A 251974-nucleotide genomic window follows, 5' to 3' on the forward strand; every position below is an offset into this window, starting at 1 on the left:
GTTTTTCGGAAAAGACCCGAAAGGGGGTTATCGAATCGAGTCTAATTTATTTATAGCGTGTTGCGTTCCAATGTTATTAGAGGTGTAATAATGTTATAAGTATATTTATAGAGGATGATACGTAATCCAATGGTGGCTGGCTTAATCCAGAGGGGAACTTTTATCCATCGTTGATCCCCGTGCTAAGTGCATTAAAAGTGTCAGGAGACCGATAGCAGCCCCGTTTAGACGCGTCGTGTAATAAGGCAACTGGGAAACACTTGTATTTGATTAGCGTAAAGCACGTAGCTAATACGTGTCTCGGCCAAGATCCTTAGCAACTAGTGTTTAAACTGCCGCAACCCCCCCCCCTACCCCCGCTCCCCTCCTGCCCACACCTTTCAACATCCACAACCAACGGCACCTCTCCACACTCTCGCTCCGTTTCGCATTAATCTCGCGCCAAGATACACCTTAATGAATACCTGGATAAATATGCATAAGAACCTCGCACGCGGATGAATATAGAACGTTAATTTATCCGTAATACGTGCGCCGCACGTATACATATTTATCCAACTCTGCGCGAGATAGTATATATGATAATAATATAGAAATGATCTACCTATACCGATTCAGTCGTTTTGGAGCGATCGAGAATGGATTTGGAGAGCGAAGAGAATATTTTCAGTGGTTCCAGTCATCGTATTTTAAAGGATAATTAGCTAATTAAGTTTTATCGGTGGTGCTTCGTTTTGCGGGAGGGTGCAACGACCCGAGGCTTCGTCGATGAAAAAGAGGTGTGTGTGTGTGGGGGGGGGGGGGGGGGTGGGGATGGGCGAGGCACGACACCCCGCCGAGTAATTAAAACCTCCGGGACCGCGTCCCCGAGGATGACCGCGTGCAAGCAGCAACACACACACACACACGAGCGTTCTGCCCCCACGCCGCGCGTTGGTGCGCGAGCCTCGGCACGCCGCCCGCTACGCACGCCCGTCTATGTGTGTGTGTGCGTGAGATCCGAAGCCGAATGCCGAACAGGCTTGGGAGTTGTTTGACCAGCTGCTCTCCCCCCCACCCCACCTCACCCCCTGACCTTCTTCCTTTTCTCCTTAGCAACGCTTTCCCAATTTCAACTTTCCTAACCTTCTCTCTCCCCTCTTCCTTTCCACACCGACAAAATTCTCCACGTTCGAGAAACGCACGCTTTTCCCTCCGCGCGATTCCCCAAAGGATATTTCTCCAGCGAGAATAACGCAAGACCGGTAGCTGAGAAAATTGCCGCCGGTACACGCTGGAATTTCAAAGATAATTCTTTTGGAACGATAAGAAAAACTTCTCGAAAATGGAAGACGAATTGTGCAAGACGCCGTTTATTGATTCAGCGATAAGCGCTATTCGATAATGATAGAAGGATAAATATTGGCGCCTGATAAAGTACGTGCGGGGAGCCGGAGGGTGACACCGGTGCTCGGTAGGGGAAGATAAGGAACGTGGATGCTTTGGAGATGTGGGATAAGGGAGAGAGAAGGCAGTGGGCCCAGGAAAATGTTCCTACGGCCCTGCGTGCCGCGCCAGCCCCACCACTTTGCCGCTAGATGGCCGGCCGGGTTGGATGGGCTGGCGCACCACGTTGCCATTTGCCGCCACGCGCCACTCTTGTTGCTCACTAGATACTTGCTGCTTTGCCCGGTCTTACCGCGCCCGCCCGATGCACACGCGATACACATAACCTCTCTTCTTCCTATTTTCATACCTCGACTATTTTACCAATTGCAATTGTATCTCGCACTTTCCTCTTTGCCTTGCAAGTTTTGTCCAAAAACTACAGAAATTTTCAGGGTAAGCAGCATATTTCATTATTCAACAAGGTTTTTATCGACTTTTCCTTCGCGATCCTAACATTGCTGCACTCGTCTCAGCAATTTCACTACTTTCCGACTAAAGAGAGGACCACTCATCCATTCATCCGTACAACCGTGAAAACGTAATTGTTTCATTACAGTATAAAGTTGATAATTTGATGCATCGATTAAAAAATAATCAATCTCAGCGGGTGTGATCGTATTTACGAAGGTAATAGAGATTTCACCACCGTTCCTGGAAGTTGCTCGTTTGTAAATAAATGTTGGCGCGTGTACATCGCACGATGCGCCGTGATTCGAGTTAACAAACCGTTAAAACTAGCAGACCGCGATACAATATGGTGCGTGATGGAAGTAAATCGGATTAGAGTTCCTTTATGAATCGCTTCGTCGGGAAAATGGCCTATTAGCGGGATAAAAGGGGAACGTATAAATAATCATTGATATTAATCGAGGGAGAGCGAGGTAGAAAATTTGAGGTTAGGAACAGCCATGGGAAACTGGTAATTCGAAGGATTAATTTATTAGGGAAGTTTTGCTGGATTGTTTTTGGCGGAAGAGGGGGTTAGAGGAAAGAGAGGAGAAGGGGGGAGATAAATGGATGTTGAAATTCCAGATTGAAGAGGAGTTGTGCAGAGCGCTACTTGGAGATCCTGCGACCTGCGTGGCTGCGTGTCTCCACCTATCGTCTCTCGGTCGCTCTTTCCTCCTTTTATCCTCGTATTTTATTTTCTTTCCTTTTTACCCCACCACTGTGGCGACTGGCAGCGGGAGGGGGGGGGGGGGGGGGGAGGTGGCCCTTCCTCTCTTAATATTCCACCGAGTGCGCCGAGAGTATCAAAAGACAGGCGGTCTCGGTTTCTCTGCCACCGCAACCACAAATATATGATTGTATACCACACGCACGTATCAGCTCTTCTCGCAAACTTACTTACTATATATATTTTCAACTTAATCCCAAGCCACTCGGTGCACACTCGGTTTACGACTTTACGAGTCCCGATCACGTCCCAGCGGATTCGTCGCAGCGAACTAGATTCAACCGAAGGCAGCCGACCAACGTACCACTCTCTGCTAAAGAAATATACGAAAATTTACATAATTGCACGCTCGAACGAAATCTCGGCTAATTCGACGACAGGCATTCTGCTCTAATGGCGTCTCGGAAAAAACAAGCGTTTTCTGCATCGCGCGGCGATAACGCGCCGCTGGAATAAATGTGCTTAACGACCATCCTTGAGCATCGCGTATTAAGAATTCTAATGGACGGCGTTTAAAAAGGGAAAAAGACTGCAGGGGAATTTGAGCGCGAGATAAGCGATGATAAATTTTAAGAGTGGACCATCTTGGCGAACTTTTCTCGGGGCCATCCACGAAAATTCTGGCAACGGTGGAACATTCACCGGAAAGCGTGCGTGTATTCGGAAAATGCATATGACCTTGAAAACGACACGCGTCGCACGGAGAAATCCGCCTAATCGTCGTCCTTGAAATCTATATAGATGAATGGAAGCTGAGAGGAGAAAAAAAAGAGGAAAACATATTGCGTGGCTTTCCACGCTTTATTTTTCCTCCTCATCCATACCCTGAAGATCGTAACCGGATATCCACCTCGCACTTCCGCGAGTATCGCAAATTACCTGCTGCACTACTCACTGCAGACCGCAGGAAACTGCACACCGAATCGACCCTGGCAAAATCTCCATATAGATTTCTGTGCGAGCTTAGGACCCCTGCAACATTCGCACATTTTTACGACTCTGCGATTAATTTATCAGCCGAATGCTGAGAGACATAGCCGTACGCGTTTAGCAATTTATTGTAAGCGTTGTTGAGATTGTTTTTTAATATAGTGTTAATTAGTTACAGTGGTTCTTCGGATAAAGGACTGCGATGCTTAACCGGAAGAAAAAGTTTTATTCGGCTATAAAGTGATTCGAGAGCGAGGCGTTTAATGGATGTTTTGCCGAAGAAAAACTGTCCGGTCTGAGGATGGAGGGGCGAGGCGTCTGCTGGAAGTTTCGATGAATCATCCACTCTCGCACGATATAGTTGCTTTCACACGAAGGTTTCCCATTGCTGCGTGCGTGTGCCTGCATCCAGGATGCCTGCCATGCACCCGCATGTTCAATCTTCTTTTATTATATGTATATATATATTATACCAAATCGCAAAGACTGCGTTAAGCGTAAAATTAAAGAGCCAATTCTTCTTTGAAGCTTCCGGTGAAAAGTTTCCTTATCGGATCCAAGATGGCGGTTGCAACGAGGGGAAATTGTCAAAGAAAACTGGAAGTGCATGTTGTATATATACATATATATATATATATATATGAGAGTGCACAATTCCCATCCGAATTATCCAGGGGAAAGTGACCCTTTTGGAAGGGGTAAAAGTGTGAAAGAATTTACAATGAGATAGAGGAGAGAAAGGGCTGAAAAGAGCAGAGGGGGGAGAGGGGAGTAGTGGACCGGTAAATGGTCGAGGAAAGAAAGCGGGGAAAAAGGTGAAAAGTTGGAAGGCTGAGAGAGAGAGGGAGAGGAAAAGAAGGACCCCCGGAGCGAAGCGCATGTGCTTCACACGTGTGTTGCCATGCTCCTCGAGCGAGGCCCTTGTTGGGGCCCTTGACAAAAACTCGAATATGACCCCGTCCAATTGCACCCAACTCCCTTCTTCTCGTCGTCTCATCCTTAACCTCACCAACTGTCGGACAATGTTCTCTAATTGCCGGCTTCTTACTCCCCGCACATTGACTCGCTGCGAAGCGAACGAGCCAACAAGGCCCCCACCAAATTCCTACGCTATCTCGACTATCCCCAAATATCCGCGCAAGACTTTCTCCTTGCGTTATTATTCTATTCTACACAAATTTGCCAGCTCCTTATTTATGAGGATAAACACGTGAAAACGGACTGGGCTGTGACCTCCTCGTAAATCCTTCTCGTCAAGGACCCCTATTGTGAGTTGCTTGCGCAATTCCGATGTCTACAGTATATACATATATATATACAGAGGGCCCAAAAACGCATCATTGTAAAAATTTGAGAAAACTGGGTGGTTCTGCAGTGACGAAATAGAGAGAGAGAGAGAGCAGTATTGTTTATACCAGCGACCTTTGTTCAGGAGTCGCCCGAGTATCGTAGCTATAAGAGAGGAGAGTTTGCGCGTGGGGCCTTTTTGGGCCCGAGGTGAGCGCGTCTTAGTTGCTTCGGTCACTTCCTCTTCCTTTTCCTTCCTCCGAGCTCCCTCCTCTTGGCCCACCGATTCTCCACTCTAAAGCGCGCTTATGGGGCCCCGTGTCCCGACGACCGGACCCACTCTGGCCCCGCAAGAACGGGCACGCCTGCGTACCCCCCCCCCCTCCCCCCCTCCCGCCATCGTTTCACAACGGCCACGAACAAAACACGAATTATTCCCGCTGCGAGTTTCGTGCACCCGACGAGCCGAGCCTCGATTGAATATTTATGACGCGTCCTTCCATGCCGGCCTCAAGTGAAAAATATCAAAGGATCATAAACTCGAGCCTCGCTCAAAATCTCAACGCAAACCCCCCCTCTTTAATCCAATCAAACTGCTTTCTTATGCTTCAATGAGAGACGCGCTTCTGCACTAACTTCTTCCGATAACCTTCGAAACTACTCGCTATTCTTTCATAATTATTATTGCATCCATCTTCACTCTCGAGATTCCATGATCACAAGAAAACTCGCATAACGCGTGACGATATCCAAGATGGTGCACGCTGTATAGACCCAACTAATTTTCATCATTTTCATCCAAAGAATTAAACTGCCATACACTAAAAAATGTCAATATTATTTTACTGGAAGAATCTTTTTGTCCTTGACACAGAATACCATAACGACTATATATATCGTATTTACGCCAAGTTCTTCGAGTTTCTTTGTTTATTCAGGCGTATACAAGAAATAGAAATTCAGAGGGAGAAACGGATTTATTAGATCGCGGGGATATATGAAACTTTTTGGCAGCAAGATGGCCGGCGTTATTAAGGTGCCGGGAGGGGGGGGGGGGGGGAAGGCGTGCAATTTGGACCGTCTGGGATCGGTGCTGCGTTGCATATGTGTGTGTGCGTGCTACGGAACGTTGCTGCAGCCTGCAGGAAAGGTCCTGTCTATTAGTTATTGCCAAGCTGAGCGAGATATGAATAACGAAGATGCAATAAACACATGGGCCGCGCATCTGAACCGGCCATGCGAAGGCACGACATCGATAATGATGCTGGCTGACAAGTTGCACCACAGGTTGCTCACCTATACCAAACTCCGCACGCTCACCAACACTGCCCAAACACCGAACTCCGCATCGACCAATCCAACTCTTCTTTTTTAGCGATTAAATCGATCGATTTCGATACGCTGAAATCCTTGCGGAGCGCGGCGGAAAAGTTTCCAGTGCTCGAGAGTCGAGTGGATTATTTTCATTGGAGAACGAGTCTTCTGTGATTTTAAGAATATTAATTTTCCGAGTGGGACCAAGTTATTAATTTTATCGCACGCGACACGTTTTTTCTACGTGGAAAATACAAAAGAAATTATTTCTTGCTTCGAGCTGCGTAAATGGTTTTACAATAGTAGAGCACTGTGCCATGTCGCTCCGAGCGATAGTTGAGCTAGTAACTCGAGGTCAGATAGGAGGAAATGTGAGCCGGTTCGATATAGTTAATAACTGATCTAATCCTACGAAGATTAATCTTAAATTGTTTTATCGATAATGCGAGATGGAAAAAGAGAAAAGTGTCTAGATTAGCTGAATAGGATCCGTGTACGGTTTTCGGTTTCTTCAGGTACGGAGTGACGCGAGGGACACTGATCAAAACTTCATTCCTTTATTGCTTTCTGACCGGAACTATAACAATTTATAGCAACAGAATATTTTCTTGAAAAAAGGGTTATGTACATAAATATATATATGTATATATATATAATTTTTTGAGAACTATTATTGTGAAAATTATGAAAGTATACCAAGATATTTCGTAATAAAAATGTGTAATAATTCTTATAATATTTATTAATGGTTAACCTAACGTTTAGAAATAATTCCACAAAATCTCACAAGTAGTAGCACAGATATAAATAGATTTAGTATTAGCTATACTAGGCGTGTTAGTACGGGCTTTGATGAATGTTGGAAATTGTTAGTAACTCGTTAGATATTGATTATAAATGCAGGCCTCTTCATATATAGGTCGCAAAAGCTTCGCATATTTTTTTTATTTTTTTCCACATTTTTTCACAGAATTTAAAAGAAAAGTATAGGAGGGCGAGAAGAGGAGGAATTATTTAAAAGAACTTAGTAGCTGTTAAAAATATATAGACAATAAAAATCTACTTAGAATTTAGAGGGTGTCCCACGAACGATGGCTATGCCAATAATACCATCGGATAGGGGATGAAAATCTAAGTAAAAAAGTTGTAAAAACTTTTTTGCTAGCACTCTTGGTTAAAGAGTTATTTGTAATTAAAGATTAGCTATTTCAGGAAGATTGTTTTGGTTGCATTATAAGGCCAAAAATGCTCAGATTCTGTTAATTAAAATACTAAGAAAAACACAAAGCCAAACATATCCACTTGAACAGACCTATTGTGAAGTGGTTGAAGGCCGTTCGGCAGCTTCCAATGCAAGCGCCAAAAAACAATCAAAATATAAACACTTTCGAGAATAGCTATAAACTAAGATTGGAACTTTTGCAACTTTCGTTTAACAAATTAATTATTTATATTTTTGAATTCTGCGTATTTTTACGATGAAAATGAGTCCAAACGTAACATAATTACGTCAATTCTAGAGATAATTAAAAGTTTGAATTAATTCATAGTATCGCTAAAATAGTCGTAATTACGTCATGTTTGGACTCATTTTTATCGGAAAAATACGTACAATTCAAAAATAATTATTATTAATTTGTTAAATGATAATTGCAAAAGTTTCAATCTTAGCTTATAGCTTTTCTCGAAAGTGTTTATATTTTGATTGTTTTTATGGCGCTTGCATTCGAAGATGTCGAACGGACTACTTCAATAGGCTCAAGTGAATGTTTGGCTTTGTGATTTTCTTAGTATTTTAATTCACAGAATCTTAGCATTTTTGGCCTTATAATTTTGCGACCAAAACAATGCGCTCCTCTTTAAGAAAAGCTCTGTAATCAAGAATCTTTAATTGCAAATAACTTTTTAATCAAGGGTGGTAGCCAAACAGTTTTTAGAACTTTTTTACTTAGATTTTTGTCCCCTACCCGATGGTATTGACATGGCCAACGTTCATGGGACACCCTTTATATGTATAGGTAATAAAAATTCTTGTAGTTAATTAACGTGAAATGGTGTAGTGGACCATATACCAGTCTCATTATCGCCAAGTACCCAGACTCGAATCCCACCAAGAAAAGGAGTTTTTTAAACTGGAGGTATATCATGTAAAATCAGTGTATTGATACTAAGATATTAAAAGAAAGAGAGAGAGAGAGAGAGACGGGAAGAAAATAATTTAGATTAAATTGAAAAACAAAAGTTTGCAATGATATAGCATTGAGGAGCATCGGTAATTATACACGCACTTTCAAAAATAATTAGTGCGTTACAAAAATGAAACTATATATTAAACCTTTGCACACTAAAATGCATTAAACAAAATAACAATATTTTTTATGATACTAGTAACTTTTGAAATCACTCAGCATCGGTAGCTGACAAAAATCGACATGTACGTGAGCTAACGTGACTAATCGCGATAGTATAATGATTCAGAACTATTTATAAAACAGTTGGTACAGCTATTACCAACCTGTTCAATAAAACTATTAATTGCTACTACCTTTGTTAGTAATTAAAATTACTTTAACGTGATAGAAGCTACGATTAAAACGTAGTAATTATTACTTATACACTATACACGAGCAGTTACTATAATAATTAATAAGAATTAAAGCATTATCGTCACAAATTTACCAAGATTCTTAGCAACGATTACCAACAAATTCTCCAACCATTACCAATCCGTTTTCTCAGCGAATGTTTTCATATTTATATAGCCATGGTACAGGCTCGACACGAAAAGATGGAAATTTTGTTCAACGTCGAAACATGGACGAGTCTCGTTGAATACTCGAAGAATCTTTCGATCGGTTTTTCCAATAAAAATTCGATCGATCGCGATTCCTAACAGGGGGGACCTCTTGAAAACGGAAAGGCGTAGATGAGTTTCACAAGGCAGGAAACGCGTAGCGCTCGTTCAGTGATATATAGGTGTAGATGGATAAAATTAATTAGTCATGTGCATCGTTATTGCAGCAAGCGCGTATTATTATTCAGGCGACAAACGCGCCAACGGTATGCTCGCCTTGCGAAACGCATTACGTTGCAGAAAATATGGTGAGTACCGTGCCGCTCGCGTGGAAACCTGGACAATCCGACGAGTAAGGAAAACGAGGCGCTTTCTACGCGTCTTCTTTATTCAAATTCATATATAGAAATATGCTTCGTTTTTCTCACTCGCTTATACACGTCCTTTTGTTCCAAGCTGCAACTTTGAAAGCGAACCAAGCGACTCGGTTCTTGGCTCTTGGTTCTCGGTCCTCGGTTTATCGATAGAGAGAAACTGAGGTTCGATCGTAGATTCTACTCTTCTGGAGAACAAACACAGCAAAAAGGATGTTTAGTCGTTACGAGAGTGCCTTCGTCCATCCACGGGAGATGCCGAGGACGTACGTTGCGCGCGATGTTCCTTCGAATTCTCGCCCATGGAGGATACCTCCCCCCTCTGCCCTCCCCAATCCACCCAAGGCCCTTCCACGAACCCGTAGGCCCTCTCCCTCCCACCATCATCGACCTCTCGCTCTCCTCTACCTCTTCTACAACACACAGAGACGCAATTCTGACAAATGACAACAAACCGGTGTACAGTCCCTTCGAAAGTTTTTAATTAACGCCCTCCCACAGCATCCCCCCCCCCCCCACCACTTTTCCATCGATATCCCTCGCTACTTTTCTCCCGGAGAATTTTCTCGTTGGAATTTTCACTCGTTTCGACTCGAAAGAGAGAATAATTGTTTTTACAGCGTTAAACTATGCGACGCTTGGTAAATAATGTGTGTTTGCTCGCTGATTATTATCAGAGCTCTCTTCCTTATTCGCGCGGATGTACATGCGTGGAATCGAAGAGTCCAAGACGAGGGTACTCAAGGAGCTACATTATATATATATATATAGTATCTAGCTTTCACTGGAGAACCAATCGAATAGATCCATCTTTCTTGTCGTGTTCGTCAACGAACTTTTTAATATTTGGTGGCAAAGACATTCACCCCCCTCCCCTCCTTTATTTATAATTTATTTTCAGTTCTCATTGACGTTAGCTTCAAAATCTTTCGGCCCCAGATCGAAACACAGGGTAGTGCGCTCCTCGGTAATTTTGCAAATTCACGCAAAGAAATGGAGCCAGGTGCTAATTAAAGAAGCGCTGTTTGTACGCGTGGCGCTCTTTTTTGCCTCGTTACATCCCCCCCCCCCCCCCCCCACCTTTTTTAATTAGCAATATTCTGTCCAACGATCCACGGATAACACCGCGACCTTAGGAAATAACGATAAACAAGCTAACCTACTACCAAACATCTCCCCCCCCCCCCCCAAATGTTCACCCTCTTATCCCGATCCTATTTACCACAATCTGCCCCCATCTCCAGCTGAAAAATGTTCACTCCAGTTTTCGGGATATCATTAAAACACAATTCATATATATTCATCTTTATTCTCTTTATTAATCGCGTTAATATAGAAATACAGTTATCATGTCGAGAGTATATTATTGTTAAAGAGAGAGAGAGAGAGAGAGAGAGAGAGAACTAAAACGGATCATAAATTTCTTGTTTCGTCCCGTGATTGCTGCGTGCAAATGTGAAAACGAGATTGAACATCCCGTTGACTATATATACACACACACATATATATATATATATATATACATATATAGAGAGAGGAGAGTTATTCGAAGCTTTTCATTGGCGTAAATAACATGATAATGCGATTGTAAGTGTTTCGTTGATTTAAGTGGCAGCGGAGGGTCTCTGAAACGCGCGCTCTTATGGTCTTACGGCAACCATGCAACGATGTTGCTTCGCGGCTCTTACGAAATCGCTCGAGAGCATCTCTGGTGGTTTCAGAGTGTGAGAGAGAAAGAGAGTCCCCACCCGCCGAGCCGCCGAAAATTTATTAGGATTAAAATAACAAGTTAACCTGCACCCTCTCCTTGGTCGGTCTGCCTGCACCGGGAGATGATCGAGTCATCCGTGCACCAGGAGTCTCCGTTTTCTATATTTGTTATTCCTTTCTCGTGTGTTTTATTTTAAATCCAACCGCTCGCAGAGTTCGCGTTATTTACCACAGGGGGGGGGGGGGGAAGTGGACTAATGAAAACTTGCCCCCTCCCCCCCCCCCCCCACTCTCGTTCTCCAACGGTCGAGCTCTAAGTGTGTGCCAACATACTATAATATATATATATATATATATGTTATCGCGATTAGAAATTGAGCCTAACAAGGCAGCTTTTCCGTTGGCCGGCTGTATAATATAATTTTAATAAACTCGTTAGCATAATTAGTCGCTAGGAACGGCGTGACTGGCCGCCATGTTTCTCCGGCGAAGCCACTAAAAGTTCTCTGTGACTGTGAGGGTAGTCGCTCGATATTGGAGGGTGGATCGAAAGGGGAAAAAAGGAAGAAAGAGAGAGAATCGACTAACGGCGGGAGAGAGAGAGAGAGAGAGAGAGAGAGAAAATGAGAAATCAAATTAAAAGAGAACCACGAGGACCGAAAGCATTGCATTCCGAAGGATAACTCGACCGACAACGCCATTTTGAAATATCTTGATGAAACTCTTCAGCGAAGTAGAGTAAATCTTGTCGAAATAGGAGAAGAAGGGGGAGAGAGAAACAATGTGTAGCAATGAGTTGGGACACCAGAGAGAGAGAGAGAGAGGGGCAGAGATTTATTTTCAAGTTGCCTCTTGTAAAGGGGGGGGGGGGGGGATGAAGAAGAAGACGTGAAAATGAGGAAGAAGACCCGCGAGAGAGAAAAGGGACAAGGGGAGCAGTAGTACACCAGATGTGGAGGAAAGTTGAGATTCGAAGAATAAAAAGAGAGGACGAAGAGATCGGAGAAGGATAATCTCTCGAAGCAGGAGAGAAAAAGAACCGCGTCGACGCAGACCGGGACCGAGCGGGTAGCCCTCGGGACGAAGCCCGACAGGATACTCGCAGCTGCCTCGTTATTCTCAGGACTTTACGCCAGCAACCTCGACATCTTTCGATGAAACATATCTCGATTATCCTTCGGCAAATTAAAACTCGAAATTAAATCGACCTCGCGATAAATTTCTCCACCAATCTCCCCCCTCCCGCCCTTCACCCTCTAAAAGGCAAATCGTAACTCGTTTCTTCTTCCTCCGTATAGATACACTTTATCATCACTCTGCCGAACTTTTTCCAACGACCCTTTCGTCAAATAACCCTCGCGTTTTTTCTCACTCGCGATTTCGCTCGACCATACTCGCGTTTAGAGAAGAAAATTATAACGGATCGAATTAAAACAGATCCTTTGTTTACTCTGGTGACCTTTAACCGAATTTTATTCTGTATAAGGTTTGAGAGTTTCCAACGATTTTACAACGGGTCAAATTAAAAGAGATCCTTTATTTATTCTGGTGATGTTTAGCCGAATTTTATCCTGTATATAGGGTTTGAGAGTTTTCAACGATTTTACAACGGGTCAAATTAAAAGAGATCCTTTTTATTTACTCCGGAGACGTTTAACCAAATTTGATCCTATGTAGAGTTTGAGAGTTATCAAGAATTGAACGAGACTCTGGGTCCATCCTTCTGGGTTTACGGATGAGATAAAAATGACGCGTGAGATTGTTCATTGATTTATAGCTGATGCTTGATGGTTCCAAGGATAAAAAGGAAGGGAATTCTGTCTCTTCGACTGAATCAACGAAGACTCCAGCTGAATCTGAAAAATACCAAGTTTTTTCCCGAGTCCCAAGAAACTGAGATACACTTCGGCTTATCTTGAAAATTATTATCTTCTGGTGTCACCGCGAGCGTTATCTCCCTCCTCTTGATTTATTCGGATACGTACTCTCTTATCAGGTATTTTTACAAATTTATTTACAATCTCAGCGCGCTGATTAAACGAAAAGCAATCGTCCCTCGTATCGATAAAAAATTCACTAATATACACATGGCGAAGTTGTTGAATAGACTGAACTTTGCAACGGCGTATTTTTCACAATTTTATTTCACCGCTCTAGTTATCTCGTTATCTGGTCAAGGTCCTCCGAAAACCTTGACTCGGCCTCCTTGTTATTTTTCCAGAATACTTTTTCCAACAGAACATAAATAAATGAGGAAAAAGTTAATTTGATTGCTAGAAAAAAATTTGGTTTTTGTCGTTGGACGTAGCCAGCAAGTTTTTGGTAATTCGAATAGGGGGGGGGGGGGGGCGGGGGTTTCCCGGTAGGGAATGAAAAAGACCAGTATAGGAGAGAGACAAAAAGTTATCGCGTAAGGTTAGCCTTGAGTTACCGGACTCTATAAAGCAGCTTCATTTTTTAGCACAGAAATTACACACAATTATCCATACGAATGGCAATGTTTGTATAGACCGGTTTTCAGAAATTGCTCGCCGCCTCCTAGAGACTTTGCGCGCGATCCACGTGACTTTCGACCGACGGGGCGGGGGGGGGGGGGGGGGTAAAAAGAACTGGATCGACGGAAAACACTCATATGTATATATACACATGTAGTACTGTACTGTTGACGACGAGCAAGCTTCGAAGAAACGGAAGAACCGATTCCCCAATTTTTTTCGGTATTTATATAAACTTCTAGGTATAACAGCCAGTGGATCGATTGAAAGAGACGAGTAAACATATCTTAAGAAAAAAAAAATAGATAGAGATACCTGTGAACGAAGAAATAAAAATTATACAGTAAACAAATTGTATCGAGTGAACGTAGAGTATAGTGGAATTTATTCACCACAATCATAAAAAATAAGATGAAAATGTAAAAAAAAGAAATAGAGACCAATTCGTTCCATCGATGAGTACAATCTGCGTAAGAATGGAGAACCAGCGAGTCTCGTCGACTTATATTCGGAAGAAAAAACGCGTGGATGAATTGGGAGGAGCGCGTGAAAAAAAAATATATTAATAGAAAAGTAGATCGAGAAAGATTATTTGACTGAGCGTGAAGAAGAGAGCGAGTGGGGCTGCTATGATGTTAGTGGAAAGGAAAGATTTAAGAAGGAGCTTTTTATTGGCTATAAAACGTTAGGAGACACATGTATATAGGGACGCCGAGAGAGAGAGAGAGAGAGAGAGAGAGGCGCAGAGGGAGCGTGACCGGGACTGGCTTTCGTCCGATCTTGAAGCATTCCATCCCTCGACAGCATCTTGCCTCTCCGTCTCCACGCGCATTAAGCTACAAGCCAACGAATCTTAATACCATCGTATCTCGTTCATCTCCCCTCCTCCACCTATTTCTCATCCTCCTCCAACTGGCCCTTCCCTAAAAAGGGCCCTTCTCCACCCAGCCGTACACACACTCGACAACGATTCTCCTAAGCCTCCGCTAAAAGCCTCATCGACGCACTTGAACCGAGAAAAAACTCACAAAAGCACAAATACAATCGTTCAGAGTTTCTGCTTAAAAGTTTCAAAATCACTTTCGACGCGACGAACATTTTTTGCTTCGCTTCGCTCTGCATACACTGTTTTTGTTTACATATATTTGATGTTGTTACGTTTATTATTTTCGAAGGAGCCGTTGACAAGCGCGAGTTACGAAAAGTCGGTTGGCGGGTTAAAGTAGAGTCGTAAGGACGGACAGACGGGTTTTATAAGTTAATTTGCTGGATGTTCGTGCATAAATCACAGAGCGGTAGGGGGGTCCGTGCCAACGTACGAGTGGTAATTTCAATGTTTTTTTCTCTCTTGCGTGAAAGCTATGCAGCCATAGATTCTTCCAAGACCCACGCAATGGTTTACGATCGTAGCACGTTTTTCGACCTATTACATTCCACGTTCCCTACCTCCTACTGCTTCGGGATCGTAGAAATCCTTCCAGGCGAATGCACACGTGCATTCATAAATACTAGAATCTACTTTTTGACCCTCCTCGTGCTCTTTTAATGGCTGTATTAATAAAACCGTTCGGATAACTGCGCCGCACTATAATAATAAATAGGAGTACTGGTAATATCGGAGTTATTAAAATTGTAGTGGGAATTTAGTGCGAGGAGCACTGGTGTTTACAAATAGCGTCGACCATCCGTTTTTGCAGTCTTTCAGCGACTCGATCACTCTCACTTGCAGCGTATTATTGTTTGCGTTTTCCAGGAATCCTCTCGAGAACGACAACACACCGGGCTCTCGCCATTCTTTCGAGATGTAAATATTTTGGGACGTTGCTGAGAGATGAAAAAGCGTTGATATCGGAATCCTGACGACATCTTTACCTGACAGTATTAGAAATTCTAATCCATCTAATACTGCCTGGTAAGATGTGAACAGATACTCCGTCCGATGAACTCCAGGTACAACACGCATACACAACCACACGCGAACTGGCCGAGTCTTCGGGTTGTCTGGCGTTCGTCCTTGCTTTCTTCGAGCGAAGATTCGCCGGCACGCAGGTCGTTCGCCCCTCAGACACCAGAGAGAGAGAGAGAGAACCTCCTTCGTCTTTGGCTTCTTCTTCTTCTTCTTCTCCTCCTCCTCCTCCTCCTCTTTCATCCTCGTCCAACAACCGTACGTCCAAGTATTCGTCTTCCTCATTTTGCGTTTTAAACTTCATCCTCCTTCCCATCCTCGTGGGCCTCGATATATATATATATATATATATAAATATTCCATCTACCTAAAGAGTGAGAGAATCCTCCACGAAAACTCGTTCTTACGAACCTAACCTCTCTCCACCCTTCTCCGAACGAATAATCCCGAGGAGCACCTCGACTTTATAGAAATTCGTTAAATTCAATGGTCCAATTAATTCGCCGAACCGATCAATTACACGCGACGTTACAACCAACCAAATTCAATTTGTCTCTGGAACAAGGGACGATAATGGATTGTTGGTTGGAAAGAACAGATTTTCAGTTGGCAATGAGGTAGCTCAAAGGAGATTTTGGAAAAGAAAAAGGTTTTATGTAATCACCGAGCATTCCGCGGGACTTGGCATTAATGATAACAATAAATAAACGGCATCGAGAGACTCTTATCCCTCCCCCAAAGCCACCAGGACTCCTCCCACTTCTCGTTCTCCTCTCAGCCATTTCATTTCCTACGTCCTTCTGCCTCTCGCGCGAGCAGCTTTTCAATATTTCAGACCGAATAATTCCTGCATTTACATGCAGGTGTCGTCACAGCTACCTACGAGCCACTCGGCCTCGACTTCTTTCTCTCTCCTACACGGTCGGTTCTAACTTCCTACAAAAAAAAGAGAAAAAAAAAGAAGAAAAAATCCGCGTTCTTAAAATAGAAGCGACCAGCCCGGTGTCGCAGAAATGGTCAAAATCCAACTCCCCCCCCCACCCCCTCCATCGATTCCAACAGTACAGCACATTATTTCTCTCTTAACCAAATATCAACGAGTTCTTTCACCGTTGGCGATATATACGTCGTGTGTTTTTGAATTTTGCTCCGTCTTTTCCAAGAAAGTCTCTTTTATGCGGGAAAAGTGTAGGGTAGCGCTCTCTGACCGCGACCATAAAACGTTATTTTGGTTGTGCCCCTACTATACTATTATTGCACTCAACAGATGGCGCTGCTCGTTTCGTGGCCGCGCGGCCGCATGGCCGCAGAAGGCGCGCGTCGACGCCAGGAATTTACATTTCTCTATAGTATAAAACATGAACCGGTTTCACGAAGCGAACCGCTACTTCCAGTTTAGGTAGAAACTTTTTGAGATGTCCCCGTAGAGCCGATCGAAGTGTGCTAGTGGCCTTTCAATTAACGGTATCGCCCGATCGGAATCCGTTACCGTCGGCACAAAATTATCCTCCGGATCCTTATCAAGGAAATATATTAGCACTGCGATTAACCGGAGGCAGCAGCGATCAATATACGCGCAATCCTCTATTTATCGCGTTATTATACCACTGCTGTACGTGGCTGACAAAGGTCGCCTCGCGAGACAGTCGAGAATTGAGGTTATGTTGCCTTTTTATCGCGAGCAGGAAAGACGAAACACCGGTAAAAGCACGGCTAATCGTTTTTATGATTTGTTATCGACGGATTGTTGCGGTGGTAGCAGCGGAGTTGGTACTGTAGATGCAAAAAGAGGCGAATCATCGGAAAATGGTTGGAATGGCTCGACGAGGCTGATAGAGCGTTGCGAAGAAACGTGATAAGGAGCGCGCTCTGTGAGAGAAAATCGGAATTTCGTGGGGGGGGGGGGGGGGGGGGGCACAGGCGTCGGCCCTGCGAAAAAAGAGCAGCAGACGGCTGGACGAGGATTGCAAATAGGCTTGTTTTTCAAGCGCCTGCCATAGGTATATAAGCGAGACTCGTTTTGCTCTCTTGGAAGCGAGGAAAACAAGCTGGCCCCGCGCTCTCCGCTCATTATGAAATGCGAAACGATACCTTCGTCGATAGGTGTAAACAAGCCTCGCCATTAATTTTTATTCCCATCTCAATGAGCCACGAGCTTCTCGACAGCAACGACCATGGAAACTGGTTGACACGATACATGGCGGGATTATTATTCTTTCGTAGATCCGCTTGCCGATTCTCGCGTTTCTTTTCGGAAACGTATCACGCGCCTCGTTCCAAATTTAGCCGCACCTGCTGGCGCCAGACTGCTCGCGCATGAACGAGCGCGCACGGCCAACTTAGCGTCGATCTCCGTTGCTTCGAAGGTAAACACGAAAATATAATTATCATCGACGCACAAAGGAGTCGCTCTGAAAATAATTCGAGGAATCGCGCGAAGCTACGCGCACGCTCGAGACGCGGCTAAATGCGCGAGAAAACTAGGAGAAACGTGAAAATGGAACGCGGAACGAGTGGGGCCAAGGTGTGGCAAGGGGGCTGAGACGGGGCCTCCCCCTAATTCGTCAAATATGGCGTGACGAGCGCGGGCGATAGAGAGAGACTTTGGAAGATTAGCGAGTCAAGTATTCGAGTTAATTAGCCCTGACGAAATGTGCAATGACGAAGAAACGACCGATGGGCGTGTCCCAGCCAACCGACGACACACAAGCCTGCCATTCTCTCAAAGTCCACGCTGGCTCCGTCCAACGCACCGAGCAACAATTCGCTATAGTGCAGAGGCCCGACCGACGACGACGACGACCGTTCACTTTCCGAGTTTCGAGGATAAAAGAGGGAAAAACTCGGTGCCTCGACTTTTCCCCAAAGGTCGAAATAACAGGCGAGTCCTCGGCCTGCCCTCGAACATCCGGTAGGAATCTGGAAGCTCGTCCGTGTGGAACATGGCAAACACGTGGCATCCATATTCAAATCGAGCAGGTTATGCAACCGCGAGTGAAATTCCGCACGAGGCAACCGGACGCGATTTTCGCGGGCAAGAGCGAGCGGCTGCGTGCGACGGAAGTGGAGGATCGCGAGGAGAAGCGAGAATTCGGCGGCACTGCTGACTGTATACAGAGCTGGGCAGAGGCGAGGTTATTCCCCGAAGGAGGACGTTTCGTGTACTTGCCTGAATCCGGTGACTGCGGTGGCGACGTGGAGACCCTCGTGCGGACTTCCGGTACGCAGGTACCTGCAACCGCGAGGTCTCTCGCTTACTGGCCGCGTCTAGCACGACGGCGCATTCCCGCTCTGGTAAAACTGGAAGACGTCCTTGGGGAGGAGCAGGAGTCGAATTCACTGAATCCGAGAGAGGCGCAGGCTCGAAAAAAACGCACTGTCAGCCGGAAACGTGGCATATACAGACCGAGGATGAGCAAGAAGTGGGAGGAGAGCAGCAAACGCACGGCTGAGAACGACGTGTAGGGGGAACGGAGAATCAGAGGTTTTTGGTGGGGGAAATGACTGAGAGAGTAGGAGGAATGGAGTGGAGAGTCAGACTCGACGAGAGAGGGAGAAGCAGCGGGAGAGAGAAAGATGAAAAGAGTGGCCCTCGTGTCGACTTCCTTCCTCTCTCGCCAACGCGACGCTTCTCGCAACCGGCTTCAATTTTTTCACTCCCCTCTCGATCTCCGCGCGCACAAAAATTACTAGCCAAAGCCGACGATAGTCATTATCACCAACCAAAATTAATTCACCGTTAAATTCCCTTTAATAATGAATCATTACCGATATATATATATTTATATATATATATCTGTTATTTCTCCTTTTCCGTTTCTTCCCGTTCCTTCCCTCTCTATGCGATAACCACTCCGAAGAATATTCCTCGACCATTTAAGCAATGCTTTTTTCACCACTCCATTCAAGCAAATCCCCATCGAGCTGTTCTTTTGAACCAATTCGTTCTAGTTAATGGTTTCAATCAATTGTTGCAAGTTATTCTTTTGAAGCGATCATTTTAGCCAATGGTCCGTCAGTTTAACTAAATCGTCCGACCAATTATATCCCGACGGAAGCTGGCGGTGCAAATGAATTTCTCCGATTAAGCGAGTCCTCTCTTTCTCTTATTCGAGAGAAAGAGAGAGACAGAGAGATTGCAAGAAAGAAAGAAAGAAAGAGAGAAAGAGAAAGAGAGAGAGAGAGATAATATATACATGTATATATACGAGTCCTTAGCGCAATTCACCAGGGGAGTTGGCCAAGGTTTCTCCGGCAGCCTCGAAGACTTCGATTTTCCTTGCCTGATTTGAATCTACGTAACGAAATTACGTCAGCAGTGTTGGCCGACGCGAACTCTGCACTTTTGCACGTTGGAATTGAAGAATTGCAAGGATGCGGAAGAAGAAGCGGAAGAAGCAGATCAATCGGCGAGGGAGTAAGAAGAACGGGAAGAAGAGACAATATTTTGGATAAAGGTGGGCGAAGAGGCACACAAAGAGGCACAGAACCGACTTGTGGCGACTGGCGAGTCGAAATCGTCAGATGGACGAGGAGAAAACCGCATGAGTGGAAGGAACGACGCGAACTGAGTTGTGCGGTGCGAGCGAACTGGCGGAGGCTGACGCTGACGATGTCTCCTCCGGCCGAGTCCAAGATGCGCAAAACTTCTGCGCCGGGAGTGATGGTGGGGACGCGTGAGAATGCGATCCCTCTTTGCCTGCCTACGGTGCGAGTGCCTAGGTAGGTAGGACTGAGCCTAGGTGCCTGGCCTGGCTGGCTTGCCTGCCTGCTTGTTTGCTCCCTCTGGATCCGTCCTCGGCTTATACGTGCGTGTGCCTGTCTCTGTGTGCGTGTGTATACGACTTATACGTGGCTGGTTGTTGGCTGCCTATCTCCGCTGCGTTGCGTTGCGTTACTTGCGACTTGCGGCGTTGTGGCTGCTTGGTGGGGTCGGTGGGGAACCCGTCAACTGCCAGCCATTCTCTCTCTCTCTCTCTCTCTCGGTCTCCACAGCTCCCCCCTTGTATCTAAACTAAAGACACCCCTACCCCGCAGGTGCACCACCATCACCAGCTTTTCAACCACCATCATCTTTCACCATTCGCGATGCAAACACCAATTACACACCCCTATCGATGTACACACAAAACTACCCTATATATATATATATATATATATATATATCGCTGTAATTATCCTCCCTCAATTTTATCCCAATTCATCATCCCTCGCTGTACTATAAGAATTTCTCTCTCTATAAATTTTGATATCCATAAGACTCGTCGGTTTGAGGTTATGTCACAAAATTATATTGCAATTTGCTGAAAACTATAATACGCAGTGCGAATCGACGGAACGAAAGAATTAACGAGACTTTTGAACGAAAATTTGGAGACGCTTCCCGGAATTAGCGTAAGACTTTGTATTATCGAAAGTTCACCCTTGGCTTCTTTAGGTTTACGTAATCGATGCATTTGTAACGTCAATATAATCTTATCGACGACCTGTCGACCTCGTGTTTTCTCTCGACTATCCTAAATTTAAAAAGCGCTATCGCGCTGAATAGCGCGGATCAGGGTGAATTAAGTTGTGAAACGCCAGGCTGACTCTTGTACAATATCTAACCGAGCTATAGATTGCTCGCGGCGTGGAATAATTAGATAAGGAGGAATCGTGTGTCGATTTCTTTCAAATAACCAACGCTTCGCTCATTTTCCTCTCTCTCTAATATATTTTTTTTCAGACGAATTCTCCTTGAACGATCGGATCGTCCCTTGCACGGTTTTTTATGCAGCGTGCGAGGCGACCCCCCCCCCCCCCCCCGCTCACGATGCAAGACGCAACCGTCCCACTCGCAAAAGGAGAAAGCGAACGCGCGAAGGATAATGGTCTATTATTGTAACTAATGTAACTGGAGATTTTTCCATACGCGCCCTACCTGAACGCTGACATATCGTAAACATGTTTTGCAAATTAGTCATGCCAAGTAAGTGAATATAACATTTAGCAGTGAAAGGGCTGAGTCATCCGGACCGTAGGAAATAGCCAAAGTACCGTTTCTCTTTTAATTTTATCAAAGAGCATTTTTCTTCATTCCAGAAAATCACGCGAAATCCTCCTAGGAATTTTTGACGTATCTTATCTCTATCGTCTTACGCATATTATGCCATCTTATCTATTTGTTTAGACTCGGGCACTCGAACCTGCTAATCCGTCATTGCTCGTGTCAGCCCACTTGACCAAATACGCCAGATCCATAAAGCAGAGTCGACGATAAAAATCCAATTAATATGTGCTTCGTCCGAACGTTCTTCAACTTCTTGCCAACTCGGGAGAAACCGAATACTCCTTGTAATCCCACAACGGAATTCCAATCGCTGACTCGACTGATTTTTCTTTCAGGTTCGGCCTTGTGGAGTAGCGAGTTTTGTGCTTTTGGAGAACGAAAATGCAGCCAAGGAGAGGATTTGGGAACGACCGAGAGAAACGGAACAGTAGTAAGAAACTTCAAATTTTGTTACTCCTCAGCCTTAATTCTTTCTGCATTTTCAAAGGAATCAAATAAATCGATAGTACCGTGTTAAAATTGGAGCATCGAGCTAAACAATTTTTCTTTGATTTTCACGGATAACCCAGTCAAAGGTAAGCAAAATTCCTATGATACAACATTAATATTTTATTTATTTATTTACAGGGCTCAAGAAAAATATTTCTATTGTTAGTTCACCGATATAAAAGTCGAAATATCCAACTGGAAAATTCCTCTCTGAAATCAAGCCCTGAAGAGAGTCGAAAGTGATGAAAAATCTACAGGAGAATAATCACGATATCACAGTTGAATTTGAGAAGTGTCCGTTGTCAACCAAACGACGCAAGAATTGAAACATCGAAGAGAAGGATTTCCGTATAAAGTTATAGTCGAACTGAAAGAGTTAGGAGGGTCGAAAACCTGGACAATGCGTCATCTGAGTGGAATAGCCAATTTGGAGGAACGTTCTGCGAGGTTGAGGAACGAACGGAGCAGCGAAATTCGTGCGTTTGCGTGGAGAACGGAAATATGACAAAGGGGCAATCTGGGAGCGGCGAGAGAAAATCGAGCGGTCATAGCGTTTAACGATCGATATAGTGAGAAAGGTCGAGTTTGGCTATTCACCATCCCTAATTCCTTTTGCCGTTTTTTCCATCGACCGAGCATGACGCTCCCATGTTTGTCAGCGACATACGCCCCCATTGTCATATGGCGCACTGGCTGGCTTGCTGCAAAAAGGAAAATGGAACAGGATAGCAAAGAGAGAGAGAGAGAGAGAGAGAGAGAGAGAGAGAGAAGAAACGAAAGAGAGTCCAGTGCCATTGAACGATCGACTTTCAGACCGAGCCTCTGCACTGCGAGATACGTCACTTTCTTTTACGACTAATAAACGTCACATTTACGAGCCTCTCACTCTTTCTTGCGCCGCAACACGCCAGGCATGGAAAAACGAACACAAACGTACGTATTACTCATGGAACAATTGAGAGAAAAGAACACCTTGCTAGGTATCGGTCCTGGCTATCGCCATTATCAACCGTTATATATATATAGTATGTTCAGAAACAGTTTTATATTTATATCATAGTTTATTGCCACATTTCATCCATTGTGCAATTGTACGCCTTTATACAGTCTTACGAGATTCTTACACAGCAAGGCTAACGCGCGCCAGGAATAGACCGTTCCTAATTGGAAAAAAAGGTCATTTGTTTTTATCGATTCGACCAGTTTCCGTTTATGGCGCTGGTTTTGCCACAAACCCGATCGCTCTATCGCGTCCGACCGTTCCAATTTATCTCTGCCCCCCCCCCCCCCCCCCCCTCCAAATAGAAGATCTTACGCGATTCCCGCCAAAACGAACGGAGGATGACTTCCGGTCCCCGCGCCACGCAGCACCGCGCCGTCCATTTTCAATCCAGAAGCCGAGGAAGTGGCTTTATACGCACGTGGCGGGTTCAACGCTTCCACGGATATTCGTCGGCCGAGTGAAACGGCCGGGAATTAAAAATACACCAACCCCCTTTTTCAACGAGTTATTCCCGAGAGAGAGAGAGAGTCGACACGAAAAATGGCCGAGGAAATGCCGTGGGTATAGAGGAACCTCTACGACCACGCGCCGTCGTAAAACGAAGAGAAAAAATTATGACCCACGGAAAAATGGTAGCTCGTGAAACTAGCACCGCTCATTAATGTCTCTTGTCAGCTTAAATCAACACTCGTGCTCCTGTATCTCACTACCTCTCTCTCTCTCTCTTACAAAAGAGACTCCAGATTTACGAATAACAGCAACTCTTCTATTTTCTTTGCGTCGTATCCGAGGAGCCTTCTTCTTCTCCACGGTTCTATTATGGATCTGTGATAATAATAATAATAATAATAATAACAATGATGAAAAAATGAACGTTTCTATACAGTCTTAAAATGTTCCATCTCGATGGTTTATGTATATATATATATATATATAGATTTGTAGGTTATGTAACGCGAGAAATGTTTATTTTGTATTTCGATTAATTTCCAATCGCTCGTTTGTAAGTGAACTGGAGGATTTTCTTCGAGTCTAGGGTCCCCCCCCCCCTCTCCCCCCCTATTACACTCTCGAACCGGTATACACGCAGCACAGAGCGGCGGATTGCAAAGTTTGGCGGAGTCGCACCGGGGTCGTCGCATCCGTTAACGTCACACGATTCACGACTCACGACGACCTCGGGCCCCGGCGACCCAGTCGAACTCTTCGCGCCCCATTAGCATAACCATCGACTAACTTTATTCCATCGATTTCCGTTCGGCAACCTATTTTTACTCTCCCTCCCCTTTTCAAGTAAATTAAATCTTTTTGATATATATATAAGAGTCTCGTCGTTGCGGCTCCCGAAGAATCAGGCAATTGGGAAAATTGGTCGCTGAATACGGATTCTCCAGCTGCCTCTGGAGAATGCTGAAATTTTATGTATATATATGTCCGATAATATGGAGCAAAGGCTACTGGATCTTTTTTCGAGTTATCGGAGATTTTTATCTCGGTGGCAAGTGTGCAGCGTATATGTATGTATGTGTGTACGTTAATTGGAGGGAAAGAGAGAGTGAGGTCAATGAGAGGAGGAGGAGGACATATATACTATATATATACCTATATATATAATTGATGTGGAGAAACCGAACGAGCGAGCAAGATTGTTGCTCCAAGAGACGCATGTAAATCATGAGAAGTGAAAAATGGTAGAGATACATTATAAAATTGAGCGAAGGACAAGCGGGCGAGATAACCCGAGTACGAGTCAGTTAGCAACACGACCGTCGGACTATTTCGAGGTTGATAAGAGGCGCTTATACGCGCACCGACTCGTTATCTCGGGTTATCTACCCTCTCCAGAACGCACTTGACAGGGGGAGGGACTACCCGAGAGCTCCAAGGATTCCAACTGACTCGCCGATCATTCTTCCCCACTCCTTTTTCCTCCATTTTCCAATTTCATCTATATAGCACTTCTATACCCTGTCGATCCATCATTTTTCCATTCCTCCTTTCTTAGTCTTCAATTTTTTTTCTTTTTAGAATATTCTTCCATCTACTGCAATAATCTTTTATCGTCGTCGATTTATTCATTTCACTCCATATATCCATCTGGATTCTTTTTCCTCCTTATCATTTTTCTTATCCTCCTTTGCTCCATTTTCGAATTTCATCTTTACTTGCAATTTTTTAATCCATCGTTTGTTTATTCTTCCTCTCTTAGTCTTCAATTTTTTTTTAGGACATTCTTCCATATACTGCAATAATCTTTTATTGTTGTAGATTTATTCATTTCATTCCATGTATCCATCTGGATTCTTTTTCCTCCTTATCATTTTTCTTATCCTCCTTTGCTCCATTTTCAAATTTTCATCGTAAAAGTCTACCACCTCCAAGAATCTTTGTTTATTATGTTTAATCGTATCTTTCACCTTTGCTTTATTAATAACACTGTATAAATCCTCTCTTTTAATTTATCATTTTACTTATCCTCCTTTGCTCCATTTACAAATTTTATTTATGAAATTTTACCCCTTTCAATGATATTCGTTTACAGTATTTAATCGTATCTTTCACCTTTGCTTTTATTAATAAAACCCTGAATCCACTATTTTTGCTTTATCATTCTTATCATCTTTTTTGCTTCACTCTTCAATTTTATTTACAAAATTCTACCATGTGTATCCAACAATATTCCTTTATTATATTTGATCCTACGTCCTTCTCAGCTTCGTTAATACTGTGAACCTTCGTTTTTTACTTATTATTTTTCTCATTTTCCTTTGCTCCATTTTCCAATTATGTCCAGAAAATTCTAACATATTCACCAAAAATTTATCGTTACGTTTAATCGTAGTGTCGTTCTCATTCGACCATTTATTACGATCTTATAATACATTGTTCCCTAGCTCATCCTTATTCAAGGCCCACTTCTCAATCATATTTTCTTACAACTTAGCTGATTCCAGAAATTCGTCAAATCGGTCGATGCAATTTATGAATGGATACTGCTTAATAATGTCTCCTTCAATGAATATGGAATCTCGAGAAAAAGAAAAAACTTGCCATCGACTGTACTTGGATAGGCAAACGCAGTCTGGTCGTCCCTGAGTGGCCTATCTTTTCGGAATCTCGCATAGATGAGAAGCAAATGAAAAAAGATGAGGCTAATGAAAAAAAAATGCTAAGAGGAAATAGTTGGAATAGCCGAGCGACGCCTAGGATCAGAAATCAGCTGAATGCTTGCTTGAATTTGATTTTCAAACAGCCACCAAGTTCGATACTTGAAATATGCAAACACATTTTAACATTTTGTTGCAGGAAAAGCAACATTTTGTTTGTCCATTATATAAAATATTTTTAGTCTATGAGAAGTAGCTTTAATTGACTAAAGCAAAGGAAGAGTGAAATAGTGAAAAAGAGGGGGGGTTGAGAGAAGATAGGAATAGGCCGCTATAAATTTAATGGACCGTGTAACTTCAATTCCATTTGGAATTTTTAAGTACATTATACACCCAATTCAAATAACATTATTAGAATAGCTTTAGTTATATCTCTGTACAGAAGAAACGATACAATAAATAAATTACGAGCGATACAAATTAGGTACAAGATAATGTTTGTTAACAAAATTGGAAAGAAAAAAAAGAAGTAATGACAGAAATGACGAGGTCTATTTTTAAACGAGTCGGAATCCAAAATTACGTTTTAATTTCTTTGCGGTGTCTGCAATTAGCGTTATATTTGTGCCTAGACTGAACTGGAAATAGAACGGCGCTTCTCTGAGTGACGGGGGAAAACAAACGAGTGATTTGACCGGCACCAGCTTCATATATTTAATAAGATAATTGCAACTCCTGCTGGCGTTTCAAATAAACAAGAGAAGCTGAGTAAAAGAATGGGACATTTGTTGTCACTATTTATCATCCAATTATTCTCTGAGGAATCGATCAAAACTCGTCTTTCAACGATTCCTACTCTATCTGATACTATATTCTTCTGCTAATTTTCGTAGGAATTTCAACGAGTTTCACATCATTTAATTTCCAAAACTCTGAAAACACAAAAAGTTTCGGTAATTAGTACCTCAAGATTATATTTTCGAACAGGCTGTAGAATGTTGAAACAAGTGTAGAAATGAAGAGATAAGTGAAAATATTTGCAATCAGTTTAAAAAATAAGAAAGAATAAATTATCTTTACATTTGATTTCTTTATTCTTCCCATAAGTCGCCTCGCTTCGCGAAACGACCAGGACAAATTTTTCTTGTTAAAATAAAATATATTATAAAATGGATAACAAATTAAAGTTTATCGCAATAAAAATAAATTAACAAATTTCTTTGTACTATTTTCACAACACTGTGTGCGATTAAGATTTCTTATCAATGATAATGTTATTAACAGCTTGGAATAAGTGTATTGGTCATATATGTTATAGCCATTCACAATAATATAATGCTGCCCTCGGACGGAAAAAGAAGGAAGCGAGCGTTTTACCACGGATGGTAACTCGAATAGAGAGCTCGTTGGGTAATTGTAAGATATAGATTTAAAATTTTTTTAACATCTTTGGATAAAAATTTAATGAAAATGACGAGCTGTCCTGCGTTGGTTGCGAGGTAGGAATCTCTTCACACTCCGAATTATCTTGCGATTCAACTTCTACTATTTCAATATTTGGATTCTCATTGATATCATCGTATTCATCTTTGTAATCGTAATACGTTACAATATCGTTTCCCTTGTAACGTGCTAAAAAGCTGTACCTTAACCGCCTTTCTAGTAACGTTAATTTCTGAGCGTTGCGTGCTATTTCATATGCCACTTTTAATCTTGAATTTTTCACTACAAAAATAAATTTTTTAATAAACAAATGACGTCTATTTTAATTGCTCTATTATATTTACCTCTTTTGGCAGCCTTATCTATTTGATGTTTAAGGAATGGTTTTAATTGATTAGTACGTACAAATTGTCGAGTAACTTCGTACTGAGGTTCATCAAAGAATACTACATGATACTCGACCTGGAAAGAAGGAAAGAAAGAAAAAAACATTAACGACTCTGTGTTATTAACCTTTAGACTGCCGGGTGCCGCTTGAGAGGTGCAAGACCTTTCTCACAATTTTTATCACAAATACGTTGTTAATTGACAAAATGTTCATAGAAAATATGAAAAAATTTCCTTGGAATATGCGCCGGGCAGAGTCTAAAGGTTACGTAGGATACATTTACTCTTTGAGTTTTCTTACAGCCTCATCTGCGGTCTTGTTCAATATATAGTAGGTTGCAGTTTCCGGACTATCGTCAACCATAGCCGGCCACCACGGGAAGCCTTTTACACGAGCCAATACCAAACTACCAGAGTTATACTTGGTTAACATTAAATCAGCTGCTACCGTAGGTGGAATGCTCTCTTCTGGGACTTGGCAAGATGCGAAATTTTTATCTAAGGAAAATAAGTCATCAATAATTGCTAGCTCATTCCAATTTCTGTATAATATTAATAGGAACATTACCAGGATTCATACAGCAAAACCAAACCTCTGGTACATCTTCTGGGTCGTTATACAACTCAACGTACCTCCATTTTTTGCAAATTTTATTGCAACATTCGACATAGAGGCCTACGTCTCTATTGCGCTGCAACCACTGTAACCTGTCCTTCCAGCTGTTAACGAGCTTCCCTGTGCCCAGCAACAGCCGATAAGGTTGAGAGAAACAACAATTGGAGTAACAAAAGATTACTTTAGCGAAAGAAGCCTTAAAACTATCGACGCTTTCATGCAATAATTCTATGTATACATATATAATGATATATTTGACCCCATACAATAGTACCTTATTTACATTACATTTAACAAAGGACGAATTAACTGTGTTTTAATTGCAAGATCATCATCTCGGTCGAGATTAACCAAGCTTACAATGTTTGATCCTTAAATTAATGTTTATCTTAAGTTAAATTAATTGCGTGCATGTGTATGTGTGAAAGTGTAGTGGGAAAGCATGCGAGGTTATACACGAAAATGAGTCAAGTCACCTTTCTTGTTAATTTTTGAAGAATGGACATTGTTAAAATTGGAACTACTCGCATGTACTTTATTCGTCGTTTGACCTTGGTGTTTCAATTTTTCTAAAAGCCTCCCGTCGTTCTCTTTGTTTATATTCCGTTTCATAGCCTTATTGATACTGTTTACGGACTGGCTCTCGCTGTTCAAGTTTGACCTATCGTATTTCCTCTTGAGAGAATCTCCACCCGTCGATAAACCACTCATTCGTTGACTTATCGAATCGACGTCTATCCCACTATCCATTATGCTGCTCGTACACGAATCCTCGGAGAAAGTCAGCTTTTTCGGCCTCATATTCATCTTGAACATGATCCTGCGTTTTATTTGCTTTATCGGTGCTTGAATCTGGCAATTCTTGGTATTCTTTGCGTTCTCCGGAGTCTCGTACAACTCCTTGCACTAAAAAATATTTCAAACAACATTGTAGAATCTGTTGGGACACGATGTGGAACAGTTTTAGCTGATCGAGAAGCAACGGTTATTTTTTTTTTAAATGTCAATAAACAGACAACGTCCCTTTGACAAATCCAACCCCTTTCCCTACCTGCGACAGGTATGCGGTCATAGGAATTCTACCGTTGCTGTCCTTAAGTGATAAATCGGAGCTTCTGTTTTCGCTTAAACGACGATTTCCTGCCATTTTTAACCCTATTTGGCGTAAAGCTATTACCTAAAGTTAAAGCTATTGAAAACGAATTGAAAATGTGGAGAAGCACGAATACGGCGCATGCGCGATGCCGATGATTGTCAATTAAATGAATATTTAAAAACAAAATGACTATCGTCGCAAAAGTCAGCTATCAATAAAAAAAGTGTCACTGTTTGAACAATGGAGGACGATGGGACGCAAAGGGTCCGTTGAGAGTCTTAGCTCGCTCTTCATAACGTATTTTGACTTCTCTTTCGAGGAGTAATTGTTCAAAGGAATCGCAGAAGCTACTTTTAGCAAGAATTCGTAAAATTTGTCAATTTGAATCATAGTGGAGGATTTAACTTACGTGGGATAATTGTTCGCAGAGGGATTGTTCAAAGAGGACAATTGGTCGCGCGCGCCTTTTCGGAGTTCGGCTGGTTAGCGGAAAAGCCCGAAGTTGGCCACCTCGGGTTGCTCGGCAAAGCACATAAAAAATGGAGCTTGGGGGAAGCAATCAAAACAGCAACTTACCATTGTAATTTAAGCATAAGACGACTCTTTTGAATTGGTCTTACCTTATTTACATTAATTTTCCTCAATTTCCCAGCCTAGTAAAACTAAAGAATCGACCATTAAAGTGACAGTGTTGTCAAGTGCAGTAGGTTATTTCTACTACCGTAGTATTCATATCCTATCAAGATAGCCTGTAGAGTGTAGAGAGCATAGTTGTAGAATCCATTTGGATACTACATGCCAAAATTTACATTGATGCTAGTAGAACACTTGCATATCCGATATCAGAGATGAAGGACGAGATTTTTTTCTACCCTTTTTTTTAATGCATTTTTATTAAGATTGATGTACAATTTAATAATAGCTCGACGGTAGAAATAGAGATGCGGTTGTGTGTGCATCGCGTGTGCTTGCTGGAACAGAGAAGGAGATCCTTTCTCAGTTTCTCACTCCTCTTCAAACTTACTCCCCCACTGGCCCCCACTTCCCCACAAACGTATAGGCATACATTTGACACAGTCTTCTCAAGCAGCGTGCTGTGTGCGCTGTGCTGTTGTGAGAGCTAGTTCTAATTTTCTCCACTTCAACCTCTGGCGCTCGCGGTATAAATCTTATTTTATGGGAGTGGGAGAAGGAGCGAATTTAGTCTGGGTACAACCGTGAGCAGAGCAATTTCTCGTTTAGTATAATTCAAAATGGCGGACTTGGCAACGCTGTAAGGTGGTAAAATTCGTTGCAGGACATCAGAAGGTACGTTTCTCTTCATTTAGGGAAGATAAAGCGTGAAAATCCGTTAGTTAAGTTCTTAGCATTGGCGACCATCCGTTTACAAAGAGCATAAACGAATCTCTGCGCATGCGTCATGGCGGGAATGATAAATTAATTGAAAATTCAGATAAACCGTATTTAATTTACCATTGCTCTTTTCTTTGATGATATAGATAGTCGTTCTTTTATTAAAAATACAATATTTCAGATTTTTCATAAAAATTTAATTTAGGTAAAAGCATCTGATATGAATATCTATGTTTATTTTTTTAATATTTCATACTGACTTAGTCAGAGCACATCATGTTTACTGTTCAATTATAATCTGTAGCTGTAATAACTGATTTTTCTTCCTTAGGGTGACAAGGATGTCTACGCAAGTTGATAAGCCTACTAAAGTAGGGACAGCTAATAAGAAGGAGACAGAGAAATCAAGGAAATTATTCAACACATCACACAAGAAGCACAAGTATGAGGACAGCAGGCATTTCAAGTTTGGCCGTAAGCGGCTGCAGAGCTTCACGGGTACAGGGAAGTTTTGCCCTCCCTATAAACGTAGGAAGAAAGAAGGTGTTATTATCCCACCTACAAAGTTTTTACTTGGCGGTAATATATGTGATCCATTAAATCTAAATAGTATGCAGGATGAGGAAGTAAACAGAGCGATGAATGCAGTTACTCCAAAGTCCAGCCCATTACCAACGCCTAAACACAAAAAAGAAGTCATTGAAGTTATCATACCACCCAATATCTGTGATCCACTTAATTTAAACAACTGCAATGACAATAATGAGGAATATGAGAAACAGCTGATTTCTCCTACAAAGAAAGGCTCTAAGAGAAGAAATAAGAAGAGAAAAAGGGCTTCATCTGGGTCTGGTAAGGATGATGGGAGTGAATGTAACGATAGTAAAACAAAGGGGAGTGATCCAATTGAAGCCACAGAGCTGCCAGAAGAGAGTGCAGTCAACCGGATTGCCACAGAAACGGAGGATAAACCATCTACCTCCGTTGCTATTAATCCTCCGAAGGAGACCAAACCCGAAAGTCCTCAGAAAGATAAAAATAAGTTACGGTTAAAGGGTTTGGATGAACCAAAGGATAAGAGACTACGTAAAGTTGAGGTGAAGGATAAGATTGTAAGTCCGGTTATCCCTCAGCCAGGTGCATGGAAGTCTAGGCCACAACATCGTCCTAGTCAAGATAAAAAGAAAAAGCAGCCAATGCCAAACTTCAAAGAGAAAAATGCTCGATATCAGTATGGAAATTACAACAGATATTATGGATATAGAAACCCGCATCACGAAGTTGATACACGACTCAGAGTATTTGCTCAGAGGAAGGAATTATTTTTTGGCAAGGATGTGCTGGATATAGGTTGCAATATCGGCCACATTACATTATCAGTGGCAAGGGATTTTCTTGCACGTACAGTAACTGGCATTGACATTGATCGTACACTAATCAGCATTGCTAGACAAAATGTTAAACATTATGTTAATTGTGTTCAGTCCCCTGCGAGCAACGACGATACCGTTGATCTTCGAGATTCAGATGCGAATTTCTTTCCAATGTCAATGCCGATCAATTATGGACCCGTGGATGTACCTGGCTTTACCAAAAATAAAAAACACAAGAGCTTCCCCTACAACGTCACGTTCGTTCAGGTATCAAGCTTTATTTATACATAAATATTCTAAATCTTAAAATATTATAATTAAAATGTTTGATGCATTACATTATATTCTCTATTTTCAGGGTAATTATGTTTTGGAAGATGACGCCCTTTTATGCTCGGAACAACCGCAATTTGACACAATTTTGTGTTTATCTATTACCAAATGGATACATTTGAACTTTGGAGATGCTGGTTTGAAGCAATCGTTTAAAAGAATGCATGCACAATTACGGCCGGGAGGCGTTCTATTACTAGAGGCGCAAAGCTGGAGCAGTTATTCCCGAAAGAAAAAATTAACCGTGAGTAACGCAAAAAAAAAACAGAATAAAATTATGAATCTAAATGAGAAGTATTGTGCTGACTTATTTATTGGCAAAATTTATCTTTTGTTATTGTAGGAGAAAATATACAAGAATTATCAGAGCATCGAGTTTCGACCATGCAAATTCACACAGTATTTATTATCGTCGGAAGTTGGTTTTGCAAAGTGCGAGGTTCTATCGATACCTCCTCATCCGTCGAAGGGTTTTCAAAGACCAATCCAATTGTTTACGAAAGCAGGGGTGGCACCGGACGTAACGGAGACTAATCTGGCGAACACAGTGAGGAGGAACGAACGAAGGGACCAAGTGCAAAGGGATTTAGAACAAAGGGAATACGAGAAAGAGCTGTTCCCCAAAGAAAACAGGAAAGAAGGAAACATGTCTGAAATTAGTCAGAGTGGAGAATCTTCGAATCAATACGACCAATTGGAAAACGTTTATGCCCCCAGTGCTACACCTTGCTACGATACTCCAGGCCATACCAACGATAGCCAACCCTTGGATGCCAGCAAAATGTGTTATTTGGACGTAAACATTGATCACGACTAAATACACATAAGCTTAACATAAGCATATAAACGATTTGTGCAATCGTTAACGTTCGACATAAATTGAAGCTTTGACCGGTCTTATGATATTGGAATTTTAGACTGGTTAAGCTTGCACATCCTGCCCTCAAAGATGTCTCCGAAAACTTTTTTTTTTTTTTTTTTTTTTTTTTTTGAAATGGCAGGCAATTGGATTTTAGGAACAGCGACATTGGCCACTTTGACCAAACTTCTTTTTAATTCAGACTGCTTGTTGAGATTCTTACGTGTAGGATCTCTGCAAGAGCAGTTTTTTTTTTCGTCGAAAATTAGTAATATGGTAGCTATATTCTCGATTCTGGACGATAATTATCGCAAGCAAATTGTAATAAAGTTTTGTGCATGGTATCGCATGCGACATTTGTGGTTCTAGTTTCCAGAATAGTCTCCCAGATATATAGGGTATACCACTTAAGGTTCACCAGAGCATGAACGTAAAACTCACTTTGACATTATAATATATATCAATTTTTTTTCTTGAGACTTCAGAATGCAAATAGGTAGAGGTTTTTACAAGGTTTTATGAAAAAAATGCTATCTCTTATAGATACTATCATAAGTGAGTTCTTACAGGTGTGCTCTCTAATGCGCCTTTAGTGGTAAACTGACATGCATCGATTTTGTTCTCTAAATTAGAAATAGGCTGATCCTATTGGTTGAAACACCTGGATCATCAATTTTTGGAGATCAGAATCGATGCAGGCCAATGTACACTATATATATATATATATATATATATATATATATATATATATATATATATAATATATGTATATATACATATACAGAGTGATCAAAAAGTGTGGTTACGACTAAATATTTTTAAAACCGTATGTTTTAGAAAAAATTGAGTCATACGTAGGTTTTTAACTTAAAAAGATCTATTTAACAATAGCCTTAGGAGAAGTTATAAAATTATTTTTTTTAATGTAATCCCCTATTTTTTATTGCATATTCTTGTAGTTTACTTCAAGTGCTTTCTAAAATACAGATGAATTCGTCGTTTCATCCAGTTGCTAACTAGATATTTCGATTTGAAAATATAAGTAAATAAGCCAATACTTGTTACGTAGAGGTCGTGTACACTACTTCAGCTAAGTCTACACTTATATGCAATTTGAAATTGGAATATCTAGTCAACGACTGAATGATGAAATGAAAAAAGTATTTTCATTTTGCGAAAACTGTTGAGATAAGCTATAAGATTATGCAGTAAAAAAAAGAGTTGATTTTCATTATTCCACTTAACACTAAATGCCAACTACCGTCTCTAATGGATCTTTTTATCCCATAAATGTACATGTAACCTATTTGTTTCTAAAGGATACGGCTTCCAAGATATTTGGCCATAGCTGCAATTTTTGTGACTGCTCTTTATACATTTATTAACGCCAGTTTGGAAGTATTGGGTATCTCGCTTGTACCTAAAGTCTGTTTTAATCGAGACCATATTGTACAGTGATCGCAAATCAAATGGAAAAGTGGGTTAAGAAATTATTAGAGTGTAGGTTTGTAAATTTGTGTATTTTTAGGATCGCCACGCGTATATTGTTTAATATAGTTGTTATTTATTTTTAAAGCTCATAATATTCGTATTCGTTGATAGGGCTCGGTCAATCAGAGGAGGCCGACAGTATTATTATAGGCTTCGACGTTCCCATTAATTTGTATAATTCTGCGCAAATAAGCTTCATAAAAATTTCCTTCGAAGAATGGGGAATTGGAGAACAAGCGGCGAAACATTGCGTAATAGCTTTTCCCATGCGTGTGTGCGCAAGTAGTTTTCCTCTTTTATATTATCTAGTCCTTTAATCATGAAGAGAAAATGAAATCACGCAAAGATAACTACTATTTTCAAATCGACTCATTCTAAGATTTTGCTCGAAGAGAATCTGACGATTGTCATTCCAATTAATTAATTAATTAATTAATCGCCTTAAATCAATATAAATTCAAAAACAATCAAACTGAACCTGTGATAAATATTCCTCAAACAATAATACCACGAGACGCTCATCTTCAATAGTTAGTCTATTTTATTTCTGGTTTATTCCTCCCAATTTTGTTTATTAACGTCGTAATCTTTGCATTGCATCCCCTACTTTTGTTATTAGGTCATCGCGTTCTGTTAAAACAATATTTCCTGCCTCAAATTCTATTATCTATTTCTATTGTTAAATTAATTAATTGAATATAAGCGAATTCTTCGAGCAAATATTCCAATCGGTTATTGCATCGCATTGAATCAACGAACTTCAAATGTTATTCGTGCATGTTGAGGATTTTTGGCTAAGCGTGCTCGGGAACTATCGGTATGACCGATGAAAAACAATAAAAAGGATAAATAAATTAGCATAAATCGCAAGCGCTTTTACAAGTCATTGGAGACACTAAAAAATGTACCACTTAGAAAGTTATCAGGAAAACGCATATTGTAAGGAATAAAAATAATAGTAATCTATTGCTTAAAAAAAAAAAAAAAAATGATTCTCAATTATTTATTTCACACTTTCCCCCTATTGTCGTTAAGGTCTGACAGAAATTAAAGGAAATTTGCCGAGAGGAAACGGTTAGATTCGTTTTAAAGAAGATACGCTTAAATCTGTTGTGCAGAATTTATTATTATAATCATAAAGTTGCTGCTCTACACTATTAATTCTATATTACGATAGGGGAATCGTTTCCATTTAAATATCGCATCGATGATCGAAATTTAAACTCTATTCACGTACGAGTACATTAATGTTTGATTTTAATTGTCAGTAGTTATAAACGAAAATTTATTTTCTCCATGAAATAATTCGTACTTGATCGAGTTAGTGTAATCACAGAAAAAAATTCTAAACAATTATTTTGTGATTAGTAATTATTGACATGATTGAAAAGAAGATATTTCTACATAAAAATTTCGAGCCTGATGCGAGTTGGCAGTGACGATTCCAGCCTTCTATCAATAACTTTATTAATATTCAACTCTGTCCAAATAATCATATTATTCACGACGCGCGATTATTTGCAATCAGCACATATCCTCGTTTAATATTAGAGTAACATTAAATTCTAAAAGAGTTTGGATTTTCTATAAACGTGTGAACGGTGATTTACGAACGGCAAGTTGACCAGCAACAGCGTTTTTTCATTAGCGATCATCGAAAATTATTAACTAAAAAGTCGAATTGATTAATTAAATTCAAATGAGATCAATTCAATTTAATTAATCATTTTCAATCCTAGCCTATGTCGTTTAAAACAACATTATAGTAGTTTCATTATGGTGCGCGACTTATACTTTTGTCGGGTCTAAGCTAATCATTTAGGGTTTTTATTTAGCAAGAGGCGCCTGCGCCTAAATTTTCACATTGCAAATTTCACTTTACAGCTAAGAATACACGTTAATCGTTATTAACGAGATTGAAGAAATTTCATGCATCGTAACTCTCTTCAAATTTCAGAAATAACGAAGCTTTGTAAATATACGAGTAGATTGATTACGAATATTATGTATAACTATAGGGCCTATTATCGTAGAGTGAAAAATGTAATTTTGCCATTAAACAACGTGCAAAATTTCTTGCAATCCCATCTCGGCGTAGCACATATCTATCTTCTCTTACGTGTTATAAATATAATACATGTATTAGTATCTCTTAGCGATAAAGCTAGTATTGTTACTTGATATTATCGTGATACGATTATGGCAGAGAGATCAAAATGCAAAAAAGGTGAAGAGAAATGGGCAAAATTTATGATTTCCATCCAAGTAAAAATTTTTCTGCAATATCGACAGTGCTAGTTTGAGGAACAGTCCTAATTCTTGCTACACGATGAAACAAATGTCGAGCTTCAGGCTGATCGTCATAAGGATTAAACGGAGTCGTTGAAATAAGGTGCTCCACTTTTTACGAGGCTTAAAAAAATTGCACACTTATTCGTCGACCAGTTCCCACAGCATCAGGGCAGCATCCGTACCGCCTACGGTGACAATGTTCTGGTCGTTGTACAAAAATCTAGCACAGGCAACTAGCGAGCTGTAAACTTTTTCCTCCACGTACTCCGCCTTGGTGCTCGTGCACGGATACCGGAAGAGCCTGAGGTAGCCCTCCGTGTCACCGCTGACCAACATATCGTGGGCGGCTGATCTGCTCGATGTCGTCAGAACCGTTGTCAATGGATAATAACGATTGTTCCACATTCCTGCAAAAAACAGAAATAGCCAAATCTATCAATACCATTCTAAATCCTAACCTCAAAGAGGCTCGATCCAACACTATAATTCTAAAGTCTTACCGGAAACCATGTAACCAACGGTGCAATTGTGCGTGTGCCACTTTACATCCTTCATCACCAATGGCGATTTTTCCGATGATAAAGATTTTACATCCCCTGAAGATATTTTTAGTTAATATTTCCTTATATAGTGCAATTTATTGTATTTAATCTGTAATTTACGAGCTTACAGAAAAGCAAGTCGTAGTCCTGCGTAACGGTCTGCAAGAATCTTCCGTCGGAGCTCCAGTCGAGTTGCATAAGTGGCTGTGTACCTCGAATCTTGTTTATCTTTTTGTAGGAGTATCCGTCCCTGGATACCCTGAAGAGATAGACGCTTCCGTTTTGCGAACCCATCGCCACGACATCTCCGGCTGAAAGAGTTTCGTTGCGGTTGAGAATTAGTTGGGCAGATTTGCACAGCTGTGAGTGATTAACGTTAATTATGATTCGAGGATCAGTGAAGCGACCAATGTTTGATCAGTGATGATTCAAGTGATTATATTGATGGGATATATCATGGCTCTCGAGCGGAAATTAAATCTAGAAAACATTTCCGTTTTCGAGACATTGTTATAGGCATTACGAGTTAGAAACACGTTCCTAGAACGTTCCAGGAATCAATTTGACACGTTGGAACATTTCTGACCCCACGCGAATGGTTATATCTAATAATCACGAATGTGTGCGATTTATGGACGAACCAATATTGGCCCAGCAATGGCAACACTCGACCTATACAGCTCTTTTATTAATTGGACATTCGTGTTTGCTGTGGGTACTGTATAATTTAGCAATAAGCTGTACGCTACGAGGCGATCATAATTAAAGCGATAGAGATAAAGCTAATTGAATGAAATAAGAAAAAAAAAATGGACAATTACTAGAATTATATCCAATGCAGGTTAACGGAGATCCACAAACTCTGTGAGTGGCGAGGGCTGCTCCGGTTTCCGCAGCCAGTACAAGAAGATGACCCTCGGAGGACCCAGCGGCCAGAGCAACACCAAACGGATGGAACGCTATGCAAATACACTCGAATCCGACCTGAAGTATCGTTTATCCATATTTGATATGTATATATAATTACGATTATGAGAATAATTGCACCGATAATCTTATTTCCAGCTCACCTGAGTGGTCCAGACCAATTTGTGTCTACGCCACAGCGCGATATTTTTATCGTGGCCTGCAGTGGCGAACACTTCGTCATCGGGATGAACCGCCAAGCCCCACAATTGTCTCCCATGACCAAACACCACTTGGTTGAATCTTCTCTGAAGGGATCCTTCCAGTATGTTGTTCCTCGTCGTTCCAACGTAAATATTTCCGTCGTTCCTTCCTGGACGCTGAGGGTAGATGCTCCGGACGCCACCGAAGACTTCCGGTAACTGCCATTCATTTCAATATTGTGATCTCGAGTTTTTTTTATTATTATTTTTTAGTTATTATTTAGAAGCTCGCAGATACCTTGGTATCCGTTATACGTTTGTAGTTTTGCAAGGAGTCCCAAGCTGCGATCTTTCGATCCTTTTCACCACCGGAAAGAAGAGTTCCTTCGGACAGCATGACGAGGGTGCTGATGCCCTTGTTGTGGGCCTCGAATTCCATTCTGACGAAATAGGCTCCATCAGCGTCCACGGAGTACACAGTGATAAATCCATCGTTATCAGCGGTCACTACATCTCCATCCTGCTCGAACTGGATGCTCGTCACGTGTGTACGAGATGGCTGTTGAATTTATTTGATTCGTTGAATAATTCCATTTATAAGCGATTGTGTTATTATTCTACTTTGTTATTTTTAAATCGCTTTAATATTTTTCTTCTTCAATTCAATTAACGTTTATAATCATTATTGGTATTATATAATACTGTATTAAATGAACAAAGCACAAGTATATAGCTGTATCGAATTGTGCAATTAGAAATCTTCTTCTGCAAATGCATCGAATCAAAATTGATGTTATGATATATAGTGAAATGCTTAACATCACTGGAGTTTTATTCAAGAAATTGTTTACTTACAGGTTTAATGATATCCGTTCTCTCAAAAAATCCGTCCTTACGACGGTTCCAGAAGGTCAAATGGCCACGTCCATGAGTTATCAACAAATTATCGTCCAGTGGATGAAAAGCTGCTCCAGTTAAGTCTTCCTGCATCGTCTGTCATAATTGCCAAATATTTAAATTAATTCGAGATAATTGTTTTAATGTGAAATTTGTATTTTTGCCAGCTATTTCTAGGAGAAAAACTTACGGCAACTTTTCCCAGCAAATGACCCCATTGCCATTGCCAGACGGAGAGAATGGCCTCCCTTCCTGAATCAACGGCCAACACGTATATTCCGCCATTCTGTCGAACAAACCACGAGATATTCCATACGTAAATAAGAACAAATCTTGATCGATCTCTACCATGAAGATTTGCGTGTACAATTGTCGAAAATTCGAAAAGAATTCCAGGTTAAAATTGGCTAATCGACCGATTCCACTGTTTGGCGGCTGCACGTGAGAAAAGATTAGTCAAGAGTCGAGGCAGTTTCGTGAGATGAAAAAGCGAGTAATTGCGATTGTGACCGACTGCTCGGTCACGAGCTCGCATAATTTATTCGTCAGAAATAATTACGTCCCAGAAATGGGTTGAACAATTTTGCGCACGTTACGGCCATAGGTGCCACAGTCGATTGGTTCGCCACGATTATCGTACACTAAAACGAGGTAAAAAATCTAATTCAAACTTTCCCGGAGGACTCACCAAGTGAGAAAAGGCTAGCGCGGATACGCCCATTTCGAATTCCGTCATTCCAAATACGTAAAGAGTGAGAAGAGTTTCGGTTGACCAGATCCTAACGTGCGATTGGGCCTTCCTGTGTCTTCCAGCTCTCTGACCGGAAGCCACGAGCTCCCTGCTAGGATGTACCTGAATCCAACGTGGAACCAAATTTAATTTTATATTACGCAAATGATTTCATAAGGAGAATAACAATAAGCTTATACTGACATTGATTCTATATATGAAAAATCAATTTATTTTATATGATAAATATGATAGTTTGTTAATGATAGAATTATTTGTTTCACTATACTTATATATATATATATATATATATATATATGGTATACCTCCATGCAGGTAATGTCCTCCGTATGTCCGACGTAATGACGCTGAGTGTTTTCCTCTCGATCGAACAAAACAGCGACAGCAGCCACGTAATAAAGGAGCTCCCCACTCGGAAGGACCCAGAGGTTCTTGCGTGTGTCGGTTCCTCGATAACTGAACACAGATTTCCCAGGTAATTAAAGCACTTTTTAAACCGCCATTTTTCAATTGTTTATCGCTGCAGCAAGGACTAGTGTCGCGATACGAAAGAATCTTGGTAGAAAGTAAACATTGCCTACCCGTAGACCCACTCGAGCTGGAGCTTTTTGTCCGGGGGTGAATTGTCCACCGGGGGTAGGTGCGAGGGTGGGTAAAAGGATCTTCTCAAGCCTCTGATCGTCACTTTCGCCGGTTCCTCTCGCAAAACTTCAACGACACTGTAATCTGCAGAGATTTTTATAAATTTTTTAACCTGAGAAATGCATTTTTGGCTCTTGACGAAAGTTCATCCTCCACCAGGTACGTTCTTCAGTGGAAAATGACACAGGCTGCGGGTTTATACTTACCGTTGACTCGTACTACTTCGGAGTCGGCCGCGTAAAGCGCCCTCGGTCTACTTTTGCTGCGCGCCCTCCTCTGTCTGCCGATGTCCTCGACGACCGTTGGGGGCCCTCGGGACCTGGACCTCCTCGCCGGGGAAGCCGTCACACCGCCCGCTATCCCCACGGCGGTCCCGGTCCCCAAATAAAACGTGTCCACGTCCGCAAACTCGTTTCGCAACTGCGAGAAACTCCTCACCTGTGCAACATTGTATATTTTTCATTTTTAAACTATGCTCATTCCTAACGTTGTCGTTATTTTTTCTTATAATTGTAGGAGTGAGAAAAATCTTTGTCGAGAATTAAAACATTGCAAGATTAGGTCCGTTGCAGGATAAAATTAACGTCAAGTAGCTTTTCATACTAAAAGCTGAAATTGATTCGTGACGTTTCATCGATTGGCAGAAATGGCAGACTCAAAACTCGTTTCGTCACCGAACGTGACGTGGCGAGAGAGCGTCGATGCACAGACTGTGGACGAATGCTCGATGCAGAAAATTGGCCAATTTGTAATTCATATACGGTCGTGACCTGGAAACTTGGATCTCTGACCTTTTTTCTAATCACCCCTCGAGAGTCCTTCTCCCAACCCTCGCTCGTGGATGGCTTCCATCATTTTCTTGATAAATGATTATATTATGCGTATTTTGCTATATAGTATATATAGGTGTATCATATGTTTAGATGCTGATGGACGATCTGCAAAATTTCCTGGATCAACCACGAAAAAAGCGAATATTTGTTTAAATAAATAAATTTTAAACCTAGTTGTATTCATTGAAATCCTTTTAAAATTTCCTTTCAACTTTTAAGGCAAATTTGAAAGTGGAGAATGTTAGAATTCCAGGGGGAATCAGAGTGAAAGTAGTATTGGTTCGTGAGTAGGCCGACGCTTTGCATCGAACACGTGTAAACGTTACATCTGGAATAGCGGCGCCCTTTTAATCTATGCAAAATTCAGATTTCACTATCTGCCAGCCTTCGAAGACCAATTATTATGGCACAAAATGAATTCCTTTGCCCTTTTCGTTTCCTTTCCACAATCACATCCACGTATCTCACCAGGATCTTTGCTTACTATTCATTTCTCTTTCGAAATTCCAAACGAAAATTCATCCTAATAATAATTATTCTTCATCTATTACTCGTGATAATTTCTTATATCTTATAAACCATTGAGATTGAAAAATTCAATAAAAATTATTATATACCCGTTCTATACAGTTGCTTAACTATGGAAGTAGAGGTACAAAGAGTTAAACAATTTAAATAATATATTATTTTTATTCCAAGAATTTTCGAACCATCTTTCCATTCTCTTCAACAATAATAAAGAAAAAAATTTTATTTGTGAACCACAAAATCAACAATTTCCTGTGTTCGTAAAACATACAAAAGTTTGGAGGGAGAGAAAAGAGGGCGTGTGTGTAAGAGGAATATAATTGGTGGTATCGTTTATGATGTTGCAGGGGTTTCACGAGGATTTTGGAAGTAAATAAATGAAAGGGGGTAATTGGTGAGGAGGATTTCACGAGGCGCGACCTTATTCCGTCGAGTAGACGAGAAGTCTCGACCCCGATATCGTCACGCTTCGTTTCGACGCCCCCTCCCGCCATGCATATTTATGGACAAACATTATTCACGTGGATTTTATAAGAACGATCCCGCACCAATGTCTGCCATTTGCATAAATCGCCTGATAAACTCTCCAGTGGCCCACGTATCGATCATAAATAGGTACGCCATTTTATTGGTTCCCCGATTATTAACATACAAAACGAATTATCCATCCGATTGCGAGCAATCAAGAATTTCCAAATGTTACTTTTATTCAAACAATTGTTACTCTTTTTTCTCTTAACTCTCTTTGTGCTACAAAATTCTAGTATCTCTCCATGGACCTCTCTACTTAATTTTCTTAAAAACACTGCACTATATACAAAAAGCAGAATTTGTTTCATTAACAAAAAACCTCATTACAAGTACAAATTAAAAAATATTATTCCCAAATAATCAAGATTCTTTTACAGATATATCTTTTTACTGTTTTTTCAGATATTGTATGAATATATTCTTTTGAAAAGATTATTTTTTATACTAATCGTAATTACAGTATTTGGATCTATGTAAGAAACGAGAATGTCAGTTGGAACGAGAGAAACAAGATCTAAATCATTTAAAGGTCTTGACCACTTATTCAAATACCTTACACACAATTTTGTAGCTCGCGCTTATTTTGTCTATACCTATCGTAAGTAGATGAAGTTTTACAATTTAAAAAAAGTCTTTCTCTCAAGCTAAAAAAAGATTTAAATTAGCAGTTTGTTTACCTCCTGTCCAGAAACTGTGAACATCCTTTTGGCTCCGTTCATCTTCAGCACCTGTCCAAGATCCTCGAGAACCTCCTCGAATGGCTGGGCAGTGCGGAGGTTTAACAAAACGCGACACTGGAAAATTCGAGGAAAATAATATTTATCTTTAATCTGCAGAGAATTAAAATGTAGGAAAATTCCAATGGTGATTCGTACCTGAACGGTGTGGTCGTTGTTATTAACGATGCGAATGACTCGACCCGAGGAGGGTTTTCCACCCCCGGGTGGAGGCGCCTCGTCGGTGATCGACGCCTTCCTGCTGAGACTCGCAACTGCTGGTGGCCTACTCTGCCAGCCTCCGGCACCACCCCCTCCTCCTCCCGCTCGCATACTTCCACCCGCTGGTGCCGTGTACCATGTATTACTCTTCTTACCGTAGCTCGCCGGCTGCAACAAATTCACGTCCAAATCCCATTAATCTCCCTATATATATATACATATATATATATATATATATCCATGCACTCGTCACAAATCATGCACCCACACCATCCCCGCGAACATCGATCCCCGTCTCTTTAATTCGAGTCTCCGCTACTTCTCCAAGACGATTCTCGAAAAAGTAGTATAAAGGCGAAGTATCATAATTCTACACGATTATTTTTAAAAGAGACAGTACGATCAAAAATGGTATAATAATTGTTAATTTGTTTAAGGATTATGAGTGGTGGAAGCTGCATAAAAAATATCAGTACCATTTTGTTAATTTCTCGAAGGGTTAAAATGGTTTTCACCTTAATGACTTTGTCAAGGTGTCTATAAAAGGGTGATATAACGATTAAATCGTCGAGTACGTCAAAATGATGGAACGACCTCTGACAAGAATATCGATAAATACCACACTTATGACAGGAAAAGGTAATTATTAAATCTCAAAGAGTTATAGAAAAGGGCTGCACCTGAAGCATATCGGCCGGCAGCGAGATGACCTCGAAAGAGTCGCTCATCAACACGACAAAACTGTCGTTGGCGTCCCAATCGTGAGGAAAATCGCGAGATTCGCGCTCGGAGTCGCTGCAGGAGTCAACCGCCTCGGCACCGCCTCCACCACCTCCACCTCCGCCGGCGAATTCCGGCTCCAGGTCCGACCGGGACGACGAGCTTGCCGACTCAATCGTGACTTCCTCCCAGAACCTCCAGCCTCCCCAACTTTCGAACCCCGAAGATCCACGACTCGACCGCCGACCTCGCAGCGATCACATCTCGATCGCTCCACCCCCGGTTCCCACCTCTTCGCCTCTTCGAACTCTCCAAACTTTTCTTCCGCCCCTTTGATCTTCTACTTTCACCACCCTCTTTCTGTGTTATTCAAATATAACAAAAGCTTTGCACTTTCCAACAATTATATTCTCAAGTAAACGACTGGTCTGACTTGGAAAAGTATATAAGTAGGATATTATTTTGTGGATTTCGTCAAGAGACAGCGGTGTTGTATTCGTTGAAATGGTCGATGAGTGATTTTCTCGAGGTTTTCGTATATACACAAGTGGAGTTACGACGAGGTGCGATTGGGAGTTTCGAGAGAGAGAGAGAGAGAGAGAGAGAGAGAGAGAGAGTGAAAGGATTTTGTTGCTTGGGAGGTGTAACCGCGACTGTGCCCGATAGTCAACTGGAGGAACGACGGTTCTGGCCAGACCACGGGGGTGGGAAAACTACCCCCGTAGTGCACCAGTCACCCATCTCCCCCTCCCCCACCCCACCCCCGGTAGCACCAACTCGCCGCTCAAGGCCACCTACCCCCGAGCTCCTACTCTCAACGTATTTCAGCAAAACCCACCACGCCCGTAAACACCAACCCCCGACCTACCCCATCCCACCCCGCTTCTTCCCCCAAGAAATTCCATCAATCTTATATTACCAACCTGTTCTTCCAATTTCTCATACCCCTACGAACGTCTCTCCCAACCACAATTAAATCCACGCCAATATTCATGAACCTATACGATTCCACCTGGTGATCAACACACAGACACACGCAAATGTCGATTATTATTTCATCTGTGAAAAGCCTGAGGAGCGACCTTCGAGATTTCTTAAATTCATTTTTATCATTCTTTACTGTGATGTTAATAGCTGTCGAATTAACATATTATTTACACGCAAACACAGGGATGTAACAGAGATTTGTTTGTATTGTTTACACGAAACGAAGATATTCCTCGTACATGTCCTACACGATACTCGATAGAGTATCGTATCGTGATCCAGTTGGTTCGCCAATGCGTTTAGTGCTACTTTCTTTCCATGCTACGGTGTGAAAGCAGATAAGAATCTGTGGTGAAATTCTCATTAGAACGTTCGACTCTTACTTATTACGAATAAATTGCTACTTGGAAACGAACGGCACGAATCTCTGCTCTGCGCTGGCAGAGAAAATTCAAATGGAAGTTTGTTGGCCGCTGGCACGTAAACCTACTTCCACAACGGACCCCGTAAAGTGGAGTAGACCGTTCAATTATGGCATGCGCCGCATTTGCAATTAATATCAATGACGTCGCATGCTCATTACAATCCTCAACTGCGTCAATTTCCTCATCATCGTCTTTATCATACATACAATCAACCTCGATCATTCCTTTCTTCTTGATTTTGTCCTACGTTTTTTATTTCTTTCTTAATTAATAATGGTCTTAAGATAGGAGACCCTGTTTGTGTGTGTATATCAACGAATATTTAGATTAATTATTGCATGTGATGTATTGGTAATTAATGTCAATGACGTAGCGTGTTCATTATATTTCTCAACTACGTCAAATTCATCATCATCATTTTCATCATAATCAACCCCAATCATTCTCTTCCTCCAGATTGCATCCTAAGTTTCTTTGCTTTTTCTTTAAATAATAATAGACTTAAAACTAGGGTAAACACGTATATTTATCAACATTTTGATTCATTTTTGCACATTATATATTTGCAATTAATGTCAATGACGTATCACGCTATTTACATTTCTGTATTCCATCAAATTTTTCATCAGCATCTTTGTCATAATCAACATCCATCATTTTCTCTTCATCTTAATCTCACCCTATGCTTTTTATTTGAATCAGAACTATATTGGTCACTACAAAAAAAAATCTCCATAAATCAATAATAGTTTAGCAAAATATTTTCAATTATAATTTAGCATGAAATTCTTTCGAAAGTTTCCAGATTTTCACTTACGTTCCTCAAAATCGTGAAAAAGCTTCATTTTGTCTGATTAACAAACGATAAATACTATTTGAGAAAACCATTTTCACTGATTAATCACGCAGATATTAGGTTTATTCGATCAATTAGTTTAATTGTCTGGGTGCACGATTTGCATCGGTGTACGGGCAGATCGTAGTTAAGGCGTGGGCCAAAAGGGAGCGGAGCGTCCTTAATTCAAAGAATGCTTTTAGCTTTTACGCGCTCGCTAACCAATTCCTTTAATCACACGTTTCTCGAATCTCTGCGACCAATCGCACTCACTGGTATTCCCAGAAATTACCAAAAAAATGATCAATACTGTGCAAACCGACGAGAAATACGATTCTCTGAACAATCGAAGGATTCTTGCCTCGATTTCCATAGAGAATGCTTAACAGTAAAAAAAAAAAACAGAAATTATTAATCGCGATCATATCAACTCTTTCGACTTATAACCTGAAAGGATCGTAGATTCCCAATTGTTAATCAGATCTAAAAAGTGGCAGTGGTATTTGTTACGCTTAACGAGATCGAATAGCTAATCGAGGCTGTTGGATTTTACAAGGCAAATAAACTGATATATATATATATATATATATTTATACAAGAATTATGATTTTTCCTCAAAAACATGAGTGACGATAAGGACAATTCTTCTTAATCGTGTAAAAGACAAGTGGAAAATGTGATTGGTGATTGGCCATTCGTGGAGGTGGCTGATTGCAATGTGATAGGAAGGCGAGGGTAGGGGACTCGGTATGATAATGGCTGTATGGATTAACACAGGGTGAAGGTCACAGTCCCCCCCCCCCCCCCCCCCACACCCCCTTTCTATCCTAGTAAGGCATTTTCCACTCCTTTTCTCTATCCTTCTTCATCCTAAGCCACACGAGCGAGCCTTCCGGTAACCGACCCTCTCACCAGACTCCACCACTTTAACCCCTACTACAGGTCGTTAGTATTTAACTCTCACCCCCCTCCCACTCCTTCACGATACTTTCATCCCTCCTTTCCTTATCTCTCACCATTCATCACCATTGACAATAGAAAAAATTCCTCCGACTGCTCCACTTAAGATATTCCTCTCTCGTCTCATGAATTTTCACTTTTTCCTTCAAGATTTTCAATTCTGATCGTTATACTGTAACGATTTCTCCCATTGCCATGATTTTCGACAATTTGTTATTTTATTCTACTCTCCTCGCAGTGATTATATTCAATTTGAGGTAGCAAAGTGGTAGAATTAGAATTTTAAGTTTACAAGAGAGAGCCACTTATGAAAATTCGCGATTCAGTTGCGAGAGTGTCTAACGGACCTCTGGCACGAGTCTGACGTTGTTTTCACGAGGGATGGAAAAATAACGAATTAGCGCAGAGTGAATATAGGGATAATTCAGTGGTGCAAAAATAATGCTATGAAAGAACCAAATCTTTATATGGAAAATAAAAAGAATGAATTTTGAAGGACCATCGTAGAGTTTCAGGGACGAAGTGGTAAAGAAAACGTAAAATCAGACGTAGTTGGTAAAATTGATTGTACATCGAACCACCATAAAACTGTAAAATTTTTTTTTGTCAAGGTCATCGGCCGTCTAGAAGAAAACCCCAGTCCGATCCTCCTCGATATCCTCGCAGCCGTTAACGTTTTTACGCCTCTACTGAAAACGATGGTAACCCTTGAACCCCCCAACCCCTTGCACGCGCGATTCTCGATAACAAACAAAATGGAAATTCGTCCTTAATGAATACATATTACCACTTTATGAGTAAGTTATTGCGTCTTAATCTCATCATCATGCAAACTTTTCAGCAATCTGGAGAATCTTGATGGTACTTCGATGTCTTCTTAAAGCGATGATTATTTCTATGACAATAATATTCCAAATATAACTCTCTCGTTAATAGAGGGATTTTTTATAATGATAAATTTTTAATGTTACTCACACACACAATAATACAACATGATATATTTAAAACATTAACAATAATATTTTCTGAGAGTTTTTTAGAATATCGAGAGATTTGTTGCGATAGACGCAAAAAATTCTAAGTGGGGAAGGAATAATTATTGGGCGAGCTCTCTCGATGATTTTCCAAGGTCTTGGATGACGCGACAAAGCAAGATGAACTAGTCAAATAATTAAGGGGTTTCGCGCAGAGTGACTGATGCTGGTAGTGGTGTATTTACGAGGTCATTGAATGACGCAGTTGAATAAGATGTCATACACGGTAAAGAGAATGGACTTACGGTCGTGTGAAGTCCATTCAAGCCACTTGATGGAATAATTTATCGGACTTGTCGTTTGAATTATGGCCAGTGATTCGCTTAGAATCTGAACGTAAGTGAAGATATATGTTTCAGTCAAGGCCAAGGTCAAGGCACAATTGCAGTTCGATCCAACTACAACAGAACCGAACGCAGCTAGAACTCGCGCGTATACAATTTGCCTATGCTGCGTTCCTTTATCGTCCAGAATCCAGCTACTAGCCACGAGTTCTCCAACCCTTGGCATTTGAGGCACCCCCACCCTATCACAACCCCTTTCATCCAATTACTCGCTTGTAATCAAATTCTTTCGTTTATTCACCATTTTTCAATCATTCGTATGTAGTGGTAGAAGTTACACAGATCTTTAAGTAGTATAAGTCAAGCACTAAGTTGACGGAGTTTAAAAAGTTTTGCAGCAATTTTGTTAATGAGAGATTTGTGTACAGAGTTTTGTGTGTAGTCAAAGGTTAAGGGTTGGAGTTCTTAGGATGACCTCCCGTTATCATCAGGGTGAACGCTCGATGCAGGCATGCACTCGGCATTGATGCGCTAAAGGTTAACATTGTACGATGACCGCACGATTCTAGTGTAAGCTCAAACGACAAGATGATTTAGCTTCAACCAAGAAAGCTTTTTACGAGAAAAGAATTTATGAAAAGTCGATGCTCCCTTCACGATAGAATTCTAGGTGCACGACCCAACATATTATTTCGCACATTTCAATTTTAAATTAAAAAATAAATAAAGTTTTTCTTCATATTTTCTTCTGCCCTTTAAAATTATCGTTTCCTTGCAATTATTTATCGAGAACATTTTGTTTTGTGATTAAAATGCAAGGAGTAAGAAATGGGACGCGTTCAATTTTAAAAGCCTATAATATAATGTTTTTTATATTTATATTTATATCGGTGCAGCACCAATTCTCTTGGTAGTAAGCGACTTTATATAAATCCACCCTGTGATAAGGAGCACTCGTGTAATTTGGTTGTGTCGTGATTGTGACATGTTTTTCTTACCCTTATCGAGCATCGTCCTTACACATACACCCCGAACGTATATATAGAAGCAGATTTTTTCGAGCGATCGATAAAATTTGCACCGTGTGCTTCGTAGAAATTATCGCTTATTAAAATAAGTAATTTTGTTCCGTTCAAATTAATCCGTTCTGTACGAATCGATTTATAGAATTTCACGGGCTGAAATATTTCATTGCGAGACTACTGAAAATGCAATACTTAATTTAATAATATTAATGTTCCGTAATCACATTTAAAATGCAAATGCAATTAAAATGCGATATTCAAATTAATCGAGTTGCAGGACGTCGATAAACACGCGATTGTTATAGTGGCATCGTGAATTAAATTTTTCTTGATTTCGAGTACCGCGTAAATTCTTGATTATTTATTGCAGCTTATTTGCTGCGATTAGAGAAATTTGTAGCTGAGGATTAATTTTCGATTATTAAATTAGGTTTCGTTAAAAATACAATTTTATTGGTGCTGGATAAACATTTGACACATAGTTAAAGTATAAAATACTGCAGTAAGGGTTGCTTGTCTCAGAAAATATTGCATTGCTGATTAAAAATGGCTCCTCGACATAAGCAAAGATTGCATCGTATGTCTCAACAAGAAGCTGTCGTGAGCTAAAAAACTTTCCAAGTATAATTTTGGGTTTAAACTGGGACCAACTTTTTTCATAAGATAATTGTTGTAAATTATTGGTGGTTGAGTCCAAGACGTCTGGGATTACGGATTAAAGCTTACGGAAAGATCGGTTGAAACACTTGGAAAACTATAATTACCAATAATGGCATCAGTATCATAACCCAAATCGACGTAATGATGCCAATTAAAATATCCGGCACAAAACTTAAATTTTTACCACAAAGCTTCGCTCAGATTTGATCTTTCCCCAGAATACCAATTTTCTCCCGCACCTTTCTTCTTTCTCACGTTGTGATCGCGGTCGCTCGACATCTTTATCCACAACGATGGCTCTAATTAAAATAATAATAGGATTAATTGCACAAGACATCTTTCGTATTGCTAAAATCATTAAATTTTTTAACGACTCCATTAATCGTTTCTTAACGATACTCTTTTCGTTATTTCAGAATCGAAGGTTTTCCGCACTGTTTTCTATAAATTATCCTTGTTATTCATTCGTTTCGTGCAGCCTGAGGCGATAAGGCACACGCATTGGCGGGCCAACAAAAAAAAAAGCTTGATGAAAATGGCTTCTCGTATGAAAATGAAGCGTGCAACCACGGTTCCACCCTGAATTTCGTTCCTTTCTTATCTTACCAGCCACATTGGAATGTCAGATTCGTTTCTGCCTATTCCTTAATGGCGTGTATGTAAATCGCACGAGTTGCCTGGAAGAGTTTTGATTCGACGGAATAAACGGAGAATAAACAAAAAATCTCAAGAAAGAACATCCATCAACAAACTCTTGTAATTCGTTGAATAATTTATTCGAGAAAAATTAATGCGGTTTATTACAGTGAGAGAAAATAAGGTACATATCTAGAAAGTTTATCGAAATGTTTGAAACTGGGATTTAAAAGGAAGGGTAAATATTTGAGGCTGGTGATTCGTGGTGAAGAGAGAAGAGAGATAAATATCAGTAGAGAAAGTCGAGGATTCGTCAGACATGGAGACATCAACGAGCGATTGGCAGCGTTGCCATTTAATCTACGCCTGCGCTCGAGGTTTGCAGCAGTAATAAACAGTTGTTTCCGACTCTGCAGTAGTAACGCCGTTGCGAGAGACAGACGGAGCTTCCTAATAAATTACTCTCAGCTGCCGCTTTTGCCTGCCTGCCTGCCTGCCTGTCTTTCCTTTGCCTATACTTGTCCACGTTACCTACCTCGCCATCATCCACCGTTTATCTTTCTCTCCAGAAACAAGATCCACCTCCATAAATCTGCAGCAAAAAACCTCTCGAGAAATTATCTCTCGGTCTTCTCAATTTCGCGCTCGTACTACTTGTTCGCTTAAGCATTTACCTTTACTACTGTAACTATACAATAAATTTCTACTAAATAATCCAAGTGATTTACAGCAACAATGCAAACTCTCGAAATGGACAAAGTACTTGGAAATTTGCAGAATCAAAATAAAATGGGATTCGGTGGCTTCAGGAAGGAAGAATGGGTGGGGGGGGGGGGGGGGGGGGTGAATGAATAGTCGAGAAGGTTTCCGTGCGACAGGATGTGGCAAGCGTTCGAGCTAGGGTCTTTGGGCGAGTGATGTGAATGTTGCAAAGTCTTGGACGACAGTGGCAGTGTTGGAAAGTGGACTTGCAGGAAGATCGTCGAGTTGGTGTATTGATCCCTGCGCCGCTGACCAACGGTCAATGAGATACGGTCTTTCCCTTTCCCTACAACCTCGTCCCTGCAACGACTGACCAAACGGATGTGGAAATCACCCTCTCTCTCTCTCTCTCTCTCTCTCTCTCTCTCTCTCTCTCTTTCTCTCCCTCCCCCTCATTCTCCCCCTCTCCACCTCCCCATTTCCGCCAGCTTAACCCCTCGCGCAAGAAATCACTGCGTGATTCATGCATCCCTTCCGTATAGAGTACCCCACGAGCAAAAACCTTCCCTCCGAAATTACTCACTCGATTTTTCTCACATTCTAGTGGAGAACTCGATAATTCGACAATTTCTCCAACGAGACTAATCCCTCGTTTAACGAGAATAAAAATTCACGTCGGAATTCGAACTGTACAAGAACTGGATTGGATTTGCCAGTCGACTTTTTCGAATCTGCATATTCCTGCTTCGTTTAAATCTCATCGCGTATTCATGCTGCGATAGAGTCAGAGATATTGGACGGATATCATTATGGCCAAGCTGTGCTTTCAGCCGTTAAGTGGCTGTAATAATAATTTTTTTAACCTCGTTCCCTTCCGGTCAGCCAGCTGCCCGATCCATCATCGGGTGTTACGCGCCACTTAAAGCAACGTCAGCTCGAAATTTCCATCGAACGAAGCTAGACTTACAGCTCTCACCCCCATTCGTTCCTCGTACTCCTCGTCACATTGCTTATTCAAATTAGCACGCGCCAATTATTCGCTCCCACCAATCGTTCCTTTCTATACGCTTTCGAGAGCTTTGGAGAACAAAAGAAAAATTTCGTGCGAAGGAGGAATTTGAAGGGGACGAGTCATTCCGGTGAATCCTTTTCGGCGAAGAATTTTTTATAGGTTACTTTTTAGAAGGTTTGCTTTTTGCGAGGGGTGATGTTTACACAAACTCTAATGTGGAACTATTCATCCCCCCCCCCCCCCTGTTCCTTTCTAATACTTGGAGAAAAATTGTTTCTGGGCAAACAAAATTGAAGACGAATAATTTTAGTGAAATTTCCATAAACAAATTATTCGATAGTTTTATTTTCATTGGGTTTGATTAGTGGTCGAGGATGGTTAAGTTAGGATTTAATGTAGAATGAGACACTTGAAAGTTTTGGAAGGTCCAAGATAACCGTGATAAGAAACTGAAAGATGAAAAATAAGTTATTTTGATACATATATTTTAGTCGAGAAATTGTTTAGCAGCTTATTTTTTATGGGCTTAATTACTGGTAGAGTGTGATTCAAGTAGGAATTGATATGCAACGAGGCGTTTAAATAATTAGGAAAGTTGACTGAAAAATGTATCAAAAAATTGAAAAAAAAAAGGAAAATGATTTACTTTGGTAAGTCATTCTAGTCAGAGAATTGTTCGATAGTTTTATTTTGATGAAGCTAATCACTGTCAGGAATGATTCGAACAGGAGTTAATGTGAAATAAGGCGTTTGAGCACACTGGAAAGTCCACGGAGAAAGTGACGCATCGTGCAAGAATGTGAAAAAGATACAGTGGAGTGAAAGGGATATGATTCTAGTAAAGAGGGGAGGTAGCAAAAATACAGGTGAAACAGTCGAGAGAGAGAGAGAGAGAGAGAGAGAGGGAGGAGAGAAAGAAAAAATAATGTATATAGAAGAGGAAAGGATGAAAGTAGCGTGACGTTTTAAGGAGTAGTTTGGGGTTGTTTGTGAGAAAGGGATGAAAATGTGGATTTCACAGTGCGCAGGCTCCGAACAGTCACGAGCCATACCTTTCCACCCCATCCAGAATTGCCCCACTACTACCCCAGTTACCTCCTACCAGGGGTTAAATCGTTTCAACCCCCCACCATCGACTCTCTGGGTCGAACTACAACCACGTGCTTCTGGTAAACAAAGTATAATCGACTTTGCTGATGTTACTACTTAGATTCTTCCTCTTGATTGAACTAATTTTCCAGTTTAACCGTCAATACTATTTTTCAGATTTTCTACTGAATTAAACAAAAAAAAAAGGAAACAATGAAATAAGTATGACAGACTGTTTTGAAACATTATTATAATCATATGATACTGGTTTGAGTCAAAGTCATATTTTATTTTCTTGTAAAAGTTCTATTTATAATATTTCACCTTGTTGCTAGATATCTGAGACTAAATATAAGCTATAAACAAGAAAAGCAGTATAGTGTAGGTAGCTTTGATAAGATAACGATTATTATGCAAAACACCGCGACTATAAGTCGGTTATGGAAGATATAAGAAACTTGAGCTATTATTCCTTGTAATATCATAATTGAGTACTCCATGGCCTATTTAATTATTACTTTCCGTCCAGTTGACTCTAACTGTTTCATTCATTATTCGGTTTTAGTTTTACCTAAAATATTTATTCTATATATATAGTAATTTAATTACGAGTATAATAATTGAAAGGAGTGAAATTTCATTTAAATTGAATTATCGAATGCTCGTATATGACGTGACCCTTCGATCTGAGATTGGATGACCGTGGAATAACGATGCTTATCGAGCTGGAATGCGGATTGCGAAGAATTCTCCTGGCATAGAGATTAAAATAGGTCATGGATCGTTTAGCGCCGATTTCAGTTTAATGCAAGGCAATCGGCATGCAAAACTCGCATAACGATAGGATCGTGAGCTTGGCAGCTTAGCAGGCCACTTTGCCGGATTACAGTTCGACCCCGCTACTTTTTGATCAAGGGGAAATCACGAGGAACGAAGGTGCATTTAAGGTCGCGCCTCGAATCTCCCATTTAAAGGTGGACTCGAATCTCCCAGCCCCTTTTTAACGCCTTTATAATTCACCTTGGGTGGAGCTTCCACTAACTGCAACCTCGCTCCTATATGATTGATAGGCCAGCCTCTTAGATTCCATTTTGATAATTCGATTATGATCGAAGGATCTCAAAGGGAAATGGAAAAATTGCTGTTATATAGAAATGGGTTAGTGGGAATCCAAAGGAATTAAGCTGATTGATCTAGATTCTCCAGCTTTTATACTCGTTTGTTTCACTTGGATTGAAAACGAACTGTTGAATTTTTAGAACGTTATAGGAGAGAGTTGCTCGATTGATTGAGGTATTTATATATATATATATATATATATTAAGTGGAAATCTGTGAAATTGGTCGGACAAACGCAAGACTGATCGTGGAAAGTAGTATAAGCAGAGTGTGAAATGTCTATCGCGGAGTGGTGGAAGGATCCATTTCGTTAAAAGTATACATAATTTGCATATGGTTGCACCTTAAAGGCTGTAAATCAGCCTGGGCGTCGCCCTTGCAATGCTCGCGTATAAAAAAAGCCTCACCCGGGCCCTATAGGAATACTCTATGCATGTGCCATGAACGTCGTCGAATTGCCATTTAACGCTGCACGACCCAGATACCTATTCGTTTCAATCTCATTCATTATTTTAAATTACCTATATTTCCTTCAATTTGTGCTCCTCCACTAATTCGCCAATCTCCCCTCGCGACCCTCGAAACAAGCTAATACAAAACTTGTTTCTTGTCTGAGATATCGTACGGAATTTCACTTGTTTTTCCTGAAAAGTCTCAAAACTCCAAATTGAGAATCATCGTTCGTACGAAATATTGATGAAATAAATATATATATATATATATATTTAAATTATTTTTTGATAATGAAGAAATGAGAATAGAAGAAACAAAAAAGCAAATATTTTCCAATGTGCTCCACCACTATAATTGAACTTGATTACTAAAAAGTTCTATTCATAAAAAACTTATTTCCCATTTCATTGTGAGATATATTTTAGAAAATTTCACTTATTTTCCTTAACCATTTGAGTGAGGCTCGAGGACTATCAAATAGATACTCCCGAACAACACAACCAAGTTTTCTCTAAACGAGTATACGAGACAACACATGCAGCACGATGGTGTTTCTCATTTCACCACCTTACTTATACAGGGTGTATCACCAGAGGCGTGCCAGAGGTCGAACATAAAAATTCATTTATCTCTTATATTTACAGAGATAAATGAATTTTTATGTTGGACCTCTAGGGCAGGGCTCGGAAATTTTTGCACATTTCAGTTGTTTACTATAGTCATCACTAATAGGAAATCCCTATTAGTGACAATAATAAACAACTAAAATGTGCAAACAATTCCGAGCCCTGCTCTACGGTGTGCCTTCAATGATACACCTGTATACCCAAAAGCCTCGAAAAGTGCAGAGTTTTCTCGACATAAAATCTGAACAACGAGATCAAGCTGCTTAGGACTAAAAATGGTCAAAGGTCCGAAGAAAGCAAGTTGGGAATATGGTTGTTCACGTATATAAAATGGAGATATTGGTGGAGGGAATAGATAATCTCTGTGAAAAGGAGGAAAGATGCAGATGGGAAGGGAGGGATGCACCTGTACAGTGATTTCTTATTTGATCGCAGCGAGCAAGGTTGAGTATCGATCGTGGATCAGCCAGACGTTCCCCTTTAGTTGATCAAACAGACTGAAGTTGCGTGCGGCCTGCTTAAATGCTGATCTGGGCCAGATACACAGAAAACCTCGTCCACTACGCAGTTTTCTTATAAATCCTCAACACACGTACACATGCACACACACACACACACACACACACATCTTACCACCTTGTGTCCACAAATGACCCTCCGTGCTCCTTGGCTCCTTCGTGATAATAAAAGAACAGAAGACCAGGGTCGCACAACGAAATACAAAAATTAATGAAGCTTGGGCTAAAAATAATGCCCGCTTCGACTGATTAATCACCACTCGAGGGGTGCAATCAAAATTACGCTGCAAAATTTCGGGGTTATCAAACTGTTTACGATCCACGAGAAACTGCTTAATAAACGACTTGAATTTTTATCTAAAGATCCGTCAATCCTGATTAAGTCTATTAAAAATTCTTGGAATTACATTAAAGGGTCGAATTAACGCCTATAACTTTATTATTGAGCTCGTCGTACCGTGCAATAAAGTTTACAAATCTTTAATACATTTCAGCCCCCTTCCTTCGTCTATATATATGTGTATATATATAAAAAAAGTAATAATTTTTGAGGAAAATAAAATGAAAAAATTGTGATACGCGCACGCGAGTGTCTTTCTTCTGTGCGAATGGAGAAGTGGATTTAGGTGGTGAGGGCTTGAATGTGGGACATGAACAGTTTGCAGAAATATATCATCTGTCCAGCAAAGAAGTAAGTATCGTTGTGAGAACAAGATTTACATATCACACATGGATAAATTGTGTAAAAAGCTGCCAGCTCATGAATATTGAGCGCCTAAAGCTGAGAGCGTACTGTAATTGTGTGGATATTCGTTTCAGGTCGTGTATACACACTTTAAATTATCGTTCTGGTAATGAAATCGTTCTCTCTCTTTTCTCGTCCCCTAGTCGTTTTGCCATAGATTTTATCTAAACACACACACACACAAACCTGAAAACATGTTTAAGAGCTGGTACTTTCCTAATAATATACGAACAATGCACTTTCTGACCCAACTCTGGGAAAACCTCATTTTTTTCCCTCTCAATAGTTTGTTTAATTTTGTAAAATTTAATAAAACGAGAATAAATAAATGAGGAGGCATTTGAAAAGACTCGAGAAGGGGGAAGGAAACGCTTACCTTGAAAGTTTTGTAACTGGAGACAACGTAGGACGCCCCATCCTCCAGTTCGTCCAGGCTAATTTTCCGGTCACCGTCCATGGAAAAAATATGACGGGCTCCCCTGGGAAGATCGAGCCTGAGGGATAACCTGTCCAAGAGCGACTCCAGCGAGCTGATATCTCGTCCAGGCTTGAATCTGAAAATGGTAATATTTCTTTTAAGTTCTCTTAATGTATTGATGGGAAATATTATTGTTTAAACAATGAATCGTCTGTTCGTACAATCTGGCTAAATCTTACGTCAATTTTCCATGAAATTCGCTGTTATATAACATTACCCAATTTGTCCTGGCAGAGACGTAAATTTGCCTCATTATTGATTCGTGCAATGTCTTTTCCCGATTATACGAACGACTTAAATCACTGGAGGTTTCCTGCTGAAAAAATTGATTTTCCTGACGTTCGGGGGATGTCTGTCGTCTAGTGTTTAGATATACTATATTGCGTCAGGCGATGTAATGGATTCGTGTATTCATTAGCATGAAAAGGAGCATTCCTCCAGTGACGCCGAAGTCATTCATGGCTGGCGAAGGCCACACCGGGGGGATCCCTGCAAATCCCTACGCGAACTGACGTAAGCACCACTTTCGAGAACAAACAAACAATCGTCCCCTGAAACGCTTCATGCATATAGATATACATGGTTGAATACACCGGATAACCGGCATACCCTCCCCCCTCTCCTACAAAACCGAATACCGAATTTGCAGTGGTTCCCATATATGGACGATCGATGGAAGAGGAACACTGACGTTAGCCAAATCAATTTAAAATCTTAACTCCTCGTGTCAGTCGAATCATTGATCTATACTACTTTCGTACCTCCAATCTTCGATCAAACGAAGTCGTCGTCTAGCATTGGTCCATCTTCGAGTATCGAAGATGAGAGGGTTCGTTCCAAAGAACATATATATATATATAGTTTTAAGAGTCGATGAGTTTCTTTTCGTTCAACAAGTATATATGTATATACGAAAAGTAGTGTGCGAACAAAATAAGGAAGCAAGAGAGAGAGAGAGAGAGACGACTCTCACATTGCAGCTAAAGGAGATAAGCGATCGACTAACCTGTACTCGACGCCAGGAAAGTAGGGGTCTCCATTTTTGTAGAAAGTCACCCTTCGGGCCCTCCAGTATCCGAGGTTGTTGTATCTCGGAGGCGCCGGCTCGTGTCGGCTCTTCGGCCTGAGCTCCGGCTGCTCCGGAGGCGGCATGCGGGGACTGGAGGGTCTACTCTGCCTCCAGAAGCCGCCCATGCCGCCTCCACCCCCACCCTCGAGGCCTCCAGCGGTGGACGACGCCGCCGCCGAAGTCGACATAACCATCCCTCCCTGGCCACCGGGAACTCCCACCCCCATCACTCTCCTGCCACCCTCCACTTCCTCGTCGTCCTCCTCCTCCTCCTCCTCCTCCTCCTGATCGTCCTCCTCCTCGTCCTCCTCGTCCTCCTGCACCCCCTGCTTCCCCGCCATGCCCGCAGCGCGACGTCCTGCACGAGCGCGATCCTGCTGCCCCACCCTCTGCTTCCTCCCCCCGATGCCCCCCTTCCCCTCGCCCTTACCCCCCTGCTCCTCCTCATCCTCCTCCTCCTCCTCCTCTTCCTCCTCCTCCTCCTCCTCCTCCTCCTCCTCCTCGTCCTCGTCGGTCCCCCTCACGCCCCCCAACGCCATCATCCCCGCTGCAGCCATTTCGCAGTTACCACCACCGCTACCGCCGCCGATCGTGTTCCCCAAACTCTTCCCAGGTGCCGCTACTGAATTTTGTCCCCCTTTTCCAGCTACTCCGTTCTGTGGCGCCTCCTGATCCTCTCTCTTCATCACACCTACCCTCGCAACACATACACACACACACAAAATTATATATTCCATCTTCTTATCTCACTCTACCACACCCCAATAATGCTCCTCTTCTGTTTTTATTCTTTTCTCGCATGCAGAGATCGAGCGGTGATTTTTTCACAGTCTGTCACTAATCTCGGGGAGTTCTTACTCACCTGCGGCCAACACCGGTGTAATTGCCGCGGCTTCCTCAGCTCCTCCGTTGCCGCCAACCACACTTCCGCCTCCCGTTACCTCCTCGAACTGCCCCAGCCTGGAGCTGGCACTGGAACTTGCACGATTTTCAGCCGCGATCATCCAATAGGGATCTGGCCCTTGCCCTAGCCCTTTCTCACTCCTCACTGGATTTCGCCATCGCCGAACATCTGCCGAGCAATTGTATAAACACTGGTTTACTGTGCTTGAGGAAAATCTAGAGGCAGTTGCTGACGTGAGTTAAAGCTATGCCGATAAGTAGATACGATCGGTGTTTGGTCGGACGCGAGTTCTCGGCGCTCCTGACAAAAGTGATACTACTGTTAAACTGGTCAGACTAAACAAACGGAGCCTTGGCAATCGCTCAAATCCGAGGTGCCGTTTTGATACGTTTGCTTATCTGATGGTATATTTATTGTACACGTAAACCGAGTATGCGAGCAAAGACACTTTGTTTTACGTGTAAGTCGTGCCTGGCATTTAAGGTGTATACGAATTTATTTTTAACTATTAAATACACACTTGGTAATGTATTAAAAATAAAATAACGATTTTCAGATAGGAAAGATTGGAGCAAAATCGAAACTCTTGACTCTACAAGAGTCAAAGCTTATAGCTTTTAAACAATTTGAATAAAATGGTAAAACGAGAACTGTTTTTATTTATAAGTCAAACTTTAATTTAACCACTGATAAAAGATCGTAGGACTATTTTCGAATTAAATAGATAAAATCGCAAAGTGTAAAATCCCTGAAAACCCAGTTTTATCGTCTAGCTATAGGTATCCCATATGTACATATAGTATACATATCTCTGTGTCTGATTACATCGTATGACAAATTTATAAAAATATAATTTACACATGTACATATATTTCGTCATTATTCTCTATGCAGTGGAAAATAAAGAATAAACTTTGTGTATTTAAGGATTAACGTGTAATATGTTAAAAGCAGTTATTTGAGAATCCCTTGAACCAACTACCACTGTGAAATTTTTTATAAGCTAAACACGTTAGAGATTTATTTGACGATACTTATTTATGTACATCCTTGAAGAATAAACAATTTCTAGGACGAAAATTCAATGATTTATGACGCCACGCCTCTTTTTCCGGTTTCGAAAATCATTTCTCCATTTCCGCAGTGGTAATAACCCGCTCTAGTCAGACCTTGATTTTTTCTTCAAGACATCACTGTTAAGTTTCATTAAACGTTAAAATCAAACTAATGATTTATCGAATAGAAATTTATTTTGCTTCAATATTTTTATCAAGAACACTTATTTTATTCTTGCATATATACGTTACAACAATTGCAAATTACAAATAAGACTCCCGAATGATTCTTCAAATTTTCCTCGACGATTGTTTAAAAATAAAAAATTATTTGATATTATCATTTTGATTTGTGGAATGTAATGAAATATGGCAGATTGGATAACTGGCAAAGATACGCTATATTTCGTTTTGAAATTGAAATCAACTCGTGTTGAAAGATTTTCCAAAGGACACAATTTCAGCAGATCCTATATATATATATATATATATATGTATATGTATATGTATACGAGCGGGCAAATTGTTAATTTTTAAAGATACTGATTTACGAGTTCAATTTGCGATTTGCATAGGCTTTGGGTAGCGAAGGAAGTCAGTAGGGACAGTTTTATTGGTGATTTGAGTAAGCGGGTATATAAACTGTTTTCCACTACGGGCGTTTTAGCACGAAGGACCTCTTTGCACTTCCGCGAAACATTTTTCCAAGCAGATCTCTATCGCGTAATTATGCTGCTTTACGAGAGACCGCTTTAAAAGAAACGAGCTGGCCAGATTTTTATAAAGCTCGAAGATATGAAAGCTCGCACCGTGATTATCGCGATTATCATCAGGCTATAATTAAACTTTGCCCAGCATCGTATCGGACCCTGACTTTTCAACACTGATTGCGAATAGGCGACTGTAAAGATCGAGCCGAGAGAATAAACAACAATTTTATTACGCAATTATCAACAAAATAATTATTAAACTGATTAGCATGAATTATTATATCATAGAATTTATATATACTCTTTCACTCTGAATGCTGATTAAGCCAAAGTTTATATAATAATCTGCACAGAGTCTAGAAATTAATTAATAAAATAAAATTAATTATAAATATTTTATTCTTGCCAATGAATACATACCTCGATTCTAGCCAGCTGAATCCAAGTTTCTATCCTTCCCTCGAAATAATACAGGAATTCTTGTGTGGTTGTAGCACTCAAACTGTTAATATTTATCTCATCGAATGTCTCATCATCCTGTATAATCCATAACGTATATATATATATATATATATATAATTTCAAAGTTTCCTGGACGCAATTTCTAGCTCATCCTACACACCTTGTTCCAACAAACCGAACAAAGGTTTGAAATAAACAACAAGAAACACCCAAATTCTCGTACGTCGAAGAGTTTACAATTCGAGGGAAGAATTATTATTGATATTTTCACTGAAACAACCCTGGTTCGGCCACCCATCGACGATCAACGATCCCGCACAATCACAAGATAACTCTTAACCGATATATAATTTGATTTTTCTACCCAATCCTTAATATGAAGACTCCACTACTATAGTTGCTTTTATTATTTTACCTGATTTTTGAAAATCCACTTGGACGAGGTGCCCAACGAGTGTTGCCGAGGAAGTCGAGCGGACTTGGGAGGGGGGGGGGGGGGTGGGGATGAAGGACGAAGGACGAAGGATCGGAAGTTGGGGAAGAGGAGGAAGAATCTCGTGGAGCGTTCGGTGCGAGACGGGACGAAGAATTACGAAAGGAGTGGTTCGCGTTTTACATATTCATGCGTCCTTCAACCGTGGCGTCCCGGCGTTGAGTGCGGCACCCGACAGCACCCCCGTCGTATCGTCGACGTCGACGTCGCCGTCGATTCTCGCGCGCGTAGCCCGTACAAGCCGATGGCGTCCAGGAGTCAGTGAACCGAGGCAGTCCCGAACTTGTTGCTTGCCAAGCTTCAAGGCGCAAGAGCCGAGGCTCATTGGCCAAGCCCCGTGGACTCCCATAGACCATTGGTTTCCCCAGCTTCGCGCCCTTCACCCCTCCCCCTTGCTATATACAACCTCCCCTCTCCAAACCCTCCAATACCGCAATGGCCGGAGGAAAGCACATCGGATTCTCCATCCTCCAACCTCCGATCCTCCCTTCGATCGATCCCCCTTTTTTACTACGTACCAACCAGCCACCCACCCCCTTCTTCCTTAATTAACAACCCTTTTCTTTACCACAACAGAATCCTTTCAATATTTCCTCCCTTTTTATCTATTTTCTCCTAGGTACCACACCCCTCTCAATTTATTTTTTATCGTCTTTTATTTATTCGACGAATTTTCTTGGAGACTCGGTGGAAAACTCACCCTTAACTTAGACGGGGGCTATACGAGTCTCTATTTTTAGTTATTTATTTTCTGATATATATTTTTTCGTCTCTTCTATGTATTTGATGCTTCTTTTTGCACAATAGACGCGAATTAATTTCACCTTACAGCTATGAATCATTCGTCTTTCGTGCGAACTCGTTATTTTCAGAATCAGCAATGAGAGGTAAAAGGTCGTAGGAGAGGAAATCCCAGCAATTTTTCTTGCATTCTGTTGAATAATTGGAAGGCGAGTTCATAAATATACAAACTTAGCCCAATTAGAATCTCATTTACAACGGCTGCTTGCTGTACTGATTATGCAAAAGCAATCAATTTTTTTTTTCCCTAATGACGGGATACCGTCAGTACCAGCGGTCATCTGAAACCAAATCAGGAGAAAATAAATGTCGCAATACCACTGCAATTATACACCTCGATATTTTAATGATTTACGACACTAGTTTTCCTCTCTTATATTGTGATTCTATAAATTAATTCTAAATTTACATAATGAAAAAAAGTTTATTAAAACGAATCTCATTTGAAAATACAATAATCCAACGAAAAAGTTTATTAGACTTTTGAATAATTTACAGCACTGGTTTTCCTCTCTACCATTAATTCTATAGGTATAAATTAATTTTAAATTTACTTAATAAAAAATGTTCTTTATTAAATGGAATCTCGTTTGAAAATACAATAATCCAATGAAAAAGTTTATTAGACTTTTTAATAATTTACAACACTGGTTTTCCTCTCTACCATTAATTCTATAGGTATAAATTAATTTTAAATTTACTTAATAAAAAATGTTCTTTATTAAGTGGAATCTCGTTTGAAAATACAGTAAACCAATGAAAAAGTTTATTAGCGTATCAAGCAAAAGGCGAGTCTCGATATGAAAAAAATCCATCGCGTTACCTGCAATTTTCGTCGTGATTCTTTTATTTCCTCGACAAGCAAATGACCCAGTTCCACAGCGATAATTGTGCTTTCATGCGGGCCGCAAAAGTGGCGAAGAACAAAGATGCGAAGCTTCGATAGAATTTTCCAGATTGGCCGATAAAACTTTTTTCCCTAAGGAATTTTTGTCGGAAAAACTTGGGATGACTTGATTTCGGTCAACAAGTGCTCGAGAGGAACAAAATTGTCAAGCTATAGAAAGGCAAGTAGGACGGAACTCTTGGACAACTCGGTGAGTTTGGTCACAGTGGACGATGGCCATTACGGCTATATCGTATACGTGTCTCGTTAGGTTGTCCGAAGGCCCGTTGTAATTAACGCGCTCGGCTAATGCGGAGGAGGCTTGCACGAAAGGATTTATTTTCTCCGCGATTTCGTAGGAGCCTCTTTTGCATTTAAACTATATATTGTATATATATATATATATATATATATATATATATATATATATATATGGGTACTTTAATTGCTCCTTTAACAGCTGGACCTCGAGTCTCGTTAAGGAAAATTTTGATATAGCTAGCAATCACGCAAAATCAGCCATTCATTTGCCAACTGACATTAGAAATATACAATTGCCTTAATTAACGGAGCTAATTAAGAAAATTGAGCTGCGAATGATCTGATTAGGTCGACTCGAAAATGGATGAATAGTGCATGTAAAATCTCGTATTCAAGGTTTTCTTCACAAAGAGATTCGATATATGTATATATGTATAATTATATAGGATATAGTAGCGTTGATTAGCACAGATTAATTAGTGGAGTTTCAATGATGGAATGGTGGAACATAAGGCTCTACTTAAAATTCCAAGTGAAGAATAACGTGCCTGTGTGAAACGCGTGGTACGAGTGTATAGTATAATAAAGGAGGGGACAAGTAGAAGTAGCTGGTAGGTATAGCTGTAATATAGGGGACTGTTACGCAGACAAGTATAGTAATGGTGCCAGACCAGACTCGGTGAATGCTAAAGTGTACCGAGGGTGAAAAGGGTCAGCTTGAGAAAGGGGTGAGAACTTGCAGTTTTTCTTCCGTCTGGCCTGTCCACTCCTAATCAGGCCTCCACCACTTACTACAATTCATCCATCAGATAAATCTGCATTGCGTATGTTTTTGAACTTTACCCCTCAAGCATCATCCACCTTGTAAATTAATACACGTTGATGAAAAAAAGTCCTCCAAATTTATAATACTTTCCTCTCCTGATTATTCGCAATTTGCATAGAATAAAATGCAGATTTTCATAAAATTTGTTATTATTTATATCCCCTTACGCCACTGCATGCAAAGACTTGACATTTTGCAGATATCGACAAATATTTTCACATCTGCTATCTTGCACGAGAAATCAACATTGTTTTCGAGCAGTAAAAACAATGTACAAAGTGAATTCCAAGCTTTGATTGGAGAGATTGCATCGGATGACATAAAGTATTATACTTGTCCAGATCTTGATTAAAGATTTTTTTCTTTGTTTTTTCTATAAATTTAAATCGATCGAAATGCTTCGTTTAATTGTTTGCTTTGCCCCATTGTTTTATCTTTATCTTTGAATGAATGACTTATCCTTTCAATTGTGGCAGCGCGAATAATGTTATAGTATTTTCCTTACTTAATAAAGGAAAGCTTGATTTTAAAGAGTAAAATCAAATTTCCGTTGAACTTTATCGAGAATCCTGCTGATTCACGTTTTTCACGATGTATACAACACTCAGCGGAGCCGCTCGATTACTTAAGTGGTCAAGAAACGAATCTGGTCAGCCGTCCACCGCACCAAACACGCAAACCTTCCAGGTATTGACTACTCGGAACACGCTGGGGAAATATTGTAAGAATCATCGTTTCCGTATAAATTATACTCCACCGCGTACTATCACTACAACATAAAAAAAAAAGAAAGAAAGCATCAACAAATTTCCCACTTTTCTAAAATCCAAGAAATCCAAATAATCAATCACTTTGTTGCGAAGCAACATTATCAACGCCATAAATTCCTTCAAATTATATAGACCCAACCACATAGAAATCGTTCGTGCTGATAAAGTGATACATATAGCTTATAAGTAATTAATTTCGTTGTTTAATTCTACGAGATTTGTTTATGTTAACAATGCAAATTAAAATCGCTCGACGAACGTATTCATCAGGGGGGAGTATTGTGCGTACGCACACGAAACATTAACCACCAAGCAAAATAGATGATTATTTACGGAGGCTAGCATATGGCAAAGGGCCAACAAGTATAATAATTATACATTATTCAATAGAAATGCGTGCATGCCCGTCACTCGTAAATAACGAGGCTGGGAGAGTTTACAACAAATCAGCGCGAGATAACCCGTTATTAAGTGGACGTGACAGCGGCGACCCACTTGCGAAAGAGAAGCGAAGAGCTCTCCTCTCTCTCTCTAGACTAATTTTTATAAAAGCCCATACTCTCTTTCTCGCTTCACCGTTACTCCTGGATTTAGCAAACTCTTATCGAACATTTCTCCCTTTTCGTGTTTAAGAAACCAACTTTCTCGGGATCTGCGTGCGTGCTGTCGCTCTCGTGCCTAAACGCTTATCTGGGACTTTACTTTTACACCCTGTTTCGTATTTGCACCGACAAACCGTGCAAACTTTCGTGATTCCAACCAAAAGGCCCAGTAGAATTGATTAAAAATCAGAATTTGCTCCAAGCATAAAGATCACTGATCGATATTTTTATGGGATTCATGGTACGACTGAAATCGGTACACGCCCTGAGTATTTTTTATTATATTATGCAGCACGACCTTTCACTAATTCCACTCAATTCCTTGAGGAAAGTGATTAGAAATGAAAAAATTATTTAGAAATATATTTATTTTAGATTCAAATCGTCGGATAAGTACTGTCGGTATAAGAGCAACCGAGTGGAGGTAAGATTCGAGATGCTAATAACCGAATTGGTATTACTAGGAGGTGGCACTACAACTGTTTCTAAAGATACTTTACGTTTGTAATTTATTTGGTTAACCTTACAGTTTTTAATTGCTTAATATTGTACTTCACAAAGATAAGACTAATCTTCGCTTTCTTTTATTGCCTTTGTTACTTTCTTCCAGGCTCCTCTTGAAACGCATATTGTATTCCTTCTTCATTTTTACGTTTGGATTTTTTCTTTTTCGATTTTACTGTCACTAAATTTTCAGCGGTCTTTTCGCCTTCTTCAACATCCTTGGATTTTTTTATCTTCGCCTTCTTCTTTAAATTTTCGCTATTTTCAAGCTCCGTTTCTTCGAGAGAATCACGCTCCTTCTTCTTCTTCTTTTTCTTCTTCTGCCGAGGCAACTCGCTGGAATCTACAGCCTCTTCAATAATCTTTACACTCGAATTCAACAACTGTTCTATACTTTCATCAAATTTCATTTGTTTTATCGACTCTTTCGTGCACTCTTCTACCATTTCATCATTATCCGCATTTTCTATTTTATGCTTTCTCTTTCCACGCTTCTTCTTCTTTTTGGGTATATTTTCATCCCTTTCATCAGTAATATCTGCATGCACTGCAGTTTCCTCTGCTACATCATTGTCTTCGCAGTTACTTAGTCTTTTCTCAGTTTTTCTTTTGTACTTTGGCAACGGGACGTTAAAATCTCTCTCGAAAACAGCGACGAAAAATCCATTGCACTTATCAATCTCTGGGCGTGCGTAAAGGCAAAGCTCGCCGCAATCGTAACTTTTCGAGCTGAAATTCTTCCAATTGTTATTGAGTAGTTCTTTAGTATTCAAGAGTTTGTAAGATCCTTTTATATCTCGTAAAATATCATTCAATACTTCTTCATTTTCTTCTGGATGAATGGAACACGTGCTGTAAACAACCCTTTTTACCGATGAAAAATTGAGGAGAGCGTGTTTCAATAAAATTACTTGAAATGATTGAAGTCTTTTAAGACGTCTAGGATCAGCTTTATCGTCGGTTTCAAACTTAGGCCGATCTATCATACCTGAAATAAGAATTATTCAGTAAACTATATATGTCTGTTTATAACGCATTTGTATCATTAATACCTGAGCCAGAACAACTTGGATCAACCAAAATGTATTCAATGTTTGGGCATTGATTTTCATTTAAAGTCAGTGCATCTTGATTAAATGGCACTACGCATGTGGCATGTGATATTCCCAGCTGTTGAGATAAAACTTCAAATCTTCTTTTATCAATTTCAGCAGCGTAAACTGTTCTGTAAAAATGATTAAAAATTATCTCTATAGCTTTAATATTTTATATGATTTTTTATTTTTACAAAAGATATACCCTTTATTTTGAAGTATAGCTGCCAAATGTGTTGCCTTCATGCCAGGAGCCGCACACATATCCAAAACGGAAGATCCTGGTGGGGGATTTAATAAATAGGACGGCAGACAGCTAGCCTGTGAACAAATTATTATTCATTGATTTTTTTACTCTATTATGATATGCAACTCATACAAATTAATATTTACCTTGTCTTGCAAAATTAATTTTCCATATTTGTAATATTCATCATAAAAAAAATTTGTATTAGGAGGAAATGCAAATAATTCAGGTATATGAAAATCTTGAAGGAAGAATGAATCTGACAGCCTTGACAAAATTTCCAGATATCTCGAATAGTCTTTTGGTTTGGATAAAAGCTCCCATCCATTGTCTTGAAAATATGAAATGGCTCCATTTATTGATAATAATAATGTATTAATACGTAAGTACCTTGGTTTTTTAACTGTAAAAAAATAGATTGATTAAAGAAGGAAATAAATAGAATAGAGAAAATTAAATCTGTTATTAAATTTATTTATTCTTATAAATACATCTTATTATTAATAAGTCGTATTAATCAACATGTATGCTATTTTTACTTTGAATGGACAAAGAAAGTTTATTCTTGTTAAATGCATTATGTAAATGTGCTTTTAGTGAAAGATATTTATTTATCTTTTTTATTTAAGTTATCTTTAGTAACTGGATGTTCAGTTATAGGTCCTGGCTGTGGTGGATCATCTTTCTCTTGGAAAGCATAATACACATAGCATGTTATAATTAAGTTGACCATAATTACAGCAGCAAGTACAGAAACACAATTGCTAACAAATCTATCGGAATGAAATTCATTAATCATTATATGTTGCACTCCATAAAATGCTGCAAAGGGTAATGTAAACATAGCGATGCTACATATAAAAAGCACTCCTAACGTCGAAGCAGAAGTCATAGCTGTTAAATCTAGATTAGATTTAACTTTGTTCTCTTGACTGACAACTTTCTGATGATTTTTACGTACGTAAGACAATAGTTTATTTATTCTAGAATGCCTTCTTGTTAGTATTCTGTTGTTGCGAATTATCAAAACCATCAATCTTCTGGTACAACTCCGCTGGCTTAGAATTATCTCTATTTAATAAATTAATGTTGCAGGCTCAACTGCTTTGAAGAAAAGTCCATCTCTGTAAAAATAACATACATTTGTTGACAAAGAAATACAATATTTCTTTACCTTTTTCTGTGCTTTTAAGAGATTCGTTTTGAATGGGAATATTGTGCATTTCATCTCTTAAGGCCTTTTCATATGACAGGATAGTATTTATCGGTTTACAATCTGCTAAAAGCTTTTGTTTTCCCCATAATAACTCAGTTATCAAAACTCTAGCTAGCCATGGATCTAATCGTGGCTCATTAATCAAAATACCAGTCTTTCTTAAAAGATAATCTAACTCCTGGCCCCTTTTTAGTGTATTCAATGTCAATGCATAAATGCCATTAACATTCTAGTATTTAAAAATTTAAGGAATTTATAATACAGATATAATTAAACAAGATTATTCAAAAAATGATTTATTAATTTTTTACTTACAGGATGCCTTTTTTCAAAAATTAAGGATTTCAGGCTGCCTCCTTCCTCCCGTACACTTTTAATGACTTTAGCAGATACTTTATAAATTCTAGGTACTTTCGAAGAGTGCATAAATCCTTCAGACATGTTATTTCCTTAAAAGCGCAAGTAGCGATTTAAAATGCAGTCACATTATACATACATGTGACAAATGTGTGTATAACCTATATAAACCATACATACAAATCTTCCGTTCGTTATGTTACATTGAATTCTCTCGACAGTCGAGTCGACAGTGTCGACACTCGACACTCATATTCAATTCAATTCCCTTGAACTGAACCTAGTCCCTCATCGGCCTCATCCCTCCCTGGCCCCTGCCTGTCGAGGCTGTCGAGTGTCGGCTGGTGTCGGCCGTCGGGGCCTGTCGTCCCTGAGCAGACAGTGATGCCATTGTCAGAATCATTAGAATTCCAAAATCCAACCATGTGCCGGATTCGGGATACCGGTTTTCTTTTGTTAGGACCGATTGTTCCACCTATTGGCAAAACGTCTGGATAAATTTATCCGTTTGGTAAAGCTTGAAATTGAATAGAATTTACTACAGTTTGTCAATTTTACCAAGCAGATAAATTTTACCAATAGGTGGAAAAACCGGCCCTTAATCGGCTAGTAATAAATACAGATAATGATGACGCGAGTATACTGGATCTGGCAGTAGATTCCCGAACACTGCCGCTGTTGATTATTGGTGGTAAACGTCGGAAATTTGGTACCCTCTCTCTTAATTATTATTCCTAAATGTAACACAAGGTAATGAGGATGAGAATGGGAGGTATCGAATTCTCGTCATACCGGCCAGTTCGGCCAGTTGCTGATAATTGCTGGCAATGCTGGCATTGCTGCAGGCTGCTGTCATCAAGCTCTGCTCGTGCCGCTTGCGCGTGCTCCTTCACTGCCCTGTCGCTCTGCTACCAGCTGCTACGTTCAAGGCGTTGTAGCAAAACACACGTTTAATGATAACTTTGGTATGTACGTTTGGTGATGGCCGTAGGTACAACGTGCAGTCCGTGCAGATGCAACGAGATACGGCTATTACGGCTTTAAAAACGTTCGATTAATAATACAATAACGAAATGAATTCTTTAATTTATTCCAAGATGATGGTTACCAGACATGGTAGTACCATGAGAAGTATGTATCACTTTAATTATACCGGATAAATTATTTTAGATCATGATTTTTTTACAATGTATTATGAAAGATAATAGGCTAATATAGGTATTCCATTTAAGTTTATGTAACACTGATCCACATGAAAATAGATTACTTTGGAAAATGCCTGCTATTTACATTCTTAACATTGTATTCTAATGTCATTACAATATTTCCATTTATATTATATCGTCCTAGTCTTCACAAGTTTAGAAGGTTATGTCGTAAATTAAAATCGTCTAATTTTTTGTCCGTTTTCTCGATTCTTCTGTTGTTCTATCATTAACTGTATATATGATTTGTCTCATTGAAAAAATGAGTGAATATATAACAAACTTTCACGGGATATGCATATATATCATTAAAAATACATGTAAATTCTATACAAAGTTTGTTTACTATAATTACATTTTGTTTCATTATGACTTCATTAATCGCTGCTTTTTCATTCTAGGGTGTAATATTGTAACATGGTATAATACAAGACAGATGTATGAGGGAACATCTTTAATTTCAATGAGTATCAGGGATTCTAATACTAAAAAGCTTCTGAAAGATTCTGTCCTTCATGAAACCTATCCATCTAGTAATGCTTATTCACCAATTCGTACATTTTATATGACTCCGACTTGGAACGGTCAAGAACCATCTTCTAAGATTGAAGAAACTGTAAAAAGTATTAAAGAAGAGAAGGAGTCAAAAGAAAAAATAGATAAAACTATGGCAAGCTCTGTGGCAGCATCCCCTGAAAAAACTGTTGCAGAGAAACGTACAATTTTGCAGAAAATTAAGGGAGAAATATTGCATTATTACCATGGTTTCAGGTTATTAGGACTGGACATGAAAGTTTCAGCTAAATTAATATGGCGAGTTTTACAGGGTAAAGAATTAACAAGAAGAGAACATAGATTGGTATGTTAATGTATCATAAATTTATGTAAATTATTCAACAATAATATTAATATAAATAATATTTCTAGCTTGTAAAAACAACGGGTAATTTATTCAGGTTAATTCCCTTCTCTGTATTTATAATTGTACCATTTATGGAGCTCTTATTGCCAGTAGCAATAAAATTATTCCCTGGTTTGCTACCATCAACTTTCCAGACAGCAACGGAAAAGGAAGATAAATTGAAGCAAGCTTTGAAGGTAAAGATTATAGAAAATAGAAAAAATGTTATTAATTCAAATATATACATAAAATCTTATATCAAAATAAAAACCAATTTTAGGTTAAGATAGAAATGGCTAAATTTTTACAAAAAACGTTAGGGGACATGGCTGTGCAATCGACAGATCACAGATCTGAGAAAGCAAAGGAATTTGCAGATTTTTTTCATAAAGTTAGAACAACCGGTGCTGTTGCATCTAACGAAGAAATTATAAAATTCAGTAAACTTTTCGAAGACGAAATAACGTTAGATTCGCTATCAAGGCCGCAGTTAATTGCACTTTGTCGCGTGTTGGATGTGCAAACTCTCGGTACGTCTAATTTTTTACGATTTCTTCTCAGAATGAAGCTTAGAAGTCTAGCAGCGGATGATAAGGTATACCAATTTATCTCTTTAAAATATAAAGCTACTAATTTTTCAATATTAAATTTAAAGTATTTTTTCATTTTTCAAGTTAATAGATAAGGAAGGAATAGATTCTTTAACTAGAAGCGAATTGCAACAAGCATGCAGAGCCAGAGGCATGAGAGCTTATGGAATGCCTGAAAGTAGATTAAAGGAACAATTAGCGCAATGGCTGGATCTTAGTTTAAATCAAAAAGTGCCACCATCCTTGTTGCTTCTATCCAGAGCACTCATGGTACCGGAAACAATTCCGATGTCGGACAAATTGAAAGCCACTATTTCAGCTTTGCCGGATGCTGTAGCGGCGCGTACAAAAGCGGCAATCGGTGAGAAGGAAGGAAAAATGGATCATAAAACTGAAATTGAACTTATCAAACTTGAGGAGAAACGAATTGAGGAAGAGAGAGAGGAAGAAAAAGAAGTTACCCCTCCCAAAACTATTTTGGCAGCGGAGCCGTCGAAAAAAGATGAAATTACGTCTACTGATGTAAAAGCGATTGAACAAGCATTGGAATCCATTGGAAAGGTAAATGTGAGGTACAATATATTTATTATCCATATATTTAACGAGAAAAATTTTTAGGAAAAGAAACAAATGGCCGTTGAAAAAGAAGAATTGAAAGAGCTTAAAGAAGAAATGGCGGAATATCAAGAAGATATACAAGAACTCTATCAAATCAAAGCAGAAGCTAAAGGTCAGGAAGATATAGAAAACATTAAAGTCTCTAAGGGAGCCAAGAGACTGTTCAACAAAGTTAATAAAATGATTAATAAAATGGATGCTGTCTTATTGGAGCTTGAGCAATCTGAGAAGAAAGTTAAAGAAAAGATAGAGGCTCTTGGAGAAGAGAAGAGCAAAGATAATAAAGCTATTGAAGAATTAGTTAAAATAGACGAATTAATAGCTGCCATTAAGAAAATCCAAAATGTTCCTGATGAATTCCGATTAGCACGGATATCGGAGATTTTAGGAAAGATTGATGGGGACAGAGATGGTGCAATTAAAATAGAAGACGTCCTTAAGGTACTGCTCACGATACTAATGTGCCTTTCAGTTTAATTATATGTAACATAACGAGTGACACGATTCTTTGCTTTCAGGTCGTTGAATTAATTGGCAAGGAGGATGTTAAATTAAGTAAAAAGCAGGTTGATGAATTAATCGACCTAATCGATAAAGAAGAAGTATTAGAGATAGAAGAACAGCTTCAAAAGAAACAGAAAGAACTTTTGAAGGAAACGGATGAACAGATGCCTAAGTTGGATAAAACATCTGCAAAAGATCAGAAAGCAGACCCGGAGGAACTGAAAGATGGTTACAAGTCTATCAATAGTTATTCTAATCAGGATGAAGATTTAGAAAAGACGAGGGAAATTTTGAAGCCCACTACCGAATCAGTAAAAAAAGAGACATTGACACCTGGAGTACCTCCTACAACAAAGAAATCTGAAGGTTCTAAACAACTATGATCATTGCACAATGAACACTAAAAGTTAATATATATTATATATATATATATATATAGAGAAATATATAAGATAATATTTTTATTTAAAATAGATACGAAGGATTAAGTAACGCGAGCACGTAAGTTTTTCGGAGAAACTTTTGATGAAAACAAGTATTGCTGTTCTTACACGTTTTCACTTGTAGAAGTGAAAATCGCTATATATCTGTGAATACGAAGATTTCTATACTCTGCTAACACAATTCATTATACATACGATTTGTATAATGCGATATTTTTATTAAGTGTTAATGAAATAGTGTTTTTACCTTGATTTTCGTAAATATAAAAGCTTCAGGTTTTTTTAATTAAGACTGTGGTGCATTTTGCCCGCATCATATTCACGAAATGTCATCCAAGTTCGGTTGGTGTGTTAGTATGTTTGTGCTGGTCGCAGATATAATGCTACATTGAAAACCTTTGAATACCCTTATCTGAATGGTACATTAATATATTTTATAATTCATGGTAAAAAGTAAGATTTGGAAATTCTGAAAGTTTTAGCCTTTTATATATGATCAAAAGATAATCATTCCACCTGTGCTAAGATTGTGTGCTATTTTTTGCATTTACAATCTAATCTGTAACGATGCGTTTAATCCACATTTCACCTCTTGGAAAAAATAGAGAATTTCACAGGATACAAGGACTTATTGTATAGATAGCTATAATTTGTTATCAACGTTGTGTAAATTAAATGAGATAAACTATTAATTTATCTCAAATGCAATTCTATTATTGTTTTAAAAGACTTTTCCTAATGAAAAGCTGTTTAACAGTGAGATCTTTAAATTTATACAAAAATGGAAAATATTGAAAAATAGTATAACATCATATTCAATAAAATTTCTTTGAAATTGTTAGACAAATATGAAAGGAGTAGATGTTAACCTAATATTGTACCACTGACTCAAAGAAAATGAAAGTAATTATTTGTAAATATTAAAAAATGATGTGCTTATGTAAAACAAGAGTCTAAAAGCTCCAAGGGTTTCCTTATATAAATTGTTTTGCAACAAATAATGCCAATTTCTTAATAAACGAATACATATAAGTACATGATAATATAATAATATAGATAAAAAATAAATTTTCAACAATTCTGGGAAGTATATAACAATGTCTGGATACTCCTGAGTCCTGCGTTAGTTCGTGGTACACCTCTCCTCATTGATATGTTATCTTCTTTGCTTTAAACAGAAAATTATTTAAAGGTAGATTTGATGAAATTATTTTGTTGTAAACTACTTATGATTGTAGAAGTCACGATCGGATCCTGCAATTGAAATGTTTTCATCAAAGACGGTTTAGTGCCGATGTAAGCTCAGTTACTTTAAACCACCCTGAATCTCCTATTGTGAGCTGTCCATTGTTTTTATTTAGTAGTTTCAGTGTTGATCTTTTCTGACATGTTACCAGTTGATTGTAAAGCTCTATAAAATATTCCATACGAGAATCATAATACAACCACATAATATCACTGCCAGAGCATGAGCAGTAATCTAAATGACGTAGTTCCATTAGCTTCTCTATCATATTGGACCCCCATATTTGTTTTTATTGGACTAAAAGTTGTTAGAGTCCCTGATGTTTTATTTTGCTTGAAAATACAATTAAGCTCCTTTATCGTGTACCAACAGTCATTGTCAGTAATTTGGGGAAGAATAGAAAGGTCTTCTTTGAAAGACCCATAACACGAATGACGCGCTTATTTGCTTAGCGATATTGTCGTTCCCATTGATTAAAATTAACGATCACTTTTAACTGCCGAAAATCTTATAAAAGAAAAATATCAATGGACCGTTTGTGTACCCAATAAATCAAACCTATCGATCTAGTCATTGGTTAAAATTTTCTGCTCTGAATAGTGAAAGTCTTGACGAAATATAAACGAAAATGCTGTAAGAAGCGGATAAATAATACGTACAGCTGCACATGATAATGTTACCAGTAATAACATCCCCATCGGATAATTAAGATATTTTGTGTCTTCTAGGCTATTTCTTTTAAGTTCGTTTAATATCTCATCGATTTCTGGAAAATTAGCGAAGGCTCTTTTCACTTCTTTCTTCCATTTTTCGAAATCATCGCAATCTGATCTTATGTAGCAGATTAAAGCGGCCATAGGATTCAATAGATGTGGCATTAGTACTGACTTTTTCATCCAGTACGTAATGCCCTCACAACATTCATAAAAAGGAGGAATTATTCCGTAATCTTCTAGGCTCTTTATTATATCTTGACCATTGACTTTTCTATAAGAGCCTGATAACCTAGTCTAAATTCCTTCCTCCTTAAAGCGTGACTCCTCAAATATTGCACAGAAATTGATCCGCCATTGTTTATCAATTCTTCTCATTACCTGTTTCATATTTTAAGAAGGGAATTTCTCATAGTGCTGCTTCGCTTAGCACAAAGTCATGTACAATCTATTTTTATACGACGTGGTCAACGTTCATAATCATAATCTTACAATTATCATTCTTCAATTTATTATTTAAGATTTGATCAGCGTCGTAAATTTGCTTCACATAAGCATATGCGGTCATTAATACCTTATACACTTTGTCACCAAAATTTATATTAAAAACCCAGTCATCAGGATTTTCCGTGAAAGTGCACAGGATCTTATAGCGAGTTTCCGCAATAAATTTAATTCTTCGAGTTTTCTTTTCTGCTTCTGCACTCTTCGTATCCACTGTATCGTCGACGTTCATTATATTATCTTCTATAACTTCCACTTAGTAGCAAATATTGAAAGCGTGCTAATGTGTAAATTATAAATTTCATCAAACTTCTTCTTGGAATTTCCTAGCACGTATTGCCGATCGTAAGCCGATCGTTATTTACAGACAAGACCTTATAATGTTTGTCAACATAAGATATCGATACAAATAATACAATAGAGCTGTACAGTTACAGTAGACCAGTGGGAATATTCCTGAATTTAAAAAAAGATAACAAAAATAAAACCTTGAAAGTTGCTGGTATACGGAACGTGAAGTTTAGGATATAAACACGCTGTACAAAACATACTGCAAGAGTGACATTTAAACGGCTGTTAGTCTGTAGATTATTTAGTTACAAAGTTTTGTACAATTCAGAAAAGTTCAAAATATGTGTATTAAATAATTATTCGACATTGTAACTTTTTAATTTAAATATGTCGAGGAGTAGAGAACATAAGGCAGACCTTCATGCCACGTATTAACCGTGTAACGTGTTACTTTATACGCATGCCACATACAAAAATATCTATGGGCTGTGTATTAGTATATATGACCCTAAAGCTGCATTGCGAATTACACTTGAAGCACATAGATTGGTACAGCTCGTGTCATATTTTTGATAAAATGTAGTGTTTTATGTGTGCATATGCGTAATTCGGAATGGATCCTATAGGCATAGCTAGACCGGTTAGATCTCATATATACAAATACTAAAGTCAACTACTCCGTTATATGTAAGTCTTATGGCTTTTGTATACGAGATCTAACTGATCTAAGGCCATCGATAACTCGTTAATTTTTCAGAAGGGGAATCGATGCTGCTACAAAAGTATCAATTTTACTCCGATAGTAAGTAATTTATGAAAATTATTGAAAAAATATATCCTCGCGCAAGATACTAATTTGAAACAATATTATTTATGCACGAAGCTGCTGCATGTAAAACAATAATGATAAAAAAATTCTCGCAGCTGTATATCCGTAAGTCTGTCCACTCTAATAATCAATGATTTAATTTTTTAAAAGGAAACAAAAAAAAGTTACACGCTTAAATATTTTCTTCGTTTGTTTTCCTTTACCAACAGAGTAGTTATCTACTTATCCAATGCTTCCCCTTCCTTTCCATTTATGAACAAAAAAATATTTGCCGCGTAATCTCTCTGAAGTATAAATCGTAACTTAAATTATGTTTCTTGTATTTTGCTCTTAAATAAATATTTGTATATTTATCATTTTTATCATTACTATTTGAAAGGTCTATTTTCTTAGGACTTTATGCACAAAAAGTATAGTTTAGTAGAAAGTAGAAATTCCCAAGTGAGTCTTGGCAACAGCCAATCGGACGATAGTTTCTGTAGGAAGAGAAATCTAATTGGTCGTTGCAAGAGTTACAGCGCTGGTGGGGTGCGAATGTGCGAATAATCGACAATTGTGGAGTTATATTGAAATGGCGTGGTTACTTGGTTAGGGAGGGGAGTTTAATGAAAGAAAATCAGTGTGTGGGTGTATGTGTAGTTGTATGTATATTGGAGAGGTCGTCGTATTCGTATAGTACATTATGCCCATGATGTTGTTAGTGTAGTAGTGGTGGATTCAGTGTACTAGTGCAGTAGCCCGCCATGTTTTTCACCAAGTGGGGTGTGTAGACGAGACCGGGGTGAAAATCATCTCTCGGGGCATGCAGGTATAGAAATATTACTTGCTGATATGAAATATAATTTCTTCTTTTATGGTTTAATAGGATAAGCCTGTATTATTGTCCTTTGGTTAAAAGCTATTTTTGTTTCGTAACGTCCCTCTTAGGGAATATCTTTCTTGGTGGACCTATGACTCAGGAGAAACGCATAGCGCAATATCGACAAGGTTATTTGCACTGGCTGACCAATGTCTCTGCCAAGAATACACATGTACACACATACAGATGTACTCTTTATAGAAAATTTGTATTTTCTTGAAAGGAAAGCGAGCCTTTCTGGCTTGGCAGACACGATTGGTCGAAGAGAGATTCATTTGCTTTCCATACCGAGCTAGAGAGCTGCTGAATTTATAGCTAATTATTTTCTACGATGACACATAGTGCCGTATTAATCTCAAGTTGTGATCCCACTTAATAACATCGCTCGAGATTTTACCTGATTCAACTGCTTTTCCAAGGTTAAAAGTCAAAGAATAACATAGAACGAGTATCCATGTTTTAAAATATATTTGAAAGTGGACGATTGAATTGTAATAAGATTGAGAAAATTGTTAACTTGTCAGTTTGTTTATACCAATTGTGGTTATTTGATTTCAGAGTCAAAATGGGAAGGGGACTCTACGTGTTGTCCTTCGCTAAGACCTGCCAGCCTCGCTTCTATATAATATCCACCATCCGTGTACAGTAGCACAGATAAATCTATCAATTTGACTACCAAAATTGAGCAAAATACGTAGTTGGGACACATTGTGATAAGTTAACGCAAATACGAAAGAATCAAGTTGGTGGATTCAGTATAAAATTAAAACTTTAAAGGACAATAATATACAGAAATATTGTACTGTAAATAGGTAAGATATCATAAAGGATCTAGCTTATGATTGTGCCGTTGTTGACATTCATTTATAGAAAATATTCTATCGATAGAAGAGAGGATGATCACCCCGGTACTTGGAGATATTGTGGGAGTTTTCGGATACAGGAGAAAGCTTGTCAAGAGGGAATGAGGAATCCAGCATTGCATCTGGTCGGGATAGCGACGTCCCCAGGTGCAGGAGGTGTCTATGGTAGCAGGGCCGAGGAGGAGTTGCGTCAGTGGCTTGAGATACGCTTGGATGCTTTGGGAATTGACCCAATAGCGTACTCGCGATTTGTGTTGAGCCTGTTGCGCCGCCCCAACTCGGCCCTCAGCCCTTCTGAAGAGTCTCTGCCAATTGGCAGAAACGTGGGACGTCGCTTGCGCTCCAAGGCTAAGCTGCAACCACAAGGTGACCGGGAACAGAGAAGAACTGTCGTGGAGTGTTTGACCAGTGCTGCTGATAATGTAAGTGATAATATTTAAATTTTCTCTATTAATTTACATATTGTAATCATAACATTAGCATTATTGTTATTATTATTATTGTTATTGGTATTAGTATCAAATCATATTCATTATTACATTGTCTCGTACCTGAGTCGCTTACCAAGCTCCCAATTCATTTTCCCGCTTAGAAATGTGGTGTGGAGAGCCTTGTGGATGAGCTCTGTACAAAGCTGAGAGATCTTGAAGGGGCTAGTTCGAACGACGAGACAGAAGAATGCAACAAATCAGAAAGCGAGACAAAACCGAGCATGGAAACATTAACACCGCGCGACAGAGCTCTAAGATATTACGCAGCTTTCCCTGCCTTGCAGCCTTCCAATCTTAAGAAGTTTTCTCAAAGGAAAGACAAGAATTCTGGAAACAATAGCTGTAACTACAAAAACAGCAGCAACAACAACATCAATAATAATAATAATAATAATAATAATAATAGCAACCACAACAACAATAATAACATTAAGAATAATGGAATTAGCTACAACAACAATAAGAATAACAGGACGCGTAATAAAAAAACAAAGATATCTTCGGTAAGTCGTATATTTTCGAATCTCGATATTTCTCGTTTATCCGTAGTTTTTTAAAGCAGGAGTAGAGAATTAAAGAAAATATACATTTTTTATTCACATAGAACTTTGAGGCACAAAGATCAGAGGACAAAGACACGTTCGGTTTTGCAAAATCAATGGAACTAGAGAGAGAGAAGGAACGAGAGCTGGAATTGGACCAGCTAAGATTGGCGCAATTGCAGGCGAAATTTGATCAGAGCTTGGAAGCACTTTGGGACTCGGGACCGGGGAATTCACAGGACACAGCGTCAATCTGGGCAGCTCCGACTTTGTCGATTCCTTCTGGTCCTCTGTGGCCGACTGAAACCGAGGCACCTTTCGTCGCATTATCCACTTCGGATCATGGATACTCCACCGAAACCCCATACCAGGAATCTATTATTGACGACTCACCGCTTATCCCATGGGACATCGATTTAATCAATATCGAAGATTTTACAGATGAATGTAGTAATAATAAGGATAAGTCTGGTAGGAAATATTTTTTTAATTAAGTAGACAGTTTTTATTTGTCAACTCATTACATTATTAATTAATATTTAGAGTACAATCTTAACTGGTCGGACCCAGTGTCGGAAGGTCCCTGGTACTGGAAGGGTTTGAACAGCAGCAACTTGGCGTCCTTGAGCTACAGTCCACAGGCAAACAGCTGCTTCTTTCCAGTCATACCACGAAAGAGCCCCGTAGGAACTTCCAAGGATACTCGTTCAACCTTGAAAGTCACCAGCTTGACGGAGCCCGACGAAGATCTGCTAACATCGGCCAAAACACACTTTCGCCCTATCAAGGACGACGGTCCTTGGGCAGATGGAACGACCTTTCCAGTAAACGACAGCTTGGAGGTTGTCGCCTATCGCAGATCGGAGTCTGGCCATCTTCTGTACCTTCCAGGGGGTGAGAGCCCCTACATGGAATACCGGGAGGATCCGACCACTTCCTCGTCCACTGTGAAAAACGACTCGAACTCATCGTCGACTACCTCGAAAAACGACGCATCGACTCCATCGACGAATACGAACATTCTGACGTTGAAATTCAGGGTCCGACAGTGCGACAAATGCGTACAGACCGATCCCATTCGATCGCCGGTCAAGCGTAGAATCCTCTCCGAGCAGGAGCGCTTTTATTATTCTCCAAACGAGTTGGAGAAAGCCCCGAAGAATCTGGATGAGGATGAAGATTATTTTGTTCTAGATCAGTTGAATGTGATGCAGGCTAATGCGCCTTTTCATAACGACAGAAAACGGTAATTATCTCTAAATTTTGGTAAAGCAGGAAAATTAGTACAGCAGGATAGAGTTTCTACAATTAATTTATCATCTTGTAATTTTTAGGAGGCACAGTAGCAGCTTTGGTTGTCAGCCCGTAACGACTTTGCGTCCGTTAACCTTGTGAGCTGACGAGAACACATAGCTGTTAGAGTAATCCGCAAAGCGAAGGTTTAGCTATACTTTTATTTCGACAATTTCAGCCGAAAATTTCAGCTGAAGATATCACAACAATGTGAGACAGGGCGATCCTCTTGGCATGTGGAATTTGTTATGCATGAAAACCAAGACGGCACGGCTACTCCGCCCTGTCATTTAGTAAGAAACAAGTGAGAGGCGTGGAGGCGATGAAAAATATTAAGCGTTCTTTTAGATAATTATTATTAACCATCTCGAGGATTACAAAATGGAAGAAAATAAAAAAATGTGTATGTCTTACACCGCGTTTAACTATGAGACAAAAAAAGTCATTACAGTAGTCAAAGTGGTCCAGTTTTCATTTGTAGCTTGTTAATCATTTAATGTGAATTTTTTCAAGGCCGTCTAAGAGCCTTGTTTGTAGAAATTTGTAGCAGTTTTGTTTCTTACCCGATTAATGAGGACTGCGAAACGTGCTTGCGCGCAAAATAGAAGAACTTGCAAGTATATATTTATTGAATGGTGGTGAACGAACAAGTTTCAGGAGAGATAATTGCCGGAAGCAAACATTTTTTAAGAATTTGAATGATATGGGCGATGAATCCAGCGAAACGGATAGTAATGGTGAAATACAAGAAAAGATTTTATTTGCATAATAATGGAGAAGAATAGAGATTATTAAAGGATGGAAAGACAAGTTGTGAAAGAAGCGTATTAAGAATAAGTTTAAAAGACAACAGTGGAACGAGGAAGGATTGTTGTAGAGAAATCTTTAAAAAAGGAGCTGTGAAAATATTTAAAAATAAATAGCAAGCTTCACTGGGAGAGCAAGAGATTACTAAGAATTATTTATCGGGCGATAGCAACACAGCTGGAGAATATAAAATCAAAAGTGATATGTTATTCAATGGATGGAGAAAAGAGTAAGAAAAGATAGCGTTGAAAAGAAATGGCGCGTTTTCGTATAATACGAACATACGTAGCACGTGAGCTCGCAATCTAAAATGGGATTATCATGGAAGTGCTGTTCTATTTTATTGTTGTTTTCCATATTAATGGATTATCTTAATCGTATTCCTAATTATAATTTAACTTCCTAGAAAATTAATGTCCTTACCCCAACCTTCTCTCTCCCAAATTCCTCAGTCCCGTTATCCCTCGCTTTCCCTATACTTTTCCCTTTAAGAGAATCAGATAATTCAGATTACACATGTATAAAAGGTGTAACTTGAGAAAATGAGCCTGCCAAAGTGTGGGCGAGCAAAAATTGCGAAGAATCTTGGAAGAGGAATGTCTTTGAGCTAAGATTAAAAGGGAAAATGTAAATGTCAATCGAGCACTTGAAAAGAGCTTCAAGATGGAAATGTGACAAGGGTGAAGAGACAAAATTAGACGATAGAGAGATGTGTGAAAAAATGTCTTTAATTCTACGAGAGATGAGGTTGATACGATGAAAACAGCAAGGAGAAGAAAAAAAGGTTAACGAGAGGATGTTTCAGAACGATCTTATGTAGGAAGGCACGAGTTGTGCGTGAACAAAAAAAAAAAAGAAGAAAAGAAAAGAAAAGAAAAGAAAACAAATCAGTTGTTGTATATTCTCCGAGCAAAAGCGTGTATTGCGAAGAGAGTAAACGAATAAAGGCATTGCAAGCAATTCTTGTTTTATTTGACCAAATAAACTCCTTTCTATTTAATTTTTAATTTTCACCACTAAAAATATTAGTTTTAGCAAAACAATAAAATGGAAATAAAAAAAAAAAAAGAAAATTGCACGATTCTGCTTAAGAAGTTGATTTGTATGTGTGTCGTTTCCTCAAAGTTTTCGTCTCCTCTTGCTTCTCAATCGTTTCAACTTGGGCGTCTTCGAAGAACGGATTTTTCGAGGCAGAATGTTCGGCGCGGCAAACGAACCACCAATATTCGATGCACAGCGTAATTACGGAACCAATTATACCTATTAAGATAATTGCGAATATTCCACCAGTTTCAGTCACGTCCATTCCATCATTTATATCCGGGGCGGGCCTGCACTTTTTTCGCAAGGGTTTACTTCTCCACCATTTCTTCTCGAGTGCTTCAATTTCCCTCCGTCGAATCATTATTCTAAGCCTAAATCGAGGTAAAAGAAAAATTCAATTGAAATTGTAGCTTCACGTATGCATGCATAAATGTGAAAAGTTTGAGCTACTCCATTAGGGGAGAAGTCGAGGATTAAAATGGGGCTAATTTCGACGATTGCAAAAAATTTAATCACGTTAAGAGAGTGAGATACGTACGCCTCGTTAATTCTGCGCAGGAGGGGCGATCCTTTCTTCAGTGCGAATTGCAACGGGCGCTGTGCGAATGTCTGGCCTATTTCTTTCAAATCGCATTCTCTCAAGGTAAGGTACTTCACGTAGGGAGATTCCGTTATAAGAGCAAAGTCTTCGGCTCTACCCTCCTCCTTGCGAATCCTGGCCAAAGCCTCCTCGTTGCTCCCGACAAATTTCACTTCTTTCATCGACTGAAGTATTTTGATGTATTTATCATCTATCGGATAATCCCACACGGTGAAGCGGGACCTTTCGAACGCTGATAAGCTCTCGTTCAGGCTCAGATCGCGCCAGACTCTATATCGAATAATTGTTTCGATCGATCAAACTCTTCGATAAATTTACCCTCGGCCCGATCAATCATAATTCGAACAAATAATTATATCGTCGTCAAACATATTAAAGCTTTTATACCGACCGTCGAATTTCAGTAGAATCACACACATACACACACACACATAGATTGTGAGGTGCGACGCGAATGAAATCAATTTAATTCAACGAAGAAAAGCAGAATGAGTTTCGAAACGTCGTAGAAGCTTCATAATAATGGTAAAATGATAGCAATTACCTATAGAGGATAGTTTCAGCATTAGCCTTTAATTGAAAATATCGATGAGCGGAGGAATTTTCCAGGACGGAGTATCCAAGTTTGTACTGGTGGATGAGGTCGTCGAAATTCTCCACTCTTTTCTCCAATCTGGCGAGAGTTTGATAAGCTGCCAAATTGGCCGTGTATGCGGCGATTATGACGAAACCGAATAGCCACCAGGTAGCAGCTGTTAATTTGCCTGAGAGGTTTCTCGGGATCTCCCCGCCGCCCTCGGGTGTCATGGCGGTAATGGTGAACCAAAAACTTTCTCTCAAATCAAAAATACGAGTTCCATGCTCCTCTTTGTACAGCTCCGGATTGTTCAGGTAACTTTTCGGGGACCAACGCTCGAATATCCAAATCATGCAGGCTGTGGTCATAAATGCGATTGAAATGGTCAGCAACACATTGTTATCCAGTATTTCGAGGAATCTGAAGAGCGAGGGCACCCTTTTCTCCTTCAAAGCCAGTATGGACAATCCTGAAGTCTCGTAATAAACATTCGTGAAATCCACCACCTGTTTACGAGAAAGGAAGCAATATTAATTATATATGTTTCATTTTTGGTGTGTTTCCTCTCCACTCCTATATATATATATATACTCGACGATAAACTTGATTTTATTGGACTCTCCAATGAAATTGATTCGATTCTCCTAACGATGTTTATTTATCACCTTCATTTATGTCACTAGTGTACTGCACGTTCATTTAATTAATTCGCTAAATTCGTTTAGCGTGTTTGATTTATTTATAATGTTTACTATATATATACATATATAGGTATACACGGGTAAATTTAGTTTACTCTGGTCGCGCTTACCTTTGCTTTCTCCGTGGATGCCCACAGAGGCGACAAAATCATATCCGCCTTATCTTCCAAGAGTTTCCCAATGGCACCCAGCCAAGCTCCATTGTCGTCCAAGTAGCTGTATCTTGAATCATCGGAAGGATAAAAGGAGTAATGAAAATTAGCGATTTTCGCGATTCTCGATAAAACGTCTATGCTGAATCCACGCCAGGCGTTGGTTGCGTTATCAAATGTTACGAAGGGTTGACTCTCCGTTACCAAAACTCTCACTCCCACCATTTCTTCCATCTCGATGGTCCCTCTCTCTCGCAAAATTCCTTAATTAATTTCAAAATTAATCGTTGGTTTATTCAGCGTTGCGCTTTATTTAATTTCCAACGTAACCAACAAAATTCGACCTTATCGATTAGAGTGGTTGGAGAAATTAGAGAGAGAGAGAGAGAGAGAGAGAGAGAGAGAGAGAGAGAGAGAGAGAGAGAGTGTGGTTAATTAGTGTTGGACCGAAACAATGCAGAAGTAGGATTTTCATAAAAAAGAGTGATATTTTTGGAAAAGTTACTTAGGGGAATCCCAAAACTCGAAATAAGTTTCCGCAGAATTTGTTCACTAACTCGGACGGATATTCCGGCCGATTTAATTGCTCGCATACTTTGTTTAATTGCTAGAATCGTCCCAGTTAACTTGGACCGGAAGTCGCGCGAGGAAAGAACGGTTGAAGCCTCGTGGAAGGATAGTTCGCGGACTGAACGAAGGACCTCTCTCTTTCTCTCTCTCTCCATTTCCCGATGCATATCGATCCTCTCACATTACGAGAAAAAACACAAGACAAAACAAAATAAAAGTTTGCACTGCTTTGCGTGTCGGAAATGCTATACAATTACCATTACACGCCCTCCCCCTCTCCTCACCTTCTCACCTACCAAAACGGTTATAGCAATTTTTCCAATTTTTCTGCAAACATAAAAGTTTCACGCGTAATAATAGTAATAATAATAATAACAAATTTTTACGGAAAGATTCGATGCACGATAAATATATCGAGAGACGAATCGCTTTCATTTGCTCCGCAACATTTTCTGTCCTCTCATGTAAGAAATTTATTCCATCGTCGTAATCTCCAGCTTTTCAATTTATTGTTAATAATTCAACCTCGTTTTCCGACGCGAAATAAATCTTAATGACAATGCAGGATGAATATATAAAGGCTAGGTGAAATTCGTAGAATTTGATCAATGTAATTTAACGTATAATAATTATTATTACAAGTTTATATTAAAATATGTGAAATGCACGATAAATTCTGTATGAACCTATATATATATAGAGAGAGAGAGAGAGAGAGAGAGATGGATTACTCTCCACTCACACCCCACAAGTTTATCTGTCCTTAAAGTAAAAAGTTTATTTCACCGTCGTAATATCCAGCTTTCCACTCAATTGTTAATAATTCGAGCTTGTTTCTGACACGAAAAAAATTGTAATGACAATGCGAGGGGTGAAAATAAAAGTTGGGTGAAACGCGTGGAATTCGACAAACGGCTTAACGCGTATAATAATAATGATAAATACGTCGAGAGAGATTCAGTGGCCGATAAATATATCGAGAGAGACGAATTACTTTTCAGTCACTCCACAATTTTGTTCCTCCTCTTCGACCCCCTCCACCGACTCACCCCACAGTTGAAAGTTGGCTCTATACATCGATGTAGCCTCCATAGGGTTTCGTTCTATTGTTAATAATTCAGGCTCGTTTTCCCACACGAAAGAAATCATAACGATGTTGCAGGGTGAAAATAAAAGTTTGGCGGAATTTGTGGAATTCGATAAGCGTCAAGGCCTTGATATATAGATAATGGTGTTTTACGGGAGAGAGCATTTTGCCTAGCCCATTTCGCGTATTCGAACAATGCTGATCATAATAATGTAAAGCTAAATTAACATCGACAGTGTCGTAAATATCAGCTGTGATAAACGTCGAGGGCTGATATATTTCATTGTTCGCCACTTTCTCCTGACAACCTCAATTTTCCCCAACCTCGCGCTAGGTGAGATTTACGATAAATAACAAACTAGGAATATTTCACACGACGAGCATTTTTTTTTTCCAAACATTTTCATCCCATCTCATTATCCAGGATTATAATACACATTTCCTTCTTTTTTTTTAAGAAGCGGAGGGGTGGTTATTTCTCCAAGCAGCTTATTAGAAACTGGGTAGTTTCCCAAGTCTATCGAAGCTTTATAGCTGCGAGCAAAATAAAAGTAAAAAGTTTTCAATTTTTAATGACTGCGTGAGAATTTATGGTTAAAGTTTACCATCGTATAATGTTAAAAGATATTGGAAAAATCTTTTCACGACCCCATGCACCGAAGGATTTTGATTAATACCCAGCTGAGCTTTGATCGTTCTTTATGGATCCTTTAAGCTCGAGCGGTGTGTGATTGATGCGTCAACTTATTTCCACGACAATTTTCTTCTCTCGATTATTCGATCGGAAGACGTACGAAAATGTCTCTATAATTCGACGCTGACCCAGCTCAACCTGGTTAGCCTCTGCACGTAAGTGAGCGGACGAGGGTGCGCGCGCGCGCGCGCGCGCGCAAAACTCCGATGTGGTCGATATGCTCAGGATTCATCCGACGTGCTAAATATTCCAAAATTAATATAGATTTCATACCGCACGGTTAATATATTTAATCCCCCCACCCCCTAACCTCAACTATCCCTTTACTCTCTATACAACGGCCCCACTATACTTTATATACCTTCCACGAAATGGAGCTCCACTCGCGAATTAAACTGCGCACAGAAAAAAAACAACACTCGATTTTATCATCGAAAAGTGTCGCATAAATTATCGATGAAAACTCCTCGCATTTTTCCCAACGAATATTATTCAACTGACATGTACGATTGCGTGATAATCGTTTCCATTGATTTTACAGGAGCTTTCTTTATTAATAGTGAAAATAGTTGATCGATTATTCATGAAAAAAGCGTGAGGTTAATTTAAGTTGACACTTTGAGCGAGTCTTATCGTAGGACGTAAATGAATATGCATTATTAGGCACGAGAGCACGTATGATTGCTCGATATCTTTTGATCATTCCTCCGTGCTGTACTAGCTAATCAGGCTTCTTTTTTCCAACGTGTTTACTGTCAGCTACGCATGTCTCGCTACGCTTCTTATGCTCGTGGCGAAAAAAATGTATCGTGAGGAATTTTCGTAGAACGTAAACTTTAGGTCAGTACTGCTTTAAGTCTGTATATATATATAATGGGGTGGGGTAGCAATTTAAAGCACCCTAAAGCATAGACGCGTAAGAAAATAATGTACCGTTGACCATAAAAAATTTCAATTTTTTTTATAACACCTTTCGCAGCTGCTTCCCATCTGCATTCGAAGAGAGGTCCAATGAGCAAAAATTCCTATTTCTCTCAGCCTTGCTCGGATACATGATTTTTTATGGTTTCTTCTTCCGGGACACGTCACGAGTACCTCAGTCTGTATATATGTATATATAGATTCCCTTGGATGTGCAGAAACGATCTCTTTAATTCGATTAAACGAAATCGATGAAATCATGGATTTCCTGGAATTTCCATGCTCCGATGATCTTTTTTCTCTCCAGTAATCAAATCAGGTCCGTGATACTCGACGAGCAAATGGGAGAGAGAAGCTGAATGGCTGTGCGAAAAAAATTGATGGCGAGTGAAGAGATTGGCGAGGGAGGATGGATGGTGCGGGTAGAAGGTGGAAGGTAGAAGAGGAATGGTTAAAAAAGGTACGACTTGACTGGAATACACACGATTTCTCTTAAACTCATTTGTTTATTTCAGATGCGATCGCAATCGCATATATATATATATATATACGTGATGGCAAATCCACGGTGTGAAACGTGATCCTCCACCCACCATTTCTGCCATTTTAACAACTTCGTTCGGTATTATTATACAGTTCTCGGTACTTTATCCATTTAGCCCTGCAAATTAATGATAACAGTAACAGCAACAACAACAACAACAAAAAGAAAACACTCGCATTCGCCCGTTTATTTAAAGTTTCTGTCTCGTTCCAACAGTCTTCCAACGTGATTTATATTTTCGACATTTGCTCTCTTTTCGCCTCATTTTTCTTTATTTTTTCAATTAGCTTCGCTCGTCGCGACTTGGAAGAAAACGAGGCCGGTGGAGAGTGAAAAAGAGAGAGGAAAAGCATAAAGTGATGATAAAGAGATGGGAGAAGAAAGAGGCGAGTGAACGAGTCTGTCGTGATTAGCACTCGCACTGGTTCTAGCTGATCTTGGACGTTACGTTATTTTGCGCATTATCCACGAAAGGTCGTACAGGGTGTTTTCGAATTACCTACGGTTTTACAATACTCGTACAGCAGAAGGCGCGATATAAAATAATCCGTTTGAATTTTTCAATTCCGACCAGTAGTTTCAAAGTTACAGCGATATTTGCTGCGATAATAAAAGTGTACAGTGTTGCCAGTTGTCAGCGATACCATTGGTCTATTAAAAAGTGGTTTAACTTATAAACCACTGGACGGAAACAAATTTTTCCAACGGATTATTCGTTCGCGGAGTACAGGGTTTCTCTCGTGAAAAATTCATGAGATACGTCGAAGACACCCTGTACATTTTAGGTTATGGCAACCGGTAAACGCCTAAACCGAGCGAACACAAACGCGTTTCTCGCTGAACACGTTTATCGTACATTACACGGCCACCTTTGCCAAGTATACACGTTCGATTGAGCACAGCGTTATAGGAGAGAATAAGCATGACAAACAGGAATTTAGCAATAACAGCAGAAGCTCAAGCCCGCTGTTACACCCGTTCTCTTACACTCATTCGACGAAACGCACGGAAAACTTATTAAAGTACTTAAAAACTCGATAAATGCTTATTGAAAAATAACGACTAGTCCCTTCTGCGATTAAAACTTTCGCAATCTCGTGGAATAAATTTTTGCCACTTTGCCAGAAATGCCGGATACCCTTAACACCACCTTTCGAGAGGTGTTATCGAAGGTTTTTAAGGGAGAGAAATTGGAAAACATCGCCTTTAAATTTATTTCTTAAGCTAATTAGCAATTCAATTATCGAGACTTATTAAGCTTAGCTAGCTAGTCGGTAAATTAAGCGTTTCTTTGGCTAAACACTGCCAAGCAGGGATTTTGGAATGTTGCCAGAAATGGCGCGCCTTTGTAACACTCATTTCAAGACTTATCTTCTAAGAGTGACTGAAATAAAGAAAAAAAAAAAAAAAAAAAGAGAGAGAAAACAGGGGAAAATATTTTCAGTTAATGCTGGTGGCTGAAGAATATCAAGAAATAGGATAAAACTCGAGGTAAAAATAAACAAAATATCATTTTACTCACAGATGGTACCTACACATGTTTGTACGATCTATGTTAAAGTAGCAATCCTAACAAAGTGAAGTGACGCAAATACTTGCTACAGTATTGATTTGACTGCAAAAGTATCTCGCATTACGTTCCAAAGTAATCAGTATATTTTTAATATCCAAAACCCTATTATCATCTCGCGTGTCTCGGGAAACTATTTTTTTACTAGAATACAATTTAGTCATAAAAAATATCATCAACCAATTGAACAAACGTTAGAAATACTCTCGTATGACTTTGAATTACGTGGAAAAAACCAACAGGATTACAAGAATTATCGAGTGCACGAGCAACGAGTTGAAATGATATTTTCCAGAATCGCCACAAGTCTTTCGAGAGACAAGTATAATCCTCCAACGATAAATCTTTTTAATAATACAAACTTTTTACACAATAAGTTATTACATACGAATACAATGACGACTAATCAGCGAACTATGAACAACATCATTTTCTTCCCATTTTAATAACGCAGTAGACAAATGCTGTACAGAACGAACAATTAGCCATGGGAGGTTCGACGAATGGGAATAATAAAGGTATGTATATATATATAATCGAGCTATAAACAAATTTCTTCTAATCGTATGAACACTTTAAAACGACAAGTGGCATCGGCTTATCAGGTAAGTTCCTCATGTTCCTCAGATTTATTTGGCCAGCGATCTGCAGGAGGATGTTGCTCTCGTTTTAGGAAATCGCTAAGGGTAACACAGGGTTGGGTCTGCAAATTGGAAGATGTCTTCTGGAGACAGAAAGAGAGGGAGAGAGAGAGAGAGATTAATTTTGCATGCTAAACACATACACACACACACACAGCACGCACAACGCAAGTCCCCCGCGGGAGGGTATTTAATTGTCACTGGACTTGGAGCGTTCACTCACACCATCAGCACTCGCGCTCCGACTCATACACACATATTTATTCTTGTTCATTAAATCGATTTTAGTATTTACACATCCAAGCGACAGACTCGCATGAAACGCTCGACTGCATTCTGGTCCTTGCTGCACCCAACCCTCCCCCCCCCCCTCCCCTTCAGCATCCTCTTTACAGACGACAACCCCCTCCTCACCACCACCACACATACATCCCCAACCCTCTTTCTTCATCCACATTTCAGCAGCCCCCTTTGCAAGACTCGCCCTTTACCTCCTTTCCTCCGGTCAACATTCTTCTTACCCCCCCCCCCCCCCCCCCACCACCACACCCTGGGGATCTGATAATTAATCTTCCATAACCTTATTATATTTTACAACATTTACACGAACCGTTTTACTTTGGCCGCACGGTGTTTCGTGGGTCAAATTATCTCGAGTTTTCCCTTTCGTCAACAATATCATTTATTAACCCTTTCGCTGCCAATGACGAGTATACTCGTCGATGCCGAGCCGAGCTCCCTCCAGCTGACTTTGCTAGCCTCGAAAAGGTCATTGAACTCCATCGCTCGCTGGTCCAGCGAAATGTATAAATCTCGATTATTTTGGACGAGTAATCAGATTGACTTTTTTCAATGCTTTAAAAGTTGCTCTGAATAATAAATACTCGCGCACTAGTGGCAGAAAAACGAAGCAGTGATAGTGATGCTTCGAAGTTTCCTTGTGCAACGAATGGGTCAATTATGTAGTGCTGTAAGAAATTCTAAATAACTTTTTTTCTTTTAATAAATTATTTCCAAAATTATATGAATTATCGTTTATATGATAAGTATAAATAAGAGAGGATAAAAAATACAGCATGGGGTAAAATAGCCCCTTTATCTCGAATCTGTCTCAATCGAACTCTTTCTTATCCACGTCCATTCGAACAAGAGGAATTATATCCATAATTCTTTCCATGCTTTATAGCTTCAATATTTATTTCCCCTACGGTCGTAGGCGATATCGTGTTTCTTTTTGCTCCTGCACGAATAAAACTTAATTAATACAGAGATATTATTTCATTTGGGTGAAAAGCTTCGCTCTCCCAGGCGTCCATCGATTGGAAGGAAAAATTGCTATTCGAATATTCAGAACGGAGTGTTTGTTCAGCCCCCGTGCTCATTCAATTTTTTGTTTCATAAACGCATCAAGAAGAAAATGACGTGACTCGTTTGTCAAAAAAGAGAAAAATAACAAACGCCCCGGACAAGCAAGAAATATATTCAATTAAAATACTTTTTCGGAGGGGGGATGAAATATTAATGGCGAAACGGTTAATTGCTTGCGAAAACTATCGATTCATTGCGAATCTTGGTGTTTATATTCGTATCCAAGAGTAGCTGGACTTTTTCATTTTGGCAATTCTCAGAGACAATCGAAGGATCGTATTTGCAAAGAGATTGCGTTGGGGGTGGGGGTGTGTTGGAGGATCGAGAGCAGCGAGAACTTTGAACATTTGCCAAGCGTATACGTATTGCTATACTTGTAAATCACAACCAACGGAGTATTAGTTACTTAACTAGATATTCATAATATACGTATAATAGCTTAACGCTCTCCGTATATGGGCGACCAGTCCCTATTAATATTTGCACACTTCGCAGATTCCTTTCTCAATTCGAGCCACGAGTTGCGCTGCGACCTCCGCTTCCGGTACACCGCGAGTTATCGGGATCCGGAACTCTTAATTCTCGCCTCCCCTACAACTAAAATGGTCTTATAAATTCAATCGATTTGTCAAACCGGAAATGTTCATTTCCGGCCTCGAAACTTTCGCTAATATCTCGCAATATACCCACTAAGAGTGTTGAAAAAAAATATATACGACTCTAATCCGGAAATTAGATTAAAATGATCGAATGTTGGTATTTGACATTTTTCCAAATTCGCGTCTCGTGACGATTGAAACGCTCGCGTTCGAGAATGCGAACAATATTGTAATACAATGCCATTTAATAGATTTATATCTAAATATTCATGTATTTGTTTATAATAATAATATATATGTCTATGTACACCGTTATGTTGTCCCTATTCAAGAAGGCTCAGTCGTCTTTCGTCTCACGAATCTCGTCAAATGAGTTTAAATTATTAATAATTTGTTTGTTTTGCAAAAGGTAAACGAAAACTCTATAAAAATACCAGAAAGAAAACTGTGATTGATTGAAATCAAAATTGAAAAAAAAACTTCATCTCGTAACGTACAGTGGTCCATTGTTTGTAGAAATATTTAAATCTGACGAATTAAACCATTTTCATCCATCAACTGTACAGTCGCACATTCGCTAGAGAGCGACAATATTCCGAAAAATTGCAATATTTGATTAAGCAGAAAATGAGACTGCATTATTAAATTAATTGCAAACACGATTCGCGTATAAATAATTGAAGCATCAAGTGGAAAAATAGCGTTTGCTCGGAAATGCATTTTGAGATTTGCCATTTTAAATTTTGACCATTTTCTTCTGCCACTCTTCAGACTATAGATTTGATATTTTTATGCGAATCAACGAAAGATCTAGCGATCTCCCATTAGCCCCCTTCGTAACTTCACTACTAAAAAAAGAACATTGTTTATCCAGCAGTTTAACAATAAAACAAATTCCAATTAATAAACGTTTCTTTAAAATTGCAATTTTCCTAGGTTTTTCGTACGATTTGGCACTGATTGCTTGCAATATATCTAATGGCAAAAATTTCGACGAGATTCGCGAACGTGGCTCATGGCTTTACTTTCCCCAATGAATAGGGAGGATCGTTCTATCGCAAGGTGGTTTTGTATTGGACAGTGTACACGTATATATGTGTGAGTGTGTGTGTGCGTCTCGAGTCGAGCATAATACTTCTCTATTCTTACAGTTAAGAAACTTGTGTCATTCGTAGCACGGCTACGAAATTATTTCTCACAACCTTATCACAACCTTATTATAGCACGCCACGAAGGCGAGGTTGAGTTTTATTTATTCCTTTTCTTATTTCCTCGTGCATACGCGTGCCTCGAGTATGTGTGAGGGCGTCGTACTCCTATTTTCTTCTCTCGTATAATCATATATAATATAATAGCGTTCCTTTTTCCCCCGCGGACTTACACTAGTTGATTTTTCCTCTCGTACCCCTTTTGGTCCCCCCCCCCCCCACTCCGACACACATCGAGTAACCTTTTTTATTTTCAGTTTGGTGCACTCGAGGGAATGGCAACTTCCTGTGTCGCACGCCAGTTTCTCTCCTCGGAGCTCCCATTTACTCTTATTGCACTCACACTCGCAGAGCCAACCTGTTCGTGTATGTTTACGCGCCCGCGTGTGTGTGTGTGCGTGTGCGACACACAACCTACCACGTACGTGGGTGTTTGCCTAGCCACACGCGCGAGCGCCCTGGCAATTTAAACGTAGTTTTGGTAAACGTCAAATCAGCCCAGAAATTCATCGAAACTTTTTCTCGATTATCAATTCACGACTGCTCAATTTCCTTCGATTAATCGACCCTATATACCGCTCGAACTTAATGAAACGGTCTACGAATGCTGATCAATCCCAGGAATTCCACGAATGGCACCAAAAACCGAATTTTTCTTGAATTTCTGTCGGTATGAGGTGGCATTTGTGTTTTCCTATCTGCATGTGTGTGTGTGTCGTACGATATCGTGTATTAGAATAAAATTGTTACAATTGGAATATCAGTGTCGAGAACGTTTTCGATCGTTTATCTCGACTCGCCTCTTCGTCGCAAAAAAGCTCGTTAACGTTGAGAGATTCGCAGGATTTTCTGGAGTGACTTAACATTCTTGTATATATTATTATTATTTACATATATATCGCTTTTCTTGTGTTCCTATGTATATATATATATATATATATTTTTTATATATATACATAGACGTATGCTTATACCACAACCATTCGAGTGTTTTGGCTTAAATATTTAAAATCGAGCAGCCAAGCAGCCTTCGAAAGGCACGCGTGCCCCTCGAAAGAATTCGAATTTCATTAATAATAATTCACAACCGTGATCCAAGTGATAATAAATGATTAAGCGGCGACGATTATCGGATTATCGTACGTCGCCCCCCCCCCCACAGTTCCAAAATTTCATCACTTCTATCGTTACTTACGACTTTCACCAAGTGGTACGCAAAATCGATTTCCGGCGTTTGATTTACGGTGAACATCGGATTATTTAGTGCTTATCCCCCCTCACCCCTTTCCTTCCCCACTATAGTAGTACCCAACTATCGAGCTTTCATAAAAGCGTGAAAATTGTACGCAAAACACCCGGTGAACCCTCGTTAAATCTCTATTAGCACATTGCAAGTGATACAGATCAATGTATCTTATGACATGCCGGATGAAACATTGACGATTATCACTGATCATTTTTCGAGCCAATTAATTAAAGATTAGCGTATTTCCGCTGTTGATATTTAGCGTGGACTTAACTTTTGTTTCCGATTATAATCGCCGAATAGCAAAATTACTCGGAGGAACGTTGTAAATTTGTTATTTGCGCCATTCGAATAATAAACATGCCGTTATCATTAATCAATGAGAATTCTTTAGATAATTAAAATATAATCGGTTTTTGGTATTACGTTAATTAAAATTTTGCTCGTGAAATTTGATAAAGTTTCACAGAATATTCCGTCTTTTCTATGTACACTGCAGTGGTACAGATAAATATGAGTAGGAAACAATTGTTGTTATCATCGGTGCCATTTATAAATACTGATTAAATTTCAGCCAATTAAGAATTCTTTGGCTAATTAAAGCCGAAACTGCAATCTCACAAAGTTACAATAAAATCTACCGCATAATATTATTCGTCAATTAACATTTCGTTTGTACGAGTTTTATACGAGGAAGCTCCAAACTGTTTCATTATCTCAAGCGTCCATTAAATTGTTGTCTCGCTCTTGATAATTAGAATACAGTTTGATGGGTGATAAAGGATAAAGTAACTAGCGGTGGAATAAAAAGGTGAGCCGTGCAGCGAACGAATGATCGGAAGAAACGAGTGCGATTCGCTTTTCTGGAAAGCTTTTACGATTATCCTACGACTTTACTTTTATAGTACGCCTGGGTTTTGCTACACGAGTGTAAACCGAGACCAAAACCTTCTGTGCTCTCGTAAACAGTCAATAAATAAATCGCACCGATTTGTCTACTAAAATAATAACGACGAGAGCACCTGTAATGGAAATATACAAGATTTACGCGATAAATTAAAGCAAGAACGTTCGTTTGTGATAAAAGCAGCGAAAATATCGGAGAATTTCTACTAAAATAATGCAATTTGTGTAAGAAGGATTTTGAATAATAATTAATGGGCTGGGGGGTTAGTAGGGGGAACGCAGGGTGGGGGGATGAGAAAAAATAATAGGAGAATGGGGTAAGGCTCGTGAGAGAGAAGTTGGTGGGTAGGGGGGGGGATGTAGATTATGAGAGCAATTAGAAGATACAGAATGAGGAGGATGGGACGTCACAGCGACAATCTCAGAGTTATTCCAGGCTCGTAGTTATTACTCCGGCTGGCCGGGATTAAACCGCAGCATTCCTGTATTTTTATAATGATACCACGCACTAAAATATGCCACGACAACCAGGACACACGTCCCCTTTCATTTTTATCATCCACTGGAACCTCTCCACAAATCAATTCCTCTTACAATCGTCGATACCCCGAAAGCATGATTTATGCATACGATTCCCTCTTTGTATGAAAAGAAGATTCCTCACGGCCTTCCAAATCCACGCGGATCCCTCAGGAAAAGCAAAGACGTTCTCGCGTCTTCACGCATCAATTCCTTCAGGAATAATCCGTAAAATTGAAAAGATACACGCTCAAAGCCTCTCACAATTATTAGCTCCCGCGAAAGAGAGATTTTTTTCTGGAGAAATGTTTTTTTTTTTTTTTTTTTTTTGTAAGCCGAGGCAGAACTGATTTTTCCACTACGTCGGTGGAAAATTTTAAAGCGTCGTGGATTGGTTCAGTGAAAACGATTGAAACGTTACGAGATTGACAGGTGTGGGGTGGGGAACGAGACACGAACGTGAGAGAGGAAAGGTGGGGGGGGGGGGGGGGGGGGAGATGTGCGTGGTGAAAAATGCCATCTGGATTTGGTAGGAGCAATTGTTTACAAATTGTAGATATCATTCACGCGCAATCAATCTCAATGCTCGCGGTGTTTGCGCGCGTACGCAAAGAGAGACGTTCCACTAAAAGCGCATTGAATTGCAAACTAGACAAATTTTGCGGGGAAAAACTTTGCGAAAAGTTAAATCGACTATACCCAGCGATCAACTATGCACGGACTGGCTTTGATATAATGGTAAATCCCCATTGATTTACATCATTGAAAAATTCATCTTTCGCTTCCATCGTTAATTCAAAATGAGCTTTTGCATTGAAAAGCTCGGTACCTTTCGATAAAAAGAGAATACTCACAGAGCTTTAATTGTGTTTATTATTCGCGAATAGCTTTCACCCTTTTATTAATATTCCTCGGAAAAATTATGACGATGAGACGCTTAACGCGAGTCTCTTTGATCGGATACTCGGGTCGAGATAACAGCCACGCGATTGCTCAGTTTTCATTATTATTCAATTGGCATAAATAAAAGTGCGAATTGGGTGGTGCGCGACGCCTATAAATTTCAGCATGGACGAGTTTGCGTTTTGGTCCGACGATCTTTTCTCAAGAATCGTTTAATACCACTTGGTGACCCCCCCCCCCCCTCCCTTAGTAATACAAGGGTGCTTTATCTCCGAGAGAAAATTTTCCGCAAGTTCGACCGATAAACGTGCCGCGATTATACCAACTACGATACAATAATATATTATCCGCTAAAACGCCTTAATTGGAATCTTGGTCGATTTCGTAGAAAAGTCCTATCCGTAAACGCCATTTGCTCCGCTTAAAATCTGATTGGCTAACGTCGAGCTTCGTTGCTGGCCCTCGCCCGCCGGAACTTCCGTATGTTTTTCTCCTTCCTCTCCAAGCGTGCACTTGGACAGCTCCCACCCTCAGTTCCCCCTCTACTCCATCAGCTTCAGCTTCAAACAGCCTGAAACACCGTTGAACAATAATTAATAGCGGAAAAATTTAACGCAGATGCAAAAAATGATAATTTCTATGAAATTTTCGCAGTCTCGGAATTTTTATGCATGCTGATCTATCTCATTCAGTGGTTAATGGGAAGCAAAAATTTGTAGCTGCGTCGTTATAGGGAAGATCAAACCGTAAAGATCAAAGAGAGGAAAGCTCACCCGAGGGCCCCTTGGCTATTTAAACTTTGGCAAACCTGTATTGAGAGAAACTAGCCTCGTTTTCATTGTCCCCCTCATCCCTCTCCTCCGCCCTTTCATCGAGGATGATTATTTTTTCAGTAGAAATCTCGATGTTTGATCGTACCATTTCTTTCCCACATAATATTACAAGATTTTCCAGCGAGTTTTATTCCCCTATTTTTTTTAAATAACTATTGTTAGCCCTTTAAACAGAATTGACTCCTCCGAAACGTTGTGCAAACAGAGTTCTCTCGTTTATCCAGAATGTTTGCGAGTAAGTTTCCAAACGATGGAGATCCGAATTCCTAGCGAAGCCTCGTTTCAGGATAGATGAAGGTCTCTTAAAGGAATTCATTTGTATTCGTCGGAGTTTCGTGAAATATTTCAATTTCGTCGAGTGGACGTCACGTTCCGGCTCTCAGGATCACCGCCGGAACCGAGCCGAGGAATGAGTGTCGAAAGTTTTGCAAAAGGGAAAAACTGTTGAGCGAGTATGGTGGAATGATAAATTATTTCGATATATAAAGAAATGCATGGGAGAATTTAATTAGTCGATTAAATAGACGAGTGGCAGAGACGGATAGAGATGGGGTATAGGGTGGAGGAGGAGGGGGGGGGGGGATGAATAAAAGAGAGAAAAGTTGAAGTATACAAAAGTAAGAGATAAATTGAAGAGGATGTAATGGAACGATTCGACGATTAAAGTGTCAGAATTTCATATATATATATATATATATATATAGTAGTGTAACCCTGATGCACAGTCCGTGTGTTTTCAAGCCAAGGACTATAAGCATTAGCTCGAGCTAGTTTTGCGATAACAGGGACACGACACAATTCGAGAGAGTTGCTCGACGCCCGCGCGAAACTTGCCTAATTGTGGCTCAGGTGATTCACCCAATTGTTCTTTGGGGACTACGCGAATGTTTCCTGAACAAAATTCAACTATTGTCCCGCGGATGTCGCAGATATTCATCGGGTGCGCCGTAGATGCCAAAAGATAACGCCAAAGTCAACTAATTAATTCGCACAGCCAGGCGGAAAACTCGATATGAACGCTGCTTCGAATTCCGCAATTGACTCAAGACCAACCATTCAGCAATATTCCTAAACTTCGCCAATTTCGATTCAAAGTTACATCCTTGTTAAGATCCTGCATTATAAACTAATTCGAAAAATTAGGCCATTCAACGTTCCTGCAATAATTTTGCGATAATCAATTCTGTTCATGTATATGTATATATATAGTGAAGTGGAGAAAGTGGTACATGATTTTTTTGACGAGATTTAGAAATTTCAAGGTCGTTGGTAGTGGGAATCTATTTTTCACGATCGAACAGCGCAAAATCGTGCAAATTTCCGGAGTTTAGTCTAGTTGGTCGATGGTCTATTTTCTTAACTGCAGTTCAATCCTAATCCAAATCCCACCACTGTCCGGCCGCAGAAATTCAAACCAATTAGTGGCTGACCGCTTGGAAATTTCGAAGCTCAAATTCATGAATTATTTCGATGGATACTTTGGAAATGTTATGAATTCACGCGCGTATTTATCGACATCCAAGAAACTTCGAGTATACATGATGATTGATGTATGAAATTTCCAGTTTGATCGATGCGAAACTAACTATTATTTATCACGTAAGAAAAAATGTTGCATCTTTGTCTGGATCGAGTAATTACTTGGAGCCATAATCCGGCAGCATATTTTCTAAGAAGTTTAATTCTAAAACTCTATGACGTCAGTGAAACTGAATTTTGAGCAAATTAACGTGCAATGAAAACAAACGCCAGGATTGGCACTATAGTTGAATAATTAACATGGGTCGAAATTTGGTAGTAGGTACATTAAAATTCAACGATATTACTACAATAACAAATATGATTAATTAATGTCACGAACTGCACTAACGATGCTAAGAAGAATAATTTTCAAGCTTTCGTCGTAAATTATCTCGCTCCAGGAAGGGACAGAGATATCGAGGAAAGAGAGAGAAGAAAACGTAGAGAGAATCTGTGTGTGTGTGTGTGTGTGTGTATGATTTAAAGAGTGAGAGAGAGCGAGAGGGGCTCTCGCAAACGTGTAAAAGCTCCTGAAACAAACGATGGCTATAAAGGATCTTCGATGATCATTTTCACTTAACAGCATATCGAAAAATGTTTTCCCATAACTCTCACATCGCATTCTCTGACGGAAAGTTGGAGAGAGTGGCAGTTTCTGTATGAAAATGATTTCATCCCAGTTTTCCAATGGGTGATAAATGTTCGGATGACTGTAAAGATTCGACCGAGACTAATGCCATAAAACAAGGAATGGCACGAACACAAGACTCGTATTTTTCCTCTGGAAATCTACGCAGGAATTAAAAAAAATAAGAGTTTCCTGTAGGAAAGTGATTTCATTCGAGTTTTCCAATTGGTGATAAATGTCCAGATGGGGCTGTAAAGATTCGCTCGAGATTAATGCTCCAAAATCAAAAATGGCACCAACGAGGCCCGTCTTTCAGCCTTCGAAATTTACAAATTAAAAACTAACGATACTTATACGACGCCCGCGTGTGTGTGTACCAGTGTGTGTTTTGCAAGTCTATACCTTTGTGCACAGCTTTTATCGTTCAGCTATAAAATTCTCACTTTATTGAGATTGCAAGAGGCAGCTTGAATTTCCAGCTTTCCATTGTAGCGTTCAGATATTTCACTCGCAATAAAATAACCCGAGGATTCGGATAAATATGTTATGCATATACATGAGGTGCCACGTCTGCTACGTAATTTTTTTCTTGAAAAATTTTCATAAAAACCCACGCACCGAGCTCTCGAGTTGGCATCAAAATAGTTTTCCTCGATACAAAGTTCTTTCCGCGGTCACCATTCTCCTGCCTTAATCCTTTCATCCTTTTGCTATCGCATTAAACACACCGAGGCTCTGAATACCAAAGTGGAAAAATTAAAAAACATAAGGAACAAAAATGTCGCGACTAAATAAGGAGGAATAATCTAAAACGTGATTGGGATGAGAAATTTTTCACCTACCTGGGAATTCATGGTGGTCGTCGTTCTCGTGTGCCATTGGGACGTCGACCATGGATAATTCCAAGGATCCTGCAGTGAAGTATTTTTTCCTGGCAGAGGAGAAGGATACCGAACGTCGTAATAGGAAGAAGATGAAGAAGCAATTATTATCTGCCAGGACGACGACAACGACGACGACGAAGACAGGATGAGAAAGTTTCGTGGTGGCTACACTCCGCAAGTCCTTATCAGAACGGTGCACATACTTTTCCGTTTATTTCATCCTCGTCCTGCGAGCCCAGAATCTCGTTGATAATAAGAAAAATATCCCCAAATTCCATTTTATCAAGGATCATTTCTCGTTCCAGCGAGAAACTTGGCCTCGCGCGAGCCAAGTTCCACTCTCTCCATGTCAGGCAAGGAGTGAGTTCCAATTGGACAGGATTAGGGGGTTGTAAATTTCTACTTGGGTCAATGGTCTCGATCTCTTTTATCTTCCTACGTAAAACCACACCGCGTTCCCCTTCTTCCTTCTCCTTCTCCTTCTCCCAATAACATTCTTTTGGCACGAGAATTCCAACGACGTCCACTGTCACTTCCGATTCCCACGAATGGAGCCAATGCCACGTAGTTTCACATTGAACAATCTCGCCGACTGATGAGAGATGGAGAGAAGGAGAGAGAAGGTAAGAGAGAGAGAGAGAGAGGAGAGGGGGGGGGATGAGAGAGAGAGAGAGAGAGCAAAAATTCAACATGCATCACAACCATTGGAGCTTTGTTCTAATAGTCGTTCATTGATTTCCAGTCTTCGGAATTCCATGAGGCACCCTTGTTAGCATTGGCAGGCAACTCGAAATTGAGACATAGATAGATAGATAGAGAGAGAAACACTTGATATGGAGAGACAGGATAAAACAGCGACGTAAGGTTTGGTGCAACATCGAGGGGAAAGGATTGATTGGGGTGGTAGGTATAAATAGAGAGGGGCAGCGAGATAAAATATATATATACATGTATATATATATATATCTATAGGGAGGAGTATCCAATGTGTGCGTTCGCGGAAGAGAGAGAGAGAGATTGCTCAGTGTATGTGCAGAAGCCTCCGGAAGGCCCTCCTGTAATCCAGGTTGAAGATGGTGTAGATGAGAGGGTTGAGAGCACTGTTGACGTAACCGAGCCACGTGATGAAGTAGACTACCCTGTCGGAAGGACAGCAAGCGGGGCAGAAGGGCACGATGACGTACATGAGGAAGAAGGGTAGCCAACAGACAACGAAGACACCCATTATGACCCCCAGGGTCCTAGCAGCGCGTCTCTCCTTCGACAAGGAGATCCTCTGGCGTTCCTCGATGAACTGATAGACCGTGGTGGAAGTGGTGGTAGTGTTATTGGTAGCAGTGGTCACGGTGGTAGCGGTCGCTTGACTGGTACCGGAAGTCCCGCCGCGTTCGAGCCTCCTGGTGGACGCACTCATGGACACGCTGACAGCACCACCCGGGCCCACCGTGACCTCGGTCGGTTCGTCGTCGATCAGGGAGGGTTTCGCGTGCGACCTGGGGGTTGACCTCTCGTTATGATTCGTCTCGGAGCTGACCGACTCCTCGGCGTCGTCGGTCTCCCGGTGCCTCGTAGATTGAACGGCGCCTAACCTGCTCTGCCGTGCCCGCTCCCTCAGCCTCCGCCTCGTCGCCAGGAAGATCTCCAGGTAGACCAGGCTCATCAGCAGGAGGGGGATGAAGAAGGAACCGAGGGATGAGTAGATGACGTAACCTTGCCTCCTGGTCAGTTGACAGGGGGTCCCTGGCTCCAACTCCTCCGGCCAGTCGTTCCAGCCTGCCAGGGGTGGTGAACTGATGGCTCCCGACAATATCCACACGCCGGCGATCGTTCCCAGGACACGCTTCAACGTCCTCTTCTGGGCGTAGTTTATCGGATCCGTGATCGCCCAGTAACGGTCCATGGCGATCGCGCACAGGTTCAGGATGCTCGCGGTGCAACAGAGGACGTCGCAGGTGAGCCAGAGCTTGCACAGGTGAATCCCGAAGACCCACTTCCCCAGGAGTAGGTAAGCCACGTTGAAGGGCATCACTAGGATCGCCACGGCTAGGTCCGCCACGGCCAACGACACTATGAAGAAGTTCTGCACGATTCGCAGTGGTCTGTACGTGAACACGCTCAGGATCACCAGGGCGTTCCCCAGAACGGTCGCCAGCACCAGGAAGCCCAAGGTCATCGATGCTGCCGCTGCTTCCCACGTCGGCAGATTCGAGCCCGTTTCCTCTTCCGGCGGGCCGCATCCTCCGGACATGGTCACGTCGTAGTCCTCCGACATCGTCCCGCCGGATTCCCCGCTCGAGTTCATCCCGAAGCTACCTCCTGTAATCAATCATCCCCTCCTATCAGCCATGGAAATTCGTATAAAATTATGTGTAATGCGTCAAGCCTCCACAACCCCTCCCTCTGGCGCACAAACTTTACTATATATATATATGTTATACTTTAGTTAACATCAACAAAAGTAAACTGCTTTGTACTATATATATATATGGATCGATCGAAACCCCTGGTATAGAGAACCAATTATTAGTATTTAATTGTGTTGTTAGAAACCAAACTGGTTTCCTCCACTATTGGGAATCGTCTGGTGAGTGTATAATATATGTATATATTGCATACTTTGATCGTTAATTGTACACGAGTCTCTCGAACAGGAGAGATATGTTAGCATTTCTCAATTGGACTCGTCCTTCTCCGCAGTTGTGTCAATATTAATAAGAATTTGTTGTCGAGTCGAGGTTTGAATGGGTAGAGACAGCGAGCGAGCGAACGAGCGAGCGAAGGAGTTAATTATTAAACTATTATCGGATAGTTTGAGTGGTCTGACAGTGGGGTCCTCTCGCAGGGAACCAACAATTAGACCACTATTGGAAAGCCCATGCCGTTGAGCATCTATTAAAGTACCATTGGAAGCCTTGATTAATGCTACCCAACCATCCTCCCTCATTAATTCCCAAACCCCCCATCAACTGCATTTGGGAAAGATAAATTGTTGGCCACGTTGCGTCGAACGACGAGCTTTGAATAAATTTCGAGCACGTCTTGGAACATCCGGCTTTAAGCTACTAACCCCTGGTTAAACGGGAACTTCGATAGTTTCCATTTTATTCTTTATTCATAGTCTTTTCTTCCCTCCTTTTTCACCCAGCAACAACTTGATTTACCGTTCTCCAGTCGACATAATTCTTGTCATACTTTTCCCCCTGCCAAGACGGATCGTGATGAGGAAAAAAAGTCAACGTTGGACGACCAGTCTGTGCGATGCGATCAAGGGGTCGATGTATCATCGTTCCTTGGAAAAGCACAGCTGCGCAGAAGCCGGCCCGCTTGTTCCTGGACGAGAGGCTCCATCGAACGATAGTGAGAAAAAATCGGAGTGATTATACGAAGAAGCGAGAGTCCTTAACGAAGCACGCCAGGGACAATGATCGAATTCGTCACTCAGACACAATTCTGTGAAAAATTAGGTGCGAACGAGGAAGCGGGATAACGCGCGATATCGATAACAAATTTCCAGTGATTACATATATATATATATATGTGTGTGTGTGTGTGTGTGTGTGTGTGTGAATGTAATAGAGCTAGAGTGCTCGAGGAAGGATGTGGAGGATAATGATTGTGGGTGTGGAAGAAAATGACATGCGCATGGAGCAGCAGGATAAGACACGATATCGATAAAACAAATTTAGAATTACTATGCGTAAACGTAAATGTCCTTGAGAAAGGATGTGGAAGATAATGACTTTGAGTGTACAAGGCACTGTTGTCGACTGAAATAACGCGTATATAAAATAGCAGGTTGATGCGAGATATTGATAAAAAAAAGAAATTGAATGACTATTATGTAATAGCGATATATAGTCCTTGAGGAAGGACCTGGAGCTCGATGATTCCGGACGTATAAGGTACAATGGAGAAAAATAACACGTACCTGAAGCTGAGAGATAATGCATTTTGTCGATAAAAATTTTCAAATGATCGTATACGTAATAGCGAAAGTTCTTAAGAAACGATGTGGAAGACGATGATTCCCACTATACAAGTCAATATCGTGGATAATAACGCGTATACATAAAGCAGCAGGATATTGCATGATATTGATAAAAAAATTGCAATGACTATTACGTATAGGTAATAGCGAAAGTTTTTAAGGAAGGGCGTGAAATGCGATGCTTCTAAATGTTGAAAATATCATCTAGATATATAACATAAAACGGTGGGATAATGCATAATATCGATAAAACAGTTTGTGACAATTATACGAAACAGCGTAAGGTACCAGTGAGAAGACACGTACTAGTATAGACAGCCATCGGTATAGCACGAAATATGGAGAAAAAATTTGGAGCGATTACAGGGGAGAAGCAATAACTCTAGTGTACAAAAGAGGACAAGCTGCACGCATAAAACAGTGGAGCAGCGAACGAATCAAATAAAAACTTTAAAGTTATTACAAAAAAAAAAAAACGAGGTCCTTAAATTTTTTAACGAAGGACCTGGAAGACTAGGATATCCGGTGTAAGACATCACCGAGGAAAAGGACACGCTCGTAAAACAGCAAGATAACAATCTTGGGTAAGAAAAGTCAGCATAAAAGTCTGCAGGATTAAGATCCTGGCGAAAGGATTGCGACGGAGAGGGTGGAATAGAGATTTTATCCGATGATCCTGGAAGATTATTAGAAGGACATCGCGCGAAAAAGATGTAACTGGTACGAAAGATGTTAAGTCGAACACGGGGAGAGAATTGATTAAGTAGTAAAAGGAATGCTGGGTCGGGCGTTACTCGATGCTATAAATTAAGTGGTGCGAGAGGTGTTAAGGCGGACATTATTGAATCAGGAAAATTCTGGTGATTTTGGGTGAGAAAAGTCAGCAGAAAAAACCACAGGATTAAGATCCTCACGGTGATATAGGATTGCGATGGAGACCGTGGAATAAAGATTTTATGCGGTGATCCTGGAATATTGTTATATATAGAAGGAGATCGCAAGGGAATGATGTAAGTAGTACGAGGGACGCTGTATCGGACCTTACTGGTTCCTTTATATCAAGTGGAGCAAGGGGTGTCAAGGTGGACATTATTGAATCAGGGAGAGTCTTATAGAGATTTTGCATGGGTAAGAAAAGTCAGCAGAAAATAGTGCAGGATTAAGATCCTGGCAAAGGGATTGCGAGGGAGAGGATAAAATAGTAGAGTTTATCCGGTGATTCTGGAAGATTGTTGGAGGGTCATCGCGAAGGAATGATGTAAGTAGTACGAGGGATGTCGAGTCCGACATGACGAGAGAATGGATCGAGTAGTACGAGCAACGTTGGGCCGGACGTTGCTCGATGCTATATAGATTATAAGTAGTACAAGGGGTGTTAAGTCGGACATTATTGAATGAGGGAAATTCTAGGGAAACTCCGGATGAAGGGGAAGGGGTCGACGGTTGGTGCATACATATATATGAACGGGGTCGAAGACACGAAGCAATCATTGCAATTATCGCTGGTTTTAACGCGGTATCGCCTGTCGGAGCCCCGCGCTCTGCTGCAGGCTATTCAACATCGAAGATCCCAACGCGGATGCATTAACGTATCTCAATAAACTGTCCATTGAAATGCGCGATGCGAGCATTATAATAAAAAGTAGCGAAAGCATTCGACAATGACTGATGTGACATTTATGCGGCAGCTTTCAAAATGGCTGCCTCGGGACAAATCCAAGAAGTGGGATATTCCTCGTGGTGGCTGCACGATTCAATGACGTATTTTTGCCAGTAGAGAATAGCCGTCGCTAACGAATCGCTAAGTAATTAAAAACCCAGTCATTTTCAATCCAGCCTGCACACAGTACATTGGCTCGGAATTTTTCATAACCAACCTCGCCCAATCTACCTTCCATATACGGGGATAGTGGCGAATCTATGAATAATATTCGTCGACCCTGCCAGATGACGTAAGCTGGCATAGATTTTCCAGTACTGAACGATGCCATAACGTATTTTAATATCGAAAAGAGATCCAAGGACTTTCGATTTCACGAGGAAATTTCTCTCTTGCGGTAATTATCAGTCCTGACAGGATCATCTCGAGCTGGTTTCAGCGAGTCAAATTCGTCCCGGATTTTTCTCTCACGATAGGTAATAACAATAATAATAATCTAGCTGAAAAAATCACAGCAAAAATTTATCAGTTTGAATGGATCAACTTTTTTACACGAATCAGTCGACTATGATAAACAATAAAATCCGGGAAATTTCAAGCGATTGCGCGGCGAACAAAAATTTGCGACGCCTTTGTTCGATTCTCTTCAGGGTTTTGTGCTCGAAAAATACCAGGCCGTACGTATACGGTTATTTTTGTTTATCAACTAACCCGTTCGAGGGAGACGGAAGGAAGGAAAATGGAAAATGCGTTAGAGTGGTGGCTTCGGTAATTTAATATTTGTTGTTTATCCGGAGAATATTGATGCCATTCTTGGAACGAGATTAAAATAAGATAAGAAATAATTCAAAGATACGAAGAGTACATAGAGTGGATAATTGTGTTGTGTTTTTCCTAGAGTTTCGTCACATGTATTTTTCCTTAGAAAAATAGGGGTGAGTTTGTAAAGGTTAGGTGGGATGTTGGGATTGGGGCTTGAAGGATAACTCGTAGAGAAAGAGGCAGGATTGTGAAAGAATGAAAAATCGTGTATAAAGTTTCTGGTTCGCCGGTGTCGTGTTGAATGGAAAATAAAGGAAATACTATGGGGGGGGGGGGGGGGGAGTGGAGTGTAAGAACGTAGCAGCAGTTTTTCAATCTGAATGTATTGCGCAGGGGCACGTTTCATATTTATCTGCGCTAAAAGCGTAACGTGAAGTACGCAACCCCCCCCCCCCTCCTCCCAACCTAGCTTCCTGCAGGAATTGCATATGTTTAGCAAGCATTTTCCAAAGGAATACGAGAGGAGAAGGAGCCGGGTAAGTATAAGCCTTATCTTAGACAAAAGAGAGCAAGCCTGCCGTGACCGGTAAAAGCGAACACCCGGAAAAAGCTGGGGACAAAAAGCACGCTAAAAATGTCTCGTAATAATCCTGGCCAAAAGAACGAAGAACGCCAGAAGATCCTGGATGAAAAACTTTTGAGGAAGACCCGGACAAAAGCGCCGAGCAAAAAGCCTTGGCGAAACTTCCGCTATAGGTAGGTATGGCCATTTCCTGTACGTGTAAGAAAAATCTCATGCAAATTACATACGCGAAAGCTCGCGAGAAAGATCCCGGACTGGAACACGAAACCTAGCTCGCTCGAAGGATTCGATCAATCGCTCGAACCCCTCGTCGCTATACACCATAACTGTTGTGACAAAAATATCACACGTTTAGTTTTTTATTTATCTATTCAAGATTAAATTACAGCACTGAAAAAAATACTGTGCTTTTAAAATTTGTATTAAACGAAAAAACGAGAAATTTTAATTAAGTAAGTGGGAAGAAGTTCAAAGTCTGTTGGATGAGAGATGTAAGAAAAGTTTGTGATAAATGCAGGAAGGTGGGTAGAATGGTGGAGGAAAAATCTGTTGGATCTTGTTTAGCAGGGTGGTTTCGGCGTGGACAGAAAAATTTCTCCATCGTTTCTAAAGGGCTGATTGAGCGAGGGTGCGAAGGAGAGTAAGAGAGAGGGGAAAGGAAGAAAAGAGAGCAGGGGTATATAGGGTGGAAATAAATGTGTGAACGAAAAACGAGAGCAAGAGAGTTGTGGGGGTTGGCGGAGGTGAGGAGGGGGCGGGGGGGGGGGGGGAGGGTAGCACGAAAGGATGAGTCCATCGACTGACATGAGAGCCAATGCTTTTACCTCCAGCCCAGCTTTAACTTGAAAATTGATTATCAGTAGGTTGCATTTTCCTTTTTACACCGAAGCGTTCTAATCAATCTGGGTACAACGATGAGAAAGAATTCTTAAACGAAGGGAAAACTCTCGGTTTTTTCAGACTTGATTTTATTCCATTTCTATACAAACCGAATTCATCCAATCTTTTTACGCGTCCTTTTTCCAATCTGCGAGTTTTTGTGCCGACTCTTCAGGTATATTGCTCAATCAGTCTTGGAAATTATTTCGCAGTAGTAATATCAATGATTGGTCCGAGAGTCCCCGAGCGTTTCGTCTTGGTTTCGTCTTGGCTTCGTCCCTCCCATGCGTCCTGATATTCAACGCGTGTGACTCGCGAATAACGATTGGTACATAATAAAGGCTATCAGTCATTTATAACTAGCACGTCGCGTTGTGTTGTTAAAAGTCGCGCAAATAGCTTCATCGAATATGACATACCGAAGTAGTATAGGTCTGCGAAAATCAGCCAATATCACCAGGGACGACCATTCAGCGAGTTTTATCACTGAAAATTGCTGGTAACCCATTCCCTGTCACATTTAAGGATGCGTTCGTCATTTCCCCCCGTGTACAAACAAATGGCTCGATGAAACAATAAAATTCTACCACACAGAAGAGTGGAATTTTTTCTCAAAGTACTAAACTCTGTATGGCCAATTATCAAGCGAGGTTCCGCAGCAAAGAATGAGTTATCCTGCTACGAGTTAACGTTTAATTAAATGTGCAGGATTCTCTAAGTAGTCCTTGCTGAAAAACTGCGGAGTGAAATTAAGTTTTATTTCGGAAACTGCACGGTAGCTGCTTTTATCGCTGTACAAACCAAAGTTCTTTTACGTGAATTAAAATTAATCTAAAAATAGGAAGGAATGACTTTGTTCTATCCTGCGTGAAAATCATGGAAGCAAAATCTGTCGCTATCGTTGCAAAGCGGAACAGAGTTCCATCCTTCTCTCATTATACGATATAAACAAAGAATTATTATCTTAATACAGCGTATTTTAATGAGGATCGGCTTCCGCTGCAAAAAGACCCTTTCGAATAAAAAGGGAGACGCGAATTACCGAAAAGTGGATAATATATTATTTCGTCATTATGCGCTCGGTCAATTAATATTATAACGAAGAGACGAGGATTTCGAACGGGGCGAACTTTGGGATTTGGATAGATTAAAGTGTCGACGAAAATGGAAGATTATTAAGCGAGATTCTTAACGTGGCCATTAATTGGGGAGGAATTAATTACCAACATTACTGAAAGGTGGGAAGATTTTGAAGTTCCTGCAGCTATTCGGTTGACATCAAACTTTATTATCCGGATTAGAAGTGGAGGCGTTCGGACAAATATTGATTAAGTCAATTTACAGAGGGCGGATGCATCAGGGTTCCAGGGATTTCGTTTGGCATGCATGTGAAAACCGTATCTCTATATATGTATGTATAGATCGTGTGTTAATGTGCAAGAATTGCTGTGGTGCTCGAAAGGCTGCTTGGTGAAGAGGCGAAGGGGACATAAATAATTGGGTAGAAACGTCTCTAACTGAAATAAGACCACATGGACGTGAACCAGTTGCTCCGTGACGTCACTGGGAGGAAGCTATAGGATGAGAGGAAAATTGGCCAAGTAGTAATGACAGTATTAGATCGGTCCGAGAAGAAAATATCTTTTCTTTGCTCAGCATTCTCTCTCTCTCTCTCTCTCTCCATCGGCGCTTACAAAGAGATATTACATTAGACAGGGGTAAAGTACATTTTCCTCCCTTATTCAATCCAGTGGATATGTCTTGGATTCAGGATGATTTTATATTTGTTCGTATCACTGAAAGCTATTCATTCGCCGAGCAGAGAGCTTATTGGCTGCTCTCCGAGTCGTTCCCCATGTAAAGGAATTCGTTGACTTTTTCAGAGAGTCCCTTGTATATAATCTATCTCTGAAAATATCGGTGGAAGGCTGCGATTGGCCCCTGGTGCTTCGTGAATGCGCTCGTCTGGCACTCGATCCTTTGGCAACGCGGATTAAAAGCGCCCCTTAAAAGCTACCAGATCAAAGAACCAACAACCCTTCCGATCCGATCCTCACCCCCACCCCCTCTCCCACCTTCAACAAATACCTCATCATCCAGACTGAAGTGCATCGAATTTTTCTGCCACCAAGACAAAGTCATCTCTGCAGAAATTGACTCCCCTTTGCGCCTTTTTACCCTTTTTTCACATTTTTGTCACGTCCCTCTCCCTCTGCCACGCCGAGCTGAGGGAGGACAACGTCGTCACGGCGTTCCAATTTTACACTTTTCCGCTCAAAGACTCCTCCTTTTATCGCGAAATTGTACAGCAATGTTGGCAACCACCTGATTAGACAAGAACCTCGCGACGACAATCGAGCCTTTGATTCTCCGAGTCAAGTGTGATTTTACCTGCCCCAACTTCTCTTATTTCCATGCATTTCTCGAGACTTGTATCGACTACGTTAATTTGGCTATTTGTTTCCCTTATTTATGAAAATTTGAAGAGAAGAAGGGACTTTTATCAAAAAGAAGAGTGTGATTTAAAAATCAACCTTTTCCTTTTTTTCAAATTGATTCTTCCGTGTTGACGACGTGGAAGCTCTTATCAGCAATCTCGTGGATTCCATTATTTGTACGGGCGCGGTTGTGGATTGAGTCGATCGCGGAGTGCGTATTGAACGCCTCGAATGGACTTAGCAAGGGGCGTGAGAGAAAGAGAGAAAAACTTTGCCCGGAATGATTAGAAAATTCCATTTAAATTCCCGCTGGAGAAAACGTTGAGTTTTCGACAGAAACCTGCTCGATCGGTAATGAAGGACACTCGACGTTAAAGCGAAATTTTTATTCAGTGTTTTTACACATTTGTAAAATCGAGCATTGGGAACTCTGCCTGCCACCCGGAACTATCGATTGCTCAGAGTATTTTCCATTCACCGTCCGAATTCAGCCGTAAAACGAAGAACTGCTTTCGAGGTGGAGTCGGTAATTGATCATGGCGGCCGAATAATAATTATGGAACGATTTCATAAGGGAGAAAATAATATGCAGGATCTCAGCCATACTTTAATTTTCCTAAAAAGAAAATATATATATATATATATATATACATATAAGAATACATGTATATCTCCTTAACATAGAGTATAAAAACTTAAAAATTATTGCACGAAGAGAGGATATTTTCAAAACCTACTATTTCCACTCAAAAATGTATTATTTAAAAATTTTCATATCTTCAATGGCTATTTTTTTCCTAGCTAAACAAATATTACCTCACACACACGTACCCTTTGAGGCATTCTAAATGTCAGTCCCTCATATTGGGAAATTGAATCTCACAGAGCAGGCATAAATTATTTCAGCATTTCCAGTCAACTGGCAAAATCGTAATACACTCGGTATAGCACAAGTCGCCTACTACTAATCATGGTTGGATATTCTCCACTGTCTCTCAACCATTTCCTGCTCGACATTCGCGCCTCGAGGATTGTTATTACAAGAATGGATTTATCGCTACAAGCAAATACACTGACAGAAATTAACTCGTAAATGCAGAAATGCATCCGACAACAAGTTTCATTTTCCAGATTAAAATTTAGCAAATGAGTTTACAAATTTATTTTACTGATTAGAATTACGAATCGAATAATGTAATGATTTATATTGATGGGAGGAATCATAGGAAGTGGTAGTAACACAAAAAGGGAATTTATAACTTCCATTTAGTTTGCATGATTGATAATAGCATTGCAGTAATTTTCCCTCTAATTACATTAGTGAGCGATGGAGGATAGTATTCACAGGTAGAATTTACAGATGACAGGTGAGTGGGATTGTCGACGTAGGGTGGTGTAGGAGGGGGGGAAGGGGTTAGTCGTAGCAGACAACTGAACTCGCATTAACGAGGCATTCACTGCCAAAGATAATGGGACATGGGAACATACACGACGCCACTATCGCTTTCAGGCGAATTTATTAGCGATCCACTACAACCAGTAATTTACCCGCTTACAACACAGTATCAAACCTATTTTCAGCCACTTCTCAAGATAATATTAAATTGAAGCAACGCAAAGTCAAATCTCGTTTGAAAATTCAACCTGAGAACCCACTGGGATGCTTCTGTTAAGATTTATTACCACCTTGTTTCTGTACAGGGCGTTCGAAAATTCTGCAGATGTCTGGGGAAGCTTTCTGTGCTGTAGAAACAACATCTGCATAATAAATGTAGCCTTTTCGTACTGTTCAGAATCTATCAGCAAGTGACGACCTTGAGCGGGATATGACATGAACTTAAAAGTTCTACTCAAGGCTGAAATATTATCACCTCTTGACTAATTGTTTTAAAGTATTTATTTAATTTTGCATGTATTTAAAGGGGAATAGATTCTTGTATAAATGGTTGAAAATTGTTTTTTTTTTTTTAATAATTGGATAGTATATATATAGTTCCAAATTGTTGCTTTTAATAATATTACATCGAAATTCGCGCATCGCCTACAGAGTTATGGAGACTTTTGTAGCTGTGCGTAATGTAATAGTGTTGTCTGCGGAGAAACTTTAAACGCGTTTTTCTCAACCCACTTTTTTTTTTCGAATTGACCTGATATATAACTCGAAAAGTTCTCGACCGATTTGGATGTTCTTTTTTTTTGTTTTAAAGTTTAGAAAATTCTCTGTAAGATGAACCTACTAGTTTCGAAGATATGTTTGAACTAATATATTGAATATAACGTTTTAAAAATGAAGGAAAAAGGATGAAAATAGCAGTTTTTCCTTAAAAGTTGATATTTATCTTTATACTTTCACTGTTCTTACGCATAAACAGATTCGCTCTTTGGGGATGTACATAAGAATTACAATGGTAAAAAGAAAATATGAGTTTTTTGTTTTCGCGGGCAAAGCTATACGTCAAGCCAATTGAGGATATTCGTGCGAACAGCATAAAGTTTGGCTCACATAACTTTTATTTTTGTACTACTTTCAATAAAAAAAAAAAAAAAAAATAGGATGATTAAAAAAATGTCGACTTTTTTTATTGCACAATTAAATTTAGTTTCTACACATTAAAATAAAACTTCTCACACACACATCAAAGTTGACATGTGCAGCTTAATATTGTAAAGTGAAGCTATTAATTTTTTCGTCATTTTTTTACTAAAAATTTTTCCTGTTGTTAATACGTCTCTGTTTCTTTCTGAAAATTAAACTTTGTAATTATTCGGAGTTTAACATCAATTTGCATATAGCATTTTATACAATTTAATATAACAGAAAATTGGCTATACGTATTTTATTTTATATAACTAAACATGTTCTATACAGTACATTATTTTATAAAATAAGCAAAAACAATTTTAAAGTGAATGGTGAAACCTTTTAAAATTGAGCTCAGACTTCAAGTTTGTTAAGAAATTTTCATCTGATTCTCGGAAGAAACTTCAATTCTATGCGATCGACGAAAAAACATTGACTTTTCTTTTCTAACTACCCTAATATATTTGCAATTTTATCAACTATTTAAAATTGCAAATATTTTCTGTGAAATTTAGGTTTTCAACAAACTCTGTATACCTCCCTCTTATTTTATTTCACCGATGTTCACTGATCTCACGTAATACTTTGCCGAAAAATTGAGTAGCGTGACTCTGAGACTCTATAATGTCACATTTATCTTGTCATATCAGTGTAGCACTCAATGACTTTTATATCATCAGCTCGAGTCAGTTAATTGAATAAAAAAGTTTCCGTTGATTCGCTCTCATCGCTCTAATTAATATTCCAACCTCGAGATACGCGAGTTGATATAAAATTCTGATTTCGATACCCTTTACAGATAATTTGGCACTTTTTTATCTTTCGCATCAATGATTTCATAAATTTTGCATGTACCTCGTCGTGGAACAATGACGTCTAATTTAACGTGACTCGGTTACCGGGACTACCAACGGGAAGTTTGCAAGAAAACTTTGATAGGATAATCCAATTGTCCGAAATCTAATGAGCTGCCCTAAATCTCGAACTTTGACTTCTCTCGCGCGGTCACGGCTAATAAGTTTTTTATCATTAAAATTATCTCCGAATGGTTACACGAATTTTGCAATTTCCCTCACCCCAAAGACCCGCTCATCGCTCGATTCCACGACAAAATCTACCGAGTAAAACTCTGCAAAGTTTACGAGTACCGGACAAAAACAATTTATAAACATCCAGGAACAATGGTAATCCCTGAGATTTTATATATCCGCTGGAAATACTGCAAAACTTTTCTTTGGATGGAGGATTAAGATGGGAAAAAAATTTACCATTACAGTCAAGATTTGCACAAAATAATTTCTACATTTATTCAAATCTCGACACAAAACGTTATTTGACCACATAGGACTATTATTGCATTTGTATATATGTATATGTTCGCAAGAGTGTTCGACAACAGGACAAACTGAGCGAGATCGGTTTAAAGGATTTCGATCGAATTTAATCGATCGGCAAGTGTTTTTTTCCGCTGCAGTAAGAGCCCTTTCATCGACGTGCCGAAAGTCCACCACGTGCTTTTTGTTAGATTATAGGGGAGTCTCGGATTCCCAAGGAAAACCAGGAATTCCGTATAAATGATTACAGAGCCGAGCGTGAACCAATTAGTTAATTTAGATAAAACTGAAAAAACAGGCAAACGATTCAATCGCCCGAATGATCGATGCTCGACCAATTGGAAAGTGAAAAAAGCTCGAGGATCGGTGGCGTACGAGATTGAAAATAGAAAGGTGTATATATATAAACCAATTTTAAGAAATCACAGAGACGTATAGGGGAAGCCCGGGCAAAGCGGGTCACTGTCCTTACACTTTTATGTAAACAATAAGTGTTAATATTTTGATTTGGTGATATTGATACAACAGTTATGAATGTAAATTAGTAGCATTTCGTCGGCAGAGACGTATTCTATGAAAGTAGTGGCAATTAAATCAGTTTTGTTGACGCCGATAAAAATTTTAAAGGTTAGTTTTTTCTAGATCATTTAAAAAGTATTATAATTATTTCTTTATTCTTGATACTATTTCGAACCAGCGTTATTTAGCTTTAAAATAATATGCGAAAATATTGTTTTGGATAATTTTCTTAAAAGTTATAATTATTTAACTAAAATGTGTACTCTCGGGCCGGGCAAAGCGGGTCAAGTAAATTGATAGCTTTTGTTGAATAATTTACAGATGGTGAATAAATACCAAAGGAAAAAACAAATCAGGCGTCTTGGAGTCAAGACATAATGCAAAAGGCAATGGACGAAAGTAGAAAAGTTCTATTAGAACCGCCTCAAGAAAATATAATTACTCCACTTTACAAAGATATATCAAAAAAGGGAACTTGTGAAAAAAAGCTCGGTAGATTTCATAGGGTATTCAATGACGCTGAAGAAATTGCATTGTTGAAATATGCGTTGCAAATTACTCTGGTCGAGGATCTTATTTTTGTAATTTTTGCCAAGAATGAAATTAAACTTAGAGACTTCGTTCAATAATATACTTCATGTTAATGTTAATATTCCATTGACTTAAAATTTGATAAAATAATTATAACATAAAGTCAAATATTCAAATTTGTTTTTTTTTATGTATCTAATAACATTTGTATGGTTTATTATAGCGGTAATCCGCTTTGCCCAAAAGACTGACCCGCTTTAGTCCTACTTATGGGGCAAAGCGGGTCAAAAACACTTTTTTTTATTCTTCGCATAAACAAAAATTATGAAATTAAATGTCGTTGATTGTTTTATTACTTTATAGTCAGATAATTACCCTGACTAATGACATCGAGAATGTTTGATTATCAATTAAAAACGCAGTTTTCTTGATATACAAAGCTTAAGTGGCCCGCTTTGGGCTACCTTCCCCCCTATATATTTTCAATCAGAGTCCAGTTGTTCACTCTTACATGTAGCTAAAGGTGGGAAAGAATATTTTTTAAATATGATATTCTACGAGTATTACAAACGAAGAAAAAGTGTGGGGGGGGGGGGGGGGGGGTAAACGGTAGTTTCGTTTAACAGGTTCGAATAAAATTTAATCCTAAAAAATCCACATTTCCAGAAAGCAGTCGTAACGTTTTATAGTTGTAGGAAAAATCCTTGGTTGGTGAGTTTTGGAGGGATCACATGGCAAGCTTAAAGCTCTCAAGTAGAATCGGAAATGTAGTAGCATGCTATTGAAAGGAGTATAATAACGGTGGAGGGCGTGTAGCCACAAAAGAGAATGGTAAAATCAGAACGGCAAATAGCACAATCGGAGGGGGTTATCGAAACTAAAATCGCTCTGGTTTATCAAAAAGGGGAACGGAAGGAAAGTAATACCATCGCTCGAAATATTACAAACGTCACCATGCATCCACCAAGGGATCTTTGCCTTTAAAACAGTTTTCTTCTGCATGGTATAGATGAGACAAAATCGCTCTATATCCCACCTGATACAATAACTATAAGACAAGAAGAGAAAAAGCAACCTAGAAAAAATAATAATTCATTAAAGAAGAGAACACTGACGATGTAAAAAATCTCAACATGATTTTAAAGCGTGTATATAATAATAGTGCAAGAAAAGCAGTAGTGAGACTAAACGATATCACCGACAAAAGGATGATATTAGAAACGTGTCTGGCTTTTATCAAGCTACACCACTAGCTAGGAAGTTTTCTTTTAAAAAAGCATCCGCCGTGAAAAAGCTGAGCCATGAAGCTTATCAAAACTGCAATCGGAGGAGGCTTATCAAAAAATAATGCACCGTTCCGAGTCACTTTTTCGAGTGTTACATTCAGGCACGGTGTAATGTACATACATATTGCAGTACAGTAGTTTTATCAAAAATGTTCAAGCTCCGGCGAACGTTGCGTTGCAGAATAATTTTCTCACTCGCTACACGACGTGTAACGCGGAAATTCAGTGGAACGCCGCTGTACGAATTTAAGGATCGACCCTGAATGGGGTGAGTAGAGGGTGGTTTGTTGGGGGTAAAAGCGTTGATAATTGTTGGGGATCCTGCACGATAAAGCGTTTTACGCGACAGTCGTGGGACTTTTGAAACGAAAGGTGAGGGCATTAGAGCGATTTGAAGGAGGAATTGCTGTAAAATTATCGAGATATACAGCGTGCACGTGGGATGGTATTGGTGAGCGCGTGATGGTAGCCAGTACATACGTACGCGAATGGAGTTGTACGCTTGTGCTTTTACCAAATACGAAAAGGAAAAGCTTAAGACGAAAAGCGCACGTGACGTGCCTTTGTTCGCTTTGTGCCTCACGGAAAAATTGGACCTGCGAGGCTAAATCACAAGAGATATCCTTTTTCTTTCCGTGCATCGTGCGAAGCGTGGTGGTGGGAGGAGCTAAGAGGGAGAAGAGGAAAAACCCAATACAATGGGGCAAAATACAGACATTACAGGCGTTACATGGAGAAAAGCATTAAACTCCCCCAACCCCCCACTAGCCCCACTAGTCAAGTTAAATTTATATTTATGTAACGCACGATTACCCTTCGAATTTCAGCTCTCCCACTGCTCCATGATAATAAATAATAATGATATAAATAAATTTCAACGATGAATCCTCGTCCCGAGCTTTTATATACCAGACTTTCTCCAAATAATAAAACTCGATTAAAAAACGAAAGAAAGAAATCAAAAAATAAATACACGTTAGATCTCTATACCAAACACTCGACAATGAAGCGGTTCGCTACCAGTAATTGAATATCAGACATTATTGCTGTTGTTAAATAAAAATTAAGCGGACGCGTCGAGGATTTAGAAATGGGAATCGATTAGATGTAAATTCAGCAGCGCGCTGCGCTCGCTAATTCGCGTTGGAGGAATGGAGGGGAGTAATCAGCAATCAGTAGTTTAATGTTAAACAGGTCTGGCATATCGAGCCAACGTTAAACAACGGCAATAATGAAAATAATAACAGGATGGAAAATAATTTCAGAGATAAATCTTCGTTCGAGACTTGTACTCGTTTTGCGATTAAATAGCCAAGATTGATCGATGAACAATGTACACACCACGCATTGCTGTATGAGAAAAAAACAGTGTTGCAACATTTAGGACATAACTGGGGCTGAATGGAGAAGAGGGCAGTGTGTTGCTTTTAGGGTTCGCTGAATATATCGATCGATATATGACGTGGCTCGGTGCCTGTTCAGGATTGGCGAGAACGCGCTTCGTATTCCAGAGAGACGACGCTGTGCACAGGATGTAATCAGCAATCAGTAGTACAATTTTAAATCGCTCAGGCATATCAAGTACACACGTGTACGTGTACCGGTTGCTTTGGCACGTAGACGGATGTGGATTTCATGCAGGCGCGCACACACTTAAGGCGAGTGCATCGAGCGTGAGATAAGTGTGCATAATCAATGCATTCCACTCCACGTGGCGCAACGTGGCGTGATGTGGCGTACGTCGCATGCACCGCAACCGAGCGGTGGGAGGCGGCCCTCGCGTTTGTATATACGTGCATGTTTATGAAAACTCGTGTATGCGTGGGTGGGCGTGTTTCCTCGGTCCGACACTCGAGAAGAGCAGTTTCAAGGACCGGCCGAGCTTTCGATCGAAGGGCCCCGAGCTTTTATCCTCGCGGCTAAAGCTCCATTTACCTCCCGTTCCTATCCCTTGGAATAAATCTATCCAAAAACCACCCCCGAAGTCTTGATTAACCCTGCCAAGATCGCTCCTCCAGACCTCTCCACTCATCTTTATTATTCGCCATAAAGATTTTACTCGGCCCAATTTACATCCCACCGTAACCTAAAATACTCCCCCCCCCCCCTCCTAACTCGCAATTAAAATAAACCTACAAGCTTCCTTGGTTTCGTATCACTGAAACAACCCTATCTCGTTTCTACCGTGGTGTCTCTGAAAAGAAAAGCTCGAATTTCGCCATGTAATTTTCCAGTTTTTCCATCTCCGGCTGTTTCTCCCTCGACTGATTAACTCGAGCTTTTCCTGACGTTTCTCCTAATGGGATCTATTAGGAAACTTCGTATTTTCCCCTTATTCTATATATAGGTTACTTGGTGCATGGATGGACATCGTAGGTGAATTTTTGGAAGAATCGATTCTCATCGTTTACACTTTTCAGGCCTATTGCAGTCTAAGAAGCTGCGTATCGTACGAGTCGAGTCGATTTATCCTTAGTTCTGTAAAATGAGATTAGTTGAGCTCTGAGCTTTTTTGCATTGGGTATAGAAGTATAGGTGTGCGCGAAATTTAGTTAACTCTCGTTGGATTGATATTAGGAGAGAGTGAGAGGGGGGAGGAGGTGGTAAAAATTGTGGGAAACAAAAGCACAGAATATTCCTTTCTATTGGGGCTGTTGAAGAACAAAGGGAGCTTGAGCCGCGAAGAAAAGCCTTTCGTTGTACGAAAATTGCATCGCAGCTGGCATAAGCAAGCACTGCCATTGGAATAATGCTATCTTCCGATCGCCCGGATTCTTCTTTCAATATTCCACCTCGACCCCCCCCCCTGCGGCCTCACTCCTCTCTCCTTACCCCAAAGAACCTTTCTCTCCTCTCTCGCAGCAACCCTCTCGATGTAATCCTAACAGCTTAACTTTGACTCGAAAGATAAAACCATTTCTTCATCGCCTTTTCGACGCGCACCTTAAAGCCCCGATTCGTAGCGCCGAATACTCCATTTTGCGCTACAATCTTGTCTCGCAATTGTCCTTTACAAATATTAACCGACCTTTTTATATCCATTTATCCCAGCATTATTCTTCCATTATTCCTTTTGAATAACGAGTCAGCTCGCTTTTATTAAACCTTCGGTACTTTCATTCCCCTAAAATTAAACTATGAATTCTCTGCTATCAGATGCGATGTAATAAAAAAGCGCCTTTTGTAGGAAAATCACATCGTAGCCGGCCACTAATAAAAGAATTCACCAGTTCTCCCACTCGTGCGCAGCCTCCTTTTTTATTCATATAAGTCTCACTGCTTTCTCCGTGTCCCGTTATCCTCACCGAAAGCCACTCCCCCCCCCCCCCCCCCCCCTCCTGGCACCAATATCGTTTATCCTCGTCAAAAGAAAATTCCCAATTTAATTCGTTGGGTCCGACCGATTGTTCGCGGACGTACATATATATATATATATATATATATATATAGAATAACCTGATTGGTCGAAATTTTTCCCACCATTTGGCCCTGAGCTTCTGAAATTCGATTTGGAAGCATTTCCTGGAGACCCCGGTGAAATTCGGACGAATTTGACAAACTCCTACGGATATTGCGCGCGGTTTTTTCATCATAAAGAATTCTCGCAATATCATACGGCAGATCAATTTTACGCCTCGCTGTAAATAATACACACCGAAACAGAATTTTGTCTTCTTTGTCGACCCCGCGCGCTTTGTGCTCCCCCGTCTAATATTTCGTTTTAATAAATGCACAAACAAATCCGCGAGGGATGAAATTGAAAATTCAGTCGCTTATTCGTGTATGTAGTATAACGTTGAGGGATCTTTCGGCTGGAGGAAAATTGCATCGCGAGTCAGGCATCAGCGAGTAATGGAATAAGAATAAATACTATCTTCTGATAAGCTGGCTTTCTGCTTTCAATATCCGGTCGACCCTGGATATCCTCCTCGTCATTTCGCTATTTCCCTTTGCGCGCGCCTCTTATTTTTGACACTCGAGGATTCGGGATCTTCGTGTTTCTTCCACAGCGACGATTCGTCCCCCTCGCCTTACACACTCTCTCTCTCGTCTTGCCTCCACCTTTCTCCGTTTTCCTTTTTTTATTTCTTTCCCTTGCTCCATTTTTCAACCCCCCCCCCTCCCCTCTCCACCGCCATATTACAAATGAAAGAATGACCGGGCGCTTTGGAACTCCGCGCTCCTGAAGTTTTTATCGTACTGTCTCATGGCAGTCTTACTCCTTTTGTTGGCCATTTCTAAAACTTGTATGAACTGCTAAAATCTTCAGCCAATAGCTACTCTACGTTTCCTTCGCGGAATTCTCCCCCGCCGGTATAACAATGCTGCACTTCCACGTTTTCAGGAACTCGCTAATTCACATTTATCGCCCTCCTAAACGTCTCAAAGTTCCAGCTTTTGTTCTCCAGCAAAGCTCTTTCCAGTTCAACCAATTAATAATTCCCGTCCTGCGGGACACCGTTGCGGCGGCTGAATTTTATTTATCTCGGCCTTCGAAATTGAGGAGCACGCTTATTATTTCTCTCGCCCGAATCTCTTTGGTGTGCTGGACGCGAGATATAAATTCAAGAGTGGAGGAGAGAGAGAGGGATCTTGAAAAATTGTGTCCCCGTCATGATAAAGAGCTTTTTATTATTCGCATTGCACTAATGCTCTCGGAAAATCCTTTTTAATACATTAGAATGAATCCGAAGGAAACGCGGGAGGCTAAAATGTGACCGAGTCGTTGAACCAGAATTTTTCTCCTGAATTTCTTCCTCGTGCCGGCCAGGCGAATTCCGTTTGCGGGGAGAAAAATTTAATTCGACTCTTAACCCAGTTTGCGAAAGATGACGTTGGTCGAGGGGGTTGAAGAGGAGAGGGGGAAGAGGGGGGGGGGATGATTCGCATGGGTATTGTCAATGCGATTTTGCATCTGCCAGCGAGTAATCTTCAGTGTCATTGCTAAGCGCCAGGATAATCGCTGCATTAAGGGAAATAGTGTTACATTTTCATCCAACATTTTTCAGTCATTTCGCATCACGATGAGAATCTCTCTCTCTATGCAGTCGTTCCCTTAAGTTTCCACGAATCGTCTTATGTACCTCGCGAAAAGGATGTTTAAAAAAAAATATCAACTCTTTCACGCTAATTATGTTAAAACTACTGTAAAGGGAAAATGGTCAATGACAAGCCCGCCCAATATGCTTAGGGTTAGAAGTCGAGCGACACCCTTGGAGATGGAATACAAAAATTTCTTTCGTTCTATAACTACAAAAAATTCACATTTCTTGCAAGTCCCTCCTGAATGCAAATAAAAAAAAGCTTCCAAAAGGTTCAAAAAAAAAAAAAAAATAATAATTGATATCTGTATCACAGTAACAGAGATAAACGTTCTCTTATTTTTATCATATTCCACACTTTTCGAGTGTCTCACCCTCTACACAACATTTTATAAATATTTTATGCTCGCGCGAACGTAAATCCATGCAACGTCTCGTTTAGTGTATATTTTCCGTGGAAGGGATGAATTACGGACAAAGTCGTTAATTATCTGGAATTGATATCAGCCTGCGTATGCGAAACAGGGATTTGCTATCTGGGACAGGTGTCAGCGATTGGTTGGTCAATAGTATAGCTATAGTCAGCGCTGCACTGTTTGTTCGATCTAATAGGCGGTAGGAGAGAACCCACCCCTAAAACGGGAGTACCGAGAAAACTTACCAGTGTGTGTGCCAGAAATAAGAAGCTGACTCATCAAATATATTTCGCTGAAGCTAGGAGTTATTAAAGCGCGACTGGCTCCCTGTTTCTCACCCAATTTGTATGATCGATCCAAAAATACCGGTTCGAAACCACAATTTCTCTGGACTTTGGAAAGAGACTCGTCGAGATAACTCGATGTCTCTGAAAATGAACTGAAGAAAATGTTGGGGTTGTGCATTGTAGTATAATAATAATAATAATAAATAGTATAAGCTGTGTTGGTACAGATTAAGGTTAAATAATGGGGGGGGGGGGGGGATGACAATTTGGAAAATGTATTTTAGATGCTGTAAAACGGAAAGGGGTGATTTGGGGATGGGAAGATTGCGAGTTTCTTATATGAGATGGTGGTTGGGGTAGCTCGGTGGATAGTTTTTATCGAGTTGTAATCCAAGGGGCATTATCTGTCAGCAGCGCTAACTCCGCGGAGATCTGAAAAATGCTTCTCTCGCTCGTGAAAGATAGGGTAGGAGCATTAGAGAAAACGATCGGTCCAATTGCGCACGGTCCAGCGCTTCCGGAAGTTTTTCCTCCCCGCGTTTAGACGTTTTTCCTGTATGGTGCAACGCTTTTCTGCAAAGTGTCCATTGCTGGGGAAAACGATGACTCTCGATGCAGCTGAATGGCCTGATATTCTTTGAAGAGGGATCCGGGGGGGGGGGATAAGGCTGCGAATAGATGAGGCAAGAAAGGGAGGGGGGTACACTTATACAATTGAGTAAGAAAGAACCTGGGTATATTTGTGCGAGGGAAAAAGAAAATAGAGTAACAGTGGTTGAGGGGTGAGACAGATAAATAGATATAGATAGTAACAAGGAGTGAGAGAGAGAGAGAGAGAGAGAGCAAGAACCAAGAAAATAGGAAATAAGAGCAAACGAGTATGAGAAGGAAAAAATGTGAGGGGGAAGCAGAAAAATTGAGTGGCGATGAATAAGCTCAGGGTGGGGGTAGTGTACGAATTGGAGGGGAAATAGTGGAAAAGAGAAGGTGAAAGTGAGAGATGGAAAGAAAAATAGAGTGTAAGAGGGAGAGGAGGGGGGGGGGGGTAGAGTAGAAGAAAAGTAGTAAACGAGTGGGAGACAGGAAAAGGGATGAACGAGTGGGAGGAGAGGGGGTGGGTAAAGGGATAAACGATTGGGAGGGAGCAGAGAGGAAGGGAGAAAAAATAGAACGAGTGGGAAGGAGTGGAAGGGCAGGGGGGGGGGGGAGAAGATAAAAAGAAAAACAAAGCCATGGGGAACGAGTGGTAGACAAAGCGAGGGATGGACGAAGAGGGAGAAGGGGAAGGAAAAAGGAGAAAAAGAACGTATGTGTTCATGGACGAGAAAAAGAGAAGGGCGAAACAATACTCTTCGTACCCTGAAAACAAAACGATTACCGTGTAGGAGTGGGCGCCATTAGATGTAGAATACCCCACTGTAGATTTTTCGACAGGGGTTAATGACCCGGAGGATAAATCACCTTGGCACTCAAAAGTCCAATTTTAAAGTCATGAGTCCTCCAATCTTTATTCCCAACATGAATTGACATCGCTACAGTATATAAACTATAAATTATGTATATAGTATAATGACCATCAGATACTCAACCAGTCATTCACAGTTAATAATAGAATCGGTTAATGGTCAATGGCAACAGTTAACTCTAATCACTCGAGTGGATCGTCATTAATAATAGAGCTAATCGAGCCAGTCAATCTTATACTGTTTACGGAATTCCTGTTTTTTCTATAATTACTGATTAACATAAAGATACCGTTGAAATGATTTATAAATTATTATCTCAAATCGATATTGATTAAACAATTAATAGTATTTTTGTAAGGCTTTTAGTTGTTGTATTAAAATTAGATTTATCTAAATAAAATAAATATAAATTTTGGAGGGAAGCGGTTATAGTGTGTTAATTTTAATATTTTCTACCTGAGATATTAAATTATATTCATAAATGCAATTGGATAAATATCGCCTTACCTATGCGTTTAAATGTTGATAAGAAAAGGGAAGAGGGGGTTAGTAGAAGCGAATGAGAAAAATTAGCGTGATTTTTTAAACAATTTTTCAAGATCTGCAGATTTTGTGCTCTTGTTTTGCGATGGAATCGCTGGAATATTGTTCGTATATACCGAAGGGGAGGAGAAGGGCTAGCTGGTGTTATTTTAAAACAAGCACCATCGATATAGTTAATGGAGTATGCTTTTATGACGGAACACGTGGACAAGCGCCCAGCTATTCGTACTCCGTCGTTAAGCAGTCAAACTGCACGTGTGCAGCTTCCGAAGGACGTCTAGCAATTTTTTACTCTCACACATACACTCTCGATAACTGTCCATACCTCCGTCCACATCCATCTCAATCCTTTTTTCTTTGAATTTCTAAAAACTTTCTCACAAAGTGGATATAAAGATAGTGGGGTCTCCTTTATCATCCACCCATATCACTTGTACCTCTCGTGCAGTTATATATAATAAAAACATTGGACTTACATGCTGCATCATTACTTGAAATCTTGCGTTTAGCAATTTTTTACTTGAATTTATATTAAATTACATCGTATTAAATCTTTTTGGAGCAAAGAGAGCAGGTGATTAAATTTACGAGTAAATTCTTTGGAGCTTAGTTTGCAATGTCAATTGGACGTCTGGAAAATTAGTGACTCGTATCCCTTTCGCGATTGGCGCGGGAAGATCCGTTTGACGGAGCTTTGGAAAATCCTCTTAGGGATATCGCGGAAAGTTGCAATGAATCAGTACCGTTTCTGCCAGATTTTCGTTATTTCGGAAGCTGCTTTGATCGCGTAACGGTTTCCCAGTTACGTTGGTCCCTTGAATACACCTGCCAGTGAACAGCTGTCAACGTTACACGAATATTTAGGGGAATTTAACGTTGAGCTCGATTATTTGGTTTACAAAAGTCATTTCATCTGATGAATAATATGGTCCAATGTAATATAGGGGGCCCTACGTGTAAATCAATCAAGATGATGGATATAAAACTGTGTATCTTTGTAACTAAAATAACATATTAATTATTTATAGATATATATATAACATCTTTCTCTGAGTATGCAGAAGAAAAGATGCTTGGAAAAGGTCTGATAACAAAAATCGATATCTCTTATGCTTGCAAAGTTAAATAAAATTTTATGTCCATGATGCAAGCCTCGTTTTATCCGACGGACCATATATACATATAAATAGGGTGTACCACGTCCAAAGGTATACCATTTCTAAAAAATTTATATGGAGAAAGAAATGAAAAAAACATGTTTATAAAATTTATCGATGTAGACCTTGCTTGAAAAGTTAAATTGAATTAACTTATTTATTAATTCGAGATGTTCCATTGGGCGAAAGTTCACTTCTCAGCGATACCTGGTCAATAGGAAAAGAATCACTGGATGGTTTGAATAATAAAAAGCCTCTGATCGAACAAGTTTTAATTTAATTCTTATACTTTAACGAGGACTCTATATAGAAATAAAACTTTGATTTATTTTTCTTATTACATCATTGTGTAACTCTGTCTGACGTCGTTTGACCGGACACCTCGTTTATTCGGACATAGATCGAGATAAAATATTCGTTCATCAAAAATATCGCGTCGCCCGATGTGACGTAGAAAATTGATAACAAGTTCTGACAAGTTTCGCCATTGTCCTCAATGAATAATTTTCAATGGAAATACGCGAGTCTGAATAGTTCTGGCTCTGTTGCGTATAATTTGTTTGAAATATTTTCGCCTGGTACCAGACGAGATTTGCGGGATGAAAATATTTGCTTGAAAGCACTTAAGGGTGGAAACAGGCTTTTCCCTAATTCCTGATATAATCGGTCATACGCTCCAAAAGTAGAACGACTATATGCATTGCTGCGTGGACCAGAGATTTTCCATCGGTGTCATCAGTATTCGGGGGGGGGGGGGGGGGAGGACATTGCTGGATATAGGAAAAAAAAAGAAAATCATTTTTTTACGAGCCTGGATAAGGGAGGTGTTGTACAGTCCTTTCAGAAATGCACACCTATATATTATCCACATCAATAATGCAGAAACTACTTTCGGGTATTGAACATACTCAGTACCAATAAAACAAATCGCAAAACTACACCGACATAAAATTAATGAATTTTCCCAAAGATTGCACTAATGCAATTGAATAAAATTCATTTGTTTATCGCTCTTCTTCGATTTCAAGAAAAACCTTCGTATTTTTCACCGAGTAATAAGAGAAAGCATTCTCGTGGTTTTTAGGGAATAAAAAACGGAGAATAGGTGAGGTTTTCTGCAGATATAACGTATTAATAATGCATGCCTTAATACTGGATCCCACGAGAGATGCAAAAAAATTCGCGAACGTTTCGCAACTCGGGCTAAGAGAGCATTTAATAGGGAACAGTTGTTGGGGACAAAGCTGGAGTTAACGGGCTTCGCTAAAGTCGAGAAAAAGAGCTCCCGAGGGAAGAACACTAGATCCAGTTTTACTTCGGGGCTCATGCTAATCAGAATATTCCTGTTTGCATTAATACCTTAATCGAACCTATTAAAAACTACCGAGCCAAAAATATCCTTGATACGAGAGAGAATCCTGAGAGCCATTCGAACCACTCCTCGAGATCGATAAAGGTTAAATAGCACAAATAAATATACCTCAGTGTCAATGACACCCCAAATATTCCTATTTTATATTTTAAAAAAAAAAAAACACTGTACGTGAGATGTATTGATTTTAATAATTTTCAGTTAAATAATTAGTGCAAAATTTATCGATGTGTAAATTATTAGAATTTAGAAGACTTTACCTTGTTTCTCGAATCTCAAGTATTTGTAGGAAAAGAGAGGGGAAAGTTAGCAGAGTGAGCTTGGGATTGGATAGCGAAAGGTCGTATTTTCCGATGAGGCAGGCAGCTAGAGGAGAGTCGACTGTGATACTTATTATTCTAGTCTCGTCCTTGGGATTTTCCGGTACGCGGATGATAGTCTTTCAATCGTCCTGAACCCCGTTAGCCCCACTGGCAATTTCATTGGCAAATTTCACTTTGACCTAAACTTTATTAAGCTTCGCCAATTAATCAAGTCAAATGCATCTTTCTACAGCGTCTAAATTTCCTACGTAAACTTTATGCCAAGTCCAATAAAACTGTCATGAATATTAATCCTTTGGTCTTAATTAAGTGTCCCATTTTGATCCTCTTGGCCAATGAAATGGAATGAGCAAACAAAAAATTATCATTATTGTCGATCATATTCTGGTTATCGTTAGAGGAGGCACGAGGATAGTGAAAATTGTAGGATTATCTCAAGGTTGGTTCTCTTTCCAACCCTACCCCAATTGGTTACTTTTTTGTTGTTTTACAAGAGTAAAACTAGTGGAAGAGGGATCCGAATACGTTCGATATAATAACGTCGATCCATCCTCCTGAAGTACCTTGAGACTACCAGTGCACCACTGGCCTCCACTTTCGCCAATTTTGGCACCGACTTATCCAGGAAGTATCCTCCACTTTCTCCACCCAGCCCATGAAATATTTACTCTACTGTACCCCACACACACACACACACACACTTTCAAAGTTGACTTTATTCCAACTCGAGCGATCTCTTGATACAAAGATAAAGGGGGGGGGGGGGGGGGGAGACATTGGAATAAGAAAAAAGAGTCGATCGTGAGTGTTATAAGGCATAAAACGTTTTAACTACTGAGAAAAATAATATACAAACAAATTTGCTCTATTGTCGCGTTCAATCACAACTTTACTCCAACTCGAGCGATCTGAGTGAGCGAAAATAAAGGACCGCTCTATCATTAAAAAATACAATTATATCTCCACAGCGAGGCAATTAAATTATTGCAAGAATGATATAGAAACGAATTTACTCCAACTGTCACGTTCAATCACCACTTTGCTCCAACTCGTGCAATCTGGGAGTATTAAACTAAAGCACCACTATCATTAAAAAATATAATTATCTGCGATAAGATGTTTAAATTGCTACAAGAATAATATATCAAAAAATTTACTCCATTGTCACGTTTAATCATCACTTTACTTCAACACTGGTGTCTTTTCGTATAAAAATAAAGATCCACAATTATTAAAAAAGTATATACCTACTTATCTAGGATGTGAGATGTTTGATAAATTATAACAAGAATAGCAAACAAACAAATTTATACCACTGTGTCACTTTCGGTCATTGCTATATTCAATCTTTGGTTTATTGTCGTACAAAAATAAAGGATTTTATGATTGTTATTAAAACATATACAATTAATGTGATATGTTTAATAACTTATAACAAGAATAATATACAAACAAATTTATACCACAGTGTCACGTTGAATTATCACTATAGTCGATCTTTGGTTTATCGTCGTAAAAAACTAAAGGATTTTATGATTATTATAAAAAAATATACAATTATCTAGAATGTGAGATGCGTTAAAATTATTGCAAGAATAATAAATACACAAAAAAAAAATTAGCATACCGTCACGTTCGATCATCACTTTAGTCGATCTTCAGTGCCTTATTGTCATAGAAAAATAAACGACTGCTATTATTAAAAAAATATACAAAATCTTCTCTCTAGGACGAGACATTTAAATTATACTGCAAAAACAATTATTATATGAAAAAATGTGCTCCAAAGTTTCACGCTCAAAGAAAACATTGTTTGAATTCGAGCAATCTCGTCGTACAAAAATTAAGGTCCATCTACGACGAGACATGTAAATTGTTGCAAAAATAATGATAATACGAAAAAAATATTACTCCACCGTGACTTTGTACGAGAACTTTATTCAAACACAAGGAGAATCTTGCCATAGAAAAATGAAGGTCCGCTAAGACCAAAAAACACGGTTAATTACCTAGGATGCGAGTCGTTTAAATTACAGCAAGAATAATAAAAAAATAAATGAAGTAAGCGAGAGAAGAGCAAGCGAATGTTTGATTATAAAAATGAAAGATTGAAATTAAGGAAGATGGAGAGACGAATTTTCTTGGTATTTTCCCGAGAAGTCTTGACAAGGGATGAATTTTTTTGGATCGTCCGTGTTTTTCGGGTCAAGGAGTTTGGTTCAGGATTTATTTTCCTTGAGGGTTTCCGAGCTTTCTCTCTCCAACAGAGTTTAAAGTTCCGCGAGACTAGCTGGGTGCTCCCCCCCCCCCCCTCCCCTCCCCTCCACGTCACCGCTTGACCACAGCAGGAATTGGACAGAGCCCTGCGACGACGACACAGCTTTCATCCCCTATTGATCCACCAATTTTAAAATCTTCTGTAAAAAACCACAGACGCGAGAGACCCCTAGTTTTCCCAAGAATTTCCACTGCACGACTAAACTAATATTCCAACACACGAAATTCATTGGCAAAACCTTAAATCCTAATAACAAACTGTATCAGCTAAATTCTGCTTAAAATTCGTAAACATGGCCGAAATATCCTGTGAGAATATTCTAGCAGGGTGTAAGCTCCCACAGTTAATATTTCAAAGATGCTAAATACTCGACCGAAGGAAAACTCTGAAATATCCAGCAGGTTTCATCGAAAAATGATAAGAAATCGATAAATGTGTAAAAGAGAGAAAAGAGAGTATGATGTGGGGGTGAAAGGTCAGGAGATGCATGGAAAAATTGTCAAAAGAAACTTTGTTTACAAATATTTGACTTTTGTCCCCTATCGGAACTGGCTGTCAAGTGGGATTAATTAATCTTGCAGGTTTGATTGGCTTATTCATCGACGACCGATTGAAATTCGAGCGTCGAGGGATGAAAGATGCCAAGTGGAGCATCGAGTTTGCACAAAAGCGAAACTTGAGCGGAGAGGTTTTAGCTAATGTATCGGGAACAAAGCTTTATCCCACTTGGCCATTCATTCTCTCGGTGAATACCACTAATGTGCCAAATAGAATGGCTTTAAACGCGGCTTACACGTATGCAGAGTCTGCAAAAATTGCTTATCAACCGTTTCGTCCCTCTCCTGTAGCGCGAAACATACAAATTCATCGCGTGTGCATTCATATATATAGGATACTTCGTTCGCAAAACAATTATTCATCTGCAAAAATAATAAAGCTACCACGTGCCAAAGTTTATATAGGGTGTTTTGCGTAAGACACTCGTGAATATAAAATGACGAGTATCTCGTTAACTGTAAGAGATATTCAAATTTTTCATATGACCTTTTCCAAAGCAAATAACACAAGTTTTCGAAAAGGTCCTATGCAAAAATTGAATATCTCTTACAGTTAAAGAGATACGCGTCATTTTGTGTCCATGCTCTAGGACATCTTACGCAAAACACCCTGTATATACACACATTCACTCGTCACTCGTTCAAGTTGCTTCACTCAAGTAAATTTTCAAGCCCCCCCCCCCCCTCCCTGTTTAAATGACTCGAGGGCAAAGGTAATTTTCCAAACCAATCGTGCCATTAGGGGTTAACCAGCTGTGTTCCCCGATAAAATCGATCGAATCGCTGCTTACTATTCGACCGGTGCTAGCTGCGCGGTGTTACACCGAACGGTTCTCCCTTCTTGGATCAATTAATCAGAGCGTCGAACGATTGTGCCGAGAAAATCAAGATCCCGGATCGCGCGGCGGCCACCGAATGCACGAACGAAGAAACATTCCAGCGCTGCGTCTTTCACGAAATTAATTGCACCGAGCGTCAGCCAGCTTATGGATTATGCGAATCGAGCGATTAGGACTCGGTCCTTTGTTTATCGCGATTGTTCATTGGATTTTGATGAAATTTTACGAGTTGGATATCGCGCGGTGGAGTATATGGAGAGCCAGGGACACGTTGATCCTTTCGGTTCTGCTCGGTGATTTATAAACACCCGGGATTTAGGTAAGCCATATTTGATGGGAATCTGTTGAAACGAAATGGCCAAGTGGGTAGTGAATGGGAAAGGTTAATCGCTATCATCTCGTGAGACCAGCGCGTTGAAATAGAATAGCAGCTGGGACAACACATTTGGCTGAATTCATCCATGCTGTTTCAATTCCCCCACCCCTAACACTAACCTTTGCACACACACAAAACCCCATCTCGTCTTTCAAAATCTCCCGTTTGGCGTTGCGAGCCAACCTGATTCCTACCGAATTACGCTTCTCTCTCTCTCTCTCTCTCTCTCTCTCTTCCAACGCCAAAATTAAGAAACCTGTGTGTGTGTGTGTGTGTGTGTGTGATAATTCAGGAAAAACTTTTAAGTTTTACAGAAAAAATCATCTTTATTAAAATTAACGAAGAAAAAGCTTCATCAAAGATCAATTCTAGTCCCACGTATGTTATCCGTTTTATCACACAAATTCTCTGCGAAATCTTTATATTTTCTACACTGCAGAACATTGCCTATATATATATATTAGGGTGGCAAATAAAAAAAAAAAATTCGCTGCTTTTATTTTGTTAAGAATGATGAAAAAATAGAAATTGAATTTTTTTGAAGCCGTTAAATGGCGCCGATATCGTTTTTAAAGTTAAAAATCCGATGTTCTTCCACTTTCTCGAGGTTAGATGTAAACCAAAATTCTAATAAGCTTTTAATTTGTCCAAAATTATGAAAAAAAGAGATCCTCGAATTTATAGAATTTTTTGAAGCCGTTAAATTGTGCTAATATCGATTTTAAAATTAAAAATTTAGATTTATTGAAAACGATTTAACGAAATTATAAATTAATATTGTGCTTTGAAAAGTCCTTTAGTTAAATTACAAGAAAATGTCATAAAAAAAAACATTAATCCAGCACAATATTAATTTATAATTTTGTTAAATCGTTTTCAATAAATCTAAATTTTTAATTTTAAAAACGATATCGGCACCATTTAACGGCTTCAAAAAAATCTAAAAAAATTTGATTCCTCTTTTTTCATCATTCTTAACAAAATAAAAGCACCGGAAAAAATTTTCTTTTTTTATGGCCACCCTAATATATATATATATATACACATGAAAACGGTAATTATTTGCTCAGGTATGAAGAGCGAACGAGCATGAAGATAGGAATGAAATAGCGGGGTGAGATCGATAAGATATTTTTTTTTAAGAGAGAGAGAGAGAGAGAGAAAATTCGTTAATTCAGTGGAGAAGAGAGTAGGATTTTTTTTTTGACAGGATGAGTTTGGCTGAGTTGTTGGGAGATCCATGCAGCTCTCTCTCTCTCTCTCTCTCTCTCTCTCTCTCTCGGTGTATCCCTCGCATGTGTATTTATGAGGAGGGATCGTTTAGCTGTGGAACTCGCAGATCGATACTCGCGTAGTGAGTAACGAGGTTTCTTAGCTACGAGACCGACCAGCTTCGAGCTGTCCTCTCACCGGATATAACGCTGCATCCTAGAACTTTCAACTTCCATTTCCGGTTCATGCGCGTCCCCCAGAGTACACCATTACCTCGATCGAGAATACACGTATGAAAAAAAGGATAATAAATAAAAGGAACAAAATTGTTTAATCACACACACACACACGCGCAACTCCCCCCCCAGTCAACCACAATAAGCGAATTCAGAGAAAATTAACTTTGATTAAATAAAAAATTACAGAGAAAAATAGCTGGAATAAATTCTATATATATATATATATATATACACTGAGAAAAATTCCCCATTAATTTTCATCCAATTAACAGTTATTCGTGATATTAATAAATTAATTTTATTGATATTACGAAAAAATAATTGATTGTCAATTTATTCATAATATCAATAAATTTAGTTATTGATATCACGAATAACTGTTAATTGGATGAAAACATTTTTCTCAGTGTATATATAGCGTGTATTTTCTCTTTGAGAATAATTGGGGGATCAACGTCGAGTAGTTTTTTATTATTGCAAATAGATTAAATTGAGAGAAGAGCGACGGGTGGAAAGAAAATTCTTGCTAAACAAGTTTAACGAGTGCTTGAAATTTATTAAAGCGAACGTGGGGAACACCTTTGACGCAGCGGAGTCTTAAGCGAATGTAAAAGCATCGGCTGTGCAACTGCATAATATTGAGGGTATCGCGTGCTTTTCAGGAAAATGCGTTTTGCGGCAGAGCAAACCCGAGAGCAGGCATCCTCCGCGCTTTGACGTTTCGCTTTCTCCTCGCACACGGCACACGCGCCATTCAAAGTTAAATTGCGCAGCTACGATATATGTATCTCGCACGCGCTTCTCAATTGGCCTTTCGAGCGACACAGCTTCACCCTATTTAATATTAATTTCATTCCCTAACCACTCTTTCAATCAACAACAACAACAACTAAACTGTTAAAAACTCTTAGATTTTTTCTCTCAAAAAATTTACACTTATCGTTCATTGGTCCAATCACTTTTATACCAATGCCCCATGCACCTTTATTATCATTTATTTATTTATTTATATATATCGAGCGAGAATTATAGAATCATTTTTCAAAGATCATATCTCAAGGGGGGGGGGGGGGGGAGGGGGTTATGCAGAAGAGAGGAACCTAGATCGTAAAAGAAGCTCGTTGGATCGTGATGCAGAGGTTGGATCGACGAGATTATAATTAAAGATGGAATGGGGGATGAAGCTGCAGCAGTGAATTCGGTGGGTTTAATTAAATCGCAAAAGCGTTGATTAAGCGAAACGTTTGGGAATCGTGTACGCATTGGTATTTGGGATAGGACTACCGGAGTGGTCGGTTGGTAAAGCTAATACTCGTTAAACAACGTAAAGCAGCCAGTGTAATTAGGCACGCGACTACGTTACAACGGCAAGTAAAACAGAAGCACTTGGAAGAAGAGGGGGGGGGGGGGGGGAGTAGTCGACGCTTCGGCTTAATAAGTAAAGCAGCCGGAAGTTTGCCTGTCAGCGGTGAAACTTTCCCTCCCCCCACTCTCCTTTCTTTCGACACGTTGGTAGATCGAGATTAATTGATATTATTGGAAGGGGTTGAATTCCTCGTTTCCTCGCGATATTTCAGGTACTTTCTTCAAATTCTGGTACACCCTGTATCTGTACACACCCCCGAATGCTGCAACAATGATTTTTCAGTTTACCCCCATACTTACGTAAACCTCTTTACTGGACGGTTACACAAGCACAATTTCCAGTATATCTATATATACAAGCATATAGAATATTTCACAGCTCGAACTCGTCCTTTCCCCGCCCCCTCGACAAAAATTTTTCTTACGCCCTGTATACCCTCCAAGCCACGCCCCCTGGTACACAGCCAGAGTTTCCCTAAATCTTTTCGATTATTTTATCGTCGCGCCACGTTAATTTGCTTATACATAACTTTTACACTGCGGTTTATGGATATTTAAATTTGCCCCTTTCATCTTCATTTTCTTCTTCTTCCACTCCCCTCGCCCCTCCCACTCTTTTTATTTCGCTTACTCATCTTATATACGCCGAGCCTGACTCGTGGCATTTCACTTATTTTTTTTTTCTTTCACCCTCAACTTACCACTCGAATTATACCACTGGATTCGCTGCGCGAATTAACTTTCGGACAAATTAGTGGATGAGTTTAACGCTTCATATTCCTCGTTATATCCGACTTTAACCGCCGCGCCGGCTGTAAGATTAGGTGAAAAGTTTAAGTGGAAAAGACTGCGTAAGACTTTCAACAGTTATATATATATATATACACTATATAGATAATAATGTTGAAGACGTTAACGAGACCAATAATAATGAACCGAGGAGAAATTTAATAAATTGGATTTTAATTTTAAGAAAATTCCTCGATTCCCCTTCCCGGCCCCCACGGACTATACAGCTAACCACCCCTTGATGAAAATATAATTCTATTAGTCGCGCTCCGCTTCTTGCATTCACACGCAATAAGCTAAATTTCGCTAAAGGGCAACGGGGGAGAAGAAAAAGGCAGAAAAATGTAAAATTTATTGTTGCCTGATAATCCGATAAGAAATTCCTTACTCGGCAAGAGAGAAAAGGAAATAATCGACGGAGAGGAGAGAGAGAGGGGGGGGTGGGTACTTTACTTCTCAGCTCTCCTTTCTCCTCCCCACCCCCGCAGGTTACTTGTTAATTTAAAATTTCATCGCACAAATACACAAACACACGAGAGCTCCTTCTTTCTCTTTATTAAAAATTTAATAATAAGGCCAAAAATAGGGCTTTTAATAACTCGACAAATATATTTTTCTTTCGACCAATACACGCGGGACGCTCTCTCGAAATTGTTCCAACCTTTAACGAAACAATATCTCGTTATCGAGATAAATGTTTATTTTTCGAGTAAAACATCAACGGCCTTCCGTGAAACATTACTTGATTAGGGAATACCCTGCTTTAATGAGAAACAATTCGAGTGTTTTTATTGCACCAGTGGAGAAACAGTACGGTGCACACATACATATATATATACAGGAGATTGAAAAAAAGTTATTAGTTAAGTTGAAAACAATAAAAGAAATGTAAATACACGGTGGTAGAAAATAAAGAAGAGGGACGGCTGAGCTGGGCCGGGATGGGCCGAGTAAGGCCGAGTCGGGCCGAGTCGGTGTGTAAGTAGAAAAAGGATAACTCTGCGTCCCCTCCTGTGCCAGAGGGAAAGAAATTATTTACCGAGTATAAGAGCAGCAGTGGTAAACTTGAAAAATCGATAAAATGTAAACATTAATACGAAAGTAATTAAAAAGATATATAACCAAGCTTTTTAACAATTTCATTAAATTTATCGTAGCTTTTTTCTTCGGGGCCTCGAGGCAGCTCGTTCTACGATTTTAAAGGTCGTCATAGTAAACGATATTTACGCGCCTCCGGTGGATTCTCCTCCACGATCAGTTATTTATAAAACCATTCACGATAATCAATAACCTATGGCATCCTCCTGCACGACAAAATTCATCCTCGTTTTCCCCAACGCTCCGGCTCACCTCTATATATATATATATATATATATATATATATATATATAAAGAGAGAGAGAGAGAGGAAGCTTTTGTCCATGTGTTTGCGATCGTGCAGCAGCTTTTTCCAATTCACCTTCCTCCAGTGCAGAAAAACTTAGCCAATTAATTCGGCAGAAAAAGTCTCTTAAAATTAGGGAGAAGTTTTATTTTTTTCTGTTCTCTTTTATTTTTTTTTTTTTTTGTTTGAAAGCACATAAGAGGCTATTATGGAAATTTGAATAGGGGAAAACTCGTAAAACACTTACCTCGCGTTCCGGCCCGCCTCTTTCAGTTCTTCTCCAGTGTACACACTTCTCAGACGTCGAAAGTCACTGAACCTCGTTGAACAATCTCGCGTTTCCAACGTTTCCATTATTTGCACCGTTTATAACGAAGATAATCCATCGTACGATTTGCCGTCGCTTTTATGCTTTTTGCACCACCGAAGGCTCGAGCGGGGAGGGTCGGAGAGCAGAAGGAACTAGAAGGGGGCAAAAACAACGTTAGCTTAGCGATACAATGGACAAAAAAGAGGGTCGAATGGTCTAAGGTGGTCATCGAAAAAATTTAAATGTTTGTATACAATGCGCGAAGACCCTCGATTAATACCGAAACAAAAATGGTGTGCATTTCGGTTACCACCGGGTTAACCCCCCAAACCCCCCACAAACATTCTCTCAACTTGCTACATTTTTCAACAATGCCAAAAAGTGTTAGCTTTGCGATACTTACAATGAACAAAAAAGAGAATCGGGTCATAAAAAAAAATGAAATATTTGTATACAGAGCGCGAGGGCACTCAATTAATACCGAAACAAAAATGGTGTGCATTTCGGTTACCACCGGGTTAACCCCCCACAAACATTCTCTCCACAGTCTAAATTTTTCAACACTGCCAAATCACTTGCTCCACGCTTCTCAACGATTTATTTATTTATTCTCTTTATTCACTGACACAACAAATCGTTAATAATAAATCCGCACGAGGGAATCGTGTCAATTGACCGTCCAATGGGAATATTCTTCCTGCAAATACGTGCAAAGGCTCCGGATAAAAATTCGACCGAGAAATAACGCACGCTTAAAGAGGCTGAGGGCGAACACCAATTTAAATTTAAGCACAATTCGTTTATGCGTTTAATCCGATTCATACGCAGAAAGACATTTCTCGTTTAATCTACTGCTGAAAAATACTACAAATTAACGTGTTTCGCTTACAACGGAGACGTGGTAAAAGCTTTGTGAAAACTACCAATGATTAAGCAATTTTTGCTGTGACTTTTACTAAATTTTTCCAGCTTTTTACGTTAATTCGTCTAGTTTATTAATAATTATACGCGGACGTTTAATAATTTTATTACTATATATATTCAGCTCAATAAAATTTCTACAATTTATTTCGTCGGGTTACCCAGCAGTTTGGAATATGGTAAATTTTACTGGATGAAATTTCTTACTGTGCATAGTTAACGCCATATATTATTTATTATTCAAGAGAATGCTTTGCTCTCTCTCTCTCCCTTTGGTTAGAGTTATTAATATTATTATTATTTTTAAAGAATACAATTTTCGAGTAGATGAGGGTATTTTATGCCAAAAGAATGGTGGTGAAACTAAAATTTCTTTAAACAAGATCGTAAATTAGCCTATATATACGTTGCACATTTCTCGCCAAAAAGTTTTAAGTTGGAGTTATATCCATGGTATGGGAGGGGGGGGGGGGGTGGCAGAGGAATAATAAGAGTTTCAAGAGCAGACGCCACATCTGCAATGAATCAAATGTTTCCTCGAGCAAGAAACGATGTCCCAGACATTTTAGCTCGTTTCGGAAATCGCTGCAGTGAAATCACTGAGCGAGACATGCACCTCTTCTCCAAGGAAAACGACCAATCCCGATCGATCACTATTCATTCCACTCGATAGAGGACACTGGTATTACCTCATTCGACGAGAAATCATTCGATCCACCGTTAAAACCAAATTCCCACTGTTCGATCTCTATACATAATATACGTATACCTCCTATTTATTTTGTCCAACGAAAATTCTCCATTTTTAATTATTCAATAATGCTACAATTTATTCTGTGTATATATATATATATATATATATATATATATGTCATCAGATATAATTTGGGCAATTTGGAAAATTCGATTACTATTATGAAGAAACGAGGAGAGGGAAGTTTGTATGTGTGTTTCTCACACACACAATCCATATATATATATATTATTATAGAATTTTGGAACTTGGCAATAGGTGTTAATCTGGTCAGGGAGCACGACGAGGACACACGGTGAATGATCGAAATGCATAGCTATAAACGAAATTAGCCTGCTCATCCGAAATAACGAGCCGATCTCACCAGCTGAGTTAACCAAATTGCTCGGCTACAAGTTGAAATCGTTGTTGTAAATTTCGTGCTGGCGCTTTATCGCTCAACGGAAAATACCAGATTTTAATCGTCCCCTCGACTCGTTCATCCAACGTGGGATCTGTTCGTGATTTAAAACTAAATAGCTGGGTTTGCCAGTTCGAGGAAAAAATAGATGTAAATAAATGCCTTGTGAATGATTTATGTCCCCCCCCCCCTACACCCTCGACTGATGATAACTCTAGGTACGAGCAGCGACCTTCGCTCCATCTGATTCGCAGGCTTTCTTTTTTTAATCCTTGGAATTGTCCGTATAGTTAAGTAGGGGAGAGCTTTTTTCTTTTTCCTCTCGCGACCTTGGTTAGGTTCACCCAGTTACCTAGTAAGCGTTGTGTACACTATTATCTCTCCATATCATCTCGAATACAGCACGCATGTCCAAGGTGATGAGTGATAAACACGATCGCTACACGCCACGGATATAAGAAATGGAAGCCCAATCAACTCTGCCTTGTGTATATATCGAGATATTCCCTGTAATCTCTTAAAAATATTCCAAAACATTCACCTCGCTATACTGGGAAACTTTGTATACCAAACACGATTTTCCATGAGTTTATTCCAAACAGACTTTTTCTCATCATTCATCAAGTTCTGCTTATAGTGTAACATGATATGTTTACCTTCTTTTTACATTCTCTCGTTGTTGTACCGTGTAAACAGATTCGAACAATTCGCTGCTGAATATTTCCGAGAATATCTCTTTAGGACATCTTGTTCATCAAGTTCGCTTTTGCAGTGTCAACAAAACTATTCTGTAACACTTTCACGGAAGTGACACTCGTTGTTCAAACTGCGAGCTTCTGTCCGTTAAAAATTTGCAATTCCAGAACACGCCACGATATTCACTGCGAAATTAATATTACTATTGAGTCGAGTGGCAACGTTTCTCTTCTCTCTAAAAAAAAGCACTCGCGTGCCACGTTGTACAAAAAAAAGGAAAAAAAATCAACGGGGGAAACGAGCCATTTTTCCAAGCAAATACATGCGTTTATTTTCGATTCCAGCAAACGAGGTGTTAAGGTGTTAATTTGAAACTCGATGTGAGAATGTGGATTGAATTCGCGATTATATCGCGCTCGATTGTTTGGTGTTATAATTACGAGAACTGAACGGGAAAATTTATATAAAAACTTTTAAGACTAAATAAGGTCCAAGTTTATCGAATAATCGGAGAGGGCACTCGACAAATTTTAACGGTTTGAGTCATTTATCGAATCAGCTTCATCCAGCGAAAAAAAGCACTCCGAATAAAAGATCGTTGTAACTGTATTTAATAAAAATGAAAAAGTTATCGTTTGAGCATATTAGATTTGTCGTGTTTAACTCTGATAATCAAGGATTAAATTGCGACTGAATTTTTAAGTGTTCATTGCGAGTTCTGAACAACAAAAATCATGAAAAAAATTATACAACTAAATTAAGCTCAAGTTAGTCGATTGATCGAACAGTGCAACGAGAAAATTTGAAAAATTTTCAATAAAAATCCAAGCTCGTTTATCACGATATGAGGAACACAAAAAAAACGAGAAGTTCATCTCTGTCTCAACAAGCAAAAACTACAATTATTGAAGAGATGTAACAGTCAAAGTTCTCACTCAAAACTCCACTCAAAAATAAGAACTTACAAAAAAAAAAAACTTATAATCACATATGAACATTGCATCTCTCCCGTTTAACTCTGATAATCAGAATTAAATCGCGCTCGATTGTTTGGTGTTAATTACGAGGGCTGCAACAAAAACACATTAATTGCTTAAACAATCGCGCGTCCAATTAGCGAGATTCAGGGGCGATTCTCGGGATTCCGCGTACACTCGTCGAAACAATGAGCGATGGAGGCCCGTTACACGTGCACAGAATTCAGCAATGGAGCATAAATTAATTATGAAGTTAAGGGGGAGATGAGCGAACTTGGAGAGTTCCGTAACTCGGTATATTTACAAACCAGGAGTCTTTCGTTGGAAGTCGGATTTCACGCGAATTGTAAACAAAGCGAGCTCGAGCGCGAGCGTTCCGCGTATCCCTATTGAGAATTTTTAATGTTGTTTCTCGGTGATCCCTTTTTTACGCTAGCGACGGTGCAAATAAGGTTTTTCGAGAGGTGGCGTTTGTATGGTAGAGTGCGGGAGGGGGAGGGGGGGGGGGGGGTAAAATTTCTTGGTAGCCGGTCAAAACAATGCGAGTGCACGTTCGGTGGAAACGCTCTCGGAATACAAATCAACCGGATAACTTTACTGGATGGCGAAGCTTATACTTCAAAGTACTCAAAGTCCAACCATCCAAGAGTCCATTGTTGTCCAGAAATAGCCATTTCCGATCTGTCCCGAGAGCCGTCTACACAACACGCGTGCACACTGTTCAGTGTATGTGTGTGTACACACACAGTGGACCCTGTATACCCCCCCCCCCTCCCTACCTTTCAATACACAGCAAACTCCCCCAAAAATTCACCACTGGAATTCCACTGGGCCGCATGGATTTTTTCCTCGCGCGCTTAACCAACGCCGAATATAACAAACTGTTCCATCGTGACAAACGTCGATACGAGACTCGTGCGTTTCTCCAGCTTTATTGCCAGTTTTAGGTCAATGGCACCTATATAAAGGGAACTTGGCGGACGAATAAATGTGAAGAAAATAATCGTCAGGCCCGAAATAATTTCATACAAATAGGCACGAGATTCGGAGGAACATTAGTCACGTAATTCGAGTTCCTAATTCCTATAGGACATGAATTAAACTCTTCGATTCGTTGTGTTCCAGAGAAAAACTTGTTCTTTTTATTTTGAGTTTATCTATATCGATGGAATTTAACAATTGATTTGTACTCGTTATTTTCGTTCCATTATAGACGGATTTGCAAGTTTATCTCTGTACAGATCTTACGTGTCCGCGTTATAATATTCAAATATTTTCAGTTTCAACGTTAATATTTTGTTTTCTCGCGTTGGAAATTTTTCCATTATCGCGTAATACAGCGGTGATGTATAGGTATGGCTTGGGAGTATCCACAGCGTGCATGGAGCATAAAGCTGGATTGATTTAGCTGCGAATAAAATTATCTTGAATATTGAATAATTTATTCCCTGATAAGCATAACATTTACCAAATATGAAACTTACCCGACGGGCCTTTGTTGCAGTTTAAACAAGCGGAACAACCTACAGAGAGTTCTCGCACTGGATAAATACGGTTTATCCGCGCAAGAGAGCCTGCAACTTTTTTACTCTTCAGTTATCGAAAAGTCCGGCAGCAATTGCCTATATATATATATATATGGGGAGCCGAAAAAAATTCCGATAAAGCACGAGGAAGTTAAGATGGGAAATATACAGCGAGACGACCTAATAATGCAGCTGCGATATATATATATATATATATGTTTATTTCTTTCCTTTATTATTATTTCTACTAGGATTTCTAGATAATTAAACAACAATCGTGTAATTTTCAAAATAAAGCGTTCAAAACATCCTAACGCTTTCTTAACAAAGTGTATAATTATTATGTGGGAGTTTTCACATTTATTTAGTAAGGTAAAGCGCTATGAGAAAGAGAGAGAGAGAGAGAGAGAGAGAGAGAGAATTAATTGTGCTTCCCAAGGGAAGCGAGTTAGCTTGTAAAATCAGAAATTTGGTTTAGCACCGGAATTGGTGGATATTTCGAGTAATTCCAACAATACAGTGCGTTTAATTGGTTCCTGTACTCGAGACGCGTGTTGGGAATCGTAAATAGCAATTATTATTTTTAATTAGTTGGTTTTACAGGGATAAGGGTAAAAACGTTGAAGAATATTAAGAGCATTTCCATAAAGCGTCCAGCTCTATCTCGTTGCTCTGCCGCGGGTTAAAACTTGAGTAAATTTTCATTCGGTGGCTGAAGTGCAACATACCATTAAGCAGCGTTGGAGGAGAGAGTGAGAATAAAAAAGGGAAAAAGAAGAAAAAAAGAGTAACAGGCAGCAAAGTTGGCCGCATTTGTGGATAAAATTTCACGCTATACGATTTGCTCGACGGATCGATCCTCCATGAAAATAAGAACCCCGTGAAAAAGTCACGTTGTAATGAGATTCCAAGGGAAAGGTCGTGTGAAAATTTGACAAATTTCAACGTCGCAGCAACTTTCGTCATTTTTGCGAAACTGCAGAATCAAGGAAAACAAAATATTGATGGGATACAATCGGTCCTTGGTGAAAATCATTCAAATAAACACGAATTGTGTACTATATACTTGCTTGATGTTTGATCAAATCATTCAATTTAATGAACTTGCAAGGAAAATCTTGTGTGAAAATTTGACAAATTTCAACGGCACAGCAACTTTCGTCATTTTTTGAATCAAGGGAAACAAAATATTGGTAGGACATATTCGGTTCTTGGTGAAAATCATTCAAATAAACACGAACCGTATACTACTCACACTTGATGCATGAATAAATGATTCAATTTGATGAACTTGCAAGGAAAATCTTGTGGGAAAATTTGACGAATTTCAAAGTCGCAACAACTTTTGTCATTTTTTTCGAAACTGCAGAATCAAGGGAAACAAAATTTTGGTAGGATACATTCGGTCCATGGTGAAAATCATTCAAATAAACACGAATTGTGTACTACTCGCTTGATGTTTGATCCAATCTTTCAATTTAATGAACTTGCAAGGAAAATCTTGTGTGAAAATTTGACGAATTTCAACGTCGCAGCAACTTTCGTCATTTTTTGAATCAAGGGAAACAAAATATTGGTAGGATACTTTCGGTTCCTGATAAAAATCATTCAAATAAACACGAATCGTATACTACTCGTTTAATGTTTGATCAAATGATTCAATTTAATAAATTTGCAAGGAAAATCTCGCGTGAAAATTTGACAAATTTCCACGTCGCGTAGAAAAAATTTCTATCGTCTTTACAAAAGAGTGAATCCAAAAAGGCGAGAAAGATATTGATGCGAATCATCCATTCCTCGGGAAAAGTTATTCAAATAAGCATAAATATCTACGCTACTGCATATATATTTTCATACACGATGAATAATAGGTCAAAGTAATGATTTGTCAGGAAAACGACGCGTGAAAATTTGACGATCGGGTGAGAGAGAATTCAATATTCGCGTCTTTCAAACTTATTATTTATACTCGCTTTGAGATTAATGGCTACCAACTGTAAAAATTTAAAAAGAATAGGGGAATTTTAAGAGTAAAATCATAATAAATTGTTTTCCTATATCAAGTGCTTACACTTTAAAAGTAATTAATTCATTGAATTATTTAACCGAGCGAGCCCCTGATTGGCTGAGATTCAAGGGGACAACTCGTTTGGTCTGAGAGTGGCCAATAGGTTATGCGTTTTCCCCGTACATCAACTGTGTGTGTGTGCTATGTGTACGATCTTTTTTAATAGGTGAGCGCTGAGCGTCGAGTTTTTCGAAGTAGAAAAACAAGCCAGATGTAAACACACTTGAGCTTTCAGCGAGACAAAATTTCAACTCGTGCAAATTCTACGAAACTCTTTTATAAAAACTGTTAATGATTTGTATTCATTTTTACGATAAATACGAGTTCAACTACTCTTTATATAACATACACTGTTTATCTTTAATAAAATAAGCTAATTAAATATTAAATTTACAAATAGAGTCGTATTTATGTCGTCTTTGAACTGATTTTTATCGTACAAAATTTATACAAATAATTAACAATAATTTTAATAAAGTTTAACGAAATTTGTGCAAGTTGGAAATTTCTTTAGCTGAACGCTCGTTTGTTTACATCTGGCTTGATTCCTTCCTTCGACACGCTCGAAGCTCGGCGCCCGCCTATTAACTTTTGGAGGACGGGCATTTTTTTCCATTGAAATTGATCTTTTATTTTGCAACAAATCTATTCGCGTGTAGAACGTAGAGCATACACATGGACCAGGCGAGTTTATGATTGGCTATATACATACTATAGTGGTTCCACCAGTCACATATACAAGTTTGTATGTGTTCATATATATATATATATATATATATATACGAGTCGAGATGGAAATGCACGGTCCTATTGATCACTTTCAGACCTAATGATTTGTCCCTTTCAATCTCTGCCAATCAGAGAGAGGTTTGCCTAGTTAAATCATTTTATTAGTTAATTACTTCCATAATGTAAAGGCGATAGAGGAAAAAAATTTATTAGAGGATTTTAGTCTTGAAATACACTCCTCTTTTTAAATTTTGTCGGTGGTATCCAATAATCCCAAACCCTATATATTCAAACCTGCGCGAATTTAAAATAGGATAAATATATTTATGGAGATCATCCAATCCTTATTGGGAAAGATTATTCTAATAAGTTTACCTATACGCTATTATACATGGGTCATTCGAGGCCAAATCTCCGAACCCGTGAACCGGATCGTTATTGATTTTCTAGACATTTTTTCATGTCAAGTGTTTATTGAAACTCGCTTCGTAGTAAATTTTTACAACGTTTCATCAATCCTTAGAAAAATTATGAATTTTTGCGATTTTTAGGATATTTGAGGTTTTAAATGCTTATAACTCTTTAACAAAAAAAGACATTCCAATCACTGGGAAAATAATACTGGAAGAATTAATTGGTAAGATGGCATACATGGCATCAAATCCTCTCGAATTCCAGACAACAGTATTTTAATTTTTCAATGTAGAATTTTTGTGAAATAATAAATATTGCAGCGTAAACACAATAAATTTAATGAGATTATCTTTAACCCGCCAATAGGCGCGTGCTTTTTTTTTACGTAGATAGGCGCGTGGGGTGCCACGGACACCCCATTTGTTTTTCGTTATTAGACGTAAAATATTTACAAATACAGATTTATTTTTCAATAAATATCATCTATGCGAAGTTCCCTTTGGTATACAATAGCAATTGCATTTCTTTACATTATTTGTATTAATTAAACGCTAATATTTTTAAGTGACTGCACAAATTTTTCGCTACGTTACCAATAGATTTCTATTCTTGGGGTGTTCTGAACACCCCGCGCGCCCATTGCCGGGTTAAAATGTGTAATAATTGTTATATAGTGATTGAGAGAGTAATTTGTGATTTTTTCGTACAAAATGAATTTTACCATTTTGCACTGTAATAATTATCAAATCAGAATTGAGGGGATTTGCGCTACGTAAAACTTGAAAGATTGCCTTCATATTAAAGTAATGTTTAATATTTCGTGGAAAATTGTAATACTTCATGGGCAAAATTATAATTTTTTCTAAATTGCTCACATCACTTTTTTCTGTGCGAATGAACAGAACACCATTCTCTTCCTCTTAAATTGAACTTTTTTGTAAAGTACTGAAACAAAATTTACTTTGTCATTCATGTGTTTTTTTATTTAATATTTATTCATTTTTTTTAACAAATGTTTTTTTCTCTTCTTCTTGAATGAACAGTTCAAATCATTTCGATTTAAATAGAAAAAAATCTGTGCAAACCCTGTTTTTATGTTATATGAACGAAAGAAAAAGAATATTCGATAAAAAACAAAAGAATAACAAAGTAAAGTTTGTCTCGTTATGTTACAAGAAACTTCAGTTGAAGACTAAGAGAATGGCATTTCGATCATTGAAATATATTTACTTGTTAACAAATTATAAGCATTGAAAACCTCGGGAACGTTGAAAAACTTGAATTTTCGAAAATTTATAACTATTCCAAGATTAATGAAACGTTCTAAAAATTTACATTCAGGCGTCTTTCGATAAGTCCTATAAGCAATATAAATTTTTCAAGAAAATAAAAAATGGTTAGGTTTACAAGCTAGTTAATTTAGCGCGGAATTCCCCATATATATGGATTTTATGATCAAAAAATTCTAATTAATGACGTTATCAAGGGATAACGTCCTGGGAAAATTTGTGAAATTTCAACGTCATGGAAAATTTTATTATATTTTACGAAATTTTGCAAATTGAAAACAGGACAAAACTCGTGTTAGAGATAGTCTTTGAGAAAAATTATCGAAATAAGGCAATACTGAAATTTCCAAAGAAACATCATTTAAAACTCCATAAATCTGTCCAAATTAAAAGTTCGGTATGTACACTCTCTATCATATTCATTATCGTTGGATCAAATAATTTAAATTAACGAAGCTGCAAGACAAATGTTTTGCAAACATTTGACAAGTTTCAAAGTTATGAAAAATGCTGTTGTTCCTAAAAATTTAAAGATTCGAGAGGTATGAAGATATTGATATGTATATATCATTCAGTCTTTGGGGAGAATCATCGAAATAAACCTCTGGAAAGTTTGAAACGAGCTTACTTTGGGTAAGCCTCAATGAGCTCGTATAAATCTAAAGCTATATATATATAGAATGACTATTATATGTATCTTAAAGATTATATGTTAATACTTTATCCGTCGGTTGAGAAATTCGTCCAATAGAGTGTTAAAGCCTGATTAGAGCAAACAGCCTGTTCCTCGTGACTGCATGCCATTCCAAAAACTGTGTGTGTGTGTGGTTGGTATTCAAAGTTCACTCTAAAATTAATTCACTCGATAGGAAAATTTATCCAATGTCGTTGCACTACCTAGCACTGCTATTGAACCAAGGCTATGTATATACCTGGTAGCCAATTAATTTCAGCTAAATTTGTACAGTATGAATAATTCTAAGAATCGAGCTCCTACGGCATGTTTACATCCAAACCTTGAAGAAGAAGAAGAAGAAGAAGAAACTATTAAGACTTAAAAATTCAGTTAATCAAAGTTTATTTCAAGAGCATGGTAAAATCCTACCAATCTATGATCACCAAACTGCCCTATTAATTCTGAAACTCTCGAATTTAACAAACTTTCGACAATTAATAACTTTTTTATTGAATGTTAAATGTAAAATCGCGAGAGAGAAAATATTTTCCTAGAATTATTCATATTATCAGACAATTTATAAGTTTTACCATTGTTAACGAAGCACCCGGTATACTTATACATATGTAGATCTTAACTTGAAAGATCCAACATGAATTGAAGCGTTGATCCAGCTTTAAGAACCGGCGACGCAAAGCTCGCTCGTCTTAAGACGAAACACGCGTTTCAACTGTGATTAAACTATGATTTTAACCCACTGGCTCGAAACTACTTTGGTAAATAATTGAAAAACGACATTAGGATTATGTTAATCTAGCTGGCGAGAACCCTTAACCCCCCCCCCCCCCCTCTGTCTCTCTCTCTCTAAATATAGTCTTTCTTTTTTTAATCTTTCATATACCATCGCTGTGCATTCTCTCGGCTCGTGCGGAAAATCCGAGTCGCAAAGTAAATTGAAACTGACCACGAACTCTTCATTGAAAACATCGTTAAACGTTTCAAGAACGTTTGCCCATTATTAAACAATTCCTGGAGGTCCAACAAGTCAACCGTGCTTAACAGGTCAACAGCGCTAAATCCACCCAGAGTTCCAAAATTAGAAAATCCTGAAAACCACCGCTAATAAACGTTACCGAGCTTTACCAATAAACGCGAGAAACGTTCAGTTTTACGGAATATCTCTCTATGTACGCGGGAAAAGCCTGGAAAAACAATTCAATCATCCTGTAATTTCTTTCTTCGTCCGTTTTTTCCCCTAAGCCGACGTACGAAGAAGGACAGTGATTAGCAAACGGTGGAGCGATTGTTGAAAGTGATTGAAAACGTGAAAAACGTGCGTTTTCCTCGACACATATTTGCCACGTGAAAAATTTGGAAAAACCATTGACAGAAGAGTGGTTTAATTACCTTCTCTTTTCTCTCATGGTGCCACATCCTAAGCTGACGAACGAAGAAGGACAGCTATTAGCCATTGGCAAAACGATTAAAGCAAATTATTGAATACGTGGAAAACGTGGAGTTTCCTCGGAAAATTGACAGGAAACACTAGACGAGCCAACTGGTAGAACGACACGATACAACTTCTGTGCCTCCTCGATTGTTTCCAAACCTTCACAGATGGAGGAAGACCATCACTAACGATTATTTTGTAACGATTACAAAAAATGTTGGAAAACAAGGAAAATCCACAGGAAAAACCAGAGGAGTGAGCTGGTAGAACGACGAAACAATTTCTGTCCCTTATTTCTATTATTCCCAAAACTGATGGACGTGAAAGGACAGCGAACTATGAAAAGGTAGAACGATGATGAAAAATTACAGCAATAAATGCGAAAAACGTGCAATTTTCTTTGGAAAATCCATGGGAAAATGGTTGGAAAAGTATACCTGACAAAATGACAATAAAATTTCTCTCTTGCCACTCGTGTTTCGAAAACCGACCGCGGATCAACGAATCCAGCAATTATTAAAAATCTTAACCCTTGGATATAATTAATTACCCTCCGCAGCGGTATATTAATTAAGATAGCGGAAGGCATCGATGAGCGTGTTTAAATCAAGCTTCGGATATAGCACGAAGCGATGGTCCAAGGGAAAATTCCAATTAAAGAGAAATCGGTGCACGATGAAGATATGTCAAAAGAAATCCACGTCGACGTTGAATTAATCTTGCGGAAGCGGAGACGCCGCTGGAACCGGAAGTGGCCTCGTTGACGGTCTGGCTGCCGGATGCGATCGGGAAATCGTGCGACCGGCCTGGAAATGGCGATCGGTATCGGGATCCGTGACGTCATCGGTTCTCCGGAAGTCGGTTACACGATCGGTTGGCACTTCCGGGGACGCACGCGGCGTGGTTTCCGGCGAGCCCCGATCGGCACACCGGAGAGAGCGCGAGGGTCTCGCGATTGGAGCACGAATGAGGGTGATTTTTTTCGAACAAAAGGAGGGAGGGGGAGGGGAGTCGACGTGGGAAAGCGGAAGCGATTGACAGGTATGGGTATCGATGCTTGTAATCGCGTACCTGTGATCGGTTGGAAGTTGTTGCAGGGCGCGGCGGCATGGTCCCGTCGCAGTACAGCGCCGTTCGACGAGCACTGAACAGCTATTCTGCGCCAACGGGGTTGCGTCGACGTCGAAAAGACGCGAATGCTCCGCTCCTCCCTCTTCTCACCCCCTGCGAACCGGCCACCCGGCACTCTCCATCCTTCTCTCTCTCTCTCTCTCTCCCTCGCTCCGTCGCACCTTCTCCTTCTTCCTCCCCCCTCCAATTCTCTCCTGCATCCCCCTACGCTAGCCCTTCCCCCCCCCCCCCACAGACTCTCATTCCCCTTATTCTCTCATTTCAATCTTCCCACCAGCATCTGCTCTTTTCCCTCCCTTCTTTCCAACTCTCCCTTTCCATCTTACGACTCTCCTCCATCCACCATCATCCCCCTCCCCCCACCCCCCCACATTTTCTCCCTTTCCTTCCCGTTGTCGCCACATAAGCTCTGTTGATTATTCCCTTCAACTTCGGGCCACTCCGGTACACACTCTGTTTCTCTTACCTCGTCGTTATCTCCACACTTTTAACCCCCACCACCCCTTTGTCTTCCACGTATAGCAGCTCCTTAGTAAGTTTTTCGGTTTTTATTCCACACCTGATACTTTTTATTCTCCTCTCACCCTCCCGGCTCGCCCGCGCGCGTCTTTGACCTGTTGGGGTGAAGATCATCCCTTCTTCTTGTCCCCTAATACAAAGCTATTTCGTCGTCTTTTCTTCAATCGACGATTGCAGGGGTTTGTTTCGCTCGGCCATTTTTATTTTTTTATCTCTCCCTTGCTCTTCCCCTTAAATTACTCCACTCCCCCCACCTGACAATTTCCAACGTTCAACCGTTTCGTTTTACTTTCCTTTTCGCTTTTTCATCAGCCGGCCATTCACCCCTATTAGCACGTTTATTAACCCGAGATTATTATATCAACATTTTTCATCAATTTTATGTTATATACGATGTACGATTTCTCTCGGGTTCGCGTATAGTTCGCTCATTATACACACACACATTTATATATATATATATATATATATATTCAAGCGTAAAACAATTTCGTACACTTTTTTTACTCGCACGTTTCTTCTCTTCTCCAACTTTTTTTTTTACTACAGCTGGATATCCCCTCAAAGCTAACACACGCATTTGCTCTTTATTCTCGCATCACACTTTTTCCCTCTACTTGAAAATATGATTATTGTACTATATATATACACGTATTTTCGCTCCTTTACACGACTTACGACGACGACCCGCACCTACAAAAGTTTTCTCCTTTCCAACGCGTGTTTACGAATTTTCCTTTCGTTCTTCTTTGAGAGGGCAGGTTCAAAAACCTCGTGGTTAATAGCGGGGTCGTTGACCCTCCTTTCGCTCCTCCTAGGGATTTTGCCAATCTGTTTCTCAACGTGGACCTCTTTCAACTTGTCCTAGCTGTTCCAATTTTTGGTTTTCGCGTCCCTATCTTTCCAGTGAATCCCTCGTCTCCGTTTGATTTACGGGCCAATTCATCCCCATTCCCCCCACCCCTTCTCATACCCCCTGTCCCGGTTTCCACCTGTAGTCGCACCATCGCGTTAAAACGCAACTATTTTTTTTCTTCGCTCTTATTTCAATCTCCCATTCTGTGCCTCCATTATTGTTCCACTGTGATTTTTTATTAATCTTCTATAATGAAATATATATATATATATATATAGTATTATGTATTATAATATCCGCGCTGCGAGATTGATTATTATCAACCCGAATTGCATCGAAGGAAAGGGAAAATTTAATATTTGGAATTTAAATCTGTTTTAATTCGAAACGCTTTATTACACAAAGGAACGAAATTTGTCAATTTCGGTTAAATCTAACAATTCTGCCTGTCAACATTATTAACAATGAGAAATGGTGGTATTCGGAAAAACTTTTCCCTCCTGCACGTGATTTTCATATGTGGTTAATAACTTTTGTTAGATTACGAGGATGAATGATTTAGATAAATAGGAATATTTGAAAGGCAAGTTTTTTCGAAGAATTGAAACAAACTCTATATATATATATATATTATATAGCTTTATCAGAGATTTACGAGGCAGAAAACTCCGACCTCTTTTCCCCATAGCTAATCCATCTTGTCCTTACGTGATCGTATATATATTATCATTAGCTTTCTCGGATTTTAAAGCTATATATAGAATATTTTAGTAGTATGGAAAACACTGGAAAACATTTGACCAAACCAGCAAAGAATCCTTTTAATTCACTGACGCTCTTCATTAAATTCATAACCAAGTTATTTAAACATACTTCGAACATTTTTCAAACAAAGTTTTATTAAAAAAATAAATAATTATTTCATGTGAATAATCGTATTTTTAGCCTTCGCCAAAAAAAGGCGAGCAAAAATCTATGGACAAACTCAAAATAGCATGATTGAAATTGACCGGACCCCCATCAGGATGAAATTATGACACCTATATATAATGATCAATCGTTGGACGAGATCAAAGAATGTATTCGTTATTCATTCATTATTCACGGATAATTATTTATTGGCACACTGCGAGCACACTTTACGTTCTATTTTGATGAAGAGGGGTAGTAAATCGATTCAGCTAATTTTATCAATTAGCACCAATGTCTCCTGCGTATACAAAAACCGATGTGATTCCTCTTCTCGAAAATGAATTCTCCTCTCGCATCGCAGCTGCCAAATTAACAAAGACGCGAGAAGAAAATTACAAGAATAATGTTAATCCGAGGAAATAAAATTCCGGATACTAAGAATCGTAGGAATTTTCGCGTTTATACTCGGATAATTGGAATGTCAAGCTATGCTGATACTTTATTGGCTCATATTTTCTGACAAATAGTTTCATGCTGACGTCAGGAATTTCATAAATCCCAAAGCGATTCACCTATACATTCATTATGCAATAATATGTTTCTTTGATTTATTGCCATTAATCGGTGTACTGCGATAGTTGAATTATTGGACGAAACTAATTTTCCCCGAGTCTCTTCAAAACTGCTCTATTATCGAACGATCAATCGGAGTAATTAGTTTAATTGCAGAGTGCACTGGCAGACGCTCGAATGCTTGACCAATCGAATCGCAGAATGTCAAAGAGAATATAAACAAACGGTAAACAATTGTATATAAGGGAGGAAACATTTTCACAGGGAACACAATGTTTTACGTCATATCATTCCGAAACGAAGATGGACGATGTAATGGAAGAGTGCGAGTCTGGAATGTAAGAGGATAGGGTGCCAAGGACGAAGAGAGCTCTGCTATATATATATATTTGGGCTGCTTTACCAAAAACTATGAAAATCCCAAGAAAGAAAAACAGATATTTCAATATATCATTACCTCGAGATCGATTATAAGAATCTTTCTGCAATTTTTTTAAGAGAATATAAAAACAAACAAACGATAAACAATAATGTTTTACGTCATATCATTTCGAAACAAAGATGGACGATGTAATGGAAGGGTGCAAGTCTGGAATGTAATAGGATAGGGTGCCAAGGACGAAGAGAGCTCTGCTATATATATATATTTGGGCTGCTTTACCAAAAACTATGAAAATCCCAAGAAAGAAAAACAGTTATTTCAATATATCATTACCTCGAGATCGATTATAAGAATCTTTCTACAATTTTTTTAAGAGAATATAAAATTTTTGCAGAAGGCAATTCCATCGAAGAAGAGAATTTTCGCGAATACTTTATCAAAGAGATATAAATAGTGGTGTGTTCGTGTGTTGATATTTTTATAAATCTCAAGTCCCTCGTGTTTATAATATAAATGACTTTATTCCCGCTCGAAAAGTTTCCATAGAGCGAGCCGCTCGCGACGCTGGAATTTTTATTTGAAAGCTGCTGCTTCTTCTTCTTCTTCTCCACCGCTGTCTTTCGCCCCCCTCGCTCGCACACTCTTTCCAATATTCCGCTCCACTTTGTAGTTTTGATTTCGTACAACTTTCCCCCGCGATGCTTCATGGATTTCAACCAATGGATGTTCGGGTCTCGAGAACTGCCAGGGTTCTCTCTCTCTCTCTCTCTCTCTCTCTCGGCCTTTAAGATTTCACCCCTCCGAATTAGCATGAACTCTGGCGGCGCACAATGAGCAATCAGGCATTCTCAGCACCGTCGGGACCTAAAATCAACATTTTATTGATCAAACATTTCTCTCTATTTGGATAAGAAAAAAAAATGGGCTAGAAAAGAAAAACAAAAATATTTGCTTTTGAACTTTGCAGCATACTCGTGAATATTTATGGAATAGGAGCCAACGGACTGTTTACATATTCGGAAGTATTTATTGCGGCACACATTGTAACGTAAACAAGAGCGATAACGCTCCGACTTTTTCTCCATAGAATCGCAATATAGAATCCAAACTCGGCGTATATCAACTCCCTTTGCCCAACTGCGTGACGTTTCTTTTATTCTCCTTTGTGGTTCAGCAGTCTTCTTCTTATATGTATATATATATATAAAGGAATCTTTGATCGCACGAGTCTCTTCGTACAAGATTCAACATTTATCACCTTTTGTTTATTTAATAAAAAAAAGCTTCGATCAAAAAATTTTTAAAGGATTTTCTTCGTAGATTCGTGATAGAATCATAGGTCAACGTATCAACTCGATTTGTCCAAGTGACGTTTCTTTTATTCCCCCTTTCCAGTTGAACACAGTTGTTGTTAGTAGTACAGAAATCTTTGGTTGAGAGTTAAGCTCAGCTTTAGCATTTATCTCGTTTTGTTTATTTTGCAATCAAACTTGGACCGACGAGTTTTTAACTGTTTTCTTCTTCAACTCCTAACAGAATCCACGCTGAAATGTATCAACTCGATTTGTACAACAAGCGACTTCTCTCTATGCAATCGAAGATGAAAAATTATTGAGCTAAGAAAATAATTTTCTTAACGTCACCAAACTATTTATTCTTTATCTTCTCGAGAAACGATAATTGGTTTCTTAATTTAATTCCAAATGTTCTTAATTTGTGTAAATTACGATTCATTTTATTAGCTTTTGCTATTAACAATTAGATATTTACACAATGTCAAATGATTGTTTATGTGTGTGATCAATTTATATGCTCTTTTAAATTGATACATTATCTTGCGAGAAATAGTCTTAGGGCTGATTGCACCATTGTTGCATATGTGTTAAAAATTTCTCGCCATTGACTCGAAATAGGATCCAAAAAATCTCTTTACTCGGATAACACGTTTCTTTCTTGCAGATTAATAGTGTAAGATTTACCTAGTTGTACCAACTTTTATTAATCGAGCCAAGCTTTGACACATACGCACACATATATATTCATATCGATCCATGTATTTATATTTCGCAAGAAAACTAGTTGTTAATGCAAAAACGCAGATCTTGGTAAGAGAAAGGAGGAAAGTGCCACGAATGAAAATTCAAAATGTCGCAGGCTGTAAACAAAATATATGCAATATTCGTAACACCCTCTCCCATCGTATTTCATCTCTCACCCCCTAAACCTCTAAATTAGTAATAAAAAAATATCCTCTTGGAAGAAAATCGAGGAATAAGAAACCAACACAGAACTCTTCTCGCTACAATCTTAGTAGTCAAAACAACGTCCTCGTTGATAACGATCGTGGAGTATTTTCATAATCTTGCAAAATAAGTTTCCTCTATCGCGTCTGGTCACGTGATCAAATTCAATGTCAACAGAGAGCGAGCAATCGGAGGCGTTTCGATAACGATAAAGGGCGAGCAGGTATATTAGATAACCGAATCTCCTCTGTCCTACTCCCCCCCGTTCTCCACCAGACCAAAGAAGCTGGTACCAGAACTCACCAGTTTTTTCTCGCGCGTGAAAGTACGTCCGGTGGAAAGGCAAGACCAAGAATACCCAAACGAGCACCACTGAAAATCCGATGCTCCTTCCAGAGTCCAAATCACCAGATTCCCCTGGAACAAAACCCCCAAGAAATTACCCCCCAAATTCTTTCATCCTCTTCAGCAAGGAGATCGCCATTGTTCCTCGTGGAGAAACAAATGAAATAAAAACTAAGTAAAATCGAGCAGAAGCGAGATGGATGAAGTTTCGTATTGGATAAAGCAGAGGCATGGTACAGTAACGAGAGGATTGTATAAATAAAAGTAGAACGATGGAGATAGACGAGTGTAAAAATAAGGCAGCGATGCGTATAGTGGTAAATATATGGCGTACACTCTCGAAAAGAAGGCATCGTCAGCTGATAGCGATTCTGTTTGCCGTGCGAGGGTCAAAGTTCAAAGCATTGGAGAGAGAAAGGTGGAGGGGGTAGGAGTGCCGATCGGCCGGACTTTGCGCGTGGCCTTGAGGGACGATCGACCGCGGGGCCTCCGTGCAGGCAAGGGTTCACAAGTGCATCGCGAGGAGAGGGCTCTTCCGCCACTGGTGCACAGTGCACCGTTCCCCGACCCCCCTCTCGCCCCCTCTTCACCCGTCTCGGCCTTATCTCGCCGAACGAGAGCCGATAACGACTCGAGTCGAAAGATTTCCGAGCTACTGGGAAGTCACCAGCAGTGGTTCGGTGATCGGTGACTGAACGGGACAGCCGCAGCTGTTTGGGCCCTCAGGTAACTCGAGGTCCTCCTCATTGGCCTCCTGAGGTCCGTCCTCGAGGACCCTGCGCCACGGAGAGGCGCTTCCTCAAGGTCGTTTTCACTCGCCAGACTAAAACTCACCCTCTTGTATATATATATATATATATGAGTTTTTGTAAGATCCACCCCGAAACTGTCTTTGACATAATCCAACTGGAGAAAAGTGTCTTGGTGTAACTCGGAGTTGCCGAAGTTTTACTCTTCGTGAAAATGTACTCCATGCTGATCCTGGCCAGGCCGGCCAGCCTCATTGGCCATCTGCAGAGAAGATTCGCTTCCGTTACCACTGGTCTTCGATTTCCGGACCAAAGCGTAAGATATTTTGATATTTTAAATTTATAAAAACTGTGGTTTAAAAAGGTTTTCTATATATGTTGTTAATCAGTTTTACTGCGAGTATTCCTATAAGTTGAATTTCTTCATAACGTTTTCTTGTTAATAATTTCGCTATTATACTTATTAGAGTCGAGTAATAGGAAATAAAAGTCATGGTATATTTTAATAAAAAAATAAGTTTACTAACTCTTGAGACTCCAATAACAAGATCGATATTTATTCTTTTCCACACCGTGGATCTATAACGATCAGACCAATAAAATTGATAATAATGTTCGAGATGTTTTCTAGTTAACAGTCTCTTTTCTATTTAGTGCGTTTCAGTAAGGAAATAAAAGTGGTGATATTTTACTAGAATAGCAACTTTCTTTCCCAACTTTGTGAGACTCTGGCAACAAGGTCGACGTTTATTCTTTTCCACCGTAGATCTCTAAGGATCGAAGCAATAAAATTAAAAATTATCAATATATTTTTCGCTTTACGACCTCTTTACTATTTATTGCACTTGAGTAAAGAAATAATAGTCAAGATATTTTAGTAGAAAAACAAGTTTCTTTAGTAACTGCTGAAACTTCAAGAGGAAATGTGATTGCCACTCATTCTTTTCCGCCATCGATCTATAAGCCACGAAATCAATAATGTGTGATCTATATATTTTTTCAACTTGTATAGATAAAATTCCTTATTATTCTGTTCCAACCCTCTTAGAAATTACATAATATCACTCGCAGTTATTTCACAGAGATCAAAGATTTTTTTAGTCTTTTTTTTAGAGTTTCAATATTTATAGCTGAACACTCTGTCTATTATTAAAGCTCTTTCACAATTATATATATATATATATATATTCGTTATTATTTATCGTTTCGATCGAGCGAACTTCTAAACTCGATTTCGATGTTGCAATGATTTTTACTCGAAACTGTAGCCACGTATGTGCACTGTAGCAATATTTTTCGTAGAAGCGCAATAAGAAAATTGAAAAATCTGTAACTTTAGAAAATTATAATAATTTTTCCTTCTTCGCGTAGTTTAAATCTAGCAAGATTTCAGATTCGGTGTCTACGATGCATTCCATTTTATTCCAAAGGATAAACGCGTTGAAATTTCTCTCATCGATAAAATGAGACAGTTGTGAAAAAATGTAGCTCTCGCAAATTTCATTGATTTTCCTCCATTAGATACAATATTAAAATGAAAGATCAATCTCGTCGGTGCAATAGTTTTGCAACTATTAGAATAATTTTCACACGAGTGATGTAAGTGAATGTGGAAAAAAAGGAAAGAATTGACACTTTAAAATATCTGTCAAATTTTCATTTGTTTTCCCACATTTTAATCGTACAGAATTTTACACGAATGATGTAAGTGAATGTGGTGAATAGGAAAGAATCGACGCTTTAAAAAATCTGACAATTTTTCATTTGTTTTCCTACATTTTAATCGTGCGGAATTTTACGATCGATCTCGACGGTGCAATCTTTGGTTTGATTGTTCGAGACAGTTTATCGCTGGTTAATGCACTTAAAAATAGAATACTTCTCATATATAGCTGTGCGATAAGAAAGCTGGCTGGTGTAAGGAAGGTTGATTCGCTGTGTAGTGTGGGCAATCGCGCATAAGATTCGACCTTGCCAGACGTTTCTCGCGCTTGCGAAACTTGCGGAATTTGCGTGCTCCGACTTGCCTGATATCAGTGAGCATCGTCGATAACTCACGTGTCAAAAAGAAATTCGATTGACCTTTATGCCACTGCGCGTTACCCAACAGTCCATTCCTAACTCTCTCTCTCTCTCTATATATATATATATATATATATATAGTTTGTACCAGCTGAAAACGCTCAATTGTGATGTACGACAATTTAAAATTCTCGCTCGAACGAGGAAAAACATCCTTGTTTATTCCTGGCTCAGTTTCCATCGTCAGGACTCAGGACTCTTTCCCTCGTGACCCCTAATTTCGTTATATCTCTCGCGATTACGTCACGAGTCCTTCACTCATATATATATATATATATATATTTATTTATTTATCTTAAACAGCCCTGCTCACTCTTCAAAGGCAGGCCCCCCCCCCCTACTCCTCCATTATATTATTATTTTAAAGCAAGAAAATTTCCTCGACTCTTCGAGAGGAACGCGATCCCTCGTAGCAGAGCGAAAGGAGTAAAAAGTTGACAGTGTTTAATTAAATATACGATCCATCCGGTCTTTCTACCAGTGTCAATTCAGAATTGCTTTGAAACGCCAGTTTAAGGTTTGCTCCCTGTCAAAGATTCGCTTGTACACACTGAAACTTTCAGTCTTTCTTACGACGATAAGGATGATGCTCCTTTTGTTTCTCGAATGGCAAACTTTAACAATGCGACAACTGCTCGAAAGCATCGATCAGTCTACTGCGTTTAATCACTCTCGGAGAATCTTCCCAGCTATATTCATTTTGCTGGAAGAGAAATTGGCTGAACAGCAGTCGAATTGAAATTTAGCAATTAGACTGATTGACGTATCGAGGGTGAATCACAATAACAGTAAAATTTAATGCTGCTAATTCACAAGCTATCATATGGAAGTTAATTAACTATAATTTTTATATATATAGATATATAAGTTTAATTTTCCAACGTAAATTTGCACAGAAATAGAACAACCAAACTCTTATATATATATATAATTGTAGTATAATTTAGTGCAAGATAATTGAATAGAATTTAACAGACTTTCACGTAGCAGCACAAAGTATATGAACTCTGTGCAGGTAGGAAAATTTAATATTGCTATTTCAGAAACGATCATACAGGAATTAATAGAGCAACTCTGACGATGGGTCAGGAAAATTTTGAAGCTACTTTCCTGAGTCTATAATACTTATTTTATTAATTTTCCAAGCTGGAAACGAGCTGGTAGGAAAATTTAGATTGATGCTACTTTCGCTATCTTATGAGAATCTCTAAAGATAAAACGATTTAGTTATAGGGAAAACCGGGGCAAACTGGAGAGACTTTAAGGAAACAAAGCTTATATCTAATTTATGAACGATTTTTTGATACAACTAAAAATCAAATAATATTTTTTTTAAATAATCTTTATTTTTACTACTAAGAATAAATTGGAAAAAATTTTTTGTTTGATATAACTGTACAAAATGTGACTGTGAAAATAGCACTGCAAAATTCGGTTTTTTCTTAGGACCAGGACCCAATATGGTATGTTACGGGGCAAAGGGGTACTTAAGTCAATGTTTTAACACAAAATGACAGTGGAAATTGTCTAATTTTTGTATGCTCCCACCCCGTGCACACCCTTCAAAAGTCCAATTCAGGCACTTTAAACATTGCACCTATTTCTTTTTTTTAATCTAATATTGTATATTATGACTTTACCCACACATGAGGTCGCTGCTCCAAATAATGTTGCTTTGTTTTTCTATATAATTTTGCATCAAATCTCTGAAAACTATAAGATTAAACTTTAAACTTTTATAATAATTTACGGTAAAAATAAAAGATTTGATGAGAGGTAAAATAGGTATCCAGTTTTGCCCCAACTCAAATTATCAAATTGATTTTAAACACAAACAAATAAATTGAAATTAATTATCTTTTAGTATGGAAAATTATATATCAATATAAATAGGAAATTATCAATTGTATTGTGCTCCGCTCTTATTGAGTTCCTGTCCAGAAAAGTATTCGAATTTCGCATTCGGAGCGTACAAAAACCGTTATTAATGTATATACAACTAATTCAAAATATAAGTCAATATTCATAATTATTTATTGACAAGTGCTTAAACACACGAATGACGTATTAATATACATATAACCAATCGGGGGATGGATTGAATAGAGGGGCTTAAAAAATAACACTGTTACCTCCTGTTTTGCTCTGGATCCTCCTCTATAGATATATATATATTTATATATATATATATACTATATATAAGAGAGAGAGTAGAGGAAAAAATGATCCCCCTTAGAAAAAACCCTTCCCAGTGACGCTATTATCGATTTTAACATAGCAAAAATTTTATGTAAAGCATAACACATATTACTTTACATTTCTGCGTAGTCGCCAAAATTAAATTGTTAAAAATTTTTGGTAGTAATCGATTTAAAGTAAACTCCTTATATATAAATGGATCATTTTACTCTCATTCATGGGGTAAAATTATCCCATACCGAATAATTTAAATTATGATCTTAAAATTATATATAAATACGGTAGACAAAGAAGGTACACTATTTACACTAAAAAAGTAGAAAAGCGCACTTTAGTGCCAACATTCTTGTTTTTTATGAAAAGAAAACACGTTATTCAAGTATAATCGCTTAAATCGCAAAAAGTGTGAAAAAAGTACATTGCATTCAATCTTGTCCATTAAGCCTCGTTTTTAAACAGTTTGTTGTATGTAAAATACATTTGTTACCATCATCGTTACTACTTTGTAAGCACCAACTGCTGCTTCTTACCAATAAATCCACTATGGGATCGTTTTGCCCCAAATACGTCGCTCATCTTTCACATCGAATCTTAAAATTTTACCATTTCCGATTTTAAATTAATTTTAAGTGGAAATAAAAAAATTCATACATATATTATTATGATTTACCTAATTGAACGATTTGAAAAATATCATCACATTTCTTTCCTATATGATTCAAAAATGGTTTATCTTGCAGAAAAACGATGATGAGAGTATAAATTCCACTAACAATTGTTTACCTATTAAAAATAGACATTACTATATTACATTATGTGTATTTTAAAAACTTATATTTTAATATTGATTGATTTTTAAACGAATAGTATGAATAGTTTTCATAAAACCCTCAGGGATTTTTTGCCCCACTCTCCTCTATATATATATATATATATATATTCGTATCACTGTAATGGAGCACAATTAAGATGGATATAACCTGTATCGATTCTAGACACACACACACTATTGGTTTTTATTTAATTTGAAAAGCTCTAAAATTGAAATAGTCGAAAGCACCAAGAGCCTACTCGGTATCATCGTTGTTGTATATATACTTTCGAGAGACAGAAATTAATTGGAAATTATTCAGAAAATCCACGATAGTCTATGCAAATTTTCAAGCTACTTTACCAAGTTCAATAAATGTTTTATTAGTTTCTCAAATTAGAATCTGGTAGAAAATATAGATTTATGTTACTTTCTCGTTATCTCGTGAAGATTTCTAAGATAAAACGTTCCACTTACACTCGTATCACTTTAAGAAAGCATATAATTCCGACGAATATAATAAGATGGATCGATGCTACTTTTGCTTTATCACGTTTGAAAATCTCTAAAATTGAATACAGTTGAAAGCACGAAGAGTACACTCATTATCGTCCGTGCTTTCGAGAGACAGAAATTGACTGGAAAATATTAATACGTGCTGATGGAAATTCGATATTAACAATGAAATATTAATAGGAAAATTTACCGATCCTATTTTTACAAACGATCGCACAGGTATTAAAAAGATAATCCTCGATGCATCGGGCAGAGTGAAATTTTTGACAGGATTCAATGAGAGCGTTGAATGATTTAATAAGATAATATACACGGGACAAAATGTATATATATATATATATATATATATATATATATCTATAGGATTCACTGAATTCCCGCAGATAGGATAAATCTCCACGCACAGAAATACACACTCTATACATATATATGGGAAAATGACTGAAAACGAGAAATCATGATGAAGGATTAGAAACGAATGAAAATTACACGAACACTTTGGAGATAGGAAAACTTTGTGGTCTCACTCAACTGGATTAATTCTAGCAGAAATTCAACGATCGTGTTTTCACGAAGCTTTATTGCTCCAAGGACCAAAATTTACATGATAGATTTTACATGGCAGATTTTACACTTAAATGTTCAAGTTTTGCTGTCCCAAGCGAGCTAAAATTAATAACGATATTCGGTGCAATGACGGTGCGTCGTGAACGATACCAGTGCAACGCTAGAGGGAGATAGCAATGCATCAAATACTGCCAGAATATATACACGCAAGTGGATCACTCGACCCGACGCGCGGCTCATATTTCCAAATTATCCAACAACAATATTGCCAACTTGGACTAATTCCCCTCCAATTTCTCTCTCCACATCTCCAAAAGCCTCAAATCCACCCATAATCGAGCAATTTTATTAACCGATAACTGCAGCATATACATATAATATTGCTAAATAAAAAGACAACAAAATTTTAATCCTTGCACAATTATAACAGCAAAATAAAATTTAAATCGAATAACGTGCGAAAAACTAACTTACTGTTTCGCACGTTCTTCAAAAAATAAATAAAAAATGGAGCAGAGGGGGTGTGCAGTGAAACTTTAAAGCAAATTTTAATATATATATATATATATATATACCACAGCATAGGGGTAACCTCTCTCTTTCTCTCTCTCCTCCATTTACAATGTTGATTTACACGAGTAATTTAAAGGAAAATTTCCAAGCTAGACATCGCACAGTTGCACTTTCTCTCTCTCTCTCTCTCTCTCTCTTTTTCGGTGGTACAAAGTAAATAGATACAAGTTGTGCAGAGATGCAGCGCATGTAGTAAGAGTGTGTGATAAATGTTGGTGTTTCAGGGGACGAAAGTGGATCGTCGTCGCGAGTTGCAAGCGTCGGACAGGCCGAGGCGAGAAAACACGTTTACCGAGAGAAGTCAGTTGAAATACGCGAGGAGATTGGTGGTGAAGCTGGGAAGCGCGGTGATAACGCGGGAAGACGAGCACGGATTGGCCTTGGGCCGTTTAGCGTCGATAGTCGAGCAAGTCGCCGAGTGTCAGAACGAGGGGCGAGAGTGCATTATGGTGACCAGTGGTGCCGTTGCCTTTGGCAAGCAGAAACTCACCCAGGAACTCCTCATGTCCCTCTCCATGAGGGAAACTCTTAGTCCGGCTGATCACACGAGGGAGCATGCAGGTAAATCATCACCCTCTTCGATTCTATACCTATATATATATATATGTGTGTAGAACCAAATTAATTAATCCCTCCCATACACGCCATACGAACTTGCTATTAATAATTATAATGCACTTCCATAGCTTAATTCCTACCAGCTACTGCACCATCATCGATTCCAACTCTAACTCTCCATATATATATGTATCTATCATATTTAAGTTTAGATACGTATCTTATTGTATAGCAGCAATTTTGTAATGATCAAACGTTTTTTTTCATTCTCAGTTGTTTAACCGTTTTGGAGTTTGCACAAGTTTTTGTTTCGTTGCAATTTTTAGCAAAGCTTACTGTTTAATCGCGAGGAACGCGTGACAACTCCTTTTTTCGCCTGAGTTATTATACAGATATACCCTCGTCTTTTCGTAGAGCGAGATCAGACTAGAATTATTTCACAATTTTGCGCAATTGGGTGGGTTTTATTTAAAATATAGCAGTCCCTTATCGCTAGCGCCACTCCCCCTTGCAAATTAGTTTAAAAATATTTTACATATTTCGTCCAGGAGCAATGCATTTTTATTACTTTTATGCTAAAATAAAATTTTTAATGACCAAAGTAGCGTCCGCCTGTTTTTATCCACTCTCGCGTAATTTGCATTTAAATGATTTAATTAATGTTACGGTGTGTGTATGTGGCTTTGCTATTCGTATACCATCCGAGCCGAAATTTAATTAGCAATTGGACATTTTTTTTCCTTGATTATCATACCCGCGAAAGCTATTTTTGCTATCGAAATTTGAATTATCTTTGATTTTATTCAACATCCAAAAATACTCGGTTTATTTGTTTATACCATTTTGTGTTGTATGTAAATATATATATATGTATGTATGTATTGCGTGCTGTCTTGCTCGTTAGTTTAAAATGTTTTTGCTCGATTTACCACGGATAGATATATTTCTTATAATCCGCCTATCCGTATATTTTATTTTATCATTCAAAACCAAAAAAATATTGGCACGAGCTAGCCATAGGCTTCGATCCAATTTTTCGCTTATCTCTTATTATTACTTATTGCCTCGTCGAAATTACGATGGATGAAAATTTTGCTATCGCTCGCTTCCTCCGAAGCGCGTGCAAATGATCACGATCATGGGTAACGTTGAGAATTCCCAATTCACTCCATCAACCTCCATTTGGAATTCAACATTTTCTCTCTTCATTCGTATTATTCAATTATTTGATATGCTATTTATCGTATCGTCCGAAAATTACCATAAATAAAATTCTACTATATATACATAATGTAACAGGCTCTTGCAAATCTCTCGAAACATATGTATAATTTAACAAAATTCCTAATAACTTAACTGACCATGTACACACACACACACATATATATATATATATATATATATATAGAAAACGTTGAATTTCTAATCGCGAGCATCGATGCTAATATAAAAATTCATATAAAACTCTATTGAAAATTTCCAATATTTCACGAATTTCCAGCAAGCGAATTTTCGTTTCTACTTATTTTCTCTACCCTCGCGTATACGAATACGTTACTCGACATTTCTATGGAAATGTATGACATTCATGTATATGCCAATATTCCTTCCACACATTTATGATGCACAATTCCAACGGATGAATGTACCACCCAACCATCGTGGCCACTATTTATACAAACAAATTATCAAAATCATAGAAATTCCCCCAATATTCCAGCCATGTTCCTGATCGTTCGTGTTGCTCCGACACAATGAGGGATACAAATGCCAGCAATAACGAGCATCGTTTTGTCTGACGATTTATTCGAGAATCAGATATATATATATATATATAGCATATAGGTACAAAATATATAAGTCTTTGCATGTGCGTGTGCTGCACGTGTATAAGAGTCTAAGAAGAGTAGAGGAGGAAAATTTATTAACACACTCGCGGAATATAATTGTGCATCGCGTGTACTTTTGCAGTAGAAAATGAAGCTTTTGCAACGGCTGGAGCACGTTGGCCAATTTTATTATGCTCCCGTGTGCGTGTGCATATGTACACACACTGAGAGAGTAGTGCAGATATATATATATATAGCCGTCCAGGCAGATTTAAGGGTCATATTAGTCGTGGAAATCCAATTCTTGGGTGAAATTGACTTTAGTTAGATTACAGAGTGGCATTGTCGGAGTCCTGGCTGGAATCGTTTGTTCTCAAACATTAATATAACATTCCAAATGTCTTTTGTGATTTGCCGCTACAGAGATTCGCTGGGATTCGTTGCTCTTCCGCAAATTTGTCTCGATATTTCTCTTAGGAGGAACTATATATAGGGGAGTCGGGATAGACTTTGTTTACGCATATATTTTATTAATTGCATGGGGAAACTCGTGGAAAGTTGCGGCACGCCAAGCTTAAATCACGTTTTAATTGACGCAGAGTCTGGGCCATTATGCAGCTGCCAGCTTGATTCATCAAGGGAAAAAATCTACGACTGGCCAGCCCTACACTGCACATGCATGTAGCTTCGTAGAATATTGGCACTTTTGCAGCCAATGGTACAATCACGTAGGCCCTTTTCTCCTATAGATATATGTAGGTGAAGTTTGCACTTGAATTTTTCCATGCAAAAGTAATAATTGTGATATAACAATACTGTGGCTCAATATTTGCTGCACATACAGCTGTGATCATTCTAAGCGAGAATTATAATTACATCGAATTGTATATTGCATAGAAAAGTACTCCTTTTCCAAGTGGTTGGCTGATATTTCGGATTGGTATAAGAAGTTTGCGTTTTGTGGGAAATCCAACCTTTTTCTCGAGTTTCTACATGAACTTGTATTTTTTGTTCCTTGTCTATAATTGTACTAAATATATAATTCTTGGTTTAATATAACACGAGCTTGTGTGTTTTAATTCTATCGAGAGAATAAATGTAATATTCTTTAAATTGAGTCGTGAATCGAGGGAAATGCAACTTTAATATATAAGAGATGATTATTTTTTCATATCGACGAAGGAATCATCGTGTACATCGTAGAATTTTGTTTTGATTTGATTGTATAATGTGTACATGTATAGATATAGAAAAGAATATTAATATTTTTTTGCCAAATTTAGAAATATCTTCATAAATTAACAAAGAAGTATTTAAATAATAATTTAATACATACCACAATGAACTTAATGACCAGGTACAGGAAATTGAATAAAGGGACGATGAATGGTTGAGAGAATGATTATAGGAGGAACAAATATGACAGTGTGGGCATAAGGGTGGTTCACCCTAAAAGTATTAACGTATAGTAATTCGCTTTATATAAATTGAGATGTACCCCTTGAATGTATCACTCTTATCATTTAATACGAAGAAAGCAATGGACATTTATTTCCTTATAAATTTCACTCGATTATTTTCACAACACAAAAGTATATAAATTTGTATGTTCTTGGAAAAATTTGGAAGGCTTTTCGTCACGAATCGACGAACAAATTATTTAATTTCTCACGTATCGTTGGTTTAAAGGTAAAAGGTTAATAGACACTTTAAGAGATCGATCGATGAATCAGAGATAGGTATAAGGTCATATGGATGAGTGAGAGGGTAATAAGTGTGCATGGAGGGAGAGTAATAAGAAAACTCGATGCAGGCTCGTTACTCAAATACGACGATCCTTTTTATTTGCTATAGTGGCCTCGTTAGTCTTTCGTTATCCGGCTGCCATTTAACCCTTTCAAGCCCAGTGAGCAACCAGCCTGCACGCAAGGAAATTAATCCTTCGAGACGCAACTTTCGACGACGACGACGACGACGACGACTAATTATCCGGTCTTTAACTTCCTTCGCGCGCTTCGAATCTTCTTTATACTCGACATGCGACTACCATGTGATTCCTTCCATGCAGATTCTACAAAAAATCATCCCAAACTGGTAACCTTGTTCACGATACTGCACAGTTTTGGCAAAACGATGTAAAATTCAATTAAAAAATATGGGGTAAAGGGAGGAGAGTGTAACGAATTTTTTAGAAGAAACTCACGAATACTCTTATACTCGACTTGCGACTCATGGAGATTCTACAAGAAATCATCCCAAACTGGTAACCTTGTTCACGATACTGCACAGTTTTGGCAAAACGATGTAAAATTCAATTAAAAAATGTAGGGTAAAGGGAGGAGAGTATAACTAATTTTCAGAAGAAACTGACGATTCTCTTATACTCGACTTGCGACTATACTACACGATTGCTTCCATGCAGGATTCTACAAAAAATCATCCCAAACTGGTAACCTTGTTCACGATACTGCAAAGTTTTGGCAAAACGATGTAAAATTCAATTAAAAAATATAGGGTAGAGGGAGGAGAGTCTAGCTAAATTTCGGAAGAAACTGACGACAAATTCTTTATTTAGCAATTTAAACATATGCAAACGATAAAGAATGTAACGGTGCATTTTCACTCTATTCGCTCTGTGCATTCAAATACTAATATAATAAAGTGAAAGTGTGTTATATAGTGCATGTGAATATTGCCAGCGCTACTTATCGGTAAATTTTGTCATTTTAGGTGGATATTTTTTGTATATACACTGCCGGTCAAAAGTTTATAAGACCACTTGAGAAATTTGGTTGAAAATCAGTCACTTCTTTAAACGTGTATAACTTCGTAATGAGGAAAGATACAATAAAATTCAAAAAACCGTTGGAATGCTGATAAAATTCTACATATAGTGGAATTAGCTCGATGCACGGAAAACGAGTAGTTATCAAATTACAATTAAATAAAAATGCTGCTAAATTTAAAATTTTTTATTTTTCGTTACGTCAATTCAACTTTTTGTAGCACTTGCAATAATTATGGTAATTCTGTGAAACTTTGGTGACATAAAGTTCAAAGTTTCAGCTTTAATTTGAGCCATCAAACGTCACGATATTCATTGTATTTCCTTATTTTCATAACTTTTTTCTGAGTAATGTCGAGAAAAATTTTTGACCAAAAAACAGCTGCCCAAGCATTTGAAACAATTTCAGATTGAAGAATCCGTCGGTATTAAACGACCTATTCTACTTGTTTCATATTGCACTTTTATGCAGTTAAAAGAAATATGATAATTGTAAATCTTAGAATTAATAAAATAGATTTGGTTAATCATTACTCTACTTTTGTTGATTTAATTTAAAAATTAATGGTGTTTTATGTTAATTAAATAAAAGTGCAATATGAAACAAGTAGAATAGGTCATTCAATACCAACGGATTCGTCAATCTGAAATTGTTTCAAATGCTTGGGCAGCTGTTTTTTGGTCCAAAATTTTTCTCGACATTACTCAGAAAAAAGTTATGAAAATAAGAAAATACAATGAATATCGTGACGTTTGATGACTCAAATTAAAGTTGAAGCTTTGAACTTTATGTCACCAAAGTTTCACAGAATTACCATAATTATTGCAAGTGCTACAAAAAGTTAAATTGACGTAATGAAAAATTAAAAATTAAAAATTTTAAATTTAGTAGCATTTTTAATTAATTGTAATTCGATAACTACACGTTTTCCGTGCATTGAGCTAATTACACTATATGTAGAATTTTATCAGCTTTCCAACGGGTTTTTGAATTTTATTGTACTTTTTCTCATTACGAAGTTATGGACGTTTAAAGAAGTGACTGATTTTCAACCAAATTTCTCAAGTGGTCTTAAACTTTTGACCGGCAGTGTACATACGTATACAGTTACACATTCTCACTTGAATATCACGGTGTAGGTGTGTACGGCGTGGATAACTTACAAGTAACGTTTGTGATGAAACATATATATATATATATATATATATATACATATAACGTGATAACCTAAAACATAAATATGGAAACGTTGCAATGATCCATCTATCCTTCCTAATGGAGTATAATTGGACCACCTTGGTTCTTTGGAGTTTCATTAAATATGACTTGCAAGTGTTTCTTCGGCTTTCGTTCCAAGCATCGAATCTGTGGACAGAGTTATTCTAATATTTTTCTGTTGTTTTATTTTATTCTTTGTCTCAAAGAGTGTTTTTAGGTATACTGAAGTTTGCAACTGTTTCATTTACGTTCATATCGACTAATATATAATCATGCTTTAACTACAAAAACTGTAAGTGATTCGTTGTTCAAGTAACTCTTGGTTTTAAATTTGCGAGCCTTACGAATATAGGTTTTCGACATTTTCTGAAATGTAAAAACGTAAGTCCTTCTGTCATTTACACCAGTGGTTCAATTATCCTTTAACAGGAGGATAGACAGAGATCAATACATGTGCATTGTGTATCACCTCAACAACGTGCTGGAGTTGCAATAATTGAAGTTATCAGTAAACACCAATATTTTATAGTCTCAATAGCATACTAATCTTTTAAACTGTTATTTACCGAACTATTTGCAAACTTTGTTACAAACAAACTTGAAAAATTGTCAAGACGTAAAATAAAGATTCCTCGTTATTTATTTAAAATGATTCAAACCAATAATCTATTGTGTAATCTAGCATATAACCACGCGTGAATTAATACAGCTGCGTTTAACTGGATATTTCCAGTGCTGCCATTTTCTTAAAGCTACGACTATTGGTCCATCGCCCCTCTTTACTATGTATATATAAACCATGGATCGTTAGAGAAACTGTGACTGCATGGTCCAAGTTATTCCGTAGATTTGCTTATAGGGGCATGTGTAGAATGTTGGATTTTTTTTTCGTAGGCTACATACAAAAAGCTTTGTGGTTAAATCCAGTTTACATTTTTTCGGCTGCAGAAAGAATCGTGAAAAAGAAATTCGAATATCGAGCAGCTACCGAGGCTAAGGGTAACAGAATTTACGCGCAGTTGTATTTTAACTGGTGGAAAAATTACGACACGAGCAACATTCTCTATGTTGAAAATATCCATTTTGCCTGGTCGTAAAATGGATCTTTCTTCCAGATATTGCTTGCATTACAAAATATATCCTATATGTAGGAGGAAACCTTCATATTTCACATTTCCACGAAGGGCTGCGATGTTTCGCCAAAGGAAACTGGAAAAATATGTGACGAAAAGAATCCGCCAAGTACGTGCAAAAATTATCAGAAAAATGTTAAAAATGTGCGAAATGATTGACTCGCATCACTTGCAAAATTCTTGGGATAATTGTATTTTATCTTTAAAGAGAAAATACGAATTTTAAAGGTAGTCGCATCCCTCCTTTATTCCCTGAACTTGTTTACTGCGTAGCCGCGACTTTCCATTTATAACTCACTTTTTTTCTGCTAGAAAATCTCATATTTGAGCTTTTAGCACTCGACGCGCCGCGTAAATTCCTACATTTTAATTAAGCGTCAGTTTTGAGAGTACAAACTTTTTAGCGAATTTACATTGTGTAATTAACTGGTATGATTTTATCAAACGTTTGAATTTTCATGCTGGAAGGAAACGAGAAGCACTGACAATAAATTTTCATTGATAAGCAAAGGACTCGAAAAGGATGAATGTGATACTCGTTTTATATCTATATATATACATATACATATATACTTTCTGCATTTTTACTGTTCGTCGAAAGTATTATACGATTAATAAAGACGAATATAGCGAAATATTTAAAACTAAGGCTAAAACGAGCAAACCTGTAACATGTTGAAAGCAGTTTAATTATTTCGCACTAATTGTTTTATTTAGGGACTCTGAAAAATCGAGAACGATTAATCTGATTACGGAGAGATTTTGTTGGGAATAATTAACACGTGTGATAGATCGAGGTGAACGTGTAAAACTCAACTTGCGTTTTGCAATCGCGATAAACGCGTGGTAAATGGTGGCTGCTAATCATTGGAGGAAACGTGACGTCATAAGCTATGTGGCTGTGAATGAAATATGCACAGCAAGCATGTGTGTGGTTGCTGCACTTTGCATATGGTAAACGGAGCAAAAGGGAAATCACGAAAGACCGCACAAAGGAGTTCCAATACACCTTTTCATCTTCCAAAAACTCAACTAGGCTACACTAACGATTTATCCTCCTACACGAAAATTATAGCTCACCTATATATAAAAACAAAGTATTACATTTGTAATTTTAATCCTCCAATAGTTCTTTGTTCAATTTTAACTGCATTCCGCATGGGATACAGTCGTAATCATCTTCATGACTCGTTAATAAAATAATATACAAATCATCGCGTTAAAACTGTGTTTTCATACTAATGAATTCATTAAAATTTACGGTAAATTTATTATTTATCTCGAGGCGAGCGGTGGAATTTTTGCAAATTTTTGGATGAACGCTTTTTCAGTCGGTAAACTTTTTCAGCAACGAAATATTTAATTATTTCGCTCCACTATCATGTTCCAGGCTAACCACAAAGCTTGTGTTACAGAATTATTTATCGCGGGTGCTGTTGACATATGGCGTATATGTCATTTTATTTTTCAAAAACCCAAAAGACTTTTGCTCCTCCCGTGCCCTGCCAGCTCGGACACGCTCGAAATCAAACAATTTTCTTGAATTTCGTTGAGATGGGAAAAGTTGAAAATATATATATATATATATATAAATGATTGAAATTATATATCCCAGTGCAAAGGAAAGATACGAGGTTCGATCGATCATCGTTTACGGTGATCCATATTGTAGAGGGATGATCCATTGGAAAGATCCAGAGACGAATTACGGCTCGAGGAGCTTTAGGCTTGAAAAATTCCTTTGGTAAACAATTTAGCAACTGGCCGTTTCAAGCTGGCGCGTTTCTCAAAGGAAAGCCAGTGCCTGCAGCCATGAGCCACTTTCGGTAACTCGTAACTTAGTTTCAAGGTCATTCTCGTGAACGGAGTGTATCGGATGCGACACTTTCCGACAGAAAAGCTAATTCACGAGATTTCCTTAAATCTCCAAAATTTCCACCCTCTAGAAACCAATTTGCCTTGGTTCTTCGATCCTCCACAATCTCTCTCCGATAAAATCAAAAACACCACATTTTCTTCCCACGTCACAAAAACTTACACAAATCACTAAAAAAATTTTAAATTTTGCATAACAATATTTTCTCTCGTCGCAATAAAAGTAATATAAAATAGATATAAGCAAAAATGTAAGACACGATCGCAGGCTCGTCGGAAGTTTGATCGAATTTGTCAGGTTGAAAGTTTATAGGATTTACGGATTGGGGTTGTGGTGGGAAGGGGAGGGGGGGGGGATGAAAGCTCATTAAGTCGACATAGAAATGTCGTATCCAATTTGGATAGACGTCGTATTTCCGGTGGCAGTAGTCCATAGAGGATGCTTAAGGAAATGAAGTATTTCATTGGGACTCATGACCAAATCAAGTCATTTTGATTCGTAATCTTGAATGCTCGCCGTTTTCGCGAAGCTTTGCGAAACTTTAAAAGCAGGTCGGGGAACACACGCTCGCACAAACACAAACACGAACACACTCCGCCTCCTTCTCGCTACACTCGCTCTCTCAATTATCTCCCTCTGTCCGTCTGTCTCCCTCCCCGACCCCTCTCACCCTCGTACAACGTATAATCAGCTGCTGGATAGCTAAATAAGCTGCGAGACGTGCAGGATACGCTAACGACCGGATAATTGCTTCCTCCACTCGACTTTTCTTCTCCAATATTTACACCCCTTTACACAACTCGATTATCCCTCGACTACTCCGTTTTTTATATACCTTTTAATCTCCCCCCCCCCTCCACCCTTCATCCCTTCTTTCACTTTCGCTTACATCCTATTTTCTTCTGCCTCTCTCTATATATATATATATATATATATACATGGAGTTTAAAGAAGGACCCTCGAGGGTGGCAAAACGATGAGGCGAACAGCAAAACCGCAGGTGCGAAGGAGGTTTTATATTTTCTGGCATTTTTAAAAGTCCACTGCAGGAGGCATATACGTGTGCCTGTACCCCTGTCAGTCGCAGAAAGCTGAAAGCGGAAGTGTTGGGTGCAAAGCCGTGAGAAAAATATGCAGATCCAATGGGAAACAGCTGCTTCAAGGCCGGAATAATAAACGCGCCCTGAGCAAAATTTCGCCAGGATTGCAAATAAGCCTCGGCGCGCGCGATCGACTTTGTTCCGCTCGTCAATGATCATCCCCCTCTACACCCTCCCCCCCCCCCCCATTCTGCCGCATTACAAGATTCACGCATCCCATAATCCCCTCTTTACAAATCCGAGCTTCATTATCTCTCCACCTCTCCATCGACTCCCCCCTCCCTTTTCACCTAAATCTATATATATCACATCGATCTATCCCATTTGAAATATTTCCAGTCGTTGAGAATCCACGTCCATGGCAGAATATTATCTCATCCCTTCCTTTCACGAATTCTATATATATATATATATATATATATAGCTACCTTTAATTATCAACTCTTTGCAATTTTTGTCAAGCTTAATATTATATCGCTGCTATTATAGAAATTATCTTCTTTATTACGCCGTCAGCTTTTTGTGCATTAGTGTAATTCACGTTGTTCTTTTATCCTGCGCATTAAGGTGGATAATTTTTTCCAGTCTGCTTGACTTTAATTGTTTGCGATAATGGTGATTGTTTGACAGGGATAACGCTGGAGAGTGGAGCGTACGTATACGGTTCTCAAAGGATCCCATTTCTTCGCGTTTCTGTTCCTCAGCGGTTAAACCTCCGCACGTTGCTCCGACCACTTTTTCGTTGCGCAGGACAAAGCGGATGTAACTTAGCCTTCACCGCAATACGCGCGCTCCGCCACGTGGATAATATATAAATATAAGAAAAAGAGGGAAATAAAGCACAGCGCTCAAACGAGACCGACAAACTCGTCAGGAATTTCTATACTCCTTTAAACAATCCCGAAATCAACCGCCTCTAAGAATTTTACCCTCCGGCCGAGAGGTAAGTAAATTTCCCGAAGTTGCAACGAAACCGGAAGTGCAAGCTGAATGCTGCGGATGGAATAAAAGCGCCGAGACTCCGACGCTCCTCTTTTATTCCGTGCGAATAAATCGAAGAGGAAGAAGTGTACGATGCATGGTTCCAGTGAAAATTGATGGAACACTTGCGAAAGTTTCCTCGATATATATTTTTAGTCGCGTGTCTAGGGAGAACCGCGGTACCAGCGCCATGCAAGGGCCAGTAAAACCACTATTGCTCCCTTTTGTACGTTTCAGAAGCAAGTTTCTTCAAGGATATTCACGATGGGTGCAATTTTCACCATTTTCACTCCATACTTTTTTTTTTCACTAGTACTAAATAACCTTAGGCTTTTATTGGTCTCGGTCGGAAATACTTTTCGTTCAATATTTATTAATGTGCCTGAAGAGATTATATTTTAGGATGAACGTTGAAAATGGTGCCTTTTCATTTTGTCGAAGCGGACCCTTCGACTATATCTACTGTACAAATAAATAAAAAATAAATATTCCTGAAACTCTCCTGCAGGACACTGAGAATATATTCTGAAAGACTATCTTCGAGCTGTTTATACTTTAACATATATTTAATTGAATAACTCCTTTTCACGGACTGTGGAAATGCGAATTTTGGATTTTTTGTATTTCATAAAAATGTTTAAGCCGTAACTACAAGCTGTCAAATATATTAGGTACTATATATAATATATTTATAGAAATTTTTAGCGAATTTTCTTTAATACGCAAATATTGGCACATTACTCGAATCAATACTAAAACCGATTTTTGCTTTATTTCAGTAATGTATATGTGAGGAAAATTTCACTTACAATTTCTGCAAATACTATTTAGTACATATTTGACAGTTGTATACGGTTTAAAAATGTTTAACTCTTAGCTGCCACACTTTTCCAGAATAACATAGCTGACACACTGGGGCATTTGCCACCCCATCGTATATAAAATGGTATTGCTAAGCTGTTATTGACTCTATTAATTGAACAAAATTCTTTGGTTATCGTGAGGTGTTCTTTTAATAGACAATGTTGGCATATACACAAAAAAAGTTTATTCGGTACTTAAAAAACCAATTGTTAAAGTGAAAGAAATCAAAAATTGAACATTTTCTCACGTGAAAAAATCATAACTCTTCTACTTTTTAATAAGAAGAGCTAAAATGGAATGAAATTTCTTGAAATGCATGCTATCAAGAAAACAAAGTCGTTTAGTATTTGTAACGCTGAAAAAGAAATTATTTTTAACTTTAAAATCATACATTTTTATATAGTAATAAATACTTTGATGCTTTACTGCGTATTCATTATAAAATTGAAATTAAAAGGTCGACTATATTTCTATGGCTAAAAGTGTGTAAATTAATCTTGATGACGGCTGACGTCAAATTTACTCCATAGTTGGCAGCTAAGAGTTAAATTAACAATTACGGAAAATCTAAAATTCATTTCCATCAATCCGTCAAAATTTTATGTTATTTAAATAAATATATATAGGATCAAGTAAGCGGTTAGAGACTGCTTTATGATTTTTTTTTATTTCCAGCTTCCTGAAAAATATTTCTTCTATTTGTTTAGGTGGGGGGGGGGGGGGGGTATAGTTTTGAAGAGGACGCCTTGGTCAAAATAAAAAATACCCTTTTTAACAACCACCTTGATATATATAATTTTTATTCTTATTTAATTTCTGATAAATATTTTAACGTTTAAAAGAGTATATGGGAATGAATTAGGAAGAAAAATTTAAATCATTTACGAGGGAAAATAGCAAATTTCATGATTTTTAAACATTTCTTTCTCAATCTTCCTGATGAAGTGTTGGCTTATAACTGTTCTCCAACAAACAACCACTATTGAAATTGTTAAAATAGTCTAAAACTACAAATTAATAATGTTTCAGCAAGAAATTTTAATCCATAAGATTAAAATTGCTCTAATAATAGTTTATAATCGTTTATTCCACTTTACACAAAAGGTTGAGCTAAAGAATATCCAAAAAAAAGAAAAAAAAAACGATCACTATCGAAATTTCTCAACAAATCAGAATTTACAAAATAATGTTCCAAGAAGAAATTATAACTTTTAATCAATACGAGAATACAGAGAAGAAAAGAAAAATACTTGATAAACCGTCAACAATAATTTATTCTGATTTTTATGATAAATGAGCTTATAATTTTTCCTATAGTGTAATAATCAACATTCCAAATTTCTAGCAAATCTCGCGATCGATTCTGGACTATTGAATATTCTCTCGTAGATTCGTGAAAAATGTTAGGTTGACCATAGCGTAATCAAGACATTTTTCCGATAAAGAAATCCTTTCCTGAGAAAATTTATTAAGCTAGATAAATGAGCGGGAGGAAAATGGGTGAAAAGTTTGTCTACACCGCAGGACGGTGCACCTAAGAGTCGTTCGGTCGCATAAATATACTATAGGTTAGGGTGTGCTTGCGTGAAAAAATTCATCAATATATATATATATATATATGCACCTATAAACACAAACAATAATTAAAATATAAATAAAGAAAAATAATTTGTATCACTTTTTTTGAAACAGGAACCCTTCTGGAACCAAGAGCAGCAGCTGCGGTTGGCCAATCAGGCTTGATGTCCTTGTACGACGCCATGTTTGCTCAGTACGGAGTGAAGTTGGCTCAGGTTCTGGTGACCAAGCCTGATTTTTACAACGAGGAAACGAGAAAGAACCTGTTCAGTACCCTGAGCGAGCTGATCAGTTTAAACATCGTTCCGATTATTAATACGAATGACGCGGTGTCCCCACCACCCCACGTAGACGAGGAGGTTTCCGGTGGGGGAGGAAGGCGCGGTATCTCCATAAAGGATAACGACTCCTTGGCTGCTATGTTGGCTGCCGAGGTACAGGCAGATCTGTTGATATTGATGAGCGACGTGGATGGCATTTACAATCTTCCACCCTGGCAGGACGGAGCTAAAATGCTTCATACTTTTAGCTCCGATCTCAGAGGTATATATATGTATACATATAATCACGCCTAGCTTGTTACTACTCCTCTTTTTATACTTCCTATATTCTTCCTTATTTTTCTCGAGATAAATATAAGGGCTAACGAAGCGTTCCTCAATGTTCCCTCAGCCACCATAAAATTTGGCCAGAAGTCGAAAGTGGGCACTGGTGGAATGGACTCCAAAGTGAACGCTGCTCTTTGGGCACTGGACCGTGGAGTGTCTGTTGTAATTTGCAATGGGACGCAAGAAAAGGCCATTAAGAGCATCATGTCAGGCAGGAAGATCGGCACTTTCTTCACAGAGACTACCGGCACTTCCGCTTCCGTTGAGACTGTCGCTGAAAACGGTAATTTATTTAAAATATAGTCTCCCTATACTGGAATGGCTCTCTCTCTCTCTCTCTCTCTCTCTCGATAATTCATCTCTTTGGGCTTTAAGAAAATCGACCTAATATTTATATATAGATGCAAATTTGCAGTTTATTCGGACTGATATGTTATCGTCTGATTATTAAAATACAGAGACAATGTGAATAATCAGTTTTCTGGATCAGTCAATAAACAAGCATTTGTCGTTGCATTATTTTATTTGTCAAATCGACGTAATGTGACATCTGTGATATGTAAATATATATAAGTATTTATAACGATATATTTCTACCAAATGCATTTATTTTTTTTTTTTTTTTTGACAATGAAAATTAAGATATATTCATTAATTTATTATTATACGTAACGATAAAGTTAAAGTGATTAAAACTAATTAACGTTTGTGTGTTCGATTATTTTTTTTTATCGTGAAACTTTGAAAATATTTATGTAAATTACTGAATGATAAATCATCTTAATCAATTATTGAATTTTAATCAACGCAATTTTTTCTTTATTTAAGCAATAATCGATGCTTCATTGTATCGATTGAACGAAGCATTAAATAACTACAAATCATTCATAATATATTGATAAAGGTAATTTATTGTTACAATAAAAGCTTTTTAATAAACTGTGTTAATCAATATTACGAACGATACTTTTTTGAGCGTGTATTGAATTGAAATTGAATCGCTGATTTCGTTCAGTCGTTGAATTGACATAGTGGAGGAGTGGAAGCAGCTGTGTCAAACGCACACATATTGGAGTTGATTAAAGAAATATAAGTAGAACGCTTGACAAATTATAAAAAATAGGTGCCACCCTTGGGAAGTTGTAAAAAAATCCAATTTAATATACGCGGCCTTTAAATCTTTTCCCGGGACATTCGTGTATATATATATACGCATACGGTCGACATAAAATTTACCAACTTTCGGAGGGAAATACTCAGACGGTGTGAAAAAGTGAAATTTACCACTTCTTGTGTGCATTTCCACTCTCCAATCTGATTGATAATAAGTATAATGTAAATGGAAAAAATAAAGTATGTAATAGACGTTAACGCTTAATTAGACGCATCAGAAATATTACCATGCTAATCAAATGGACGGCGACCCCATGCGCCTAATTAAGGGTTAAACAAAGGTTTTATTTATAAAAAAAAAATTATAAATCCTCCATACGATTGATCTTAATTAACAAAAGCAATATTTATGATTATTGTTACGAGCGACCTACTGTATAACAAATTAATGATTTTTCAGCCCGAGTTGGAAGCAGAGTATTGCAGGCTTTGGAGCCACTTGAGCGGGCAAATTGCATAAGAAATTTGGCGGATTTGTTGGAAAGCAGACAAGCTGAAATTTTGAGGGAAAACGAGAAGGATTTGGACGAAGCTAGAAAAAACGGATTGGCCAAGGCTCTCCTCTCACGCTTGTCCCTGTCACCGTCCAAATTGAAATCGCTCAGCTCAGGTTTGAGGCAAATCGCCGAGGATTCCTTGACGAACGTTGGTCGTGTAGTGAGAAGAACGAAACTCGCCGAAGGACTCGAACTCAAACAGATCACCGTACCCATTGGAGTTCTCCTCGTCATCTTCGAATCCAGACCGGACAGTCTGCCACAGGTTCGAACAATTTTTATCCATCGGTCTCTTTCCTTTGATTACATATAATTAACCCAACGTCGCGTCTTACGTACGTAAGAATTTTATTACAAATTTCGCTTCGAAGGCGAGCAGTGCTCAAGTGCGAGGCATGAGCAGACTGATTAAATGACAAAATTGTGAAAAATGTACAATTTACAACTTTGTATCATAGTACAGTGGCTGTGTTTAGGAGGAATACGTCAGAATCCATATAGGGGAGACTGGAGTCAATTGTAACAAAAAGAGAGCCTCATCTTTCTTGGAAGATACGATTAGGCTTTTAAAAATATAAAAAAAATGGTGGTACTTACTATACATGTCTAGAATACAAATATATTTTTATTGTAGTGATATTTTAATTAATCCATACGCAAACAATTAATATAATACCACGTGCAATTTGTTATAATCGACAACTGCACAGACAGGGGTCAATAGTAACACATAGCGATTTTCAATTGTAAAATGTGCGTAATTCCCATAGTGCATGGATAAAAAAGTAGTTGAAGATACTTGGATAAGCGGAGTATGTTATCTAATGGTTAACATGCATGAAAAAGTGAAATTTACTTGTAAATAATCAAAATAATAACCATTGACTGTTCTATAAAAATAAAATTCTTTTATTTTTATTCTTATTTCTTGTGCAACATTCGAACATTTAATTGATCAGAACGATGATTATTGCAATATTTAATGACTTATTGATAGTGCGATAGAAACATCTATGATTTTCCTATTCAATTAACATGGCACAATTCACACCAGTTTTTTTGTTACAATTGACCCCAAACGTTCCAAATTACTACGTAGTAAAGTTTCGCCAATATGATTTCATATTTAAAAATGGTTCTACATTGAAAAATTTACTCAAAAAGAAATGACGATTTCAGTCATCTATTGCATTTTTATATATATTTGCACAATAGTAACTGAGCAATGCAAAGTTAAGAGAGCAAGTGAAATATTTCCGAAAGAGTGAAGAAAACTGATCTTCTCGTTTCAACAAACAGGGGCTTAGCATTGGCAACCCTAAACTGTGGCAACTACAGCGTCTCTCGTAGTACTCAAGAAAGGTATTAAACGATTTTGAATTTCATTAACGGACGGAGCCACAAATTTAAATGTTACAATTGAGACGTGTTACTATTGACTCTGCTACTGTAACGAATACAGAGGAAAAAGGTTAAAATCTATTGTATTTTTCTTGCCATATATTTAAATATTTTCATAATATAATACCAATAAAAATATCTAATTTTTATTCATTTTTATGGTAATAACATATGCACAAGTAATTTGCAAAACTGTCACCATTGACGTATAAACACTTTATATATACTTGGTTCAAAAACCGTATAATTATTTAAATTTTCTCTATAGATAAAATAAAGATACACCCGAGAAATTGTTGTTAGTATTCTATATGTATATAGAAGAGAAAGATGAAATGGGAAAAGGTGCATGGAGAAGAATTCCAAGTTTCTTTCTAAACATTCAGGAAATTCCTCTAGTTTGGCACTTTGGCGTACATATCCCTCAAAACTCAGTCTCTCTGTACATTGAAAACCATTCCCGGGGGAGATATTCATCATAGAAACAAACAAATCTAATTTTTCGCGAGGTCGATTACGAACCGAAGGAAGTTGATATTTTGAGAAGCATCGTGCAAGCATTTCCAACGTTGGATTATGAATTTGATTAATAGGGAGGAAAATGGGTGAATTTTTCAGGTGGCAGCTTTGGCGATGTCGAGCGCGAACGGCTTGTTGCTGAAGGGTGGGAAGGAAGCAGCGCATAGCAATCGTTATTTGATGGAATTGGTGAAGGAGGCACTGTCCAACGTGAACGCATCGAACGCCATTTCTCTGGTGTCGACCAGGGAGGATGTCGGGGATTTGCTGTCGATGGAAAAGCACATCGATCTTATCATTCCACGCGGGAGCTCCGAATTGGTCCGCACCATTCAGGAACAATCGAAACACATTCCAGTTCTAGGACACGCCGAAGGAATCTGCCACGTGTACCTAGACAAGGACGCCGAGCCCCACAAGGCCCTCCACATCGTTCGTGACTCCAAGTGCGATTATCCAGCAGCCTGCAATGCCATGGAGACCCTTCTTCTTCACGAGTGTCACATGTCCGGCACCCTCTTCACCGATGTCTGCAACATGCTCCAAAAAGAAGGGGTGAGTTTCGTCCTTCCTGTGAGATCCCCCCGGAAGAAACTACGTGCCCTATATGTACACTATATGTATATATATACAAGTAGAATACACGCACGTAGACCGTGCACACCAACACAATGATAGCGAAGTGTCAATGTATAACTGTATACGTATAAATAAATTATACTCAAAAACTGCGAAAATCGACCGATAGTTTGCGCTGATAGTATGCATGTACACCAATATACATTCTTATCTCACTGTCATTGTGCTAGTGTGCACGGTCTCTATAGGTAGATACTGCTGATGCATGGACGACGTCTAAACGGAAAAGATGATAAGACTCTTCCTTCTTGGTCACATCTCTCTGCATGTGCCCCATTGTTAAATTTAATAATAATTATATATTGTATAAGTGTGTTTGCGTAAAATAAAATTTTCATGATTCTTCTTGGGGCGGGGTGGGGGGAACAAATAGGTGAAAATCAATTCTGGACCAAACTTGAGGCGACAGCTAACCTTTGGTCCTCCGGCCGCGAAGAGTATGAGGACCGAGTACGGAGCCCTGGAGTGTACGATCGAAGTGGTTTCCGGCATCGACGAGGCTATCAATCACATTCACAAATACGGAAGTGGACACACAGAAGTTATCGTTACGGAAGATAAGAGGAGGGCGGCTCATTTTCAACGGGAGGTTGACAGTGCTTGCGTATTCCACAATGCTAGCACGAGATTCTCCGATGGATACAGATTTGGACTTGGAGCTGAGGTATACCTCTCCGTTATCATATGTGTATATGTATATGTATATATGTATACATTAGGGTGGTTCTTATTTAGTAAAATTTTGATTTTTGATAGTAGGACCCGTTCACTTTGTTTGCAAATCGCATCATAGTGGCTCAATTTTAACGCGTGTTGCCCCCCCCCCCCATTTTCCCCCTTTAAATAACATTAGTTTTTTTTTTGACAGATTCTTGTATTATTTATTTCTTTGGAGTATGGATGACCCCTTTACAAGCTTTCCACCATGAGAAACTGTCCAATATGAGTAATAGTATCTTTAGAAAAGTTGGGTGAATTTCCGGATACATCCATAAGGGGTGGCACGTCCTTGAAATCAACCCTAAAACTAACAATAATTTGAAACTCGTACATCTCATAAACGTCTGGATGAAATCTTACATTATCATAGTGATTTAAAAAGCTGTTGAAACTAGCTACAAGATTATGTAATAAAAAGTGGGTAATTATGATTAAAGAAATGAAGGTGATCGACCTTTATACGACCTGCACATGACCTTGCAAGATCAGACCAATTGTAGAATCTTATGTTCCTTTTTAAGTCATAAAACTTTTGCCTCGACCATTTTTTCATAAAGTGCCATTTTTATCAAATATTTAAGGATCTTATTTAGCATGTGATTCCATTATCCGATTAGGAAAACCCCCATGTTAAATAAGATGTTGAGATAATTGCTGAAAGCGACATTGTAAGAAAAATTTGGTTAAAACGAAAGTTTTGCTACTTATAAAGAAGCATAAGATTCTATCACTGGTTTGACTTTGCAAGGTCATATGGAGGTCACCTTAATTTTTTTAATCGTAATCGCCTACTTTATATTACATATTCTTGTAGCTGTTTTCAAGAGCTTAATTTCCAAGTCACTATAATGATGTACGATTTAATGCAGGCGTTTACAAGATGCGTGCATGAGTTTAAAGCTATTGCAATAAGTTTTAGGGTTGATTTGAAGGGCGTGTCACCCCTTATGGATGTATCCGGTAATTCACCCAACCTTTCTAAAGATACTATTACTTATATTGAACAGTTTCTCATGGTGGAAAGCTCATACTCCAATGGAAAAAATGTAATACCAAGATCTGTCAAAAACTAGTTATTTAAATGGGGAAAATGGCGGTGCTGTAGGGGCACGCGTGTTAAAATTGAGTCATTGTGATGCGGTTGGGCGCATGTTATTTTTTTAGCATTTGGAACGAAATGAACGGGTCCTGCTAGAAAAAATCCAAATTTTGCTAAATAACGAGCATCCTAATGTTGTATACATATCCTATCTCCAAGAGTCCTTAATTAATTAATTTACCCACGACTCGCACAAGCAAACCAAATTAACCAACGTCCTTCTAATAATTTTGCTAGCAATTACAGTATACATATGTATATATAGTAATGGACTCTTTCGGTAGATCACTACTCCCACCCCTTCTCCCCCTCTTAATTCAATATTTGAACCGAAACCAATAACGCTATATTTTCATCTTCTTCCCATTTCATTTGGTTTTTCATCCATTTTCTCTCTCTCTCTCTAGCTCTTAATTAAATATGATTGGTGCAGTGTCAGTTTTTGTAATATTCCTTGCAAATTAATTGTTCATCCAAGTTGTGCGTGTAATATTTTCTGCGATCGAGTCTCGTTTAGAGGCGAATCCTGATAAACGGTTGAATTTCTTTTCAGGTTGGTATTTCGACCGCGCGAATTCACGCCAGGGGTCCCGTGGGAGTCGACGGTCTCCTGACAACCAAATGGGTCCTTCACGGAGATGGCCATGCAGCGGCTGACTTCTCCGAGGGCGGAAATCAGACTTTCGTCCACCAATCACTTCCGCTCGAGGAATCCGCATGAATCGATCCAGAGAATCTTAATCGCCAGAACGCGCTCACCGATTACCAGCCCTTGGGCAACGAGGAAGCTGTAAAACCTGTAAAACTACATCCAATCCGACGAATCTTTTCCATCGCTTGGAAACGTCTTAGCAGAATTTTGAAAAAATTTATTACCAAATTTCCTGGATAACCTCACTTTCAAACGTTCTGCATTCCGTCTCAGCAGAATTTTGAAAAAATTTATTACCAAATTTCCTGGATAACCTCCCTTTCAAACGTTCTACATTCACTTCCTACGATTTTCTCGAATCCTAATCCTTCCTCCAGTGAGTGAATTTTAGATCATTTTCTGTAAACTATTATTATTAACCTGTTTACAGTAGAAACTTTATAAATATTGTACATTTTGTGTTTAATTAGCTAATTCTTATTGGGCATTAATATCGCGTTGACAAACGTTTAGGAGTTATGCTAAGAAACAATCTATTATGTCGAACTGTGCATTATTAATGTCAAGTTTGCTAAATAGATATGGCGAATCGTTTTCATATAGAAAATTTACCAAACGAACATTCAGTTATCAGCTCCAACTGACATCGTTATATAGGCCAAATTATAAGAAAATATATATTTTTGCACCATTAGTACAATTTGTCCTTGAGTTGGAAAGAAATGTATATCGTTGTACACAATCTCAATATATTATCGCTATTATGAGTAAATACAATTAATAAAGAGCCATGTCTTTTTCTTTTGATCGCGCGCACAACACGTAAGGTCGTAATATAATTTACATAAAACGCCGTTGATTTCTTGCACAATAAAACATACATTCAAGATTCAACAAATCGCAATACCCAATATTTCATGTATTTTCTTGGCCGAGCAACGAAACTGACAAGTTTTACATATTATAGTATTTCAAGTTGTAATACTTGTAATTAACGAGTAGTGGCATAAGAAAAAGTGTAATTAATACACTTGATAGGACAGGGACACAATAAAAATTATATATTTTTTACTATTAAACTTATTTATTATTCAGTTACTTAAATTATTGATGCTGGAAATTTAACCTTTGTCTTTGTACAAGTCAAACGCTCTTATTGTTGATTACAATGTAGATCCTGGGAAAAATTTCATACATTTTCGGGTGCCCACAATTTAAATGTCCTATCGTAAGATGAAGTTGCAATGAACTTATAATCAGGCGAAATATCCACTGACATTATTTTTCCATCGTGTCCAGGTAAAGTTTTCAGAGGTTGCCAGGTTTTATTGGACCAAATTTTGGCCGTGTTGTCGTATGAAGCTGTTACCAAATAATGGCCTTCGTTCCTCTGATACTTAACTTCGGAAAGTAGATTCGTGTGGGCAGGAATCGTGTAAATAGAAGTTCTTTTTCTAAGGTCCCATATTTTACATGTATTATCTTCACTGGCGGTTGCTATGTGAAAACCATTTGGCGAAAAGTCAATACCAAAAATTGATTTCAAATGCCCTTCCATAAACATTATACATCTGCCCGTTCGCAAATCCCAGACTCTGCCAAAAGAATCGTGACCACCAGTCGTTGCTACACTGCCATCGCACTGAAAACTATAGAAAAAAATTATTATTTAAATAAAAAATATTTGAGAATAAAAAAATTGTTTACCTGATGCAATGCACTGCTCGGGCATGACCTTCCTGATGAAGTACTTCTGCTTGCTGCTCTAAATCCCATAATCTCCAAGAGGAATCGTGACAGCAAGTTCCAAGAAATCTGCCTGATGGATGGAAAGCTATCCTAGAAACCCTATGAGGTTCGTGACCTTCTACCTCAGCTAATGGTTCCTGACCATTTCCTCCGGACCATAACTTAACTGATCCTAAAATTAAATTTATTACTTTTTGCTTCTTTATAAATATTACTTTTACTATACAGGGTGTATTACCAAGGAGGCACCGTAGGTAAAACATTAACATTAATTTATTTCCACAACTAAAAGAAATATCAACTTTTGTTATAAGGCCTTATTGATTGTAAATTTAAAGGGGCTCCAAAAATTTCCTCTACAAAAAATTAATATCTTTTATATTTATGGAGATAAATGAATTTTTATGTTCCTTCCCTGTTGCACCTTCGATGATACACCCTCTATATCAGAATTAACATTTTTACCATCATATGCACATGTTGCCAGAACACAAGTTTGACCCGCATTATCACCAACAACTTCTTCAGAAATTGTAGCTTTTGGATGAAAAACAATGCAACCAACATTACATGAATGTCCCTTCAGAGTTCTTAGACGAGCACAGTCTGGAATAGACCACAACTGGCATAATCCTGACCAAGAAGCAGTTGCAAGAATTTGTGAATTTGGACTGAATTGACAATAGGATATAGGTCTTGTATCTCCTATCTGGGAGCAATAAATACTAAGTGCTTGTAATTTTTTTAATAGTTCTTGTCTGCGAGCTGTACGGGTAGCTCCAGGGAGCTCCAAATCATGTCTTGCCTTTTCTAATCTGGCCCTGGCTCTAGGGAGAGAATAAGCTAGAGAACAAAATTGAGGATTAGTTGATAATAATTCACAAAGGACAATGAATTTCAACTTCAAATAGATACCTGCAATCCAGGAACGTGCAATTTGAAGTGATTCTGGACCTTCGTGATACCATGTGGTCTCTGTGTCCCTTTCTATTAAATGGGATGGTTTTTCTTCATCGTCGTGCTTCTTTTTAATAGCATCTTCCCCAAGACTAGCTAACAACTCTCTTAATCTGGCTCTCCTATCAGCTGGACCTTCACCAAACAAACATATTGGTTCTCCTAATTGTCTTAAATTTTTCTTTACTTCAGAATCATCGGTAGATACATTAATTTGCCTGGCTTTCTTTCTTCTTTCAAATTCTTCTAATAATGCCTGCCTATCTTTAGACATTTCATCTTCCAGCTCCATATATTCACTGGAAATATGAATATTACCAGCAGATGAACTAATATTAGGAATGTCATTAGTAATAGTTTCTTTTTCATCATCAGATAATTCAGATACAGCAGCAAGACGAGTCCTCTCAGCTTCTTCGAGTGATCCATAGTGAACAGTCTTTTGCTTCTTAACATAAACTAGATCTTCATCATCTGACATTTTTAATTTTTATCTAAAAAGAATTATAACCTTTTTATGAAAATTGTAAGGCTGTCGCTAATCATAAATAAGAAATATTCTTTATATTTAAACCACATACAGTAAGATCGTTAAATAAAAACCTCTAAAATTATTTATAAGATTTAAACATAATTTGAGCACGCCACCAAATTGCTCCGTCCGAGGGGTCCAGGGGTGAAGTCAGGTGAAGTGTAAAAACATTCAATGTGATGTGATTCAATTCTTCATTCACTCAAGGCAGAGAGCATGGAGATTGGAGGTGTTAGTTCGTGGCGGACTATACACAATACGCTATAGTATGTGATCAGTCTAGCCAACTAGTTATTAAATAACTATTCACAGATTACCCTCTACCCTACGGTAGTAGTTAGTTAGGGACGGCGACACTTTACCACCCGTGAGCAGGAATTTAATTATTTGAGGTTGGCAGCACTAAGGCTTGAAACCTTTTATTCAAGATACGCTCTCGTATAAATTTGCTGTGCGCTCTAAGCATATGCTGCGTGTATGTGTGTGTAAACTGTACTACAGTATATTTCTCCACTGCCGGATTGCAATTTAGAACAAGCTAGTGAGTGTGACAAATAAATAAAAAATGTCATGTAGCAGAAGGATAGATTATAATAAAAAAGAATTTGTTGATTAATTACACAAAACAACAACAAGATAATAAATTATATGGAATTTTTATACACAGAAATATAATACCAGATAAGTTATTGTGTATTTTTATTTTTCTGCATGAATAAATTAGTATGGAAGTATAAGAGAGAAAAATTCTTTGTTAAAATGTAGATTTTACTTTGCAGGTTATTCTAAATGAATGTTGGACTTTCCTCAATTATGTGTAAGCAAGAGTAAACTGCAGCGATACCTTTAACAGTTAATGGATAAGCGTAACTGAGGTTAACGATAAGAAACTGGATTATAAATTCAAGTGTCAGAGCTTTTGATGATTATGCTGAGTATTTTACGTAGAAAAATAATTGTTATTTGTGTATGAGTTTCAGTCCATTTAAGTAATACTGTGGACTTAAAATTAGTAAGAAATGTGTAATCTGGTTAATGTAATATAATATATAAATTAGTGTAAAATTTCTATTGGCACACGTCTCAAGTTTCATATAATTCTATATATTTTGACTGTCAATTCTAAATTTTTATTTGGATACATATATAATTACAGATTATGACTTGCATCTAACTGACTTGACCGTTGAGTAAAATAATTATTAACCTTAAGTCTTACAAAATACATTTCACTCTCTACATTCTTACGAATTTTTATGATTTTAATTAGAGGCTCGTCCCTCAATTCATTACTCTATTGCAATATAATTTAATATACTATATGGTTATTATATTTTTCAGATTTTGTAAACTGACAGCTGTTTGAAAAATATAAAGTTCTATCTTTACAAGACTATATTGAATATACTATAGAAATAGAATTTCAAATAAATTGTATATGATGCAGAAGCTACAAAAAGATGAAATAATAAAGGAACGGTGTAACATACGTTTTAATCAATTTATTTATCCTCTCTATTTATGACAATAAATTCAATTTCTCCATCATTTAGCAGGTATTGGTTTTTTATTAATATCAATTTTTCTATTACCTTCTCTGATGAGTATCTATCTATAATAAATAATGGAGCTTAAATATGTATAGCATGAACTTACTTTTAAGCTATAAATTTATACATTTTTTAAAGTTGAATATTAATCATTTTTGCACAATATCTTTCATATTTTAAAAAATACCAATTTCTTATTATCTTTAATATTGAGCTTATTATATTATGGATAATTTTGGATATATTAAATGCATCGTTAATTAAGTGCTAAATAACTTTACATTTATAAGCTTTTTTATTTATATAAAATAAGAATATGAAAAGAAAGGTTTTGATAAATGTGTACTAAAAATTAAAATAATATACTGATTTTATGAAAGTTTGTAAATTTTATCATTTCTTCATGTGGTTAATAAAGCCATATGTAATATTTAAAACTTCTTAGTTTCTTTTTATTATATTTGTGTTTATTTTATATGAAAGTAATAAATGTTTTCACATTTCAACACGCAACGGGTGGCAACGTTCACGCAAAAATCTTGTTTGGCAGGTCTTCACGCACATACATATACATGCAAATATTTATTTATACATGATTGTTTGTCAAAACAAATTTTACGCTTAGACGTTACATATTAGTTTTAGATCTAATTAGAAATTAACAGTTCTTAGATATTTGTGAAAAGCATTTAAACACTTCATATAAAGTATGAGTGCAAATAAGAAGGAAAGAAACTTATGGATTTTTAATGACTTCAGATACTTCATTAAAAAAAGCACAAATGATAAATTGTACTGATTATATATATAGAAGGGTTAGATTATTTTATATTTTTGTAGATTCTTTTGAAAATATTTTTCTTTTCAGATATTTGTACTGTATAAAATATAAAGAGCTCAATTGCAAAGCTAATGGACGTTTTTATAATAATGAATTTCATCCATCTGACATACTTCATAACCATGAGCCCAATATTATAAACAATAAGAAGTCTGTATTTTATAAAAAAATGAAAGAATCAGCAAAAATTAATGGAACGAAGCCTAAACAAATTTATAATTTCGTTGTTATGAAGTAAGTATACACATATAATTATATATCATAAAATGATCATTTTTCTCGTTTTTGTAATAAATATTTAAATAATTTCTGGGTTAGTAATCAAGAAATTGAAGCTGAAACCTCGTTTACCACCTGCAGGCGAACGCTTCAGCGTTATATTAAAAAGATTAGTGATAAATCAAATATTATTTTAAAGGAAAATAATCTTAATAACTTAGCAAAATATATAACCAAAGAACAAACAAATTCAGATAAAATTAAATTAAATACAAAAGTACTAAGAAACGATGCTACAAACATATTAAATATAGTATTTTATGATTTCAATTTTATACAAAGTATACTGCAATCTGCAGAAAGTATGTTTATCGATGGAACATTCAAAGCAATACCTAATTTGAAAGACAAAAACATACAATTACTGACTATTTTAATTTCAATAAATGAATATCCAAATAAAGTAAAACATTTATTATTAATTGTATTATTTTTTGTAAAAAGGCTGCAGATTTTTAATTACTTTACTTTCTCATTTAGGCTATTCCGTGTTTTTGGATTCTCATGAAGAACAGACGCACACTGGATTATTTAGAGACATTTGAATACTTAAAACATGATTTTACTACTCTCAAACCAAAATTAATAATGCTTGACTATGAACAAGCTATGTCAAATGCCATACAAATAGCTTATCCTAGTGTAGAAATTACACATTGCTTTTTCCATTTTTCACAAGTAAGTTTGTGAGTTATATTACTAACATATTTTCTATATATATGTGTGTATCTAAATAGTGAATCAGTTTAAACGATATATTTTTTTTGTAGCCTGCGCCAGCACTTCCCATAGAGGACACATTATTTTAAAGCTCATATTTAATATCATTTCGAAACGCAGATGACTAAAAAATGACTTAATAATAAGACTTTAAAACAATATGCACTGTATGGGAGTGTGATGAAATTACTAATCCAACAATATTAGAAAAGCAGTTTACGTTTCACGATACGTTTCTGAGATTATATATAATGAAGTCTAATATCTACTATATTTGTTCATCTCATATTAAACTCTTCATTATTATTTATTTTAAGGCATTAATTAAGAAGGCCCAAAAACTTAAAATAATAAGTAAAACCAAGAATAAATTGTTATACCCAGAAAGATTTTTAATTATAAGAAAATTAACATTGCTAGCTTTATTGCCACCTGCTTATGTAAGAGGTGTATTTCAACAATTGAAAAAAGATATACAGTCCCAATTTGGAATGTTTTTTGAAAAGTATTTAAAATATTATGAAAACTTTTGGATTAACGAGGTTGAACCCCACAAATTTTCAGTTTTCAAATTGATTAATAGAACTAATAATTACTCAGAATCATATAATAGAAAATTACATGCAAATTTAGGAAAAAAACCAAACATAAATTCCTTTATCAGTGAGTATATACAGTATTTTATAAACTATCAAAATGTAGAAAGATTTAAAAAAGCTTATCTCTTTTCTGTCTTTAAATTATGTTTTGTAAAAAAGTGATGGAAAAAATCTGGCATATATAGCTGTTGACAGTTTCTAACACTGCAGTTTCTAAAATTATATAAGAATTAATTGGTAACATCCGTATTTCTAAAAAAAACCGAATTGCCTTGGAATAATAAAAATGATATTACCCACATTTTTAAAAATAACGAAATTTAATGACAACGATCGTTTCTTTCATTTCCCTTATATAGAGAAAACACCTCAAAAGATTAGTTATATAGTTGTAGATCACTGACGATGTCTTACAATGTGAGTTCTTAAAGTTACAAATATCTCCGACTTTCTTTTAACTTCTTTCTTCTTCTCTTACAGAAATAAGTCTTCTTTTTTCTATTGTTTTGCGTAAATATTTTACCTATAAAATATATAATTTTCAATACTACTGTTTTAATTTAAAAATACTAATTTAGGTTTTATACAAATGTTAGTAAAGGAAACTAATATTGAAATCATGCAAATGAAAACTAATATATATAGGCCACGAGAGAAAAAATCTAAAACAATAGATTTCAATAATGATATCCAAGAATTTTATTCCAAAATAGACAAAGTTGCTAATAACAAAGAAAGAGACTCACAGATACTAAATTTACTTGATACATTTGGAAGCATTAAAGAATTAAAAAAACAAGAAAAACTGAATATATCAAAAAGTTTGGTAAACATGGGCAGACGAGAGCAGGAAGTTCAAATTAAAGAAAATACTAATATTCCCTTTATAGATATAGATAGATACTCATCAGAGAAGGTAATAGAAAAATTGATATTAATAAAAAACCAATACCTGCTAAATGATGGAGAAATTGAATTTATTGTCATAAATAGAGAGGATAAATAAATTGATTAAAACGTATGTTACACCGTTCCTTTATTATTTCATCTTTTTGTAGCTTCTGCATCATATACAATTTATTTGAAATTCTATTTCTATAGTATATTCAATATAGTCTTGTAAAGATAGAACTTTATATTTTTCAAACAGCTGTCAGTTTACAAAATCTGAAAAATATAATAACCATATAGTATATTAAATTATATTGCAATAGAGTAATGAATTGAGGGACGAGCCTCTAATTAAAATCATAAAAATTCGTAAGAATGTAGAGAGTGAAATGTATTTTGTAAGACTTAAGGTTAATAATTATTTTACTCAACGGTCAAGTCAGTTAGATGCAAGTCATAATCTGTAATTATATATGTATCCAAATAAAAATTTAGAATTGACAGTCAAAATATATAGAATTATATGAAACTTGAGACGTGTGCCAATAGAAATTTTACACTAATTTATATATTATATTACATTAACCAGATTACACATTTCTTACTAATTTTAAGTCCACAGTATTACTTAAATGGACTGAAACTCATACACAAATAACAATTATTTTTCTACGTAAAATACTCAGCATAATCATCAAAAGCTCTGACACTTGAATTTATAATCCAGTTTCTTATCGTTAACCTCAGTTACGCTTATCCATTAACTGTTAAAGGTATCGCTGCAGTTTACTCTTGCTTACACATAATTGAGGAAAGTCCAACATTCATTTAGAATAACCTGCAAAGTAAAATCTACATTTTAACAAAGAATTTTTCTCTCTTATACTTCCATACTAATTTATTCACGCAGAAAAATAAAAATACACAATAACTTATCTGGTATTATATTTCTGTGTATAAAAATTCCATATAATTTATTATCTTGTTGTTGTTTTGTGTAATTAATCAACAAATTCTTTTTTATTATAATCTATCCTTCTGCTACATGACATTTTTTATTTATTTGTCACACTCACTAGCTTGTTCTAAATTGCAATCCGGCAGTGGAGAAATATACTGTAGTACAGTTTACACACACATACACGCAGCATATGCTTAGAGCGCACAGCAAATTTATACGAGAGCGTATCTTGAATAAAAGGTTTCAAGCCTTAGTGCTGCCAACCTCAAATAATTAAATTCCTGCTCACGGGTGGTAAAGTGTCGCCGTCCCGTTAGTTAGTACCGAAAGTTACTACACTTGGCAACCTTGGAGCTATGTCACCTATTGCGTATTTAGTAAATCCATTTCAGTGCTAGGATTCTGTAACTTCCCAGCGATGATTGTCGGTATCGCTAACTACCGATAGTTGTCGCTTGCAGTAACGAAAAGAGCGATTCTGTAACTTCCGTCTATATGGATTCAGTAACTAGTTATCGACAACTTTCGGTAATTGAATCGAGTTACCGAGAGATATCGCTTAAGAGCGATTCTGTAACACAAAGTTTTCGATAATTGTCGTTAAAAATGGCGGTCGCTAACGAATTCTATCGTTAACTTAACGACGACTGTGATAGGCGTCGGTAGAAGTTTACCGAGAAAGTAAATATAATAAATGTCACAAATATTTCTTAAATTAATATTTAGATATCACAAAAAAGTACTTACAATAAATTTTCTTTATAAATTAAGGCTTACAGTAAAAATCATAGGAAATAAAATTTAATATTTTTCCAATTTTTATATTTAAAAATAACTATATATATATATATATAGGTTTGTTCGTGTTGCTTGCACTTTATTGAACTTGTCATCTAGGAAGTTTTAGGGAGTTTTCTAGAAAATAGAAAATTCAATAAAGTGAGTACTTTTGAACACGAACATATATTAGTGCAAACTACAAATTTATTTAAATGGACCAACATATTATATGAGTAGGATAAACATGGAGGATAATAATGATTTAATATGTAAAATATTATTTATTAATAATTTAAGCGACTCAGAGGAAGATGAAGATGTTCAACATCTCCAAACTAACAATTTAAATACACTTGGTATGATAAATATAATTATTTAGAAAATAAAATAAATTTACTTTTATAAATCTATAATAAGTCGATATATATAATTATTTTTCAGATGAAATGAATGACATTGATTTAAGACTAGCTTTAGAGCCAGTATTAAATAATGTGCAACGAAACCAAAGGATAAAAGTATGTAATTATGTTGAAAACGTAGTACGTAATTATATCGAAAAAGATTTTATTATGCACTTCAGATTGTCCAGAGAAATGGTACAAACTTTAATAAAAAAGTTTGAAAATACATATATATTTAAATCACTACAAGGTAAAGTTATTTTAATTAAAATTTAATATAAATAACGACTTCTTAATTGATATATTTAATAACGAAAAAATAAAAACAGAGTTTGCTGGTTACGTACCAATAAGTGCTGAGACACATATCTTGTCATTTCTGTGGTTTCTTGGTCATGAATCTGGAGGATATAGAGACATTGCAGACAGATTTGGGGTAACAATTAGTACTCTACACACTATAGTAACAAGAGTTACTAAATTCTTAGTAAAAATAGCAAAAACTATTATTCAAATGCCAACCAGAGAGGAGGAAATAAAAATTAAAGAATATTTTTTGAAAGAACAAGGTTTCCCTGGGGTTATAGGTGAATATATTCTTTTTATATGCGAGTTTATATATATATATAAGGAAAATTAGAAGTACATACTAACATTTAATAATACTGATCTTAATAAAATAATATCTATTTATAATATAGGCTTGATCGATGGTACACATATACGAATCGATAAACCTAAAGAGGATCCAGACTCATACATCAATAGGAAACATTTTTATTCTATACATGTGCAAGGAGTCGTGGACAATAATTTAAAATTTATTGATGTGCTTGTGGGTTACCCTGGCTCTGTACATGATGCTAGAGTATTGAATGAATCTCCTCTTGCAGAACGTATGGAAGAAAATTGGACAAGTATATAAATCAAATAGATACTACTTTAATTGAAAATATATCATTCGTTTTCTTATTACATCTTTAATCTTTGTTTAGATGGAGTATACTTATTAGGAGATAGCGCGTATCCTTGTCGTAAAGAATTATTAGTACCTTATAAGGACAACGGACATCTAACCCATGCCCAAAAGAATTATAATAAAAAATTAAGTAGTTGCAGAATAAAAATAGAGCATGCGTTTGGTTTAGTTAAACAACGATTTCGACAATTATATCATCTGAAATTAAGAAATTTAAGTAGGATGGTGCAAGTGATATATAGTGCTTTCTTGTTACATAATATCGCAAATGCAAGTGATATGGAGTTATTTGAGCCTCCTTTACATGATGAGTTTCCAGATCCAGACTTTCGTCAGGTTCATTTTGAAAATGAAATATTTTCAGATCATGAAAATGGGAAAAGACTTCGAGATGAATTATGTCGGCAGCTTGTTGGAAGTTAAAGGATGGAAGAATATAAGTCTGTTTCATGATAACATTTATATTTTGAACAATATATAAATGAATTATATTTTATATAAATGTTAAAGAAATAAATATAAATGGTACGAAAAATATTCGTTTTTCTTTAGGAAATTCTGTCGTCTCACTGTTATAATGTTTACTAAATTAATTTGAAAACTAAAATGTAATTTAAATATAAAATTAAAATAAAATATTATCTTTTGGAACATTTGACAAGCATTATAAAACAACATTTTTTATGATTTATGAACAAAAATATCAATATTCTAAGAATAAATAAAATAACTGTAATAAACTTAATTAGGTTAATTTTTGATGGTAGTTCAACTTTAAATTATTATTAACATTTTTCTTAATAATAATTAAACTTATTTCTTTATTAGACTTACAAAATCCTTTAAAATTTCATTCCTTTCTTTTCTTAATTTATTAGAAGCTTCCCATTGATTTTTTGTTAGATCAATTAATTCTTCTTGTTTTTCTAACATTTTAATTTGTAAATCTTTTATATTTTGTTTTTCCTCTTTTATTTCTTTTGTGTAATTTGTAATAGATGAATAACACTTATTTAAATAATCAGCAGTTTTTAATCTTTTATTAGCTGATGAAGAAGAGGGATATGATTTAGTGCATGTTGAAGTTGTAGTAGATGGTGATGTGTCATTGTCTTCCCTATAGTGTTACAATAACTTTCGTTTAAAATAAATTATAGCATAAATTAGGAAAATATAGAGGAAAAATGTGCAGATCTATGATACTTTCTGCCTACTAATATTTAAGATATTATTCGCCTACTTACAATAAACTTAAGGGATCATCTGGATTCTCAACTTCTTCTCTCTCTTCTACAATCTCTACTCTCGGCTCTTTTAATATAAGCCCTTTACTTCCCATTACGGCTAATGGAACAATTTTATGTTTCTTCCCTAAAATGTCATGCAGTTCACTGAAACAAGGTTAATTTACAAGTTTCATTTTATATAAACTATAATCAAATAAGATAATTAAAATTTTTACTTTTCAAAAGGACAAGAAGTTCTACAATTGCCAGTTTTTTTATTATGTTGAATCATCTTTTTGTATGACCGCTCCAAAGATTTATATTTATTCTCAACTTGCAATGGACTTAACTGATATCCATGGTAATTCATTTCTTTTGAGATTAATTTCCACAAATGTTTTAAAGTTTTAATTTGACGAGTAGAAATTAATTCTTTTTTACTTTTATACAAATCTAAAAAGAGTTTTGTATTCTTATTGTCCCAGCAAAAGTGGGTATTTTCTTTATTTATTTCTTCTAAATTATTATTATTATTAATCATTTTCTTTGGTAATGTAATTACAATATTTGTCCCATTTAAATCGCAGAAAAGTTTTTCATTTGAAAAATTAATATCCTCATAATTTATTTGAAATGAATCTCCATCTGTAAGAAAATTTTTATCATGTAAATGATACACATCTGAATAATATGTAATAGCATGCTTAATACCGTGTATGATGCAAGAGCCAGTTCTACAATTTTATAATATTTACCTTTTGTAAAACATTTTACCAAGCCATTTTCTATCAAAATATCGTTATCTTCATTTAAAACAAAATAACCTTCTTTTCCTATATTGAAATTATTTTCCATCATTGATTTTCTACTTCGTATAAAATAATTGAAGAATGCAGTGCCAGTTATTTTTATTCTTTCAATTTTAATGGCAACACAATTACTCAGATTATCTCAGATTAGCACATGTTTTGTATTCTCGCTAACCCCGGGATTCATAAATGAAAAAGCTCAAGTTAAAACTAAAGACGGGTAAAATCTATAGTCTACGTAACACACCTTATAGGTTTCAAGGTGAGCTTGAAATCAAGTTCTGTTTATGAATCCCGGCCTAAGTGTTTGCACTTATTGCACCTCCTTCGGACCAGGTGCAGAAAGTGCAATTCCTGGGTGCAAATAACTCGTAACACGAACGCATCTGATTACGTCACTACCGGCAAAACAAACGCAATAGTGTACACTTTTCACGTAAGTGTATAAAGTGCAAGCAACACGAACAAACCTTATATGTATATATGCAGAGGTTTTCTCTAAAATATAGAATTAATTGTATTATTTAACTATAGCACACAGGCACTAACTGTACATTGTCTGACTCCAAAAAATGTTAAAACATTAATTTTTAATACTTATTTTAATTAAAATATACTTACGTTTTAATACTTCTTTTAAATAAAATATGATAATTTTGCTATAGTAAGAATTGCTATAGTCAAAATTGATATAGTCAAGTAACATAAAAATTCCTATTTCGGTTGGTATTAAATACACCAATATTACCAACTTCCCCTAGAGCCTTAACGAATTTTATCGTTATCGTACAAATATGAGTTGCACCGACTATTGTCGTAAAACTAAAGTTACAGAATCGCTCATTCGTTAGCGCAAGCGATAACTGTCGGTAGTTAGCGATACCGACAGTTATCGTTAAGGGGTTTGACCCACTTGAGGCCAAAAACACTCACAATATAATAGTTGATGTGGTATATATTATTTATTACGAGCATTGTGAGTTTTTGGTGGAATGCGTGCAAGGAAAAGCAAAGGTTTATTAAAGTTATTCGTCGGATAAATTTTATATTAGTACCGTTGAACCTCTAGCGACATCTATCTCGGTCGTTGTTAAGTTATAACGATATTATTAGTTTTCCTTTCAATAAAAGACTCAGTGAAATATCAATTCTCAGCTAAATGATTCGGTTTAGTACAATTTATATTAACTTCAATTGTTCGTAACTCCGTCGCTTAACTAAGATTGAACTGAGAGTTTTCTTAAAAAGGAAAGGTACGTTTATTCGGTAGGATTCGGTAGGTTACCGACAGTACCGACATTACAAGCGACAATCATCGCTGACTCTGAGTTACAGAATCGCACTTAGCGATTTCTGTCGGTAACTGGACTTAACGATACCGAAAGTTGTCGCTGAGTTACAGAATCCCACTACCAGATCCAGAAACATCCTCGTAATCTAGAAAGCGTTGACAGCAACTATGACGAATGGAGGAATGGATAATAACAATCGAAGAGCCAACGCAAAGTAGATGAAAAAGAACAGTGTGCCTCCATGTATTTTATGTTGTATCGCATATAATATCAGTGCTAATTTTACAAATAAATATAAAACTGGATGAAATTAATGATTTACTGTTGAATATTATAATTATAATCCTTTTTTATCTTTATTAAATTCCGAATAAATTTATAACTTACAAATGTTTTATTTATTTTTTACCATTAGAATGCTTAAAAATCATAATCATACTTTAAATCTAGTCAGTGAACTTTAATTTTAAATAATCTCATTTAAATCAAAATGAATTAACGTACACATTTAGATAATTCTAGTGGAATGGAAAAATGGTACAAGAAATTCATTTATGTACAACTATGGCTGAGAAATATTTTGAATAATAGATTTATTTATTTTTTTATACTTTGTTGAAAGCAGCAATATCAACACTTTGAACATAATCTTCTCTTTCCTGAATTTGTTCTGTAAGCCAATCAATAGAGACTTTATCATCCTCAACTACACAAGAAATTTGCAGTTTGTGAATGCCATAAGCAAGTGGTACGAGCTTAGCTAAAAGAAAAATAATACATTTGTTTTATTAGCTTTAGGACTAATATCATCATAAGGACTAGTTATAAATATTATTTTACCTGTGCCCCAAAGAAGACCATCACATTCAATTTTTCGCACTTCCTTTTCCATTTCTTTCATATCAGTAGTATCATCCCATGGCTTAACATCCAATATGATGTTAGATTTAGCTATTAAAGCTGGTTCTACAACAGTTATAAGTTAGATTTTAAAGCAGGGTTTCTTTCATTAAAATTGCGCATTCCACCATTTGATGTTTCCAATGCTCCTAAATATATAGATTGTGGAACATACATTATATATACAAATTGGAGCATTAAAAACATATCAAATGAAATAAACCCTAAATGACATGGTTAACAAGCTTACTTTTCGACTTTTTTGCAGCATAAGCAGCAAGGCGCTGCTCTCTAATTTTTGCTGCTTCTGCATCTTCTCCCTATGATATATAATGAAATAAAAGAATAATGTTATTTTTAACAAGTACGTGGCTTATTGTTGAATGTCTTGTAATTTTACTACATATAAAATATGGAATATTAATAATTAATAATATTTTAGGAATATCTGGTGATGTTGCATAAGTCTTCTTTTCTATTTATACTATTTGATGAAGAACATTTTAAAACTTTAAGATGTATGCATGATGAGAAAAATCAAATAGAAATTGATGTATACAAATACTGTACAAAAAATTAGCTAGCTACATAGCAGATAAAGATATACAAATTTATTTTAAATGTAAAAAATACTTATTAGGTTGATTTACCTCAGATTCGGATCCGAACAAATCAACATCGTCATCATCATCATTTGCAGGATTTTGTGGCTGTGATTGAGGTTTAGGTGGACAAATTGCTAAATTAGGAAAGGACAAGTTTGCCAATCTTCCTTCTAACTCTGTAAAGCGTCCTTCCATACTAATAACAACATTCTTAAGTTCTTGAACAGCTAAACAGAAAATTATTCATTAGCTTTTATAATTTTTCTAAAAATCCTATAACTTACCGGCCTTAAGATCTTTATTCTCTTTTTCAAGCTTGGCGATACGCGATGCATCCTGGCTCGTCGCTCCATCAGTAAGAACTGCAATGTCATCCATCTGTAAAGAAAAGATTTATACATTATTGGAAATTCATAGAACTTAAAAAATTTAAATTAAGAGTTAAAAGTACAATTTTAAAGTATTTTATTAGTTAATGCAGTTCTTTTCACTTCGTAACATTTTAGTGAATTTGTTAATTGTGTAGCTTAAATCCATAATTAATAAATACAAACAATAATCAATAAGCTTTTATTGATAATGAATAAAGTATTAGTAAGCGTTTATAGGAAAATAAGACTTATAGAGGTGAGTAAGAGAGTGCAGTACTCACACACTGTAAAGATTCTTTAATATGTTGGCGAGCCTTGGCGACCTCGTCGGCTAAACTTCCACCAGCAGGTAAGATTGAACAAGTGGAGTGATGGTTTCCCTGTATCCACCGATATTTAGATCAACTAACACCAGGCTGATTATTGCAAATAATTTATTACCATGCCTCTGCTTAATTTCAATAGGCTAATATGCATTTATACATTAAATAATATTATGTTTAGTCATTAAGAGTCTATGAAAAGAAAAGGCAGATAATATAAATACCGTAAGAAAAAATATTTAAAAAGTAAATTCTAATAAAAGAGGCTCTAACATGCTAAAAATTTAATTTCATCTCAATTCCGAAGCTTCACCAATACATTGCACAAAGAACATAAAAGTAACAATGCTTTAAGGAGGTTCTATCATATCGTACTAGTTAAATAATAAAGTCTTTCAATTTGAATAAAAAAGTAATTTTTTTAAAAATCGAATAACCAATAATAAAATCTCTACAAAAACAATTGGCAGCAAGAAAAAATAATTAGTTCGACGCGTTGATCGTGCAACCTGCTTTTGCAGCGTTGCCGATGGCATTTAAAAACCAGAAATTTGTTATTACACCCGTAGGCAACTAATCGTGTTTTTTCACCAATCATATTTTTCGTAAACCGTTTCTTTAAAAGTTTGTAAAATTTCGTTCAAAACACAATTGTATATATTTTTATTTTTTTTCGCGGTAAAACATGATTTTCCATAAGGCGCTGTGTTAAAAAAACGCAATTAGAAATGTTCATAGTTTTTCTCATAGGCAACTAATCTTCACAAAAATTTAAATGTGCACATTTGGGACAAAAAAATCTGTAAAATAAATCTCGTCAAACTCTTAATTGTAAATATATTATTGATAGTATCTCCTTAATTAATCAATAACTTAATTACAATAATTGATTCTATGATTAATAAGCAATAAAAAAGCAAAGCATAATGTTAAAATGATGTATTGAAACCATAACTGCTTTTTTTATGTAAAAATTATTCTAAATTTTAATATACTTTTAATGCTTTTGTTTAAAAAAATTTGTAAACAATATTGATTAAACGGAAACAATTATTACATTCTAATTAAAATCAACTAATGCACACAGAAACATTAGTTCATAGACTAGTGATACCTGCTGAGGCAATTGCTCTTTCTTCTCTTTCAGCTCACATTTCTCATCTTTATTTCTATACTTTTTGTCAGCTTTATTTGTTTTCTCTTTTACATCTTTAGCCTCAAACTTATCATTATTGTCATTTGATAAATTAATCTCCTTTTTCCCTGCTTCTATAATATGTTTCTCTTTTTCCATTACATTTTCTTGTTGAACATTCTGATTATCATTCTTTGAATTTTTATTCTTTGGTAACTTAAAATGCTTAAAATTTTCTTTGGTTTCATTGTCTAAAAGACACTTATTATCTTTACTTTTCTTAGGTTTTGATTTTCCCAAAGAAGTAACATCCACTAATATTGAAGAAAAAGGTTCTGTGCTCTTGTGGGACATTCCTTTGAAACATATTCCACTCTATGGAAATATTAAAACAAATTTTTTGCAAGTAAGAAATCATGCAGAAAATCAGTGTTTAATATATTCATTATATTTTATATCTGTTATGCAAATGCATATATTACAAATGAATAGAAAAAAATAGAGGTAATGATTCTGTGTTATATGAAATGTGCCTATTCGTTGATCATTGACTTCTAGCTTATTAAATTAATTTATTTAAATATAAATTTTACTTCGCTTTAAAATTGGCCAAAAGTAAAATAAGTTATTAGGACAATAACTATTCGACTCCAGTATTAAAACATAAACAGGCACAATTATGCTTGCAAACATGAGGGCACTACATATTAATTTCTACCACCAGATATTCCCTAAAGCATGTATTAGAAAAAATGTTAGTAGTGAATAGACAAGAATGAAAATAAAAGGTGAGGATTAACTATGAAAATCAGAATGCAAAGTACTTGATATATATCATGTTTATAAGAATTATTAATTACTGCAAAATTTTGTTTCTTTTTTTATGGGAAAATCATAAAATGCTATCTGTACTCAAATATATATATATTTAAAAACAGTAGCCCTAGCCTGCTTATTAATGTAATGATTTATTTAATTTCATTAATAATGTTTGTATAGCTTAGAAGTTTTTCTTACCTTAGCCAAACGCTCATAATAAAGTTGTTCGGCTTTATCATAGGCAGGCTTATCAAACCAGATCTTTTCCTGAGCTAATGCAGCTGTTGCCATTTTTTCTTAAGTAATTAAATATTGTAGAGGAATACTTAAATCTGCAAAAAAAAAGTAAATAATAATTATTTTACTTTAATTTTTCCTTATTGTACTAAAATTCTGCACATCACTAAAAAATTTTTTTTTGTTTTTAACCCCTCCAGGACCGGATACTTATTTCTAGGCTTTGAAGCAATGATTGGATTTAGATGAACTTTGAGAAATTTACTGAAATTGGCCAATCATGCCGCATATTTTAATCAGCGTTTACGAAGTGCTCTGCTGCTTAAACACAACTAAGGTCAGGGTTCTCAAAATTAAACTCACTAACAAATATAAAAATGTTTTAATTGTAAAAATAACAACATGTTCCAAAATCATGCCAGCCCTCTGGGGGTTAATTAACATTATTCAATTATAAAATACAACACAGTATATAAGAATTATTATCCTTATATAATAAATTGGAATGTTTATAAAATTTATCTAAATGTAATGTCATGCTCAAGTAATATTTTACTTGGAGGAATAATGTATTTAAAATATAATTAATTTTTTCTATCAATGGTTGAATGTAATTTGTGATAAAATACATAATACTGCATTAATATTATTATATTAATAACTTTTATACAATCAATCATCTTCATCACCAGAAAAAATAGAATAGTCAGTCATTTTTGATTTATTACAGTTAGATAAATTTAAGAATAATTTTTCAGGATCCTCTTTCAATTTCATTTCTGGCATTTTATGTAATTCTTCTAATAAATTATTAAAAGCATTTTTTGATATATATTTTTCCATTGGAATAACACAAGGATGTATACTATCAGGATTAAAGTATTTAACAAATTCTTTTAATTCCCTAAATGAAGCATGTGTAGAATAACAAACATAATATGTCCTTTCATCATCCTCACTTTGTTCTCCTATAATTTTAATATTTTTACCATGCCATCTAAGTACAGAAGGAACAATAGTTAAAATACTATTTTGATCAACACCATCCATACAAAGTAATCGCTGAAATTTATAAGTACAAGCATGTATCGATGTGCTTTGTGGATTATTAGTAATATATTGTTCCATTTCTTTAATATGACAATAAGACTGATAAACAGCATCTTTTACATGAATTTTTATATTTAAACTTTTGCCAAGCTCCATGAAAAGAAATTCAGACCCATAATTAGCTGAACATTCCAGAACTACAATATTGTTTGAATTTCTTTCAACCCATTCTTTTGCGATCTTACTTATGTGAGCTACACTTTCTTGTCTAGATGGTAGATATTCAAACTCTGGTTGCAAGAATGTAGTATCTAAATATATTTTATTAATCTTTTTTATAATCCTTTTATTTCCATCATTAAAATGCAAATTCTTTAACTTTGGAAAATCACTGGAATTGATTCTGAAATCCCCAGTATACAGAATTGACATATTATTTCTTTCAAAAAGAAACATTACTGATCCGGGACAGTGACCAGCTGAAATACATGATATAGAAATAACAATTTTATCATTTCCAATTTTATATTCTATAAGAGAAGGCTCATCAATGTTAAGTGATTTTATACATTTTAAATTATTTATATAGAATTTATGTTGTAGAATTGCTTTGCTAATTGGGCTACAATATAAGTATCGCTCAGTGCGCTCTAAATTTTCAAAGAAATCATAACTTAAGCCTTTCATATGATCCGCATGGCAATGGCTAAGAAAAAATGCACTAGACATTTTATTTTCTCTCTCGAATTGATCCACTGATATGCCTGGTATCTCTTCAATAAAACCAAGAAACGTTGACATTTTGTGATATAAGCAATATCAGCCTGTAATACAAAATTCAGTATCAACTAAATCAATATTTTGTAAATCATACTTTGAGCCATATAAACACCTGACTAATTAATTAATCAGGTTTAATGAATTAATAATAGAATATCTTATGGTGTAATATAAAAAAAATGTGCCTATATCTGTTCAAGTCATCTTTGAGCACCACACCAGTACAGTAATGTTATAAATGAGTCTGTTTGCAACAAAAATACAATCAAATTCTCATTTAGACATGCATTTGTAACGTGTGTACGTATTCCCCTCCACTCGTCTTTTTGCTAAAAGAAAGATCAATTTTGGCACTACTGTAACAGGACTAATATGTTTTTGTCTAATAAATGAAAGATAAATTTCAAAACAAATAGAGGTACAAAGTACCTGCAGAGAGCATGTTTCTGGGATTAAAGCAAGAGGGATGAGGTGAATGAAGGCTGGCTCCAATTACGAATGTCCATAGATATAGCATATAATGTCAAATGTATATGCTATAATGTAAACTCAAATATACCATCAAAAAAGGTGAAACAATTAATATGATTGAGAAATAAAGTCCATTTTTTCTTTCTACTTTCTTGTAAACCTTATTTCAATATGGTATTAACTTATTTAATTGTTTTATCATTGTTCACTGTATTTCTGAATTCACAATGTTGCTTATGTATGCCTTATATGTTATATCTACGAATATTTGTAACAACAGCCAGTCTTCCTTCTACTCGCTCTTCTGGCACAACTCCATACACCTAAAGTGGAACTTCATGATCTCCCCAGGTACTTCGCATTTCTATGTCGAAACAGCTGTTTATCGAAATTAAAGTATTGGGTTATGCTTACATGTATGTAATACATGTACATATATAAATCTAGTATACTAACATTTATTAATTAATTAAAGATACTATAGTGTTGGTGATAGAGAGGGATGTGTAGTGCTTACCGTTGAAGAAAATAGACACTAAGGGATAAAATAATTAAGTTTTTGATTGACCATGTGCTGCAGCATTGATGGGAATGAAGGGTTATAAGTAAAATTTAAATGGAATCAATATGCGAGAATAAGGGCCGGTTGTTCCACCTATTGGCAAACGTCTGGATAAATTTATCCGTTTGGTAAAGTTTGAAATTGAATAGAATTTACTACAGTTTGTAAATTTTACCAAGCAGATAAATTTTACCAATAAGTGGAAAAACCGGCCCTAAGGATATTGTGTTCCACACAGTAACCGTCTCGAATGCAAAACATTATAATCAAGAAAATCACCTTACTTGCAAGAACTAATCAGGATTATCTCTATTGGCCTGTATCCGAATGTAAATTAATCAATTGCCAGTCAAGAAGACGGAAAGTAGAAGCCGATAGACACCAATAGACACTAGAGGCAGCTGGCAGACGAACCGGAGAAGATAAAACGGAAAAGACTATTCATTCAATAGACGTTTATTTTCAGATGTCAGATCCGGAACACGGATCAGGCTTGTCGCACAATTGCAACTTACCAAAAAACACCCCACACAACCCTAGACTAATCTAGAGTGAGAAGTGAGAATACTGAGAACAGCGTTGCCAAGTCCGCCATGTTGGAAGATACTACGCTGTATAGTTTGTTGGCGAGAATTGAATATACCACGCAAAATGTATAGTAAGTGTGATTCACAGAGAAGAAACGAAGTATAGTGTTTTAGGTATAATAAGCTCTCAGTGCTTTCGGACGTGTTTTGGCCATTAATCTTGCATCGCGGCGTTGTGTAGTTAGAATCAGAGGGGCGAGGGAATTTCTAGGGAGTTTGTACGTAGCTGTCAAATGGCGCGATTAACCCTCAATTTTATATCATCAACAAAAATAATATTTTCGGAAAACGATTGTGGAAAAGAAGGAAGGATTTTAATAAATAACAGAGAAGACAAAATATATCAGATGAGTATAAATTAATAAAAAAAATGAAAATTATTGTGAATTTTTAAGAAAATATACTTTGTGGTTATTTTTTTTTTGTTACAGTTTAAATCCGGTTATGATGACTTTCAATTAAGGAAAAAAGTAATTACAGACCAATAAATGAAAAAGTATTAATACATTAAGCATTTCTGTACGGCCCAGTCATTTAAATAATTGTGACTTAATGTTATAATAGTGAATGTGTAAGCGATTAGTGCATATACAACAAACTCTTATTGTAAATTTAATAATCTTGTATGACAATGTTTTAATTGCTATTATTTTAAATTAAAGCTAGTTTAATTAACATATTTTTATTTCATCCCTTTCTCAAAATTCTAAACACACATGGTAATTACCTATTCTTGTAGTAGTCATATATTCGTTAAATTACATACAAAATTACAACTGTTTTATATTTGTAAAGCATAGCTGTTTATTGCAATGATTTTTATTATTCAATGTGAGACAAATCGCATTTTGTTTAGGCAAATGTCTTATTTATCCGCCACATCCTTCCATATCTTATGTAACATTTATTTGCCTTGTTCTTTCTTTTAGTTTTCAAAATATACGATTAATTTTTTGCTATTTTTATATACACTCAGATATAGCTATTCTATTGACTAATTAATCTTATAAATGTCAAGATGATTGGTAAACCATTGTTCTATTAAAGTTGAAGAATGGACACTTGAATTATTTTACTTATAATGTTTGGCATCTCTTCCATAGGATATCTTCTCTTTAAATTTGAGAGGATGTTGTTCTCCAATACATTTAAGGATACTGCTGAATTTATCTTGCTTTTAGCTTCAAATAATTCACATTTGGATATCCTTCCTCAATATATAATACATATTTTGTTAGTCCTATTTGTTTGTGAAATTTATCTGTTCTAAAACCTTAATTAATCCAGTTACTAGATATATAATATATCATTTTCAAAGAATTGATATCTTTCTATCAATCTTAACAATATCATAGTAGATGTAATGAAATATGTATTCTATATTCAAAATAGATATCCATGCGTGTAGTTGGAAAACTATTTAAAGCTGAAAACAAGATGAACTCAGCAGTATACATATACCTTTTAAAGAACTTTATCTTCACAAATATTATCAGAACATATCTCGCAGAAAAGTTGCCAAATTTTAATAGCATCATTCAAATGTCCATTTTACAAATTAAACAAGATAATGGTTTAACAATCATTTCAACAATTACAAAAATAATTGCAGATCAGCAGTATTATTAGATCTGTGTGTATGTATAAATGATTAGAAAATTAATGTTATATGATATAGACTGGAAGAAAATAGTGCAACGGAGCCAAATAAATGTCGCATAAGATATAGAAGGATGTGGCGGATAAATAAGACATTTACCTAAACAAAATGCGATTTTTCTCACATTGAATAATAAAAATCATTGCAACAAACAGCTATGCTTTCCAAATATAAAACAGTTGTAATTTTGCATGTAATTTAACGAATATATGACTACTACAAGAATAGGTAATTACCATGTGTGTTTAGAATTTTGAGAAAGGGATGAAATAAAAATATGTTAATTAAACTAGCTTTAATTTAAAATAATAGCAATTAAAACATTGTCATACAAGATTATTAAATTTACAATAAGAGTTTGTTGTATATGCACTAATCGCTTACACATTCACTATTATAACATTAAGTCACAATTATTGAAATGACTGGGCCCAGCGTTGCCAAGTCCGCCATGTTGGAAGATACTACGCTGTATAGTTTGTTGGCGAGAATTGAATATACCACGCAAAATGTATAGTAAGTGTGATTCACAGAGAAGAAACGAAGTATAGTGTTTTAGGTATAGTAAGCTCTCAGTGCTTTCTGACAGCATTTCACGGATTTCAGCAATACCACACTATAGGTAGTGAATTATTGTGATTGGTCCATTTGGAATAGCGGTGATAAATTGTATAAAATGGTTAGCAACGAAACTTTTGAAATGATGTTTTCGAAATTCAATTATATTAAATGTTCTTGTTAAAAGTACATCACTATTTCATCTGATAATAAAGAAATTATTCAGTATATTATACAAACACGACATTAAAAGATTTTAATAGTATATATTATAGGAATATTTCTGACCAATGATTCAACTAAAATTTGAAATAAATTTTAAAAAGATATTACATATATAGATTATACATTAAATTTATCTTTATTATAATTATAAAATAATCACATAGTGCACAAATTTTTTGTTACAGGTGGCTGGTAAAAAATTATACATATTATACATATGCTACTTAAGAATATGGCATATTTGAAAATAATTAATATTCGATAAAAAAACATGTAGAATTTGATTTATATTGTAATTTTTTTATTTATACTAAAAAATGATATTTTATAAAATCTCACGCACCATTCTTATTATTTTTTAGTAATAATAAGAAAGAAAAATCATGTATGTTAATTATTATTGTGATCCATCTGAAGACCCTAATTCAAAATTAAACGTCCAAACTCCTATTAAAATATTCGAAATATATTAATATATATATGGCGTTATAAAATATGCTTCAATATTATTATTACCTTCCGGTGTATTAGTTCGTTTTATTGGGAAACTTTTTTTTCCTCCTTCATCAGCTGTTTCCTTTGTTTTTGGACCTCTCTATCGTACTGAAACAAATAAAATTTTTTTAATATGAAATGTAATATTTGTGTAAGATAATTATAAAAGAGTATACAAAATAAAATCAATATATATATATCTTACTCGCGTGTTTCTCCAGCAATTAGCGGGATCTTTTGAATAGTACGGTTCATCAAATGAGTTTTTTTCTGCTTTTTTATTTGTAGAAGCATCCGGTTTATTGATTTTGTCGTAGATCCAGTCGTTCTTTTCGTCTTCATATTTCTAAAATATAATTCATAGTATCATTAATAATCGAATTTTAAGTGTTTTTATACAAATATATAATGCATATAACATATACAGCACATAAATTGATCAATAACTTTTTTAATTAATTGAAAAAAAAATAATGAAGAAGCGATATATTGAATGAAAATTACGTGACAAATTTCAAGTCACTAAAAGGATTACTTACATATCTGTGATCTTTTGAAAATTCCATATTATTGTCACTGTCAAAATTATACGGGCGATGATCCATGGTTGCAGAACGAGAGAACACGGTAGACTGCAAAAATGCAGCTCGCTTACATTAACCTGCAGTAAAGTTATTTGATCCATGATATTGAGTGATAACAATATGAAGCTATGAAATAACGTTTCATCTGTCAAGTATTGTATTCTTTAAATACTCTATGTTTATCGGTTTTTATTTAAGATTAAGATACTCCTGATATTTTAATATTAATATTATTCAGACTCGTACATTCTTTAAAAGCTACTAGATGGTACATCGCATAAAATGTTATGAATTATATCACAAACAAAATGTATTCATTAATCGATTGTAAAAATAACACAAATTTATATATATATATATATATATATATGATTGAAAGAAAAGATTTGTATTTAATACTAACAATTCTTCATACATGTTTACAGGATATAATAATGTTAAAACCGCGGTTCTCTCTCTCCCGTTCAAATAAACAGGGAATAAGCACACCTACCCGCTGCGCACAGTTACCCCGAATTACTCTATTTGAATTTAATAAGTTTTTACAAATAAGTAATGCATATCAATTTTATTGGTTTATTTATGATGTTAAAAAATATTTATATCAAGGTTTCACATCATTAGATTTTAATTGAAATTAGTTGGTAAAATCCATGATTAAATTCTCATAGAGTGCTTATAGAGTCCACTTGAAATAACTCTTATTGGCTTCTACGTAGCTCTTTTTGTAGGGCCAATACTGAAAGTATGTTTATATTTTATGAAGCATACTTGAGATGAGTAATTAGTGTAGCTATGCCGATACTGGAACAGGGGCGAGGGGGGTGCGGCGAGCGGGGGGGTTCTCGTCGCGAGAGGCGGGAGGTGTCCCCACTCCTCTGACGTCATGCCCCCCCCCCCCCCCACTTGGTTAGCATATGAGTTCCCCCACTCCGCTGATGTCACAGTAATTTTTTAATTGCTTCACGAACGTGTCACAATTTTGATATAAGTTTAGGAACTGCATTGACCCCCACCACTTATGAGTCCCCCCACTCTGATGACGTCAGGGCATATTTTTTTAATTGCTTTAGGAACTGCTGTAATTTTTAAGAGAGAGAGTGAGTGAGTGAGAGGATAGCGGTCTCGGATGAGCTATTCGGCTGAGCACAGCGTTTCACGCTCGCCGCGACCTAAAATGGCTACAGTCATCTTTTGAATATTTTTTCTATATACGATTGTCTTTTCTTCTTCTTCCATGGAGAGCGTTCCAGGAGAGAGATAATAGCGGTGTCGGATGCAATATTCGGTTGAGCACAGCGTTTCGCGCTTGGCTGGACCGAGCCCATTGTCCTAACACGAGGTAATATACCTTAACTATACCCCACTACCTTATAGTTTGGGGGTACCCATGTGACGTCTCCCCTCTTACATGAAATTCCTATAGTGGATCTGTGGATGGGTGCGCTCATTCTAGTTTGTGCACTTGGACCGAAAAAGTATCAGGGATTATTATTATTTAAAAAAAAATGTACGAACAAATCTACGCCCACATGTACGATTTTTTGTGGTATTTAAAAGGAATAAATCCAGATAAGAAGCTTTTGGAGAAAATCAGAGACCGTAAGTTACGACAAATTAAATAATATTTTTTTGGTTATAACAAATAAAATAATATGTATTTATTTTTTTGAATTATCCGCTTACAGTTTTAAGGGATAAAATTATTGAAAAGGAGCATAAAAACATTTGCGTGAGGGAATTGTAATCAGGAATGCCCAATGGGAAGAAGAGGTGATGCATAATTTTAATTTCCAAGAAGATTTTGATTTTGATGGGATCCGTTGGATGCAGGAAGGTGTTTGGGGGTCACCCAACCTCCAACACGAGGACCCTAATGATGAGGAAGGGTGGCCTCCAATTAGGAGTGAAGAATATATTTGTAATTTTTTTATATTTTATTTTTTATATTTAATTGTACCTTTTTTTTAAATTACAATGTTTTTTTAAATAAAAAAACACTTTTATTAAAATACATATGTATAATTTTCCTCAACCATTTCCAAAAGTTCCACTACTACTGTTAGGATCACTACTGAAGTGATAATTGCTCTCCTCTCCGTATTCAAAGAATATAAAACCCTACATTAGCATTATGAAACACTCTATACCTAGTAAGATAATATAAGCTGATGGTATAGAGAGAGGGAGAAACGGGCTCCAACTTTTTTTCATCTCCTTTTTTACTGTAAAATAATAACTACTTCAAGGTTGTGATGGTACATCACCCAACAATTAGGAATTTAATATACGATCAACAAAATTTCAAAGTGTAACATAAAATTGAGATCTGTGTATGCTTTAAATATTAAATTTCAATTGACTGGTTTTGATTTCGTACGTGTATATTTTGAATTCTTTAAAGCTAAAAATAAGATGTAATTAGCAAAACAACAATTAATTTTTTAAATTTCAGCGAAAATTGATATCTGCACACATCTTTAAGATATCCCTACCATCATTATTTTTTACCCTCTCCACTACAATTTTTTATTATAAATTCAAGCAATACTGCATAAGCGTTATTCTTGAAAATCTTCCAACAGTGGTAACTAGTGTCGCTTGTATTCAAGCTTCAGTCAACAGTATTAACTAGTATCAGTTAAAATATATACCAGATTAATTCTTTGCACAAGTTTCATACATATTTTTTTGTCTTCTAAAGGTAAGAATACATCATTTAAATCTTTGTTATTTAATAATAATAATAAGGGTTTTCTTTATAGTATAGAAAAAAGAATGTCCTTTTTAAGTGGTGTCAATTCAATAGCTTCCGTCCCTGAGATGGATTTTATTAAATTAATTACTCTTGAAGAAAATCAAGAGTACGAAATACTTCAAATTCTGAAAGTCAACACGAAATTTGGGATGAGATTAATAGCTAAACTATTTACTGATAAATGGTTCTATTTACCAGCGCAGATGGCTGCTTTATTGGAATCGAAGGCACAGGACCAATTTGCAGAGCTGCAGAAAGCAGTAAATGAAAATATATTAATAATGAGATATTTGGGAGGAAAATACAATAATCTGGAATTTAAATTGAAATAATAATGTTTTTTGTGTAATAACAGTAATAATATGTAAATTAATAAATACTTTTATATATGTTTTAAAAAACAATGTTTTATTTTTTCTAAACCTTACATTTCTAATTTACATTTCTCACAATATTCGTAAGTGGATTATAGTCTACAATTTTATCATGTATAATTAAACAATACGCTGTAGTATTACTCCGAATGTTTTTCCAACACTCTATCTCAATTTTAACATCAACCGTTCCAGTTTTAATAGATTCATTTTGATGTGAACAATCAATTACAAAAAGTGGACCATATTTTAAAAAGTTTAGATAATCGAGCATTGGTTTCGACAGTTTTTCTCCAGCATAATATGAATTGAAGAACTTTACATACATGTCATATAGTACGGAATAGCGAGATTTTGTGAAATCTGTATCGAAACGATCGTACGGATAAAATTCAGAATTCAGATAAACTTTAACATCACGTACATCATAATCGCTAAATTTTAGTACATCTGAGTATTGATCGTTCTTTTTATTTCTTCTAAACGTCAGTATCACATATCTAGGGTTCTCCAATTGTGTAGCTGCTTTCACAGCCCACGTATGTCGCTGTGTTTCAGGGAGAAGCGGATATTCGTAGAGCTCCCAGGAACGAAAAGCCATCGTGAGGTTTTTATTCTGCTCGATAATACGTAGAAATTGTAGTTTGGTCAATTCATACAAAGTCACATGAGGTATTCTCCATTGCACTCGGTACAGTTCGATTCTTGAATCGGTAAACTTATTCGATGAAAATATAGAATTGATATCATTACGTGCTCGTATCAGAATAAGCTCATGGCGAGCATTGATGATGACACGTTTGTAATCTTCGCAGAATCCTAACAGCATATGCAGGGGAACGCAAAAGCTGAAATTGTTAGTGACATTTTCACGGTCTTGAGTCTCGATAAACCAACCAGAATGACGTAGACTCATACTCTCTTCAGTGCTTAAGGATATGAGATTCTTAATACTGGTAGTAATGCCGACGTTTTTACAACGATCGATTTCAATATCATTCAATTCATACCGAATTTCATCGAATAAGAATGCCATAGAATTAGCGTCGAGCATAACTTTATCCAACAAAGGTGTATCAGCAGCACGAGTACTTTCAATCAGTTTCCCTTCTATATAGAGGTAACTTCCGCTCGGTAAAAGAATCAAATCTTGTTGTTGTATAGGTATACGAATTTCATCACTATTTCCCAATGATGCATTCGCATATGGATTATAGGCATGTATTTCCAATTTACTTATGCGATTGTCGTATACAGGCTGTGCGGTAACGTTCAACGGATCCATGATTTTTTTTCTTCACAGTCAAATCCAATGAGTGTAGAAAATCTATATTTTTTCTCGATAGCACTTTCTTATTACCAATTCCAATTTTATTATTTTCAATATTACTCTGTAATGATGATGATGATGTATTCAATTCAACTGCAGCTGATTGACTGATTGATTCATCGAGTAATGATTGTTTATAATCATTAATATTCTTGTAAAGCAACATTTTCTAATGTGTAACCGTATGGTGATCTCTTCACTTCCAAAATTTACAGGACGATTGTTTTGATCGAGAATACGTAATGTGAGACGATCGATTACCCTTGCAATGACTGGCAAGTAAATGACGTTCTTCGGTGTTTTTAGAGATTTTATAGCCTGGTGGAACGCTTGGGAAAAATTCGTGGATGACATGTCGTGGTCTACGGTTCGTATATGCACCAGCGGTAATGTTACATTCGATACGTAGAATATTTACTTTTAAAATATTCACAGATTCGTCCGATTCAGCCCAAGTGTTTGGTAGGATTACGCGGTCCGACGAAAATCCTAGCAGAGAACCAATATTATTAATTTTTGTAAAATCAATAGAATATTTACACATTATTTCCCTTTTCAGTGTGTTATTATTGGCACGCAGAATAATAACATTATCATCATACGGTAACTCCAACCGCATACGCAAGTATTCATTTATCGCACTCAACTCATAACAGCCTGTAGGTATGGTTATTAGTTTATTTTTACCAAAATAAAAATTATTATTCGTCTCATCTACATTGGCGATCGAGTAGAAACTTTGAAAATCTACGAGTCCCAGCTCATAGTGACCGTCGTCCAGATTGATCGGTGGGAAAAAATTTGATTCCAACACATGACCGTGTCCTGATAGCGTAAATGTTAAAGACATTTCGTCTGTTCTCTTAGAAATTTAACACACAACTGACCACAAATGTTCGTATCATACGACTGATATTGGTCATGATTGTAATAAATTGTACTAAGCGGACCGAAGTACCGAACAAGTTCAGTCGGTGGTTTCAGATTACCGAAAGAATCGAAATACTTTACAAGATTATTGCATTTAACGTAGGCAACCTAGTGAGTGCCTGGACCATTAGAATCGTCAAGGTTAACGATTGCACATTCATTAGACCATGGACCGTTTTGTGGTAGACTTGTACGCATAATGACTCCACGGAAATTTGGTATATCACGGCATACGTGAGATAATTGAATATTACTTGTAGCACCAGATCTTGGTAGACCGTGTACAGTTACTTTTTTGTTCGCTTCTTTGACATTGATTTTTTTGCTACCCCTCCTTCGCTTCGTTTGTACGGTGCGAGATACAGCCCCCGTCCGCCTCTTGCAGTTGCTTCTATCATACGATTGTGACGCTGCATTTCTTCCAACTGTTTTTTCATAGCTCTGGCATCGTCTACAGCTTTTGCTATACCTGATGCTCCACCTGCTAGTGCTCCCACCGCACCTAGCAGTGGGAGCAAAGGCAACAAGCCGCCCCGTTTTTTAGGCACTCGAATTTTCCGTTTTTTACAGCACTATTTCCAGTTTTTCTCCCTGCTGCTTTCCTCACCATATCTGTTTGTAATTCTAAACCAAGTTTACGCTTTGCGTTCATAGACGCCCAGACAGCTGTTACTGCAGCACGCTAACCCAAGGTTGCGTCACCAGCTGTAATACGTCTACGTGCACGTTTTGCGAGTACTTTATCAGCTTGATGACGCTGCGACAGGTCTTTGTATTGCGAATATGCGATATCGTGTTCTAGACAGGCTTCGTCCAGCTGATTCACACCTCGATCACCGCGTGCTAATCGTTTTTGAAGTCGAGTTCCTGGTCCACAGTAATTGTATCCTGGTAAATGAAGCTCAAACGGTACTTTGTTTATTGTTTTATTGAGGAATGATCCGCATCCAACGCACGACATGTATAACAATCTTTTATCAACGGTGGTAGTCCATCCGCATGAGTAGTATTAGGTAGATTGAAATGTTGTAAACAATAGCGATATTTTTGAACCTCAGGATCTGCACGAATATGCTTGGGTAATCTATTCCAATATCTGTCAATACTGTGTGAAAAGTATTTTAAAAGTACAATTTTCGGTACGTATTCCAATTGATCACTGCTTAACTCCTCCAAACTTGTAACATCCAACACAAATGCAGGCATAATGAAAACTGATTGAATTCTCCGATTTCATGCCTATAAATAGCTCATGCAATTACGATTTAACCTCACAGTCGTTTGAGAATGCATTTCGTAAAGCAACCATTAAGTATCAATATCTCTAATACCGATTATCACACTGCCACCGTTAGTGATATGAAACATCATGGATCTTTGCTACCGTCAACTATACGCTGTATAGTTTGCGGACCCTCAAATTGTGGGAAAACAAACGTATTGCTAAGTCTTATTGAGAGTCCTCACGGTGTAAGATTTGACAACCTGTATGTTTACTCGAAATCGTTGCAGCAACCGAAGTACCGCTACTTGGAATAACTATTGACAGATATGGAGGAAATTGATTATCATCAATTTTCAAATAATGGTGAGGTTATAAATGTGACAGATGCATTACCAAATTCAATCTTTATATTTGATGATGTGGCAAGCGATAAGCAGGACAATATAAGAGACTACTTTTCAATGGGTCGGCACTCGAGCATCGATTGCTTCTATCTTTGTCAGACTTATGCTAAGATCCCAAAACATCTGATTTGTGACAATGCAAATATGTTAATCATTTTTAAGCAGGATGGGACTAGCTTGAAGCATGTTTACAAAGATCATGTAAACACTGATATGACATTTGAAAAATTTTGTGAATTGTGTTCAAAGTGTTGGCAGGAAGATTATGGATTTTTAGTAATTGATAAGGACAGTGGTATGCAAAATGGTCGATATCGGAAGGGTTTCGATGAATATGCAACCATCGAATAGCATAAAGCATCATATCAGTGCTGGAAAGTGTTAGTTTAACGTAGAGCATTTAACAGTGTAAAGCTTTTAATTACACAAACCGGACCGGTTACATTATTAAGCAAACCAGTTATACAAATAAACGGGTCACTTGGATCGGTAAACCGGTCGGTCGAATCGTTAAAGAGGTCGGTTAACCGCTAAACAGGTCGGTCGAACCGCTAAACTGGTCAGGTGAACCGTTGAACCGGTCGGTCGAACCGCTAAACCAGTCAATCGAACCGCTGAACAGCTCGATTGAACCGCTAAACAGGTCGGTTGAACCGCTAAACCGGTCGGTCGAACCGCTGAACCGGTCGGTCGAACCGCTGAACCGGTCGGTCGAACCGCTAAACCGGTCAATCGAACCGCTAAACAGTTCGATTGAACCGCTGAACTGGTCGGTTGAACCGCTAAACAGGTCGGTTGAACCGCTAAACCAGTCAGGTGAACCGCTGAACCTGTCGGTCGAACTGCTAAACTAGTTGATTGAACAGCTTTAAAGATCGATTGAACTAGCACATTGACTGCTTAAAAAATTAAAAGTTTACAATAAAAATGGATGAAAAGTCACTACTTAAGAAGATTGCTGAAACGAGTGAGGTGATTCGTGAAAAGCATCGCGCACTGAAATCGGAAAAATCAATGGTGGAAAGTAGATTGAATGAAACTTTTAAACCAATAGTTGATCCACTGAAAAAACTAGTTATGCAAACAGATAATAGCAATGAAGAATCTTCTGACTTAAACATTGATATAAATCATGACAAGAAGCGGAAGCGTTATCATACTTCAACCCCCAATGAGTATATTATCAAGAAAAAAAAGAAATTACATAACAATGACGGTACCCTTACAAATAAATCATTGATGATCTATGATGATGATGATAATGATGAAAAATCTACTTTTGATTAATCAGTATTACCAATTAAATCAATGCCAGAATCTACATCATTACATTCAGAGCCTGGACAAGAATCTGCATCATTACATTCAACATCAAGACAGGAAACCTTAGGATTGCTCAAAAAACCAATAAATCATTCCATACATTGAAGATCATTTCCACCTATTGCACGTCATTATATGCAGTTGTTCCTTTTCGGTAGTAAAGATCAAATCGATCATGGTTTCGGAGTTACATTAGATGAAAGGAACCAATATATGATAGGAAGATGCACATTTGATATTAGTCATGAAGGTGATATTTTAATTGATAAAAAGCGCTATATTGGTAGGAGAGGTCTTTTTGAATTAATCTTCATGAAAGAGCCTGATAGAAAGCTCTACACCATTGATGACAAGATCATATGGGCCATTCCACGTCAAAACAGACAGATTTCGGAGTACAACACCGATTTTTTTTTTAAAAATATGTGTTAATATATAAGAAAATACAAGACTTTTGGCGCTAGTTTGAGTCAAAAATCTTTTTTCGTTTCGGAGATACGAGCTGTCAAAGTTTGCAGTTTTACTGTTTTTGGTAAAAACACGTAATCTTTGAAAATTTATATCTCCTAAACGAATAAAGATAGAAGACTCTGGCTGGAACGAGTGTACTCAGAAAGAATCATACTTTATTAGAAAAATATAAAAAAAGACAGTTTGTTTTAATTGGTTAAAACTATTAACAATTAAAATAAACATTTGAATTAACAAATGTGTTGTCATGCTCTGACAATTATAAAAAAATATCAGGAATGTTCCTTGGAATGTCCTCTACAAAGAAAAAAATTAAAACGCGTATACTCTCTTGGTGTTCATAGTGAAAAAAAATATTTTATCACGACGCGCTCGGCCAGAAGCGTCGTTCGAGCAGCGTAAACCGGTGAAGCGCATGCGTAACTGAGAGCGACTAGTCTCTACATGTCGGAATCCATCAATCTATGAATAATGCGAGCTAATAACATGTTTTAATTGTTTGTTTATGTTTTTATAAATATTATAAATTAACAATATATTTATTATTATTCTGCTTTATAAGCAATCGTTATTTATTTACAAAATAATTAGCAATAAGACATTTGAACATGGCATTGAATATACAAATTATATACTAATTTATATTTACATATTTTATTAAATTATGGCAGAAGAAAATATTATGAATATGAAATTTCTGTACTGAAAATATTTAACAAACTTTAACAATTGTATAATTATCTGATTGAGGAAAAGCTTTAGTTTGTAATTGTGTCTTTGAATCTATCGTTAAAAATGCACGATAATTTCTAGTTCCTTTAACTATTTTTACTTTTCAAAAAAATCTCGTTTAAATTATTTTAATGCTTATTAAAACACTTCGTACGAGATTTTTTGAAAAGTGAAAATAGTTAAAGGAACTTGAAATTATCGTGCATTTTTAACGATAGATTCAAAGACACAATTACAAACTAAAGCTTTTCCTCAATCAGATAATTATACAAATGTTAAAGTTTGTTAAATATTTTCAGTACAGAAATTTCATATTCCTAATATTTTCTTCTGCCATAATTTAATAAAATATGTAAATATAAATTAGTATATAATTTGTATATTCAATGCCATGTTCAAATGTCTTATTGCTAATTATTTTGTAAATAAATAACGACTGCTTATAAAGCAGAATAATAATAAATATATTGTTAATTTATAATATTTATAAAAACATAAACAAACAATTAAAACATGTTATTAGCTCGCATTATTCATAGATTGATGGATTCCGACATGTAGAGACTAGTCGCGCTCAGTTACGTATGCGCTTCACCGGTTTACGCCGCTCGAACGACGCTTCTGGCCGAGCGCGTCGTGATAAAATATTTTTTTTCACTATGAACACCAAGAGAGTATACGCGTTTTAATTTTTTTCTTTGTAGAGGACATTCCAAGGAACATTCCTGATATTTTTTTATAATTGTCAGAGCATGACAACACATTTGTTAATTCAAATGTTTATTTTAATTGTTAATAGTTTTAACCAATTAAAATAAACTGTCTTTTTTTATATTTTTCTAATAAAGTATGATTCTTTCTGAGTACACTCGTTCCAGCCAGAGTCTTCTATCTTTATTCGTTTAGGAGATATAAATTTTCAAAGATTACGTGTTTTTACCAAAAACAGTAAAACTGCAAACTTTGACAGCTCGTATCTCCGAAACGAAAAAAGATTTTTGACTCAAACTAGCGCCAAAAGACTTGTATTTTCTTATATATTAACACATATTTTTTAAAAAAAAATCGGTGTTGTACTCCGAAATCTGTCTGTTTTGACGTGGAATGGCCCATATATAAGCAAATCCTTGAACAAACAAAATCATATAAAAGAGCAAATGATAGTTACCAACAGGTTCAAGGGAATAAGGGTCCAAAGTATAAGAAAATTATTCAACCACTAATTTACAATAAAGTACCATCACAACGAGTGATAGCTGGTAGTGGATTTATGCGTGTTACTGATGAGCCTGCAAACTATATACATTGGAACGATCCTAATGAATTAGTTGATCGATTGCGACTTTTAATTGCATCAACCACCGCAGGTCATACAAACCACCATAATGAAATACAGTCAATAATAATAGAAGAGTTGCGTGAAGAGGATCTTATTCTATAAAAGGGTACAATTTATTAAAATTTTCATCAGTTGCGTACCACACGTCAATATGTCAATTAATAAATTTGGTAGTGGTTTTAACGTAAGGAAAGAATTTAATATTGGTACATTAAATGTGACTAAAAGAGCACTGGATTTGAATAACAAAAAAATAGTAAATTTGACTATTGATTCTGATAATAATACATGTGCTGTGAATATAAAGTTCTTGCAATACAGTTTAGCTAAATTGGAGGAAAAAATTGAAGAGAGAATAAATAAAATACTACAGGAGATTGAAGCAAAACTTTTCCAAATAATCAGTAAGATTAATGATGGATTCAAGAAGTGAATGTTTAGGATGCATCATACATTTTATACTCATGATAATCAATTGCTTTCGATAGAAAAAGAATCATGAGTGATGAAAAGAAACAGAAATTATCTGTGTCTGAGGGAAAGGTTGTAAAAAGAAAATCAGGGAAAATCGTGAGTGAAGAAAAGAAGCAACTGGTGCAAGAGTTACATGTTCCTGCGAGAAGAAATTTTTTACGAAGAAAAGTTATAATACGTGGTTTCGATGATCTCTGGCAGGCTGACCTTGTTGATATGCCTTATTACGTTGATACTGGTCATCACTATATTCTTACATTAATCGATGCTCTATCAAAATACGGTTGGGCAGTAGCTCTAAAGACCAAGAGTGCTAAAGAAGTAACTGTGGCTATGGATAAAATCTTGAAAAGTGGTAGGTGTCCGAAAAATTTGCAAACTGATAACGGGAAGGAGTTTTATAACAGCGATTTCAAACTGCTTATGAAGAAACGGGGTATAAATCATTATTCTACGTACAGAACGTTAAAAGCATCGATAGTTGAGCGTTGGGATCGAACATTAAAAACTGAAATGTGGAAAAGATTTACATTGAACGGTAATTACAAATGGCGAAATATGCTACAACAGCTTGTGGATGATTATAACACACGGAAGCATCGTACTATAAGAATGCGTCCAGCTGATGTGAAACCTGAGCATGCTGAGCAGCTACTCGCGACTGTATACAACACAATTAAGATCGTTGGACGTTCCAAGTTCAAGGTCAGTGATTTTGTGCGAATCAGCAAATACAAGAAAGTGTTTGCTAAAGGGTACACAGCGAACTGGACTACTGAAATATTTAAAGTTACAAAAGTGCAAAGGACGAATCCAGCCACATATTTACTTAAAGATTTTCATGGTAAAGATATATATGGAGGATTTTATGAATATGAGCTCCTAAAAACAGCTAATCCTAATGTATACCTGGTAGAAAAAGTGTTGCGTAAGAAAGGGAACAAGGTTTATGTAAAATGGTTAGGTATGGATAAAACGCATAATTCGTGGATAAATAAGAACAATGTTTTATGATAATTTATGTAATATAAATATTCTTGTATTTAAAATAAATAGGAAAAACATGTTTTTTATATAATATAATAAATACACAATTATTCTTTTAGTCTATAATGACCCCAAGGTAGAATCGCTACAGTACCAGGTGTGACAAAACGCTTATCATCATGCGGACTGAGAGCAATTTTTTTCTGTGTAATTGAGAAAACTTTATGTAATTTAGATCTAATTGAATTTTGATTGCGGGATTGTACATTGAAATTATTCAAACAATCCTTGTAATCATCAAAAGTTATGCTTCTATCAACAACATAACCTTCGACACCTTTAGCTTTTTTGATCATTTTTGTACAACCCTGTACTTTAAAAGTATACATGTTTGATCTCAGTCCAATGAACTCCGTTATGATCTTACCATTATTTTCATCCTTCATTAATCCTGGAACCTTTTTATTAGCAAATGGTAAGCCGAATTGATTATCAGAAGGATAATCGCTAGTATCAAATTTCGTAATATCAGTTTTCATGACAGAATAAACATCATCACATTCGATACTGTATATCAGACTGTCCGTGTCAGTATATAAAGCTCTACATTTGCTACCAAATGTAGGAAACATATAATCGTAATGAAAATCATACAAACAAGTCCTAGAGATATCTAAAATACTCATGCCTACGTACACCGGTTTATCAAATTTCGCGGATAATTTCGATAATTGTATTGCAACCAAACTCTCATTGAATATTGTGCGACTGTGAAAATTCGGTTTAGAAATCAATGCTTCTGCCCCGTATCTTCCCTCCCACTTGGTAGCGAGCTTCACATCAATTCTATTCCTTACGTTTTCCATAGTTTTACCAAATACTGCGTTGTTCATTAACTTAAAGAGATTCTTTTCAAAATCGTTTTTCGATTCTGTACGTAAACGTGTGTTTAGCTCTATGTATTCGCGTAGCCAGGTGGACTGATAAAACTCTAAACCTCTGTGTATTCGCGTTAATCTAATACCGTTACGTATACATTGCTGTAATACACGATAGTGTATAACGTAACGTATCTTATCGTTTAGAGTTGCAAGCAGTTTCTCCTTACGTGAACCTGGCGGCTTTTCACGCACCGGACAGAACGATAGGTCGGAATGTTTGTCGTGTAGCTCACGTGGATATTCCAAGTCACCCTCTAAAATGTAACCTACGCATGAATCTTCAGGTACAATATTAATATCAAAATTATCAACATTTTCGATCCATCAGAATCCATGTGTAGGTAGAGGTTGACACATTGCCCAACCGTACAAATTATTTACATCGTAGTACATTAAATATTTGCTTGGTTCAGCTGGATCAAAATCCTGCATGCATCGATTGTTGGCTTTTTCATAGCGATAGGAACACTGGCTCAAACCACCGCGTATACCACGTTCAATAAAAAGTAACATATCTACATCTGTGAAAAGCTCCAGTTTAATTCCTGTATGCTTAAGCATCGCATCCCAGGTGAAGCCTGGAAGCGTATAATAATGAGCAGGATCCAAATTATAATTTACCATACAGCTATCACGGAAATTCTCGAAAATGTCTGCCAACAATAAAACATCAGTCTTTAAATATAAATCACTGTACTCCCCAAGTGATTGGATTTTGAATTTGGTCCATATATCTTTAGCATGATTATATGCTTCTTCAGTTATATGACTATCAGACAATCTGTTGTAAAACAACTCTCGTGGTGGTAAAGTTGTTTCCCCCAAACGACTTATACTATCTATGTAATCGTAAGGAAAAATACCTTTCCTTGTAAGCATGCTATATTGTTCTTCCGTTAAACCAAGAAACTGTGAAACTAAGTTTTTTAGCTGAGATTCCTCCAAATATGAGCTCAGTTTATCTAAACTTGATGCCATAAATTTAAATGAATCGATAAATCTCAGATGAATATTATATTTACGAAGAAATTTACTAAATGAAATGTATTTTTCCTTATGTACAGGTAGCAGATGTACAGATCCCTCCAACGAATTCGCGATCGCTTCGAAAATAAAATGTGAATCGTAGCCGGACAAATTATGGAAAATTATTGGAATAACATGCGAGTCTTTAAAGTTTAAATTGCAATTATTATGTGCCGGTCCTCTGTATTTACCCGTTAAGTGATCGTGATCGCGAATTCGAAGTTGATTTAGAAGAAACGGCTTTTTGCATATATGACCGTTGGGGTCACTATAGTGCCTCAAGCTTTCGCCGACACTAAGGATTAACATAGGTACTACGGTCTTTTACCTATAGCTTAAAATTTGTGCAACGCTCTCAAGCTTACGTACAAGCCACTCGATGCAGTCAGTACCTCGATATGAATTGTAACTTGAGAACGATGAATCACGAGAACTTTTTATATAATACCCTACACTAAATGTTACATGTTTTTGATAACTATTACTATTACTGTTATCATCAGATTGGTCAGTCTTCTCCAATATACACTCTACGTCTGCATATATGACAAACGGCACTCGTTCACAATTCTTAACGTTCTTAAATGATAGCCAACGGTCTTCACCTTCGCTAGGTAGTACAACACGCAGGTTATCATTGAGCTGCTCACAATCATGCTCGTGCAACTTTAACTTCTCCACTGTGTGAAAATAGTGTAGACACCTAAAAAAAATATTAGAATATATATATTAAAATAATTGTGCTAATATTTGGTAGTTCAATCATTTTATACCGATCACAAATATGGTGAACGTGTCCTCTCTTCGTAAGCTGTGAATGTAATAATCTGGAGAGGCTTGTTATACACATGAAATGTGCAGTCCCCTCTTCATCTGTGATCATTAAAAGGTTGACATGTCGATCTCTCTTTTTCTTAGTTAATTGTAGAGGTGCGACGTTTACTCTTTCTCTCCCCTGATGATCATTTTGCTCCTCCAAGGTGAAGGTATTGACCGAAACATCATTATCATCTTCAAATTTCGGTATCTGATTTAAAGTGGTGGGAAACGTTATGCTTCCAACCTTTAAAACAGATCGAAAATCAGGATAAGAGGATGATCGACTGACCACAGCAGATGGTTGTGCGGGATACAACGATGCAGTCACAGACCATGCAAAACAAGCATTATCACTTGTTTTTACATTTATCACAGCTTTTTTGCACATGATAGAAGACGGTAGCTGAATTTGACACCCTGCTTGCAGGGGGTTGTAATGGTTCATGTTTACAATTAAACTGTAAATTTTCTTCAATGCCCATCCACTATCACGTTCTTGGAATTCACTAAGTCTATGCAAAATTACTTGTACGACATTGGACTTGTACCATTCGCTAAAGTTATCAGTCTTATATAAGGTAATATTCTTCGTACTAATATGCTTTTCATCACTATTGTCTTTGCATACAAATTGTCCGTTAAATGAATAGTTTACCTTAATACAATTAACACTATTTAATACTATGTTTATATGAGTTTGCAATAGTTCTTCCGCACTTAATAAAAACTCGCGTGGATCAATATAATTACTGTTAACTACCATACCGCTACATATTCGGTTTTTAAATGCTGAATCAAGATTCTCCCAAATAAGTTTATCATTAACCGCAACAGTAGCAACATTGTTACCACCACCGAATTTTATTGAACTTTTATCCCTTGCTGCTCGGTGGAGGAGACACTTGATACGTGCGATTTCGGTAAAATGCTTTTGTCGCGTACCGGGAAGTGTATTCTTTTTAACATTTCTCAATTCCTGAATACGATCACGGCACTCGATGACCCACGCACGATAATCACTCTCAGTTTTCACCAAACAAAACTTCTTCTGAAGAGTGTTATTCATTTTGATCTTCGATAATTTCCGAACAAAAAAAAGATTTAAAATGGATAAGCATAAGAACGTTGGATAACTATCTGGTAACAAAGTGTTAAATGACAATGAAAATTTATTTTCGAACGTGCACGTTTTTATATAAATGAGATGTGATGAGAATGAAACCTGATATATGCTTAATCTTCATTTTTACACAAGTGATAGCAAATAATTTATTACAAATTCATCTAAACTGATTTATGGTAGAAAAATATTTATATGTGATATAAATAAAGTTATTTAATCAATTTTTATTTTTTTATTTATAAAATTTATCATACATAAACTGCATGTAATACACATTTCTCATTGCACATATACGATCATGATTCATGCAAACAGGTAACTGCGATTCATACATACTATTTTTTAATTTAAATTCGCCCCAATTATATTCATCTGCATTATTAATACCTAAATCAGATATTTTTTTTAACCATTTCATTTTTTCCAGACCTTTCACAAAAATCTTGTCTTCCTCGTCCTCATAAGACGTTAGATATTTTTTAATTACTTGTTTATGTTTATAATAGGGTGAATAACCATCCGTCCACTATAGACCATGGTAATTTAAATACAGCCAACTATAAAATGTATTTTATTAGATAAAAATTAATCAATCATTATAATATTAACAAATTTCACTTACTCTGATTGCTTTCTCTCCCAATCATTAAGCCAAACGTGCTGGAATGGTGGAGAAAATAGGATATGTTGCATTTCTTTCTTTTGTACAGCTGCAAATTCTTTCACTATGAAAGATTTGTCAGCCAATCTAAACCCTTGAAAATCTACAAAGATAGGAGCCATCCTTTCACACTGATCTTATTAAAATGATTTGATGCTCCTCTGATCGATTTATATATAAACAAAAAATTTTTTAGGGTGGGGAGGAGGAATAAGTATGTGCACATATCAATTATATAAACTGATGTATATATGTATGAAATTTTATATTAGAGATGTGTACAGATCTCAATTTTCTCTACATTTCTGAAATTTGCTGATTATTTACAAAATACTGTATCATCGCAACCTTGATGAAAATATTAATTTACCTCAAGATATAAAATCCACGTGTTATATTGAAAAGATCTTCATGTAAATAAGACATAGCGATGTATGCACATCTCAATTTTCTCCAGACTTCTGATTTTTACCGATCGTATGCAATTTCTACAGAGCTCATATGATGTCTCATCACAACCTTGATAATAAACTCATTTTACCTCGAAAAATAAAATGTGTGTTATATTTGAAAGATCTTCATGTAACTCTATCAAGAGTAGAGAGAGAAGAAAGATAATACGTCTTCTTTGCATGTTCTGTTGAAACAGCAATTCTTTTACTTGAGATGGAGAAAACGTGATAATCTTTTAAATCTAATTCTCAGTCTACCAAGTTCGCTCAGTACAGTTTGTTGTCAGTGATTTAGTAAAAAAAGAAATTGTAATGGGTGTTCCAAACAACAGCAACAACATCAACCGAATGGATACTGAGGAGAATGATATTCCGGTCATTGATTTAGTGAGTGACAGTGATTCGGATATCCTGTTCGATGAGGATGGTGATGATGATCCGGAAAATAATGACGTTTGTCAGCTGCTTTCCGAGGTCAGGAGAGACTTGGAGATGGAAGCAAGGATTAATCTGTTATTGGAGGATACGGATATGGAGGAGGATGAAGAGGAGGAGGAGGTGATGCACATACATCAGGAATCTTCACAAACTGTAAGTAAATTATTATTATTTCAAATGAAAAAATAGAGAGTAATATTTTTTATTTTCTGTATAGACACGAACCACGGCTACACAAACAGAGTCTGTTGTAGATTTGACGCCATTCTATTGGTGTCGAAGATGCAGTGATTATGGACATCTGGCCATAACTTACCCTGCTCCGAGTTGGTGCAGCATTTGTGAAGATTATGGTCATAATACCATAGAATGTGAAAATGATCTATGGTAACTGGTAAGAATTGTTACAAGTTTAAACTCTTATAATATTATTTAATTAATTAATTCATTCATTAAATTGTGAAAATAAGAATAAATATTGTTTTTGTTCACAGATGCTGTTCCAATTATGTCTACCCTGCAGCCTCCTCCTCCTCTTAGTTACCCAAGGCTGTTGAGACATTGATTTTTTAATGTTTATAATTTTGTATGTTGTTTAAAATAAAAAGGGTTTTTTTATGCCTTCGGGCTTTTTTCCCTAAATCTATCGTTTTATTTTCCTACCAATCTATGTTCCTTCATCCACATTCCACATTATCCTTACATAGGGGGTTCAAATTAATAGCAGTAGTAGTAGTAGTAGTAGTAGTAGAGTTTCATACATATGGTGTGTCAATCCACACTCTGTAGAACGCACCAAAACTGCTTTAGGGGGGGTTTTATCAGGAGAGGGGGTATAGTTGAGGTATATTACCTCGTGTTAGGACAATGGACTCGGTCCAGATAAGCGTGAAACGTTATACTCTCTCTCTCTCTCTCTCTCTCCTGGAACGCTCTCCATGGAAGAAGAAGAAAAGACAATCGTATATAGGAAAAATATTTAAAAGATGATTGTAGCCATTTTAGGTAGCGGCGAGCGTGAAACGCTGTGCTCAGCCGAATAGCACATCCGAGACCGCTATTCTCTCACTCACTCTCTCTCTCTCTCTCTTAAAAATTACAGCAGTTTCTAAAGCAATTAAAAAAATATGCCCTGACGTCATCAGAGTAGGGGGACTCATAAGTGGTGGGGGTTAATGCAGTTCCTAAACTTATATCAAAATTGTGACACGTTCGTGAAGCAATTAAAAAATTACTGTGACGTCAGCGGAGTGGGGGAACTCATATGCTAACCAAGTGGGGGGGCATGACGTCAGAGGAGTGGGGACACCTCCCGCCTCTCGCGACGGGGACCCCCCCCCCCCCCGCGCGCTGCACCCCCCTCGCCTCTGTTCCAGTATCGGCATAGCTACACTACTTCAGTAACGAGTTATTATTGTTTTAGATTCGTCTCGCGACAAATGAAGATCAAATACTTTAATGTATTGTGACGCTACTGTCTATCCCGAGGGATAGCGTAGAAGGGGAGGGAGGAGTGATCCCTCACCGATCGCGTTCGCGTCCCAATAGGCGACTTCCTACAAGACCCGGGCGCCTTCGATGTAATATTAATAATACCCGACTATTTATTTATACAGAGGGAGTTCTAACCCTCGTATGCGAATATAGGGGAGGGGGTGCTAATACAATAATTCCTCAACTTCGATTAAACTCTCTTTATTATAAATTCCGTGCTCAATACAATAACCGGTTCTCCTTACACGGTATAATTGTGTAACGCGAGGTCCTAAGTGTGGACGCGGCCTAAGTTGTGCGAACGCGGCTGAAGCCCCGATGACGTAGTAGCTAACCTCGCGCTCGAGCCACTAGTCGGCGTTCGCGGTGGTCCCCACCAAGTCGTGCGGTACTCGCGGCTCGCGCGCCACCGGCGGAATCCTAAGTTAACTACTACGCGACGCTACGCGGATAAGTCCCTATCCCCGCGCGTGCGCGTTACTCGACGGTTATTCGCACTTACTCCGTTCCCGCGTACTCAAGCACAACAACGATCCGGATTGTTTACGTTTGGGAGTCTAAGGTCGCGAGTCCTGACAATGATTATACTAAGTCCGCGGCCTTGAACCCACTCAAGGGAACAATCCTGTCAACGGTCAAACTCATAACGAATATGGTTACTTCGCGCCTCTACACAATATGCTTTCGTTATCGGTCCGACGGAATGACCACTCCGCTAGGTTGCCCGCTTACCCGTGACAGGTGAGCAGGGCTAGCGGTTCCCTATAAAACCGATCGGTGCTACGAGCCCTAGAGCCCTAGTACACCCCGGGACGTCACAGGACTTTAATACGAAACGAATAATCACCCTTACTTCAGCTTTCAAAGGCTGGCTCTCTTCTCTCTCTCTCTCTCTATCGCCCTTGATTCTAGCCCTCAGGGCCGGTGCACTCCGCTGTCCGGTATGGGTTCGCGGCCGGGCTGCAGTCGCTGCACTATCACTGTCACTGGTTTTCTATGCAGCGGCTGTGGTTTCGGTCGCGAAATTATATCGGCGGCGGGGAAGAATCCGGCTCGATCTGTCCCTTTTGACATCAAAAATACGTGTATCGGGGCAGTCCGCCGGAGCAGGTAAGGCCCTGCGCCTGTCCCGCCGCTGCCCCGCTACACCCATCGCGCGACACTAGGGAGCCGACAAGTTATCGATCCTCGATCAATAACTCATCGGTTGATAACTTCCTAGTTCGCACACGACCCGCCTATCTAGCGCTTGAGATTAGCAAAGCGCTAGATGGCAGCTATTGTAACGCTGCGGGAACGCAACGTTACAGTATAAATTGATTTATTCAGTTTCAGTTGTTGTAATTTACAAAAACTGTTTAACAAATATAAATTAAAATTATATAAATTTAGAGGATTTAAATTATAAGTACTCGGTTCTTAGTTAAGTCAAGCTTGAACAGCTGTACGAAATTTATAAGTTTAATTAGAGAGAAAGTCTTGCGACTGTTTTAGTATAGTTTTTGTCCTGGGATGACTGGTGAGGGCACATATGTAATCGAACCTTTACCTAAAGTGTATTGATAGCTTTATCATATATGGTATGGTTCGGAATCACGCGTGTAAGAATAGGCCATTTCTTCTAGAGGATTTTAAGTGTTGACAAGATTCTATATTGCTACGGGCGTTGTTATTTCAGGCCTCGGAAACAAGCGAGTGCTGTTGCCGGAGAAATAGTCTCGTATTGCATTGAGATATTTTCACGCATCGTCTACCCGTCAATGCAATAGGAGCCTTTTTTGGTTTACTGGCTCTTATTCAATATAAATATTAATGCCTAGATTGTAATAGTTTAGTTTAACGAATGATATGATTAATAAGGAAGAATGTTAAAATAGGTAATCTTATAACACCCCTCCTCCCCTGGAGGAAGAGCACCGTTAAACGCTCTTATGAATTATAATACGGACATATGGTAAGAGAGTTATTGTTATTACTATCTAACGTTGTTTCTGTAATCTCTTGCATCGATATAATATGCATTGTAATGGAGAAAATTAAAAAATTAATGTAAAATTTAAAGGAAGTAATTATTTTGTAGTACATATTTCATTATAAGAGTAAAAGTTAAAATCAGGAAACTTCGCAATGTCTTGCGTTAGTTATACATAAGCAAAACATTCACAAAATATCTGTTCGAAATCGTTACAATAACTATACATATATGTTTTAAGTAATAGATGTGTCCGATTGATTGAAGAATTAAATTAAATTACAATTCGATACAGTGTAAGTATAACTGTATAGGTTTCGCCTTAATGTCAGAAAGTATTTTTTGATGCAAAACGTGTAAAACTATACGTTTCATAGTGTATTATAGAAATAACACCCCTTAAAGTGGATCGGAAATGATTACAAGAAATGAATGCATTTATGTGCATGAAAACAATACACTTATCATTTGCAGTGTACACTTTAAAATATAATAAAATTATGAGTTATAATGCTTAATATTTAATTAATCTAAAGTTTTATAAAAGCCTAGCGTATAAAGAATCTAAATCCTAGATTTTCCACTATCAAGTCTACCAGAAGACTTAAAAAAGATTGTGCAGGACTTTAGAAATCTTATTGAGTTCTAAACACTGCTGAATTGTTCACTTTCCGACACTTTTCAGACTTTTGTAGGATTTGGTTTGTATACAAAATAGATTTTGGTATAATTCTAAATTATCCTTTTGATAGAATCATTTAGGTTTATAGTAGATCTTAGATTTTGACTCGGGTTACTATGTCACCAGCACACTAGGGGGGAAGGTTGATATATATTTACAACTATTTGTAGCATATTGTACTTTTTGTCATAAAGCATGCAAATAGCAATATCGCTCATTATTTTATAATGAAATGCCTTTGATCGTGTAAGATGAAATACACTAACTGTTTTAACTATATGCTAAGAACTCTATATGAAAGCAAGTAAATAAGCTGGAAAATGCTTGAGAAAATCCTTTCATATATTTCATTCCATGAAAAAGTATCCTCCTCTTAAAACTAATCAACGAATGAGAAGCATGAAAACATTATAAGTAACTTTATTATCTTTGAGTGCTCTGATTGGAAGGACGAAAAACTTACTCCCACCTAATGTCATCTGATATTCAAGCATGCTTTATTTCAATGGGGAAGGGATATTTTGAAGGAAAAAACAGTTAGTGCTCGCGAGTGAGTTGAAGATAAAACATTAAGTTTCGATAATTACAATATTTAGGCGAAGAGAGAAGAGAGAAGAAGGAAGAAACAAATAAAAGAGTGGTGTGCACATTTCAGGCTTTGCAAAAATAAACGAGTAAGTGTGAGGATTTATCTTTTTTAATTATAAAACTCCCGTGAAAGGCTATATTACTTAGAAAGATTAATTTTTTTGTTAAAGTAGAAAAAAATGTATTAAACTTTTGAGAATTTGACAGAGTAACATTTGTACAATATTTGGTGAAACTTTTCTTAAACATTTTTGAAAATTTGCAATATTATCCACCTTGTATTAGAACGTCATTTACAATTGATCGAATTAACGTAATTTCCATTTTAACGTAGCGTTTTAAAACGGAAGATATTCTTTATAATAAAAGACAAATATTACAACTTCTAACAAATTAATATTACCATTTGACAGTACAAGTTAAATTTACTCTACTTCTTAGTTAAATAGTCGTTTCATATTTAATAATTAACTCCATAACACACACTAGCAAATAATTTTTTACATTACATGTAACTTTTATTAGACAGCATTTATTGCTGTTAAAATTAAAAATATAAGACCTATATAATTTTTCTTAACAATGCTATAACCATTCTAAAGCTTTAAGTACATTAATAATACTTTTAAGAGGTTCCATTTATCGACACTACATAATAAGAGCAGTAATATGTTGCTCCAGCGTAGCATTCCTATTTCTAGCCGGATTTTTAAATGTATATACATTTTTAAAACCGTCATGAAATTATCTAGTGATGTACGTGAAAATAGTTATGAGAAAATTGAATAATTTGCGCTTTTATGCTAAAGGAAAATTCGGCTAATCCTATTCTGTAGTATATATATAAACGGATGTCCATTAATAGTGTTGTGAATGCGCCTATTACTTCGAATGGTCAAGCATTATTAAGAAAAATTATATGGTGTGCATTTTTTTTATTTTTAGAGGAATAAATGCTGACTAAGTAAGGTTACACGTTATTAATGATAAAAATGATTTACTATAGTATGTAATGGAGTAAATTAATCAATATAAAACAAATTCTTACTTAATAAGTATAGTAAATTTGGCTTACTATCAAGTGGTAACAACGAATTGCTGCAACTTGTAATGTTGCTGTCTTATGATAAAAGAAGTATTTCGTTTTAAAAAGCTACGTCAAAATGGAAATAACGTTAATTCCATCAATTGTAAATGATGTTCTAATACAGGACGGACAATATTGCAAAGCTTTCTCTTCAAACGTTATAATTTGTTTAGCAATAAAATAGAATGTGCCTGTAATTAGTCTTGCATTGTTGAGAAAAGCTTGGGCGTTATACTACATGTTTTATTTAAAACTATCAAAAAATAATTGTTGCAGTTTGTATATACCAGTAAATTTAATTAAAAAGAAGTAAGGATTTGTATTTTTGTGTACAACTATTATACTGATGTTTAAACAATATATAAATTAATGAAATGTTTGTAAACTTGAGATTTCACGCTTCAGTTTAAAAATAACATCATTGTATTATTCTTGATAACTGAGTTAACCTTCATGAAAATTTATCTGTTACTACTAAAAGAAATTTGTAAATTATAAAATTGTTTAGTAGTGTATTATCAATTGCACCGTGATATTTAGCACTAATGTGAAACAGAAAAGTTTCAAAGTATAAATGTTCAGGAATTGTAAATCCAAATTATTTACAAAATATAGTTTAAATATTACTCTTTTCTATATCTGTTATTTACATTATAAATTATCTGTTGTATAATATTAATAAAAAATATGAAATTTCATTTTTGTAACCTGTGAAAGACATGTTACTCAAATCAACCGTATATTATCAATTTTCGTAAATTTAAATTCATTAATTATTTCGTTCTTAACAATTTGTAGGACTGTTAAAATGCAATCCATTGTTGCAATGATTGAAGAAGTTGTGGCTATAAGAAAGAGGGACCAAAGGTATCGGAATGAATGAGAAACGATACATCCCTACAAATATTGGCTTCGACGTAATGTTTGCGGTAAAAAAGCATATTGCATAAAGTGCAAACAGCCGCTGACCCCCCATTGGGGTGTAATACGATAGCATGGTAATAGTCAAAAGCATATTGATACAATGGGATTAGAACAACACAGAGAGGAGGAAAACAGAGTAACAGCAGCAGTTGCAGATATGAAGGTGAGAGTGATTAAATTGGAATTCACTTTGACAGCTTTTTTTGTGGAACATAATATAGCATTTCGCATAGTAGAACATTTAGTTCCTCTTTTGAAACATTCTTTTCCGGATGTACAAGTAATACAAAATTTACGTTTAGGAAGAACAAGGATATCAGCAATAGCAGGTGTAATAGCAACATCATATAATAATAAATTATGTAATATTTTAAGAAAAAGTAAATTCAGTATATTGACGGATGAAAGCACAGATGCTTCTATTACTAAAGTAGCTTACATTATAGTCAGATTTTTCGACGAAGAATTGCAACGCATTCGTTGTGCTTTTTGGGAGTTAATTGAAATTTATACAGATATCGATAGCAATGAATCAGCTGAAAATTTATACACAAATATTATTAATTCATTTGCCGGTTCTAATATTCCTCTAGAAAATATAATCGGCTTTGGAGCAGACGGATGTAATACGATGATGGGAGCTCACAATTTCGTAGCATCTAGATTTATTCGCGATTGTACCGGTATTACTATTTTAAAGTGGATATGCCATACTGCACACTTATGTGCCAGCTATGCATGTAAGACACTACCAAGAGAATGTGAAGAGCTAAGTAGAAATATATATAATTTTTTTAAAAATAGTAGTAAACGTCAACATCAGTTGAAAGAATACCAAATTTTAATGGATATTGATGTACATAAGATGTTACATGCTTCTCAAACGCGATGGCTGTCATTAAAATTAGTAGTAGATAGAATATTAGAGCAATGAAAGCCACTGAAAATGTATTTCACACAGCAAAGGATGGTAGAACATTCGGTAACAGTGGAAACAATTTATAAATCACTCACACATCCATTCATCAAATGTTACTATTTATTCTTGCAATGGGTACTTCCTAAGTTTGCTGCATTTAATTTATATTTTCAATCCGATAAAGTTGTAGTTCCATTACTTTATTCATCATCAGTTAGATTTTGTAAAGATATGCTATTGTACTATATGAATTGGGGATGTGTAGATAATACAGATATATGGGACATTGATCCTTCTAACGAACATTACTCCGATCTTTAGATTCAATTTATGTAAGTATTTTAGTAAATGCAGAGTTGAATAAATCCAATGTAATGATATACACGGAAGACATAGCTATATTTCGCAAAACAGTTTTAAAATTTTACATAGAGTCATGTAAAGAAATAAGAAAACGTTTCGATTTTAGCGATCAGCGGTTAACACAATTGGATTGCTTCATTCCTGCCAATGCTATGGATGGCCGTTTTCATGAAAAAGTACAGACGTTAATTGCAATCATTCAAATGTTTCCCCGTATTTTAGATTATAACTTGCTCGAAGCCCAATCGGTTGACGACGAATGGCATCTTCTGCCCACCACACAATTTCCTCCCGAAATAAGAGAAGAAACAATAATAGATCAATTTTGGATAAAAATGAAGAATTATGAAATATTGCCAGGTCATGCAGGTTTCAAAAATGTTTCGCAGTTTGTTTTAAATGTTCTCTGTTTGCCTCATTCCAATGCTGAATGCGAACGACTGTTCAGCAAAGTTAACTTGATAACAACAAAAAATAGAAATAAATTAAAAACAACGACCTTGAGAAATAATTTATGTTCGTGGGAATATATAAAGATTACTGGTATTTGCAAAGAATTTGAACCCACGATTGATATGATAGATCACTACAATCAAACCATGTACAATTTCATTGAATCAAATCGGGAAAGTGAGCATGAAGATGTCTCTGGTTACGAGGAAAATGACGAGGAATATGAAGGCGCAAACGACGAGGCAATAGATGACGTAACAATGGAAGAGATAAATTGACGATCAAATTATAAGTGGTACTGATAATTTTTGTTGCTCACGTAATGGAAACTCATTGCGTTTAGTTAATATTTTGGTGGTGGGCAATGAAATTAGTTTTGTTGTACGTAGATTTGTAGATATTACGGGTTTTTATTCATGTGTTGCCCCCTCTAGTTGTTTAGGGATTTAAAAAACATCTGGTTTAAGCAGAGACATTGAGACTATATCTATAAACGATATAGATAAACAATGTTACCAAATGGAGTTATATAGAATTCACCATAATGTTGATAGCTTAGCAGAACATGGATATGTAATAGTAAAAGTACTTCATCAAAAATTTTTGCAATAACTAGATGTAAAATATCCTTACCATATCTTTTGTTTAATAAAACTATTATTAGTCATTTTGAATTATATACAAGTTGTTAAAGGTGGACACAGAATGTTTGTATTCATAAGTAGTATTACTAAATGTTTAATTTGTTAATGTATATGTCATTATATATTCATTCAATTACCTATTGCAAAGTATCACCGGCTGCATTCCATAAATATCATATCATTAATGCCAAACTACCAAATCCTCTTGAAAATTAAATTTTTAATTAGGTTGTTCCCTAGTTTCGATTTCGAACAGTGGTTTACTTCCGATGCAATGAGTGCAAGTTGTGTAAATGCGAGATATTCCACCTCCACAGTTGCTCCGATCCGATCCTATGCGGGGTCAGGTTTCATAGGGTTGAAACAATGCACTATAGGATATACTCTTCGTTGCTGGAGGTACCGGAGGGTAAATGGTGCACAATCAATATTGAAATTGATTTTGAACCATGGAATTTGAGAGTGCTATTTACTTTCATTCGACACTTAACAACCAGGTGATGGTGCAATGACATCATGAATCCCCACATAACTGATCATGCATTCATATTTGGTTGGACAGGATCGGTCATAAATGAAAGTGAATATAAATGAATGTGTGACGATGCTGCTTAAATGACGATATTTCGCTTCTATAAGTTATTATAGGGTTTTAGGCGACGTTGGAAATTTTTCTTATCGGATTTAATTGTGCTATAAGAGAGAGAGAGAGAGAGAGAGAGACTTAACTGACATTACCTTAGGAAGATATTTTTCTTTGTTTCTTATGGGTGAAAACGTTGACATTATTATTCGGTCATTTATGATGATGTTCGCCGGTATTGATAACTTTCATATTAATAAATTGTTTTATTTTTGTGGGAAAACCCGTCACGTATGGACTCCCTGGTTTATCGGCGGAAGAAAGAAATACTAGCTACTGCTCTATCTTGAAGACCAGGACCAGACGGAATAATCTACTGCGCCATGGAAGCTCCTTCACCCTTCGACTACTTTTCTTTTCATCTATCCTCCTACTTTTACACATTTTCAGCTCCTATAAATAATGATACCCCCTGTTCCCATTTTGATCCATTCCCTCCCTTCCTCTCCCATCCTTCCCTTCCCGGTGAGTAAATTTAATGATATTCTTACAAATTACATTAAATTTTCATAGAGCAAAGAAGCAAAATTCTTTTTATTATTTTGCATATGTGCCGTGTACTTGTGGAGAGGAACCAGGAGAGTTTTCGTATATGAGTAACTATGATGTATGTCAGGGTAGATGTTAATTGGAATGAAAGATGCACATATTGGGAAAGAGATGACTTTGACAATATTGATATCCAAAGATTAATGGTGATAACGGAATATGACGGCAGGAACGATGGAGGCAGAGATATTTTTATATTTTGAAGGCAAATATAATGATTGAAAATAGAAATTAGTAGTTGTTAATATTAAGTGCAATGCATGGATAGGCGAACTGACAAAAAATATTTAATAAATGATTTCTCTTTTTAGGATGAATGAACAAATACTTGCTATATTTGCCAATTGCCACAAAGGATGTATGCCTTCAATTTTGGAAAACAGAAATGGTTGTTTCGTCATTGCACCGTTGTAATAAATGAAGTTAACGTTTCGGAATGACAGGTGTCTCATTTTAAGAAATATGAAGCATTTCAGAGATGGTCGGAATCGCTGCAACTACATAGCTTCCGAATGAATTGCACTACATTTAAAATTGTTTCATTGTATACTATATTATGAATATGTTCATAAAATTGTAAATTAAGATTGCGAAATAATAATTCATATTATGAGTATTATACAGACTGTTAGTTGTGTGAATGTGAGAAATTCCACCTCCACAGTTACTCCGATTCGGTCCTATGAACTATATAACTTTAATTTATAATAATAGGAATCAAAAGATTATCATATATCATTATTAATTTATAATAAAATTTCTTTGCTTATACAGCAATCGCTTTCACTTTACTATTATAACATTATATCACAATTATGGAAATGACTGGACCACACAGAAATGCTTCATAAATTAGTCCTTTTTTATTCATTGCTCTATAAATATTTCTTCCTGTAATTTAAACTCATCAGAAATAAGATATAATCTGTAACAGAAATAAAAAAAAGCATATTTCCTTAAAATTTTTTAATAACTTTCACGTTTTTTTATTAATTATTACTCATCTGATATATTTTTTCTTCTTCATTATTTACAGAAGTCCTTCTCTTGTTTTCTATAATATTTGTTTTTTGAAATTGTTAGTTTTGTTTCGATATAAACAGAAGGTTAATTGAGCCATTTGACAGCTACGGACAAACTCTTAAATATTCCTGGCTCCTGCACTCCATTGATTCTTACTTCCCCTCACCTAACGCAAAATTATTGAGCAAAATGTATCTTCGATGTTGACAGAAACTATAGCGTAGTATCCTACAAAGAGCAGAAATTGTAGCATAGTATCCCGCAAAAGAACAGAAACTGTAGCGTAGTATCCCGCAAGGACAGAAACTGTAGCGTAGGATCCCGCAGTGAACAGAAACTGTAGCGTACGATCCCGCAAGGAACAGAAACTGTAGCGTAGTATCCTGAGGATACTACGCTATAGGAAAATTATACTACACTTGGCGACTCTGTTCTGACACCCCTGGCAGTTTTAACAGCTTTATACACATAACTGCTACAGCGAAATAGATCTTTATGAATGAGGTTATGTACGGAAGAAATCACTTGAAAGGATTGGGATCTAAGTAACTCCAAAGCGCCTCTGGTGGCCGTTAGTTAAACTCTTTATTTCCTGAAAAGTCATTTGGAGTATTTGGAGTTACAGCTCACACGTAAAAAATTTCTCGTAGGAGTTGTACTTGCAAACCGGTATACTTCTTCAGTTGTAAGAAACATTTCATACACTATATTGTCAATATTTATTTAAACTCGTATTGCACAACATGTGGTGTCTTTCAGGATTGCGTCGGCTATATTGGTTTTGACACCTGGCAGTTCAGATCCCAATAGTAACGCGCGCGATCGGTAAAAGTTTGGTTGCATAGTTATCGATCAATTCTGATGCCTGGGGTGCTTAGAACACCCCGCGCGCCTATTGGCGGGTTAACAAATCACATACAATAACTCTAATAAAATCAACAGGGAATAAAATTAAAAGTTATGAACATGTGTATACACGCGCACACATACACTAGTATAACATATTTTACACGAATGCCCAAAACTATATACTGGCAACGATTATAGCGTTAAAATTGTTGGAAGATATTATTCTCAAATGAATTGCTGACATGAAAATCAAAACCTCGTCTTAATTTTTATTGAAGTTTAGGCGCTACGCTATTTGTCGCGACAGAAAAATCTATTTTAGAATAGTACATTCTCGTTATTCTAATGACAAATAAATACGTCGTGTAGTACAGAGACTGTGCTTCCGTGTACCTAATTCTCCATCAACGTACATCTGATTTGTTTGATTTACCGCTATATCTAACAACCCCCCACCAAGAAAACCTAACGTACTGGAGCATTTTCAAAGCCATATTCGTTTTCAGTACACAAAAATCAACAAGAATGATCCACGACCTTTCTTGAAACTGATAAAAGTGAAATTTCGCAGTCCTGTGTTATCGGTTCAACCATAATCACGCTAAAGTAAAACGAAGTGTCCAACATAAAATAAAGTGAAGTCTTAAAATTATCCTCTCTATCTAAAATATATAGGCTTTCTTTTTATTGTTTATCACAGTGAGGAAGTAAATTAATAGTCGTATTAATTAAACAAAAAATTTTTATCAGACGAAACTTATTTATTTTAGAAAAAAAAAATTACAACAATTTTACATGTCCACGCACAAATGTTGTCTCAGACTAGTCTAATCGTTAACTGACTGTAATAGTCCCTGCTCTCGCCCAAATCAAAACAATAACCCCGCACATCATCTAAGTAATTCCAAAAAAAAACATAATTTTAAATCTTAACGCTAATACATTTCTTATCACTAGGCAATACTATCTGACCTACCAAAACCATCCCACACACCACTTCCTTAAATTCCTACGAAACAGTCACAGACTCGTCACTAGATGTTCCCGCGCTGTAGGTCCCTCAATTCTGAACAAAATACTCAAATAGGAATCTAAAACAGCCTCGGACTCAGTTCTAGCTGTGTGGGCATCTGTCCCCAACCACTTTTATGACTCATTCGGGTAAGCCATGGTACAACGCCCTCTCCCTCTTCTCATTCCCTCTTCGTTCCTCAACAATATTAAATGAACAGCTATGAAATGGAGGGAATTGAATAAGAAATTGCTAATAATACTTTTTATAGTTGTTACTATTTACAAATATATTATGTATACATTTTAATATATATACGCATACGCATACTAAACTAATTTTAACCCGTCTATGGGCGCGTAGGGTGTCCAAAGCACCTCAAGAATAGAAATCTATCGGTAACTTAGCGAAAAATTTGTGCAGTCACTTACAAGTATTAGCGTTTAATTAATATAAATAACTTAAAAACATGCAACTGCTATCGTATAGCAAGGGAACGTCACATAGATGGTATTTATTGAAAAATAAATCTGAATTCGTAAATAATTTACGTCAAATAACGAAAAACAAATGGGGTGTCCGTGACACCCCACGCGCCTATATACGTAAAAAAAAGCACGCGCCTATTGGCAGGCTAACAGAGTAAGTTACGGTTAAGTTTGACATATTTAACCCTTAACGAACGAGCGCATCTTTCTAAAACTATGACCAGTATGTCGACGGATTTTTAAGAAATTAAGTGCTTCATTTCCAGAGCGAGAGAAGGTGCATAATTAATATCGCTTTATTGGATTTTATAAAAACTTACCGGAATAATAGGTATTATATGAACAGACATGTCCATACAAAAGATCACTAAAGTGAAAATTTCAGTAATATAATAGGAATTGAAATAAACAAATAAATGGGTGTATGTACGCACGACTTCGTTTCTATTCTAACAGATAATGCTTCAAAAATGACGATAACAAACTTTATTACTCGAAAATAAAATGATGCATTTTTGCTCGATGCTCGGAGAGGAATGAGAGGACTGCGCACTAGAGTGTGACAAAACATAATTGCCGATCGCCCTTCATTGTTGCATGTACAATTAAAGCCAAACCTACAGTTTCCTAAAATATCACGTCATGCCGCGTGTATGGCGGCATTCGATTTTTTTAGAATATTTACAATGTCGCGAGTATGGCGGCATTCGTTCGTTAAGGGTTAACATTTTGCTGACTGGTGACGAATTAACTCGTCTTTTCATGCATATACGATGTACAATTGCCGGTCTCAATAAGGTATTAATATAAGATATTTCAAAATGTTTGCAAGTTAATAACAAAAAAAAAACGGTCGAACAAATAAAAATTCAGTAAGAACGATATTTCTTAAAAGTACTACATAATAAATGTAACTATAGTAGTTTGTTAAAAAGATGAAGAATAAATTTATTTTCCCATTCGCTGTATAGACCATTCTTGTTGACACAAAGGACATCGGTTGTTTTGTTGTACCCAAAGGGACATGCAACAGTAATGGAAAGAATGGTTGCATTCTCCCCAAACTACTACACAGTCCTGTCGCCCATACAGATCTTTCTTGGCCTCTGCTTGACAGCGTAAACAAGCATCTGAAACAATGAAAATTAAAAATAATTTTACTACCATGTAGAGTATCAGCGTAAAAAAACCTCTCTCTCTCTCTCTGCTCTTTCGATTTAAAATATTTAAACAAATATTAAAAATATACTTTTCGAGATATATCACATTTTGTGTTTTTTAATTATGAAAATGGAAAATTTCGGGAAATCTGACTACACATTTAGAAATCAGAGGAATAATTACATCGAAATGTTATGTTCAATTTATTTTACGTAACATTTTTGTCCCACTAGCACGAGTTGAAAGTAGTATGTTTTTGTGTTCGCCGCGCCTCGCTGGGAGAGTTGAGGCAAAATGCTCTATACAGGGTCTTTTCCTAACAGCGGACCATAGGAAATTCGTGTTAGTTGACTATAGCACTCGGAATGATCGAATCTGAGAGCGCTGATTGGTCAATATTACGTAGTACCAACAGATAATAAGCCGTTACCAATGGTTGGATACAAAAAATGAGATTCATCCGCCATATTGGTGTGGAGAAATGTTTACATGCTAATCCTAGCAGAAAGAAGTGTAAAATGGAGAAATGTCAAATGATAAGGTTACTAAAGTAAAAATTGAAAATAATGAATGGAAAGTACGAATATTCTTCATTTTCATAAAAAGTATTCAATTTTTACTTTAGTAACGACAACATTTGACATTTTTCCATTTTACACCTCTTTCTGCTACGATCAGCATGTAAACATTTCTCCACACCAAAATGGCGGATGAATCTCATTTTTCGTATCCAACTATTGGTAACGGCCTATTATATGTTGGTAATACGTAATATTGACTAATCAGCGCTCTCAGATTTCATAATTCCGAGTGCTATAGTCAACCAACACGAATCTCATATGCTCCGCTGTTAGGAAAAGACCCTGTATATGTATTAATGGAAGAATGTCTTCGATCGGCCATTCACGCTGCGGCATACCGAAGAGCTAAACCTGTACAGGTGTGAACCTCTTCGATTTAATTATACAGATACGGTACCTAAAAATGGTATGATAAGCCGTACAGACTTTCGGCAAATGTACGGGAAAAGACAGTGTCTATAAACAATCCTTTCAAGAATACCTGTATTTTTAACAAAGAATATTTTCGGCTTTAGATAATAAATATTTGTATTTAACCCACTGTATTTAATCCTTTCCCGATTAGAAATTTCTATCAGGCAGCCTTATCTTTCTCCGTTCCTGATCTGTCTTAGCAATGGTCGGCCCTAATAATAATAACAGTATGCGGGCCTTATTAAGCCGCGCAAAGTGAAAACTTATTAACCCGCCAATAGGCGCGTGCTTTTTTTTTACGTAGATAGGCGCGTGGGGTGCCACGGACACCCCATTTGTTTTTCGTTATTAGACGTAAAATATTTACAAATACAGATTTATTTTTCAATAAATATCATCTATGCGAAGTTCCCTTTGGTATACAATAACAATTGCATTTCTTTACATTATTTGTATTAATTAAACGCTAATATTTTTAAGTGACTGCACAAATTTTTCGCTACGTTACCAATAGATTTCTATTCTTGGGGTGTTCTGAACACCCCGCGCGCCCATTGCCGGGTTAAGGAAGGCCATATTATTAACGGAAAAGGCTAACCATGTTACAGCCTTAATGTGGACAGCCCTGTAAAATTTTATCCGGTCCTCGCAGAGATTGCCAAATTATAAACTTATCAGTTTAATTTTAATATGTACCGGGGGACTTAGCTAAACACGAGGGGTAAACCGCTGCGGGAATTGGTGTACAAATTCGGGGAATTGCCAAGGAATTACACAGGTATTGGTAGAAATTAGTAAGAAATAACGGAAATTATGTATGAATTATAAGAAATTACAAGGAAATAGTAAAAGAATTGTTAGAAAATGCGTAGTTAAAACAGTGGGAATTTGGGATCGCCATCATGGGTTTCAATCTGTACACAAGTATAACAGTCAAAATGAGTTTCTAATACAACATGAAAGTATGTTTGCTGAAAAGAATTTCGATAGTAATTCTGAAAGACTTGATGTAATATTAGAAAAATATTATGCTGTTTTTTACGACGACACTTTTTATATTGGTCGTGTTATTGATATGCAGGATGAAAAAATAAAGTTGAAATTTTTAAAATTGGAGCTGGATCATTTCGAATGGCCACGCGATGACGATATAGCTATTGTTGATAAAGAATTTCTTTTTTATGGTCCTATTGAAATTTTAGGCTCTAGTCCTTTTTTTCTGAATTTTCGTAATCTCTCTGCTATTAATAAGCAATACAAGTTAATGCGCTCCCTGTACCACAATTCTTAGATGATTAAGATACACTAGCTTTATTAATTATATAAAAATAAGTTTTATTACTAAATACTTATCAAAAATATAAAGAATTTATATATTGTATTTTCAGTTGCCAACGTATGTAAACAAAAATTGTTACAAACTTCAAAATTTTCCACTCACTTGTTTATTACTTATAATTTGTAAGATTCTGTTGCATAAAACGTGCAAATAAATGAGTGCGATATAAAAAAATATTCATAATTGTTTATTTGATTGCCTACCATGATGCGAAAATTAACATTAAATATTATTTCTTTTTGAATGTTTTTAATAATTAATGTCGAAAATAGAATTTTTTGATATAATTACGTGGATTATTAAACTCTAACAGGAATTACTAGGAATTCTGATGAAATACTAGGAATTAGTAAGGAATTACAAAAATTAGGCAATACAAATAAATTTCTTATATTCCCTCTGTAATACCCATATATAGGAATTGGTGTACACAATTTTAGGTAGCGGTTCACCCTCGCGAATAAACTTGCAAAATTGTTGACTGGACCCATACTCAGTAATTTTACAGCTTCAAGGCCAGTCCCTGGAAAATCTTTATTTAAGGATAAAGAACTATATAAGTGTGCATACGGTATGATATTTTTAAAAATATTTTACGTTGATTCCTAGACATTTTTCTTAAATTACTGTAATTAGTTTTTATCATGTTCTAAATTACAGATCAAATAAATCATGTGTGTTTTCAAGAATATAAATAAAGATCCTGTAACTGAGGAAATGTTTTGCAGAGCTGTTAGAAGAGTTATTAATAATTCCAAAGACTGGGATGGCCAAAGGCGAAAAAGACAATAATTAATTTAATGTTATATTATACTAACATAGTATTCATAAAAAAAGTAAACATTTTTAGTTATTTTTGACAATTGGAAAAGGTTTTACTTGTTTTTAGTAGTGTTTGAGATGTTTCTTTCAATAACAATAACGCACACGTTTTACTAAAGTTGTTACTCGGACTTTTGCCAGCTTCTAACTGGTGAAATGAGAAGCTCATTTTATGTTCATTGTTTGGCTTAAGGGGATGCATTGAGCGACTCAAACATTCATTCAAATTTATCTTCCAAACTATTAGGAATATGAACTTTTTTGTAGAGATTAAATTTACTCTTTTGACTGTACTGAAGCGCGCTACAAACTCGGTTTCTCAAAATTATAAAAAAAAATTTCATAAAGTTATAAATACTTGTAATTTTGTTGGTCATAATAATATTGAAAATTAGGCCTTGTAGCGCGCTAAAGAAAAGTTCTATGACTAATTTGAGACCAAGAAAAAACAAATATACCTAAAAATGTGGAAGATTTTTTTGAAAAACTAAATTAGCTATTGAAAGACAAGTTTTACACTGTTTTACCAACGGAGAAATTTCACAGTGCGTTAGACAAGGACAAGCCTATTAGTTCTCCTCGCTTTAGAAGGGGTACCCACTCTCTCCCCACCATTTCCCGCTAAACAAACCAACTCTCCTACACACAGCAAGGTGGCTGGCTAACGTTGCCTGTCGGTGTGAATCCGTAGCGGAATGGAAGAACAAATAATTATTTGTAGATTTCAGGGTTAGGTTTTCGCATATCCGGCGTTGTACCGCTCTTCCATATCATTTCGGGAGGCTACAGTAAAATTTTCAAAATATTTTGTCATCTATAAGTCTCAAAAAACTTGAATTAGTTGACTAAAGCGTGACTCGTAGCAGCCGACGCTGATCACTAAGTTGTGTAGCGCATCAGCGTCGGCTGATACGAGTCATGCTTTAGTCAACTAATTCAAGTTTTTTGAGACTTGTAGATGACAAAATATTTTGAAAATTTTACTGTAGCCTCCCGAAATGATATGGAAGAGCGGTACAACGCCGGATATGCGAAAACCTAACCCTGAAATCTACAAATAATTATTTGTTCTTCCATTCCGCTACGGATTCACACCGACAGGCAACGTTAGCCAGCCACCTTGCTGTGTGTAGGAGAGTTGGTTTGTTTAGCGGGAAATGGTGGGGAGAGAGTGGGTACCCCTTCTAAAGCGAGGAGAACTAATAGGCTTGTCCTTGTCTAACGCACTGTGAAATTTCTCCGTTGGTAAAACAGTGTAAAACTTGTCTTTCAATAGCTAATTTAGTTTTTCAAAAAAATCTTCCACATTTTTAGGTATATTTGTTTTTTCTTGGTCTCAAATTAGTCATAGAACTTTTCTTTAGCGCGCTACAAGGCCTAATTTTCAATATTATTATGACCAACAAAATTACAAGTATTTATAACTTTATGAAATTTTTTTTTATAATTTTGAGAAACCGAGTTTGTAGCGCGCTTCAGTACAGTCAAAAGAGTAAATTTAATCTCTACAAAAAAGTTCATATTCCTAATAGTTTGGAAGATAAATTTGAATGAATGTTTGAGTCGCTCAATGCATCCCCTTAAGTTGTTTGATGAGATTTGATCATATATGATCGTACTCTGATCGCATCTTGATCAAACTTAGATCTGTTAAACCAATTTCTTCAAAGCTTTTTATTATAAAGAAAACGTCGTGAAATGATCTAAAAGTGATCGTCAAAATTTGATAAAAGAACGACCATTGGGTCTTATTCCCGCGATCAAAAATTGATCACTTATAACCTTTATCAGAATTTGATCTAATTTTAATCAATTAAAGGTCAAACATTTTTACACGAAACGAACCGATTTATTTAAATTCCTCTGTATTTGAATCAAATATATTATACTCAGATTAAATGAGATTCATTAAAGTCAAATAAATATTAAATTAAAATTGTAAAATCACTTTCAAGCAGTGTAATTATTTGACACAAATACATTTAAGCTTTACTCAAATCATCTTTATTCAACACAAACAAATCTTATATTTCCATCAATTTAAATAATTTCTTAAAATATTATTCTTCTAATTAATAAAATATATATTTCTCGTCAGTACAAATTTATAAACAGAAACGAATGATACGTTAGTTTAAAACAAATAGATTTCAAAAAAATATATATTTCATATAAAAGAATATTCATTTGTCTTCAATCCTTCATCAGTACGAACCAAAAAATATTAGTTTGTGTTTTCAAATATATTACATGTTTCATTCCAAAACATTTTTCTCATCTTTTTGAATTAATATTAATTCGAATATTTACATTGAGCTGTTTAGAATTAAACCCTGCCTTCAACCTAAATACATATTTTCTTAAAATAAAAGTTTCTCTCATTTTGATTTATTCAACAAACAATTAGATTGCAAAATTTGAGGTATTACTCAGAATAGATTATTAATTGAAATTAGCGTAAAGCTATATCGAATTGAATGTGCAATTGTACTATATACTTCAAGGTATTAATTCAAACTAATGAATTCTTTCGTTCAAAATTAATATTAACTATATTGGGAATAAATGTACATTAAAAACAAACTAAGATTTATTTATTGATCATAATTATAAACCATATAAATGAATGCAAAAATGACTTTATAGCAATATAGGAGGTTCTAACGGAATACACAGTGGTGTCCGTAAATTAATGTTAATTTAAAATGTAAGCAATATTCGTTAAAACCTATTATATATTTGAATCAAATTAACTTGTTTTCTGAATTGACGAAAGTTTCAGGATGAAATAATATACGTTTATCTCCTACTCTTTGTTATTACGGGAAAAAATATTAACTTGATTTAAATACATAATAGGTTTCAACCAATAACTATGTATTTCTCATATTTTAAGTTAACATTAATTTACATTCACCACTATGTATTCCGTTAAAACTCCCCTTATTACCATCGAGACATTTTTATATTCGCTTTTAATAGCTTATATTTATAATCAATAAGTAAATCTTCGTTTATTTTTAATTATACATATATTTGTAATATAGTTGATATTAATTTTGAACG

The 251974-nt window shown here is 37.2% G+C and overlaps 18 protein-coding genes across 36 annotated transcripts; 7 read left to right on the forward strand and 11 right to left on the reverse strand.

Annotated features, from left to right (window-relative positions):
* The first annotated feature begins 17459 nt into the window (after positions 1 to 17459).
* LOC136774088 (uncharacterized) lies at positions 17460 to 25925 on the forward strand. Of its 4 annotated transcripts, none has more exons than XM_066728179.1 (3): positions 17460 to 20243; positions 21800 to 22886; positions 25901 to 25925. In XM_066728179.1, exon 1 carries the CDS (start codon positions 18074 to 18076, stop codon positions 18878 to 18880), a length of 807 nt encoding a protein of 268 aa, XP_066584276.1. In that variant the 5' UTR covers positions 17460 to 18073; the 3' UTR covers positions 18881 to 20243; positions 21800 to 22886; positions 25901 to 25925. The 4 variants fall into 4 exon arrangements, with proteins under 4 accessions (XP_066584276.1, XP_066584277.1, XP_066584278.1 ...); XM_066728180.1 differs by lacking the exon at positions 25901 to 25925 and having other exon boundaries at positions 21800 to 21894; positions 22092 to 23780; XM_066728181.1 differs by lacking the exon at positions 25901 to 25925 and having other exon boundaries at positions 21800 to 22039; positions 22092 to 22110.
* Positions 25501 to 30929, reverse strand: LOC136774642 (uncharacterized). Its single transcript, XM_066729058.1, has 11 exons — positions 30822 to 30929; positions 30630 to 30713; positions 30478 to 30576; positions 30355 to 30396; positions 30182 to 30258; positions 30015 to 30084; positions 28986 to 29415; positions 28462 to 28629; positions 28195 to 28391; positions 27851 to 27968; positions 25501 to 27788 (listed from the first exon to the last, which is right to left on the reverse strand). Exons 1-11 carry the CDS (start codon positions 30927 to 30929, stop codon positions 27493 to 27495), a joined length of 1689 nt encoding a protein of 562 aa, XP_066585155.1. The 3' UTR covers positions 25501 to 27492.
* LOC136774054 (7SK snRNA methylphosphate capping enzyme-like) lies at positions 30800 to 34830 on the forward strand. The gene is made up of 4 exons (XM_066728118.1): positions 30800 to 30913; positions 31290 to 32598; positions 32690 to 32908; positions 33008 to 34830. Exons 2-4 carry the CDS (start codon positions 31300 to 31302, stop codon positions 33479 to 33481), a joined length of 1992 nt encoding a protein of 663 aa, XP_066584215.1. The 5' UTR covers positions 30800 to 30913; positions 31290 to 31299; the 3' UTR covers positions 33482 to 34830.
* A 1313-nt stretch (positions 34831 to 36143) lies between these two features.
* DCX-EMAP (Doublecortin-domain-containing echinoderm-microtubule-associated protein) lies at positions 36144 to 59634 on the reverse strand. Of its 2 annotated transcripts, XM_066728030.1 has the most exons (16): positions 59392 to 59634; positions 58284 to 58461; positions 44015 to 44245; positions 43817 to 43933; positions 41433 to 41685; positions 41187 to 41313; positions 40911 to 41061; positions 40543 to 40707; positions 40045 to 40140; positions 39813 to 39950; positions 39256 to 39516; positions 38919 to 39176; positions 38670 to 38832; positions 37977 to 38159; positions 37807 to 37902; positions 36144 to 37713 (listed from the first exon to the last, which is right to left on the reverse strand). In XM_066728030.1, the coding sequence occupies exons 1-16, from the start codon at positions 59577 to 59579 to the stop codon at positions 37445 to 37447; spliced, it is 2874 nt and encodes a 957-aa protein (XP_066584127.1). In that variant the 5' UTR covers positions 59580 to 59634; the 3' UTR covers positions 36144 to 37444. The 2 variants fall into 2 exon arrangements, with proteins under 2 accessions (XP_066584127.1, XP_066584128.1); XM_066728031.1 differs by lacking the exons at positions 58284 to 58461; positions 59392 to 59634 and adding an exon at positions 44758 to 45443 and having other exon boundaries at positions 41187 to 41331; positions 41454 to 41685.
* A 7982-nt stretch (positions 59635 to 67616) lies between these two features.
* Positions 67617 to 71010, reverse strand: Nsun5 (Nop2/Sun-like domain containing protein 5). 2 transcript variants are annotated; one of them, XM_066728033.1, is made up of 7 exons: positions 70823 to 71010; positions 70601 to 70734; positions 70244 to 70514; positions 69216 to 69472; positions 69028 to 69143; positions 68781 to 68953; positions 67617 to 68716 (listed from the first exon to the last, which is right to left on the reverse strand). In XM_066728033.1, the coding sequence occupies exons 2-7, from the start codon at positions 70724 to 70726 to the stop codon at positions 67821 to 67823; spliced, it is 1839 nt and encodes a 612-aa protein (XP_066584130.1). In that variant the 5' UTR covers positions 70727 to 70734; positions 70823 to 71010; the 3' UTR covers positions 67617 to 67820. The 2 variants fall into 2 exon arrangements, with proteins under 2 accessions (XP_066584130.1, XP_066584129.1); XM_066728032.1 differs by having other exon boundaries at positions 70601 to 71010.
* Positions 71011 to 71375: 365 nt separating this feature from the next.
* On the forward strand, positions 71376 to 78727 carry Letm1 (Leucine zipper and EF-hand containing transmembrane protein 1). Its single transcript, XM_066728034.1, has 7 exons — positions 71376 to 71773; positions 72249 to 72706; positions 72775 to 72945; positions 73029 to 73343; positions 73423 to 73899; positions 73957 to 74397; positions 74475 to 78727. Exons 1-7 carry the CDS (start codon positions 71716 to 71718, stop codon positions 74841 to 74843), a joined length of 2289 nt encoding a protein of 762 aa, XP_066584131.1. The 5' UTR covers positions 71376 to 71715; the 3' UTR covers positions 74844 to 78727.
* Positions 78728 to 79154: 427 nt separating this feature from the next.
* On the forward strand, positions 79155 to 84301 carry LOC136774394 (hybrid signal transduction histidine kinase G-like). Its single transcript, XM_066728661.1, has 7 exons — positions 79155 to 79294; positions 79904 to 80157; positions 80234 to 80630; positions 80801 to 81202; positions 81304 to 81712; positions 81785 to 82487; positions 82576 to 84301. Exons 3-7 carry the CDS (start codon positions 80310 to 80312, stop codon positions 82634 to 82636), a joined length of 1896 nt encoding a protein of 631 aa, XP_066584758.1. The 5' UTR covers positions 79155 to 79294; positions 79904 to 80157; positions 80234 to 80309; the 3' UTR covers positions 82637 to 84301.
* Positions 84163 to 88840, reverse strand: LOC136774395 (ionotropic receptor 25a-like). Its single transcript, XM_066728662.1, has 5 exons — positions 88751 to 88840; positions 86375 to 86486; positions 85531 to 86069; positions 84924 to 85256; positions 84163 to 84756 (listed from the first exon to the last, which is right to left on the reverse strand). The coding sequence occupies exons 2-5, from the start codon at positions 86414 to 86416 to the stop codon at positions 84429 to 84431; spliced, it is 1242 nt and encodes a 413-aa protein (XP_066584759.1). The 5' UTR covers positions 86417 to 86486; positions 88751 to 88840; the 3' UTR covers positions 84163 to 84428.
* A 4160-nt stretch (positions 88841 to 93000) lies between these two features.
* On the reverse strand, positions 93001 to 152607 carry Oct-TyrR (Octopamine-Tyramine receptor). 3 transcript variants are annotated; one of them, XM_066728224.1, is made up of 5 exons: positions 152546 to 152607; positions 139512 to 139726; positions 104648 to 105374; positions 103017 to 104551; positions 93001 to 99763 (listed from the first exon to the last, which is right to left on the reverse strand). In XM_066728224.1, the coding sequence occupies exons 3-4, from the start codon at positions 105358 to 105360 to the stop codon at positions 104080 to 104082; spliced, it is 1185 nt and encodes a 394-aa protein (XP_066584321.1). In that variant the 5' UTR covers positions 105361 to 105374; positions 139512 to 139726; positions 152546 to 152607; the 3' UTR covers positions 93001 to 99763; positions 103017 to 104079. The 3 variants fall into 3 exon arrangements, with proteins under 3 accessions (XP_066584321.1, XP_066584318.1, XP_066584319.1); XM_066728221.1 differs by having other exon boundaries at positions 103017 to 105374; XM_066728222.1 differs by lacking the exon at positions 139512 to 139726 and having other exon boundaries at positions 103017 to 105374.
* A 6481-nt stretch (positions 152608 to 159088) lies between these two features.
* Positions 159089 to 187950, forward strand: P5CS (Delta[1]-pyrroline-5-carboxylate synthase). Its single transcript, XM_066728460.1, has 8 exons — positions 159089 to 159500; positions 166157 to 166493; positions 179970 to 180398; positions 180528 to 180746; positions 182037 to 182398; positions 184153 to 184608; positions 185066 to 185356; positions 187065 to 187950. Exons 1-8 carry the CDS (start codon positions 159399 to 159401, stop codon positions 187230 to 187232), a joined length of 2364 nt encoding a protein of 787 aa, XP_066584557.1. The 5' UTR covers positions 159089 to 159398; the 3' UTR covers positions 187233 to 187950.
* A 153-nt stretch (positions 187951 to 188103) lies between these two features.
* Positions 188104 to 190597, reverse strand: U4-U6-60K (U4-U6 small nuclear riboprotein factor 60K). Of its 3 annotated transcripts, none has more exons than XM_066728463.1 (5): positions 190473 to 190597; positions 189828 to 190363; positions 189378 to 189755; positions 188871 to 189084; positions 188104 to 188812 (listed from the first exon to the last, which is right to left on the reverse strand). In XM_066728463.1, the coding sequence occupies exons 2-5, from the start codon at positions 190348 to 190350 to the stop codon at positions 188353 to 188355; spliced, it is 1575 nt and encodes a 524-aa protein (XP_066584560.1). In that variant the 5' UTR covers positions 190351 to 190363; positions 190473 to 190597; the 3' UTR covers positions 188104 to 188352. The 3 variants fall into 3 exon arrangements, with proteins under 3 accessions (XP_066584560.1, XP_066584558.1, XP_066584559.1); XM_066728461.1 differs by having other exon boundaries at positions 190451 to 190591; XM_066728462.1 differs by having other exon boundaries at positions 189828 to 190380; positions 190451 to 190573.
* Positions 190598 to 190880: 283 nt separating this feature from the next.
* On the forward strand, positions 190881 to 194552 carry LOC136774090 (uncharacterized). Of its 4 annotated transcripts, XM_066728183.1 has the most exons (6): positions 190881 to 191586; positions 191743 to 191957; positions 192820 to 193026; positions 193111 to 193474; positions 193552 to 193749; positions 194109 to 194552. In XM_066728183.1, exons 2-6 carry the CDS (start codon positions 191923 to 191925, stop codon positions 194550 to 194552), a joined length of 1248 nt encoding a protein of 415 aa, XP_066584280.1. In that variant the 5' UTR covers positions 190881 to 191586; positions 191743 to 191922. The 4 variants fall into 4 exon arrangements, 3 of the variants coding, with proteins under 3 accessions (XP_066584280.1, XP_066584279.1, XP_066584281.1); XM_066728182.1 differs by lacking the exons at positions 190881 to 191586; positions 191743 to 191957 and having other exon boundaries at positions 192697 to 193026; XM_066728184.1 differs by lacking the exons at positions 190881 to 191586; positions 191743 to 191957; positions 194109 to 194552 and adding an exon at positions 193842 to 193964 and having other exon boundaries at positions 192697 to 193026.
* Positions 194553 to 197592: 3040 nt separating this feature from the next.
* On the forward strand, positions 197593 to 198828 carry LOC136774643 (putative nuclease HARBI1). The gene is made up of 4 exons (XM_066729059.1): positions 197593 to 197676; positions 197756 to 198013; positions 198128 to 198343; positions 198422 to 198828. The coding sequence occupies exons 1-4, from the start codon at positions 197595 to 197597 to the stop codon at positions 198826 to 198828; spliced, it is 963 nt and encodes a 320-aa protein (XP_066585156.1). The 5' UTR covers positions 197593 to 197594.
* Positions 198829 to 199086: 258 nt separating this feature from the next.
* On the reverse strand, positions 199087 to 200831 carry LOC136774644 (putative leucine-rich repeat-containing protein DDB_G0290503). The gene is made up of 5 exons (XM_066729060.1): positions 200387 to 200831; positions 199868 to 200276; positions 199650 to 199796; positions 199240 to 199522; positions 199087 to 199116 (listed from the first exon to the last, which is right to left on the reverse strand). The coding sequence occupies exons 1-5, from the start codon at positions 200487 to 200489 to the stop codon at positions 199087 to 199089; spliced, it is 972 nt and encodes a 323-aa protein (XP_066585157.1). The 5' UTR covers positions 200490 to 200831.
* Positions 200832 to 202308: 1477 nt separating this feature from the next.
* LOC136774368 (probable elongation factor 1-delta) lies at positions 202309 to 209521 on the reverse strand. 7 transcript variants are annotated; one of them, XM_066728611.1, is made up of 9 exons: positions 209265 to 209476; positions 206084 to 206217; positions 205046 to 205441; positions 203890 to 203988; positions 203522 to 203615; positions 203283 to 203464; positions 202883 to 202952; positions 202573 to 202698; positions 202309 to 202492 (listed from the first exon to the last, which is right to left on the reverse strand). In XM_066728611.1, the coding sequence occupies exons 2-9, from the start codon at positions 206174 to 206176 to the stop codon at positions 202338 to 202340; spliced, it is 1215 nt and encodes a 404-aa protein (XP_066584708.1). In that variant the 5' UTR covers positions 206177 to 206217; positions 209265 to 209476; the 3' UTR covers positions 202309 to 202337. The 7 variants fall into 7 exon arrangements, with proteins under 7 accessions (XP_066584708.1, XP_066584707.1, XP_066584713.1 ...); XM_066728610.1 differs by having other exon boundaries at positions 209270 to 209475; XM_066728616.1 differs by lacking the exon at positions 205046 to 205441 and having other exon boundaries at positions 209270 to 209471.
* A 6763-nt stretch (positions 209522 to 216284) lies between these two features.
* Positions 216285 to 218406, reverse strand: LOC136774645 (uncharacterized). Its single transcript, XM_066729061.1, has 4 exons — positions 218244 to 218406; positions 217770 to 217828; positions 217528 to 217725; positions 216285 to 217484 (listed from the first exon to the last, which is right to left on the reverse strand). Exons 1-4 carry the CDS (start codon positions 218404 to 218406, stop codon positions 216285 to 216287), a joined length of 1620 nt encoding a protein of 539 aa, XP_066585158.1.
* A 7142-nt stretch (positions 218407 to 225548) lies between these two features.
* On the reverse strand, positions 225549 to 226307 carry LOC136774646 (uncharacterized). The gene has a single exon (XM_066729062.1). It carries the CDS (start codon positions 226305 to 226307, stop codon positions 225549 to 225551), a length of 759 nt encoding a protein of 252 aa, XP_066585159.1.
* A 4-nt stretch (positions 226308 to 226311) lies between these two features.
* On the reverse strand, positions 226312 to 227717 carry LOC136774648 (uncharacterized). Its single transcript, XM_066729063.1, has 3 exons — positions 226736 to 227717; positions 226379 to 226648; positions 226312 to 226337 (listed from the first exon to the last, which is right to left on the reverse strand). Exons 1-3 carry the CDS (start codon positions 227715 to 227717, stop codon positions 226312 to 226314), a joined length of 1278 nt encoding a protein of 425 aa, XP_066585160.1.
* Positions 227718 to 251974: the final 24257 nt, after the last annotated feature.

This window comes from Prorops nasuta, unplaced genomic scaffold, assembly GCF_024137725.1.
Source record: "Prorops nasuta isolate Cenicafe-Biocafe unplaced genomic scaffold, Cenicafe_Pnas_1.2 PNAS00006, whole genome shotgun sequence".
Lineage (NCBI taxonomy): Eukaryota > Metazoa > Arthropoda > Insecta > Hymenoptera > Bethylidae > Prorops > Prorops nasuta.

What these genes read in the sequence shown, in the direction of transcription:
- LOC136774645 (XM_066729061.1), bottom strand. Translation starts at nt 218,406, where the DNA reads ATGTCTTTAACATTTACGCTATCAGGACACGGTCATGTGTTGGAATCA. An exon ending in GAATAATAATTTTTATTTTG is followed by an intron (nt 217,829 to 218,243) that starts GTAAAAATAAAC and finishes TTTACTTGCCAG; the next exon opens with TCATTGCAAGGGTAATCGAT. An exon ending in TCGATCAAAACAATCGTCCT is followed by an intron (nt 217,726 to 217,769) that starts GTAAATTTTGGA and finishes GTTACACATTAG; the next exon opens with AAAATGTTGCTTTACAAGAA.
- LOC136774643 (XM_066729059.1), top strand. Translation starts at nt 197,595, where the DNA reads ATGCACTTCAGATTGTCCAGAGAAATGGTACAAACTTTAATAAAAAAG. An exon ending in TATATTTAAATCACTACAAG is followed by an intron (nt 197,677 to 197,755) that starts GTAAAGTTATTT and finishes AAATAAAAACAG; the next exon opens with AGTTTGCTGGTTACGTACCA. An exon ending in AGGTTTCCCTGGGGTTATAG is followed by an intron (nt 198,014 to 198,127) that starts GTGAATATATTC and finishes TTTATAATATAG; the next exon opens with GCTTGATCGATGGTACACAT.
- LOC136774054 (XM_066728118.1), top strand. Translation starts at nt 31,300, where the DNA reads ATGTCTACGCAAGTTGATAAGCCTACTAAAGTAGGGACAGCTAATAAG. An exon ending in ACAACGTCACGTTCGTTCAG is followed by an intron (nt 32,599 to 32,689) that starts GTATCAAGCTTT and finishes CTCTATTTTCAG; the next exon opens with GGTAATTATGTTTTGGAAGA. An exon ending in CCCGAAAGAAAAAATTAACC is followed by an intron (nt 32,909 to 33,007) that starts GTGAGTAACGCA and finishes TTGTTATTGTAG; the next exon opens with GAGAAAATATACAAGAATTA.
- U4-U6-60K (XM_066728463.1), bottom strand. Translation starts at nt 190,350, where the DNA reads ATGTCAGATGATGAAGATCTAGTTTATGTTAAGAAGCAAAAGACTGTT. An exon ending in TGCACGTTCCTGGATTGCAG is followed by an intron (nt 189,756 to 189,827) that starts GTATCTATTTGA and finishes TTTGTTCTCTAG; the next exon opens with CTTATTCTCTCCCTAGAGCC. An exon ending in GGCAACATGTGCATATGATG is followed by an intron (nt 189,085 to 189,377) that starts GTAAAAATGTTA and finishes ATTTAATTTTAG; the next exon opens with GATCAGTTAAGTTATGGTCC.
- LOC136774648 (XM_066729063.1), bottom strand. Translation starts at nt 227,717, where the DNA reads ATGTTAATCCTTAGTGTCGGCGAAAGCTTGAGGCACTATAGTGACCCC. An exon ending in TTTGTACGGTTGGGCAATGT is followed by an intron (nt 226,649 to 226,735) that starts GTCAACCTCTAC and finishes ATTCATGCGTAG; the next exon opens with GTTACATTTTAGAGGGTGAC. An exon ending in AGAGCTAAACACACGTTTAC is followed by an intron (nt 226,338 to 226,378) that starts GTACAGAATCGA and finishes AATCTCTTTAAG; the next exon opens with TTAATGAACAACGCAGTATT.
- DCX-EMAP (XM_066728030.1), bottom strand. Translation starts at nt 59,579, where the DNA reads ATGGGCGGCTTCTGGAGGCAGAGTAGACCCTCCAGTCCCCGCATGCCG. An exon ending in CCAGTTACAAAACTTTCAAG is followed by an intron (nt 44,246 to 58,283) that starts GTAAGCGTTTCC and finishes AATTTGTTGCAG; the next exon opens with CCGGCGAGCTACGGTAAGAA. An exon ending in ACAACGACCACACCGTTCAG is followed by an intron (nt 43,934 to 44,014) that starts GTACGAATCACC and finishes CGAATTTTCCAG; the next exon opens with TGTCGCGTTTTGTTAAACCT.
- LOC136774088 (XM_066728179.1), top strand. Translation starts at nt 18,074, where the DNA reads ATGACGAAGAAACGACCGATGGGCGTGTCCCAGCCAACCGACGACACA.
- LOC136774646 (XM_066729062.1), bottom strand. Translation starts at nt 226,307, where the DNA reads ATGGAAAACGTAAGGAATAGAATTGATGTGAAGCTCGCTACCAAGTGG.
- LOC136774090 (XM_066728182.1), top strand. Translation starts at nt 192,701, where the DNA reads ATGACTTCAGATACTTCATTAAAAAAAGCACAAATGATAAATTGTACT. An exon ending in TATAATTTCGTTGTTATGAA is followed by an intron (nt 193,027 to 193,110) that starts GTAAGTATACAC and finishes TTTCTGGGTTAG; the next exon opens with TAATCAAGAAATTGAAGCTG. An exon ending in TAAATGAATATCCAAATAAA is followed by an intron (nt 193,475 to 193,551) that starts GTAAAACATTTA and finishes TTTCTCATTTAG; the next exon opens with GCTATTCCGTGTTTTTGGAT.
- Nsun5 (XM_066728033.1), bottom strand. Translation starts at nt 70,726, where the DNA reads ATGTCTGAAGGATTTATGCACTCTTCGAAAGTACCTAGAATTTATAAA. An exon ending in TTTTTGAAAAAAGGCATCCT is followed by an intron (nt 70,515 to 70,600) that starts GTAAGTAAAAAA and finishes TTTAAATACTAG; the next exon opens with AATGTTAATGGCATTTATGC. An exon ending in GCTATACTTCAAAATAAAGG is followed by an intron (nt 68,954 to 69,027) that starts GTATATCTTTTG and finishes TCATTTTTACAG; the next exon opens with AACAGTTTACGCTGCTGAAA.
- Letm1 (XM_066728034.1), top strand. Translation starts at nt 71,716, where the DNA reads ATGAATTCTTTAATTTATTCCAAGATGATGGTTACCAGACATGGTAGT. An exon ending in AATTGAAGCAAGCTTTGAAG is followed by an intron (nt 72,946 to 73,028) that starts GTAAAGATTATA and finishes AACCAATTTTAG; the next exon opens with GTTAAGATAGAAATGGCTAA. An exon ending in AAATAGAAGACGTCCTTAAG is followed by an intron (nt 74,398 to 74,474) that starts GTACTGCTCACG and finishes CTTTGCTTTCAG; the next exon opens with GTCGTTGAATTAATTGGCAA.
- Oct-TyrR (XM_066728222.1), bottom strand. Translation starts at nt 105,360, where the DNA reads ATGAACTCGAGCGGGGAATCCGGCGGGACGATGTCGGAGGACTACGAC.
- LOC136774642 (XM_066729058.1), bottom strand. Translation starts at nt 30,929, where the DNA reads ATGAAGAGAAACGTACCTTCTGATGTCCTGCAACGAATTTTACCACCT. An exon ending in GTTTTGCTGTATGAATCCTG is followed by an intron (nt 28,392 to 28,461) that starts GTAATGTTCCTA and finishes TATTTTCCTTAG; the next exon opens with ATAAAAATTTCGCATCTTGC. An exon ending in AGATAAGGCTGCCAAAAGAG is followed by an intron (nt 27,789 to 27,850) that starts GTAAATATAATA and finishes TTATTTTTGTAG; the next exon opens with TGAAAAATTCAAGATTAAAA.
- LOC136774395 (XM_066728662.1), bottom strand. Translation starts at nt 86,416, where the DNA reads ATGATTTTGTCGCCTCTGTGGGCATCCACGGAGAAAGCAAAG. An exon ending in CATCCACGGAGAAAGCAAAG is followed by an intron (nt 86,070 to 86,374) that starts GTAAGCGCGACC and finishes TCTCGTAAACAG; the next exon opens with GTGGTGGATTTCACGAATGT. An exon ending in CTGCGCAGAATTAACGAGGC is followed by an intron (nt 84,757 to 84,923) that starts GTACGTATCTCA and finishes ACCTCGATTTAG; the next exon opens with GCTTAGAATAATGATTCGAC.
- LOC136774368 (XM_066728611.1), bottom strand. Translation starts at nt 206,176, where the DNA reads ATGGCAACAGCTGCATTAGCTCAGGAAAAGATCTGGTTTGATAAGCCT. An exon ending in GAATAAAGATCTTAAGGCCG is followed by an intron (nt 203,465 to 203,521) that starts GTAAGTTATAGG and finishes TTTTCTGTTTAG; the next exon opens with CTGTTCAAGAACTTAAGAAT. An exon ending in TGCTGCAAAAAAGTCGAAAA is followed by an intron (nt 202,699 to 202,882) that starts GTAAGCTTGTTA and finishes TAACTGTTGTAG; the next exon opens with AACCAGCTTTAATAGCTAAA.
- LOC136774394 (XM_066728661.1), top strand. Translation starts at nt 80,310, where the DNA reads ATGAGGAATCCAGCATTGCATCTGGTCGGGATAGCGACGTCCCCAGGT. An exon ending in AAAAAACAAAGATATCTTCG is followed by an intron (nt 81,203 to 81,303) that starts GTAAGTCGTATA and finishes TTATTCACATAG; the next exon opens with AACTTTGAGGCACAAAGATC. An exon ending in TTTCATAACGACAGAAAACG is followed by an intron (nt 82,488 to 82,575) that starts GTAATTATCTCT and finishes TGTAATTTTTAG; the next exon opens with GAGGCACAGTAGCAGCTTTG.
- LOC136774644 (XM_066729060.1), bottom strand. Translation starts at nt 200,489, where the DNA reads ATGATGGAAAATAATTTCAATATAGGAAAAGAAGGTTATTTTGTTTTA. An exon ending in ACTTCTTGTCCTTTTGAAAA is followed by an intron (nt 199,797 to 199,867) that starts GTAAAAATTTTA and finishes ACCTTGTTTCAG; the next exon opens with TGAACTGCATGACATTTTAG. An exon ending in GATGATCCCTTAAGTTTATT is followed by an intron (nt 199,523 to 199,649) that starts GTAAGTAGGCGA and finishes GTAACACTATAG; the next exon opens with GGAAGACAATGACACATCAC.
- P5CS (XM_066728460.1), top strand. Translation starts at nt 159,399, where the DNA reads ATGTACTCCATGCTGATCCTGGCCAGGCCGGCCAGCCTCATTGGCCAT. An exon ending in TTCGATTTCCGGACCAAAGC is followed by an intron (nt 159,501 to 166,156) that starts GTAAGATATTTT and finishes TTGGTGTTTCAG; the next exon opens with GGGACGAAAGTGGATCGTCG. An exon ending in TGAGACTGTCGCTGAAAACG is followed by an intron (nt 180,747 to 182,036) that starts GTAATTTATTTA and finishes ATGATTTTTCAG; the next exon opens with CCCGAGTTGGAAGCAGAGTA.